Source organism: Ahaetulla prasina, chromosome 4 (assembly GCF_028640845.1).
Source record: "Ahaetulla prasina isolate Xishuangbanna chromosome 4, ASM2864084v1, whole genome shotgun sequence".
Classification (NCBI taxonomy): Eukaryota; Metazoa; Chordata; class Lepidosauria; order Squamata; family Colubridae; genus Ahaetulla; species Ahaetulla prasina.
The window spans coordinates 32,086,520-32,319,220 of record NC_080542.1 but is presented as its reverse complement, the minus strand read 5'-3'; the positions used below and the strand labels follow the sequence as shown (position 1 = coordinate 32,319,220).

Here is a 232,701-nt window from a genome sequence, read left to right as displayed (position 1 = left end):
TGGTCTTTGTTTTTCCTTGAAGATGTTTTACTTCTCATTCAAGAAGTTCTTTATTTCTGACTGAAAGATGAGGAGTGAAACGTCTTCAAGAAAAAACAAAGTCCAGTTGCCTTTGAAAAAGCATCATTGGGGCAACTATGACATAGGTGACTGAGAATCTCCAAAGATACTCCCCCATTATTTAGATAAATGGGTTCCCACCATATACAGAAGATACCCAGATTAGAGAAGACTGATTTGTGAAGGATCTGCTTCTCCTTTCCTTTTGCTGTTTTCCTTTTTGCTCAGGTTTCTGAACTTTCCTGTCTGTGCTTGCTTCATCAGAGAATCCTATTTCTTTGGCATCTTGTGAGACCCTGTCTTAACTCCTATTCTACTAAAAATAGGAATTTCTTAATCCTTGGGAACCTAGATCAGGCCCACCTAATAAGCAGCTGCTCAGGCTAAAATTCAATATAAGAGACAATCAAAAAGATCCAAACACGCTTCACAACCAGTCAACACCCAGATGAGCAGAGATTAACACAAATATGAACATTAGACCAATAATCAAGAAGTAAACAATATCCCAATCAAGGAACTCTCAACAAGACAAATAAACTAACAATAAATGACAGCTTAACCAAGGAACCACAAGTATACTCCCACCTACAGTGATAGGGCAGGTCACTAGTATATAAAAATAAGAGCAAACCCCACTCCCTCCTAGCACTGATGATGTTGCCTTGTTTGGTAATGAAATATCTGCAAGAAAATCACCAAGCTCATTGAACATCAAGGATTATTTTTTTTTTTTTTGTTTACATTTATACCCCGCCCTTCTCCGAAGACTCAGGGCGGCTTACAATGTATAGGGCAATAGTCTCATTCTATTTGTATATATTTACAAAGTCAACTTATTGCCCCCCCAACAATCTGGGTCCTCATTTTACCTACCTTATAAAGGATGGAAGGCTGAGTCAACCTTGGGCCGGGCTCGAACCTGCAGTAATTGCAGGCTTTGTGTTCTTAATAACAGGCCTTACCAGGCAGAGCTAAACCGGCCCTTGTCAAGTCCTGGAATTTAAGATCTCTTTGAAGGTACAAAAGGGAAAGCACTAACTGCCAACAGGTCCCACTCTGCAAATATCTAAGGATCCCTGATTCCGAATAATTCTAGCTACAATTTGTAGTTTATGTGCCAATGGTCTGTGTTCTTAGTTAGCTCTGGCATCTCTGCTAATCACATGCAAAGCAGGATGTTTAGGGGTAAGTTTGCAAGGATTCCTGAACCAAGGTATGAATGAGAGACAGGAAAGGATCAAACTTTTAATTCAAATCAATGTTCTTCATCAAAATGGAAATGAAGCAACAAATCCCTTTTCAAATGGTGTTTTTCAAATGGTGAATTTTATTATTAATTAAAATGCATATTTTCCCCCACAACAAACAATACACAGTCTTTCAAAGTGGGACTGCTGAGTGCCGTTAAATACAAGAATTAAAATAAATGAGTTGCCCCTGTACCAAAAGAGGAAAATCCTAAGAACAGGATTTTTAATGGCCTGGGATACATTTGGCCTTTAGATCAGGGGTGTCAAACTTGCGTCGTCATGGAGTTGTTATGTGACATATCACGACTTTCCCCCCCTTCGCTAAACCAGGCATGGGCGTGGCCAGCATGTGATGCATCTGGCCTGTGGGCTGTGAGTTTAACACCCTGTTTTAGATTGTACACTGGAAAGTGTGCTAAAACCTTACCAGACCTGGACAAAAGTGAAATTTGATTTAATCAACACGATCATTCCCCGTGTGTTAGCCCTGCAAGTTAGTTCAGACAAGAAGTACAACCAGAAGTAATAGTTCTATCTTTATTGTAAAATTAACTGAATTTTGCAAAATTGAAAGAATTTCTCCCCTTCTCTCATTTTACTCTCCAGAAAACTAGAGAAGATACTTTCTAAGCTAGAGAGGGACAACAGTCATTGGTTTCATTTGAGATGATGAGGAATCTTCATACACATGGGAGGTTGAATAACTGGCCCGGTGGTGCAGCTGGAACAATCTGGAGTGAACACACTTAAAACAGTAGAGATAGTAATAGATTTTAGGAGGTATCCTCCTATTCTACCACCTCTTACAATATTAGACAACACAGTATCAACGACAGAATCTTCAACAATATACAATTTTCTGAGTTCTATAATCTCCCAGGACTTGAAATGGACACCTAACTCCACTCCATTTCCCGCAACTTTTCTGAAACATTTTGCACACCCTCCCTTCTTCAGTGGACTGAGAAAGCTCCTACACACTGGTTGTCTATTCTACAGCTTTCCCTGTAGTCTCCCAGGGTCATGCCATACCATATATTGAATCATTTCTCCCTTTTACCATGTTTTAAAGTATGAAAAGTATTCTTTTACAGGAAAAATATTTTAAAATCAAGTTAACTCTATTTCTACACTGTCTTTAATTTTCCCTTAATCATTAATAAAGTTCACAATTGATAAGACTGGAAACAATGTTGCAAGCAAAGATAAATACCAATAAAGGAAAATATTGTAGTTTAGGCTGAAATGAAGGCTGATAAGCACTGATGCTGTTATCAAATTTGGGTAATGAAATGTCCCAAAGAAAACAACCAAGTTCAGAGAGCACCAAGGACCACTCAAAAGGTAAATACATTGTTGCAAAAGATTGCTGAGTCCTTAAAAATTGACAGCAGAGCTAATACTGATTGGATCAAGTAAAAGTATTAGAGAAAATCCTTTACATAAACTTTCTTGAACTCACAAATGAGTTACCCCACCTTAATCCACACACCAAAGAAAAATATCTGTGTTATGTATTCATGTTTGTACCTTTAAATATTTGAGCGGGAAATCAGCACGTTGCTGATTGGACGAAGCCTCCAGTAGAACTGTATAAAAGGAGATGTTTTTCCCCCAGCCTGTTGCTGGGTTCACCCTATATTAAAGAGCTGTTGTCACTACCCTGGTCTCCAGCCTCGTTACTTCCCGAACCTAACATTGGCGACGAAGGTGGGATATCGAGGCTAAGGAGAACCAGAACCGAGCTGAAGCACGATAGACCCGAACCCAGCAAACTCAGGGCAGAAAAGCGGAGATGGCCAGTTACACTCCGCCCGCACCGTTTGACCCGGCTAAGGAGAAATGGGGAACGTATATGACCCGTTTCGAAAGCTTTCTAGAAGCCAACGAACTGCAAGGAGTTCCAGATAACCGAAAAAGGGCTTATTTCTTAAGCCACTGTGGTCCGGAGGTCATTGATATCGCGGAAGCCCTGGCAGAGCCAACGCCGTTGCAGTCGGTGTCATGGCCAACTCTACAGACTTTACTAAAAAACCAACGCCGTCCTACGTGCGGCGGTTTGAATTCGGAGAGCGAAGGCAGATGGAGGGCGAAACCATCGGTGACTACATGGCCGCCCTAAGAAAAGCGTCCAAGGACTGCGGATACGCGACCTAGACGAGGTGCTCCTCGAGCAACTCATCCGAGGGGTCAAAGACATCCGCTTATGGCGACGGCTGCTAGCAAAGAGCAACCTAACGCTGGCCAACGCTCTGGACGAAGCCAGAGCACATGAAATGTCCACCCAAGCGGCGGAGACACTGCAGAAGCCTGTCCCACCAAAGGCGGCGAAGGCAACCCGGTGCACCAGGAGGAGGTTCAGACCGAATCCGACGGTGAAGATGAGGAAGGGTCTGCCGCACCGAGAACGCGACAAAGGGGACCGAGACGAATGCGGAAGCTGCGGGGTCAACACCAGCGCCAACGCTGCAAGTTTAAGGACGCGACATGTCGGCGGTGTGGGAAGAAAGGGCACCTAGCTCAAGTTTGTCGAGCGCCCAACCTTCCGCCGAAAATTCAAATTGGCCAATCAGAGCGCTGAATCGGCAAGGCGACCCGCGATTGGTTCAAACAAAAAGGCGCGATTCCAACCAAACAACTGTGGTCATAGGCGCGCACCCAAAGTGGAGAAGAAGATCTTCACCAAGCCAAAAATAGAGGGAGTACGGTGCCGGCTTGAAGTAGACACGGGATCAGCGATCACCATCATGTCCTGGGACACTTTGGCGAAGTCGCTGCCGTCCGTCAAGCGCCACCTGCAAGCACAACGGCCACGAGTCCACGACTACCAGGGGAATCGCATCCTGTTCGAGGGACCACCTCCGTCCGAGTCGAGTACGGTCCACACAAGAAGACCCTGCCCATCACGATCGTCGAAGGAACTCTGCCCAGTCTGTTGGGACTAGACTGGTTTCGTGCCCTGGGCATGGGAGTGACTGGCATCTACAGAAGTGACTGTAACCTGAAAGACATTCTCTTTAACGAGTTCAAGATGTCTTCAAGGACTGCCTGGGCAAGTACAAGGGGACCCCTATTTCCTTCAACTTAGACCCCAGGTAGCCCCATTAGGTTTAAGGCGAGGAGAGTCCCTTTTCCCCTAAAACCAAAAATCGATAAGGAGCTGGACAAGCTCATAAATCAGGGGATTTTGGTGCCAGTCGATCACGCAAAGTGGGAGACGCCAATCGTCACCCCCATCAAACCGGACGGGTCAATTAGAATTTGCGCTGACTACAAGGCGACGCTTAACAAAGCCTTACAGAAAAGCGCTTACCGGTTCCGTGGTGCAACACTTATTGCACTCTTTGGGGCAAGGGCAAGTCTTTGCAAAGTTAGACTTGGCCCAAGCCTACCAACAACTGCCCAGACGCCCGCACAGCCAAGCCCAAACGATTGTAACGCACAGGGGGCCTTCAAGTGCACCCGATTGCAATTTGGGGTCAGTGTGGCACCAGGGCTGTTCCAAAACCTAATGGAACGACTACTGCAGGGCTCCCAGGGGTAGTCCCCTACTTCGATGATGTCCTAATTTCAGGGGAAAACATGGAGGAATTGGGGGAGCGGTTAAGAAAGGTTTTGGGCATTTTCCGGACAGCCGGATTAAAAGTCAAGGCAAACAAATGCCAGATAGGGGTTGAATCCGTCGATTTCTTGGGCTACCGGATAGACAAGAAAGGAATTCACCCCACTGAGAGCAAGGTTAAGGCAATTAGGAAGGCTCCAGCGCCCAAAAACAAAGCAGAGCTGCAGGCATTCCTGGGATTGGTGAATTTTACGCGGTCTTTTAAAGAACAAAGCAACTGCTATGGAACCGCTGCATAGGCTCTTAGGGAAAAATACTGTTTGGTCTTGGGGAAAGTCGGAAAATAGGGCTTTTGAAGCAGTAAAGAACCTGCTCTCAAGTGATAGCCTGCTCATCCAATATCACAACTCATTACCCCTAGTGCTGGTTTGCGATGCCTCCCCTTATGGGGTGGGGGCTGTACTCAGCCATAGACTTCCAAACGGCACAGAAGCCCCTATAGCTTTTTACTCTAGGACGATGTCCTCCCAGAGAGGAACTACAGCCAATTAGATAAAGAAGCACTAGCCATTGTGTCAGGGGTTAAAAAATTCCACGAATATGTCTTTGGGCGGAATTTTGAAATCGTGACTGACCACAGACCGCTACTAGGGATACTGGCTGGCGACCGCCCAACGCCTGTGGCACTTTCGCCACGACTGACCCGATGGACTATATTCTTAGCCGCTTATTCGTACAAGCTGCAGCATCGACCAGGAAAAGAAGTGGGGCATGCAGACGCGTTAAGCAGATGCCCACTACCAGGGGCAACCGAAGACCCCACTCCGGGGACGCCCATTCTACTTATTGACTCTTTGGACTCTGGCCCAGTCACATCTAAGGAAGTGGCTCGGGCATCATACCGGGACATTGTGTTAAGGACTGTACTCGGTTGGGTACAGAGAGGGTGGCCCGCTGCGCCGGGCGAACGGTTCAAAGAATTTGTTAAAAACGTGATGAGCTCTCGGCTCAAGGGGTGCCTGTTATGGGGTGATCGTGTAATAATTCCTGATAAATTAAGGGAAAGGTATTGGACCTCCTCCACGAGGTCACCCAGGGATCGTAAGGATGAAGGGTTAGCTAGAAGCTATGTGTGGTGGCCACTCATGGACGCAGAGATTGCTGAGAGGGTAGGGAAATGCCAGGCTTGCCAAGAGTCCAGACCTCTACCCCCAACGGCCCCAGTCAGGGAATGGGAAAAGCCCCAAGGGCCCTGGTCAAGAATCCACATTGATTTTGCTGGCCCCTTCCACGGCCAAACGTTCCTAGTGGTTGTTGATGCATTCTCTAAATGGTTGGAGATCATACTCATGAAATCCACTACGGCCGAAGCAGTAATCGCAGCCCTGCGCCACCTATTTGCAACTCACGGGTTGCCGGACACTCTGGTGTCCGACAATGGGCCTCAATTCACGGCAGCCCAGTTTGAAGAATACCTGGCAGAGGAGGGCATCCGACATGCCCTCTCTGCGCCTTTCCACCCTGCGTCGAATGGCCTTGCAGAGCGTTCCGTCCGGGCGCTAAGGAGGCATTGTCCAGGCTCAAGCCAGGTGACTGGCAAACAAAGATAGACTTTTTCTTAGCCGTTCAGCACAGAACCCCAAGCACGGCCACCGGGAAAAGCCCAGCCGAATTACTAATGGGACGGAAACTCCGATGCCCACTTGACCGTTTGAATCCCCATTACACACCAGAGGGTTACAAGGGGGAACTAGAAAAGACAAGGGAAATGAGCATAGGCGACCGGGTGTGGGCCCGAAACTATGGGGATGGCCCTAGTTGGTTCGCAGGACAAATAATAAAGATAACCGCCCAAAATCGTACGTGGTAGAGCTACCAGACAACCGAGTGTGGAGGCGCCACATAGATCAGATAAGGAAACGAATAACTGATCAAACCGAACCAAATGAAACAGATCATGACCAATACCAATTTGAATTCACAGCTGAAAATGACCCGGGGGAGGCGCAAGACTTAGCTGAGGTCCCAGAGTTCCAGCGACGCCATCAGGTTCCCGAGGGAAACAGCAGGGACAGTTTCAAAAATAATCCAAGGCCGGATGGCCAAGAAAAAGAGTCGGCCAATAATCCGGAGCCCGTTGGCTCAGAGAAAGAGCTGGGAGGAGAAAACAGCCCCTCCGACCAGCTCAAAACACCACCCAGAACTGAACCGCGCAGGTCAGAAAGAACTAGGAGACGCCCAGGTTATTTGCGTGACTACGTCGAAAAATAACATGTAAATAAATATGTAAATAGAGGCAAAGTGTTTTCTGGGAGGGGAGGAGTGTTATGTATTCATGTTTGTACCTTTAAATATTTGAGCGGGAAATCAGCACGTTGCTGATTGGACGAAGCCTCCAGTAGAACTGTATAAAAGGAGAGGTTTTTCCCCCAGCCTGTTGCTGGGTTCACCCTATATTAAAGAGCTGTTGTCACTACCCTGGTCTCCAGCCTCGTTACTTCCCGAACCTAACAATCTGTAAGCACAAGAAAAGTTAATTAAATTTTTTACTCACCAAAGTTACATGTTCACCAATTTAAATATCATGTAAGACACATACACACCAGTGGTGGTATTCAGCAGGTTCTATCTGATTCGGGCAAACTGTAGCGGTGGCTGCGGGAGGCTCCACCCACCTGCCTGACATCATCACATCCCATTTTTGACACTCTGTGCATGCACAAAAGGTCCTGTGCATGTGCAGAGGTAGCACCTCTGCTCAAATTTGCAAACCGGTAGCGAAGGTAAGTGAATATCACCCCAATACACACTCATTTACTATGCCTCCATAAAGATCACCTTGCCCATAAATATTTTTAGCCTCTGTACCCCCATTTGTAGCCAGCTTTCAAGGGCAGATTCCTTTCTCTTGAAATAAACTACCTTCTGTCCACGTAGAGTGTTTAGCATTCTTCTTGTGAAACTTCAGCTCGGAGTTTCTCTTGACAACATTGTCAAGACAAAAGGTTAAAATGTGCCTGCAAATCTTATCCCAAAGAATTTCATGAATTGCAGTTGTGCCTTATTTCTTTGGAAGATGAGAATTCTTCAAATGAGAATTTGCAACAGAAGGCAGTGGCCACTTGAAGTAACCCGCAGTATCAGGTAGCAGTGGCAAGCAGAAGGTATGCTTGGAAGTATTGCTTTTGTCCACCTTTCTTGTCTTCTTAAGCCATAATCATTTCCTGTGAGGTCATTAAAGTTTATCAGTGCCATAAGGATAAAGGAAATGCTCGGGGCTAAGTGGAAGCTGTACCATTTATGCTTAATTTGAAATAGATCCTATCAAGACCAATTAGATTGGCTTCTAACTAGAGAAGTACAGAACTGTGTTGAAAGTCTTCTTTTGAAGAGATGGGCATCTCCAAGCATTCTTGGCAATAGAACAAAATGCTTTTTTTGTAGTCTGACAGATACCCCTGATTTAAAGGTAGACTCACACTGCCTGCCTGAAATAAAACAAAACCTCAGGAATGCTTCAAGGCAAATTTTTCCCAGTGTTGCCAATCAAAATACACTGAGGAGCTATGCTTTAACAATAATAAGAAATAAAATGGAATAATTATTCGGAAAATGGGGAAGGATACAAATGAAAGATGATCATGCCTTATCTCACTAGCCTAGTGTTTCTCAGACTCAGCAAGATTTATGATGTGCAGAGTTAACTCCCATAATGGATGGCTGGGAATTCTGAGAGTTGGAGTCCACATATCTTATACCTGCTGAGTCTGAGAAACACTGCTCTGGCCTTTCCTGGTCATAATATTTCAGGAGCAGAGCATAGTGATTATCCAGTAATAATCAATAACATAACTTTCAGTGCTGCCATATTGCAAAAATATTAATCCATAAAGTTTGGTGAGGAAAAGAAAAATATGCAGATGATTTATCAGACTGATTAAAAACAGTTTTAAGAGAAGAATTGCTCAGAGTGGCAGATGTTATTTGAGAAGCACCAAACAACCTGTACATTTCTATTTTCCAATGGTAAAAAGTGGTAAGGTTAAAAAAAACAAAAAAATGGCTAGCAGCTCTATTACCTGATATTCTGAGGCAGGAAACTTGTAAATACTGTAGTTTTATCTTAAGCACAAAAATTAAAAAATTAAAAAATAAAATAAAATAGGCAAGTACAAATCTTAAGGAAGAAAAAAATCTGGAAAATTCTGACTTTACCCATGGCTTTTCTGCATCATATCTCCCTCAAAATAGGTTTATCAAATGGTGGCACACTTATTACTAGAGGAACGAGGATTGGAATCTCTTATAACTCTTTGCTGCCACCTAGTAATCACTGGATTCTTACAACCCACATAGTCTCTTAATTATAAATTCACGTACATATACAGGTAGCACTTGCTTAATGACTTCACTAAAATCATTTGATGTTATGACCAGGCTTAAAAAATAACTTTAAGATTGGTCCTTGCATTTATGATCATTGCAAGAGCACTGCAGTCATGTGATTGAGATTTAGGCGTTTCACAATGGAAGGACATTTACAACAGTGTACAAAGTTAGCACCCACCCCTCTCCTAGGAGAATGAAATATTTTGGGAAATATTAAAAATAGCCAGAATATTATATTTCCCTGGATGATAAAAGAAGAAGCATGCTTTAAAGATAGAAAGCAGCTCCCTGCCCCCAGCAGATATTTGGTGCCCATTAAGAAAGACTGGGCCAGCCTATCTACAAAACAAAAGATCTCCAGCTCCAGGATGATGGGATTAAGACATGACTCTCAGGACATAATAGGATTAACCCATCTAGCAGCAAAAGTCAGCACAAGGCACAATCTCCTAAAGATATTGCACCAGCAGTCCAAACTTCAACCAATCTTAACTCAGACAAACATGATCCCTACAGGGCCCCATGGGAGTCTGACAACAGCCAATAGATTACATCTACAGGAACAGGAAGCTGAAGTGCAAAGCCGAAGAGAAAGTATAAAAGCCCTCCCATTCTCAACTCCATGTTTTCAGCTGCACCAGAACCACAAAGATATGCTTGTGTTCATCAATAAATGGACCCTCTTTCCAATCAGCCTCCAGCCTCTATTTTGTCTTTAGTGCCTTTCTTCTGGCTTGGAACTGAACCAGCTGGATATTTCTTCCAACAACTGCTACAATATCCTGCAATTCACAAAAATAACAAATGGAAGAAAATGAAATTGACATATGGTCAGTTTCTATTGTCTGTGATATTTTATTGTCCAGTCAATGGCATCCCTTCCCCCTTGAACATACACCAAATCCCCCTGTCACATGCCCAAATTCATACAACAACCTGCAGTGCTAAAGCAGAGGTGGTATTCAGCAGGTTCTGACCAGTTCTGGAGAACCAGAAATGGAAATTTTGAGTAGTTCAGAGAACTGGTAAATACCACTTCTGGCTGGCCCCGTCCTCATCTATTCTCTGCTGAGTTCCAGATGATCAGAAGGGAATGGGTATTTTGCAGTAACCTTCCCCTGGAGTGGGGAGGGAATGGAGACTTTACAGTATCCTTCCCCTGCCACACCCACCAAGCCACGCACACCATCCCACACCATGCCCACAGAACTGGTAGTAAAAAAATTTGAATCCCACCACTGTAAAGCTTAAAACACTCCAATGGAATTGCAGTTAATCATTTTAACTGAATTTCTCCAGGGAAATAAATCTCCCTGCAGGCAGAAAAATAGCATATAAATGCTATTAAAATATATTTTCCCCACTTCTCTTAAAAGTTTTAATATAGGAGAGTATTTAAAAATATGATTCTCCCGTACAAAATTCTCACCACATTCTGCTGAATGTATAGGCTCAGTATTATGTTTCTGGCTGCAGCAGTTATGGTCCAAGGACAAAACTACGCAATACATCAAATATTGATTATGCCACTGTTTATTTTTTAAACTATACTAGGACTACCAACTTATTGTTTGGATGGTACAAATACATACAGCTGCCCAACTATTTTATTTGAATTACATCCTGTCTTTTTCCCAGGAACTAAAAATGAATTACATTTCTTTTCCTCTTATTTTCCTCCATAACAACAACCCAGCTGAATAATGAGGAGAGAGGGAGGAAGCGACAGGGGGGTGGGGGGAGAAAGAGAGAGGGATGGAGGGATAGGGAGTGGGTGAGAGAGGCAGAGACAGAGACAGAGAGAGTGGGGAAGGAGAGTCTCACCTAAAGTCACCAAATTATTGTCCATGGCCAAGGGCAGACTAGAACCTACTTCTCTCTGCTGTGTGAGGTCCAGCACTTCAATCGCAGTTCAGTTTTGTCTTTGGGCAATAGAAAAAAAGAGGCTGAAAAATTTCCCCAACCATCCCTGTTGAATAGCTGCTTGAAAAATGGGCAATTTCTCCGTTTTGAGCCCCTCTCCTTCCTCCCAGTCACATGATGCTGAGCTGCATGTATTCAGCCCTAACCCATGTCTTCCAGGTGATCCATTCAAACAAATGGCCACTCTTGGTTCAATATATGTAAGATGCTGTCACTTAAAAATTAGCTAGATCTTGACTGGTAATCAATCTATACTTCACAATTGGGAGTTGGAAAGGAAAAGGCTCTTGGGTGACTGCAAATGGGCTATTAAAAAATCTCTGGCATAACAAATGGATGGACATCACAGAATCTACATGGGTCTGACAGATAATAACGTATTTTACATAGAGATTATGAGAGAAATGATGATAATGGGCCATCTGGTATGTTTAATCCAAAAAGACTTCCAAACCAAATGCATGAAGCATTAGGGTCTCAGCTAACAGCCTCCAGAGTTCAGAGCCATGTTGGTGCAGTTCAGTTTGGCAAATATACTATCAACTTTCTCTCGACAAATAAAGGGTGATGATTATATGTGCAACTGGGCAATCCATCCGTGACCCCTTAGGTCATCCTTTCGGAGATATTTCCTTGTCAGATTCTTTATTACCTTGTCATGGTCTGATCATTCGCTCCTTCGGCTGGACTTTCAAACCGCCAACCCACATCGCAAGGAGACGGAACCGACTCGTTGGTTCTGTCCCAGGCGCCTGATGGACCCGGAGAGGTTTCTGACGGAGCTTGGGTCATTTCCTGAGGACCTGGCTCACGGCTCGGCTGATGAACTTGTCGCTGCCTGGGAAAGGGCGGCGGCGGGGGCCTTGAACCGCTTCGTGCCTTTGTGGCCTCTGACCCGGTGCCGATCTCGACCAGCTCCTTGGTATTCTGAGGAGCTGAGAGAGATGAAGCGCCGGAAAAGACGCCTAGAGAGTGGTTGGAGGACCAGCTGTTCTGAATCTGATCGAACACTAGTAAGGTCTCATATTCAGACCTACCTAGTGGCGATAAGAGCGGCGAAACGTGAGTATTTTTCCGCTCTTATCGCATCGGCAGATAATTGCCCAGCCGCCCTGTTTTGGGTGACCCACTCCCTTCTTACCCAGGGAGCTAGGGAGGACCCCTTGCAGGGACGTGCAGAGGATTTTGGACAATATCTGCACGATAAAGTTGCTCAGATCCGAGATGGGTGGGACTCAGATTGGGTAGATTTGGGTGGGATGACGGATCTTGAAGATGTCATCTGGGAAGAGTTTGATACTGTGGCTCCCGAGGACATGGACAGGATACTGAGGAGGCTGAATGCAACCACATGTTTATTGGACCCGTGTCCCTCCTGGTTGGTACTGGCCACACAGGAGGTTACACGATGCTGGCTTCAGGGAATAGTTAACGCTTATTTATTTATTTATTTATTTATTTATTTATTTATTTATTTATTTAATTAATTAATTAATTAATTAATTAATTAATTAGATTTTTATACCGCCCTTCTCCCGAAGGACTCAGGGCGGTTTACAGCCAGATAAAACAAAGCAACAATATAAATACAAGATAAAATACTGTTTAAAAAACTTATTCAATTTGGCCCAGATTAAGATAAATTTAAAACAATAAAACCCATTAAAATTAAAACTATATAAAAATCTAAAATCCTATGCCAGTCCTGCGCGAATGAACAAATATGTTTTCAGCTCGCGGCGAAAGATTCGAAGGTCAGGAAGTTGGCAAAGTCCTGTGGGAAGTTCATTCCAACACTTCTTTGAGGGAGGCTGTCTTCCCTACCGCCTTGAAAGAGGCGGTGGTGAGACCCCTCCTCAAGAAGCCCTCCCTGGATCCAGTTGTTTTAGCGAACTATCTTCCAGTCTCCAACCTTCGTTTTGTGGCGAAGGTTGTCAAGAGTGTGGTGGCGCATCAGCTCCCTCAGTATCTGGACCCGTTCCAGTCTGGTTTCCGGCCTGGGTACAGCACAGAGACGGCATTGGTCGCGTTGGTAGATGATCTTTGGAGGGCCCGGGACAGCGGTTGTTCCTCTGCCCTGGTCCTACTAGATCTCTCAGCAGCTTTTGATACCATCGACCATGGTATCTTGCTGCGACGATTGGAGGGGTTAGGAGTGGGGGGCACCATTTTTCGGTGGTTCTCCTCCTTCTTTTCTGACCAGTCGCAGACGGTGTTGGCAGGGAGGCAGAGATCGGTCGCGAGGTGCCGGTTCTCTCGCCTCTCCTGTTCAACATCTATATGAAGCCGCTGGGTGAGATCATCCATGGTTTTGGGGTGCGGTGTCATCTGTACGCTGATGATACACAGCTGTACATTTCCACCCCAACCACCCCAACGAAGCCGTTGAAGTGATGTCTCGGTGTCTGGAAGCCGTGCGGGTCTGGATGGGGAAAAACAGGCTCCGACTCAACCCCTCCAAGACCGAGTGGCTGTGGATGCCGGTATCCCGGTACAGTCAGCTGATTCCATCGCTGACTGTAGGGGGCGAGTCATTGGTCCCCATGGAGAAGGTCCGCAATCTGGACATCCTTCTGGATGCATGGCTGTTGTTAGAAGATCACTTGATGGCCGTCACCAGAGGAGCTTTTTATCAGGTTCGCCTGATACGCCAGTTGCAACTCTTCTTAGACCGGGATTCCCTATGCACAGTCACTCACGCCCTCATCACTTCCCGCCTAGACTACTGCAACACTCTCTACATGGGGCTCCCCTTGAAGAGCACCCGGAGGCTCCAACTGGTTCAGAATGCGGCCGCGCGGGTGATAGAGGGAGCAACTCGTGGCTCCCATATAACACCTCTCCTGCGCAGGCTGCACTGGCTTCCGGTGGTCTTCTGCGTGCAATTCAAGGTGTTGGTTACCACCTTTAAAGCGCTCTATGGCACAGGACCGGGTTATTTACAGGACCGCCTGGTGCTACTGGTGGCCTCCCATCGACCAGTGCGCTCCCATAGGGAGGGTCTCCTCAGGGTGCCGTCGGCCAGACAATGTCGGCTGGCGACCCCCAGGGGGAGGGCCTTCTCTGTGGGGGCTCCAGCCCTCTGGAACGAGCTACCTCCAGGGATACGCCAACTCCCTTACCTCCGGACCTTCTGACGCGAGTTGAAGACATTTTTGTTCCATCGCGCAGGACTGGCCTAATAATAGTTTTTAATGGGGTTTTTTATTGGATTTTTACAGTTCTTAGCCAAATTTGAATTAGTCTTTTAAATTTGTTTTTAATTTTTGTATCTGTTGTTTTACTCTGGCTGTAAACCGCCCTGAGTCCTCCGGGAGAAGGGCAGTATAGAAATTAGAATAATAAATAAATAAATAAATAAATAACCTCCAACTGGAAAGCCTTCACTAGAAAGACTGCGATATATTCAGGAACGTATCTGCCTTGGAAATAGCAGGTGTACTACAGTCAAACATCAGCATAGGATATGGTGTATTATACGTTGTATTATATCATGAACTATTTTATGATAATATTGGTGCCATAATTTTTTTATTTGTCAAATTTTAATCCCACAGGAATCACGGGTCCCATATTTCAGCTGCATTCTGTTAGTCCATTGGAAATACTTTGGTTCAAAAGGTTTTGCCCTGTGGTACATTGTTTCACCCAGTTAATGGTTACAGGAACCCGAGTTTTACTAGTACATAGATTAGACCAGCAGTCATCAACTGGTGGTCCTTGGACCACTGGTGATCTATGAGAAAATTTTGGTGGTGCGCAGCAAATTATTTGCATTTTTTATATTGCACTAAATCAGGGGTCCTTAAACTACGGCCCCTGGGACAGATACAATGAATGTTTATGTTGCTTCAGAGAGTCTCCCCCTCAGGAGTCTTTTTGTGTGGGTCAGAGGGGAACAGAAATTCCAACTTGGGGTCTGCTTTGGCCTCCTGATGCAGGGCTTTGGGCAAAGGCTGGAAGGAAGTGCCACTGGTCGCAAAGAGCCAGAGGACCTTGTTCCAGTGGGACTGCATCATGGCCTGGAACTGGCTGACCATCTCAGCTCACTGAGCCTCCAGGTATCTCTACCTGGCCTTGTATTCCCGTAGGTCTTCCCTCTGTTTGCAAAGCCTATGCTCGTAGTTCTCAGCGAGATGCTTCTACTGAGCCTCCTTCTCGGTCAGATCCAATTTGAACTGTTTTGCCAACTCTTTCTCATGGTGGCTGCTTAGCTCCAACAACTGTTTTCTGTTGGGGCCCTAAGGAGCCCAGGTGGGGAGGTGAGGAGTGGCTGGAAGGGGAGGTGTGAGTAGAGGCTGTCGAGACACCCCTCAATGTGAGTGACATCAAGTTGGCCATGCCCATGCAGCAGAGGTGGGTTTCAGCAGGTTCTGACCAGTTCTTGAGAACCGGTAATGGAAATTTTGAGTAGTTCAGAGAACCGGTAATAAAAATTCTGACTGGCCCCACCCCCATCTATTCTCTGCCCCCCAAAGTCTCAGCTAATTGGAAGGAAATAGGGATTTTGCAGTATCCTTCCCCTGACATGCCCACCAAGCCACACCCACCAAGCCATATCACGCCCACTAAGCCACACCCACAGAACTGGTAGTAAAAAAATTTGACACCCACCACTGCCACCCAGCCACATGACCACCTAGCCACGCCCACACAGCCAGTCATTAGGTAGATCATATTAGTGGTCCCTGAGTTCTGAAAGGTTGGAGACCCCTAGATTAGACAACCCATGCCTGTTGGGTCATAGTTTCAGAGACATTTTTTTACCAGATTTCTAAATGTTTTCAGTAATGACAGAACTTCTAGTGTACAATACTCACTGAAAAATCTGAGATCTATCCAGCATATCTATCTAAAATAGCCCAAGTTAAACTGTAGAAGACAGTGAAATATGAGCGGAGGATATTTATTTATTTATTTATTTATTTATTTATTTATTTGTTTGTTTGTTTGTTTGTTTATTTATTTATTTTATAACTTTTATATAGCCATACATCTTTCAACCAACTCTAAATGGCTCCGAATCAAGAATTAAAAGATGTATAAAATCATTTAAAAACACAAAACATTAAAATAACAAAAACATGAGGTCAGTCCATGATAAAGGGACATCAATTAATCTTCTCTCAGGAAATGTTTTATGACTTTTTACATCATGTCATAAACTGCTTTATGATAATATTTATGTCATAAAATGTTTTGTAAAATTTGTCACATTTCAATTTCTTGGCAGTCATAGGTCTTTGATTTTGGACACATTCTATAAGTTAGTCCATTTATTTATTTTATTTATTTATTTATTTATTTTATTTATTTATTTATTTGTCATAACAATATATACAAGCGTTACATAAAAGGTTATAAATACCGCCCTGAGTCCTTCGGGAGAAGGGCGGTATACAAATTTAATAAATAAATAAATAAATAAAAAATATATGAACGTATATATGAGGAGAAATGAGGTACTAAAAACGTGTATATACATAGGGAAAGAAACAGTAGGACAGGAACGGTAGGCACGTTTGTGCTCTTATGCACGCCCCTTTAGAGTCCTCTTAGGAAAGTGGTGAGGTCAACCGTGGACAGTTTTTGAGTGAAACCTTTGGGGTTATGAGAAGAAACCACAGAGTCAGGTAATGCATTCCAAGTATATACAATTCTGTTACAGAAATCGTGTTTTCTGCAATCTAAACTGGAACGGTTGACATTGAGTTTGAATCTGTTTGTAGCTCTTGTGATATTGTTATTGAAACTAAAAAAGTCATTGACAGGAAGGACATTACAACGGATGATTTTATATGCTAAACCCAGATCCAGTCGAAGGCGACGAAGTTCCAAGTTTTCTAGACCCAAGATATCAAGTCTGGTGGAATAAGGTATTTTATTAGTTTCAGAGGAATGGAGAATTCTTCTCGTAAAATACCTTTGGACACGCTCAACTGTGTTGATGTCAGATATATGGTAAGGGTTCCAGACAGGAGAGCAGTAATCAAGAATTGGCCTAACAAATGTTTTATATTTAAGGCACCTTGGTTCAAAACAAAACGGCTCCATTGTTTCACCCAGTTAAAGGTTGCAGGAATTATAGTAGTATATAGATAGATAATATCTGTTTCTTTTTCCTCATATTTAAATGTAATCCTGGAATCATCCAAAGATGAGTAAGTTGGGCGGGAATTGCTTTGCCTAAGATCTTCCTTTCCCTGGCCTGTTTCACCTGGAATTCCAAAAGCCAGGTTCTGCATATTTTCCATAATTTGTCAGAAAGGAAAAACAAAACAAATCATGCCTGATCTCTGTTTCAGAGCATGCATTCAAAGGTGAGATGAATAAAGGTTTTAGAATAAGAACTCAATCCTGTATTATGGGGAGCTGAAGCCTTTCCCTCCAGATTTTGGTATGCATTTGCCCTGACTTTAATTAATATCCGAGCATTTAATATTCAAGACTTAGTAGGACAGGATAGTTTATTGAAAGCATTTCCTCTTTATAGTGTTCATATGTTTCCTAAAACGTCACCTCTGTTGTTAACTTTTCATCCTACATACTTTTTAAAAATGGAGTGGAGAACGGGGGGATCAGCTTATCCTGATAAGGCTGCTAATTAATACTCCTTGTCAGGGTAGATGCATGTTAATACTAGACGGTAGACAATCTTCTTGGAGATGTCAAACAGTCACTTTTGAGTTGTGTATTTGAAGAATTTCCATTTCAAGGCTGGGGTTTAAAACTATAGAATTTGAAGAAGAGAAACTTAGAACTTCCCAGCTGACATTGCAAAGGGAATCCATCAAAAATCAAAGTGAACTGGGCACCACTTTACAGCTTTCAAAATTATGGGGAACTGTGTTTTATTCTTACTCAAATAATATAGTGGTTATTTCTTGTTTACATATCTATTCATTTAAATAGGTACCTATGCATAAGGTCAGTGCTTGAGTAGGGAAAAGAAAGAAGAAAGATGAAAGAAGAGGAGAGGAAGGAGGAGAAAGAGCAGGCAGGCAGGCAGGCAGGCAGGCAGGCAGGCAGGCAGGAAGGAAGGAAGGAAGGAAGGAAGGAAGGAAGGAAGGAAGGAAGGAGTAAATAGAAATATGCTGGCTGGTAAAGTCCACACATCATACAACTGCCAGGTTGATAAATTGATTGTAATTGATTAAATAAATAAAGCCCAACCCTTGCTATAAAGCTTTTAATGTCATCCTCTTCCATTTGCAATAACAATAGATATGCTGCAAATGTCTTCCATCCTCAGAGGAATTAGAAATGACAGCAGAAAGAGAGAAAACTTCTAAAATGAACCAACTCACTTCAGTTCTCCACCCATTAATAGCTCAACACGCCATGTCCAATAAAAGCAAATTACAGGATTTGATTGCTTTATATGCAGGAGGGGAAAAAAAACATTTCCAGACTTTCAAGCACATCTGTTGCCTGTACAGAAAGAAGCTGATTAAGGTATTTTTAAATATTTTTTTTATCCCACCCTTTTTAAAAATAACTCAAGGCAGTGAGCATACCTAATGCTCCTTTCCTCCTCCTATTATGCATATGAAAATTGAAGATCGCAGTGTGAATGCATGAACTGGATAACACTGAGAGGACTCTACTCCAGAGTGAACATCTCAGTGCACACACACCCTGACAAACACACAGACCCACCAATAATACAAATATTGCTAGGCAGATAACTGTTGAAAATCTAGCTTGGGGAACTTCATTCTACCCACTGGGTGGTGTTTATCCTGTTCAACAAGTTCCTGCATAGGGTGCGGTGCTGCTGCCAAGAGGCTGGATTTTGAAACTGTTCTTCCTGCTTGTTCTCTCACTTAGGCACAGTAGATTAAACAGTAGGCACTGTGAACTGGGACTTCTGCTCCAAGCAATCTGTGGCCGTGGCTGATTGCTCTGCTCCATGGCCACTTCCGATCAGAAAGATCAGGTATTGGGTCTTCAATCAGGTGTTTGCTGTGGATTGGATTATCTAAACCTCTGGAAGATGCTGATAGTAACTGTGATTTATTTCCAGGCATGGATCCCCAAATATTTCAGGAAGAAAGTCTGCACAACTTTCATTGAGCAACCTAGTGATACAGGGTGAGTAAAGCTGATTTTTTTCTCTGCTTTTTGAATATATGTAAGCAGGCACTTCTAACTCCCTCTGAGGCTCATTTACAGTTTAGCATTTTTAGTTTCTCCCCCTGATCCCCATGTGAGACTTAAGCTTCATTCATGCTGACTATATTTTACATTTCAGCACTGCTAAACTCTGGGTAGAACATTTGGCTCAATGTATGCAAGGCATCCTCCGTGCCATGCTTTATTCCAGTAATTTCCTCTTTCTCACCATTGGTTTAGTCATCTTTGGAATTAAAGCATTGCCTCAGGATCTGGCTAGTGGGATATGAGAGAACATTAGCTGCTATTTCCCTGGGCATCCCTCTATTTTGGAAAACAGAGTTGTGGGTGGCCTGAATCCTTATATTGGCTTCTGAAACAATAAGCTTTAGTCAGATGATATGGAGAATGATTTTTGTTGATACAGAAACAAAATGCAAATTAAACTACATCAATTTTTAAATGGGTATGTGGAATGGAATTGTCATTTTGATAATAAAATTCTATTTCTAACCAGCCTTCCGCACAGATTTCCTCTGCTTTGCTCCCTCTTGTTCTCTCTGTCTCCTCCCACCTCCACTCTTCCATGGCTTCAATACCTAATACCTTTTTTTTCTTCATCCATGACTCTATTTCACCTCTATCCTTGTTCTAATGCTTTAACTCCATCTCTTCTCTTTTTTTATTAAAAAGTTTTACCACAATTTTAACAAGTATTTACCCTCCTCCTCCCTCCCCTCTCCTCTCCTCTCCTCCCCCCCCAACCCCTCTCCCCCCCCCCCGGACTTCCCAGAGCAAATACAGGGTATAGCATTTACCAATCATAAGCTAAAATATGCTAATTATTCATAAACTCCCATCCCTCCCCTAGAACCTCAACTCTCCTTCTCCATAATAAAGAAAAGAAAAAAGAATACTGTATACAAATACAATTATTACTTTCTGCTCATTCATATGCTATTTGATACTTTTTAGTCTGATATTTATTTTGAATATATTCTATCCATCTTTTCCATTCCACTATATATCTTTCTTGTGAATAGTCTTTCAGGTATGCTGAAATTTTTGCTATTTCTGCTAAGTTCATTACTTTTAGTGTCCACTCTTCAATAGTAGGCAGATGTTCCTTCTTCCAGTATTGCGCCACCAATAGTCTGGCTGTTGATATTAAGTTTAAAATTAATTTAGTCTCTATTGATGTACAATCCGTAGTTATACCCAATAAAAACAATTGCGGAGTGAATTTTATCTTCTTCTTCTTCAAAATATTTTGCATAATCCACCAAATTTTTATCCAAAATGCTTTGATTTTTTTTACAAGTCCACCATATATGATAATAAGTAGCATCATCACAATCACATCTCCAACATTTAGCTTGCAAATTCGGATACATACATGCCAATTTTTTTTAATCTAAATGCCATCTATAAAACATTTTATAAAAATTTTCTCTCAAGTTTTGAGCTTGCGTAAATTTAACATTTCTAACCCATATTGTTTCCTATGTTTCCATCATTATAGGTTGTTGAATATTTTGTGCCCATTTTATCATACAGTCCTTAACTAATTCTGCTTCTGAATCTATTTCTATCAACGCATTATATAGCCTTTTAATATGCGATTGGCTTTGATCTCTAATTTGCTTTACCAAATTTTCCTTATATTGCATAATACCAATTTTTTGGTCTTCTCTCCATCTAGCTTGCAGCTGTCCATATTGAAACCAAGTATAATTTATCCTTTCTTCTCTCATTATATTTAAAGGTTTCAATTGTAGTTTACCCTCCCGCATAAAAAGTAGCTCTTTATAAGTAACCACTTCCTGTTTTTGTTCTATATTTATATTCTCTATCGCCTGCCTAGGGATTGCCCATATGGGAATTTTATATTTTAATTTATATTGGCACCTTTTCCAAACCTGCAACAAAGCACTTCTAAGTACATAGCTTTTAAAGATCCTGTCCACTTTTTTATCATATAATAAATAAGCATGCCAACCATATAAAAGATCGTGACCTTCCACATTCAATATTCTTTCTTCTGTTAGGTTAAACCAATCACTGATTAATGACAGAACAGCTGCTTCATAATATAGCCTTAAATTAGGCATTTTAAGACACCCTCTTTCACGTATATCCTGTATTATTTTTAGCTTCAGTCTCGGTTTCTTAACCATCCAAATAAATGTATTAATCCCTTTTTGCCATTCCTGCAAATTTGCATTTTTTTTAAGTTTAGGTATCATTTGAAACAGAAATAAAAACCTAGGCAAAACATTCATTTTTATTACTGCTATTCTTCCCAGCAATGATAATTGTAGCTTTTTCCAGTTCTCCATTTCCTTCTGCACTTTTTGCCATAACACCTCATAATTATTTTTATATAATTTCACGTTTGAGACTGTGATATATACTCATAAGTATTTAATCTTTTTTACTATTTCAAATCCCGTTGCTTTTTCTAATTCTTCCTTTTGATCTATAGTCATATTTTTAGTTATTATCTTTGTCTTATGTTGATTTACCATATTACCCATATTGACTAATTGTATCCATCATATATGTAACCAATTGTGTTGGTTGAGATAAGGTAGCAACCAGGTCATCTGCAAATGCTCTTAACCTGTAATCTTGATGTCTAATTTTAATTCCCTTTATTTTACTTGACCTGCATATTTTATTCAGTAAAAATTCTAAAGTTAAAATAAATAATAATGGGGACAAAGAACATCCCTGCCTTGTCCCCTTTTCAATTCTGAAAGTTTCTGTTAAGCTACCATTAACTATTATTTATGCTGTTTGTCTCTGGTATATTGCTCTGTATAAAATGTTCCCCAAATTGCATCTTTTCTAATATTTTAAATAAAAATTGCCAATTCAATCGATCAAATGCCTTCTCAGCATTCAAGAAAAAGAGCGCTGCTGGGATCTGGTTGTTCCTATCCAAATATTCCAATACATTTACAATCTGTCTTACATTATATCTCATTTGTCTCCCTTCTATAAATCCTGACTGATCATTATGAATCATTTGTCTCATAACTACCATTAGTCTATTTGCTAATATTTTAGCAAAGATCTTATAATCAGTATTCAAAAACAATATTGGTCTATAGTTTTCTGGTTTGCTACAATCTTGATCTTCCTTTGGTATCAATGAGATAAACACAGATCTCCAAGATGGAGGCACATCTCCTCCAAATTGGATTTTGTTAAATAAATCCTTGAGCGGTTCTACCATTTTGGACTGTAAATTTTTATAATAAACAACTGTTAATCCATCTGTTCCTGGGGCTTTACCCGATTTTAACTGTTTAATTGCTAGTGTAATTTCTTCAGAAATTATAGATTGATTCAATTCTTCCCTTTGCTCCATTGTAAGTTCACAAATACTTTCATCCTCTAAGTATCTATCTATATCTATACCTTGAATCGAGTCTCTAGCATATAACTTTGTATAAAATTCTAAAAAAGCCTTTTTAATCATATTATGTTAAAATACCTTTTTACCTTTATATTTTATCTTTGCAATAGTTCGTGATTTCTGTTTTTTCCTTATTACATATGCTAGCCACCTACCTGGTTTATTAGCATTACAAAATATATTATGCTTAGTGTATTGTAAGCTAGTTGCCACCTGATCAGCCATCAACATATTAAACTGCCCTCGTAACATATTTATAGTTTCTTTTGCTTTCTTATCTCCTGGATTGGAGACAAGTAATTGCTCTTTTTTTTATATTTCCTCTTCTAATTCCATTCGCTTCTTCTGCTTTCTAATTCTATATCCATTATTCATATTTATTAAGTCTCCCCTCATGTATGCTTTGCTTGCATCCCAGACCATTTCCATAGATGTACCCCTATGCATATTCATAATAAAAAAATTCCTTCATTTGTCTTTTATATTCTTCAACATTATCTTCATATCTAAACATATTTTCATTTAACCTCCAGGATCTCCTAACACCCTTTTCCAGATCAAATTCTATCCATACCGGACTATGGTCAGACAAAATTCTTGAGCATATCTTCGTTTTCTTCACCCTGAAAAGAAAATCATTACTAATTAATATAAAATCAATCCTAGAAAAAGATTGATGTCTATCAGAGAAAAAAATAAAGTCCTTTTCTTCAGGATTCCGTTCTCACCAAATGTCTCTCAACTCCAAATCTTCCATCATATCAAAAAAAGCTTTGGGCAATTTCGCTCGACTTAAAATTTTCTGTGATAAACCTTTTTTGTCTTTACAGGTATCCAATACTCCATTCCAATCTCCCATTAATATAGATGATTTATAATCCCACTGTGTTATTTTATTGTGCAATAATTTATTTATTTTTTCTTGTTGTTGATTAGGCGCATATAATCCAATTAAAAGTATTTCCTTCCCTTCCATTAAAAGCTCAATTGCAATATATCTTCCTTGAGAATCTGCCTCTATTAATTTAGCTATTAATTCCTTCTTTAAATATATAACTATACCATTCTTCTTTTCTAGAGCTGAAGCAACAAAATGAGTACCAAGTCTTGAATTTATCAAATATTTCCGATCAGATGTTCTAATATGTGTTTCCTGCAGGCAAATTACATCATTTTTAAATTGACTCAAATAATGAAATCTCTTCCTTCTTTTCTGTGGTGAATTTAAACCATTAACATTCCAGGTTAAAAATTTAGTTGCCATTCTTGGCTCCTTGAAGCTTTTGGAGCATCACCTGGAAATCTTCCCCAATCTTCCTTTTTGGCATTGCTCCCCCCATAGCTTCTGTTTTAGTGAAATCTTGGGTGTCACTTGCGATTGTTGCCTCTTTGTTTCTTGTTCTTTACGTTTAGTAGCTGCTCGAGTCATTATTTGCTCCTTTGCTTCTTCTATTTTTCCCTGGGTTTCTGATATTTGAGATGTATCTGGAAGTTGCAGCAAACTTTCATCAACAGCTACATCCACAGCTTGAGCTTGTGCCTGCATTCCTTCTCCCTCCTTCTTCCTCCCTGCTTCTGGAGATGGTGGATTTCCAGCTTTTAGTACATTAACATAGAAATATCTTGCCTTCCAAACTGTATTGAGATGATATCTTTGGCCCATGTATATCAATGATATTCCAGCTGGAACATCCCATCTAAACTGCATCTGTCGGTTTCTCAGTTCAGTCACCAAAAAGGCATACTTCTTCCTACCTCTTAACATTTTGGGTGGAATTTCTTTCAGCACTAATACCTCTTGGCCTATTATTTGAATCTTGTTCTTGTACGATGCTTGTAGCACATCATTTCTAATCCTCCTGGTTGTAAAATAAATCACAACATCTCTTGGCAAATTTTTCTGTCTGGCAACCCAGGAGTTAACACAATAAATTTTGTCAATTTGAAATGCAAGATCTGCTTATTGTTCTTCCAAAATCTGTGCAAAGGCCTCTGCAAATATCTCTCTCAAATTCTCTTGTTTATTTTCTTTCAGACCTCTCACTCTCAGTGCAAATTCCATCGATCTATATTGTAGCAAAATAATTTCTTCATCAGCCCTGTCCACCTTAGTCTGAACTTCCTCCATTTTATTTTCCAAATTCAGACTAGATTGACTAATTTCTTCCACCCTTTCATCCAGCTGGACCATATTTGTTGCCAGACCTTGAAATGCTAACACAATGTCTTCTCTAATGTCTCTATTTCTTGCCTGAACCAGATTTTTGACTTCTGATATCTCCTCTGTAATTTCCTTAAATTTCTTCTCAATAACTGATGTTTGCAGCTCTAGCGCTTCCTTCAGAGATTCCTACATAAATTCTTTCAAAGAATCTTGTAAGGCTTCCAAATTCACTGTTTTTGGATCAGCCGTATGGGTTGGGGAACCTCCAGCACTTTTAGAAAGACCAGATTTTATTTGTTTAGATGCCATCTTTTATATTTGTACTTTGCAATAATAAAGTCAGTGAAAACAGTTTCTTAATTCTTTTCCTAGACACAGTTCTATAATCTTTTCCTTTCAATGTTCTTTAGCATTTTCTCACTATTAATTCTCTTCAGTTAAACGTAAAATCCAGCAGCCTCAAGAAAGCTATTCGCCAGCAACATTAATAAGAACTTCCTTAACTTTCACTTTCACGCCCTGTTAGAGCACATGTGCCATTTCCTTTAGCCATTTCCTCTAGCCTTCTTAATTCATTTCAACAAAAAACAATGTATCAAAGGAGTTAGGATTTGTTACTTGCAGCTACCGGTGCTCCTGTTTTTGCTCCGTCTGGTTTAGAATCCGATTAAAGTCCAATATTGATCCCAGAGGTGGTCACGGTGCTTTGCTCTGCTTGTGCAGAGACACCCCCAGATCCAGAGCTCCTTCAGGCTTCTAGGGAGCTCACCTTTCGAACCCCACAAATTACTCTTGGGGCTTTTTAGGGAGCTCTACTTCCGCCCGATTGCTCATCTCTCCCTCTTCTCCTGAGGGAGAGGTTTCCGAGCCCCTAGACCGCTGATCTGCATTGTCTTAGTGGCTCTACGCGATGGTGGGGCTGGCGGTCTAAAAAGACCGTCTTCAGCACTCAAATGGTGCCACCGGAAGTCCATCTCTTCTCTTTTTGAAGTTGTTGACTTGCATTTTAAAATGCATGAACACCTCTGAAAGATGCTAAAAGTTGTAGTAAAGTTCAGAAATATTTGTATTTGTCAACAATTTTCCTATCCCATAAACACCATTACATTACATAGCTCCCTAAATATGTATTTTGTGTATTTTGTCATTTTTTAAATTGTTCATATGCCAAACATGACTTTTTGAGCATGGCTTCCATGAGTCTTCATTTTCTGAAGTTAAGCATATATTGTTCCTTCAAATTTCAAATTTCCCCAAATTCTTTGTCCTTCCTGAATCTCTTTCAGTTTGCTTATATCAGGAATGAGGGATTTGTTCACCTTCACAAATTCTTGATTCCAACTTCCTTCAGCATCAGCCATTTTGGCCAGTAGCCAGAGATGATGAGACTAGAGTCAAACATCTTCAGAGCCATCAGTTTGTTCTATATCCTTCTTCAGGCCACACTCAACGTTGAACACACTATGCCAAGTGCAAAATAACTGATTCAATGCAGATTGATTGACTAATGCATTTGTTCCAGAACTTTTCCCTTATATATAGTCCACCCTGACTATTGCTAGAAGTTACCTATATCTGAACATTACTGAATTACTGAGCAAACTGGAAAGCCAGTTTGTAATATAGTTAAGACACCAGGCTAGAAACTGGGAGATCATGAGTTTTTGTCCTATCTTTGGCCCAAAACCAGCTGAGTAAGCTTAAGCCAGTCTGTCGTGTCCCACTCCTCCGCTGACGGCCGGGTCAGGGAAATCCGAATCAGGCTTGCCTCTGCAGCTCTGCCCAAAGTCCTAGCAAAGTCCTCAGAGCAGGCAGGAGACCAGTAAGTGACTTCAGCAAGATAAGTTCGACTTTGCCTGACTCAGAGACTGCCAGAAAGCAGATCCTTTATATAGGCCATGGGTGTGTGGCTCCATGACTCAGCACTCATTAAGGCCTGCCCTTCCCTTCCTTCTGTTGCCTCCGCCTATCCAATCTTCTGATGCGAGGGTCACTCCAATCAGCTGTTGGAAGTAAACTTTCCTCAGGCTCACATGCTGTGGAGGAGGGGGAGGGGTCTAGCTGCTCCGTTTGCCTGGGCATGGAGCCAGGGCTGGGACCGGGAGGTGCCCCCTCCTCTGCAGCTTGTCTGGGCATGGAGCCAGGACTGGGGCCGGGAGGCATACATTCCTCCGTGTTCGGGAGCAGATAACCAGACCCCGGCTGCGGTGAGAGCGGACAAGACACAACACAGTCATTCTCTCTCAGCGTGAAGAAGGAGGCAATGGCAAACAGGTTCCAAAATCTTGCCAAGAAAATTGCAGTGACTAGTCTGTTCAGTTGTCAGGAGTCAACATTGATCCAAAGGAATATCCCCCACAAAAAAACCCTCACTCCACTGAGCATTAAAATATGTAAAAGATAAAGGAGAATTTGTTCATTTATGATAATTCATATTTCTAAACCACCTATCTCCCTCAAATTGTTATACTGGATCTCAGAGTTATAGCTGTTCTGATCCCTTCCCCATCATTCTGTTTCATAGAGCCTCCGATTTCTGCCAGTGTGGCAATCCTCGCAAAAACCATACGTCAGTAGCCATAGAAGATGCTTTTGGAGCAGCCATTGTCAGCAAATGGGACTCAGCGCAACATACCACAGAGAGTCCAACTGATGCATATGGGGAGGTGGAATTTCTAGGCACTGGCCGTAGACCAAGCAAGGTGAGCTTGTGATAGGACAAGAGCTAAGCTAAGGATTCCAGAGGATGAAGTCAGGATTATGGCAGGAGATTGTGGAGCTAAAGACAAAGCAACTATTTCCCAACCTTAAATGTAATGACAAGAAGGGATGACCCAATGATGGGATATTGGAGGATAAAGCAGGAGTAGCTCAGAAGGACATGTACCTGAAGTAGGATGAAGGTCCATGATTCCCTTCATTGTTTCTTTCTGCCAAATTTACTCTTGTATTGACCATATCTTCTGTCTGGCTATTGAACGGGCCACTTTCTAGATAGCTGTTTGAATGGGTGCTCATAACAATGATTTGCCATACTGGCTATCTTTGCAGGTAAATACTCCAGACCTCTTAAAAAAGAAAACCTGGAAAAGTCTCTCAAAGTGGCCCATATAGGACAACAGTTATGTGGGAAGAAAGAAGATGAGTCCAGAGAGTAACATGCCTGAAGTGTAACAAAAATGGATGACTCTAGATAAAACTATTCAGGATTTGTAGTCTCTTTGGTCTAATTCTTTTTTCTCCCTTGCAGTTCATTCGCCTCTCTGACTCATCTGATCCTCGAAATGCTTATACTTTAGTAACACATCACTGGAAAATCCCACATCCCAACTTGGTGGTGTCAGTGGTGGGAGGCGAAGGTGAGGGGCCTGTAAGGGCCTGGCTCAAAGATGTGCTGAGAAAGGGGCTGGTTAAAGCAGCTCAGAGCACAGGTAATCTCTTCTTTGCTTTAATATTTTTTTTTTGTCACAACAGTATACACAAACAATTGTCATAGATAAAACAATATATCTTGAAGAATATATATATATATATATATATAAGTAAAAAATATGCATCAACTATATCAATTTGATATAATGAAGGGAACAATAGGACAGGAACGGTAGGCACTTTTGTGCTCTTATGCACGCCCCTTAATTTTACTAACTGTTTTAAAACATCACTGCAGAACAAGGGGCTGAAGCTTTTGAAGGAAGGGCTGGGAAGCCACAGCTGGTTTGATGTGGAATACATTTGAATAACAATGATTGGGTATGCTAGCATATCTTTGCTATTGGAACAGTAGGGAAGAAAGGCTTTCTTGAAAGTTATTGAAAGATATGTGTGCATATTACATAGCAACTAGGTAAACCTAAGTAAACATGCTTCTTAGTTTATATTTCTTGAATTTGCACTAAAGAAGTTTTAAAATACAAATTTAAGGATTTAAAATCTCAGCCAAAGGGTGATTAGAATGTTGACTTTGTAAACTTGCAAATGCAAAAAGGATCCGAGTGGCTTTGAAACAAGATTTTGAAATTATTTATACGAATCTTTCCTGTGGCAAAGTGCTATTGTTTCTATTTTTAAAAAATGGTAGGATGAGAAGGTTGAACACTTGACGGAAGGCGAAGAAACTAACAATTACTCTTAAAGAAGAACACTTAAATTTGATTTACTAATGCAGAATGAAACAAAATACTTAACACAAGAGATATTGAAGAATATTTTGAACAATAGACCCAGAAGTTGATTTTAAGAATGTCACTGTTATAGATAATCTTTAAAAGATATTATGGAAGAGGAAAAATATTCACCGGACAAGATTGAAACTGATCTGAGAATGGTTTTAAAAACAAAAGGCTATAAGAATATATGCAAAAAGAGGCTACACTGGATATATAAATAAAATTAGCTGATGTTTTAATAATTAAAAGGAGTATGCTAATAACAAACTAAAGGAGTGATGTGGATAGCTTTCTTACAAAAGAGTTAAAATTTTGAAAACCTTCGTGAGTAGGGATAAAGAAAAAATGAGTAAAAACCAAGTTCTAGAACATTGCATAATACAGAATTTAATTCATGAACTGTATATACTGCTGGTAACAATAAAGTCTTCAGTTGCTGAGTAGTGAATTATGTCTGCTTAATCTAGCTGTTTCTACTAACAAGATATGCAGGGAAAATACTGAAACCTTTGTTCCATGCTTGGCAAATTGTTTATATTTCTGATATAACCTACTGCATGAGTAAAGAAAGGTGTGGAGGGATAGTGTAATTATTCAGTAGGGAGCACACTTGCATGGACAAATTCTCCCTTCCTTAAGGGTGCCTTTTTTAAAAAAAATGCTGACTTTATATACATAATAGAGGTGTTTCTGGTTGTGTAATAGCAATCATGTTTGAAAAGATAGCGCTGAATGGGTGGATGCTGAAAAGGTTGGTTCTAACCTGATTAATCCTTTAATGGGTACCTTTTTGAGATAAGAGTTTATACTGTAACATGTACTAAGATTTCAGTTTGCTTAATGGTCATACATGGCCTTTTCTCAGTCACATGAGCTATTATAACAGATCTAGCTGGGTGATAGTAATAAGGAAATGGGTAGAGTTCTGATAGCTTGGTTTAGGATTTCACAGTGTGGCCAAAAGTATGTTCATGTTTTTCATCATGATTTCTTAAACTGTCTTGTGATCATTTAAACAAACCGAATAATACTTATTTATTTAACTTCAATGTTCATATGAGTTTCCAAACATTGAAATACCATGAATAGCCCATATACTTATATAGTTCTTACTGTATTTATTAATCCTATGCAGGTGCCTGGATTATGACAAGTGGTCTCCAAGCTGGTGTAGGCCGGTATGTGGGGGAAGCAGTGAGAGACCACGCTATGGCCAGTACCAGCCGCAGCACTCATGTTGTAGCAATGGGCATTGCTCCATGGGGTATTGTTGAGCAGCACCAATGCCTTGTCAACCCCAAGGTAGGAGGGCTGGAGAAGGGAAATGCTAACGGAGATAATGAATTAAGGCTGGGAAGTTTAAAACAGAGTTACAGGTTGAGGTGGGTGAGCTCCTAAGACCATAGGTACCCCCTGGAATGTATAGAAATGGTCCATAAGAGCCCTTACTCAAGTTTAATATCAAAAATAGGAAAATGATACATGAAGACTGAGCTACTTTAACTGTATTTGAATAATTTGATTAAATTACCGTATATACTCGAGTATAAGCCGAGTTTTTCAGCACGTTTTTTGTGCTGAAAAACGTCCCCTCGGCTTATACTCGAGTTTTTTTTTTCTTTTTTTTTTTTCACATTATACCGGATGGTGCAAACTTGGCGGGCTTTTGCATTAGCGCGGGGAAGCCCTGCCGGTGCAGTGAGAGGGCGGGGCGGGGGAGCCGCCAGCCTTCTCGGCTGAGGGAGGGAGGCTTTCCCTGACCGGTAGCTGCCTCATTTCCCTCCCTCGGCTTATACTCGAGTCCCCAGTTTACCCCAGTTTTTTGGGGTAAAATTGGGGACCTCGGCTTATACTCGGATCGGCTTATATTCGAGTATATACGGTAATTCAGTTAATTATTACAGGGCTAGCTTTACCCATTTCTTTTCCCTTGCACTGTATGTTCTATATCTCCCAGCTTACCACTTAATTCTTGATCTCTCAAAAGCTGAGTTCCTAATTTAGTTCAAAGTGACAGAAGACAATAATGCGTCTTTTCCTCGTTTGATTAATTTGCTTCTTTTCTTATCCTAAAGGGTTCCTTCCCAGCACGTTACCCCAGGACAAACCCTGTGAGTCCTTACTGCCCTCTAGATGCCAACCATTCTGCCTTCTTCTTGGTGGACAATGGGACAGTGGGCAGAGCAGGCGGAGAGGCTGCCTTCCGAGCCCGTTTGGAACGCTATATTGCCAAACAGAAAGTGGGAGCTGGCGGTGAGGAATTTCTTATGTAGACAGGAACATAAAACACGGAACAGGAAGTTACCCTGTTTATCATGCTCCCTGCAACAGACTAATAGTATTTTCTTATCTCCAGATATGTCAGACTTCAGCTTCTATAACCCTTAGATAGCTAAATCTAAAGAACATATGAATTGCAATTTAATATATTTGGAAGTCACCAGATTTCTATGTTCTGTTCTACGTCCCTTAAAATGTGGCCAAAAAGCTAGCTTTCTCAGGGTGCAGTATAAGTTCTGTGTTCAGGGGTGCCTGCCTTGAGGTGAGGTTTCATCCAGACTCACAATTTTTATACTCTCCTCTGATTCTATTTCCTTCATTTTTGCATCATTACTTTATGAGAAGAAACACCTCCTGTTTTGTAAGTTTCTGGCTCTAATCTGCTTGCTGACTCCACTGTGTCTACAACAATAGTTTATCTCTCCTTTTGATCGGAGGATACTCTTTCCACAATTCTTTAAGAAATACAATGTTCTGGCAAGCCTCATTACAGACACTTTGCACCTAAATATTAATTCTGTTAATTACTTCCAAACCAGACCACAACCAGAGAGCTATGCTGGTTAATCCATATTTACTCAGAATTATATGGATTGCTCTTCTATACCTTTATGCCCCAGATTAACTTTTTTTCATAGAAATTTCTTTTCTTCTGCACTGAGCTTGAAAAGCTAGGCAGGTTTGAACCTAGATAATATTTAGGAATTAGGAAAGGAAGGAAAAGAGTCCCTGCAGATTTTACTCCACTAGTCAGTGCTGACTACATGGGGCCATGCTCATCTCTGTTTCAAGGCCATAGAGCCAGGGCTATCCAAAGACGTTTCTGTGGCCAGTGTGACATCACGGAGAGCTGTTTTTCCCCAAGTACCTATTTATCTGCTTGCATTTGCGTGTTTTTGAACTGCTAGGTGGGCAGGAGCTAGGTGAAAATGGGCACTCACTTTGTTCCTCAATGCTTGGGTCTTGAACCTAGGCTGTAGGCTTTCCAGCTGACAAGCCCAGTTTCTTATCCCCTGATCCATCACACTGCCCAAGAGATGAGCCATTGTGCCACCACTTACAGGAGAGATCTAAAAAAAATCCCTTTGTTGCAGGTAAGACTGAAAAAGTAGGAAAAAAGCACCCCAGTAGAAAGCAGTGACAAACCACTTTCATACTATGACCAAGAAAACACTATGATGTATCAATGTCATTAATCAGCTTAGCTCAAATTCAACTTAGTTTGAGGGGATCATCATCGTGACCTTATTTTCTTCCCAGAGTGGTAGCAAAAAAAGTTTGCCCTTGGTCTTCCAACATAATTTTACTTGTACTTGGTTTGGCCATTTAACAAACTTTTCCTCATTTTGCCATTCCTCCACCCTATAGGTGAAGGGAGCATTGAGATTCCTGTGTTGCTGCTGCTCATCAGTGGGGACTCAGCCATGTTCAAGGTAAAGGAATTGAGGTGTTGTGGAAGATGACGTGTCCTTGAACAGAAATAACTTCACCATCAGACTTTAGGGAAATGGTCAATAGTTCCACTCCAAGGATAACAGGGTTATCTTACCACATTTGAGTGTGAAGGAATGTAACCTTCTTTTTCCATTGAAAGAGTGCTCCATAATATTTTTGGGAGAGAGAACAAAATTAATTTGAGGAGAAAGCAATAATAAGATTATTAAGTCCAAAGTTGCAGTTACTGGTAACTAAACCTGCTATGGGCTTAGGAAGACAAAGAAGAAACACAGAACTGAAGATGTGAATAGACCAAGATGGAAACTTTGGTCTTCCTATGCAAAAAATACGTAATATGGGAAAAATGTGTAAAATCTATGATGCAATTCATTTGTGTTCAGGGGGTGGGGGAGGAAGAGGAAGGAAAGATCTGACAATAGAATATAAACAAAGCATTCTAGAAACAAACTAAGAGATGGAGAGAAGGATCATGAAATGTGAGATAGCAATTATCCTTATGGAAGAAAGTATGAGGGGTTTTGAATTCTTAAAGATAGGTGGGATGATAACAATGAGAGGAGAGAGTTAAAGATGTGAGATCATGGGAGTTGAGAACAGCAGTGAACCTGATCAGACATGAACAAATTAAAATTTAGAGGTCAAAGAGGAAAAGAAAGACAATGAGGAATGGTAACTTTGGGATGATGAAGCTGGTTTGGGATGATGAGAGAAGATGAAACACAGGATTGAGGAAGGCTGTCTTTGTAGCTCATTACTCATACCAGTTGCTTCTGCCTTGTTCATTTCCTAAGCGTGTATCAGAGGCTGTACATGCCTCCATTCCCTGCCTCCTCCTAGCTGGATCTGGGGGAGCAGCAGACCTCTTGGCTGAATTGTTGGAAGAGACACAACCTGGGGAGTCCTTGAAAACTCTGGCAATGAAGAAAATGCAGGGAAAATTCCCAGACAATAACTTGGAGGAGTTGGCTGAGCAGGTAGGACCTAGTATGTAACACCTTTCCATCTCTCCTTTCTTTTTATATCACTCAGAACTACACTGCTATTCCTCCTATTCTACACTACATTTCAGAACTCAAAAATCCAAAAGATATTGGCCCTGGAGAAATATATCTCTCTCTCTCTCTCTCCCTCCCTTCTTCTCCCTCTCCCTCTCTCTTTCTCTCTCTCTCTCTGGTTTTTCCAAGATAAGTGTATAACTTTACATGTCTTCTTGTCAGGTGGAAAGCATTGGGAATCTGAGGGAATTGGTGACTGTCTATTCAGACCAAGAAGGTTTGGAAGAGTTTGAGACTGTCCTGCTTAAAGCTCTAGTGAAAGGTAATTAGTTCAGCATATATATCCCTAAATCAAAGATAGACAGCTTTTTCGCATAATAGCAATGGATACAAATATGCAGTCTCATATGGTATTGTGGACATTTTTAAATTAAATTGAAAAGAGAAGAAAAACTTACATCACCAAACCTCAAAAGGTTTTAGCAGACTTATGGCCGGGATCTCATTGAATGACTGAATTCATACAAGACTTGATTTTATTGATGTGTGTGTTTCTATAATGTGTTAGCTTAACATATTGTATCCAAGAGTCATAATGCCAGACTTCGTTAGTTAACTTGATTTCCCATTTTTATCAAACTTCTCTATCTTTTAAAAAAACATTACATATAGGGATAGAATCAAGATGACATGAAGTATTAATACCACTTTATAATGCCTTGGTAAGGCCACCCTTGGAGTACTGCATCCAGTTTTGGTCACCACGATGTAAAAAAGATGTTGAGACTCTAGAAAGAGTGCAGAGAAGAGCAACAAAGATGATTTAGGGGAGACTAAAACATATAAAGAACAGTTGCTGGAACTGGTATGGTGAAAAAGACTAGGGGTGACATGATAGCAGTGTTCCAATATCTCAGAGGCTGCCACAGAGAAGAGGGAGTCAGGCTATTCCCCAAAGCCACCTGAGGGCAGGACAAGAAGCAATAGATGGAAACTAATCAAGGAGAAAAGCAACTTAGAACTAAAGAGAAATTTCCTGAGAGTTAGGACAATTAATCAATGGAACAGAAATGCTCTAACACTGGAAGATTTTAAGAAGAGATTAGACAACCATTTGGCTGAAATGGTGTAGGGTTTCCTGCCTAAGCAGGGGGTTGGACTAGAAGACCTCCAAGGTCACTTCCAACTCTGTTATTATGTTCTTTTATATCCCATATTTCAGAATTCAGATCCCCAAAAGACACTTTATAGATACCATCGTAAGTTATAAATATAAACGAAATATAGTAAATAATCTTATACATTTTTAAAAAGAAAAGCAAGTTATAAATCAGGGAGGCACTCTAGGAAGACAGCAATATTAGTTTAAGATGACACAAAATCAGAAGGAGCATCTTTTCTAACCAACGTATTTTTATTAAAAGACCTAAGCTTTTGTGGGCAGCTCATTAAAGCCTATGTGTTTTAATAAGATTTTTTAATCAGTTGTTATTCCTTCTAATTTTAAATCAGGGGAAATGATTGTGAGCTTCGTTCTGTGTACAGGTTGTCCTCGACTTGTTTGTTTAGTGACCGTTCAAAGTTACAGAGGCACTGAAAAAAGTGACTCATGACTGTTTTTCATGGTTACAACCTTTGTAGCATCCCCATGATCAAGTGATCAAAATTCAGATGATTGGCAACTGGTTCATATTTATGACGGTCTCAAGGTCATCTTTTGCGACCCTCTGTCAAATAAAGTCAATGGGGAAGCCAGTTTCACTTAGTAACAGACTACTGACTTATCAACTGGAGTGATTCACTTAACAACTGGGACAAGAAAGGTCATAAAATGGGGCAAAACTCACTTAATAAATGTCTCACCTAACAACTTTTGGCTCAATTGAGGTCATATATCATAACATAACATAACATAACAACAGAGTCGGAAGGGACCTTGAAGGCCTTCTAGTCCAACCCCCTGCCCAGGCAGGAAACCCTACACCATCTCAGTCAGATGGTTATCCAACATTTTCTTAAAAATTTCCAGTGTTGGAGCATTCACAATTTCTGCAGGCAAGTCGTTCCACTTATTAATTGTTCTAACTGTCAGGAAATTTCTCCTTAGTTCTAAGTTGCTTCTTTCTTTGATCAGTTTCCACCCATTGCTTCTTGTTCTACCCTCAGGTGCTTTGGAGAACAGCCCGACTCCCTCTTCTTTGTGGCAACCCCTGAGATATTGGAACACAGCTATCATGTCTCCCCTAGTCCTTCTTTTTATTAAACTAGACATACCCAGTTCCTGCAACCGTTCTTCATATGTTTTAGCCTCCAGTCCCCTAATCATCTTTGTTGCTCTTCTCTGCACTCTTTCTAGAGTCTCAACATCTTTTTTACATCGTGGCGACCAAAACTGGATGCAATATTCCAAGTGTGGCCTTACCAAGGCATTATAAAGTGGTACTAACACTTCACGTGATCTTGATTCTATCCCTCTGTTTATGCAGCCCAGAACTGTGTTGGCTTTTTTAGCAGCTGCTGCACACTGCTGGCTCATATCTAAATGGTTATCCACTGATATCGAGGACTATATGTACTGTAGTTTCTAAGCTGACCATATGCAGAAAGCATTCAGTTTCTTGATTTTAAAGCAGGGGTGAAATGCTCCCGGTTTGGACCAGATCAGCCAATCCAGTAGCAATGATGGTGGGTGGTTTGGACAACCAGCAGCAAAAATCCCTGCCCCCCCCGCCCATGCCCAGCTGAGCCACGCGATCATCAGAACCATTTTTTTTACTTTTAAAAGCATTTTTTTACAACCTATTCAGCTGAAGAGGTTGTAGAAAAAATGCTTTTAAAAGTAAAAAAAAAAAAAGATCATGTGCCACAGCTGATCATCCCCTGGTGTGCTGTTCTACTTACTGCATGCCTCCTTTTGCCATGCACTGTGTGCGCACCTCGCATTTGGCACATGGTGCACACTGCACATGCGCAGCTAGCAAACCAGTTGTAAACCAGTTCAGATTTCACCGCTGTTTTAAAGAAATACACCATGCCCTCCTCCACATATTATTTGGCATATGGGTGGATCAGGTAAATTGGGAGCTTCAGTAAAAAAAATTGATTACCCCTCCTCTTAAATAAACAAACTCGGTTCCAATCAGTTATGCTTTTTTAGGATTAGGAGAAACAGTAATTATGTCTTCTTATTTTAATATAATGGAAGTTTATGTTGTATGGAATATTTAGATATGAGTTTTTTTAGCAGAGCCTGGTCCCCAAAAGGCGTCTGCTGGATTCACTAAGTTCCCAGAATTGCTGTCCCTAACTACATAAGAAATATCACAAACATTCTAAGATGATTGAACTCCATAAGAAATCTCCCTGACAACTCCATTTTATTTAACATGTATTGCTACTTTGGCAATAACATGTATTTGTTATTTGTTAAGAGCCATGGTGGTGCAGTGGTTAGAATGCAGTACTCCAGGTTACTTCTGCTGACTGCCACTGACTGCAATTTGGCAGTTCGAATCTCACCAGGCTCTAGGTTGACTGAGCCTTCCCTCTCCCTAGGTGGGTAAAATGAGGACCCAGATTGTTGGGGGCAATATGCTGATTCTGTAAACCACTTAGAGAGGGCTGTAAAGCACTGTGAAGCAATATATAAATATAAATGCTATTGCTATTTGCAAATCAGTGGCACAGCCATGAACACACATGGCTCCTAAATATACAAACATCTTTATGGCTGTCTTAGAAAACAATTTTCTCAACTTTCATTCATGAAGCCCCTCCTTCATTTGAGATTAATTGATGAAATAGCATCATGTGAACCCCATGAAAATCAATCTGGCGTAACATCCTATTATGATTTCAACAGCTTGGTTAGACATTCCAAAATGACTAGACAGTGACTATGTTATGACACACCTTTGACAGTGGGAGATTTGAAGAATGTACTAGCAATAAAAGAAAGGAAATCTTGGAAGTGATCTCATGCATAGATTACATCAGATGCAGGCACCCGTTCCTATCTCTTTCTCACTGAAGATATAGATAATCCTCAATTTATGATCCTGAGGAAGGATCATAAGCTCCTCATTGTGGTCATAATTGACCAACCTGATTTTACAACTTTTTTTGTGACAACTGGTAAGCGAATGCAGTGGTTGCTAAGCAAACCAGTTGTTCAGTAAGGACCGGTTCCATCAAAAACAAGTAACTGCCAGTTTTTGACAAAAACATAACATGCTGTCATGTGACTGCGGGATACTGCAAACAACCATTAATGCAAGTCAGTTGTCAAATATCCCAAATGTGGTCATGTGACTGTGGGTGAGTGGCTGTTGGAATTTCAGAACTGGGTCGTAATTATCCCCGGAAAATTCCATCACTAAGCATTGTAAGGTTGAAAGTTGAAAGGGCCGGTTTAGCTCAGGCTGGTAAGGCCTGTTATTAAGAACACAAAGCCTGCAATTACTGCAGGTTCGAGCCCGGCCCAAGGTTGACTCAGCCTTCCATCCTTTATAAGGTAGGTAAAATGAGGACCCAGATTGTTGGGGGGGCAATAAGTTGACTTTGTAAAAATATACAAATAGAATGAGACTATTGCCTTATACACTGTAAGCCGCCCTGAGTCTTCGGAGAAGGGCGGGGTATAAATGTAAACAAAAAAAAAAAAAAAAGTTGAGAACTACCTATAAACATTGCAAAATAGACTTCAAAGTGCAGTAACGTTTTATCGATCATGAGCCAGGCAGAAAAATAACTGACATTTAAATTATAACAAAATTATGAATGATGATGGCTATACTTTTTTCTCTCCTCCTGGCAGGATGCAAGCGGTCAAGCAAGGCCACCTGTTATCTGGATGAGCTACGTTTGGCAGTAGCCTGGAATCGGGTGGACATTGCCAGCACAGAATTGTTCCGTGGGGACATTCTCTGGGAGGTTGGTTGGCAGACTTGTTTTAGCTTTTAATCCTTTACTAAAACATACCAAAAAAAAAGTGTGTGAGGAACACAGAATAGAGAAAAATAGCCTTGAATTAAGTTGTTTTGGATATATAAAGAGCCTTTCCTATGTTTGCCTTTAGTATACGCTGGCTTTCATTATCTCAAAGTAGCATATGGGTTGAACAGATGCCTATGGGGATCATTTGATTGTGGAAGGTTGGCTGGAAGTGTGCATAGCTCATGCCAATGTATACCAGACCTACTCAGAAATATTTTTACTGAGCATAAAGAATTGGTCCTGTACTTTCAGAAAATCAAGATAAGCTGGTAGCACTTTCTTAGATTCCCAATTTTTTAAAAAAGGCAAACGCTTTCATCAGCTGGTAGCATGTAGCTCACAAAAAGTATGTGCCTTTTAATAAAACCTATTAATTTTAATAATTTTTATTTTATAAATTTATTTTAATAAAACCTATGAGTCTGGAAAAGTAGGCTCCTCCTGGTTTTGGACTATTATAGTACAGACTAACATGGCTCTGCTCCCACAATGGCCATTTTTGCAAGATTTTTTTTTTTAAAGTATAGTGATGCCATTCAATTATTTTAGATTTTAGACCTAATGTTTTCTTCCTTCAATAAATCCTGTGATTTGGTAAGCCACTGCTGCTGCATTTGGAAGTCTCTGCCCAATTTTATGTAGGAATCTTTGGATTCCTTCTCAAACTTATGCTGGGGTGATGAGGCTATATTAAGTAACGAGGAAGAAGGAGATGAGTTGAAGACTAGCCACAAATTATTTGGGAAGAAGCAGAATATGGAGGGAATATCAATACAAGGTGAATCCTTTATTTGAGAGGCAGAATATGTCCATTGTTAAGCCCAAAACCTTTTCCAGGATGGTTAAAGTGTATTCATTGCTCTGTCAAAAGTCTTACTGACTTCGAGAATGACAAAAGGATCATCAGGGCTGCATCAACAAATGTTGCTGGCTAAGGTGAAGGATGGAATGGTACCCAGAAACAGAACTGGCTGAACTTATCTCAGTCCTGGCAATGGAATAATGTCCTCCAGCACAGCTGAAGGAACAGCCTATTAAGTGCTGTGTGAAAAGACTGCTCTCCGATAGAAGAGAACAATCATGGATTCATGGAAGAATAACGTGTTCTATTTGTAATCCTGCAAGTTGTTATCACACTTTAGCTAATGGAGTACCCACTTTGATCTCTAAGTAGTGGCAAACATCTACTCTCTTGAGACATAAATATTTTATTCTTATTCTTCCTCTATCATTTCTTGCAGCCCAGCCTGCTGGAGAACCCAATGCGTGATGCACTGCTAGGTAATCGAACTGACTTAGTGTGCCTCTTTGTGGAGAATGGCTTGGATGTAGGACAGTTCCTGACATGGGGAAAGCTGGAACAGTTGTATGCTGGGTCCCCCAAGGCCTCACTGCTGTACCATCTTTTGGAGGGATACCAAAAGACAGGCTCTGAGCCATCCACCCCTCCTGAAGACTTGCTACTGGAACGGTCTTTGCCCGATTGCCATTTATCTCATGTGACTCTTATTCTGCATGAGCTACTAGGGGATGTCTGTGCTCCTTTTTATGCAGGACTATACCCTACTGGCCACAGAGGGATACCGGTAAGTGGCAATATTCTGTGTACATTTGATTAGGTAAGTAGGAAGTACATGAAGACAAGTAGGATTCTTTGAGAATTGGGAAGCATGAATGCCAAGGCACTCTAGTTGTTAAGATATTGGACTGAAAACAGAAAGACAGAGTTCAACCACACAATTCATTAGTTGTCTCTCTCAATCCAGTTTATCTCACAGGTTTGTTGTTGTGAGGATAATATGTGCTGAGTTTATACCCCGCTAATTTCTCAGCTTGACTCTCTGAGGGAAAATAGGAGTTAAATTAAATAAATATGGTTCTTTTATAGTTGCTGCTCTAAGCCTATTTTTCTTTAGAAGAGGGCAGCATTTTAGATAAAATAATTTCAAAAAATGGGTAAGGAACCTTTGTTGTTCAGCAAGAGTCAAATTTCAAGAAATCTTTCCAGTTTCTATTTCCTCCCTACAGCATTCTTCCTATCAGTAAAAGAATGAAAATGCTCCTAAAAGGGCTGCATTGGAGAGGCATTTAACACTTGAACTTAAATGACATGCATTGTTTCAAAAATCACTTATGATGCTACATTATTATTCGAAGTATTAACTAAAATAATTATTGATTTTAAACATTGAAAAATTGATCTATTCTATAATCTTATCTTTAGTAATATAGAAGTTCAAGGCTTGCTATGGCTGAAACAAATTCTTAATATTAGATTTTGTGAGTTTTAAAAGTAGTTTCCAGTTTCATTGTGAGGGAATGTTTTTAAAAGAATCAGACAATGTTTTAAAAACAGCTTTAGTGCCTGAGAGGTTTGGAACAAAAAAAATATCTCTGTGGATTTCTGATGTTGCTAAGGGTAAAGTTTGGATTAAGTTTTTGTTTCAATTTTGATAATGAATTTTGATTAATGTATGAAACCAACCCAAGACAAGAATGTGTGTCTGTGAATGTTTTCTTTCTCATGTTGATCAAGATATCTTCTCTGCCTAGAAAAAAGGATTATTACCGAACGGAGATTCCACATACCAAAATGAGCGGTCACCAAACCCTTGGACTGATCTATTTATCTGGGCAGTGTTGCTGAATCGAAAAGAGATGGCAATTTACTTCTGGGAAATGGTCTGTATTTTGATATGAATCTAGCAATAATATTTGGCAATGTCTCTTACAGAATATCGTAGAAACATTATGTCGCAAATGCATAGAAAGGATGATATAACTGTTATGAATTCCTCTGCCACCACAGAACCTGACTGAAACTTGATGGCTTGCTGAGCTATCAAGAATCTGATTACTTGTCTAAATAATCACACCAGTGCTTTCCCTCCAATATAAATTCAAAGAAGTTAAGCAAATAATTGGTGGGTTTTCTTTAATAGAATGTAGGGTGAGATTAGGAATGTAGGCAGATACTGTGAAAATCATGCTTGGTCAACTGTCAAACTGCCTGATTAGCAGACACTATGGGCCCTCCATGCCTGTGACCTGTCAATCAGCCCATTTCTGAACATGAGTTTAGTACTAATATGAGCGCTAAACTCATATTTAAATATAAGGCTGTCTGGCAGGTTGCATATATGGAGAAAGAGCAAGAGATGAAGCAACAGGAAGCTCTTACCATCTTTTCCTGATCATAAAGTTGTTTTCCTGATCATAGGTGTGTTCTGCACTTGTGACTTGTGAGCTTGGTAAGAGTAAAGCAAAAGGGCCAATCAATAACAAACATGTTCTAAACGTTTTTCCTTAATTAGTATTGTAAAGAAATGGCAATGCATTGCAACAGCAAATGATAACACCAAAAGCAGCCATAGAGTAGGTAAAATAACAGGACTATCTTTTCCTAAAGTAATAAAAATAGTGAATACTATGACTGTGTGAAATCCTTTGTCAGCAGAAGCAAAAGAAAATCTGTTTACATACTTACTGGTTTGCTGGTCTGTACTGTAATAAAAAATCATTGAACACATTTACAGCATGTAGCTAGAAGAACCCAGCTCCTATTTCAATTTAAGTTGACTTTCTTGTGCAGTACAGGACTACTGGGCACAGGTCTAGTGTTCTTTCAAAAAGCACAAAACTCATATCCCAAAAGTGCTTTTCCAAAAGGCAACTGGACGTTTTCAGTTCTGAAGCTCCTTAAAGGAAAAGTGAAACATTTTCAAGGAAAATCAAGAAAGTCCAGTCCAGAAAAACATCTTTGGGACAACCATGACCTGGATGATTGAGAATCTCCATAGACACTAAACCCATGTATATAAAGAGCCTATACATTTATATATGCATATATAAAGACTTTACAAGCATTTTGAAAGGCATCAGGCAAGCATTAGGGACAGAATCTACCATGAAAGCTAGGTTTCTCCAGTAGCTTAAAAAAAAATCACTCTGGAGAATAGCACCCAATGGCTAGAGGAGGAGGTCACTCTAGGAGTCAATAGGAAGAGAGGATAAACTAACCTTTGGCCACATTATCAACTAAATTGTTGATGAAGCATCCTAGATAACATCCATGGCAAATGCCATATCACAGGAGAAGAGGAAAAGTGCTACAATAAAAGTGGAATAACTTTAAGACAACCTTAAGCTGCTTCTGTTGTGGGCTAGGGATGAGACAAAATCAGTGTCATTGGGGCATCCATTTTTAAATGTCCCAAATTAGTTACTGAGGCATGTGGATGCTGTGACTAGAAGGAAATAGGAATGGCAGTCATTCATCTCACGCTATATTTGCTTTTTGCATTGAGTAACAGCAAGGAAACAAGCCCCCCACCCACAATTGTCATTCTGCCGGTGGAATAACAATGGATGGGGATGAAATGACTGGCAATGGATGGTAATGGGTAGTGATGAGACACCTTGGCAGCAGAAGGGGGAGTTGAATCCAGAAGCCACAAAACAAGTAGATATTTCCAACAGTAGGAAACTCCCTGCCCTACAGCTTCCAGAAGAATTGCTACAAAATTTCTTCCCTTCTCAAGACTCATCCAAGGCTTTAGCATTGTGGAGACATAGAAACACATTGCCAGATCCAAATTATCATGGCACTGATGTGCAGATGAGTGAAACCAATTCAGGAAAGCATTCCTAATTATCTCCCTCCCTCCGTCTCTTTCTATCTCTCTCTCTTTTTAAAAAGAGTTTCTGTAGCTCCATCATCAAATAGTAGTCACGGGGTGGGGGAGTAAGTCAAATCTAGGAATGGTACAGAGGAAAAGAGAAAAAGCCTATTTGCTAATGAATTAATTCGACTGCTCTTACCTTTAAAAATGTGTCTGCTTTAACTATGACTTTCTGTGGGTCTCATCTAGTTGCCATCTTGGGAGCAGAGTAGATGGGATAGGGGAGAAAGCAGAAGAATATGCTTAGAATGAAAGTCAAGGGATTATTATCTGTGCCAATATTGTCTATGCTTCTTAACAAAAACGTTGCACAGAAGGATGTATGAGGTTTTGCAGTAGTGATAATTTTCCAAACTGAAATTGCTGCTCAGTAAGCAAGTGCAAATAAAATAAAAACTCCTTGTAATTGTCAAAGGAATAGAAAATGCTAAAAGAACAATGTGGTTTGGTGACTAATAACATTGCAGTGGCAGAGTTCTGTTGCTGGTGTATTTGCCTCATTATGTTTACCCAGTTTCCTGTCTGCAATTATAGGCAAACTCAAATAACCATTTTTTTTCTCAGCATTTATTGCAGTTTATTTTACAGAAATAAAAGTTTCTAAAGGGAGAAAAGACTGGGGGCAAGTCCCTCCAACTGTTTCTTTGCTACTTTGACCATTCTTTAGCCACAATTAGATAAAACCTAATATTACTCAATTTCTGAAATCTTGGTCAGCTTCACAATGTTGATTATATTTTTTGCTTGTTTTTCTTTGTTTCTACAAGTTAGTTACTGTGCATTTCTTCTAAAAATATTTTACATGTACCACAGCTTTGAAACAGTGTTTCACAGTGCAGGGATGTCACAATTACTCAAAAGACTTTCTGTAAACATAGTTAGAAAAATAAATATATGGCAAGAGGATATGTTGGAACATGTTGGAACGTTTGCCATTTGTTTTGTGTCAAAGAAAATATCACACTGAAGTGTTGCAGTGCAACCCATGCAAATCTTCTCCAGGAATTTTCTTTTTCTTTTAACCCCAGGCACCTGATGCAGTGGCTGGGGCATTGGCAGCAGCAAAAATACTGCGGGAACTTTCACATCAAGAGACAGAGACAGAGGAAGTGGCAGCCATGAAGGATTTAGCTATGCACTTTGAAAACTTGGCCATAGGTAAGAGTTGGGGAAAGGGGTAGTGGGAGAAATGACTGCTTAAGGGAAAGGGGCTGATTTTTGACATAACTGAAGCTTAGTAACTTTAGGGAGTTTGGACTTCAACTTCAAAAATTCAGCTGAATTCCACATACCTTAAAATTTCTGAGGTTGACAAACGCTGGTCTTGACCAACCAATTTAGATATACTGACTTATTGTCCCCATCATGACAACAGGCATAGATACTATGAGAATTGACTTCCAAGCCATCCAAAGGGCATAATAGGATGGAATTTATGTTAATGGAAGAGATTATTGGCAACATGCACTTCTTCATACAGGGAAATATAGGAAGAGGAAAGAGTTAAAACAGAGAAGGAAAAAAAGTAGGTTGTAATGCTCATGAAATGAAAGACTATGGAGAAACCCAGCTCCCAGGTTTTCCTGAAAATTAAAAATTATACAGTTTGGCATTTAGTTGAAACAGATTTTAAATCCCTTATTACTCAAATATAGCATTGACAGTCTCTACTAATTTGTAAAATTGATGTAAATGGACAAATTTTAGAATTGGTGAGAACAGAGAAAAGTATTTTTCACACTTAGTCCACCAGTAGAAGGCCTATTTTCTGACAGGTACAATGATGTCCAAGCAGCTCCATCTCCAATCCAGGCCCCTTATCATGTTTACTGTTAAAAAAAAACCTTTTTTGTATATAGGCACCCTAACAAATGCATGTTGTCCATAGGAGCAATTTCTTACCATAACCTCCCACATCCTGACGAAAAGAGGGAAAGTATAGCATTTTTACAACTGATTCATTTCCTTACTTTCACAACTTGAAAGAACTTGTATGTGAAGGTTTGATGTCATGTTTGCAGTTACTTGGGAAAACTTTAATGAAAAGTTACTTGTAGAAGTTTTTGAATGAAGCTTTGTTGTCAAATTGTCTACTTGACAATAGTTTTTGAGTTTAAGATAATTCCTATATTATCATGGAGCTGCCATATCCAGGGGGCTACAATATTTATTTTTATAATTAATTTTTCATAGCCTTCATTTTTAAGGTTCTTAGATGGTTGTGAGCAAATGTAGACAAATATATAGGAATGCGTGTATTGGAGTATTGTGTAACAATGATTTTATATCATTTTTGTGGAATTGAAGACTCAAACAATTCTTGATTTTTATTTATTTATTTATTTATTTATCAAACTTCTATACCGCCCTTCTCCCGAAGGACTCAGGGCGGTGTACAGCCTCCATTTAAAACAATTAATATACATATTAAAATAACAATTAAAAAACTTATTCAATAAAAGGCCAAATTAAAACCGTCGATTGACCATAAAAATACCCAATAAAATTACCATTAAAAGTTTAAAATTTAAATTTAAAATTTAAAAATCAGGCCAGTCCCGCTTGAAGCATGCAGAACATTTTAGTAAGTACAAAGGACTTACTAAATCTGACCTATTTAGGAGCAAGGGGAAAACCTCTGATTTTGATCTTCCCTATGAGTTCTAAACTAGCAAAAGGATAGATTTTACCAATATAAGTATCAGTATAAATATGGGGAAAAGTAGCTCAGAATTATTACCAATTAATGTGGACATGAATTGCAAAGTCTTAGCAAACTGATGGTTTAGTTGTTTGGAAGTCTTTGAGTGTTGTATTAATATTAATCTTGCTATATATTAACGATTCCTTAAATTAAGGAGAGTTGTGAATTGTGCCAATGTTTTTAATTCCTTGACTTTTTATATTCAAATATCTCTCTCCTCCTTCTTAACTCCACAATTCTAGGAGTATTCAGTGAATGCTACCGTAATAGTGAGCCACGGGCCTATAAACTACTGGTTCGCTGTTCCTACCTCTGGGGTGGAGCCACTATCCTCCATCTGGCTCACCAAGCTGATGCCCGTCTCTTTTTTGCACAGGATGGTGTGCAGGTATGGCCATACAGAGATCCACTGAGCTAGGTTCCAAATATGCTTGATGTTTAAGGATGAACATTGTCACTGGATTCCATCTTGTATTTGATCTGGATATCCATTATGTCCCCTTGGACCTCTTAAAAAGGGTGTTCAGAAAGGAATTATGGCCCCCAGAAGTTGGTGAATAATTAATGGTGCAAAAGGCTTCCAGAGAACCATAGGTTCCTATCCCAAATAACTCAACCGTATGATTGTGTTCATTAGAAATTATCTGCTTGGGATCAAGCTTTCATGGAATAACATATAAGCCTAGGGAAGTAATCACTTTAGAAAACCAGCCAAAATATTATACAACTGAAAACTTCAGGCTAGCCATTAAAGGAAAATAGGAGCTATAGTATTCCTTACATAACAGCCACAGTTGGGACTAGCAATTTCATTGCTAAATGACAAGGTTATTAATGAGATAGCACAGGATTATAACAGACTTACAACTTTGTCATTTTGAGTCACCATGGGTCGTTTAAGTGAGACATCAAATGACTGGCAATTTTACTGTCCTCTGTTAACTCTGCTTGTTGAAAATCAGCTGTGAAGTACGCAAATGACAATAAGGTAACCATCGCAACCTTCCGCCGCGAGCTTAAAACATATCTATTTAACTGCGCAGGACTGAGTTAGATTTTAGCTTGTGGGTTTTATCTTGGGTTTTAATTTTTATATTTTTAATTAGGGCTTTTGAATAAGTTTTTTAATTGTTTTTAGAATTGTATTTATTGTATTTTTTGTTTTTTAAATGCCTGTAAACCGCCCTGAGTCCTTTGGGAGATAGGGCGGTATATAAATATAAACAATAAATAAATAAATAAATGGGACATTGCAATGGTCATAAACACGTGCTGACTGCAAAGTGCCCAAATCCTCATCATGTCACTGCAGGGACAAAGAGATGGTTGTAAAGGCAAAAGCTGGTCACAAAATTACTTTTTCAGCACCCTTGCAACAAAAAAGGTCACAAACAGGACAGTCATTAAGAGAGAATTACCTATATGTATTCGAGGCTTCAATTGTCCAGATGAAGGCAGCAAAGAGAGTAAGATCAATGCCTGAGAAATAGATTTCAACAAAAGTAGACTAGAATACAGATGGATGTTTGAAGCCTGGCAGGATTGCTCTCCTCAAATATTTGAAGGAATATTGTGTGCAGGATGATGGCCATTCAGACAAGATATGAAGAAAACTGAAATCCAGCAATTTCACAATATGGAAAGAAGATAACAGTTGAACATTAAAATAATCCGGTGGCATGTGGAACAAGCTACCTCAGGCAATGGAGGGGTTTTTTTTCATCAGAGGTTTTAAAATCAAAATTGGATGGATAATTATTATGTATGCTATAATATTTGATTATGCTGTAGCAATAAACTAAATCACTGTTGAGGTTTTTCCAGTTCTACAATACTCTGAATCCTGGATTCATTCTACCTGCTGTTTAAGGAACAGCCTTAGGCTGAACCTATTTCCCATTGATGACTATGAGTTGGGTGTCCTTAGGTTCTGGAGGATTAGATTTATAAACTGCAGGGCACAAGTATTGTTAATCACTACATGTAATGCTAATAATGTTGGGGTGAGGATAATGGAATGTAAGCAAATAAAATCAGTATAACCAGAGGTCATATAAGATAGGAATGGCATAAAATAGAATAACATAGCAATAAAGCAATAAACAGTAAAATTATAAAACCATACTATAGAGATCAATAGAGGGAACTTGGCCTTAGCTTAAAAATGGGAGGAAATTTTGGAAATTGCGGCTAATGGTATTTCCACACATAACACCAAATTCATGTAGATATCTCAGTCCAAAATTGGACCAATATTTTTCCTCCATTTATAGCTGCCCACATACTGAGCTAGCAACAGTATCTACCAGATTAAGCATATTTCCAGATGGCTAGGTGTCTCAAAATCTGAGTCTCAGCAACTGATTCAAATTCCTGGTGGATCCCCACCCTGACTAGACTCTTCTCAGAAATAGATAAAACATGTGTTGAATCTCTCAACTGGAAACAAAGCATAACATACCCAATCTTTTAAAAGGGCAGCTAATAGGAACCTGCTAATTACCATCCAATTAATCCGCTAGACATTAAGCTCTGTGTTAGATGTTTTCTAAACCAGAAGATTGGGAAGGAGAAATAAAACTTTTTCTTCAGATCAGGCAGGATTTCCAAAAGGACATTGCATGGTAGACCACTGCACTATTTTGAAGGCCCTTATTCAAAGATATAACAATAGGCACACAAAGCACCTCTTTGTCAGTGTTATTGATCATATCCCTGCCTTTCGCTCAATTAACAAGCCTTGACTATGGGAGAAACCAACTAGTACAAATATTAATAATTATAAATATTAATAATAATTCTTAAGCGAATTATTGAATTACATACAGTACTGACATTATGGCTCGTCTCTGTATTTTTCAGTGCTGCCTTTCTCTTGTGTTTTTCTAATAGTCCCTGCTTACCCAAAACTGGTGGGGAGAGATGGACCGAAGTACCTCTGTCTGGAAGCTACTTCTCACATTTTTTTGCCCCCCTCTCATCTTTACTAAACTCATTACATTCAGGTGGGTGTACTGGGCATGGTTTGGTTTACATTTAATAGTGTGGCAAAGAGGGAGGAGCTGTGCATTGCTGGCAGCCTACATGCTACAGGAGCTGTGCATTGCTGGCAGTTACTGTAATTATTTAGTAACTGCAATTCCTGAATATCAAAAGTACTGAGTGTTTCTTTATATAACAAGAGCATGAATAAGTATATTTTCCTTAGCTCCAGGGCAACCATTCTCTTTTGAGCAGACCTTTCAAAACCTGCAATTGACCTGCCAGAGGAGGTCAATTAATCCATCTGCCAGAACAAGTGGAGAAATACATTCAAATCTTAAATCCTTGCCCCTGGAATTTCTAGCAGTAAATTTAATTTCTAGCATTAAATTTTATGGCTAAATTTTAGCATCTGCATTTAAAATGTGGTCAGGTGGTCATTCTGATCTGTAATGTGATCTTTAATAGGAGTATGGATGATGATCTGCGGCTGGATTCCTTGGAACAGTTTGAACTGGACAGCCTTGATACAGATGTGAAAAGTACCATCGGAGACATGTTGTCTGAGTAGGGGGAATGGTCATGATCTTGGGAATATGGGCCTGTGGGAGGATGGACGTTTGGGCTATCATAGATGAAGGCTCTTGATGCAGTGGAGCTGATGGGGGGCCTGATCTCTTCAGGATAGTCTAGGGTTTTTTATCCTGTGAATATCCAGCTTTTGTCAAAAACTAATGTAAAATCTTGTAGTGGAAACTGTGGTCCTTGAAATGTAGGTGAACTACAATTTCTAGCATTCCCCACTGCCTAGGAATTGGTGGAAGCTTAAAGCTTTTTTAAAAAGCGCACTTCTTATTTATTTAAATTGCCCCTTTTCAGAAGAGACATTTTGAAGTTGCTCACAAACATTTATTCATATGCCAATATATTTTATTTAATGAATTAATTACTGAAGGCAATAGAATCAATTTATTGGTGGAACTCAAACATTTCTCTCTTCTTTTCCTTTTCATATCTTGACTCAGAAGTCTGACAGATCCCTCCCCTCTTTCTGTTCGACAAATCTGGTTACGACGGTGGCATCAATTCTGGGTGGCACCTGTGACAGCATTCCTGGGCAATGTGGTGATGTACTTGCTCTTCCTCTTCCTCTTCTCCTACGTCTTGCTGCTGGATTTTGACCCTCCACCTCCCAAAGGTCCATCTGGCACTGAGATAGTTCTATACATGTGGGTCTTCACACTAGTCTGTGAAGAGGTACGTCAAGGATGCTTTGTGGGTTCCCGTCCTTTGTTGCAGAGAGTACGACGGTACATCCTGGACACATGGAACCAGTTTGATATCACGGCCCTGCTACTCTTCATGGTAGGGCTAGTGTGCAGGTAAGTGCTCTTCTGTATTGTAGAGACTTCTATTCATTTACTCTGAAGTTTTTGAATGAGCTGGTGAGGTCAGTGATTAATATCACTGGAGATAAAAAGGAATGGTTGTACAGTTTAGAATTGGTTTCTTTTTTTCTTTATACCACTGTCTACATCACAGGCTGTTTCCTTCATCATATGAATCAGGACGCACCATTCTGTGCCTGGATTTCATGATCTTCACCCTTCGTCTCATCCATATCTTTGCAGTCAACAAACAGTTGGGGCCCAAGATGATTATCGTTGGCAAGATGGTGAGAAGGTGCATTTTTGATGCACATGGAATAATACACAGAATGAGGATTGTTGAATACACTGTCCAATAAAATTTAAGCCAAGGGCAAATGAAATAGAGATGGAAAGGCTATTGGATTTAACATAGGAGAGTAAATTGTCTTTCAATATGGCCCACCCCACATGTGCTGGCAGAAGGGGCATGCTGTGGACCGTGTTGGCCAAGGAATTCTCGGTGGTTGGGTCCAGAAGATCCTATCCTGTCATAATTCCTGCCCTCTGGAACATCATGTTTTTCCCCACCATCCAATAGGATTCTGCCTTCACCATCCTGGTCTTCCAAAAAGGATGGAAAACCTGGCTCTGAGTGGCATGTCACAAAGGAGGCGATTAACAGACAGATAAGACCCCCACCTCCTTTCTTCATGCATCTTGCTCTCTTCCATGCCATCTTTGTTAATGTTTAAGTCAATTTTAATATTAATGTTTATTTATTTTCATGTTTTAATGCATGCATGTCCAAACTTTTGGCTTGCCTGAGCTGTATTGAGTGAAGAGACTTGGGCTGCGTACAAAATATATAATGTTTATTTTTTATTGTTCTATTATTTTATTTTTGCATTGTTTAAATTTCCTTTTTACTTCTTGGTTTTTTATGGTTGCGATCTGCCTAGAACAGCCCATGGTAAGAAAAGCAGCAAATAAATTTAACAACAACAACAACGTAAATATGACTAAAATCACATAATAATGTTAAAAGTTTACGATCTTGTGCAAGTTGGACATACTTGTTTTAACGTTTTATCTTGTTGCTTTTATTTGATTGCAAGTAACCTAGAATTGTCTCTAGGTGAGATGGGTGGCATAATCTCCTCTCCTTCTTCTCTTCCTAGATGAAGGATGTATTTCTCTTTCTCTTCTTCCTTGGGGTATGGCTGGTAGCCTATGGGGTCACGACCGAGGGTCTCCTTCTCCCCCATGATCGAAGAATCCCTTGGATATTTCGACGTGTTTTCTATCGACCTTACTTGCAAATTTTTGGACAGATCCCACTCAGTGAAATTGATGGTGTGTATTTTGGGGCTGCTTGCTGACTTTCCTGATTTTCATCCAGTTTGGCCTACTGAAACCCAAGAAAGAGTAGTGCAGATTTATGGATAGAGCACCAAATAGGCAATTGCCTTCTGTGGATTGTTAAACAACTCCTTTATTTCTTATTTATTTACAAAGACTCATTTGATCTGATTTCTGTGGTGAATGCAGAAAAAAGATAGAGCTTTCCATCTCTCTTCTGACAGCCTGCTCCCTCCCTCACCTGCATGGAATCCCTGGTTACCTTCAGTAATTAAGCTAGTTCCCAAATATATGACAGAGATAGTCTAGAATGGAAAATATAAAAAGCAAAACAATTGCAATATTGAAAGTGTTAATTTTTTTAAAAAGATGGAAACAATAAAATTAAGAATAGGCTTTTGAAGGGGCATAAAGAAACAGTTTTTTGTATCATGCATTATGAACATAAGGGATTCATTAACTATGAAACATTGACCAATTATTTAGATCACCTTAGAATGGGATTGGACAAGAGCTATTAGCCATGACAATTTAGTAGTCTCTGCAAGCTTAGAGCTGTAAAAACCTGTGGAGAAAAAAAGGAAATAATTGGAAATATTTTTAAAGCTTTTCTTTTTCCCCCCCTTCCCTCTAAGCCAGGGCTGTCAAACTCACTGGCCACTCCCACACCTGGGGGAAAAGTCGCGATACATCACATGATGCTGCTGAGATGACATGAGTTTGACACCCTGCTCTAGACCTTCATATTTTTATACAAGCTTAGTAGTATATTTCAGAATATCAAATGCTAGTTGGCAAATAAGGAGAGATGGTGTCACCTTCATGAAGAAGTCTGTTTGAGAAACCTATAGCTTGTGTAAAGTATTTGGATGCAAATGGGATTCTGCATTCAGCAGGCTAATTTGATCCAGTAGATAGTTTTTAGGGTTTTATCTTTTATTCCAGAACAGCCTCTTCAAACCAAAACTTTTGGGTCACAACTCCCATCAGTCCCAACCAATATAGCCAGAGTCTAGGACTGATGAGAACTGTAAACCCAATACAATAATCTGTAAAATCAAAGAACTGAAGGAAACCAAATCTGGAGAAAGATAATTAAATACTAAACTACCTAGGGCTAAAACAATCCTATGCAGGAATTCTATGCATTCTTTACTACTACCTAGAAGGTAGTAGTAAAACCATCTTTAATCTATGACTTTCATCTCATTTTTTCCCTTTGATATTCTTCCCTAGCTGCCCAGATTACAGCCTCCAATTGCACCTATGATCCTTTAGCCATCTTGATGGAGGATGCAAACCCTTGTACCAATACCTATGCTAACTGGCTGGTGCTCGTTCTCCTAGTGATCTTCCTGTTGGTAGCCAATATTCTGCTCCTCAACTTGCTGATTGCAATGTTCAGGTACCACTAACTCAATTCTACCAAGGCAGGATAAAATAAATAAATAAATAAAAAACTTACACAAAGCTCCATAGTAAAAATAATAATAATAAAAAAGTGGAATAAGATTATGGTCCAAACCTAGTTCAGTATGACATTATACATTTCAAAAGTAATTTAGATTGTATCTATCTAAATTAAATTAAATTAAATTAAATTAAATTAAATTAAATTATCTAAATTAAATTAAATTAATTAATTTAAAATTAAAATTAAATTAAATTAGAATAGATTGTATCTATCTAAATTAAATAAAATAAATAAATACATAGATAGATAAATTAAATTATCTAAATTAAATATCTAAATTAAAAGTAATTTAGATTGTAACCTAATCTTACGTAGCTTCTTTTCCAAAAACACTACACTACTAACCAGAGCATATAAAACATTTGCTAGACCAATTCTTGAATACAGCTTGCCTGTTTGGAACCCATACCACATTTCTGACATCAATACAATTGAACATGTCCAGAAATATTTTACAAGAAGAGTTCTCCCCTCCTCTGAACACAACAAAATACCTTATGCCACCAGACTTGAAATCCTGGGTTTAGAAAATTTAGAACTCCGCCGCCTTCGACAGGATCTGTGTTTAACTCATAGAATCATCTATTGCAATGTTCTTCCTGTTGAAAACTTCTTCAACTTCAATCACAACAATACAAGAGCAAACAATAGATTTAAACTTAATGTTAACCGCTTCAATCTTGATTGCAGAAAATATGACTTCTGTAACAGAGTTATTAATGCTTGGAATACATTACCTGACTCTGTGGTCTCTTCTCAAAATCCCAAAATCTTTAACCAAAAACTATCTACTGTTGACCTCACCCCATTCCTAAGAGGGGCGTGCATAAGAGCACAAATGTGCCTATGTTCCCTGTCCTATTGTTCCTCTTCATTATATCCAGTTAAGACAGTTATTGCATGCTTATACTCATATATATGTTATATAGTTGTTTCATGTTAATGCTTATATACACTGTTATGACAAAAATAAATAAATAAATAAATAAATATTTTAGCCATTTCAAGTTCAGTTTTCAACAAAATGTTTTCAAAAAAATATTTGAAGAATATGATCAGTTGAATTTAATTGTATGATCATACTTCACATGTGGCAGTGTCATAAATCTGTGAAAATACATTCATAATATTTTTACAACTTTTTCCATGGTTCAAGTTTAGGGGAAAGCTGAAAAATATTTGCTGCTAAGCAAATATAATGCCCATGGTTGATAGAATAGGAGGACTGCACCCAGGGGTGAAATGTAAAATTTGTTACTACCGGTTCTGTGGGTGTGGCTTGGTGGAGGGGTAATGTGATTAGGTGGGCGCGGCCAACTTTAAAAAAAAAAAACTTTTAAAAGCATTTTTTTTACAGCCTCTTCGGCCAAAGAGGTTGTAGAAAAAATGCTTTTAAAGGGTTCTGACCAGCTGAGTTGCCTGATCACCAGAACCCTTTAAAAGCATTTTTTACAACCTCTTTGTTGAAAAAATGCTTTTAAAAGGTTTAGACAATCCCAGCTGAGGCGGGCGATCATCAGAGGCTTTTTTTTTTACTTTTAAAAGTATTTTTTCAGCTGAAGAAAAAATGCTTCTAAAAGAAAAAAGAAAAAAAAAACCTCTGATGATCGCGCAGCTCAGCTGGGTATGCAGGGGCCGGGGCAGGGATTTTTGCTACCAGTTTTCCAAATCACCCGCCACCATCGCTACCAGATCAGGTGATCCAGTCCGAACTGGGAGCATTTTACCCCTGGCTGCACCTCTACATTTTCTTTAGCCCACCCTTAATTGTTCTGATTAAACAGTATGGTCCCCAACTCTTTTGTTGAGATTTTCATGTAGAAAAGGAAATGTAGAAATACAGCCTCTGTTAGCTCATGTTTCTTTTCCATCCATATGCTGTCTACGATTGTGTCATAGGGATGAGCCATTCAGTTTGAAGTTGACTCCTCCAGTTTGGAGAAAGGTGAGACTAACATATTGTTTCCCCTGCTAATAGTTACACGTTCTCCAAAGTGCAAGGCAACAGTGATATCTACTGGAAATCACAGCGTTACAGCCTTATCTTGGAGTATCATAGCCGGCCTGCGTTGGCTCCACCCTTCATCCTGATCAGCCACCTACATCTTTTGTTCAAGCGTCATATCAGCAAAGTACAGTCAGCAAAGAGACGTGACTTCTGTGAGTGCTATAGGCAATTTTGTGATATATAAGAGATAACTTGGCTTGGAATGCCGGAACTCTTGGTGTTAAACAATCTAGAGAACATCAAATACAGGAAGGTTGTTCAAGATCATTCATTCATTCATTCATTTGTTGTCTTTATATTTTGCCATTCAACTTAAACCTCACTATGTAGTAAATTCTCTAATTGAGGGAGCTGGGCCTCCACAGTCCAAGCATAATGCTGAAATCACTGTTCTACATCTTTGTGAATATCAAAAAAATAATAATTCTAACTCTATGTCATTATCAGTCATTATCTCCTTTGTTCTATACCTAATGTTCTGTCAGACTTTTGGCTGCCTCCCAAGTTTTCCACTTCTTCCAAGCAAGATTCTCCCTCTGTGAGAATCATTAATAAGGTTTACTGAGACCCATGAGAGAGATATGGAATTATTTCCAATTTATAACTAACTGATGCATTGATACATCATGGCAGAGACTTGTATTTCACATCAATTGGTGAGGAACCATATCTTTTCACCAATAATGGGTAGACTTACAGATAGCTGTTTACTAAACTGGTTCCTGAATCATTATCATTTTGTGAACTGATAATTAATCTATTTTGGACAGTGCTAGAACTCTCTGAGATCCAAAATAGGCGACTCCTGACGTGGGAATCGGTACAGAAAGAAAATTACTTAGTAACCCGGGCTCGACAGAAACGTGACAGTGACACTGAGCGACTCCGGAGAACTTCCCAAAAGTAAGAATGTGGAATAGAAGACAATAAAGAGAAAGGAGGAGGTTGGGATTAGGGAAGGACTGATCAGGTTAAATCCAATTTGAATCAGTTTTCTGTTAATTATGGTTTTTTTTCTACTGAATTTTTTTTAAAGTTCATTAAATTGCATTAAAATATGTATTTTAATATTTTCTTTAAAATGCAATTTAATCATTTAATTTTGAATATGTGCATTTTAAAATGTATTGAATCATAAATACTTCATTGAATGCAAAGAAATGCAAAATTCAAAATATAAGTTCATTTTCAGTCCCACCATGTTTGATCAGAAGGTGCAGATCAAATCAGTTTACACTGAAATTTGAGATCAAATTTCATTGTAAAAGTAAAGGTAAAGGTTCCCCTCGCACATTCCCGACTTTAGGGGGCCGTGCACATTTCCGCTTCAAAGCTAAAGACCCAGCGCTGTCTGAAGACATCTCCGTGGTCATGTGGCCAGCATGACTAAATGCCAAAGGCGCACAGAATGCTGTTATCTTCCCACCAAAGGTGGTCCCTATTTTTCTACTTGCATTTTTTATGTGCTTTTGAACTGCTAGGTTGGCAGAAGCTGGGACAAGTAACAGGAGCTCACCCTGTTACGTGGTACTAGGGATTTGAACCGCTGAACTGCCAACCTTTTGATCGACAAGCTCAGCATCTTAGCCACTAAGCCACCACATCCCTTCTTTTCATACCCATCTTTAACTGGCACAGAAGAAAGGCATATTATAGGCAGATATAACCTAAACCTGATTTCTTTTAAATATTTTGGGTAGCTTCTTCCAGAGATATTGCTTGGGAAATGAGAACAAAAAGTTTCTATGCATGCCGCTTCTCCTAAAATTAACAACCGCATGGTAAAATACAGTCCAGCCTTTCTGGGAGGTGCCTTAGGCTCCATTTATAACCACGACAGAGTTGTTACAAGTAGTGTGTGTGTGTGTGTGTGCGCGTGCAGGGGTAGGGGCTGTCGCTTTGCAGACTTTCTGGATGGTGCATTTTTCTGTTAAGTAAGAACACTTTCTTCACCTTGCCTGTGTTCCAGATATGACATGGAAATTCCAAATTTAGGAAGACCCACTATAAGCCATAGGATTCATATTAGCTATTACTACTTTGTCCTATTCATTTCAATGGCTCTAGGTATGAACTATTAGCACTGATGCATGCATAAACCAATTACTCAATACTGAGATATGCTTTGGAAAGTGTTCACCCTTCCTCCTTAAAAAGTCTGTCTACAAATTTCTAAAATCCAATCTTTCTGCCTAGATGTGTTAGAACAGGTTTTCCAGGTTATTGAAACACTTCTAGCATCCTTATGTGGGGAAAATGAGAGCTTTGGAATCAAACATAGGGGACTATCAGAGAGGATAGAAGATTGCCTCATGCCCCTATAGAGGAAAAAGAAGGCTGAATGTTTCTTTTCTTTGTAATTGCCTCACACCTCTAATTCTGCAGAGTCGATCAGGTTTTAAAGCAGCTTTCTGATATCAAAGAATCAGAGAGACGTCTGAAGACCCTTGAGATGCAGGTATGGAAACAGTAATGGATCCTTTGAAATGGGAAATGGGAGGAAAATAGAATACTTTGGGAACTGATAAGACAAAGGCTTCACAAGTAGTAGCAAAAGTGAAAAGTAGCAGCAGTAGATTAAGAGAGAAAATTTGGGGATGGGGGAACCTTTGGCCTTCCACATGTTGTTGGTTTTTCCTCTCCAGCACCTATACCAACCAGAACTATTGAATGTTGTAGTTCACCAACCACAGATTTCTCCTCTGATTTCATTTTTTCACTAAATGGATTAAATACATCTAAAGAAATCACAACTGCTTTCAACAATGTTTTATTTTTTAAAAAGACACACTGGTATGCTAAGCCAGCAACAAGGAAATGACAGTATGGCATAATATGTAAAGTGACCAGATTTCAGCCATGGCAAAGCGGGACACCATTGACGGGGGGCGGGGGGGGGGCTGCACATGCGCGCTGAGTCTTGCCACCTGCCTGAAGGAGGAGGAGCGGCTGCTGCTTCTCCGCTCTTCCAGGCAGGCTCGGCTCTCCTCGGCTCTCCTCTCTGCTCTTCTCTTCCTCTCGGGTGAAGTCAAGCGGCGTCTCTCCTCCGTCTCGCGCCCCCTTCTCCGCCACTCCCCCTTCTCCGCCTCCTCCTCTTGCGTTGCTGCCTCCCATTTTCCGATTGGGAGTGAAACAAAAAAAAATCAGGATTTTTTGGAATTGCAGCGGGACTGTCCCGCCAAAAGCGGGACGTCTGGTCACTATAATAATATGACAACTGTTTCCCATAAACCTTCAAAAACACTAGCTCTCAAATATGTTTCTTTCATTTACTCCCATTAGATGGAGTACTGTACAAGTGCCTTGTCTTGGATAGTAAATATCTTGGCCCAGAGTGACATAGCAAAAGGAAAACAAGTTCCACCTATTCAGAAAAAAGGTAAGTAGACAGGAAAATTCAGAAATACTTAAGAATATGTATATTTAATGGACAGATGAGCATTATTATGAACTAAAGAATAGCATTTATCTATGTAGATCTCTCAATGTGCATGTTTGCATGTATTTACCTGTAGTCTATATGCAAAGTTTGCCATGAATGAACATGTGCGGAACAAAACTACAGAAAAGTTGGCAAATTGCTGAAGAAAATCTTCATAGGCATAGGAAACTTAGTTCCTTTTCATATTTCCATCTAGAGGGCAAAAAATTAGAGAAAATGATCCAAGGCTTCTCTAGATTTGATGAGGCTGCCATGCAACAGAATCTCTTGCAAGAGAATTAGAAGCCAAGATGCTAGTTTTCACACCCCTCTCAAGTTAAGTTTATTTTCAAGTTAAATAAACCCCTCTCAAATTCCTTGTGTGTCCAATCACACTGGGCCAATAAAGAATTCTGTTCTATTCTATTATGCATTTCTCTGGAAAGCTTCCTTATTGGTAAGGGTGGTGAAATCCAGAGCTGAAGGAACTTAGTATTATACCAAAGCTCCATCATACTGAGACCAACAAAAGAGACAGGAAAGAATAGAGCACCTTCTTTTCCTTTGTTGGGGTAGGCCAGGGGTCTGCAAACTTGGCTCTTTTAAGACTTGTGGACTTCAACTCCCAGAGTTCCTCAGCCAGAACTCTGGGAGTTGAAGTCCACAAGTCTTAAAAGAGCTAAGTTTGCAGACTCCTGGGTTAGGCTAAGTTGTTCCAGAACCTTCACTAATGCCATTATATGTATTTGCATCTCTCCTCCTTTCTTATTATCGGAAAGGTGTGTCACAGTAGCTATAGATTTACATGACTTACACAGCATTTTGGGGGGCTCTTTATGCCAGAATTAAGTCTATGAATTCTGACAGTGATAAAGAACCACTATGGGTCTTCCCTCAGTCTCATTGTGAAAACAAAGAGGTTAGAATTCCCCTTCTGAAGTAGACTTCTTTCACAGCTATTGTAAGAAAAGAATGATGAAAAAATAATCTGGAGCATGACGGGCTACACTGATTTAGAGATAGTTTTACTTCAACCTGCTCTTCACCTCCAAAAAAGTGTTACTATTAACAAATTATACATTAAAAAGCAGTGCTTTAATTTGTGTTATTTATTTGTGTTATTAAGCAGTGTTATTTATTTACTTAATTTCTATACTATTACAATTCACATTCTTGACATTATGTTCAGTAGAGCTTGAAATACAGGTTTAAGAAAATTATCTCCCTTTTTTAGTTAACTCCATTTGCACTGGGTCTTCTGTGTTTGCCTTTGCAAAACAAAGATGGGTGTAAGTTGTGGTGAAAAGGAATACAGTAACCGCTGTAGGGATGTAGATGGCATGCACTCTTGATTAACTAGACTTTCTAGTATCACTGGACAATTTGAGTTCCATTGTAAGAATGTGACAAATTATAGTTAGATTACTAAAGTTCCTGAAGGGAACAATAATTAGATGCAATGGCACCCCAAATCTTCCTGGTTCTTAGTCCTCTTTATTTCTCACACAAGTTCTTTTTGGTAAAGACCAAGTAGCATCAGTTAGAGGAGGTGGAAAGCGGTTGCTAACTGTCAGGCTAGTTTCCAAGTCTGGAATGGGAAAATCAGATGATTTATTCTTCTGCTGAGAAAAATTCCTCTTATTTCGGAAGAAACACTCCCCAACAGAATACAGGTAGTCCACAATTGAGCCCCAAATTTCTGTTGCTAAGTGAAACAGTTGTTAAGTGAATTTACACTATTTTATGATCTTTTTTGCTACAGTTGTTAAATGAAATGAATATCATTGTTAAGTAATAACACTGTTGTTACATGAATTTGGCTTCTCATTGACTTTGCTTGTCAGAAGGTTGCAAAAGATGATCACATATGAGTCAGTTGCCCAGTAGCCAAACTTTGATCATGTGACCACAGGGATGCTGCAATGGTTTTGTGAAAAATGGTCATATGTCACTTTTTTAAGGCCACAGTAATTTCAGTTGTTAAATGAACTATGTAAATCGAGGACTACCTGTATAATTAATCTCATCTACAACTTGGTTAGTTTAATGAGAATCACTGCCCCCTAGTGGATTATTTGGATGTAACAGAATAATATAGTTCACATCTTTTGTTGATCTCTTTCCTTACAGATTGAACTTTTCCATGGCATATGAAAAAAGACAGTGAAGAAGTGTCAGCTGCTGCTGTTTACAAAATCCCAAAAGTGTCTCAATTTGATGCCTCAATTTGATGCCTTAGAGAATTAGAATGTAGGCTTCAGCAGGAAATAATTGAGAGAATCCAGTATCACATTTCAGTTCAGCTACAAATACCCTACATCTGACTTTAGTTCCCTTCATTGGAAAAATGAATTATCTACCTCATAGCATTTCAATGGGAATGAAATGTGGACAATTAAAACAATTGATATGCCAGACCTGCAAAAACAATAGATAACAATCCTGTTTTATACTTATATTGATAACTAAATCAGCTGCTAATTTTGTTTGCAGTCGGTAAAATGAAGAGTCAGAATGTTGTAAACCACTCAGAGAATGCTGTTATATGGAGTGGTATATAAGTCTAAATGCTATTGCTAAAACAATGATATATGGGTGGAAGTACTGAGATGGACAATCTTTTGATGGCTAGGTCACAATTACACTGAGCTCCTCAAAGTTCAAAAAGAAATAATATGAAGCAAACTGATGAGACTAGCTTTCTAGGGTGTTTGGGGAAAATGTTTCAATTGGTTATATTTTGGTTTTCCCATGATTCCTGATATAAATTAACAAGAAACTGTGGTTCTGGTATGGTGCTCAGAGCTTTTGGATGAACGTCTTATTACACCTCAGGGGTGAAATGTAATTTTTTTTACTAACAGTTCTGTGGGCGTGGCTTGGTGGGGAGGTAATATGACTGGGTGTGTGTGGCCAACTTTTTTTTTTTTTTACTTTTAAAAGCATTTTTTCTACAACCTTTGTCCAAAGAGCTTGTAGAAAAAATGCTTTGAAAGGGTTCTGACAATCTCTGGTGAGTTGCCTGATCACCAGAACCCTTTCAAAGCATTTTTTTACAGCCTCTTCAGCTGAAGAGCTTGTAGAGAAAGTGCTTTGAAAGGATTCTGACAATCCCTGCTGAGCCACGCAATCATCAGAGGCTTTTTTGTTTTACTTTTAAAAGCATTTTTTCAGCAGAAGAAAAAATGCTTTTACAAGTAAAAAAAACCTCTGATGATCACACGGCTCAGCTGGGCATGCGGGGGGGGGGGCAGGGATTTTTGCTACCGGTTCTCCAAACCACCCGCCACCATCGCTACCGGATTGGGCGATCCGGTCGGAACCAGGAGCATTTCACCCCTGATATAATATTAATAGGAATAGGTAGGACATGCTATGCCTTAAAGGAATAAATGGGAATTAATTAAAGTCCATGCCTCATATGCAGGAGGCCCAAGCTTCAGTCTCTGGCATTCCTATCAAAAGAATCTTGAGGTAGCAGGTGATAGAAAGGGATTCTTATTGCCTGAAAGCCCTAAAGCTATTAATGAAAATAGATAATGCAATGGTATGACCCTATTACAAAACAGCTTTCTATATTCTTAAGATAATTACCTCCATAAGTCTTTATATGGACAATCCAGGCTGACATTAATTTCTCAAGTGCATGTTTGCTTGATATCTCATTACTAGTTGTCTTTGAATCAGCCAAGGGGCCATGCACTTGATATTGTACAAGAAGAGTAAGTGAAATCATGTGTGATACCATTTTCTAATATAACAATGAGTAGAAACTAGAACTTTTCTAACTGATGATACATCCATCAGTTCTAATGGCTTGGATACATAGACAACAGCATGGTTGACACTTGCAAGCCAAAAGGATATTCTCCTAATCATGTAATTAGTTTTGGTTGGTTTATACTTTAAAATTATACCTACTAGATGATTAGGATTCTAGGGTTAAAAAAAGTTAGATCACCCGAGACTTTTGATCAATCCACTCAGTTCTGGGAAATACAAAGAATATTGTATCCATTTCAACCTGCACATGACCAAAGATCCTTTATATGCAGGGGGAGGAAGTTGCTTGTTTGCAAACAGACAGAAGGCAGCAGTCCTTAGTATTTAACCTGAATTTCCCTCTTGGTATTTTCAGCATAGGTGATGTCTGGTCAGTAAAATAAATTGTACTTTTTATGTTAAGAAAACCTATACCTGTATACGTTAAATGTCTTTCAGACAGAAAACTAAACATCGCCATGGCTAAGCAAAGTTAAGTGAACAAAGCAATTACTGAGAATCATTATCAAGTTAAAATTGTTTCAAATATGATTAATTTCACTGATAAATCAATATCATTGTATCAGGTAATATATTTCCTCCTGGCTACGTTAGGAGCAGCTTTATGAGGACAATAATTTTGAACTCTGCCACTTCCTGCCCATTTCTACAGCTGTTTTTAAGTTTGATTCTTAAACCCAGCAGTCAATCCTATCAAAGAGGATCCTAGCTCTCCATCATATTTGATATGCCCTGACCTGAGGTCAAAAAATCTGCTGCCTCTTAATGGAATATTGATTCTCAGCTTTGTTTTTAATCATGGGTGTCTTCCCATGACTCTGGAGAGTAGCAAGGGGAAAAACAGTAATTATGGTCAGTTACAGATAATTGCAGGATGGTATTATATTGCTAGAAGATAAAGATCTGTTCCAGAGAATAATTATGGCATTTAGTTTTCAATGTTAGCCTTCAGTCTTTTTAGGGTTTTTAAACTGTGAACTTGTTTGTGAACCAAATGGTAACTAAAAGGATATTTACAAATCAAGTCATTTATACCAAATCAATTTTCTTTAAAAAATGTCACTTTTATGGTTAAATTAATTAATTACTCCTTCTAACATTGCTCGAAGTACATAATAGAACTATTAGAATGCATATGTCTGGAACTGTAATAAATAAAAGTTAATTTGTGTTATTAATCGTGTGGTATTTTATAATATATTTAATTAAATGCATTTCATGAAAAGTTAAGGTATTTTTAAAAAAATCCAAAAACCTTCAAATCTTTTTGTGCAATAATTCCTGATCATCATCCCTATAAAATCCCCTCCACAAAGTAAACTGCTTCAGATTTAGAATGACCTTAACGTGGAATCTAATCACATATCATCAAAAAGGAGCAGAAAGAAAGGCTCAGTGTTTCTCACTCAACTAGTATGCCATACAGACATGTTCACACATGCCAATTGTCCCTTTAAAAAGTAAGGCCATCCCCACCCATGTTGCCTTTTGTTTGTTTAAACAAACAAAAGGCAACAAGCAACAAGTTTAAAAAAAATTACAGGCTATTTTACCGGTTATTTTTTAGGACTGAGTGACTCACGTCATTTCTGGAAAATTATATATCCTTTTTATCATAGGAGCCCCTTAATTCCCAGGGAACAACTTGAAAGGGAACCAAAGTTCCCGGAACTCATTTCCAGTCCTTCTCGTACACCCCCGGAAGGGAGCCTACTCAAAGCACCGAGCTACCGTAGAGATAGAAATAGAGAGTCGCCTACTATTTCCGACTTTGCCCAAATTGTGACCGTGCTTCACTTAAAATGCAAAGTCTGCTTGTCTGCCGCCAACCAGTCCGTGGGGTATGAAGCTGTTGCTTCTGCGGATCGCCCAACACCGAATTTGGGCTGGATGGGCCGCCGGGAAAACCATTTGACTAGATCGACCTTTGCCGCAGCCTAAGGTGTGTTTGGGGAAGGTGATTCGTCGCTACTCGGTGGGCAGTTTTTTAAAAAAACTATTGCATGCCATCAAATCGTTTTTCATTCCTAGCAATTCCACAGATAGATTTTCTCAATGACGACCTATCCTTAACAAGCAATTTCTAACTAGATCGTTCTGAGCACAATCGAATAAACAGTGACTTTTCCTTCTCCATCGTGGCTGGGTGTGCTTCCCTTCTTTGCTTGATGCCCTCCTCCCCCCCCCCGCCCCCGATGCGTTGGCGGACACTACCAGACTTCCCCACCAGTGATGGGAACTGTTCATTATATTTGGAGAGCACCAGGTTGGGGAATGTTGGTGGCGGGGGCGGGGGCTGCAGTGTTGATGGCAGCGAGGACACAGGAGGATAGAGGAGTTTTAGTTTTTTCCCTGCAATCTGTCTTCGCGATCCAAACAACAAACTTGCACACCTGCGTTTGTGTGTGCGGTGGGGGAAAAACCCGAAAATTCTAATGATGAAGAATCATTCCCTGCGGAGATGGACAGACAGACAGACAGACAGATAGATAGACATACAGACAGACAAGATAGACAGATAGATTCTCCCTATGCAGAATGGATGGATGGATGGATGGATGGATGGATGGATAGATAGATAGATAGATAGATAGATAGATAGATAGATAGATAGATAGATAGATAGATAGATAGATAGATAGATAGATAGATAGATAGATAGATAGATAGACAGACATACAGGCAGACAAGATAGACAGATAGATTCTCCCTATACAGAATGAATGGATGCATGGATGGACAGATAAATAGATAGATAGATAGATAGATAGATAGATAGATAGATAGATAGATAGATAGATAGATAGATAGATAGATAGATAGATAGATAGATAGATAGACAGGCATACAGACAGACATGATAGACAGATAGATTCTGCCTACAGCGAATGAATCAAGAAGGGTTGAGTTCTGAAAGGGGATGTGCTCACTTAGTGCGGCTTTGTCCTGGGCAAAAGTGTGCGGGGCTGCATCCTTAGAGCCTTGTGGAAATCTCGCTCTAAAAGCGGATTACTTTTCTTCCAGCTTTATGACTCTCTGCATCCTTAGGACATGAACATTGGATGCTTTTCGTTTTCTCCTCCCAGTGAAGATAGAGTGTCTTTCTCTAGTTTCCTACCTCTATAGAGAGGGGAATATTTCGGATGGAAGCTGCACAAACTGTTTCGTCCGAGGGCGGATGAAGTTCACTTCCTACTCGGCTCTGTGGAAGGTGTTGTTCCGCCTTTCGGACTTCGTGTTCAGGAATCACGTCTCAGCTAGGTCTTCATGTTTCTGCGGATGCAGAATAAGATTTTTATGGTCCCATTTATTAGTTAGGAGCCTTGGTAAGGTGGAAGTTTTGCTCTCCACTTCACGTGGGCGGCAGAACCTGAAATCCTTTCACAAAAAGAAGATCTCTTTCTAAACGCGTAAACGTATATAATCCCAGTCCAGGTTTTTGAATTATTTCCTCTCTTTTTCCAGTCTTTTCTTGGCTGCTGCCCAGAATTTTAGATCATTTAGAACTGTATTTTTAAGTGTGGTGTGAAGACCCTTGGACTTCCCCAAGACTCTTTAGGATCTGTGACATCAAAATGATTTGCCACATATTGAAAATATTTGCAAACATTTAAAATATCATTTTATATATATATATTTCAAAAATAGGGGTTTTTATGAAAAATACTTTATGTTAACATCCCACAAGTGTAAAATGTTATTTTTACATGATTCAATAAATACTCTGCAAATGCACTGATTTTAATTTTTAATAGGACCAATATTGATAAATATACAAACAAAAGTGTTTTGATAGTTTTTGTAAAAGTGGGAGGGAATCCTAAATGCAAAAAGTTTAAGAAACACTAATTTAAATAATATATTCAGATAATTTACACATTTAACTTGTAATAATGAATGTTTCTTATAAGGGTTTATATCGATCTATCTTGTTTCCATTTGGCCTACCATTTTTTTTATTTCTCTAGTTGATTTATAGCAATGTTTTTCAACCTTGGTAGCTTGAAGATGAGGGATTTGAACTCCCAGAATTATCCAGACAGCCATTATCCAGACGGAATTCTGGGAGTTGAAGTTCACACATCTTCAAATTGCCAAAGTTGAAAAACACTGATGTAAAGTCTCTGGGAACAATACTTCTAAATTTAGCTCTCTCTTCGTGCAACAACTTTTCAACCTGCTCCCAAAGTTCAGCATGTGTTCTTAGTGTGGGATGTATTTCTTGCATGTTTTAAGTGGGATTTGCTATATAGAGGATCATAGAAAACTAAGCATAACACTGTGTTGCTTAGAAGCCAAATGTCTCTCATTGCTTTCAGGATGCTCACCAGTATGCAGTGCTTTCTCATCAGTCAAGATAAGCGACATGATCCAGTTCTTCTGCCTGATGGTTTGACTGTAGTTCTAGGCAGGGGTCCAGAAACCCTTGTCACTGATAAGAAATGTTCCCGAACTCAAGGTCTGTAGATTTTCTCTCTCTTTTATATATGTGTCCCAGGATAATGTTGCGGGATCCAGTCTGGGTCGATCACCAGATCCAGCGATTTTATCTTCTCACCCTTCAGACTCATATTGGAACCTCTCTTCAAGGAACTTCTCCTTGAAGAATGTGTGCTTTGTGTTGTTCTGTGTGTGGCATTTATAGAATTTTCTTCTTCCCCAGTTAGTTCACTGACTGTCATAACATTTGGTGTGGCTGAAGTTGTGTACCATGTTTTGAATTCTCCCTGTGCAATATTATAATTGGAAAAGAATTGGTATTTTGTCTAAACCATGCAAGGAATGTTGAAATTTAGGTAAGATTTGATTCTCTGCTGTTACAGAAACTTGCATCTTTCCCCTATGTTTTTACCTTTTAGAAATCCAAAAGCTTTAATATTTTTGTGGTCTGTTTTTTTCTTATTTTGACTATCTTTTCAAATGCAATACAAATTTCATCAGTATTAACTAGTTAATATTTTTTTGTTGAAGAGAATGAGAAGATAGAGGTAAAACTGAGGTCAGGGTTACTAAGGATTCCAAAAGTTTGAGTAAATACTGGTAAGGTAAATAACATTCGTTTTGCTCTAGTTTGCTTCCTTTATTCTCCACATTTCTCTCTTTTTTTTTTTTTTGTCTATTTCTCTCCTCTCCACTCTTCCCCAACATGCTCACTATTCTTTTTTTAAAAAAAACACTATCACTCCAGTTCTTTGGGTATTGTCTTATGCATATATGTTTTCTTCCTGAATTGTTTTATACAATGAACAGCAAGTTTAAAAAATATCTTGCAGAGTCCAGTCTTGAACATGGACATACATTCAATTTTGCGGTTACTAAGATTGTTGGACGAGCAGGCACAAAAACAGCCAGTAAAGTGATTGGAGCCTGGGAAGCAGGCTCCTCTTCAGTCAACAGGAATGCTGATTTACCACAGGCCTATTGAGTATTTAGAAGGCAAGGGCTGGGCAGCACAAGCAAAGGACAGCCATCAACACATCCCAGTCAAAAAGCCACATACAATACGCATTGTAAATGCCATACAGAGAACAGCACACACTCTGCTGAAAAGAAGTTCCCTGAAGATAGGCTCCAACATGAGTCCAAAAGCTTGGAAACCACTGTCCTGGTGACTGACCCAGTTTGGGCTCTGCAACTTTATCCTAGGGCACATATATTCACTTTCATTCATAAAATTATCTTGACCCAGCTTTGAAGCAAGAGTGTAAGATTAGTTGGAACATTTCTGGGAAACCTGAATTAAATAGTTTTAGAATCAAAAAGCTTTGACCTTGAAATATTTTGCAGAACCCTGAAAATTAACTCTGTCTTCTCTTTTTCTGTTCTCATAGTGGAGTTGCTGGCAAATTATGCCTACCGGTCAGTTCGAGTCACACAGGTGAGTTGGGGAAAACTTTAGAGTATCCTGTTTGATTCCAAAGGGAGCTTCTTGTACAGGAGCAGAGGCAGTTTCAAAATTAACCACTCACCCCCTGGGTATAAGAGCCAACTGACTATGCATGACATTCTCATATTATTATGTGTTGGCAGCGAGGTATAAATCCCACATCTGTGGAAGAAATACACCTGCATTGTGGAGACAGCACAACGCTCCAAGAAGGAGAGACTCTGTGCCTGGTAAATGGACTATATCCTTATTGCATCCGCTTTGAGCAAGATGACAACTCCACAAAGAAGAAACCACTGGAATTCTTCTGCAGCAAGCAGATTCAGCAGAAGACAGAAGAAGATGGCAAGGCCCATCCAGTCAAACGTCTCAAGGTTTCCTGTCCTTCTGAAGAAGAGGATGATGATGACTCATTTATAACTGAGAAACTGAAGCAGTTACAAGAGACCGCAGCACAGGCACACTCTTCTCAGAAGCCTCTTTCAAAACTGACCCCCCAGCCCTGTGATTCCTGGGAGGACCAAGGGAAGCTGCTGATCTTCACCAAAAAAGGAATAGTATCAAGTACTAAAGTAAGTCTCCTTGCCTGTTACTTTGAAATGCAGCTTCAAGAATACTGCTTATTCGAGTGTTGCTATTTTTGTTTGCATTCTGTCCAGTTCTCTGAAATATAAAGTAAAGTTTTATGTAACTGGTCCAGAGTTATACAAATTGAGTAGAAATCTTTCTGTAACAACAGAGTAAAACAGTTTCTTTTATTTTTGCTCTTTGTTTACAAATGCAGAGGAATAATGCACAGATTATTACACAGAGTAAACAAAGTATTTATCAATAGACAAAAATATTTGTAGCTCAAGGTTGAACTTCGGGATTCTTACTAGCATTGTTACCTAATTGGGTAATGAAATGTGTAGAAGAAAACAACTAAGCTCAGCAAGAACCAAGAACCTCATAAAAAGTTCCATTGAGTAAAATAAAATTAGTATCACTTTTGGAAAAGCACCTTTTATTCAGTATGTTTCAATTAATTAATTAATTAATTACATATATACCTGTTGGAGGCAGCTCCAATTTCAATTATTACTATACTGTCATACTTCCAAACAGTCCAGGGAATTTGGGCATTTGGGTGATTCTTATTAAAAAATATCTTGCAATGATCTCATAATCACCAGGACTGTCAAGCAATGTCCTGATTTTGTAAAGTCTGGACATCTTGCTTTTTATCTGCCAAAACAGATATAACAAACCAGTATGGCATACTGGTTACAGTAGTGGATTGGTATTCTAGTTTACATTCGTAAAGGAAAGCTCACTGAGTGTGCTTTGTGCCATTGTCTCTCTCAGCCCAATCTTTTTCAATAAGAGTAATGTAAAAAATGGAAATGGAGAACACACTATACTATATATGCTGCCACGGGCTCTTGAATGAAAGATGGGATAAAATTTAATAAAGAAATTTATGAATAAAAAATAAAGCAAATAGTGTTGATTATGGGTGGTTGGTGAGTGTTGATGTGAGGCTTTTTTGGTGCTTTTTCACCCAGGTGGCAGGGTTTGATCTGGATGGAACCCTTATCACAACACAATCTGGAAAAGTGTTTCCTATAAGTCCTGATGACTGGAGGTAAGCACAGAGCTAAGGGATATAGAAGGGAGAGCAGATCTGTAGACAGCCAGTTAGTTGGCGTGGAAGTTCTTTCTTAGATGAAGAAAGTGAGTGCTAGATTTGAAAATCTATTTTCTTTGAAACCTGTGGAATCTTTCTCAACCTAATTGTAAAACTACTATGCAGATGAGGCCTCAGGAAGAAGGGCAGCAGGCTGCCATATCTTTAGCTCCTTGGAGCAAAGGAAGGGAAAAGGGTGTAAGTCACAGATTTTTTTAACTGCAAAATGAAATTACAGTCCTTTACTTTGGGAAGGCTGTTTATTTATTTATTTATTTATTTATTTATTTAAATTTTTATACCGCCCTTCTCCCGAAGGACTCAGGGCGGTGTACAGCCAGGATAAAAAACAGTAAATATACAAAGTTAAAAATATCAATTTAAAATACCTATTCAATAGTGGCCGAATTAAAACCGTCAGATTGACCAACCTAAAATACCCCATACAAAATTACAAAAGATTAAAAAATTTAAAATTTAAAATTTAAAAATTTAAAAATCAGTCCAGTCCCGCTTGAACAAATAAATGAGTTTTTAATTCCCGGCGGAAGGTCTGAAGGTCAGATATTAAACGCAAACCGGGGGGAAGGTCGTTCCAGAGAGTAGGTGCTCCAACAGAGAAGGCCCTACCCCTGGGGGCCGCCAGCCGGCATTGCTTGGCGGATGGCACCCTGAGGAGACCCTCTCTGTGAGAGCGTATGGGTTGATGGGAGGCATACGGTAACAGCAGGCGGTCCCGTAAGTACCCGGGCCCTAAGCCATGGAGCGCTTTAAAGGTGGTAACCAAAACCTTGAAGCGCACCCGAAAGACCACAGGTAGCCAGTGCAGACTGCGCAGGAGCGGTGTTACCCGGAGCAACGAGGAGCTCCCTCGATCACCCGCGCAGCTGCATTCTGGACTAACTGGAGTCCCCGGGTGCACTTCAGGGGTAGCCCCATGTAGAGAGCATTGCAATAATCCAGACGTGAAGTGACGAGAGCATGAGTGACCGTGCATAAGGCATCCCGGTCCAGAAAGGGATGCAACTGACGGACCAGGCGAACCTGGTAAAAGGCTCTCCTGGAGACGGCCGCCAAATGATCTTTAAACGACAGCCGTCCATCCAGGAGAACGCCTAAGTTGCGTACCCTCTCTGTTGGGGCCAGTGACTCGCCCCCAACAGATAGCCGCGGTTGCAGCTGACTGTACCGGGGTGCCGGCATCCACAGCCACTCCGTCTTGGATGGATTGAGTCTGAGTCTGTTTCTCCCCATCCAGACCCGTACGGCCTCCAGGCAACGAGACAGCAGTTCGACAGCTTCGTTGGGGTGGCCCGGGGTGGAAAAGTACAGCTGAGTGTCATCAGCGTACAGCTGATAACTCACCCCGAAGCCACTGATGACCTCGCACAACGGCTTCATGTAGATGTTGAACAGGAGAGGCGAGAGAATCAACCCCTGCGGCACCCCACAAGTAAGGCGCCTCGTGGTCGATCTCTGCCCCCCTGTCAACACTGTCTGCGACCGGTCAGAGAGATAGGAGGAGAACCACCGATAAACGGTGCCTCCCACTCCCAGCCCCTCCAACCGGCGCAGCAGGATACCATGGTCGATGGTATCAAAAGCCGATGAAAGATCCAACAGGACCAGGGCAGAGGAACAACCCCTATCCCTGGCCTTCCAGAGGTCATCCACCAACGCGACCAAAGCTGTCTCCGTGCTGTACCCGGACTGGAAGCCGGACTGGAACGGGTCAAGATAGACGGCTTCATCCAGGTACTGGGGAAGCTGCCATGCCACCACACTCTCTACAACCTTCGCCACAAAGCGAAGGTTGGAGACTGGACGGTAATTACCCAAAATAGCTGGGTCCAGGGAAGGCTTCTTGAGGAGGGGTCTCACCACCGCCTCTTTCAAGGCAGCGGGGAAAACCCCTTCCAACAAAGAAGCATTTATAATTCCCTGGAGCCAGCCTCGTGTCACCTCCTGAGTGGCCAGCACCAGCCAGGAGGGACACGGGTCCAGTAAACATGTAGTGGCATGTAACCTCCCCAGCAGCCTGTCCACGTCCTCGGGAGCCACAGAATCAAACTCATCCCAAACAACATCAACAAGACGTGTCTCAGTCATCCCATCCGGATCATCACAATCTTGGTCCAAACTATCCCAAAGCTGAACGATTTTATCGTATAGATAACCACTAAACTCCTCAGCACGTCCCTGCAAGGGGTCATCCCGTCCCCCCTGATGTAAAAGGGAACGGGTCATCCGAAACAGGGCAGCCGGGCGGTTATCTGCCGACGCAATGAGGGTGGAAACATAGGAACGTTTCGCAACCCTCATTGCCACTAGGTAGGCTTTCGAAAAAGACCTAACTAGTGTCCGATCAGCCTCGGAACGGCTGGACCTCCAGGTACTCTCTAGGCGTCTTCTCCGGCGTTTCATCTCTCTCAGCTCCTCAGAGAACCAAGGAGCCAATTGAGATCTACGCCGGGTCAGAGGCCGCAAAGGCACGACACGGTCCAAAGCCCCAGCCGCAGCCTGTTCCCAGGCCGCAACTAGTTCTTCAGTCATGCCGTGGGCAAGATCATCAGGAAACGGCCCAAGCTCCGTCAGGAACCTCGCGGGGTCCATCAGGTGCCTGGGACGGAACCAACGCATTGGTTCCGTCTCCCTGCGGTGGTGAGTGGCGGTCTGAAAGTCTAGGCGGAGGAGAAAATGATCTGTCCATGACACCGGTGTTGTCACTAAATCCCCTAATACCAGATCATTAAACCACTGTCCAGAGATATAAATCAAGTCCAGTGTGGACCCCCCCGTGTGTGTAGGGCCATCAGTTACTTGGATCAGGTCCAAGGCCATCATGGAAGCCTGGAACTCCTGAACCACCGTCGATGACAAGCCGGCCGATGGCAGATTGAAATCTCCCATGACCAGAAGTCGGGGGATCTCAATCGCCACCCCGGCAAGCACCTCAAGCAGCTCAGGCAGGGCTGTAGTCACGTAGCAAGGAGCCAGGTACGCGATCAACAGACCCATCTGATTCTTATGGCCCCACTTTACAAGTAGGGATTCACAACCGGCTATCTGAGGAACAGTGGACTCTCTCGGCTCAAGACTCTCTCTCATCACAACCGCCACCCCGCCACCCCTACCCTGGGCCCTCGGCTGATGGAATGCTCGGAAACCCGGCGGGCACAGTTCAACCAGGGGCACACCCCCTTCTGCGCCCAGCCAGGTCTCCGTAATGCCCATAAAGTCCACGGACTCCCCCCGAATATGATCACAAATCAGGGGGGCCTTGTTAACCACAGACCGGGCATTGCACAACATCAGCCGAAGGCCCGGGCTCTGAGGATCTTGGCCTTCCGGGGAACGGGTAAGAACTGAGGGACCGGAGCACGTTATCGCTTTTAAACAGTGAGTCCGTGCTCCCGGAAAATGATACGGCCCCTTGCTTCCGCCATATCTGCCCCTCCCACTTACCGTACAGATGGAACCAACATCAACCCCTGGAACGAACCCCTCACCCCCCTCCCTCGGACCGGATAAAACGCCATGGACAACTCCCGGGACTGGACTTACCCTCCCCGACGGGTTTCCCCCCCCCGTCGCTTTCCACCCCCCCTTTAAAAGACCCTTATTAAAAAACCTATCTACAAAACCCCAAAGATTCTTCTTCCTCGCATGCCACCTCTCCGGGTCCCAAGACCCCTCATTAAGGCAGGCCCTCGATAACACAGAGGGCCATTCCTGCGAGGCGGGGAAACCTCGCAGTCGGAGAAGGTCAGCCGACAAATATTTCATGCAAGAGATTAAATAACAGTGGGAGAAAGGTAATTCCTTAGCCGTTTGATGGTATCGCGGCCTACGGACAAGTCAGGGCAGTCCCAGTCCCAAGGCCTAAAGGCCGGTAGGGGCAATAAACAAGATGGAGTTCGGCTGATGGATTCTGCCGTTCAATGCCGCCCCTAATGGGTGCAGCAAAAGTTTATGCCCACTGGTGTCGCCCATGATCCATTCCGGGCCGTCCAGAGTTGATGCCACTGCTGAACAATGCCGCTAGAAAACAGAGTGGCAAACTTCCAGCCGCTGATGACAAGTGCGGCCGGCAGCAGTAAACAATGATCCAGCCCGGCCATTTCTAACGAGCGCCGCTCCGCACCCCTCCAAAATGGCCGGCGCCATCTGCCGTTGCCGCTGATGGTATCAATGCCGCTGAAGGTATCTAAGCGGCTGATGCCAATGCCGCTATACGATACCGCCGCTGGCCACCGTCGGCCGCCACTGTCCTAAGCGGCCGCCAATGTCATGGGTGGCCGCCAGTGTCCTGCCGGGCTGCCGGGCCGCAAAAATGGTATCAATGCCGCCGATGGTATCAATGTCGCTGGAGATCTCTAAGCGGCTGATGTCAATGCCGCTATATAATATCGCCGCTGGCCAACGTCGCCCGCCAATGTCCTGAGCAGCCGCCAATGTCCTGAGTGGCTGCCGGGCCGCAAAAACGCCCTTTCCAGCGGGCGCCGCGCTCCAAGCCCAGCCAAGATGGCCGCCGGCAACCGTCCGCCGCTCGCCCGCCTCACCAGCCTCATTCCCGGCAGCCGAGGGTCTAAAAAGACCCCAAAAGATCTCCTTCGGCTGCTGGAAAGATGTTCTCTGAAGCGGTGAGCACAGATGGCTCAAACGCCGCATCCGAGGCATCGCGGCCAGGAAAAACGCCGCCCCACTGCTTGCATGATTCTCAGGACGCCGCTATTCCCGCGCATGCGTAGAGAAAGGAAATTGTAAAGGAAATCCTGATTCTTCATCTGTGTTGTTAATTAAGCTGTCTTTATTAGAAACAAAGTTTTAATTTGCATTTGTTTTGTATTTTTAATACTTTAGTTCGATTGTCTTGATAATTGATCACTTTACCAGAGAATATAATTATTAAAGGAAAGCAATTTAAATATTAGGCCATTGAAGTCACTAGTGTTCTGCCCAGAAAAACTGGTATGGAGTCCTCAGCCAGCTTTGACGCCATTTGCAGACTTAAGCCTACCTTATTCTCTAGCCTGACCTAACATGCCAGGAATTTCATTGATGTAAATGGAGGAAGAAGGAAATTACATCACCTGTAGTTCCTTTAAGTCAGATAGAATATTTTTTAAAATGGAAAAAAGAAGAATGGGGATTAGTTAAAGTTCAAATACTATGAGAAATACTTGAGCATTTTTGCAGAGTAAAGGACTAAAAGCGGAGTGCCATTTCTGCATTAAGGATTACATATTTTTAGCAATGATAATAGCATGAACATATAGACAGCAGCCTTAACTTTTTCCCTGATTTGCAGGATCCTGTACCCTGAAGTACCTCACAAGCTGAAGCAACTTCAGAGCGAAGGATACAAGGTATGGTCCTTCTTGTCTCAAATCCATTTTCTGTGTTAGCCCCTTCTCACTGTAAGTAATCTCTCATCTTCCCATCTCATCGACAGCTTGTGATCTTTACCAATCAACTGGGCATTGGCCGTGGGCGTCTTAGGCCTGAAATTTTCAAAGCTAAAGTAGAAGCTGTGATTGAGCGGTTGGGTGTCCCGTTGCAGGTGAGTTGCAAGAAGAGACAGTACCTTACCCAGGCTGCTTAGCAAAGCATGCAGGTAGAAAAGGGGGGCTTTGAATGCGTATGGCAAAGTAAAATTAATCTCATGATTTTTTTTGGGTCATTTTCCATTTATATGGCTGCTCATCTCCTGACAACTTTAGAGAGTTAACAGCAGTTAAATAACCATTATGTTGCATATCATGAAACATACAATAAAGAAAATATGAAAGAGAAAATACAGTTTCAGTAAAGAAGGCAAAGATGGGAGAGCATTAAGAGAATGTGTAAAATGTCTCAAGTGTTTCTAGGTTGTAAAACCTAAATTGTGGCTATTTCTAGGAAGAGAGGTTTGCTTTGTTCTTTCTAATTAGGAATTCAAGCAGCAGATTAGGACATGCCCATAGTATTGTCTCATTTGCTGTCCTCTTTAGATGGGTTGAATTTGCAACTCCCATCATTCCTAATATTTGGCATGGAACTCTTTTCTAGGGAACTCTATTCTATTTCAGAGAAAATGTAAAGGTAATAAGTAACCAATATCATGTAGCTAATTTTAGTATATTTTATTTTGCATGTTGTTCATATCCCTGTCAGGTGCTTTTCTTCCATTTTATATTTTTAATAGTATAGTTTTTATTTTGTTATTAAGGATCCATTAAGATTTAAAGGAAAACTATACCACAAATATTTTCAAGTAGAATGTAGGTTTTTATGTAGAATTGCTTTTGGCAAGTTGGGGAAGGTTTCTTATCTCTCCAAGCAATGTCCTCTACAGCCTTTATTTTGGTTGCATCACATGAAAGAAAGAAAAAGGAAGAGAGAGAGAGAGAGAGAGGGAGGGAGGGAAGGAGAGAGAAAATAATGATAGCCATTGACCATTAGTTAAAATGAATGGCTGCTTTGCTCCTTCTCTTCAAAGGTTGTATCTGTTTGCTGCTTGTGCACTTGTGGTCTCTTACAGTTGGTATAGATACATTGTCATTTTGAGGTGATAAAAGATGAATCAGGTACCCCAAATGGATAATCTTGCAGAAATGTTTCAACTCCTCATTCACCTATGTCACTTGTGAGGGATTGAGTAGAATTCATTAATTGGGAGTAGACTAGTAATTATTAGATAATTAATTATATAATTATAATTAATGAATAATTATTATAAGATTCAACACAGGTCATGGACTGGGACCTAAATAGCAATTGCTAAAAGTAAAAATCAGCTTCTAAGGGAAGGATGGGATCCAGTCCCAACTGGAATATTCATTTTTATTACCTCCCTTTCTCTGCAGGTCTTTGTGGCAACCAGTTCAGGAATATACCGCAAACCTGTCCTTGGCATGTGGGATTATCTGTGCAAAAAGGTACTATAAGAGGGTGTGTGTATGAAAAGGGCTGGGAAGGAGGAAAATCATGGTCTGCTATTCCTTGTCTGGATTTTCCCTTTCTCTCTCTCTCCCCTTTCTTCAAGGCAAATGGTGGCTTAGAAGTGTCTTTGCAAGAAAGTGTCTATGTAGGAGGTGAGTCAAGCACAAAGGAAGCAATAGCGATAGCACCATAGACTTATAAAGCACCCTATAGTGCTTTACAGCACCCTCTGGGTGGTTTACAATGTTAGCATATTGCCCCCAATAATCTGGGTCATCATTTTACTGACCTCAGAAGAATGGAAGGCTGAGTCCTCCCTCATTGCGTCGGCAGATAACCGCCCAGCCGCCCTGTTTCGGGTGACTCGTTCCCTCCTTCATCAGGGGGAGCGGGATGACCCGTTGCAGGGACGTGCTGAGGAGTTTAACGGTTATCTATACGATAAAATCGTTCAGCTTCGGGACGGTTTGGACCAAAATTGCAGTGGCCCAGGGGAGGCGTCCGAGGGTGGTCTTGGTGATATTTTATGGGATGAGTTTGACCCTGTGGCTCCCGAGGACATGGACAGGTTGTTGGGTAGGTTGAATGCCACCACATGTTTACTGGACCCGTGCCCCTCCTGGCTGGTGCTGGCCACCCAGGAGGTGACACGAGGCTGGCTCCAGGCAATTACGAGCGCTTCCTTGGTGGAGGGAGTCTTCCCGGCCGCCTTGAAAGAGGAGGTGGTGAGACCCCTCCTCAAGAAGCCTGCCTTGGACCCAGCTGTTTTAGGTAATTATCGTCCGGTCTCCAACCCGCGCGAAGGTTGTAGAAATATGGTGGCATATCAGTTTCCTTACACCTGGATGAAACTGTCTATCTAGACCCGTTCCAGTCCGGTTTCCGGCCGGTTACAACACGGAGCGGCTTTGGTCGCGTTGGTGGATGATCTCTGGAGGGCCAGGGATGAGGGGTGTTCCTCTGCCCTGGTCCTATTAGACCTCTCAGCGGCTTTTGATACCATCGACCATGGTATCCTGCTGCGCGGTTGGAGGGATTGGGAGTGGGAGGCACCGTTTATCGGTGGTTCTCCTCCTATCTCTCCGATCGGTCGCAGACGGTGTTGACGGGGGGGCAGAGGTCGGCTCCGAGGCGCCTCACTTGTGGGGTGCCGCAGGGGTCGATTCTCTCGCCCCTTTTGTTCAACATCTATATGAAGCCGCTGGGTGAGATCATCAGTGGCTTCGGTGTGAGGTACCAGCTGTACGCTGATGACACCCAGCTGTACTTTTCCTCACCGGGCCACCCCAATGAAGCTATTGAAGTGCTGTCCCGGTGTCTGGAAGCCGTACGGGTCTGGATGGGGAGAAACAGGCTCAAGCTCAATCCCTCCAAGACAGAGTGGCTGTGGATGCCGGCATCCCGGTACAGTCAGCTGCAACCGCGGCTGACTGTTGGGGGCGAGTCATTGGCCCCGACGGAGAGGGTGCGTAACTTGGGCGTCCTCCTGGACGAACGGCTGTCCTTTGAAGATCATTTGGCGGCCGTCTCCAGGAGAGCTTTTTACCAGGTTCGCCTGGTACGCCAGTTGCGCCCCTTTCTGGACCGGGATGCCCTATGCACGGTCACTCACGCCCTCGTGACGTCTCGCCTGGATTACTGCAATGCTCTCTACATGGGGCTCCCCTTGAAGGGCATCCGGAGACTGCAGTTAGTCAGAATGCGGCTGCGGGTGATAGAAGGAGCCCTCGTGGCTCCCGGTGACACCTATCCTGCGCAGACTGCACTGGCTACCTGTGGCCTTCGGGTGCGCTTCAAGGTGTTGGTGACCACCTTTAAAGCGCTCCATGGCATAGGGCCGGGCTATTTACGGGACCGCCTTCTGCTACCGAATACCTCTCACCGACCCGTGCGCTCTCACAGAGAGGGACTCCTTAGGGTGCCGTCAGCTAGGCAGTGCCGTCTGGCGACGCCCAGGGGAAGGGCCTTCTCTGTGGGGGCTCCCGCCCTCTGGAACGAGCTCCCCCCAGGACTTTGCCAACTCTCGGACCTTAGAACCTTCCGTCGTGAGCTTAAAACACACTTATTTAGGTGCGCAGGACTGGACTAGGTTTTTTAGATTTTTAAATTTTTGAAATTTTAAATTTTATATTGATTTTAATTGGTTTTGGTAATCAGGCTGGTTAGAATAAGTTTTTTATTTGTGTTTTAATCTGTATTTATATGTCCTTTTTATATGCCTGTTAACCGCCCTGAGTCCCTCGGGAGATAGGGCGGTATACAAATGTGATCAATAAATAAATAAACAATAAATAGTCAACCTTGTGCCTCTCAGGATCAATTTTCTGGCTATGGGCAGAGTTAGCTAATAGAACTACATTCTAACCATGTGCCACCAGGATGAGTTCCGCCACCAGGAAAGCCATTTGATATAACAATAGAGAGTAGATTTGGCTCACTCCCAGTCAATCTACTGGGTTGATTGGTCAGAATAAGAATCTACTTATCCATGGCCAATGATACTTTCTAAGCCTTCAAAGTCAAAGCCCAGTTTTTAAACTTATTACTGATATCCTAGTGATCAGTTTCCCATTTCATGGCAGTGGATGTATTCATATCTTTCTTCTGTTTCATAGATGCTGCTGGACGTCCAGCAAACTGGGCCCCTGGACAGAAGAAAAAAGATTTTTCTTGCAGTGACCGTCTGGTAAGAGAGAAAATCTACTCCTTCTTACATCTTACAGTATTTCTTGACTCGGGATTAATCATATTGAACTTCTGGGATGAAAATATAATCAATTCAAGAACATCCATATCTGTTCTGTTTCCCTTCCCCCAATACTCCCAGCAAAGAGTCAGTCAGAGGCCTCTTTTCTGATTTATTTACATATATATAAATGTCCTGGCTACGTCTACCCACGGGCCTGCCAAGTTTCTGGAGATAACAAGGAAATTACAGATAAGGCCAGAATTACTCACGAATATATTCTTCCCTCCGTTGATACAGATTGCCCGCGCAAATTCATTACTTTGTCCAAGACAAAAAACCAGGAAGTCCCGCCTCCTATTTATAGTCTCTGCAGATGTCACTGCATGACAATTATGACTTGGCTTTGTCCCAACTCTTCCGCTGCTGCGCACGCCGATCACGTCTTCGTAATCTTGCATCACTCCAAAACTGTTCTTGGGGCGTTGCCAAATCAGAAGGAGGCTCCATGGAATCAGGCTTTGCCGGCCCCTCCTCCTCCCTTTGAGTGGGTGCCAGGGAGGGAAAGGGCTCACGAGAAGCAGGGCTGGCCAGGTCTTCTCCCTCACTTTCTGAATCATCCGAGTCCAGGAGTCCGGGTCCAGGAACTTGGGTCACAACAATATCCCTTGCTGTTTCTTTTGTCTTTAATCCAGTTTTCAGGATGATTGATAGGTCTCTTTAATCTTTAGTTGTCTGTGATATGATAGTTTGACACAAGCACTGTGTGTGCAGAATTCTGTGTGACAGTGGGTTTGCCTTGCAGCTTTCAGTCTGATTCAGAGTTTATGAATTTATTTTTTTTCTCCCCTGAGGTAAAATAAACCCAACATTTAAAAAATTGGGTTCCGCTCTTTAAATATTTAATATATCCTATAAATAAATAGGAAAAATGAGCCAGAATTATATATGTGGTCACTTCTTTGTTTGAATGTAAGAATTGCTAAAGTTTAAAATAATTATGCTTATAATTAACCTAACCAGGGCTGTAACATTTCTTGGGGCAGACAAAGATGATTAGAGGTCTAGGAAGGGTTTGGTAGTCTAAGCAGTGAAAAATAGGAATTTGCAGGGGTTTATTGCTGAGAAAAAAAATGCAGAAAAGCTGCATGGATATGCATTTCTCCACACTCGGAGCTAGCATTGCATCAGCATAGAATATACAGCTATGAGTTGGAAGTCTTTACATCTGCGTAATTCCTTCCAATTTACTCATTTTCATGTATGAACAGGAGTCCTGTGACTTCGGGAGTGCTCAGATTTGTGATTCAGCAATATTCAGCAAGTCCCACAGACCCAGAGGTTCTCCAAGTACTGCTTTAAGAGCTACAGCAATTATTTTCTGTATCAAAAATTACAAACTTCTGAAATTGAAAAAAAATTTGCTTTAGTTTTATATCCAGTTAAGAAATTTGGCAGCCAGACTGAATCTTTTTCTTTTAAACTAAAACATATGAAGAATGGCTGCAGGATTTGGGTTTGGCTTGTCTAAAGAAGAGAAGAATTAGGGTGACATTATAGCAGAATTCCAGTACTTGAGGGGCTGCCACAAAGAAGAGGGGTCAAATTATTCTCCAAAGCTCCAGAGGGCAGGACAAGAAAATAAGGGTTGGAAACTAATCAAAGAGAGAAATAACCTGGAGTTAAGGAGAAACTTCCTAACAGTGAGGACAATTAACCAGTGGAACTGCTTGCCTTCAGAAATTGTGGGCGCTCCATCACTGGTGGTTTTTAAGAAGAGATTACTAGACTTATTCACACTTATCTGAAATGGTATAGGTCCGTGATGGTGAACCTATTGCTCTTCTGGATTCCGGCGCCCCAAGCAGCTGATCTTCACACATGCAGGAGCACTGGAAACCGGAAGAGCAGCCGGCCAGAGGGCATGCGCGCTTGGCAGCTGCTCTTCCAGTCTCTGGTGCATCCATGCGCACGTGAAGATCAGCTGGCCGGTGCTCATGTGCGCGCTGGAAACCAGAAGATTATCTTCTTGGCGCATGCATGCAATCTGGGCAGCTGCACTTCCGGTTTCTGGCATGCGTGCTCGTGTGCGTTCCTGTTTTGGCTCGGTGCCGAAAATGTTTGCCAGCACTGCTATAGGTTCTCCTGCATGAGCAGGGGGCTGGATTAGAAGGCCTCAAAAGTCCCTTTCAGATTCTATTCCATTCCATTCCATTCCATTCCATCCCATTCCATTCCATTCTATTCTATTCTACTCTACCCTACCCTACCCTACCCTACCCTACCCTACCCTACCCTTCCCTTCCATCCTTATCTCTATCCCTATTCCATTCCAAAACAAACTACTATCTCTTAGTTTATAAACAAGAAAGAAAATGTATCGGTAGTGAAATCTCTGAAGGTGAAAGGTTATATGCATTATCTCAGTTTTGGTCCCAGATTCAGATTTCCAGCAAACTCAGAAACGATTGATGCAAAATGAACAGAATCAGAGGTAAACTGGATAGAATTGAGCACACATATCTTCAGGAGGCCAGAAGAACATTTTGATCTGCTTCCTCCACATTAAAAGCTATCCTGTTTATTCACACAGTTTGCTTTGAATGGTGGGCTTCCCTTCTACACTCCTGAAGAATATTTCCTGGGTTGGAAACAGGCACCGTTTGTACTCCCCGACTTTGATCCTGTGAGTCACTTTTCTGTCTCTCTTGGTTTTTTTTTTAATCTAGCTTCTCTTCCAGCATTTATTTGTATCAATATTTTTATATTATTTATTGTTTTATCATAAAAAGTAAAATAATATGGGGTGCTATTCCTTCGTCTGGTGACTACTCTGAGGATTGTACCTTCAAAATACTGGAAAGAAAAAGGGATGCCAACTGTTGAAGAATGGATTTTGGAACTGACTGAATTAGCAGAGAATGGCGAAATTAAATGTCTTGATTAGAGATAACGGACTAGACAGCTTTATAAGAGACTGGAAACTGTTTGCGGACTTTTTATGCGCTAAATACAATAACGGATAGTTAATAGGTGGATTTGAAGATCATTAGTGTAATGTTTAGTGTTATGTCCTGCACCGGCAGTGGCGGCCCCTAGTGGTAGAGATGGTTTCTTGTTCTGTTCTGATTGGCTCCTGCTTTTGGAGCTGAATATAAAGAGGGCTGTCAAAGCAGGCCTGCTCTGTCTGGTTGTTGCTGGTCTCTGTGAGTTAAAATAAACGTTATGTGTGAACATCTGGGGAGCCTCAATTATTACGGAACCCACAGAATATAATACTGGCGACGAGGACTGAGGAAAGTACGTGAGTTGCTGAGCTGCTGAGCGAGCCAAAGTGTGAATTTCTCCTCAGAGCTATTCAGATCCCTGGCCTACAGAGCAAACCATGGCATCGCCTCAGAACTTTGTGCCTTTTAACCCAGTGACCGAATCGTGGGAGGCATTTGTAGCCCGTTTTGAATGCTTTCTTATTGCCAATGAATATACAAACCTATCTAGTGAAAGGAAGCGTGCTTATTTCCTGGGTTTCTGTGGGGCAGAAATGTTCGAGACAGCCATGACATTGATGGCCCCCCAGTCAATTCATGCAGGGACTTGGGATGACTTCATGGCTAAATTAAAAAGACATTACGCCCCGACACCCTCCAGAATCGCCCGGCAGCAGCTGTTTTACCATAGGGATCAGGCTGAGGGGGAATCGATAAACCAGTATGTAGCCGCTTTATGTAAAGTGGCGCGCCATTGCGAATTTGTTGATCTGGATGATTACCTTTTGGACCGGCTCGTCAGCGGTGTCCGGGATGAACGCCTCAAGCGGCGTCTCATCGCTAAGCAGACCTCACATTTCAGATGGCATTAGATGAGGCATGTGCCTCAGAGCTGGCCACCCTCTCATTAGCTGATATGCCTCGAGGGCAGAGCCCACAGATAGCAAAAGGAGCAACAATTCATTTCAACAAAGCTGATCCACTATATGAGGAGGAGGAGGAGGAAGACACTGTCCATCGCCTTAAAGAGGTTAAGAAACCAAATACTCATGCGGGAGCCTCCCTCGGACTGGCTGTTTTGGGTGTGGGGGAAATCATATGCGAGCCGCCTGTAAATTCAAAGACGCAATTTGCCGCCGTTGCGGCCGACGGGGCCATATTGCCTGGGTTTGCCGATTGGTCCAGCCTGAGAGGGTTCCACAAAAGGGTCCGTCAGCCGGCCTTTCTCTTGGAAGACGCCTCACCTGAGATCCAGGAGGCCGCAGGATGACTGCTATGCCATTTTCCGTGATGAGATGTGAGGAACAAGGATCAGGTGGCGATCTGAGGAACCGATCCAGCAGAAAATCCGAATTTCCGTCCTGATCGAAGGGCGGCCATGCTTGATGGAAGTTGATACCGGATCTGCAACTTCCATAGTCTCCTGGAGCACGATAAAGCGTCTGGTGCCTACTATTGCTAAGAAGCGTCTGAAGCCTTGTGCGCTGTTATTAAAAGACTATCAGGGACGGCCAATTCCCATTGTGGGTAGTGGGAAATTCAGGGTACAATTCAAGAAATTTGTAGGCCGCCTATCACTGGTAGTTGTAGATGGCTCATTGCCTAGTCTTCTGGGGCTTAATTGGTTCGAAGCCCTGGGTTTGACTATTCAGGGTGTTAACTCGATTGGAGCTAGTCAGCTGGATACACTAGTCAGGGAATTTCCTGTGTCCGATGGCCAGTTGGGAAAATATACCGGAATGCCTGTTTCATTTAACTTAGACCCTAGGGTGGTGCCGCGCAGATTAAAACCGCGCCAGGTGCCATTTGCCCTGAAGCCTAGGGTGGATGCAGAATTGGACAAACTCATTGCCCAGGGCGTTTTAGAACCAGTAGATTATGCCCAATGGGAGACCCCCATTGTGACTCCCATTAAGGCGGATGGTTCAATCCGCATCTGCGCGGACTATAGGGCAACCATTAATCGAGCATTACAAGCCCATGCATATCCAGTGCCAGTGGTGCAGCATCTGCTGCACTCCTTGGGGCAAGGATCCATCTTCGCGAGGCTTGACTTAGCACAGGCATACCAACAATAGCCTGTGGATGACTCCACAGCAGCACACACGATTGTCACTCACCGAGGGGCGTTCAAGTGTCGCCGCCTCCAATTTGGCGTCAGTGTGGCCCCAGGGTTGTTCCAATGCCTCATGGAACGCCTACTCCACGGAATACCCGGGGTGGTGCCGTATTTCGATGACGTGTTGGTTTCGGCAGCAAGCACTCCGGAACTGATGTCCAGACTACGCCAGGTGCTAGTTAAGTTCAGGGATGTGGGGCTCAAAGTTAAGAAAAGCAAGTGTGTAGTTGCTATGCCCCAGGTAGAATTCCTAGGGTTCCTAGTGGATAGGTCGAGTTTACACCCCACTACGGCCAAGACCAAGGCAATCCTTGATGCGCCGACACCCCGCAACAAGTCAGAGTTACAGGCATTCCTGGGGCTCTTAAACTTTTACGCAATCTTTCTGCCACACAAGGCTTCGGTTGCAGAGCCTCTCCACCGTGCTCATACAGGGTCGAGTTAGATGAGGGTAGAGTGTGGCGCAGACATTGTGACCAGCTCAGGGCCCGGCGTCAGGTTGGGGATGGGCAGCTGCCAGAGTGGGGCACTCAGGAAGAGCCAGGAGGTAGCCCAACCCAATCATCCCAGGCAGAGGAGCTAAGCTACAAGGGAATAAGACGCCCAGCCCCTGTACCTGATAACCGAGAGGAAGCCTTGTCTGCTCTGCCGGTGGAGAGGCTAGGGGTCCCTGGGCCGGAGACGTCCCCCACAGAAGAGGCTGAGGAGTTGGGTCAGCCAGTGACCATGGCTACAACGGAGCCACGAAGGTCCAGCCGAATCAAGCGGCGCCCAGCGTATCTCCAGGATTACGATTGTGCAAGCTAGGGGGAAAGAAGTGTTATGTCCTGCACCGGCAGTGGCGGCCCCTAGTGGTGGAGATGGTTTCTTGTTCTGTTCTGATTGGCTCCTGCTTTTGGAGCTGAATATAAAGAGGGCTGTCAAAGCAGGCCTGGCCTGCTGGTTGTTGCTGGTCTCTGTGAGTTAAAATAAACGTTATGTGTGAACATCTGGGGAGCCTCAATTATTATGGAACCCACAGAATATAATATTTAGCTTAACCTGTTGACTGCTTTTTCATTTCTCTCTCCCTTTCTCAACATACCTACCTACTTACCTACTCTGTTTCCCGAAAATAAGACCCTGTCTTATATTTTTTTGGAAAGAAGCACTTGGCCTTATTGCCATGCACTCAAAAGCCCGTTTGAGTTTATTTTCAGGGGATGTCTTATTTTGGGGGAAACAGGGTATCAGTATACGCGCGCGTGCGCGCGCGCGCGCACACACACACACACACACACACACACACATATATATATGTAGGTCTTGGCATATTCGGATCTTTTTCCGTGTAAGGTTGAGAGTATCCTGGCGACGTTTTGACGAGGTCTCAAGACCTACATACCTATACCCGTGAAAACCTACAAAAACAAATACACACACACACACACACACACAAAAGGAAGAAGAAAAAGCAATCAACAGGTTAAGCTAAACATTACACTAATCTTCAAATCCATCTGTTAACCATCAGTTGTTGTATTTAGCGCAAACGGTTTCCAGTCTCATAAAACTGTCTAGTCCATCAAGGCAGTTAACTTCACCATCTCTGCTAAATCAGTCAGTTTCAAAATCCATTCTTTTATTTATATATATATATATATATATATATATATATATATATATATATATATATATATATATATATATATATATATATACATATACATATACATATACATATACATATACATACATACATACATACATGTGTGTGTATGTGTGTGTGTATGTATGTATATGTGTGTGTGTAAAAGGGGGAGGATAATTTACTGCTTTTTCTGTTTTTTCAGCACTCAGCCAGGGCGGATCCTACATGTTAAATGTTAAATTTATTTGATCACTTTTTTTTCTCTTTTTTTATGCATTATTTTTTCTTTGTATAGAGTTGTGGATCACTTGTGACAATTCAAAGAAGTCTATGTGTCTTATCTTGTATGCCTAACAAAAGAATAAATCTTCATTAATGGGATGTACATGCAGAGGAACCTAGCTAGGCTCTGTCTCCACCTGTATGGCAGAGTAGAATATATTGGATTCACTTTCAATTTCCCCAATTCCTGTTTTTGGTCATTGTATGGAAATCAAGGTCCTTTGCTTAAAATAAACTCTAAAAGATAGAGGTCCCTGGGGCCAGGCTGAGCTGGTGATCATATGAAATCATCAAGCAGTTTTCTTGGCAAAAAGCAGTTGCCATTGTCTTTTGGCATGCTCAGCGAGAGGTTGAAAATAATTAAAATATTGACTGGATCCAAGCCTGCCTAGCTTTTTGTCACTATAACCTGAGATCATCTTGAAACTACACCAGGTTAAAATAATGAATTGTTGAAAACAACAATTGCAAATGCTGCTCTGTTTCACAAACTAGCCATTATTTTAAGCTATATTGGTTTACGTTCTCATTACATTAATATTTTGCTTCTTGAAAAATGTGTGGTTTTTCACATTAACGATACTGGGCCTAGGAAGATCTAACAAGCTGCAAAACTAGGAGAACAGGTAAAAAAAAATCAGGCACACTCAAAATTTGCAGACCTCATCCAGGATTCAAGTTTGTATTCTAGCATTAAAGCATTGTTTTTCTCTTTAACCCCTAATTTAGCGAGCAGTGGACCCTAAAGCTGAATTGTATGATCCACCCAATGCTTCCTTGATCTCATCCTCCTCAGAGGTGGTTGTAGCTGTTGGCTTCCCTGCTGGTGTGTGATGATCTTTGCAATCTCAGCATTCATGCAGTGTCATCTTCAAATATGTATTTATTTTATTTATTTAATTATTTGTCAACAATACAGGGAAACAAGTATCAGTATAGACATAGACATGGACACATGAAAAAATGGCACAAATAAATGGATATAAATAGGCAAAACAAAGCCATAAAAACATAAACTTATTACATATAAATGGGGAAAGCAGGACGGGCTGTAGGCACACTGGTGTGCTTATGCATGCCCCCTTAGTGACCTCTTAAGAAACGTGTAAAGTCTACAGTAGTGTTCTGTTTCCCCCTCCCAACACTTCCAACAAAAGGTCAGTCAAAGGCCTCCTTAAAGTTTATTTACACTTGGCTGGATTCCTTCTGGCACAGAGATGTTTTGGCCAGGTCTCCCCATGCGCCTGCCAAAATCCCTGGAAATAACTAGAAAATTATAGATAAAGCACGAGTCACTCACAAACAGATTCTTACATCCAGGAAACAGTTTGCCCGCGTAAATTCACTATTTTGTCCAAAACAAAAAGCCAGGAAGCTCCGCCTCCTGCTTTATAGCCCCTGTGGGTGTCACTTCGTGACTCATCATTCCCTTAGCCGGTCCCAAAGCCTTCTCTGCTGTGCACGCCGGTCACGTCTGCGCAGTCTCGTATCGAGCCAAGATTGTTCTTGGGGCGTTGCCAAATCAGAAGGCCCGGGGGAATCAGGCCTTGCCAGCCCCTCCTTCTCCTCCTGGGTTGGTGCCAGGGAGGGAGAGGGCCCAGGGGAAGCAAGTCTTGCCAACTCCTCTTCCTCACTCTCTGAATCATCCTCCTCCAGGAGTCCAAGTCCGGGAACCTGGGTCACAACAGGTAGACAGTTTAAGGTAAAAGGTATGGGGGTTAGAGAAACTAACAACAGGATCAGGTAGAGTGTTCCAGACATCAACTACTTTATTGCTGAAGTCGTATTTTCTGCAATCAAGATTAGAGCAAATTACATTTAGTTTGTATCTATTGATAGCCCTTGTGTTATTGCGGTTGAAGATAAAGTAGTCATTAACAGGTAGGACATTAAGGTAGATAATCTTGTGTACTAATCTTAGGTCGGAATGTAGACAACGTAGTTCAAGCTTATCCAGGCCTAAAATTTCAAGCTTGGTGGTACAAGAATTGAGTACTCTTCTTGTAAAATACCTCTGGACTTTCTCTAATCTAGAGGTTTGTGTTGTACAAGAGAAATATTCTGAAAAACACATTTCCTTTTCAACCTTGGTGTCTGGAAATGAAGATTATGCAGTGATCCTGTTTCAAAAGAGAAACAGTGATTGGAACTGATGTGAGATGCATACTATTGGCAAGCTCCAGGAAAATTCATATTTAGTTTAAGAAGTTCTATGATGAGTCCCACATTCAGTCTGAATCCTTTTTTCCAGTGTCAATCTGGAATGTCACACAGCCCTACCAGATAAGAAAATATTTGTAGCTCAAGATATCCTCTGAGCTTGTTTTCTTGCAGACATTACCTGAGCTAAGTAACATTGTCAGTGCTAATAGAGAGTGGGCTTTGCTCTCATTTTACATTCTAGTGGTTTGTCCTGTTAGTGTTAGTGGGAGTGCTCTTGGTGATTGTTTGGTTGAGCTATTTACTATTAGCTTGTTTGGCAGTTCCTTGATTGGGAAATTGCATGCTTCTTGATTGTTGGCCAAATGTTAATCTTGATGTTAACTGTTGCTCATATGGGTGTTGATTGCTAATGTGGAGGTGTTCTGGTCTTTTGGTTCCCCTTTTGGCTTGTTGATTGTCTCTTTTTCATGATATATTGATGTTGTTGATGTCTATTAATTTGTCAGAGTGCCAGGCTTCTTGGAATTCTCTAGTTTTTGGATTTGGCTTGGTCAAATGTGGTCAGCTTCCCAGCTGAAACTGTGGTTAAGTCAGTCCAAGTGTTGTGAAATTAAGGAATTTTTATCATGCCTTTTGACTACTAGTTGTGAATGTTGCAAGGAACATGGATGCTATTTTAAAGAAATGTATGCACATATTATGAAGGGACATGGTGGCTCAGTGGCTAAGATGCTGAGCTTGTTGATTGAAAGGTCAGCAGTTCAAATTCCTAGTGCTACATAACCAGGTGAGTTCCCATTACTTGTCCCAGCTTCTGCCAACCTAGCAGTTTGAAAGCACGTAAAAAATGCAAGTAGAAAAATAGGGACCACCTTTGGTGGAAAGGTAACAGCGTTCCGGGCACCTTTAGTGTTTAGTCATGCTGGCCACATGACCACGGAGACGTCTTCAGATAGTGCTGGCTCTTCGGCTTTGAAACACAAATGAGCACCACCCCCTAGAGTCGGGAACAACTAGCACATTTATTTATTTATTTATTTCATTTATTTTTATTTATTTATTGTTCACATTTATATACCGCCCTATCTCCCTAGGGACTCAGGGCGGTTCACAGGCACTTAAAAATACACATAAATACAAACTAAAATAACAAGTAAAAAACTTATTCCATAGCCGAATTGTTAAAACCATATAAATAATAAAACCCATTTAAAACCATAAAATTTAAAATCTAATCCAGTCCCGCGCAGATAAATAAGTGTGTTTTAAGCTCGCGACGGAAGGTTCGGAGGTCCGGAAGTTGACGAAGTCCTGGAGGGAGTTCGTTCCAGAGGGTGGGAGCTCCCACGGAGAAGGCCCTTCCCCTGGGTGTCGCCAGACGGCACTGCCTAGCTGACGGCACCCTGAGGAGTCCCTCTCTGTGAGAGCGCACGGGTCGGTGAGAGGTGTTTGGTAGCAGTAGGCGGTCCCGTAAATAGCCCGGCCCTATGCCATGGAGCGCTTTAAAGATTGTCACCAAAACCTTGAAGCGCACCCGGAAAGCCACAGGTAGCCAGTGCAGTCTGCGCAGGATAGGTGTCACGCGGGAGCCACGAGGGGCTCCCTCTATCACCCGCGCAGCCGCATTCTGGACTAACTGAAGCCTCCGGATGCCCCTCAAGGGGAGCCCCATGTAGAGCATTGCAGTAATCCAGGCGAGGCGTCACGAGGGCGTGAGTGACCGTGCATAAGGCATCCCGGTCTAGAAAGGGGCGCAACTGGCGCACCAGGCGAACCTGGTGGAAAGCTCTCCTGGAGACGGCCGCCAAATGATCTTCAAAAGACAGCCGTTCATCCAGGAGGACGCCCAAATTGCGCACCCTCTCCATCGGGGCCAATGACTCGCCCCCAACAGTCAGCCGTGGACTCAGCTGACTGTACCGGGATGCCGGCATCCACAGCCACTCTGTCTTGGAGGGATTGAGCTTGAGCCTGTTTCTCCCCATCCAGACCCGTACGGCTTCCAAACACCGGGACAGCACTTCGATAGCTTCATTGGGGTGGCCCGGTGTGGAAAAGTACAGCTGGGTGTCATCAGCGTACAGCTGGTACCTCACACCGAAGCCACTGATGATCTCACCCAGCGGCTTCATATAGATGTTGAACAGAAGGGGCGAGAGAATCGATCCTTGCGGCACCCCACAAGTGAGGCGCCTCGGGGTCGACCTCTGCCCCCCTGTCAACACCGTCTGCGACCGGTCGGAGAGATAGGAGGAGAACCACCGATAAACGGTGCCTCCCACTCCCAATCCCTCCAACCGGCGCAGCAGGATACCATGGTCGATGGTATCGAAAGCCGCTGAGAGGTCTAATAGGACCAGGGCAGAGGAACAACCCCTATCCCTGGCCCTCCAGAGATCACCCACCAACGCGACCAAAGCCGTCTCAGTGCTGTAGCCGGGCCGGAAACCGGACTGGAACGGGTCTAGATAGGCAGTTTCATCCAGGTGCAGGGGAAACTGATATGCCACCATACTCTCTACAACCTTTGCCGCGAAGCGAAGGTTGGAGACCGGACGATAATTACCTAAAACAGCCGGGTCCAGGGAAGGCTTCTTGAGGAGGGGCCTCACCACCGCCTCTTTCAAGGCGGCCGGAAAGACTCCCTCCAACAAGGAGGCACTTGTAATCGCCTGGAGCCAGCCTCGTGTCACCTCCTGAGTGGCCAGCAGGAGGGGCACGGGTCCAGTAAACACGTGGTGGCATTCAACCTACCCAACAACCTGTCCATGTCCTCGGGAGCCACAGGGTCAAACTCATCCCAAACAATATCACCAAGACCGCCCTCAGACGCCCCATCTGAATCGCCGCAATTTTGGTCCAAACTGTCCCGAAGCTGAACGATTTTATCGTATAGATAACCGTTAAACTCCTCAGCACGTCCCTGCAACGGGTCATCCCGCTCCCCCTGGTGAAGGAGGGAACGGGTCACCCGAAACAGGGCGGCTGGGCGGTTATCTGCCGACGCAATGAGGGAGGAGGCGTAGCAACGCCTCGCTTCCCTCAGTGCCACTAGGTAGGTCCTAGTATAGGACCTAACTAGTGTCCAATCAGCCTCTGAACGGCTAGACCTCCAGGAGCTCTCTAGGTGTCTTCTCCGGCATTTCATCCCCCTCAGCTCCTCGGAGAACCAAGGAGCCGGTTGAGATCTGCGCCGGGTCAGAGGCTGCAGAGGCACGACACGGTCTAAAGCCCCAGCCGCAGCCCGTTCCCAGGCTGCGGCTAGTTCCTCTGCCGTGCCGTGAGCCAGACCCTTAGGAAGTGGCCCAAGCTCCGTCCGGAACCTCTCCGGGTCCATCAGGCGCCTGGGACGGAACCAACGTAGTGGTTCCGTCTCCCTGCGGTGTTGAGTAGCGGTCAGAAAGTCCAGGCGAAGGAGAGAGTGATCTGACCATGACAAAGGTTCTGTGACTACATCTCTCAAATCCAGATCCTTCAACCACTGACCAGAGATAAAAATAAGATCCAGTGTGCCTCCCCCGATGTGAGTGGGGCCATCCACTACTTGAGTCAGGTCCAAGGCCGTCATGGAAGCCATGAACTCCCGAGCCACTGTCGATGACGAGCCGGCAGATGGCAAGTTAAAGTCCCCCATGACTAAAAGTCTGGGGGTCTCCACTGCCACCCCGGCAAGCACCTCCAGGAGCTCGGGCAGGGCAGCTGTCACGCAGCAAGGAGCCAGGTACATGACCAGCAAGCCCATCTGACACCTATGACCCCATCTCACAAAGAGGGATTCACATCCGGCAATCTGAGGTACAGTGGTCTCCCTCGGCTCTAGACTCTCTTTAATAACAACCGCCACCCCCCCACCCCTACCCTGGGCCCTCGGCTGATGAAATGCACGGAAACCCGGTGGGCACATTTCGACCAGGGGCACGCCCCCTTCAGTGCCCAGCCAGGTCTCCGTAACGCCTATAAGATCCGCGGCGTCCCCCTGGATAAGATCATGTATTAGGGGGGCCTTATTGGCCACGGACCGGGCGTTGCACAACATAAGCCGTAGGCTCAGGCTCTGAGGGTCTTGACCATCCGAGGAACGGGAGAAGGGAGGGGGATCGGGGCGCACGATCGCCTGCAGACATCGAGCGCGCGCCCCCCCAAAACGATACGGTCCCCCCCTTCCGCCATATCTGCCCCTCCCACTTACCGTGCAAATGGAACCACCCTCACCAAAAGGAACGCAATCCCCCCCATAACCTCCGAACCCATTAAAGAACCGCCACGAGCACGCGCAAGGACTGGCTCCCCACCCGGCGGGCTACCCCCAACACCCGCCCTAACCCTCCCACCCCTTAAAAACATCCTATCTAAAAAAACCCAAAGGCTCTTTCTTTTCGCGTGCCATCTCTCTGGGTCCCAAAACCCGTCGTTGAGATAGGCCCTCGATAATGTAGAGGGCCATTTCTGCGAGGCGGAGGACCCTCGCAGATGATGGAGTTCAACCGAAGAATAGATCATAGCTCGAATCAGGCATAAATGGCGCAATATGTCTCTCAACCGCAGAAGATGGTAAAGCAGTCATATTTGGGTCGATGACATGAGACCCACAGATGGTAAAAAACATACGTGCGAGGGGAACCTTTACCTTTTATGCACATATTAAGGCATGTATTGATGATGTTATTTGAGTTCTGTTGACTTTTAGAAATATCTGCTCTACCCTGCTGCTTACACTTCCTCTACCTTTCCCCCCCCCCACTCCAGCTGGCAAATCAACTTTTTTGAAGAAACATTTAGTCTCAGTTGGATATGTATATGTCAACCAGGTAAGCAATGAGAGATTAAAACTCTTCTCACCGTACTTTACTTCTTCCTTCCTTTATATCCTGTCTTTATACCCCTCAGGACACCCTTGGTTCATGGAAGAAATGTGTGGCATTGTGTGAAACATCATTGCAAGCAGGAAAGAGTGTAGTAGTGGATAATACCAACCCAGAACTGGAATCGAGACGCAGGTAAGGTTCCTCCCTTCGGTTTAGTAGATAATGTGTAAGCTCCAAGCCCAAAGATGGGAAATAATCAGATAAGTTGAGAAATTAAAATGCTCCTCCCTTATATAGGTACACTGAATGTGCTAAGAAGGCCAGCGTTCCCTGTCGCTGCTTTCTTTTTACTGCCTCACTGGAACAAGCCAAGCATAACAACAGAGTAAGTACTTTGGATCATTGTTTCTCAATCTCAGTAATTTTAAGATGGGTGGACTTCAACTCCCACCGAGCCAGCTCAGTCTAGTGGTTGAGGCACCACCAGAAACCAGCAACCTACAAGTTCTAGTCCTCCTTTAAGTATAAAAGACAATTGGGTGATTTTGGGCCAGTTACTCTGTTTGAGTTCAACTTGCCACACAGAGTTGTTAAAAGGGAAAATAGGAAAAGGAAGGAGTATTAGACATGTTCACCATCTTTCATAATAATTCATCTTGAATTGTGAAAATAATAAAGGCAGAATTTCAAAAAGTCCGCCCGTTTTAAAGTTGTTGAGATTAAGGAACACTGCCTTATACCATGATATACCTTCTTCACTTGGAAAAGCAAATTTCTTTGAATTCAGTCCCCATCCCCACTCCCCATTTGAGGACTTGCAAACTTTCCTCTTATACTCCAACCAGGAATCTAAATTCTGGAATCATTGGCACAGGGCAATAGCAAGCTATGTATAAATTGTGAAATGCCAAAAATAGATGCCACTGTTCAGATTTGAAGAAGGTGCTTTAAGAGACACTCACAGATAGAGTGGGTGTGCCCAGCGCATCTTTTCCACATTGAATCTGAATAGTTTTACATGCCTGTAATTTTAATTTTTTTTTGCTATAAATCACATTTTTGCTTAAAGATGAATGTAGTGTTGGTAGCTTCTAGTTTCTTCTAGTACAAGTTTTCTGTCTTTGAAGGTGAAAGATCTGATTCTGGTGTCTTGACAAAACCCTTCCTAAAAATTCTTTATCCCATAAGCCAAATCAGTACCTGGGTTCTCTGTAAATAAGTGATATTCTGTTGTCCCTCTCTGTTGTGGCTCCCACCCCCGAACCTGGCCCCATGCCCGAAAGTGCCTTGGAGCCAGGCCTGCTGCCAGAAAGTGACTTGGAGCTGGGCCTGCTGCCAGAAAGTGACTTGGGACAGTGAGGGGGAAGGGCCATCAGGACTTACCTCCCTGGATCAGCTCCAGGAGCCAGAAACAGGCCAGGTGAAAGAGATAACGAGGCCTCTTTCCCCTGACTCTTCCCCACCCCCAGGCCACGCCTGCAGACCCAGCTGACAGCAATAAGGCTTGGCTGAATCCTAGGTTTTGTAGGCAGGAGAGAAGGGAGCAACAGAAGCAGGGGAGGGGCAGGCCTAGGAAGTGCTGAGTCATGGAGCCACACCCCACAGGATATAAAAGGCAGCAAGAGCTGGTGTGTCTCTTTGTATCAGGCAAATTCACTGATTGACTAGAGCTGAAGGTTGTGACTCACCAGCATCTTGGTGGCTAACGAGGGCTCTTGGCAGACGCTGGCTCTTTTGCTGCCAGAGGTGATAAGAGGTCGTTTGGACGAAGGCGAAGAGGACAGAACACTCTCTATATGTACAAGTAGTCCTTGATTTATAATATTCCAATAAAGGAGAATATTTGTAGCTCGGAGTTGACATGAGGAGTCCTTAGTACTCTCTGACATTGTTTTCTTGCAGACATTTCATTACCCAAACAAGGTAACATTAGAGTAGCACTAACTAGGTTACTAGGTAGCGTTAAAACTAGCACTGATGATATTACCTAGTTTGGGTAGTAAAACATCTGCAAGAAAACAAGCAAGCTCAGAGAACTTCAAGGACCCCTTATTTATAATATTTGTTCAGTGAGCAAAGTTACAATGGTGCTGAACAAATAGTGGTTACAACTAATTCTCAGAATTCTAGGCATTCCTGTGGTCATATGATTATGGGCACTTGTCCAACTGACTGGTACTGGAATATGCCAATCATTATCATGGAACCATGAAACTGGTCATCAGTTTCAGGCAGTGGTGAAATGCTACCGGTTTGCATCGGTTTGGGAGAACTGGTAGTGATAAAATCTACCGGTTCGGGCGAACCAGTAGTAAAAAAGAGCTACCGCTTAGGTATTTCCGACTATTAGCTGTGCCACACGATTTAAAATAGCTAGAAAGCAGGAAATCCTGCTTTCTAGTGAATCTAAATCATGCAGCACAGCTGATCCCCCCCCTTACTGTTCTTACTTTCCCAAGCCTCCTTTTTCCGCTGTTTGGTGTGTAATCTGCATGCATTCACGTACACTGCACGTGCTTGGTGCACACCGCATGGCCAGCGAACCAGTGACAAACCAGTTCAGATTTCACCACTGGTTTCAAGGTTCCATGATAATGAAAGTTGCCATTTGCAACTTTTTCTTCCGGCTTCCCCAAAAAAGTCTGAGGAAGATAGTTGGAAAGGTTACAGATTGCTTTGACCAAGTCTCCCCTAACTGCACAACCTATCTACGCTCACATTGCACTGGTCACTTGCACACCTCCACATACCCTTCCTTAGCTTCACTGCTTCCCATACCTTCCCCAATCCACGTAGTGCCCTTAAAAACTTGCTGTACTTCCTGCACACCCTAACCCAGCGTTTCTCAAATAGTGGGGCGCGCCCCCCAGGGGGGGCACGAGACTCCGTAAAGGGGGGCGCGTTTGACCTCGGCAAACAAGCTAAGCCCCGTGTTTATCCAGAGAACAACGGGAGCATCTGATTGGCTGTCCAAAATCCTTGTGACACGAGCCTGTCGGAGCCATCTTTAGTGTGGGAGCCAGTACATGTGACTGCGCATGCTCCTCCCTTTCAAGGAGAAAAACGCCTGAAAGAAAGTCGCGCGGGGGGGCGCGAAAAATGTTTTCTTCTTCCTAGGGGGGCATGACAAAATAATTGAGAAGCACTGCCCTAACCCTTGCTGTATCTCCCTTGCACCTTCTCCCAGCCTCGCCTTACCTCCCTTGTACGTCCCCTTACTCCCTCCTTGACCCTTGTCACATCTCCCTTGCACCCTCCCCCACCCAGCAGCAGCCACTTATCTGCCTACCTTACTTGACTTGCAGTTTCCCCACTGATTTGGGCTATGAGAAACCCTGGTTAACGGTGGCAACTGATATTACCATCACAAAACAATCTGATGGCATTTTTCAAGTGCATCATTTAGCAGTGGAAATTCTGGTCCCAGTTGCAATTGAAGTTGAGGACTACAGATAGCCCTCAACTTATAACTCTTCATTTAGCAACCATTTGAAGTTACATTACTGAAAAAAGTGACTTATGACCGTTTTTCACACTCACAACCATTCTAGCACCCCCATAGTCATGTAATCAGAATTTGGATGCATGGTAACTGGTCCATATTTATGAATGTTGCAGTATCCTGGGGTCACAGGTTCACGTTTTGCAACCTTCTGACAAGCAAAACATTCTTTTTCTTTTTTAGTTCCGAGAGATGACAGAGAAAGAACATGTGCCAGTCAACAACATTGTATTGAATACCTATAAGTAAGTTTCTGAAAATCTTAAGAGGGAGAACAGGAAAGGAAAATTATTCCTCATTGGGCATCTATTCTTCCCAGAATAGTTAAGTTACTTTCGATGGAGATTTAGAAGAATTAGCTAATACTTACTTCCAAAAGCTGAATTCAAAAAGCTAATTTTCAGTTTTCAAAGTGCTAAGTTATAAACAGTCTTGCCCTGCCAAATATAATCAACTCCTTTTCTTTACTTCTCTATAAAAAAATAAAATGTGCATATCTATAAGTTTCAAGTAGGTGAAACTGGAAAGTGTTGGGCAACAATTATTCAAGTAAGGCAGGGGTGTCAAACTGAAGGCCTGTGGGCTAGATCTGGCCCATTGGGTGCCGTTTTGGTTGGCAGGGTGCTGCAGGAGGCGTACACACACACACACACACACACACACACACACACTGGCCCACGGACAACTACAATGCTGATCCGGCCCTCGAATAAATCCAGTTAGACACCCCTGAACGAAGGTAATTCTAATGGGCCAATATACAGAATGCCAGAATCCATGCTCCCCATGATAATGAAATTTGGGGAAGTTGGAATCCCTTCAGTGTTATGCCTTTCAATTATACTTCCATGAACCTACAGGTTGTGTTGTGCAAGGAAAGATGGGAGAGACATACCCCCACTCTTTTCCCTGTGTCCCTCTGGTCTCTACGGCCAATCAGACATTGGCTGCTTTGCAAATGAGGCCGAAAATTGCATTCTCTTGAACAGTGATAGCTGGTGAGGAAAGACAAGGGAACAGCTTGGGTGCCTGTTAGAGAGATAGGATTTGCTAGGGGGAGGGGGAGTGTTGCCTTCGGAGCACTAGCTGTTGATAGGTAAGCCCCTTACTCCCTGGAAGGAGGGGGCCCTTTGGAACACCGTGGAATGGGAAGTGGAGGTGCTGTTTTCCTCACAGTTTGTGGCTCCCTTTGTTCCACCTCCCACCTGAAAGGATGGAGGAAGAAGAGGATGAAGAACTGGGCCTCCTGTGAAGGGAGGGGAAATGATGCAAACCTATATTACATCTGGAAAGAAGAATGACCTAATAGGTCATGGGGTTGTCACTATCGACTTTTTACTTTCCTCAGGCAGCTTTCTTAGGCACTTTCCATCTTGCAAAAATCCAATAGCATGGTTAAACAAAGCTCTGCAAAAATTCCCAACCCTGGGGATTACTTAATGATTATTTTTCTTTTTGACAGGAGTAAGTATGTGGAGCCATCCCTTGAGGAGGGTTTCTCTGAAATTCTCAAGATTAATTTTGTGCCTCAGTTTACAGACTCCAAATTAGAATCACTTTACCGACAGTTTTCAGAAGGATGAACCAGCAACATAATATTGAACATGGTTGTTTTATTGTCCTGCCTTTGCCAGAGAAGGCACACTTATGGAGTGCCTAAGTTCTCTCTGCTGGTCAAACTTTGTAATTGGCTGAAACTTTAAAAGGCAGAGACATTCCTATAATGACTTTTTTCCACAAGATATCTGAAATAAAATTTTGCAAGTCAAACTGCTTTTGTCATTTCTTGTAAATCTCTCCACTCACAATATGGGCTATTTTATAGGTTGGGGAAAAAAGGAAGAGAAAATGATAATACCAGCAACAGAATTGGTCCCTCATTGTATATAATAATTCTTTTATGAAAGTCAAAATGTTGTGTCGCAGAAAAAAAGCTTGCAGAATTTAACAGACTTAAATCTGTTTGAGGAAAGCACTATATTTACAGAACAACAAACAATGCTATAATGGATTTCCATTACAGCACAGTAAAGACCCGTAGGAAACAGTTACTGAAATAATAAAAATAGTGATTTTTGTTAGCCTCCCAATTCAAAGCAAGCAGAAATTCAGTAAATTCAGATTTATTTGTATAAAAACTAATAACATAAAGGAATATCAATTCACACTCCGGTCTGCTCTGGGTATTTAAACCTCATCATGATGTATCCATGGTCTCCCCTTCTGAAAAATAAAAAAACAAAACATCTTCAAGATGGAGAAACTCTAAGATAATTTGGGGGCAAGCAGGAGATCATCCTCAACAAATAAAAATGTTGTTTAAGAGGACCTGTTCTTAAAATTTCAACTCTATGAAGTTCTCACATAATCAAAGAATTCTTTTTACAAAATTATATTAAGAAGACTCCAGCAGTCGAGACCAATGATCAAGTAAAGGGCACTAGAATCAAAAGTGCCCATACTTATCATCTGCATCTTTTTTTTGTTTTTGTTTACATTTATACCCCGCCCTTCTCCGAAGACTCAGGGCAGCTTACAGTGTATAAGGCAATAGTCTCATTCTATTTGTATATTTTTACAAAGTCAACTTATTGCCCCCCCAACAATCTGGGTCCTCATTTTACCTACCTTATAAAGGATGGAAGGCTGAGTCAACCTTGGGCCGGGCTCGAACCTGCAGTAATTGCAGGCTACTGTGTTCTTAATAACAGGCTTTACCAGCGTGAGCTAAACCGGCCCTGGATCATTTTGTTCTATATTCCCATTTCATACTCTGTTTAGCAGCTTTCATACTTTCTGGCAGGCAAACCATAATAGGGTGGTCTTTTGCTATGGAAAAACTTAGTACATCCTCAATCATTCACATTACCACAAAAGAACAACAAACATAGGATGTGGAGTCCTAACCTTTGGTGGCCTGGCTGAAGTTAAAGAACTCAACTGTTTGCAATGAATTTGTATGCTTGCTTATTGGGTCTTAATTTCAATAGAATGCGTTCATATAACATATTGCCATAATGTACTTTTGATAGTTCATAATTTAGCAGGTTGCTTTTTTTAACCCAAACGTTCTAGTACAGTATATACAGTAAATGTTGCCATTAGGAAAAATGGTTGCTACAAGGGAAGATGATTTTGGGACTGGGAGAGTTCTGATTATTCTTCACTCATACTTTTACTCACTGAGTTCATTAAACATAAAAGCATCTTGATATTCTTTCATGTATTGAGTGGAGCGTGACTCATCCAGGAATAGGGAGTATACACGCTTGATGTCATCAACCTGAACTTCTGTGCCCTGAGGACATGAAAGGAAAGAGTCAATGTTCCTGGCGCACAGGTAGCAACCCATGAAAAGGACCCCCACTAACTGCACCATTAAAGTAGTAAAACTGTTCTGGTCATGACCACGCTCTCCACCATAAATATACCATAATTATTGTGAAGATATGGAATAACTGCCATACGTTAATGATGGCATGTACAATATTTGTGACGAGTAAGGAGAATCTGCAACTTGCACAAAACAGCCAAGAAAAGTTCCTTTCAAAAAATAAGTTTCCCCAGTGATGACTATGAAGAAGATATGTTATGAACAAGGGCTCCCAAAACAGCAATGTTTTCATGTTAAGTGGATGAAGCAATAACGCATCATAGTACTGGAAGGTGTAAGACAACAACCAACATAGGAACAACCAACATGGATGGATTTGTCAAACTTTATTGGGAAATATAAAATTCATGAGAATCTATGCTTCAGGAGCCATTGCAATCAAGAAGGTATCACAAACATTTTCCACACTGATGCTTTTGGCATTCAAACCTAGTTTATTCAGGTAAGATTTTCAATTTGGCAGGAATATAAAAAATGTGTGGAAAAGTGGAGATTATAGTTCAAGAAGTAATACAAATTTCCTTCTACATGTCTGAATCTCTGGGTGAAAGGAACAAGCCGGAATGAGTTTTTTGGACTCGGTATACAACCATCAAAACTTCAAGATTATAACTGCACTCCAAATTTTCAAATGTTCTTGTTTTATGACTCTCCGTTCTTATTAATAAACTTTTTTAATAAATAAAAAGTTTTTATTAACAAACTTTTAATCTTACCAACGTATTGGGGAATTTTTAAAGCTGTCCATAAACAGTGAACTAATTCTGTCAATAGTTCCTGATCCATTTATATATACATATTTTAACTGCAGAACAATATAATGTTCTTAGCAATCTAAAGACCTTAAGCAATAGCATGGTCCACTGTCCAGAAGACATTGAAACACCATACCAGGTCTGAGCTTACCTTTCTTTTGCGACAGACCAAGTTGGCTGCTGTGATGAGCTGGATGGCATACCGCAGGGAAGTCTCCAAACCAATGCGGGTTAGTACTGTGTAGGCATCTTCATTCATCTCAACATCTTCTTCTTCACACCTGAAAAAGAAGTCTGACTATAATTAGCATAAGAATTTTTCCATCTCAAGTGGAAAAATAAACTATTATTGTAGTTGGGAAGGGGGCAACTGTGATACAGGCAATATATTTCAGGGCAGAAGCTGATACAATGCGCTCCTCACCGGATTTTCAATATTTGCTTGGTCTCCTTATCACTATATGGAGAGGTTGAAATAATCAGCATACGATCCAGCAGGTCAATAGGAATACCATGGGGGCTTTGATAGTTGGTGCCACGAATCCTGCATTGCAAGGAAAAGAAATTGATGAGGGGGTCCACAGGACTAACCCTAAGCCAATAGAAAGAAGAGCATGTAGATCTAATGCTAAGAGGTTATCTTTGGACAATAGGTTTTCCTTCTGCACCTTTAATGAATATAAATAAATCTTCAGCATTTGCTAATACATTCACCTTTGTTTGATATTATCCCATTAAAAGTCACTACTTGAGAACAATAGTTTCTGTGCAATCTTAGCTGACTTTACTAAAAACATCCATCATATCTGATACTTTATAACAGCTCTCCACTCAACAATGCACTATGATCACATGTAATTTTTCTTTCAACTGTATCCTGGTCTATCAATATCTCATTTGTCTTCTTTCACTGCACAGAGCAAATCTCATTGCAGCTCAATTTTAATCTCATTGAAAGGGAGTAATGATCCATATAGGCATTACAATCATTTCAGAGTCCTAATGAGCCAATCAACCTCTTGAGAAAGGCAATCAATTATGCAGGGGAAAGAACAGGACTGCTGCCTAGACTAGTGTCCACAGAATCTTGGTACTATAGAAGCTGGTTTTTAATGCATTTGTCCATAATGAAATATTTTAGCTACTCACTGAATCACCTGATACCAACCTGGTTATGCCACGATTGGTGGCCATGATGAGGACAGGTGCCATGTCACTCTCTAGGGCTCGATTAAGAAAGGAGAAACACTCAATATCCAGCATATGGACTTCATCAATGAAGAGAACCTATAGAATAGGAAGAAAGGAAATATTAGATGGGAGGAGGTTTACCCTTGCAGAACTTTTAAGTCAGAGATAACATACAAGTAGTCTTCACTTAATCTTCCTAAGTAGGACTGGCAACTCCACTGCTAAATTAAGTGGTCACTAAGTTGGAAATTACATGATCGTCACTGTGCTTTCTGGCTGAAAGACAAAAGGATATTCGCCCCTTTGGCTTTGTTTGCCTACTAACCACTCCTCTGCCCTTCTAACTGCTCAAAAGACTTATTACCTTTCTTAATGTGTAAACAGTTTAGTCTCTTGATATCCCTTCCTCTCTAATCTTTCTGTTCTGCAGGTGGAGAGCAAGTGATTTCTGTAAATAATTTTTCCTTTTCCCTTACTTGCTGCTGATGCAATTGCACTGTTTTTAATGTGTACAAGAATAAATGGCTTACTCTCTTGAAATCCCTTCTTTTCCAATCTCTATGCTCTACAAGTTAATGGGGAAAAAACCCCACAGGTCAAGCACAATGTGTACTGACTGTAATCATGATCAAGTGACTGAGGAATACTATAAAGTCATAAATTGGCTGTAAATTTATTTTTTCAGCATCATCAAAAGTTTGGTTGCTGAATAAATGGTTGGTAAGGACTACAAAATGAGGGAGATAGCCTGGAGATTTAATCTACATTCTAATATGTACAACTCACCCCAGGGATCACCTCAGCTTTGCCTTCTTCTCGCCATTCTGCTACCTTTGCATTGATCTGCTCCCGAACCTCTGACTTTATTTCTCCTGTGTCACCTGGAAATATAGGATGAGAAATGAGAGGAAACGAATCACTGTTACCCATACTTTTCATCTCTATATATAGATGGAATCTAAAAATACCTCATGTTATTTAAGAGTGGAAAGGAGAGAATATATAAGAATCATTTATCCTTTCTTATCTTACTTCTTTTCTTACTAAAATGTATTAAGATTATTAATATAATAATGTTAAAAAGCAATTTTTTAGAAATGCAAAATTATCCCCCCCACCCCTAAAAGCCAGTTTTTGTTTTATGGCTTGGTAGATATTTTCTCAATTAATAAGGGTTCAATGATTATAATTTCTGAAAATACTACCCAAAATTTTTGGGTAAATAAAAGAAAAAGAGTAAATGGTGAAGATCATACATTTCCCATATATCTAACTTATCAGATATAATTTCAATACTTGTTAAAATACACAACAAAATACCATTGTATCTGAGTTATCTAACACTTACTGTTATTACCATTACATAAAATATCACAATCCTTAGGTATCTTATATCCTCTGCACAAAAAAGTGCCAAAAACATATTTTTTACATTTTTAAAATAATAAATGTTCTATGAATTCCATAGGCTTAAAGTTAGAAGACTTGTAAGCTATGGAAGTTTTTGTCCCAGTCATTCTATTCAAACTTTACATTATACTGAAATGCTATTATTTGTGTTGGACTATAGGACATAAAAATTATAAAGGAATTGCTGTTCTGAATTAAACCTACTGATAATTTTTTGCCAATCATATAGCTATAGGGAATTACAATTTCTACAATTTCAAGCCACCATAAAATAATGGGCTTTGTGGTCTAACTGGTATAAATAAGGAAAACTACATTAAGACACTTAAGAGAATATGTCTCTATGTATCCTATAGATATGTATATGGTATTTTATAGTATCTTAGCATCTTGAATCCAATGTAATAACTACGACCTCTTCCTTGACTGAAAATACCAAACACAGGGAGTTTGATAGTCTCCATTTTCTCCCACTCCATTTTCCTACCAGAAAAGAGCGCCAGAAATCCTTGGGTGCGGCTATTGATGACATCAATTTCATGTAGTGAGACTGTATGCACGACTTCCTTGCGCTTTTGCAGTTCTCCATCAGGGCACTGCACAAACTTTGTCTAAATCAGACAGATGTAGTTAAACTTGAATCCTCTCTAACTTATTGCTTCCCAGCCCAGCCCTGTAATTCTGAGCTCAGACAGAAAGTATCTGAAAAACTGACACTTATAAAGCTCTTATAGCATCCAACTAGACCCAACACTATCTACTCTCCTAAAACTAGGATGGATGTCTTTCTGATTCCTGCTTCCCAGGATTATCAGGGCCTAAATTGGAGACCTGCCTTCAAAGGAAACCCTCCATATCTTGGCCACAGTCTATAGTGCCTGTAAAAGCTGTCCATCTCAGATCACAATCCCTGTCTCCCACTCCCCATAGTAAATCCTGAGTCTCTTTGTAGCCTCCCACAAATTTACCTTCTGCCCCATAGCAATACCTGAGAGCCCATTGCATCATAATCCCGGGCCCGTGTGAAGGAACGTCCTAGTTTGGTAATCTTTCCTGTGGCTTTGTCTATAGTAATGACATCCCTGTAGAAACAGACAGAAGTAACTTTGGATTGGGCCTGCCATTCAACATCGAATGTAAGAATCTCATGAAGAAACTCAATGTCTCCCATGACTTCAGAAGTACCAACTAATTTATCTTTTCTACTCACAACTGAAAGAAGAATGAAGAAAAAAAATTTTAAGCATGAACTTATTTTCTGTTCCCCATCTGTTATCCTTTTTGCTTTAACACATACATGCTTCTCATTCTATGATCTCCATTAACCACAATGATAGCACTGATAAATCATCCCAATGTCTGCTGGAGAACTAGACACCGGATAGTTAAAAACACAGGACCAGAAAGACTGACATTCAAGTCTGTACTTGACCATACAATTTTCACAAAGTGACTCTCTAGAAACCAGATAAATAAAAAATTTCAAGTCTTTGCCACTGCCTATCTAGTACAAGCCCTTGATTTTCATCTTGTCTATTGCTGTCTCTTTCAACTCTTTCCCCTTCTTTGCTCAGAACTCACCCAGCTTGCACTTTCTCCTTTGTCAGTGACTCTATCATCTTCGTGCCCAAATCATAGATCGTCTCCATCTCTGTAGTTTTCAAGGTCAACTTCCCAACTTTGGCACCCTGCAATAGGAAGGGAGCAATCAACATTCTCCAGTTATCATGACCTTAACAAAGATGCTTCTATAGACTGTTTAACCAGTACTGGGCAATTGGAGACAGACAACTTCATTTTCCCCATATTATTCTATTCTAACATCAACTCACAGATCCAGTTGCTGGACGATCTATTTGAATCTCCACAACTTCACCTTCAATTATCTCCGTTTCTTCCCTGTAAAAAAGCATTAAAATGGTAATTGGAAAAAGAAAGAGGTCATATGGTAGCATGTCTCATTACATTACTTTTGCATAAAAAATGGAAATATAATTTCAAAGTCAATCAAGAAATCTTTTTATTCCTTTGTTTCTACTTTCCATTTAAACAGCTAAAGCTATAACTCTAGTTACAGCTAATTCAGAGTAATTGCATAGTAATTGCCAAAATGTCATTGAAAGCAAGACAAAAAAATATTGCAGCTAACAAGCTAAAATCAGTGTATAAGCATTACATAGATATAAATAGTAAGAAGTCTGGCTGTTGATTTCCTCATGTTGTTTAACTCTCTGGCCTTGAGAAATATCCTTTCTGTTAGAACAGTAGACCCTAATCATTCCTCAAAGAATACAAATTCGTGGCAACTTCTTACTTGATGCGGACACCAATGGAACGCCGAAAGGCCTGAGTTAGTGCCTCAGTTTTGCTCATCTCCAAAGAGAAGATTTCACTTCCAGAAATCGCTGTAAAAGGAGTATCAAGACCCAGTGCCTGGGCCATGCCTGGAAGAGAGACAATAGCATGGTTACTACATAAAGAGAATGCAGCCAGAATTATTCAAGAAAAGAGATTCAGAATGAGGAATCTTCATGTTGATAGACCCATTATCATTCAAGATATCAGCAACTCATTGCTGGTTTCCAGAATTTCCCCTTACCCATGGCAATGGCTGTTTTTCCTGTGCCTGGCTGGCCGGCAATCAAGACAGCTCGACCAGCAATTTTGCCTTCTTTTATCATCTCCAAAATCACCCCAGCAGCTCTACGAGCAGCCAATTGTCCTACCATGCCCTGGGATACCTAAAAGAAAAGAGGAAAAAAGGAGGAAAATGGACAAGTGGGGGATATTTCCTTTATTTCAATCCTCACAAAGCATATTTCTCACATTTGCACTCCCATACTTAATCTCTCCTAAATGCAGTTTAACACTATTCAAATATTGCATGTAATGGGTTATAGGTTTAACCCTATATTGATTGCATTTTAGATTGCAAAATTATAATCAGGAACTTTATCTGTCCTGCTTATTTTCTATGACAGTAGGAGATAGTTAAGATGAATAATTTCTTAGAAAACATTCAAGTAGTAAATTGTTGTGAGTTTACTTACATTATACTTGTAAATAAGAATGACCAGAGAAAAACTAATCCAGAGCTGACCAGTCTTTATCTTGAAAGGAAAAAATACCCCTCCCACTTCCTTTTGAGTGTGTGGGTGTGTAGGTGTGCATATTGATAGTTTTGACTTATGATCAGTTACTCAGTGACCATTTGAAGTTATGATTGACCTCCTAAAAGATAATTACAACTCAGATTCAAAGTTATGACACCAAGCTCCCCTATCCCCTGGCAGCCATGGGAAGGTATAATACAATTATCTGAAGAACTTACTTTTTTCTTAATTGAATAAACATTTATATATGGTCCACATATTTTTATTCTTTAAAAGTTAAGATTATTTATTTATAATGAAATTCATTTATTTGAAAAACAGATCAGCACAGATAAAGCCAATTAACTGAATAATTTGGCTAATGAATAATTTTTCTTCTTTGCAGTTTAAATTTAAACACTAAATTTCTCTCAATTATTGCACCAATTATTCTACTCTCTCACTTGAACAAACTGCTTCTTCTCCCAACTTCAATCAATCCAAAAACTTTCTGAAAATTATTTTCTCAAGTACCTGTCTGGGTTCCAAGGTATCATCCAAGCCAAGTCCTCGAATGTGGGAATGGGCTCCTGTGCACATGAAACAGAAAGATTATTTGAAAAGAGGTTGGTGACATTGTATATTGGAAGCAGACAATTTTCTGGAGGCTTTATTTAATATTCTTTGTGGGAGGGCAATTTCCACAGGTAATGATGCAAAGTTGTTGAAGCAACTTCAAGTAGGTAGGTGGAGAGAGTTTTGGAAGTTTTTTTTTTGAAGTCTTTCTTTTAAAAAAAATTGGAGGAAGGCAATGTCTGCAGTTGATAAGTTATGCCTACTTAAAGATTTATCCAAAATGTTTCATTTTCCTTACTCAAAATAAAGGTGATAATTTCTTGTCAGTTTTATTTGGAAGTCACAAATAAAAGAATTTGTCCTGAGACTCAGCATTGACTGCCTTGCTATATACCAAGAGAATCAAAATTACAAAGCCATCTAAGTCTACAATAGCTTTTGATTTGGCAGTCATTTCCATACAGACAGTAGCACATTGATTTGATAGATTTGTTATGTAATTATTGATTTAATAATGAACTATCCCATAGTAATAAAATTGAAAATTGTTCTAGGAACAGGCAACAATGAAAACATACCAATACGCTCAATCCGGGTAACATCACGAATTTCAGGAACTTTTGTAGCCTGAGAAAAGAGAGATGATGATGAGGTTACTCAGATACCAAAACTTTTCTGTCCTAAATCTCAAATAAGTAACACATTTTGGTCTGAATTTTGAGCTAAATAGACATAGAAAAGATCACTATATCTCTTTCAAAACAGGAATCTCATTTGGAAACACCTCATATAAATGATATATACTGTTACTGTGTGGCATCCAAACACAAGGTGAGTTATAGTACTCCCAAAAGTGTTTTTAAGAATGTAAACAATCAGCTGTTTGCAGGAACTCTTCTGAGTTCTGGTTCTGGCTTCTGCTGCATGGGTATTGTATACATGCATCATGCTTTATATTATTGTATATAAAGAAGTTTCTTATATAAATGAATCCTGCTGAATTATTTACTTGTGTGCTGGTTGGATTGCTGCAAACTCTAACAAATTGGAACATGGAGAGAACGGAGGAAAAAAGAAATATCAGCAAAGAGATAGAAAAGATAAGTTGAAGCAGTATTGTACTGTGAGTGAGGTCAGATGCAAAATTGAAGAATACAGTACAGTAGCTATATGAATGATAGCATACATTTGTATAAATGTTATAGTTGTATGAATGCACATATGGGTAGTCCTTGGGTTTTGATGGCAATTGGGACTGGAATTGCTGTTGCTAAGCAATGTGGTTGTGTGTGACATCATGTGACTGCATTGCTCGGTACACCTCCTAACTCCAAGATACACAAAATCACTAAGCAGAAAGAGGTATGTGTTCTAGGTAAGGAATGTGAGCGGGAAGGCTGAGGAAGGGCCATGCAGTCTGCACAAAAATCACAAGAGGCAGGGGAAGGCCACCACAGGTTCTGTTTGAGTTGTAAGAGGCCAAAGGATGACCAGGAGAGGCTGTACAAAGGCAGAGAAGTGCTGTGAGAGGGAGAAAAAGAGAGAAATGATTTCCTACTTTTCCTGCTGCTTCCCCACTGAGTGTATTTGTGGAAAACTGACAGGGTAGATAGCAAATGCTGATCATATGACTGCAGATTCCTGCAAGGTTCCTGCCATAAGCTGGCACACAGATGCTTGGAGTGTGATCACAGGGGTACTTCAATGGCCAGAACTTTGAGAACTGATCTACATTAATTTTTTTTCAGCAAAATCATAACTTTAAATGGTCACTGAATGAAAGAACACAAACTGAAGACTTTGTGAACATGAGAGCCAGAACATGTGCTTAGATTCAAAATGCGATTTGGCAAACTACATGATATCCCACCCACCCACCTGACATTTTTTGACTACTGGCAGCTGCTTGGACAAGCCACTGCAGTTTCCTTGGCAAGATTATAAAAGTGGTTTGCCATTGCCTCCTTCCTTGGCTGAAAGAAAGAGACTGTTAAAGAATATCCAGCTGATTTTATATATAAACACAAAACTAAAACTTATAGACCTCCAATGCCTAGTCATGTGTCTTAATTGTTACATCAAACTGGCAAAATAGTATATAACATTCCAATTTCTCCCATGAAATTTTCAGATCGTGCATCTGGTGTTTAATAGGATCCATAATTGCTGGAGCAACCAGAATTCTCACATATCCATCAAACAACTGTTTTGGATGTTGCTGGGGGGCACTTTCCCATTCTGATAATGGAGAAGTAGAAATCCTAATCAGAATCATTGGGAGACTGTCTCAACTCCCTCCTAGCAGCCCTGGTATAATTGACTCAGACAAGGAGATAAGAGAAAAGTTATGAGAATGTGCAGTAGATATATAGTCTAGAACAGTATTTCTCAAGCTTGATGACTTTAAGATGAGTGGATTTTCAGAATTCCGCAGCCAGTATGCATATGAGGGGATTCTAGGAGTTGAAAAGCAATAGTTACATCCACACATGCTTAAACAAGTAACTGAATTAATGTATCTTCGGAATCTATACATTATACCATTGTTAAATTGCTAAAGTATATTAGGATAACTTTAGCCAAGCTACACATCTTGTGCAAAGACTATTGCTAAGTCTCAACAATCTGATTTAACATTTTGTAAACTCAAAATGAAATCAGATCATCACAAGTCACCGCACCGCTAAAAATCTTGCTGTATATATTTCAGAAATCCCAACCTAGTTTACAAAGTTTAAAGGACAAACTGGCAAGTAGTGAAACACAACTAGGTAAACTCCTCGGGGTTAAAGTTATACATAAATGCAATTCACACGGTATGGAAATGTATCCCAGTCCCCAAAATGCTGTCTTCCCAACGAGCCGAACTACTGTTCCCACTTCTGTCACGTGGACCGGCAGCGAATGACGGGAGCTGTAATCCAATGCATCTGAAGTGGAGCAGGCAGGAGAAGCCCAGCATTTTCTAGAAGGGAGCGAGCGAGCGAACGGGGAGGAGCACTGATGCATCCCACGGGGGTTACTACGGCCTCGATCCCCCATCAGATGCTAAATGACGACCAGGGACCGGAGTGCACTCGCGTGGGGGGAAGAGGATTAGGCGAGTCTCTTCCAAGAACGAAAACGAGGCTGTTGCTCACCGCGGCCGTTGCCATGCTGCTATTCCTGCAACCCTCCTCTCGCGCCGTTTCTAAGCTCCAGCCCGCTCCGCCTTCTCCAAGCCACTGGAGGCCGGGAGCAAAAGCCGGAAACAGGAAGTACCTCAGGTGAATTTGTACTTGAGCCTCTATGATCACTTTGGTCTTTCCGTGTTATTTTTTTTCGCCACCGCTCTAGCTCGTTTCTCTATGGAACTGCGCAGAAACGCCTTTATTCGTCCTTTGCGGGCACGATATGAGTTCGACCTGCCTCCTGCTCGTCCTCCGTGCCAGTTTCAATAATGTTGCTCTAACTGTGTCTGTGATCTGTTTGTACTGAAAATAATTGGAATAATAATCTTGCGTAGTTTTTTATTTGTTGTGACAAATAAATAAATAAAATAAATAAATAAATAATCAGTCAAATAAATATACATTTATATTCAAAGATCTCCCGAGTTTTAAATAATTAGATCAGTTTAACTTTTCTTCTGCAATGTTTTGTTTGTTTGTTTATTTGTCAAACACGTACAAGATAGTAGGTATGAATACTATGAATACTATGAATATTATTAATAGTATTATTATTAATATTATTATTAATAGTATGAATAGTAGGTATGAAAAACTTGATTGCAGAAAATATGACTTCTGCAACAGAGTTGTTAATGCTTGGAACTCATTACCTGACTCCATAGTCTCTACTCAAAATCCCAAAATCTTCAACCAAAAACTGTCTACTATTGACCTCACCCCATTCCTAAGAGGACTATAAGGGGCGTGCATAAGAGCACAAAAGTACCTACCGTTCCTGTCCAATTGTTCCCTTCATTATATCAATTTAATATAGCTGATGCATATTCTTTACTTATATATATATATATATTCTTCATGATATGTTTTTTTTACTTATGACAATGTTTGTGTATACTGTTGTGACAATGAAATAAAAAAAATATGAACATGGACATGAACGAGGGAAATTAATACAATAAATGGGGTCAGTAGGACAGGGATGGTAGGCACACTGGTATGCTTATGCACGCTCCCTTTACACCCCTCTTAGGAATGGGGTGAGGTCCACAGTAGCCATGAAGTTTGAGGATGTAACAACGGAGTTGGGTAGAGCATTCCAGGCATTGACTGTTGCTGAAGTCACATTTTCTGCAATCGGGTTGAGTGATTTACCTTGAGTTTGTATCAATTATTTGCCCATTTATTATTGAGGTTGAAGCTGAAGAAGTCTTTGACAGGTAAGATGTAGAAGACAATTTTGTGTACTATGCTTAGATCAGACCGCAGGGGGTGCAGTTCCAGATTGCCCAAGCCCAAAAATTCAAGCCCAGTGGCAAAAGGGATTCTATTGTGAGTAGAGGAGTGGAGTACTCTTCTCGTGAAATACCTCTGAAACCGCTCAATCATATTAATTTCTGATATACAGTGTGGATTCCAACAGGCAAGCTGTATTCAAGAATTGGTTTGGCAAAGGTTTTGTATGCCCTAGTTAGCAATACAACATACCTGAGATGAAGCTTCGCAAAATTAGATTAACAATTCTTAATGCCTTTTTGGTAATGCTGTTACAGTGAGCTCTGGGGCTTAGATCATTTGAGATGAGTACTCCTAAATCATTGACAGAATGAGGGTTGTCTATGAGGTCATTTCTGCCCAACTTGTAGTTGCTGTTCTGATTTTTATTGCCGATGTGTAGGCTAAGAGCATTTATTAATTGAGATTTGGAATGGCCAAATGTACGACTATTCTGACACATGGTTAAGGTTGCTTTGAAGAGCAGCAGCATTGTCAGTGGTGTTAAATAATTTTATGTCATAGCCAAGACACAGGTGCTTTTAATATGATCACATAGGTAGTTGATGTGAAGCAGAAAGAGTATGGGTCCTAGAACGCTGCCTTGGGGGACACCGCAGTTAACTGGTACTGGATTTAATAGGGCCCTCCCTATTTTGACTACTTGTTGCCTGTTTGACAGGGATGGACAGCTATCCATTTGTTCAGTGATCTGGAAATGGTAAGAACTTAGTTTTAACAGTAGTTTGTCGTGCACCACTGAATCAAAGGCTTTGCAGAAGTCTATGTAAATTGTGTCTATTGCTTTATCCTGGTCAAGATGTGTGGTCCAAATGTTTCTGCAGTGTAGGAGTTGCAGATTACAGGATGAATTTTTCCTGAAACCAAACTGCTTGTTAGAAAGCAGGTTGTTTGTCTCTTAAGTGGAGGGTGATGGATCGTTTATAATTGATTCCATGACTTTACAGATGATGCAACACAATGAGATTGGTCTGTAATTTTTTACTAAACTAGGCTCCCCCTTTTTAAAGATAGATATGACTGTGGCTTAGATCGGGCAAGGAGCTGGTTCTGAGACACCTCATAGATTGTGCATAGAGGCTCAGCTATGGCAATGGCAAGCTTTTTTAAGAAGTAGGCACATAATCCATCAGGGCCAAGAGAAAGAGATGGCTTTAGGTTACCTAGTGCTGTTTCAACGTTATCTACCATAAAATCAATATGTAGTAAATCGTTACAATTAGTTATGGTAAGACTAGGAAATGTGGGACAGTAGCCATTGCTGTCAACAAAGACTGAACTGTAGAACATATTGAAGAGGTTAGCCTCAACAGATTCACTGTCACAGTCTTCCCCATTAGGCCCTTTTAGGGGTGGATAATTTTTGAGTCTTTAAGTTTGGCATTTACGAAATTATAGAAGGCGCGGGTAGATTTTGAGTATAACAGCTCTTCCTCCTGTTTGCAATGATGATTGGTATATTCTGCCTTTATCTGGTGGCATAAGGCTTTATAACTATTTTTAAAGTTAGCTACATAGCCAGTTTTGTTTTCTTGCCAAAGAGATTTTTTTCTTGGATTGTAGCTTTCTTATTGTTATGGGTAATTTGTTTTTTTGGCTTTAGTTGTTTTTGGTACATATAGGTTAATGACTATTGACTTTGATCAAAAAATGCTCTTCTGCAGTATTACAACCTGTGAACAGAAGGTGCCAATCTAGAGATGCAAGGTTGGCGGCAGCTATGAGATCATAGTTGGCTTTTTTAAAGTTATAATTTGGAGTCCCATCATTATGACCCTCTTTGCAAGGACATAAATTGAGATAACAATCAATCATGCTGTGATCACTATTGAAAAAAGGTTCTTTAACTGAGGCCATAAATTGAGTTTAGACTATTACAGAAGATGAGATCTAAGCAGTTATTGAGCCTAGTATTGTTTGTTATCAACTATTCCAGCTTGTAACAATATTGTACAAGGTTGAGGTTGCATGTATAAATTCAGTTGTACACTATTCATTCATTTAAGTGCACTAAATATGGTGTACATTCGTTTAGGTGCACTAATATACACTAAAGCTACCCTTGGACTGTACAAAGTCAGCACCCACCCACCCTCCTAGAGAATGAAATATTTTGGGGAAAATTAAAAAAGGCAAGATAGAATATTTCCCCTAAAGGAGAAATGAAGAAAAAAATATTGAGGCAGAAACCAGCACCAGTCTCCAGGCCATCTTTAGAAATACAGATTTGGTAATCCATTCAGAAAGACTGGGCCAGACAGAAACTCCAGATAAGCAATTAGATCCACAAGATTAATTCAGACAAACACCTAGGATTTGCATTTCCCTTTCTGGCTATAGAGCCAGCCATGACCCCACAGGAATCTGACAACAGCCATTAGAATATTACAGGACATGTTCTTGCACAGGAACAGGAAGCTCAAATAAGATATAAAAACCCACCCACTCTCAACTCCATTTTGTCTGCTGTCCCAGAATTCCACACTGTGCTTATTGGTTCTGTTCACCAATAAACTGAATCTTTCTTTCCAATCAGCCTCCATTTTATTCCTGGCTTGGAACTGGATCTGAATAGTTCTTCCAACAGGACTTCCAAATTTCAGTTCCACATTAGCACAGCCAAAGGAGAGTTGGTTATGTTTCATCAAATCATTAGACTAGACTTGCCCAAAGAAAAGTGACAGATGCTAAGAAAAGTATTTGACACCAAAATATAAGGATCTTTAAATTTTTATTTAAAAAAATAAATCACAGTACTTCAGGAAAGCTATTGCCGTTAAACAAACATGCTCCCATATCCCTGAGTTTGTTATTAAACTTCTTTTCTCCCACTATTTATACAGAACTTAGTCCCACTGAAATTAATATGAGTCTCCTTCAAGTCAGTTTCGCATAGAAATTCTTTTTCTTGTTCTAAAATCCCAAAATTTCTCAGAGCACCTCAGAACAAAACATTCAAAACAAAGCAAAGGCACAAAATTTCCATCCATTCATCTCAAAATAGGGATAAAATAAAATAGGAGTATATCTATTTAATCTCAAGTATATAATCTGAGGAAAGAAAGTTCATCTTGGGTGGAAAAAAAATTAAGCCTTCCTCAGTAAGACTTACTTGGAAGAACAGAGGCTGTCACCAAGGGCATCACTTTTCTTGCCTCTGATGGCAGGCATCTCTGAAAGGTAGCCTTTCAGAAATATTTTAACAGCTGGAAGGTTTATGAGGGAGTAACTACTTCATACTTCTGCAGGAATACTTGAGAACAAAATATGGCATACTGTGGTCAAATTTTGCAATTCACTCCAAATACAGAGGATTAGAGTTGGTTTCTGCTAATTCTTAATATCTCAGAATTAGCTCCAGTAATGGCTACTAAAAAAAAAAAAGTCCCTTTGGATTTAGCTTAGGTGGAAAGACACAAAGATCTTTAGATGCTAGCAGCTCTACCCAGCACTTAGTCTTCTGCAAACAAGATTCATCATAAGAGCATAGCCACTGGTGCACAGAAGTTGGTTCAGTCAAGTTGCAAGTCAAATATCTCCTCCTGGGCTACAATGTTCTCCTATTAAGAAAAAGAAATAAAGAACCGCCATTTCCATTTCACTATTAAACTCTTTCTTTCTTTCTTTCTTTCTTTCTTTCTTTCTTTCTTTCTTTCTTTCTTTCTTTCTTTCTTTCTTTTTTGTTTACATTTATACCCCGCCCTTCTCCGAAGACTCAGGGCGGCTTACAGTGTATAAGGCAATAGTCTCATTCTATTTCTTTCTTTCCCTCTCTCTATTTCTTTCTTTTCTTCCTTCTCTTTCTCTCCCTTTCTCTTTCTCTCTTTCTTCCTCCTTCCCTCCCCACCTCCCTTTTCCATTGTGTCATGCTCCAACTTTGACAAAGGATAGAATTGTGACATATAGCGTGGGAAACCCTCTGGTTTTAGAAGACAAAAAAAACTATATGTATTTGCAGCAATATTATTATATCACTATTATTCCATTGGGATACCAAAAATATTAAAATGCAGTCCCTTGACCACAAGAAAATATCCCTGTAGTAATTTATAATAATGAACGTTTTTTCTTTTTTTGTAGGAAAAAATAAATTGTCAGCTGCCATCCTGCAACACAATTGTACTGGATAATGCAGGGATAGAGAACACAAGATCATGTACTATACATATAATACAGGTTAACTTCTAATATAGAATTAAGATGCTTATGGTATGAGCTCTTAGTTGCAGCTTTTAGACAATGTATTCAGCTAAATAAGGTGTCTTATTCCAATTTTGTAACCCTCAAAAGTAGACAATTTACAGAAGAGATGACTGTTTTTTCCCAAAGTATTTAATTAGAACCTCAAGTTTTCATAATTATACTTTGAACAAAATAATCAGGATTTCTTTTCTGTTTCATTTTGGGGAGGGGGCTCTTTATGCGATCTGTCCTAGCATAAATAAAAACCAAGGAAACACATGTTTCTCCACATACCCAGCCACCTTGCTGCTGCAGCCAAGGTATGAACATATCCATATACTGCAAACTGTAGCCCATGAGGGTATGTACTGCATGGCTGTTGATGCCAGCCACTTTCCGTGTTAGTTCCATGGTAAGGGCTAGCTTGGCTAGCTGAGGGCTAGAGACTCCAGGTGAGGTTCGTGATGTGAAGGCTTCAGCCAGGTGAGTAAAGCTACGGTAGGAGAGGCGGGAGATAGTGTTGCGTAGCAGTGGGTCAGCTTCAATCTGCCAATGAAAAAAAATGACATGAATGGCAAGAATTTATGTTAAAGGAAGCTTTTTAAGGGACAACTGCAATTAAACAAAGATGATTCACTGTGCCCCAGATAAGGCTGAGTTGGAAGGCTGAGAGGAACCTAATAGGAACATTCAAATATGTGAAATGTTGCTGCATCCAAGATTTCTTTTGCTGATAGGAATTGAATGAGTATTAATAGAATAGAATTCTTTATTGGGCAAGTGTGATTGGACACACAAAGAATTTGTCTTGGTGCATGCACTCTCCGAGTACATAAAAGAAAAGATACATTCGTCAATGGCAAAGGAACAGACAAAACAGTAGGATCATTTTCTTATTGGTAATAGAGACTTATGACATGGGGTCTCCTTTGGTAGAGATGATAAAAATAAAGGCTGGACAACGATCTGTTTGAGGTGCCTGAATGGGACTAGACAACTTCAGAACATTCTACTACTGTTTTTCTTTCATTTAGAAGCTATTCCTCAGAAAGTTTATGGAACTCAAGAACATACTCATTAAACAATATGTACTTAACAAAGAGTCAACAGGAGTGAAATGCTGGTTTTTTTATTGATTGATACACTTTTTCCTTTCTTGGAGAGTATGAAAATATGACTTCATAAATAAAAAAACCCTGAGCATATCAGTGGAAAGGAAAAGAAAGAATTTGGGTAGCATGCATATAATAAATCCTACTATTTTCAATTATATTCTGCTTTTATAATGTTTCAGAATTCAGGTGGTATATACACATTCTCAGAGTTACTTATCCCAAAATTAATCAGCCTATGTTTGGGGAATCTTTATTTATATGAAGATACACTTTTATTGTGTATGTAAGATGAAGAAAACATAAGATTCCATAATTACATAGTTGATCAATACCACAACAAATATAAACATTTGTTTTACGTATGTAATTCTGTTTCTGGTAACTTTTTATCTAAATGCTTTGAACACTGGAGTATTCCTAAGGGATTTGCAACTTTGGACTCTCAGTAGCTCGAGTAAAGGTCTATAAAACCAACTCTGAATCATGAATCAGCGGCCTTTATGGTCCTTTGTGGAAAATAATGCAAATATTAAAAATGATGAGAAAAAGCTATATAAAACGATGTCTCTTACAAAAATACAAACCCTATACAACACAGAACTTCAGTTCAAGTGCCCTATTTGCTAGTTTATTAAGAATTAGCTTGTGGATGTGATGAAATGATATATTGTTGCTTGAGTGTAAGGCTAGTAAACACTTACTGGTAATTGGGCATTTCTTTATTAGGCAACTAGAGCAGGGGGCTATATGAATTACAAGAGAGAAGCAGTGAGGGGTGGGCAATTATTATTATTATTATTATTATTATTATTATTATTATTATTATTATTATTATTATTATTATTATTATTATTATTATTATTATTACTACTAATTAGATTTCTATACCGCCCTTCTCCCGAAGGACTCAGGGCGGTGTACAGCCAAAGTAAAAGCAAACAATACAATATACAATTAAAACGAAATTAAAAAACTTATTACACAATTACACAATTGGCCGAAAACTTTAAAACATTTAAAATTCTAAAAAATTCATATAAAATTTAGGAATATGGAATATAAATTTAAAAATACAGCAAAATTTAAGCCAGCCCCACGCGAATGAATAAATACGTTTTCAATTCGCAGCGAAAGGTCCGAAGGTCAAGTATTTGGCGTAGACCAGGGGGAAGTTCGTTCCAGAGGGTAGGGCCCCCCACAGAGAAGGATCTTCCCCTGGGGGCCGCCAGCCGACATTGTTTGGTGGACGGCACCCTGAGAATTATCAGTGGGACGGAAGAAAACATTTAACAAAAGCAAAAAGTGGAAAAAGTTAAGGGAAAAGTTTACAGTATATGAAGAGTAGCACTGATAAATATTACGAAAAAGAGTCAATCTACAAGTAAGCATGATATTTTCTTTACATTGAAGCCATTTATAACCATGTTGCTTGTTTGTACACTATTTTATTAAATACTGTAAAATTTTAATTTGTTTATAAATACCAGACCCTCCAAGTGATTGAGAAACAGATTATATCAAACCCACCCCAACCCTAAGGCAACACATTACCTAAGTCGCACTGTATTCTGAAATTCTGAACTAAGAAATAAGCTATTTTATGGGAAGACTTTTATGATAGTTGTTGCTTTTTATCATAAATGCTATTTTTCTTTTTAAAGTTTTACATGTATGTTCTGTTAATTCCCTCATTCTTAATTGTTTCTACCGGTATACATTTTATAATTGACTTGAATTGATTGCATTTTTATTTTTTATTTTCCCATCTTGAGATGATTGTAGTCATGAAAAGCACTGAAAAATATATTAATTGAACAAATAAATTAATATGGCTACATTCAGCTAGTTAATGGAAGATTTACCATATTTTTCACACTATAAGACGCATCAGACCATAAGACACATAGTAGCTTTAGAACAGGAAAAACAAGAAAAAAAATCTGCCTCTACCTCCCAGCATCCATCTGGTATTCATCTGGCTAGCATACTTGCGTTAAACAGCAAACAGCAAACAACCTGGTCAGCTTCAGTATGTTATTGCAGCCCCAGCACGTGGCTCATCAGGGCTCCGCTCCGTTGCGCCCACCACCAGTCAACTGAGCTGAGCTGCCGCAGCTGGCGAGAAACACTGAAGCCTTCACTGCCGAGCAGCTGATTGGTGGTTGGATCGGCCTGCCAGAATATCGCCGATCAACTGTTCATTTGGCAGCAGTGAACGGTATAGAACAGCTGATTGCCAGTATTCTGGAAGGCCAATCCAACCACTGATCAGCTGCTTGGCATCGAAGGCTCCAGTGTTCCCTGGCAGCAGTGAATAGTGGTGACAGGTGGCAGTGAATGACACCATACCAACCCTTTTATTGCCGTACCACAATATTCGCTCTATAAGACGCACAGACATTTCCATCCACTTTTTGGGGGGCAAAAAGTGCATCTTATAGTGCGAAAAATACTGTATTTAAAAAACACAGCTTACCATTCAGAGTCAGTGGGGTAAATGATCTGTTTAGTGCAACTATAGTAAATTGTACTTTTTCAGAATAGATCATCCTAAATAACTATTAGGGTTTTGCAATTTTACAGATTTGATTTAAAAAATGCTTTGGAACATGTAGAAATGCATGAAGTCTGAGACTGAATAAAATCTCGGTATCTGTTTCTATGATTGCTCTAATGAGTTGCAGACAGAGGCTGCATTCTGATTTCTATTCACTCTGAAACATCTCTTCCAAATCAAATCTGAATAACTGCATAGCCCATGCCAAAAATATGACCAAAAGAATTTCCCCAAACTGCATTACTTCACATACCTAATTAAAAGTTAAGTTCAATAGATCACAAAACAGAGAAAAACAAATGGGTAGATTCAGCTGTGCAAGTTTATATACACTTGTTAACTTTACGTAACACACAAAACAAATGACTTGAGTATGGAACCTTACATCCTGAAAAGCTGTCTAGTTACTTTGAGGTAAAATGGGCGGGCTATAAATTTTATGAATAAATAATAAAAATAAATGCAGTCAAAACAGAAATATCAAAGACAATAGGGACAATTGGGGGAAATCCAAGATTTACAAAACATACCCAGAAAAAAGGGAGGAATATATTTGGCAAAGCAACCCAAGATAGTGTAAAATTACACACACACAGTGCCTGCCTCTGCACTTTGAATGTCAATACTTTATGCAGTAACTCTTTGTTGTATGTGTACCTTTTTATTGAAGACGGTAGCCTGCTCTTCCAGAAGGGCAACCAACTTCTGAAGGATTTGTTCTTTCTGTTTCTCATCCAATTGTTCTGGCACTTTTTCCAAGGCAACTGAGTAAAACATACTATTGTCATTCCAAAATATAAACAATATTTCCCTGAAAGAACAGTCATCAGTTTTAAGCCACATAGATGCCAAAATGACAGCATGTGTGTTGTAAAGTCATTGTATAAATATTATATTATTTGTCAGATGCATCTTAAGATCTGAAGGAAATATTCATAACACTTTGTGATCATATCAAGATGATATCATTTGATCCCTATCGTCCTGTGGCTACCTATTCTTCAAAGGAAGACTAGTTTCCCCCAAATAATTTAGATAAATAGAATTAAATTAAATTAATAGTTTAATTTAAAATGGAGGAATCTGTTCAGATTTGTAAGATTGCTGTAAAAGGAGATGAATTGTTTCATCTAAGCTTCATTTTTCAGGTGGAAATATTTTTTTAAATTCAGAGTCATCTTTCTTTCCATACGATTTGATATGTACTTCCTCCAAAACATACTTCTCTAATCTGGGGCTTTCCACATATATTGGCGAAAAGTTGGCTGGAATTTTGAGAAATTAAAGTCTCAACAAAACACAAAGATGACAGTGAGAACAGAAAACACTGTAGCCTTCACTGCCGAGCAGCTGATTGGTGGTTGGATCGGCCTGCCAGAATATCGCCGATCAACTGTTCATTTGGCAGCAGTGAACGGTATAGAACAGCTGATTGCCAGTATTCTGGAAGGCCAATCCAACCACTGATCAGCTGCTTGGCATCGAAGGCTCCAGTGTTCCCTGGCAGCAGTGAATAGTGGTGACAGGTGGCAGTGAATGACACCATACCAACCCTTTTATTGCCGTACCACAATATTCGCTCTATAAGACGCACAGACATTTCCATCCACTTTTTGGGGGGCAAAAAGTGCATCTTATAGTGCGAAAAATACTGTATTTAAAAAACACAGCTTACCATTCAGAGTCAGTGGGGTAAATGATCTGTTTAGTGCAACTATAGTAAATTGTACTTTTTTCAGAATAGATCATCCCTAAATAACTATTAGGGTTTTGCAATTTTACAGATTTGATTTAAAAAATGCTTTGGAACATGTAGAAATGCATGAAGTCTGAGACTGAATAAAATCTCGGTATCTGTTTCTATGATTGCTCTAATGAGTTGCAGACAGAGGCTGCATTCTGATTTCTATTCACTCTGAAACATCTCTTCCAAATCAAATCTGAATAACTGCATAGCCCATGCCAAAAATATGACCAAAAGAATTTCCCCAAACTGCATTACTTCACATACCTAATTAAAAGTTAAGTTCAATAGATCACAAAACAGAGAAAAACAAATGGGTAGATTCAGCTGTGCAAGTTTATATACACTTGTTAACTTTACGTAACACACAAAACAAATGACTTGAGTATGGAACCTTACATCCTGAAAAGCTGTCTAGTTACTTTGAGGTAAAATGGGCGGGCTATAAATTTTATGAATAAATAATAAAAATAAATGCAGTCAAAACAGAAATATCAAAGACAATAGGGACAATTGGGGGAAATCCAAGATTTACAAAACATACCCAGAAAAAAGGGAGGAATATATTTGGCAAAGCAACCCAAGATAGTGTAAAATTACACACACACAGTGCCTGCCTCTGCACTTTGAATGTCAATACTTTATGCAGTAACTCTTTGTTGTATGTGTACCTTTTTATTGAAGACGGTAGCCTGCTCTTCCAGAAGGGCAACCAACTTCTGAAGGATTTGTTCTTTCTGTTTCTCATCCAATTGTTCTGGCACTTTTTCCAAGGCAACTGAGTAAAACATACTATTGTCATTCCAAAATATAAACAATATTTCCCTGAAAGAACAGTCATCAGTTTTAAGCCACATAGATGCCAAAATGACAGCATGTGTGTTGTAAAGTCATTGTATAAATATTATATTATTTGTCAGATGCATCTTAAGATCTGAAGGAAATATTCATAACACTTTGTGATCATATCAAGATGATATCATTTGATCCCTATCGTCCTGTGGCTACCTATTCTTCAAAGGAAGACTAGTTTCCCCCAAATAATTTAGATAAATAGAATTAAATTAAATTAATAGTTTAATTTAAAATGGAGGAATCTGTTCAGATTTGTAAGATTGCTGTAAAAGGAGATGAATTGTTTCATCTAAGCTTCATTTTTCAGGTGGAAATATTTTTTTAAATTCAGAGTCATCTTTCTTTCCATACGATTTGATATGTACTTCCTCCAAAACATACTTCTCTAATCTGGGGCTTTCCACATATATTGGCGAAAAGTTGGCTGGAATTTTGAGAAATTAAAGTCTCAACAAAACACAAAGATGACAGTGAGAACAGAAAACACTGAGATACCTGATTTAAAGATCAAGAAGGGATTTCTGTGTTATCATTGTTATATACCCAGAGATTCTGGATGAGGCAGTTTAAACACACACGAAAATAAACGTAGTACCTGAATTGTCAGAGATTATGTCTGTGGAAATTGTAGCGTTTGGATCTTTGGGAGAAACTGAGCTTTTTGCAGCTATAGGGCTGATCCTTTGTTGGTGTTTCACATAGTAATCTAGTTTCTGAGCCACCAAAGTATAAAACTCAGCATCCTCAGCTTCACCATCTGGAAAAAAGAATGGAAAGTTATTAAAGCAAGGTGCACAAAAAAAGGTCAAATCCTATATCAAGGAGATTACAGAAACAAGTGAACAGTAAAAGGTGAATACAGTACTGTACTAACATGATTAAAGAGCATATTCCATCAAATCAAGTCCAATTCCTAGTAATACCTGAACAAATCTGTATAGTTTTGATAGAGTAATATGGAAGTGTTTTGCCATTGCTTTCTTCTAGAATCCTTTTTTACTTCCCATTTTATTTGAAATGTCCTGATAGGCTGCTATCAAGAACTAAGCAGGCCTGCTCCTACTGGGCCTTTTGAGATTAACCAAACCAGCTAAGTGTTGCCATCTACTGAGGCTATGGTAACTTGATTAACTGTCAGATAACTATGTAATACTTGGGAAATGATGTTCTTCTGTACTTTACCAAGAAGAAGACTAGAGATCCAGTATTGTAGCAGCATTTTAACCACAGATTAAAAATTGATAATACAGAAATAATTGCAATTAAAGTTATTCCAATTATTGTTAGAATTATGTAAAAGAAAAGAGTATTTTTTCTGAGGAACTCAAACAGAAGATTAAATTTAGAGGGGATAATTTGGAAAAAGTGATTTTCACTTCTGAATATCAAAGATTTTTAATTCAATTTAGAAAGCAAAAGATTTTGAGGAAAATAAAGAATTGGAAGAAAGGCAAATGCAAGTGACAATGAGAGATGTAACTGAACAAATGCCATAACATAATAAATAAAATATATTGAAGATGATACCTTGTTGGGCACTACAGAGGCGAAATGTTTCAAACAGTTTAAATTTACTTGTTATGATATCATAAGAATTAAATTCCTGATATACAGTAGCATGGAAAAGAAAACTCAGCCTATCTTTTTCATTATATAAACAGGTATTAGGTTACACTGTTTAGTTCATATTTACCTTAATCATAGAATCTGCCTGGGTGACTTTGGAACAATCATTCTCTCTCAACCCTTGAGCTTAAGACACATCCATTTATCTGCGCAGGACTGGACTAGAATTTTAAATTTTTAAATGTTTAAATTTTAAATTTGGTTTTAAATGGGTTTTATTATTTATATCTCTATTTTAAATATTCGGCCTATGTAATAAGTTTTTTAAATTAATGTTTTACCTTGTATATATTTATGTTTTTTATATGGCTGTAAACCGCCCTGAGTCCCTAGGGAGATAGGGCGGTATAAAAGTACGAATAATAAATAAAAAAATAATAAATAAATAAATAAATAATAAACCCAACCTATTTCAACCTATTGTTGTTGGGAAAAAATATAGGAGGAAGATGTGCTTATATATTGAGTTCTTGAATGGGCCTGATTTCTAAATCTAACCATTTTATAATGCCTTGGTAAGGCCACACTTGGAATACTGCATTCAGTTTTGGTCATCACGATGTAAAAAAGATATTGAGATTCTAGAAAGAGTGCAGAGAAGAGCAACAAAGTTGATTAGGGGAATAGAGACTAAAACATGAAGAACAGTTGCAGGAATGGATATGTCTAGTTTAATGAAAAGAAGGACTAGGAGAGACATGATAGCAGTGTTCCAGTATCTCAGGGGCTGCCACAGAGAAGAAGGAGTCAAGCTATTCGCCAAAGCACCTGAAGGCAAGACAAGAAGCAATGGGTGGAAACTAATCAAGGAGAGAAGCAACTTAGAACTAAGGAGAAATTTCCTGACAGTTAGAACAATCAATAAGTGGAACAACTTGCCTCCAGAAGTTGAGAATGCTCCAATACTGGAAATTTATAAGAAAATGTTGGATAGCCATTTGTCTGAAATGGTGTAGGATTTCCTGCCTGGGCAGGGGGTTGGACTAGAAGACCTCCTAGGTCCCTTCCAACTCTGTTATTACATTATGTTATGTTAAATAAATGTTTATTTCAATAAAGGATCACTCTGTCCTGAATGCAGAATATCATATTATAAAAATACATTTAAGGTGGGAAGTGACTTTAAGAATATGTTAATATTGGAGTGGGAATGTTATTTTTACATCATGGCTTATCAGTTTGAGGATCTAGTGGTTAAAAAAACTTTAAAGTTAAAGTTAAATTAATATTGTCAAGGGGAAATTCAATACTTAAGAAACAGTTAGAATTTTTGAATGACTTCAGATTTGTCCAATAAATTACTACTTGTATCGCCAAGTATGAGCTTCACCAGGAAAGCAGTAGGAAGTAGAGGTAGAAAGAGTATACTTGAAATTGAGGGTCAAGATGCCCTAAGTATAACTTTCTTAATCCAATAATTGATTTCTTCTAGAGAAATTTTTCTAGATAGATATTATCTATCTAATAATAACTGTCTAATTAAATATTATAGATAGATAATATTTTCTAGAGAAAAATATTGCATATTTTCTATTAATTTAGGGAGTAAATCCAACTTTTTTGTTCTTCGTCTACAGACAGTATATAAACATGTATATTTCATTTCATTTATTAGATTTTTATACCGCCCTTCTCCCGAAGGACTCAGGGCGGTTCACAGCCAAAATAAAACAATAAAAAGTGCACAATAAAACAATAATTAAAAAACTTATTAGATATAAGGCCAAATTAAAATCCATTTAAAACCATAAAACCCCATAAAATTTAAATCCAAATATTAAAAACTACTAAAAATTTCTATGCCAGTCCTGCGCAAATAAATAGGTGTGTCTTCAACTCGCGGCGGAAGGTCCGAAGGTCAGGCAGTTGACGGAGTCCTGAGGAAGTTCATTCCAGAGGGTGGGCGCCCCCACAGAGAAGGCCCTTCCCCTGGGGGCCGCCAGCCGACATTGCTTGGCGGACGGCACCCTGAAGAGTCCCTCTCTGTGAGAACGCATGGGTCGGTGGGAGGCAATCGGTAGCAGTAGGCGGTCCCGTAAGTAACCCGGCCCTAAGCCATGGAGCACTTTAAAGGTAGTAACCAACACCTTGAAGTGCACCCGAAAGACCACAGGTACCAGTGCAGCCTGCGCAGGAGTGGTGTTACATGGGAGCCACAAACGGCTCCTTCTATCACCCGCACAGCTGCGTTCTGAACCAACTGGAGCCTCCGGGTGCTCTTCAAGGGGAGCCCCATGTAGAGAGCATTGCAGTAATCCAAGCGAGAGGTAACAAGAGCATGAGTGACCGTGCATAGGGCATAAATATATATACTATAAATAAATATCCATACTTAGCACCTATCCAATCTTGCTTTATTACAAGAATTGGGCGTTTTGAAGATTTTTAGACTGCTAGAGGTTGTACTGTTTACTTACAGGTAATCCTCGACTTACAACCACAACCGAATTCACAATTTCCTTTACTAAGTGAGATAGTTAAGTGAGTGATGACTCATTTTACAATCTTAAGCAAACCACTAAAGTTATTAAGTGAATCGTGCTCGTTAAGCGACTCTGGCTTCCCCCATTGACTCTGCTTGTCAGAAACTCTTTAAGAAGGTTTAGCTCAGGCTGGTAAAGCCTGTTATTAAGAACACAGAGCCTGCAATTACTGCAGGTTCGAGCCCGGCCCAAGGTTGACTCAGCCTTCCATCCTTTATAAGGTAGGTAAAATGAGGACCCAGATTGTTGGGGGGGGCAATAAGTTGACTTTGTAAAAATATACAAATAGAATGAGACTATTGCCTTATACACTGTAAGCCGCCCTGAGTCTTCGGAGAAGGGCGGGGTATAAATGTAAACAAAAAAAAAAAATGACAATCCTAGGAACCTGGGATGCTGCAACCGTTGTAAATACATGCTGATTGTCAAGCACTCAGAGTTTCAGCATATATCTGTGGAGATGTCATAGGTGTGAAAACTGGTCATAAATCCCTTTTTTTAATGCCGCAGTAACTCTAATTTGTCATTAAACACATGGTTGTAAGTCAAAGACTATAGTATTTCTTAATTTTTTCTAGCTTGGTCATGGTCATGGTCAATTGGGCATGGGGAGAACACTTCAAATGTTAGGGTTGGTGGAGGAATTACTATTCTTAAGCCAATCCAAAGGCTTAAAACTGCTTTTTTTTCAGTATCATTCTGTGAAAAAATGTAGACTATCATTTTCCTAAATTCTGTTACCTATTGTTTAATTTTAATTAGCCTCAACAATATGAGGCCTATAATCTGTGTAGCTAAAGGGAAGCCATGAAAAATGTCCTGTGAAAAAAAGGCAGGACAGCATTAAAAAAAAAGTTTAAAGGTTTAAGAGGTTTTTTAAAGATTAAGAAACATAGTTATAGCCTAGCAATGGAATTCCTAAAAATAGCAATAGAAATTACTTTCAAATTTATTTGCTAAGTGACTTTTAGAAGTCACCATTTGGAGAAGTCAATGATTTCAGGCCTTATAAATAGGTAACTTTTTGTTCCTTTGGGTGCCAAGAATAAGATGATCTTTGAGTATATGCAGAGAACTATGGAATGATCTGAACTAGCTTTCAAATAGGATAAGCACATATCAGTCTAATGTGGTATAATGACCACAGCAATCACCTTGGAGACACTTTGTTTAAAATCTTTGTTCAAAATGAACATTGGAAAGATAAAACGTATCTTTATCTTATTCTTCCTCCAAAAAGCCAAGATATACTATGTTTCCCTGAAAACATGACCTACCCCAAAAGTAAGTCCTAGCTTGATTTTTACACGTGCGCCCAATACAAGCTCTACCCCCAAATTAAGCCCTAATTAAGACCCCACCCACCCAAGGTGCAGAGGGTGGGGCAAAGCGCATGGGTACAAATCAAACAAGGTTGGGGATTGGGGGGTGGAGCTGCCCTACTTACTAGGCCTCACACACACGGACACCTGTCTCACCTTACAGGCCCATTTCTTTTGTGGCTGCTTGTCGTCACTTGCAGGTGTCACCCTGGCCTCAGTTTCGCCATCAGAGGTTTTACGGAAACTCTGCAACCAAGAAACGAGGTCCAGATTGACTCACATGTTGCCCCTGGCCTCAGTTTTGATATCAGAGCCTTCTGGAAAGCCCTTTGCAGCCAATAAGATCGATCCAGAGGCCTCTGAAGGCAAAACGGAAGCCAAAGGGTGCTGCATGCATCAATCCAGAGCCTGTTTCTCAGCTGCAGAGGGCTCTCCAGAAGGCTCTGATGGCAAAATGGAGGCTGGGGCAACACGCGTGAGCAGCGGCAAGTGGCCCCAGAAGAAGTGGGCCGGCAATGGGCTCCTGCTGGATAGGGCTGACTGTGCCGTTGCCACGAAGTGAGTCAGTGATTAGACCCCCCGAAAAGAAGTGCTAGTCCTTTTTTCAGGGGATAAAAGAAAATAAGACTGGGTCTTATTTTCAGGGAAACACAATATTCCCATCCATCCTTCCAAGCAAGGCTTGAATATCACAATAAATAAACAAGGAGAAAACAAAATAAGGAGTAAAGGTTCATACTGCCTGTTATCTGGGCATCTTCTGGTTCAGCTGCCTGCTTTTTGCAATAGCAGGTGGCAAGAGGCAAAGTATCAGGCCGCCTGGGGAGAGCATTGGAGTCAGTTATCTCTGCTGAAGCAGTCTTCTTCTTCAGGAGGCCCTTGAAGGAGAAGTGGCGCTTGCGGTGGGTCCCTTCAGGTCCTGGCTTAGATTTCTTTAAAGGGTCTCCAGTGGAGGGCAGATTGTCTGAGAATCCTCGAGCACTGGACCGCTTCTGCAACAGGTGCTTAATGCTGGTGCGGAAACCATGTTTTTTCCCTTCCACACAGTTATTTGCTTCATGGACAGGGCTGCAGGCAGGACATTCTGGAAAACGTTCCACAGGGGACCTGTGGACAGAAGAAAGCACACTGAAAATGGGAACCATGGTCTGTTGTTCTACTCCTCAACCTCCTTGGTTCATTTTTTATTTGCACATATTTATTCACTTATTCTATAAGAGGTATCTCAGAGCAGCAAAGCTTCATGAAATTGAAAGTAATAAAATTGTTTGTGAGGAGCAACAAAACAACACATATAGTAAAGGGTTGGGGAAATTATTTTAAAAAATGAAACTAGGAAGGGTAAATATTTGAGGTAGGAAAAAAATTTTAGCCATATACTATTAAAAAGATGGATACGGTAATAATGTTTTGGAGAAAATGAGTCTCAAATGGCTGTTTTGTCTGTGAGGGCAGAGATAGTAACAGTAACAGAGTTGGAAGGGACCTTGGAGGTCATCTAGTCCAATCCCCTGCTCACACACGAGACGTATACTAGGGATTCAAACCGCTGAACTGCCAACCTTTCTGATCGACAAGCTCAGTGTCTTAGCCACTGAGCCACCTAGTCAGGATATAGAGCTACCTAATCAGATACTGGAAAAAGTGTTTTTTAAAAAATCCTGACTATCACAGCACTTCTGGTCAAATTATTTAAGCTTCTTGTCTCTCAGTTTCCAAACTTCTACTTAAAATTAAAAGCCTTTCTATTAGGCCAGAAGATTAATCCCGTAGAATCCAAGACTGGAATTCAAGTTTCAACACTATAGAAATCCTTGCCATCTGCAGATTATTAGATTTCTGCTCAAATCCCACTATTTCAGTTTCTCAACCTTGGCAGCTTGATATTTTTGTAGACTTTCTCAGAATTCTGGGAGTTGAAGTCCACACATCAAGTTGCCAAGTTTGAAAAACACGGCTGTTTATTTCCTTTCTTTGCAGATAAGTTGAATCTTCAACTATAAAAGCCATTACCTGGACATGTAACTTTGGGGGTCATGGTAGCCACGACCCACATGACCTGGGGCCCCATCCTCTCCTCTGTTTAATGCTCCTTGCAAGAACGCTTCCAACACCAGCCGTGTCTCCTCAACCACCTTCCTCCTAGGGGGCACTGGACTTCCAGCCATGAGCTTGGAACTATGCAAGGCTGGGCTGGTACTTCAAAGCAGGGAAGAGTCCTTTCTTTTTCCAACTACCATCACCTCTGAAAGGGAAAGGGAAACAAACCCACAGAAAATACTGCATTAGTTTTTATTCTGCCGGCTGCCTTTTTTCATCATCTCTTGCACCTGCTTTCTCACTGTTTCCCTGGACAGTGCTTAACACACCATGGTCACATTCTCTTTCTCTCCTGAATTTGCAAGAACCTTAATCAGCTGCCTGCCCAAAGTCGAGCATATGCATATCTATTCATCCATCCTGTGGGATCCAGAATCAAATCATACTAGGATCATTGCTGTGCCAAGCAAACACAAACATACAGACTTAGACAACACTTGCATCACTTTCAACAGAACAGTAGAAAAAGCACTTCTTTTTGCTCCACTTCTTTTTGCTCCACATGATATTCTTCTTTTAGGTTTTTTTTATTTCTTCTTTTATTTTTTTTATTTATTTCCTGTATTTTCTCCAAGGTAGGAAACATAATTTTGAGCTATATAATTTTGTTTATCTTCACTGCTTTCATGAGAAGTAAAGTGCATTAACAGTTAATATCAAACTCAGTTTTGTGATCAAATGGAGATTTGGACCTAGGCCTCTCCAGTCCAACCATTTAACCCAGTGTTTCTCAACCATGGCAATTTTAAGATTTCCCCATGATGGCTGGGGAATTCTGGGAGTTGAAATCCATATACATCTCTGTATCTTAAAATTGCCAAGGTTGAGAAACACTGCTCTAGCCAATACATCTCTTCTTCTTCCTCTTTCATCCGTTTCTCCTTTACACCCACACTCTGGGTGCCCACACTCTGGAATGAGCTTCCCCCGGGTTTACGTCAAATACCTGACCTTCGGACATTTCGTCGCGAACTAAAAACACATCTCTTTATCTGCGCGGGGCTGGCTTAAATTAGTTTTAATGGGAAATTTTATTAATTTTTAAATGGGGTTTTTTAGTATGGAAATTTTTAATCTCAGGCTAATTTAAATAAGTTTTTTAAATGGTATTTTAATTTGTATATTGTATTGTTTTATTTTGCCTGTACACCGCCCTGAGTCCTTCGGGAGAAGGGCGGTATAAAAATCAAATAAATAAATAAATAAATAAACAATTCAACCCTGCCATGATAATTCCTACTCTCCCAAAACCGCAGCAATACATCACACTTACAATACCCGGAACTGGTGTTTTCTTATCAGATCTTTCGATTGACTTTCAGATCCTCAACTCAGTTTCAGTCTAAAACTGAAATTCAACTTTAAACCCAAACTCTAGAAAGAAACAAACTGAAATGAGTTCGGCGGTATTTCTGGGAAGAGTAGACAGGGTGAAACCTGCATTTCTAGCTTCTTTTCCCGCGGCTCATTCATTGCCTTCTCGGCCCGAATCTCTTCTCCCACCTTTTGCCCCTCCCCACCCTATTTTCGGATAAAGAACTCCGTATCAGGATGGACTGTGATTCCTAAGTCATCACTTTTCCCCAGGAGAATAGATTTAATCCACAACCACTAGCGCAGAAAAAAAATTCTACCTACTCAGCCCGAAACGTCCCCCAGCTCCTTCAGAAAAGTTCCTCTTAAACTTGCCCTACCGGTCTGCGCATGCGCCCATCGTTCTCAGCTGCTAAATTGCAGTTTCTTCAAACTGTCATTCCTCGGTCTTCCGTGAAAAGAAGCTAGACTGAGATCCTGGTGTCTGCAACCTTCGTACACGGCTGCAGCGAAGGATGCATGCAAACCATCTGCTCGGTATCCCCGGGATTAATCCCCCCCCCACCGTCACCCACTGATTGCCCCTTAGGAATTGAATCGCTATTGTAATGGTCAAAGCTGGAATCAGATTGTTTAGAATGAAGCAATCAGGGATATATATATATATATTTTTAAATCACCATCAGGAAGATAAATAAACCGTATTGAAAATGTCAGTCAGAAGGGACTTGCTGATTAAATGCAAAGGCTGATATGGCATAAGAGAAAATACATCTTCTGTTAATTGAATTTGGAAGTATGTAAAATGTGTAATTGAAGGTATTTTACACATCTTAAAATAGTATATTAATTTTTTAACATTTTTTCCATAAGGAGGAAAGGGAATCTTTGGGTGTGCCCTAAACATTTGTTGTTGTTGTTATGAGATACATTTGAGATAGGATATTCTATCTGATCAACAGAAAAGGGCCATCCAGGGAACTTCATGCCCAGCTAAGATTTATTTTGAATCTAGCTCTGTTTTTTAAGCAACCACTGTAATGACTCTATTGCAGTGTTTTTGAATCTTGGCAAACTGAAGATGTGTGGATTTCAATTTTGGGAGTTGAAGTATACACATCTTCAAGCTGCCCTAGCTGAGAAACACTGCATCATGGAAGACACAAAATCTTACAGCTCCCTCACTCATCAGCCAGTTTCAAAAGATGGGAAGAATAAATTCTTCGTAGAATACCAATTTTTCCTGTATAGAATACCAATTTTTTAAAAGATGGATTATGCTTTTCTGAACGATGTTAGGATTGAGCAGCTCAACCCTATAAGAACCACACTTTGGATTCCACTTCCACAGTATGCCACCAAGCCCAAGTTCATGCTTGCTAGTGCAGGGTTAATCAGAGGATAACTTTTGATCCTGAAGAACTATTTTATGTAATTATTTATTTCACAGATTTATATGGCTGCCTATCTAAAATATATGACCCTGAACGGCTAAGATTAAAAATGATGAAATGATAAGATAACATATACAAAAAACATAAAATGCATAGCTGAGAAAATTATAAAAGCAATAATTATCATTTAGTTTAAACAGGAAATAGCTTCATTGCACATAAATGGCTGCAGGATTGCAAGCACTAAGCCAGGGCTTCAGGACTTTGCAGATCTTAGGTTTGTATTTATCCAATGTCCTTTGATATTTTTTAAAGTTGTAGCCATTACCATATTCCATTTTATGTTTATCTAGCTATAACCTGAGATGAGATGCCAAATAAGGTTTCAGTGTTGTAAATAATGTATCTTTTTATTTTCAATAAAAATAACTTCATATTCAAGATGACTAAGAAAGTGATGGATATTATCTGAACAGTGTGATACCACAGCAACTTTGACCAAGATGATATAAGATGTAACACGATATTTAGAGAAAACAACGTACAAGTGGAAGGGAATATTGGTAATTGCATGCAACTTCAACTTTGTCTAGGATATAGAGGTAAAGACTATTAATTGGGTATATAGAAATACAGATCTTGGAAGAAATCAGCAAGGGAATTAACCTGCTGACATTATATTCTTGGATTACCAGAATGTTTTTGACAAAATATCTCGCCAATGACAGTACGATTAGCTGTCACTCAATAAAATGTGAACAGACCAAATTTTGATTAACAGGGGGACATATATTTTTGTAGAGGCTAATGATGCAAGCTGAATCCTACAATGGGTATTGTGTCCAGTTATTATTATTATTAATAATAATTATTATTATTATTTATTAGATTTTTATACCGCCCTTTTCCCGAAGGACTCAGGGTGGTTTACAGCCAATATAAAAACAATAACAATGTACAACTAAAACAAAAATTTAAAAACTTATTATATAATTGGCAGAGATTTAAAACGTTTCGACCTAAAATCCTTAAAATTCATATTAAAATATAAATTAATTCAACCCCAATTAAAATTAAAATTTAAAATTTAAGCCAGTCCCGCGCGAATAAATAAATACGTCTTCAGCTCGTGGCGAAAGGTCCGAAGGTCAGGCAATTGGCGCAAGCTAGGGGGAAGTTCGTTCCAGAGGGTAGGAGCCCCCACAGAGAAGGACCTTCCCCTGGGGGCCGCCAGCCGACATTGCTTGGCGGACAGCACCCTGAGAAGTTCCTCTCTGTGTGAGCGTACGGGTCGGTGGGAGGCGTGAGGTAACAGTAGGCGGTCCCATAAGTACCCAGGCCCTAAGCCATGGAGCGCTTTAAAGGTAGTAACCAAAACCTTAAAGTGCACCCGAAAGACTACAGGCAGCCAGTGCAGCCTGCGCAGGAGTGGTGTTACATGGGAGCCGCGTGCGGCTCCCTCTATCACCCGCGCAGCTGCATTCTGAACTAACTGAAGCCTCCGAGTACACTTCAAGGGGAGCCCCATGAAGAGAGCATTACAATAATCCAAGCGAGAGGTAACAAGAGCATGAGTGACTGTGCATAAGGCATCCCGGTCAAGGAAGGGGTGCAACTGGCGAACCAGGCGAACCTGGTAAAAAGCTCTCCTGGAGACGGCCGTCAAATGATCTTCAAACGACAGCCGTCCATCCAGGAGAACACCCAGGTTGCGCACCCTTTCCATTGGGGCCAGTGACTCGCCCCCAACAGTAGCTGTGGCTGCAGCTGACTGTACCGGGGTGCCGGCATCCACAGCTACTCCGTCTTGGAGGGATTGAGCTTGAGCCTGTTTCTCCCCGTCCAGACCCGTACGGCTTCCAGGCACTGGGACAGCACTTCGACAGCTTCGTTGGGGTGGCCCGGGGTGGAGAAGTACAGCTGCGTGTCGTCAGCGTACAGTTGGTATCTCACCCCAAAGCCACTGATGATCTCGCCCAGCGGCTTCATATAGATGTTGAACAGGAGAGGCGAGAGAATCGACCCCTGTGGCACAGGTCATGTCGAAGGTAGCGGAGTTCTAAATTTTCTAAACCCAGGATTTCAAGTCTGGTGGCATAAGGTATTTTGTTGTAATCAGAGGAGTGGAGAACTCTTCTTGTAAAATATTTCTGGACTCGCTCAATTGTATTAATGTCCAAAATAAGGTATGGGATCCAGACAGGTGAGCTGTATTGAAGAACTGATCTAGCAAATGTTTTATATGCTCTGGTTAATAGTGTAGTGTTTCTGGAGAAGAAGCTGCAAAAGATTAAGTTTACAACTCTTAAAGCCTTTTTTGCGATGTTGTTGCAGTGAGCTTTGGCACTTAGATCATTTGATATGAAAACTCCAAGGTCTTTAATGGGGTGGAGGTCATCTACAAGGTAATCGAGCTTGTATTTAGTGTTCAGATTCTTTTTTCCAATTTATTTTATTTATTTATTTATTTTTATTTTATTTATTAAATTTTTATACCGCCCTTCTCCCGAAGGACTCAGGGCGGTGTACAGCCAACGATAAAACAAGATATATACAATTAAAACAACATATAAAACATAGCAAATTATAAAGGCTGATAAATTAAAATTTAGATTTTAAAATTTTAAAATATTAATAAACCCCAAATTTAAAATTCTACACTATTATGCCAGTCCCGCTTGAATAAATAGGTGTGTTTTAAGCTCACGACGGAAGGTCCGAAGATCAGGCACTTGACGTAGGCCAGGGGGAAGTTCATTCCAGAGCGTCGCTGCCCCCACAGAGAAGGCCCTACTCCTGGGGGCCGCCAGCCGACACTTTGGCGGACGGCACCCTGAGGAGACCCTCTCTGTGAGAGCGTACGGGTCGGTGGGAGGCAAAAGGTAACAGCAGACGGTCCCGTAAGTACCCGGGTCCTAAGCCATGGAGCGCTTTAAAGGTGGTAACCAAAATCTTGAAGCGCACCTGAAAAACCACAGGAAGCCAGTGCAGACTACGGAGTAGTGATGTCACGTGGGAGCCACGAGCGGCTCCCGTTACTACTTGTGCAGCCGCATTCTGGACTAACTGTAGCCTCCGGGTGCACCTCAAGGGCAGCCCCATGTAGAGAGCGTTGCAGTAATCCAACCTAGACGTAACCAGAGCGTGAGTGACCGTGCATAAGGCATCCCGGTCAAGGAAGGGACGCAGCTGGCGGATCAAGCGAACTTGGTAAAAGGCCCTCCTGGAGACGGCCGCCAAATGTTCATCAAAGGACAGCCGTCCATCCAGGAGGACGCCCAAGTTGCGAACCACCTCCTTTGGGGCCACTAACTCGCCCACAACAGTCAGCTGCGGATGCAGCTGACTGTACCGGGGTGCCGGCATCCACAGCCACTCCGTCTTGGAGGGATTGAGCTTGAGTCTGTTTCTCCCCATTCAGACCCGTACAGCCTCCAAACACCGGGACAGCACTTCGACCGCTTCGTTGGGGTGGTCCGGGGTGGAAAAGTACAGCTGAGTGTCATCAGCGTACAGATGATAACTCACCCCGAAACCACTGATGACCTCGCCCAGCGGCTTCATATAGATGTTGAACAGGGTAGGCGAGAGAATCGACCCCTGTGGCACCCCACAAGTGAGGCGCCTCGAGGACGACCTCTGCCCCCCTGTCAACACCGTCTGTGACCGGTCAGAGAGATAGGAGGAGAACCACCGATAAATGGTGCCCCCCACTCCCAATCCCTCCAACCGGCGCAGCAGGATACCATGGTCGATGGTATCAAAAGCCGCTGAGAGGTCTAATAGGACAAAGGCAGAGGAACAGCCCCTGTCCCTGGCCTTCCAGAGGTCATCCACCAATGCGACCAAAGCCATCTCCATGCTATAACCGGGTCGGAAGCCGGACTGGAACGGGTTTAGATAGACAGCTTCCTCCAGGTGCCGGGGGAGCTGCCATGCAACCACACTGTCTACAACCTTCGCCACAAAGCGAAGGTTGGAGACTGGACGATAGTTTCCCAAAATAGCTGGGTCCAGGGAAGGCTTCTTGAGGAGAGGTCTCACCACCGCCTCTTTCAAGGCGGCGGGGAAAACCCCCTCCACCAAAGAAGCATTTATAATTCCCTGGAGCCAGCCTCGTGTCACTTCCTGAGCAGCCAGCACTAACCAGGAAGGACACGGGTCCAGTAAACATGTAGTTGCATGTAACCTCCCCAGCAACCTGTCCACGTTCTCGAGAGCCACAGAATCAAACTCATCCCAAATAACCTCAACAAGACGTGACTCTGTCATCTCGGTCGGATCATCACAATCTTGGTCCAAACTATCCCGAAGTTGAACGATTTTATCGTATAGATAACCGTTAAACTCCTCAGCTCGTCCCTGTAAGGGGTCATCCCGTCCCCCTTGATGAAGAAGGGAGCGGGTCACCCGAAACAAGGCGGCTGGGCAGTTATCTGCTGATGCAATGAGGGTGGAAACGTAGGAACGTTTCGCCTCCCTCATTGCCACTAGGTAGGTCTTAGTAAAAGACCTCACTAGTGTCCGATCAGCCTCGGAACGGCTAGACCTCCAAATACTCTCTAGGCGTCTTCTCCGGCGTTTCATCTCTCTCAGCTCCTCGGAAAACCAGGGAGACAATTGAGATCTACGCTGGGTCAGAGGCCGCAAAGGCACGACACGGTCCAAAGCCCCAGCCGCGGCCCGTTCCCAGGCCGCAACCAGTTCTTCAGTCGTGCCGTGGGTAAGATCCTCAGGAAACGGCCCAAGCTCCGTCAGGAACCTCTCCGGGTCCATCAGGCGCCTGGGACGGAACCAACGCATTGGTTCCGTCTCCCTGCGGTGGTGAGCGGCGGTCTGAAAGTCTAGGCGAAGAAGAAAATGATCTGACCATGACACCGGTATCTTCACTATATCTCCTAAAACCAGATCATTAACCCACTGACCAGAGATAAAAATCAGGTCTAGCGCGCCTCCCCCAATGTGTGTAGGGCCATCAGTTACTTGAATCAGGTCCAAGGCCATCATGGAGGCCTGGAACTCCTGAACCACCGTTGATGACAAGCCGGCCGATGGCAAGTTGAAATCCCCCAAGACCAAAAGTCTGGGAATCTCAACCGCCACGCCAGCAAGCACCTCTAGTAGCTCAGGTAGGGCTGTAGTCACGCAGCAAGGAGCCAGATACGTGATCAACAACCCCATCTGATTACGGTGGCCCCACTTCACAAGGAGGGATTCACAACCAGCTATCTGAGGAACAGTGGACTCCCTCGGCTTCAAACTTTCGTTAATCACAACCGCCTCCCCCCCACCCCTACCTTGGGCCCTCGGCTGATGGAATGCCCGGAAACCCGGAAGGCACAGTTCAACCAGGGGTACACCCCCTTCTGTGCCCAACCAGGTCTCCGTAATGCCCATAAAGTCCGCGGACTCCCTCTGAATAAGGTCACAAATCAGGGGAGCCTTGTTGACCACGGACCGGGCATTGCAAAGCATCAGCCGAAGACCCAAACTCTGAGGGTCTTGACCATCTGGGGAACAAGTAAGGACTGGGGGGCCGGAGCACGTGATCGCCCTTAAACATCGAACACGTGCTCCCGAAGAACGATACAGCCCCCTTCCTCCGCCATATCTGCCTCTCCCACTTACCGTACAGATGGAAAGACATTCTCTGCTCTGCACAATCCCCTCCCCCCTTGTCTTCGGACCAACTAAAGTACTGTCGTGAGCGCGCGCTGGTACTGGACATACCCTCCCCCCCTCCCAACCCTTAAAATCCCCACTAAAACTCCCCTTAAAAAATCTATTAAAACAACTAATTAAAAAACCCCTAAGCCTCCTATTTTTCGCATGCCACCTCTCGGGGCTCCAAAGCCTGTCCTCAAGGTGGACCCTCGATAATCTGGAGGGCCAAACCCGTGAGAGAGGGGCATCTCGCAGGGCAAGTAGGTCAGCCGCAGTAAACGTTCGCATCACAGAGAAAGTCCGGCAAGAGGCCCATCCTGGGCTGGTCAAGATGGTAGCAGATGATAAAGCAGATGATAAAGTGACCACGACCAGTCCTGGTCCAGTTTCCTGATGGGAAACAGTTAGTGGTAATCCTTATGCGGTAGATGACCAAACCGCTAACTCAGTCAATTCACCACCCCATACAAACAACCAGGGGTGGACTATGGAAGAAGGGGGGAGGAACGATGATAAAGATGTTAAATAATGGAAGGGGTATCCGCTGGGTCCGTGGGCCTTCCTCAAGGCACCACCAGGTATCCACGCCACCCGCTAGGACAAGGCTACACCCATGTTGGGCCTATCGGGCCATCCGCCGCCTCAAAGCACTGTGTAAGAAGGGTAGCTGTATTGTTGGTAGTGTTAAATAGTTTAACATCATTAGCGAAGAGAACACAATTACTTATAATATGGTCACAGAGATCATTAATGTATAATATGAAGAGTGTTGGTCCAAGAACGCTGCTTTGGGGAACGCCGCTATTGACAGGAACAGGATCTGATAGGATACTGCCTATTTTGACCACTTGTTATCTGTTTGACAGGAACGCTGTTATCCAATTGTGGAGTGGTCCAGAAATGCCATAGGATTTTAGTTTTAGGAGAAGTTTGTCATGTACCACTGAGTCAAAAACTTTACAGAAGTCTATGTAAATTGCATCTATTGCTTTGCCCTGATCAAGATTTGTAGTCCAAATGTTTTTGCAGTGCAGAAGTTGTAAATTACAGGATAAATTTTTTCTGAAACCAAATTGTTTATTAGAGAGTAGGTTGTTTGTTTCTAGGTGGAGGATGATGGATTGGTTGATGATTGATTCCATTACCTTGCAGGTGACGCAGCATAAAGAGATTGGTCTGTAATTTTCAACTAGGCTGGGGTCTCCTTTTTTGAAGACAGGGATGACTGTGGCTAGTGACCAAAGTTTGGGAAGGGAGCTGGTCGTGAAAGCTTTTTCAAAGATTATGCTTAGGGATTCTGCTATATTAGTGGAAAGCTTTTTTAAGAAGTATGCACATAGGCCATTAGGCCCAATAGATAATGATGGTTTCAGTTTGCGAAGGGCCTTTTCAACATTATCTTCTGTGAAATCTATTTGTGTTAGGTCATTGTACTGATTGTTGGTACTACTGGGGAATGAGCTGAAAGATTTGAGAATCTCCATAACATCAACAAAAATCTTGTCCTGTTTAAGTCTATTGATTTGTTTGTTGCATTTTAAACTTCAGGTAGTCCTTGACTTACGACTACAACTGAGCCCAAAATTTCTGTTGTTAAGTGAATTTTGCTCCATTTTATGACTTTTCTTGCCATATTTGTTAAGCCAGTCACTGCGGTTGATATGTTATTGGTCCAGTTGTTAAGTGAATGTGGCTTCTCCATTGACTTTACCTGTCAGGTTGCAAAAAAGTGATCATGTGACCCTAGGACATAGCAAGTCATAAATATGAACCAATTGCCAAACTTCTGAATTTTGATCACATGATCATGGGGATGCTGCAAAGGTTGTAACTATGAAAAATGGTCCCAAGTCACATTTTTCAGTGCAGTTGTAATTTTGAACAGTCACTATACAAACTGTTGTAAGTCAAGGACTACTTGTACTAATTAGCAAATGTTGCATAAATTCTTTTGAGTGGTGTTATAATATGCATTAGTCTCAACAATTATAAAATGCATATTTAATAAAACACCCATAATAACAAAGTTTCTGCCCATCTAGGACAAATCTTATCTATTGAAGGTATTCTTTTAAACTGTGAATTTCACTCTCATGTCAGCGTTCCAGAAAACCCCCTCTTCAAGTAAAGACTCCAAAGCGAGCATCTTTCAAAGTTCTTTTACTAGGATAGGTAAACTGGCACAACTGGATAAACTCTGAATCTGGGAATCCGGGTTTATCCTTAGTAAGACAAACTCCAAAATCACCCCCCCCGGCCCCTCTGCCGATCACATGTGCCAATCCATCACTCCAACCACTCCTTCTCCAGATGCAGTCACGGCCTGACTTTGACTGGCAGGAAGAATGTTATTATGTCTAATGGCCCCTTTCTACTAACCTCCCCCCTCCTACTTTCCCACACAGGAGAAAGTGGCAGACAAGGAAGCTTCTTTCCTTTATTAAAATGTTCTCTGCACATTCAGATGAATATGTAAATTATCTCCCAGCAGTTAAGCATCCTGTACTTATAAAGGTGTACTATATCAAGATTGCCACTCCAGGACAGATCAGACTCACTATATATGTATCAAATTATGTGGATGTCTGTGACTGCTGTTGTCTGATATAATTCTGCTCTAAGACCAAATAAAGTTTGTACCTGTAATTTCATAACTGTATATCAACCCACGAGAATAAAAGAAGTTCAGAACTTCAATCTGACTTGGTTTCAGAATGTTTGGATTCCATAGAACATCCAAGGTTAGCTTCTTATGAAGACAAAACTTTAATTACCGGCATTCTTTTTTTAATAAAGTTTTATTAATTTTCTATTATTATATTTAATTAGTGCTTAATAAAGATTGTGTTGTCTGGGTTGTTTTGTTTGCTTAACAATACAAATTATATTCCTAATCTTTATCTCTTTTTTCAAGCCATTGATAAAATAAATTCCATGTATTCTATATCTTTCTGTTTAATCTTCAATGTAAATCTGTCCATTTTTGCACAGTCCAATAACTTAATTATCTCTTCCTCTAATGGTATTTCTTCATTTTTCCAATGCTGCAAAAATACAGTCCTTGCTCCTGTTAATACATGCAATATTAATTATACACTTTGTTTATCAAAGCTTTCTGGTAGTGCCTAATAAAAAAAAGTTCAGGTTTAAAATCTACATATTTTCCTCACATCTTTTCTAGCCACATGTATTTTTGGACAAAAATTTTTTTGCTTTAGCACAAGTTCACCACAGATATATGTCAGATTTTTGGTTACATTTCCAACATTCACTAGAGATTCGTGATTATTTTGGCTAACCTAGCAGGTGGCAAATGCTATCTATAAAACATTTTATCTAACTTTTCTTTATAAGAAATTATCAAACTAAGGGCACTATTTTTGTGTGAAGAAGTTGTGAAAAGCAATCTAGAGACCGCAAAAAGTACAACCCGTGGCTGAAGAGCGAACCATCACCACTGAAGCTGCTTCAAGAATCGCATGTGAAATCCACGCACTCGCCACTCAGCAAAGTGGATATAAATGTGTCTGCCAAATCAGCATCTTGTGATGTGGCTAAATAGAGTCTGAATTGCACAATTCCTTTTTTTTTTTTTTCCCCCTTTCCTTGGAAGCACAAAGAGCTCATCTCCTTCACGGGTCCAACCCCCGCTCGGTGTTGTGCAACCCCCGCGATACAGATATCAGTGCGATGGAAAACGCAAAGCCGAGGAAGAGGACGGCGCGCCCTTCGGAGAAGGGGTGGTTTCCCACGTTGGAAAGGAAGTGACGCCTGCCCAGGGTTCCCGGAAGCGCCTTGCTTCTGTATGCGAAAGAAGTGTTTTCACTGGTTTAGGCAAGTGGTGGGACTCCGAGAGAGCAGAAGGTAAAGAGTGGTCTCGAAGTATTGTACGCGCGAGAGGGAAATCGCGTTGTTGCCCACCGAGCGAGGGTGGGAATTATAGTGGCTGGACTCCCGGTTCCTTCCTCCTTAGCCTTTCGGACAAATCTGGGAAGTAAAGCTGCTGCACTCCCCCGCTCTCCCCAGACGGGTAGAGATCTCAGCTGCTTGCATCCCGTTAACTCCGTCGCCCCGTATTGGTTTTCTCGGGGGTGGGTGGGGTAAATCCTGTGGGGTGTCAGGGAAGGTTTTCTGAGCTGGACTGGAGCGGTGTCGAAAGGTTTGGGGCTTTTGAGCGGGGAGGATCCTCAGATTACTCCTCCGACTGGTTGAGGGGGTGGAACTTGGGAAAGTGAAATCCTGGCCCTGCTTTAGGAGAGGATCAGGAGCGAGTGAAGAGGTGTGAAACCAAATGCTTCAAACCGTTTGCTAGTGCAACTGGCAAGTGAGAGGAGACGTCAGTTTACAATAAGTGGCAGATCATTAGCTTGGAGGAATGCCAGGCCTCCCCAGAAGTTTGCTTTGGGAACTTATTGGAGAAGAAAAACCCTTACAAAATAGATTAAGTTAGAAATCCGGAGATCTCCGAATTTAATTTCACCTCTCTTTTGAAAGTTACAAAAGTGTTACAACTTTTACATCAGCCTTCATTCAGAGACTGTTGTTTGTTAAGATAATAATTCTGGGCATCAGAGCTATGAATATCTGTGTTTAAATTGCCTTTGGATTTAAAGAAGGAATCTCTAAAAAGTTCAGCTTTTAAAAGAGCATTTATAACAAAAATTGTAATTAGGTTTTTTAAAACATATATTTGGTTGATGTGTGATTATGTTAGTGTTTATCACAAAGATAGGGTAACAAAAGAATATAGTAAATACATTAAGTGGATGTACAAGGATTTTAAAGGTTTTTTTCTGGGTGAACTTGTTTCCTCAAATTTGTTTGTCACAGCTAGCCAGAATTCTAAATATCTAAGTTATCCCTGGAATCTTTTTCTGGCTTTTTGCAGGGAGGACTTTGGAGAGAAAGGATTGTTGTTATTTTTAGCTGTTAAAAAATGTTGTTTAACTTCTTTTAGACTTCAATATAATTTTTATGAGTTTCACATCTCAAGAACATCTCTACAGAAATAGAGCACAACAATGATGAAAATCATCTTGAATGTATTTGGGTCAATATAAAAGGGGTGAAAAACGATATTGCCATAGGTCTATACTATAGGCCAACCAACCAAACAGAGGAAGTAGATGAACTTTTTGCTAGTCAGCTAACTAAGGTATGTAGGAAGCACATCACAGTAGTAATGGGGGATTTTAACTACCCTGACATCAACTGGGAAACAAACTCTGCACCAAGTGGAAGATCCAACAGGTTCCTAACAAACCTAGCAGACAACTTTGTTTCCCAAAAAATAGAGAAGGCGACAAGGGGATCAGCCATATTGGACTTAATTCTCACTAACAGAGATGAAATGATAGAAGGTGTTGAAGCTACAGGAACCTTGGGGGCAAGTGACCACGCAATATTGGAATTCGACATTAAGCAAATACAAGTAGTAGAACAAAGTCAGACTAGAGCCTTGGACTTAAAGAGAGCTAATTTCAATAAACTTAGAGAGAGCTTGAGAAGGATTCAATGGATGAGAATCCTCAGGGGGAAAACAACTCAAGAAGCTTGGGAAATTTTGAAAAGTGAGATTATAAAAGCACAGTCTAACACAATACCAATGAAGAAGAAAAATAGTAGATCTCAAAAGAAACCAGCATGGATGCATAAAGAACTATCTGACAAATTGAAAGACAAAAAGGACAAATATAAAAAGTGGAAAGAGGGGCAAATAACTAAGGCAGAATATCAGCAAATAGCCGAGCCTGTAAAGATGAAGTGAGGAAAGCTAAGGCTCACAATGAACAAAGGCTAGCGACAAAAGTAAAAATAACAAAAAGCTTCTTCCAACATGTTAAAAACAAGAAAAAGTCAAGGAAACAATTGGCCCATTGCTGGGAGAAAGTGGCAAGAAGATGACAAGCAACAGGAGAAAGCAGATCTACTTAACTCATATTTTGCATCTGTCTTTACACAAAAGGAAAAACAATCCAACCTATCAAAACAGCACTACAAAAACAGATTAGAAACACAAGTTAAAATAGGGAAGAAAATGGTAAGTGAACACCTGTCTACCCTAGACGAGTTCAAATCACCAGGACGGATGGATTACACCCCAAGGTTCTGAAGGAACTGGCAGGCGTGATCTCAGAACCACTGAACTATATCTTTCAAAGATCCTGGAGCACAGGGAGCTGCCAGAGGACTGGAAAAGAGCTGATGTAGTTCCCATCTTCAAAAAGGAAAAACAGATCCAGGAAACTACAGACCTATCAGTCTGACCTCAATACCGGGAAGATTCTGGAAAAGATAATCAAGCAACGAATCACGAACACCTAGAAGCAAACAAAGTAATAACCAAAAGCCAACATGGGTTTGTCAAAACAGATCATGCCAGACTAATCTTATCGCATTCTTTGACAAAATGACAAAATTAGTAGACCAGAGGAATGCTGTCGATATAATTTACTTGGACTTCAGTAAAGCATTTGATAAAGTAGACCATAACCTACTACTAGATAAAGTAGAAAATGTGGGTTAGACAGCACCACCACCAGATGGATTCGTAACTGGCTGACCAACCGCACTCAACGTGTAGTCCTCAACGGAACTACATCCACATGGAGGAAGTATGCAGTGGAGTACCCCAAGGCTCTGTTTTAGGCCCAGTACTCTTCAACATCTTCATCAATGACTTGGACGAGGGATAGATGGGGAACTCATCAAATTTGCAGATGACACCAAGCTGGCAGGAATAGCCAACACTCCAGAAGATAGGCTCAAGTTACAGAAAGATCTTGACAGACTTGAACATTGGGCTATCTAACAAAATGAAATTCAACAGTGAAAAAGTAAGGTTCTACATTTAGGCCAAAAACAAAATGCACCAGTACCGTATATGTGGTACCTTGCTCAATAGTAGTACCTGTGAGAGGGATCTTGGAGTCCTAGTGGATAACCATTTAGATATGAGCCAGCAGTGTGCAGCAGCTGTTAAAAAGCCAACACAGTTCTGGGCTGCATAAACAGAGAATAGAATCAAGATCACGTGAAGTGTTAGTACCACTTTATAATGCCTTGGTAAGGCCACACTTGGAATATTGCATCCAGTTTTGGTTGCCACGATGTAAAAAAGATGTTGAGACTCTAGAAAGAGTGCAGAGAAGAGCAACAAAGATGATTAGGGGACTGGAGGCTAAAACATATGAAGAACGGTTGCAGGAACTGGGTATGTCTAGTTTAACAAAAAGAAGGACTAGGGGAGACATGATAGCTGTGTTCCAATATCTCAGGGGCTACCACAAAGAAGAGGGAGTCGGGCTGTTCTCCAAAGCACCTGAGGGTAGAACAAGAAGCAATGGGTGGAAACTGATCAAAGAAAGAAGCAACTTAGAACTAAGGAGAAATTTCCTGACAGTTAGAACAATTAATAAGTGGAACGACTTGCCTTCAGAAGTTGTGAATGCTCCAACACTGGAAATTTTTAAGAAAATGTTGGATAACCATCTGACTGAGATGGTGTAGGGTTTCCTGCCTGGGCAGGGGGTTGGACTAGAAGGCCTCCAAGGTCCCTTCCAACTCTGATGTTATGTTATGTTAAGAAAGAGCAGGAAATCAAAATTCAATAATATAATTGAGATCTGAGGTTGCAAAAAAAAACCAAACACTGTTTTAGGCTCTGTATGAGGCTCTGAGCCACAGATTACTCACTTTTTATTTTAATACTGCTGACATATAAGAGGAAACCCTTATCAACATTCTGAAAACTAAGTATTAGTGAGTCAAACTGCCTTATACCCTTCACATAATCATATATTATTATGGTGTACAATAAGGGAATTTGCTAATATCTTCTTTCTCTTTCTTCTTTCAGGCTACATTTTACCTTCAGACCGTAATTTCGTCACCTGTACCTCCTTCCTACTAACTGCTGTTGTGCCCCTGCCATAAACCCTGCTATGTGGTTGTATATTAGCTGAATATCTTTCCATATTTGGGGGGTGGGTGGGAAAGGTGAGACAGAATTTAAGGACAACTTCCCATCCTTGGATAAAGTTCTCATGGAATGTTTGATGTAGAGCAAATAACTATATGAGGGTGAGTAACAGTTTTGGAAAAGAAGGTCCGGGGAAGGGAAGAAACAGCTTTTGCCTGTGGATAAATGATGAAATGGTGGTGGTGGTGGTGGTGGGGTTTGATATAGGAAGATGCAAAAATAAAAGATGGGAGGAGTTGTTGATATAGGACAGTGATGGCGAACCTTTTTGGTGTTGCGTGCCCAAAGTCAGCGCATGAGCGCTCTTGTGCTCTCACATGCCAGCATCCATAATGTAATGGGTGGTTCTTCCCGGCACCCAAAGGAGGGTGAGAAGCAAGCACGCCAGCGGAGACAGGCTTTGGTTGTTTGTTCTGTTGCGACCCTGAAGCTTTGCCTGTGCTCCTCCCTTTGGGTGCTGGGCTTCCCAGCAAGCCCCCTGTACCTTTGCTGCCTCGGTTGGAGCCTGATTCCAGAAGCGGCCCTGGGAAGCGCGGAGGTCAGGACCCAGTTGGCGAAGTGGGCACTGTGCAGGGAGCGTAAGGCAGCAGCTGCTCTTGCCAGTAACAGACCGCAGATTGGCCCCTCTTGGGCCAGGAGCAGAAGCAACCGCCCTCCACCTGGGTTGTCTGGAGAAGGGGCAAACAGAGCAGCTAGCCACCTTGCCTTACACCTCCTGCACACCGCGTGAAACTGTGATACTCTTGTTTTGCCTCTCCGTGCCCCGTTTTTGGAATTGGGGAAGCAGCGGAGATCGCCAGGCAGCTGAGATCGTGGCAACAGTGTTTTCGGGTGGCAGCAGGAGTGGCGGGGGTTGTGTGACGAGCCCAACCGCAGGCGGCAGGACACCCCCACCCGACCCCTGCCGCTGTGCCACCCGCCGAGCCAGGCTCTCCGGCCATACCCCGGGAAGGAGCCGCGGGCTAGGCAGCTACTTGCCCTGCCAGCAAATGCTGCCGCATGCACCTGAGCTGGCCGGTCGCTCTTCCCTTCCCCCTGCAGCTGCCGCCGCTGCTGTTCTTCTGGGGTGCAACTGGTGGAGCGAGCCAAGAGGGGTGTCTCGGCCCCACTTTGACGGCGGCCACAGGGTCATATGCCCAGGCAGCCCACCACCACCACAGTGGCTGCTGGTCCGCCAGTGCTCCGGGCCCTCTGGGACTGCACAAGAAGCCCGCACGGGCAGGGAGGGAGGAAAGCCCCGGCTTACTTTTCTCTGCTCCTTTAGGAAGCAATCACCAGGATCCCCTCTCCTCATCTTTTGGCACGCGCCTGTTGCTGGTCTTTGCATATGCATGCATGCCAGAAACCAGACCACCAGGCCCATGTGCATGCGCACTCTGGAAACAGGACGATCATCTTCCTGGAGTGCGCATGTTCAGTGGACGGCTGCTCTTCTGGTTGCGCATGAAAACCAGGTGGCTGGCACACCAGAACCCAGAAGGACAATGGGCGACGGGCAACGGCTCCTTATGCCCGGAGAAATTGCTCTGCGTGCCACTTCCAGCATGCGTGCCATAGGTTCACCATCACGGATATAGGATGAAGATAGGGAACTTTTTCATTTTTGTGTATTTCTGGGGAAAAGTCTATTAATAGTTATATCTTATGAACGTTAGTCATCTTAGTAAGAGTTACATTTAGGTGGAATTTTTCTCTCTCTCCCCTTTTTCTGTTTGATATTCACCATCCCTCGCCGCCTCCCCCGTCTGTATATCATTTGTTTCCTATTCAGTGGGAAAGGCAAAGATTCCTTGCTTGTGATTTGCTTACTTGCTGAGGTCTTTGAAATTTAGTTGAAAGTACACAGTTTCCTCATCATTAGTGTAGAAGGCAATCTAGTAATGTATTTCTAAAAGGGCCTTATCACAAGCAGAGTATGAAGAAACAACTTATTTATGTTATTGCTCCCAGCATCTAGCATCCACTGATGTGCTTCTCCAAATATGGATATTCCATGGAGCCATCATAGATAAGAACTTGATGATCTATCCTCAGTAAATCTGGCTTATCTTTTTAATTCTGTTTCAGAAAGTAGCTATTTTTGATCCATGTGACAATAGTTTCCCCATGTTGTTTGCAGAATTGGTTATTTGAGAGCACACTTGAGTGTATATGGACTGTTTTTCCTATCAGGCAGGAGAGCGCAACTTTTAAGGTAAAGTACTTCTCCCAGACAAGACAGAGAATGGTAGGACTTTTGTCTTTCCCGAGGAAATGAAAGTGGACTGAAGAAGCTGAACTCCAAGGGACTGTTTTATTGTCTGATTCCAAAGCTAGCTATATAATGCTGCTGTGGTTCATGCCCTGAGATGGCCAAAACAGGCACCGATGAACCTCAGTTATCACAAGGTAAGCTTAATAAAATCCACCAGATGACCCACTGCTGAACAAGTAGGATAAGCTTTTCAGAGTTTAATCTTCTTCTCCTTCTCCTTCTTCTCCACCTCCACCTCCTTCTTCTACCTCCTTCTCTTTCCTTCTCCTTCAAAGAAACAGACTGTGGGGAGCCCATTTCACAGATCAAAAATGAATGGTCAGTGGCAAAGAAAGACTCTCAGAACACAGTAAAAATTGAAGTAATTTGCACAGATGATGGCGAAAGTTCTACGCACAGCACTGGTGAGCAAAATAACCAATTCAGCAATCTGAAGTGTATTAGAAAGGGGAATATTATTAAGGAAATTACTATTACGGGTAGTACCGAATTATGCTGTAATAAACATGCCTATCACAGCTTTAACTTCTGATGGTCATAAATCAGGTCGCCCACATGATCGATTTTACAACTTTTTTTTGCAGCGACCCTTAAATGACTACTATAGTCATTAAGCAAAGCAGTGGTTTACCATGGGCCTGGTTTTGCTGAAAACTGGAATTAAATGAGAATTTTTGGCAAAAACATAAAATGTGGTCGCATGACTGCAAGACACTGTAAATAGCTGTAAATGTGACCTGATTGCTGAGCATCTGAAGTATGGTTATGTACTTGTGGGGGGAGGTCTATCATAGCATCAAACAGTTCCCAAGCAACCAGTCATAAATCAAGGACTGCCTGTAGAGGTGTAGTAAGGATTCGGAGCAAAAGCCAATGTGTTGTTATGTTTTAAATGTTTGTATGTTGTTTTTCAGTATGGAAATTTGAAGAAAATGACTAGTTTTTATAAAATTATGAGCCAGATTCCGGTGAATTTTATTTTATTTTAGGGATAATGTACTTATGCAGCCTGACCTGACTGATTGTTCCTCCATCCAGTGGAAATGACTAAGCAACTATACTAGTATGGGTGGCACAAAAAGACAAACTTTTTTCTTAATTTGAGGCATCATTCTCAAAAATAATTGGTTTGGTAAAAAATGAAATTTGATTAATAATTAGATTGGTTATTTAATTAGTTCAGCTACTATAATTTCTAACTTGCCCGTTATTGCCCATTAAAAATTATGATTCATATATGGCAACATATGGAGCTGCTACAAAGATTGCACTCAAGACTTTCGGGAACTGAAAGAAGCAGATAATAACCACATATTTTCACAGGAATATAGAAGCCACAAACCACTAAATACCATCAAAGCACTTTCAACATGGTATAAAAGCCTAGGAGAACTGAACAAGTGTTTTTGAAGATTGCCTAGTTTGGTACCAAGCAACTAAATAAATGGATCCAGGGCAAAAGCTCCTGTTTTCATGAACAGTCTGACTTTGTAGCTAGCTACCTCTTGAAAAAGAGGAGTTAGAGTAGTTAAGTTTGCCTGTCTAATCAGATATAACAGGAACTATGCTGACTAGGGAATTCTGGGAGTTGAAATCCACACATCTTAAAGTTGCCAAGTTTGAAAAACACTGCTTAACTCTAACCACAATAAAATGCAATCCCTTCCCTATCAGTCTTATATGTTCCATTATGACCCCTGGTTGCTTATTTTTTTAAATGCTGAAATGATTGACCACTGAAGATGATAAGAGTAGATAAGAATAAACCAAATGCCTCTTTCTGCAATAGCCAGGCATGTGAATATTTTAAAAACATTGACATTAACGCTTGGCAATTAAGAAGTGGATGTGAGCTCCCTATTTCTCTTACATTAATTATCTTTGGTTTTATCTCTCTTCCTCTGCAGCTGAGGAGCCAGCACGCAAACGCAAAAAGGGACCTGCCCCCAAGATGTTGGGGGATGAAGTCTGCAGTGTGTGCGGGGACAAGGCCTCGGGTTTTCACTATAATGTCCTGAGTTGTGAGGGTTGTAAGGGCTTCTTCCGGCGCAGCCTCATCAAAGGAGCTCAGTATACCTGCAAGGGCAGTGGGCAGTGCCACATGGACATGTACATGCGCCGGAAGTGCCAGGAATGCCGGTTGAAAAAATGCCGACAAGCAGGCATGCGGGAAGAATGTGAGTCATGGGATCTTAGCCACTACAACCAGTTGAGATTACTTATCGGGGCCTAGCTAGGAATGGGAACTGTCCTGGTGCAGAGCAAAGCCATTGCCTCCATCATCATGATTTCCAAGAGTGGTGCTGGGCCGCTGTGGTCCTAGGGACAGTTCTTAAAAAAATAAATAGTGGGTGGTTTCAGCTTGAAAGGGATGGATCTGCCTGGGAAAAAAATAGAAAAGCAGCAGACTAGCAGGGATCATCCTAGTGGAATAAAAAGGTTGGAAGGGAAGGTAGGAAGGAGATGTTTTGCCTATGCAAAATTTGCTCCCAGAATTCTAAATGCTTGATTGACCTTTTAAAGAGCGAAAACTCTAGGACAGCGTTTCTCAACCTGAGCAACTTTAAGATGTGTGGACTCCCAGAATTCACCAACTAACCTAGCCAGGGAACTCTGGGAATTAAAATCTAAGTATTTTAAAGTTGCTCCAATTGCTGCAGAAATGAGGAATCTGTGGCCCACCAGATGGCGCTGAAGACTAAGCCAAAATAGCTAATAGTGAGAAGGGAGTTGAAATACTGCCCCTATTTGATAGGATGAATGATCCTTATCAGCAAGAAACCCTCAAGTTACAAACATCAAAAAGAAAAAAAAATGCTGTAAGTACAAAGTTTTGAATCAATAGGATGGGATGGATTGGATTGTACCTTGAGGAAAAACAATATGAGGCAGAAAATAAATCTGGGCAGTGCATCCCACAGTTGAGAAAGATGGTTCTTCAAAATGCATCTGGAATTCTCTGTCGAACTTTTGAGATCTTTTCACTTCATGCCAGACTCCTTCTCTGCCTCCAGGTGTCCTTTCAGAAGAGCAAATCCGCAAGAAGAAAATCTCTAAGCACGAGGGTGATGGGGTTCCAGCTGGGGAGAGAGATGGAGGCGAAGTACTGCGAGTACCTCCGTTGCTCTGTGATCCTGCTTTATCTCAGCCTGAGCCAGTTCCTCTTACCCCACAGCAGGAGGGCATGATCCAGCAGTTGGTGGCGGCCCAACAGCAGTGCAACAAGAGGAGCTTTAGCGATCAGCCCAAAGTCACGGTAAGTGTGTGTGTGAGAGAGACCTAAATTGGTTTAAAGTCCTGACTAGTTCTAAGGCTAGGGCTTATGGCAAAGGCAGGTAATAGCTTAATGGCTTTCTAGAGCAGCTTTCCTATCCTAATGGTTTCCCGGTAAATTGGACTGTGATTTCCATGGTTATAAAAAGACATTGGACAACCATTGTCTGAAATGGTAAAGAGTTTTCTTGGACTAGAAGACCTTCAAGGTCCCTTCCAACTCTGTTATTCTGGATAAGCCATAAAGTGTACTGGATATACCTCATTCCCCATTTCTTCCCTTATCTCTTATTTTTCCCATTACTTCCCAGCCCTGGCCAATGAGCAGCGACCCCAACAGCCGGGAGGCACGCCAGCAACGCTTTGCCCATTTTACAGAATTAGCCATCATCTCAGTGCAAGAGATTGTGGACTTTGCCAAGCAAGTACCCGGCTTCCTGCAGCTCTCACGGGAAGACCAAATCGCACTGCTAAAGGCTTCTACCATTGAGGTGAGCAAGGATCTTTCTTTTGCCTCCATAGCTGTAAAAGCTAAAAATCTTCAGTTGGCTAGGGATGTTGTCCTGGAAATGTCTGTTTAGTAGCCAAAGATCCTATACATTGTAGTAATAACTCAATGAAATCTGGCATAGCGCATGTTTTGCACAAGCAAGATTAATCCATAATATTTCTAATAAAAAAGGACCAGATAGGAAATGTTGAAAAAGATTTTCCGCCAAAGGGATTTTTGCAATCTGCTGCCATTGATATAGACCAGCGATTTCGACCTTGGCAGCTTGAAGATGTGTAGACTTCAACTCCCAGAATTCCCCAGTCAGCCATTTTAGGAGTTGAAATCCACAGATCTTCAAGATGGTAAGGTTGAGTAACATTGACAGACATAATATTAGATCAGCTCGGCAAATGAGTTCCTTTACTGTAAACAATCCTATTATGAACAATATATGATTCACCAAAACAAATTACACAGACATGCTCACAAAGATCATTATCTCCTGACCCTAAAGCAAAATAGCAATAATTTCGCTATTCAGAATTTTTCAAATAGAATTTTAAAATGTGGCTCTGAAGTTTTATAGTCCAGGTACAAAGGCTGTGGTCTGTGAGAATTAGGCTGTACTTTAAAACATTTTCTATGAATACAGAGTGGATATTTATTTATGATACTTGCTGTTACACTGCTTTTACTATATTGCAATGTGTGCTGCATTGTGTGTTGCTTCTGCTTTTTTGGGTCTCAGAATGGGAAAGGATATATATTTTTTTTTAACCAGAGAAAAGGAAGGAGAGTTTAGCTTTCCAAAATTTACCTACCTAAACACATAGCACAAATGTTAGATAGTTTTTTAAAGAAGGGCAATAGCTGTTCCTTGACACTTGCTTGTCTTTTTAGATCATGTTACTAGAGACAGCCCGGCGCTATAATCATGAGACTCAGTGCATTACATTTCTTAAAGATTTTACATACAGCAAAGATGACTTTCACCGTGCAGGTGAGTGAAAAGTGAATCATGATGGGGTGGTGCAGGGAAGAAATATGCAGACAGAGAGGGGGCGGGGAATCAAAAGTGTGTATGAAATGGTAGAGGTAAGTCCAAAAAGATTCAAAATCTTAGTTGTTACTTTTCTGGCATTTGGATTCTTGGCACATTATGACTCCCATTGGATACAAAATGGAGAAATTGAGAACGCAGCATATGTGAATGTTGGTTCATTCTCCATTCCAGAGAAGCTTCTTGCTAACCCAAGTTTTACAGTAAAATCTATATATTCTGAGTAGATCTCAAAGTAAGCAGAATTACTGTTTTGTCTAGAAATACATACTTTCTATTTTTCCAAAATGTGTTTTGTTTAAAGTTCTTACCAAGGTGGAGATAGATTTTATTTTTCAAAAATATATTTGAGGATATTGATATATTTCCCAAGGGATAAATCTGGGTGGACCAGTGATGTATTTCTGGGCGATTTCTCCTGATTCCTTGTTTCACATCTCAAATGAAAAGGGTGTCGTAAAGATTACTGAGTTTTCACATTTAACAAGAGTTTGCATTTGTTTCTAATCATCCTATTGCAGAGGTGAACCTATGAGGCGAGACTTAAATATCTGGAAACAACTCGGATTGTCCTTTGTACCTTCTGCATGTCTGGTCTTGATTCTGGGATCTTTATTGTGCAGTGAAAAGGGTGTGTTGGTTCAGGCTCTCTAGTTTAGTTTCCATTTTCCTTCCTCTGTTAAGGAATAGTTGTTTACATGTCACATTATATAGAAAGCTTGGGGGAACTTGTGTTGGAGGAACTTAAAAGTGTTTGTTCTTCACAGATTTTCTTTTTGCCTATAGCCAGAGTTACTTTCTAGTAAACATTTGTCACCTTAGTTGTACTATGTGTTAATTTTTTAAGCCTAGTTCAAAATGCTGATATATAAATTCCTCCAATCTAGATTATTTATTACTAACCTATCAGCATCCTGAATTCAGCTGAAGAATTGTATCTTACTGCTAGTCAAGACAGGTTAGTTAAGGAGAAAACATATTTTGTAGGTGTTTTGATTATTGCATTTCTTTAGGAAATCTGTGTCAATCTATTTCACTTACCGTATATACTCGAATATAAGCCGATCCGAGTATAAGCCGAGGTCCCCAATTTTACCCAAAAAAACTGGGGTAAACTGGGGACTCGAGTATAAGCCGAGGGAGGGAAATGAGGCAGCTACCGGTCAGGGAAAGCCTCCCTCCCTCAGCCGAGAAGGCTGGCGGCTCCCCCGCCCCGCCCTCTCACTGCACCGGCAGGGCTTCCCCGCGCTAATGCAAAAGCCCGCCAAGTTTGCACCATCCGGTATAATGTGAAAAAAAGAAGAAGAAAAAAAAACTCGAGTATAAGCCGTATATACTCGAGTATAAGCCGAGGGGACGTTTTTCAGCACAAAAAACGTGCTGAAAAACTCGGCTTATACTCGAGTATATACGGTACTTCTGCCTGGCTTTTAAAAAAAATTCTGATAGGCATTTGCCTGCCAGGTTTTCAGATTATTTTGTGCCACTAACCATGTCAGGTTATACCAATGTCTAATGAATGTACAATGTTGTTCTCTGTTTTTAAAAGATAGTTAACCTTGATGATGAATTAGCTCTTCATTTTATGGATGCATTTACAGGATGGTTTCCTATTACCATCTTCTGGAGAGTCTTTTCAACCTTTAGGTCTATCTACAGCCCAAACCATTTATCTTATGCATTTATACTTTGAAGCGCTCATAAGCTTGAGCAGTGCAAAATAGCTAAAGTGAGGTAAGATAGAAATCTAAAACAAACAAGAAATACACTTGGAGGTCTGAACATGGAAAGTTAGATGGCATCTATCGTTCCCTAATGTTTTGTTTCTCTCCCTGTCCAATTCCCTCACCCCCAAAACAAGGTCTTCAGGTCGAATTCATCAACCCCATATTTGAGTTTTCCCGGGCCATGCGACAGTTGCAGCTGGATGATGCTGAATATGCCCTCCTCATTGCGATTAACATCTTCTCTGCTGACAGGCCGAATGTGCAGGACCATGGCCTGGTAGAGGCATTGCAGCAGCCCTACATTGAGGCCCTCAGTTCTTACATCCACCTCAATCGCCCACAGGTATCTGGATTGGGAAGAAGAGCAGCGATGAATGCTGAGGGAGAAAACCATAGAGCAAAGGGGATAGATTATCATCATTGGTTGGAGAAAGAGTGATAAAAAATAACATTCTACCTGGTCTAAGGCCCAAGGCCAAACTCATGATTTAGCACATTTTATTAGATTCAAAGGGATGTGCTGGCTCAGTGACTAAGACGCTGAGCTTGTCGATCGAAAGGTCGGCAGTTCAGTGGTTCGAATCCCTAATGCCTTGAAACGGAGTGAGCTCCCGTTCCTTGTCCCAGCTTCTGCCAACCTAGCAGTTCGAAAGCACATAAAAATGCAAGTAGAAAAATAGGAACAACCTTTGATGGGAAGGAAACAGCGTTCCGTGCACCTTTGGCATTTAGTTATGCTGGCCACATGACCACGGAGACGTCTTCGGACAGCGCTGGCTCTTCGGCTTTGAAACGGAGATGAGCACCGCACCCTAGAGTCAGGAACGACTAGCACATATGTGCGAGGGGAACCTTATTAGATTCAAAGACCACAGCTGGCTTAAGCCAACATAACTTTGGGTGTCCCTGGTAAATCTTAGGACAGGATTGGGAAATTAGTAGCCTGTTCCATCCACTGAACTACACCTCTCCACTCCATTAACTATTTTTATGCTGAGCATGAATGATAGGAGTTCACGTCTAGAAGGCTGTACTGTATAGACATTTTCCTTTTCCTTTTAGTTGATTTGGCAGAGCAAGTGCTAGTCTTTGTTTGCAAGGGAGAGAGGGATAGTTTTCTGTCCTGGTAGGAACTGCAAAGTGGAATAATCCCTGAATTGAAGACACAAAACCATAGGGATAATTTTTTTGAATCCCAAGGAAGTTTGCTTCAGATTAGCCTTTAATATTAAGAGAGCAAGTAACCACTACAGTTCTAAGCATATTCCTTCAAAGTGGCTGGAACAGCATAGTACACTAGACTAGGCCCATTACTACTTAAAGCATAACAATAGAAAATGTATTTTTTTTTTTATTGAAAGAGTTTTAAAAAACAAAAACATTTTCCCCCTTTTTTCCCCCTCCCTCCCAAAAAAAAAACAAAAAAAACCCCTTCCCCGGCTTCCGGGTCAATCACAAGGTATTGTTATACATAAACCAAGCATAGAATAAAATTTTCCTTCAATCCAAATAACCACATCCAAAGCTTTTCATCTCCCAACCCCTCCCATTACATAAAATAACTTTCTAATTATTCAAAGGCAATCTGATATTTCTTAATCTGATATCTGTTTTGTAGATAATCAATCCATTTTTCCATTCAATTAAATATTTTCCTGCGTATTGTCTTTTAAAAGCGCTGAGATTTTAGCCATCTCAGCCAAATTAATAACTTTCAATATCCATTCTTCTATTGTAGGTATCTCTTCTTCTTCCAGTATTGTCCAATCAACAGTCTTGCTGCTGTCATTAAATTCAGAATCAATTTAGTCTCAATCCCTGTACAATCCGTTATAATTCCCAAAAGGAAAAATTGTGGCAGGAACTTTATCTTCTTCTTCAGTACATTTTGAATAATCCACCAAATTCTTATCCAAAAGACCTTAATTTTCTTGCAAGTCCACCAAATATGAAAATATGTAGCATCATCACAATCACACCTCCAACATTTCGCTTGGATATTAGGATACATACATGATAATTTTTTGGGATCTAAGTGCCATCTATAAAACATCTTATAAAAATTTTCCTTAAATTCTGTGCTTGTGTAAACTTAACATTTCTAACCCAAATTTTCTCCCATGTTTCCAACATTATTGGTTCCTGAATATTCTGTGCCCATTTTATCATACAATCCTTTACCAAATCCTTTTCCGAATCTATTTCAAGCAACACATTATACAATCTCTTTATATGCTCCTGGGTCTGATTTCTAATTTGCTTTATTAAATTTTCCTCCTTTGCATTATACCAATTTTTGATCTTCTTTCCATCTAGCACTTATTTGCCCATATTGAAACCAAGTATAATTCCTCCCTTCTTCATTTAATACCTGTAATGATTTTAATTGCAATCTACCTCCTTCAGCATACAAAAGTTCTTTATAAGTAATCATTTCCTGTTTCTGTTCTATATTTATATTCTCTATTGCATGTCTAGGGCTCGCCCATATAGGAATCTTGTATACTAATTTATAGGAATATTTTTCCAGACCATAAAGAGCACTTCTCAACACATGATTCTTAAAAGCCCTATCCACTTTTTTCATAAAATAAATCGCATGCCATCCATATAACAAGTCATAACCTTCTATATTCAAAATTCTTTCCTCTGTTAAGTTAAACCAGTCACTTATTACTGAAAGGGTTACTGCTTCATAATATAGTTTAAAGTTAGGCATTCTTAAACCACCTCTTTCCCGTGAGTCCTGTATTATTTTCATTTTAACCTCGCCTTTTTACCCTGCCATATAAATTTATTAATCCCAATCTGCCAATCTTCCAAATTTTTATCCTTTTTAATTATTGGTATCATCTGGAACAGAAACAAAAATCTAGGTAACACATTCATTTTAATAGCCGCAATCCTTCCCAATAGGGATAACTGCAATTTCTTCCAGCCACTCATATCATTCTGAACTTTTTGCCATAGCAAGTCATAATTATTCTTATAAAGTTTCTTGTTCGATGAGCTAATATAGACCCCTAAATATTTAACCTTTTTTACTACCTCAAATCCTGTCATTTCCTCTAGTTTTTGTTTCTGTTGTATAGACATATTTTTAATTATCACTTTTGTTTTATTCTGATTTATTTTAAATCCTGATACCTTTCCATATTTATCAATTACTTCCAACAAAAATCTACTTGAATTTATAGGATTCGTTAACGTAACCACTACATCATCTGCAAAAGCTCTAACTTTATACTCATATTGTCTAATCTTAATTCCCTCTATTTTCATTAATTCTCGTATTTTATCTAATAATGGTTCCAGAGTCAAAACATCAATAGAAAATGTATTGAACATGCTGGGTTTAGAGATGGAAGAAGGTCCCTTTTCAGCCTTGAAGTTCTTTTTTGCCAAGGATTTCCCAATATTGCAATGCCAAATATCAGTGGCAAAATGTCTGAATTTTTGGCATGGTTTTCTTCCAATTTAAAATAAAAAATAAGTGTAGTAAATCCAATAGATTTATTTTAGCTCTGAAAGTGAAAACTTCTTCAACCCCCCCCCCCACTCTTCTCAAATGGAAAAAAAGGCTCTCTTGCTTTATTCAGGGATGTCACCACCCTGCAACCACAAAGATAAGAGATCTTTAGAACTATTGCTTCTAGTTCTACTAACAGTTTCCTATGGCTAGACTGGGAATGGTAGGGTGTGGAGACAAGTGTCCTTCCTGAAACATTTTTGAATTGTGCAATTCTGTCCTGCTTTCGCGTGTTAAGAGCCTGAGTAGGCCAATGGCTCCTTCCTTCCCTTTTCCTTAATTCTTCCGGTTCCCTTTTTACCTCAAGTTGTATCTTAGTAAATCATGCATCTTTCATAGGCCATAGTCAAACATACATACTATTTTCAGATAGATGGGCAGGGGTAAGTAAAAAATGCTTTCAACTAACAGGTACAGGTAGTCCTCGACTTATGACCAAAATCCAGCTCAAAATTTCCATTGCTAAGCAAAATTCATTTGTTAAGTGAACTGTATCCCAATTTACCACCCTTTCCTGTCACAATTGTTAAATGAATCATTGCAACTGTTAAGTTAGTATCGTGATTGTTAAGCAAATCTAATTTTCCCATTGATTTTGCTTGTCGGAAGGTTGCAAAAGGTAATCCCCTGACCCTGGGACACTGAAGCTGTCATGTCAGTGGCCAAGCACCCAAATTTTGATCATGTGACCATGGGGTTGCTGCAGTAGTCTTAAGTGTGAAAAATGGTCGTAAGTGACTTTTCAATGCCATTGTAATGTTGAACGGTTACTAAATGAATGGTTGTAAATCAGTCTTCATTTAACATCCATTTTTATATATTTATTTATTAGACCTGTTGGCCGCCCATCTCACCTACGGTAGAGTTAATTTGTTCAGCAGCCTTTCAAAGTTACGATGGCACTGAATGATGGCGCTGAATGAAGGGATTTAAAATCGAAGGAATTTAAAATTGTTCCTTGAAGTTCTGGGTGTTGTAATGCCCCCTGCGCTCAAGTAAACAAAATTTGGGTGATTGGCAACAAAGTTGCATTTAGGATGGTTGCAGGGTCCTGATGCCATAGGTCTATTCGTTGCTTGGGCAAGTCTTCCCCCAGCTTTTCTTCTCTCTCACTGCATTCTCCTTCACCTGCACGCACACTGTGTCCTCCCCCCCCTCCCTTTTGCTCACGTGCACTGCACCCGCCTTCCTCCCTTTGCTCGCACATATCATGGCCCTTCTTCCCCTTGCCTTTCCTCTGTTCATGCCCCTCCGCAGGATCTCCCTCCCCAAATCATGTCCAACCTGCACTGGGCCTCCCTGTTCCCCCCATGACGCTCCTTACCTGGGACTGCTGATGCTTCCTTCTTAATGTCCTGTGCATCTCCAGGTTACAACAGCAACTGGGACTGCTTGGATTGCCCTGAGCAGTGCATTCGTGTAACATTGTGCTTTACAACCGCATCACTTAGTGACAGCAATCCCAGTACCAACTGCTATCATAATTCAAGGACTACCTGTATGTAAAAATGAAGTTTTAGTTTATAAGATTGTTTGCCGTGTATTCAGTTTGCATTGTTTGCCATGTAATTTGTATTCCTCTTAAACCAGGGGTGTCCAAACTTGGTCCCTTTAAGACTTTTGGACTTCAACTCCCAGAGTCCCTCAGCCAGCAAAGCTGGCTGAGGAACTCTGGGAGTTGAAGTCCAAAAGTCTTAAAGGGACCAAGTTTGGACACCCCTGTCTTAAACGCTTAACATGTAAAGGCAACTTTTTGAGCGCTTTGAATCACCTACAGCCCTGCAAACAATACAGTTCTGACTAAAGGCGTCACACTTTCACCAGACCTCTTTTGCCCTCCCTTTCCTTCCACAGGACCACCTGATGTTCCCCCGCATGCTGATGAAGCTGGTTAGCCTGCGGACATTGAGCAGCGTGCACTCAGAGCAGGTCTTTGCTCTGCGCCTTCAAGATAAGAAGCTTCCGCCGCTTCTGTCTGAGATCTGGGACGTCCACGAATAAGAGCTTTTGAATGGACTGGGGAAGAGGCAGACCTCTCCCAACAGCACCAGCAGGCATGTTTCCCATAGCAAGTCTTTGGATTCAGCATAAGCCTTACAATGGCTGGACTGGGATCCTGCCAAAAGAACTGAGTCAAGTGAGCTACTACGCACTTTTGTTTTCTCCTCCTTCCCAAACAGTCGTCATCTTTCTTCCATTGCTTCAGATTTGGGGGAGGGGGGAGGGGAGGTCAGTCACTACCTTCCTTCTGAGTGGGAAGAGGGAGAAGTAAAAAAAAAACAAAAAACTTTCTTCCAAAGACTGCACTCCCCCTTATTTGTGAACAGCAAACAGCTGTGCCCTGCAACATTAACTTAACTGCAGTGATTCACTTAACATCCATGGCAAGACAACCAAGAATGATTTCTCCTTAAGGAGAGAAGAGTTTTACAGTGAAAATAAGTGGGGGTTGCCATATGTAGTACCTGGTGTATGGGGCAAATACCCAGAAGAAATAAACTGGTCGTGAAAATGAAGCATCTCACTGGTTTCCTGATACCCCTGTGTGAGAAATGTTCCCTTGTAGTTAATTGGGGAAGGGGTGTGTGTGTGTGGAAAAAAAAAAGACAGGATCTTGTCTGAAGAGAAAGGAAGCAGAGTTCTTAAGAATACTTGACTGAGTTCACTTATCACTTATAAAGTGTGTGTGTGTGTGTGTATACCCACAAGTACCCCACCATAGCTGATTCTGTGTCACATGCTAGGCACTAAAGCAAGAGTGAGTCACTGAAACATTCTAGTGGCAGCAAAATTAGGATTTTAACTATGTGAATAATTTGTTTTTTTATAAATTTAAGATAATACGAACTCATGTCTCCTCCATACCCTTTGTAATCCTATAAGGCAAAAAGCAATCACAGGTTTCCACTCTTATTGAGTGCCTCATGCAACAACTATTCAAAGTTATAACAATGCTAAAAAAACCTTTTTGTGACCAATCCCCACATTTAATAACAGTTGCAGTATCCCGCAGTCATATGATTGCTATTCATGTGCTTTGCAACTATTGGGCATTTTCCACTTGTGATAAGCAGTTAATATTGTACAGTATGAAAGGTGGAAATAGAATCGTAAGTCACGTTCACATGACTTTTCACTTAGTGACTATATGACTTAGCAACTAAAGGGGAAGTAAGCTCATATGCTTCAGTCACTATCCGTCACTAAGTGATTTCCCACTTATGGCCAGTCCCAATTGTAGTTGCTAAGCGAGGACTACAGAATAAAAAAATGCAGTTCCCCGTTAAAATACAATTGTCTATCCTTGTTATAAACAGTGGTTTATTACATCTATAGGATTGAGTCTGCAAAACATACCTTTTCCAAAATAAGTCATTTTATATTGCATATTTAATACCACATGTGAAGTGAATTTTTGAGTTTGTAGTCCAAGGGAAGTTGAAAACTAGCATTCTTGAAGTTCTGTCTGTGTATTTCATATTGTGGCCCAAGGATGCCCTCGGTATGGATTAGGCTGTCAACATTGACTTAAATTCTAATTAATAGAATTATATTACATGGTTTTGGGTCAGATATAATCATTAGCCATGTCTACAACCAGGTCATTGTGATGATACAATAAAAGAAGGGACAATCCTACATGGTTCCCTGAAGGAAGGGCAGAGTACATAAAGGAGATTCTGACTTAGTTTCTGAAAAAAATGGTTACAAAATTGGTTATTTATTGAAATGTCCCTGGAGCTAGGCACAGTCTATGAAACTCTGTTAATGTGTTTCAGGTCCTGTCAAACAATACCATTTATCCAGAATCCAGAATATGATTCCTGTGCTCTGAAATAGTATCCCTGCCGCCCCCAAAATCTATGTGGCTGTCACCTTGATGGTGTTCCTGAAGTCTTTAAAACTAGGCTGTTTTCCTAGGCCTTGTGGAGCTTAGTTGGTAGCTTTGCCCATCTGTTTTGCCAGGCGTGTGTGTGTGTGTGTGTGTGTGTGTGTGTGTGTGTGTGTGTGGTCTCTTCTGCTTTACATTGTTTCCCCTTCTTTTTAAAGTGTATATGTAGTCAAGTGGCCTTTAAATCTAATCAGATAAATAATCAGTTGGGGGTCTAAGACCTATGGATGACACCAGGTAAAGTAAGAATGGTCCAGAATATTATATTTCCCAATGCTGCCTTTAAATCTGCCGGCCTGGAACTTCCCATTTGCAATCAGGGAAACCCCTGCGTTGTCAGGAAAATGGGGATTTCCTCCAGGCGACTTTAAGACTATCCACTAGAGGTCATACAAAACCTACAGCTTCTAACTGTTCTACATTTCCAGTTATATTCTGTAGCCACTGGGTTTCCCCCTTCAGCTTTGTAATGAAATGCAGAGGCTGTTTATTAGCATAATGTAATGTATATGCCTTGCCCAAATAAATGGGAAAGAAATACCCCAGAATTTGAAATAGGGAAACTCTAGTTTAAGCCATTTATGCAAATAAGTACCATTTTGCATAAAGTTAATCAATTTCTTCTGGGCTAACTATACAGGTGATCTTCCACCTATGACTGTAATGCCTCCTGCTCATTATGGTTGCAAGTCATGAGAGTTGTTAACCCGGTGGACATTTAACAAGGTCAGTTAAAGTTCTAGTTGTTTCATTGCCACAACACAAACATATAAAGCTTGGCTAGTGTTAAATATATTACTCTATGAATTGTGCAAAATGTCCTAAGCCAGGTTAAGCATATCTGAACGCAGGGAATAGGCTATCAAAAGCAGGAATATGGCAATTTAGAATATAGATATATTCCTTAATAAATACTGAAAATGTTTGTAGTTTGCCTTTAATCTTTTAGACCAAGTTGAGCAATCAACTGTCACCAGGCCACATGTGGTCTTACTATCATTTTTTCTGCAACCCCCAGGGCCTGCCACGTTTCTTCCTGCTGCTGAAATTCAGTAGGAAATCACCAAGAGACAATGGGCTGATTTCTTTCAAAATGAGAACTGTAACAGGTATGATATGTCTCCAGACCCATTTAGCAAACCTACTGGAGGCCCCCAGTTGGGAAAACTGCCTCCGCTCCTTCCAGGGATGTCGCCATATCCCTATTAATGTTTTCTTCTTGGAAAATATTTATTTAGAAAAACGGCAAAAGCTTTTTCTCCACATCATAGCAGGGGAGTATGCCACAGGCAGGACCCTTTCAAAGGGAGGCAATGTCACAAGTTTGCTTATTTGCTAATGTAATTAATTTCTGAGCCTGCCCGCTCGCCAATAATTCTGGACGACTTCCAAGGAGTTAAGAAAAATGAATTAAAAAGTCAATTGCCTTCCTAAAAACCAGCAGGCTTGGGGTCACATGCATTTCAAGAGAGGAATCCCTATCCAAAGTACAGTTCAGTATTCAAATAACCAGACCAATATTTTTCATCTGAGGCAATCAAACTAATCCATTAGAATAGATTTCCAAAAAATATGTCAATATTTCTATTTACTGAACCATTATACTTGCGACAGAACAAGAATCCTAAGATTGGAAGGAAGTCCAAGCCTCTGCCCAGAGCAGGAATACTTAGACAAATTGCTGCCCAGCCTTTGCTTGAAAACTTCTAGTATTGGAAAACCCACAACTCCAGGAGGCAGGTGGTTCCACCACTTAACAGACTTCACAGTTACAAAATTCTTCCTTATTTTAGGTTTGAATTTCCCTTAGTTTATCTTCCATGCATTGTTTCTTGATCAATCCTTGAGCACTATGGTGAATAAATCCACATCCTCTTCCCTGTCACAGTCCTTCATGTATTGAAAAACTGCTATCAAGTATCCCTTAATTTTTTTTTCTTTATGCCAAACAATAACCAATTCTTTTCACCACTCTTCATAGCCTCAAGGGTTAGCAATTCTCATCCCCTGCTATTTTGTGTCATTTGCAAATTTGACAAACACCCCTTCTATACTCTTGCCTATGTCATGTATAAAAACATTGAAGAGCCTTGCATCCAAGACAGAACCCTGGTTACCCCACCACATACCTTCCTTCCTGTAGATATAGATTTGTTTATTGGGTATGATTGCTCAGCCAACTATGAATTCATCTGATAACAGAACCATCCTTCCCAAATCGTTCTATTTTATCAAGAAGGAAGTTGTGGTCAACATTATTGTAAGCCCTGCTGAAGTCTAAGTGTACAATATCTATACTATTCCTTTGGTTTACTGATCTAGTCACTTTTTCAAAAACTAACTAGATAAAAATATTTGTCTGCCATGAACTATTTTAAAAAATCTGTGGTGGCTTTTAGCATCATCATGTTCCTTTCTAAGAGCTTGCCAACCCATTACTTGATGATTTTTTCCATGATTTCTCCAAATATTCGCAATGAAGTAAATAAAACACATTGATGTAGGATGCAAGAAAACATTCAAATTAATACGTTATTTCTGGGCTTTCCAAAATCTTTAAAATACTTTGGCCACTGCTGCAGTTTTCTCAGTCTTATACCAGGAAACTTGCTATGATGAAAAGTGTGATTCTGGTGACAGCCATTAGATGGGATAAGGTGAAATATTATTTTTAAGATGAGTCCAAGTAATCCCTTGGTTTTCTTGAAAATAAACTCTCAGTTTGGGTTCAAATAAGGTTTATAATTACAGTAGGAATTGACTGAGTTAGTTGTCTCATACTGGTTTCAAAGAGAGCAGAAAGATTTATTTCTTCTACAGCATATATTGTATTTATTTACTTCCTGCTTTTAATTTTTTTACAAATAACTCAAGGCAGTGAACACACACAATGTGTGTTTTCCCCAGAACATCAACCTTGTGAGGTAAGTTAGGCTGAGAGAGAGTGATTGGCTCAAAGTCACCCAGCTACTTTTTAGGCCTAAGGCAGGACTAGAATTCACAGTCTCTTGGCTTCTAGCCTGGTGCCTTAATCACTATATTAAACTGGCTATCATATTAACTATTGTTCAAACCTTGCAGAAAAATACTCCTTACCCTCTTCCACTTTCTTATTTCTCTTCTTGCTGTGGCGGTCAAACCTTTCAAACTAATCAATTCGTAGGAACCTTTTATGAAAAAAATCACTGTTTTAAAAATGAAATGAAAAAGTTGATTTCCAGATGATCCAGTTTCAATGACAAGCTTAGTGATTAAAATAATTTTACACTAATAGTAAACAATCTCACATGGGTCTTTCTTTTCTTCTGTCCCCCGTCCCCCCCACAAGCTTTTTTAACTAAATAAAAATTTAGTTTATTTTAATTACCATAACATATCAAGAGTTGGGTTTGTTTCATTGTACAACCACGATTTATCTTTGTTTTCTGTCAGGCTGTACTTTTCCGTAAATTTCCTTAAATAAATAAATGACTCATGTGAGAACGAAGTGCAACTATACTCCTCCCATCCCAGAAAGCAAATAGGCAGAATGAGGAAAAAAAATGGAATAAACTAGAGGCATAAAGTAGGATTGGTAACCATTTTCAGTAAACCTGAATGATCTCAACAAAATGGTCATTCAGAGCAGCAACTGATGATAAACCAATCATTCTAACATTGTTATGTTAACTAAGAAAACTTCCTGATATCTTTATGATTTATTTATTTATTTATTTATTTATTAGATTTATTGTAACATAAGTCTCTGTAAACTTTAGTTATCAGATGTGGAAAGATAGGATAAAGTAAGATTACACATTGCAGCAGGGGAGGGGGGTATAAAGAAGGGAGAAAATGGTATGGGAAAAGCAAGAGTTACATTGTCTGTGATAGGCTTTCTAAGCTGACCCTATATTCATCAGCACTGATAATGTATCAGGTAATTAAAGGTCTGCAAGGAAATAACCAAGGACGCTATAGTTCAAACCAGTGCTACATAGTGTATATTCTTCTCTAGGGATATCCTCTATTTTGGCATTTGGCTTCAGTCAGTAGATTTCAGAGGTTTTGTGAAAAATGAAATAGCTTTCATAGTTCTCATTACCCCATTTATCTGTTTATTTACTTCACATATTGGCATATTATCCCAATCCACAGACTTTGGGAAAAATATAAAACCGAATTGGACACTATTTAATTCTAAATCCACATTAAAATAATACCATAACCTTGAATGGGTTGCCTACAGTTCCTCATTCCAGGTCAAAAGTCTACTAAAAAAAAAGGTTTTAACATACCCATACAGATTAGCTTGGATTGGCAGAAAAGAAAGGCACAGTGAAATCCAAGCTAGAGTGTGTTTTTAAAAAATGAGGTAATTCTTTATCACAGGCTCCCTTTAAATACCATCAAGATGAGTGGGCCAAGTATACCTCCAGTTGCAATGTATTCCACAATTACATCTTGAAAAATGCACTTTATGGTCCACCATCAGCCCTCTTAGGATCCACAGCAGAACCTTTCTATCCTGCTTAGTAAGGCAGTATGTAGCCTTTATAGGGGATACTTGGCCCTTTCATTTGGGCCTGGAAACTTAATCTTTCAACTATGCCATTTTTATTTAGTAAGAGTTCATATGGGGAGTTCCTTGAGTCTTACAGTCATTCTTTTAACTGAAGATGATTCCTGCTAAACGTTGGTGCTTTGCATTGGTATAGTACAGTATCAGCTCCTTAATTATAATTTGGTTAAGATAAGGAATCTGTTGGATATTGCAAAGAGAATCTTCTTACACGTTCTAGACAATGCTTGAATTAAATTTGAGTGCAGATGTGTCTTTCCCACAAACTATGTTCTGCTATACCAATTTAATATTCACAGTGGGAGACATTGCTTTAAGCAGCTGTTTCTGTTTGTTAGATAGAAGGGATGAAAAGGCGTAGATGTAGGAAACTATGGCTTAAAATTAACTAGGTCAAAATTAACTAGTAAGCAGCAAGCGGTTTTTACTTTGCTAATTTTAGCAATCATTCTGAATTTTTTTAAAAAAATGGGAAAGTGTATTTGTATATGAGCTCTCTAATACAGAACCGAAAAATGAATTTTAGGAGATGATTTAGCCCTTTGGTCTTTGATCCAATGCCCACCATTTCACTTTCTATTTTTGCACTTGGCTTCACTTAGTAAGATTCCAGAAACCTTGTGAAAATTGAAACAAATTTCATAATCCACAAATTCTTATTCCTGGATTAAGAAAAATAACTGCTTTAGATTAGACAGGCTATAGAAGAAGATGCTAAAAATCCAAAGAAAATAAGGAGAAACAAAACTAATAAATCTCTGCTAGGAGGAAAATATGTGTGACATGGTGGCTCAGTGGCTAAGATGCTGAGCTTGTAGATTGAAAGGTTGGCGGTTCAGCGGTTCGAATCCCTAGTGCCACATAATGGGATGAGCTCTCTTTACTTGTCCCAGCTTCTGCCAACCTAGAAGTTCGAAAGCATGTAAAAAATACAAGTAGCAAAATAGGGACCAACCTTGGTGGGAAGGTAACTTTGGAGTTACCTTCATGACTATGGAGATGTCTTCGGACAGTGCTGGCTCTTCAGCTTTGAAACGGAGATGAGCATCACCCCCTAGAGTCGGGAACGACTAGCACATGTGTGCGAGGGGAACCTTTACCTTTAGAAGAAGATGCTATAAATCCAAAGAAAATAAGGAGAAACTAAACCAACCAATAAATCTGCTAGGAGGAAAATATGTGTGACATGGTCCAAGAGCTGGCAAAACAGGTAGAAATTTGTCAACGGATGAGATTTGTTTTTTTTAAAAAAGGACTTGTTTGATTCGGAAGAATGGGATGAGAGAAATCTGGTTGGGGAAAGTCCATGTCTTGGTCACATAGTCAACTGAACTTACCAGAAGTACATCAATAGTTAGCAGAAAGCTGCAATTGTTCCAAAGACTGCGGAGAAAGAAATAAAATAAAAATTATTGAACATTTTGTCTTAAGGGTGACCTTTCATCTACTACTTTCCTTGTGATCACAAGAAACAAACACACACTCAAGAACTTTCTTCTACTATTTGCAAATCTGTTCATGTTTAACTTGGAATATTTTCCTGGTGAGATTTTTACAGGTATCCTCGACATACGACCATAATTCAGCCCAAAATGTCTGTTGCTAAGTGAGACATAAATATATGCCAGTTGCCAGGTGTCCTAATTTTTAATCACATGACCATGGAGATGTTGATCATGGGAAAAATTATCATAAGTCACTTTTTTTCAAGGCAATTGTAACTTCGAACGGTCAGTAAATGAATTGTACATTGAGGACTATCTGTATTCTATCATTTGCTTCAGCCACTTAACAAATATTTTACACTGGGGAGTCAGATAACATCACCTTTCATTTGGAACTCTCCTCTCTCTCTCTCTTTGTCCCTCCTTTCCTCCCTCTTGTTTTTAACTGGGGAAAGAGTTAACTGGGAAAGCAGAATAGTGATGTAGCATTTTCTAAATATTCCTGGTAGTAACCCTAAAGCTTGAAGCAGAAAACAGTAGGATTTGGGGGCATGCAGGGAACTTCATTGCTTCTGCTTTTCCCATGCTGGTTGTCAACTGCACAAATAGCAATCGTGTGACCATAGATATACTGCGCCAATCAAAATTTCAAGGACCAATCATAAAGCTCTGTTGAAGTTTGAATAGTAGCTAAACAGGGCAGCTGTTAACTGAGAACTACCTGTAATATTAAAATTCATATGAATTAAAAAGCCACATTGCAGTTGCAAGGCCCTTGGAGATTATCAATTGCAACCCATTTACTTAAAGTACAGAATAGTGTTATAGCAGTCTTGACAGATGCCTAGGTTTTACTTAAAAATCCAGTGAAGCTAAGCACATTGCTTGCTTTATTTCTCCTGGCAGCTTTTTGACATAAAAGTAACTCTCACATCAGGACATTTTTTTTCTATTTCCACTATGATTCTTGATCTTTTCCCCCCTCCTCTCATACAGAACACTTACTACATCTCTACTAAAGTGTATTCTTGCCATTCAAGTTAAATACTATGTACTTAGTTATTTATGAGGCTTAACTACTAGTTTCGTGACACATTATACACTTCTTTGGACAAAATATGGAAGACTAAAAGATGAAAAGTCTGGTTTATACAGTATATTGCAATAGGCCATAAAATAATTTATTTCAGCATAGCACACTGGCTAAACCCAATCGATTATGGATTATATACCATGAACGGATACTTGCCTTTAAATAGGGCTTAATTCCATAAGAAACATGGAACAAGAAACGCACATTAGGATATAGTTCTAAATCAGTATTTTTCAACCTTGAGAACTTTAAGAAGCATGAACATCAACTCCCAGAATTCTCCCATCAGTGCTGCTCTAAGCAGTCAGGTGGCATTTTCATTCCTACCCCTCTTTGGCAAACCAGTCTGGGAAAGCACTGTCTTCTAGGACCACTTTGATTCTTCCTCAAAGCAATAAGCCACCATTGCATTATATGGCATTATCCTGTAAGAGCTTCTCTTTCATCTTACACTCTCTAGTGCCAATGCCTATTCATTCATTTTTTAGTCTGTTAATCCTCTCTTACTTTCCTAAGTGCTGTACTTTCTCAAGTAGGGGATCCCCCACATCCATCCCTCTTCCTTGTCCAGCTCTACAAACAGGGACTTTCCAAACCATTATGTCAATCTATTACATGGCCTTGAACAAAGTCAGTGTCAATGGCCCTGTTGAAATTCCTAAATCCCAAAAGGGGCAATAGATCTCATCACTAAAAACCATTGAACCTCCCTGAATTTGGTGACACAGGAATTGGATTTAATGGGTTGTAATCAGTGGTGGGATTCAGACAGTTCGCACCACTTCGGGAGAACCGGTTGTTAACTTTCTGAGCAGTTTGGCAAACTGGTTGTTGGAAGAAATCATTAGGGCAGAGAACCGGTTGTTAAATTACTTGAATCCCACCACTGGTTGTAATGAAATCCCTAGTGCCACGTAACAGGAGTGAGCTCCCATTACTTGCCCTAGCTTCTGCCAAGCTAGCAGTTCAAAAGCATATAAACATGCAAGTAGAAAAATAGGGATCACCTTAGTGGGAAGGTAATAGCTTTCCATGCGCCTTTGGTGTTTAGTTATGCTGGCCACATGACCACGGAATTGTCATCAGATAGCGCTGGCTCTTCGGCTTAGAAACGGACATGAGCACCACCTTCTAGAGTAGGAATGACTAGCACATATATGTGAGGGGAACCTTTACCTTTACCTTAATAAAATCCAAATTAGAAGCCGGAGGTGCTGGATTTCAGTTGAATGGATAGCTCCAAATCTATCGATTGGGGTATGACTTGCTCAACTTCTAATTTTCAGACACCATGTAGCATATCACATCCAGAAGACATCAGTACTACTAAAAACTATTCTAGGGACACCCTTCTTTTGGAATGAACTAAGAGCTGGAGCCTAAGAATCACAGGCTAAGAAACCAAACATAGTAAATACCTTTGTTGTTCAGGAAAACTCCAGATTTAATATAAATACTTAAAGTACTTCTAAATTTAAAAAAATCAGAATTCTTTGGCACAGATGTCTGTGATATGTGGGTCTTCAGTTCTTATGCTTCCTATTTAGGTTATATAATTCACAATGTAACCTGAAATTGCATTGCCGTCAGCAGTTTGTTAGTAGGCTCCGAGACCCAGCACAGTGCAGGAATCAGGGAATTGGAGGTGGGATGTAAAAAGCAAAGGTTTAGAAGGATGACTCAAAAGATTAATTGTTTCCAGTCAGTCGGATGTTTACTAACGACTATTTAATCACTAGTTTTAAAAAAAGAAGCTCCGGTTTAAAGAGGACTATAAGGGGCGTGCATAAGAGCACAAAAGTGCCTACCATTCCTGTCCTATTCCCTTCATTATAGTATTATATGCATACTTTTACTTATACTTTTACTTATATATACTTTTTCTCTCATGATGGGTTATTGTTTATGTTGATGATTGTATATACTGTTGTGACAAAATAAAATATAAAAAAAAGAATAAACCTTGTAGATATGCAAAAAGACTAAAAATCTACACTTAATAATCTCTTAATAGGGTAAGGATATGCATAGCTAAGAAATGGACAATAAAAAATAGAATAAATCACAGTTTGGCTTAGGAAAATATGGGTAAGAGTAACCGTCCTGCATGGAAATAGGCTCCTTCGCTTGACACAAGAGGAATAATCACATTTTTCTTCGTTCATAGGCATCTGGGTGCTGATATCGTAATATCTATATGGCAGATAGGGTATATGACAATCTGCAAGCTTTAGGTTCTCTACTCCTAGATTAGCATTGTTAAGTTCGGGCAATGAAGAGGCAGGAGATCAGTGAGTGACAACAGCTCTTTAGTTTATTGTGACCCCAGCGAACACAACCGGCAAAAACCCCTCTTTAAATACTCTTTTGGTTGAGGCATCAACCAATCAGCAATGTGCAATTTTCCCGCCCAAAATTCCCTCTCAAAGTTCAAAATACATTACACTCCTTCCCTCCCAGAATGCTTTGTACCTCTATTTACATAATATTTACATGCTATTTCTCTACGTAGTCACGCAGGTAGACAGGGTGTCTCCTAACTCTTTCTGACCTGCGCAGTTCATTCTCTGGGAGAGAGTCGAGCTGGTCGGAGGGACTGTTTGTTCCTCCCAGCTCCTCCTCTAGGCCGTCCGGCCCTGGATTATTGGCTGAGTCATTCCTGTTGCCTTCAGGAGGAACCGGTTGGCGTCGCTGGACTTCATCGGAATCAGATAAGTCCTCCGCTCGCCTCGGGTTTGAGTCAGCTGCAGATTCAAACAATTGGTAGTCAGGGCCTGGTTGTTTGGTTTCTAGTTTGTTTGGTATCGTTTTCTTAACTGGTCTATGTGGCGTTTCCATACCCGGCCGTCCTCCATGTCTACTACGTATGATTTGGGTCCGGTTATGCCCAGAATTTCCCCCTTTAACCATGTTGGGCCCTCGCTATAGTTGTGTGCCCATACTGGGTCACCCACCTTCATTTCCCTGGTTTTTCCTTGAATACCCTTGTACCCGTCTGGGGTATAAGTTGGGTTTAGTCGGTCTAGTGGGCACCTGAGTTTCCTGCCCATTAAGAGTTCCGCTGGGCTGCGGCCAGTTGTTACACAAGGGGTCCTATGTTGGACGGCCAGGAAAGTGTCTATTTTCGTTTGCCAGTCGCCTGGACTTATCCTAGATAGCGCTTCCTTGGTGCTCCGAACGAAACGTTCTGCAAGTCCGTTCGTCGCCGGGTGGAAAGGCGCCGAGAGGACATGTCTGATGCCCTCTCCCGCTAAATACCCCTCAAACTGGTTTGCCGTGAATTGCGGGCCGTTGTCAGAGACTAGGGTGTCGGGCAGGCCGTGTGTTACGAATAGATGCCTTAGGACTGTGATTACTGCTTCGGCCGTTGTGCTTTTCATGAGGATGATTTCTAACCATTTTGAGTAGGCATCTACTACAATTAAAAAGGTCTGCCCATGGAATCTATGTGAATCCTGGACCATGGCCCCTGGGGTTTCTCCCACTCTCTAACTGGGGCTGTAGGGGGTAGCGACCTCGACTCTTGGCAGGATTGGCATTTCCCTACCCTGTCGCTGATGTCCTTATCCATTAAGGGCCACCATACATAACTCCTCGCTAAACTCTTCATCCGCACAATCCCTGGGTAGCCCACATGCAACAGTTCCAACACATTTTCGCGTAATTTTTCTGGGATAACTACCCTATCCCCCCATAACAGACACCCCCCTTGAACAGACAGTTCTGATTGTTTTTTCGCAAAGTCTTTGAAACGCTCACCCGGCACAGCGGGCCAACCCCTTTGCACCCAACCGATTACAGTCCGTATTGTAATGTCCCTATAAGATGCCCTAGCCACCTGCTTGGATGTGACTGGGCCAGAGTCCAAAGAGTCAATTAGCAAGATGGGTGTCCCCGGAGTGGGGTCTTCAATTGTCTCTGGTAAAGGGCATCTGCTCAGAGCGTCCGCATGCCCTAAGTCTTTTCCTGGGCGGTGGAGCAATTTGTAGGAGTATGCCGCTAGGAAAATAGTCCATCGGGTCAGCCTGGGAGAAAGTGCCACGGGTGTTGGGCGGTCATCCGCTAAAAGCCCTAGAAGGGGTCTGTGGTCCGTGACTATCTCGAAATCTCGCCCGAACAAGTATTCGTGGAATTTCTTAACCCTGGAGACTATGGCCAACGCTTCCCTATCTAACTGGCTGTAGTTCCTTTCCGCAGAGGACATCGTCCGGGAATAATACGCTATAGGGGCTTCTGTTCCATTCGGTAACCTATGGCTGAGCACCGCCCCCACCCCATATGGTGAAGCATCACAAACTAGCACTAGTGGCAACGTGCCATTGTACTGGATGAGGAGGCTATCGCTGGACAAAAGATTTTTTACCCCCTCAAATGCCCTAGCCTCTTCTCTGCCCCAGGACCACACAGCTTTCTTTGCTAGCAACTTATGTAGCGGCTCGGCTACTGTTGCTTTATTCTTCAAGAATACCGCATAGAAATTAACAAACCCCAAGAATGCCTGTAATTCTGTTTTATTTTTTGGGGCTGGGGCCTTTCTAATGGCCCGTACCTTGCTCTCCGTGGGGTGGATCCCTTCCCTGTCTATTCGGTATCCTAGGAATTCTACAGATTTCACCCCAATGTGGCATTTGTTGAGCTTAACTTTAAGCCCAGCAGACCTAAAATGCCCAACACCTTCCTTAGTTTTACCCCGAGTTCCTCTAAGTTTTCAGCTGATACCAATACATCGTCGAAGTATGGTACCACTCCTGGCAGGCCCTGTAATAATCGCTCCATTAGGTTCTGGAAGAGCCCTGGGGCCACACTAACTCCGAACTGGAGTCGCGTACATTTGAAAGCCCCGTGGTGCGTGACAATTGTCTGCGCCTCAGCTGTGCTGCTATCTACAGGTAGCTGCTGGTAGGCTTGGGCCAAATCGAGTTTGGCGAAGACCTGCCCTTGCCCTAATGAGTGTAGCAAATGTTGCACCACTGGAACGGGGTATGCACTTTTCTGCAATGCTTTGTTAAGCGTTGCTTTGTAGTCAGCGCAAATCCGGACCGATCCGTCCGGTTTGACTGGGGTTACTATGGGTGTCTCCCATTTTGCATGATCGATGGGGACTAGTATTCCCTGGCTTACTAGCTTGTCCAATTCTCGGTCAATTTTAGGCTTTAGGGCGAATGGAACCCTCCTAGCCTTTAACCGGATGGGGGCGACTTGGGGGTCAAGGTTGAAAGAAATAGGGGTCCCCACGTACTTGCCCAGGCAATCCTTGAATACGTCCTCGAACTCCTTCAGTAGTTCATCTCGGAGGATGACATCGCTCCTGTGGACCCCGGTCACTCCCATGCCCAAAGCTCAGAACCAGTCCAGCCCTAGCAAACTCGGTAGAGTTCCGTTTACTATGGTGATCGGCAGGGTCTTTTTGAATTGTCCATATTTGACTTTTATGGATGTGGCTCCTCGAACAGGGATCTGATTCCCCTGGTAGTCCTGCACTCTCAGCTTCTGGGTTTGTAGCTGACGTTTAGCGATCGCTGGCAAGTCTCTCACGATGGTGTCCCAGGACATAATTGTGATTGACGACCCAGTGTCTACTTCCATGGGGCACTGCACCCCTTCAATGTAGACTTGGGTAAATATTTTCTTCTCTAGTCGTGTCGATGCGTGGCCCACTCTCACAGTGGTCTGGTTTAACTTCGCGCCCTTTTTAAATGGACCAATCCCGGGCCGCTTCGCTGCTCCCGCGCTCTGATTGGTCGGTTTGAATTTTTGGCGGGAAGGTTGGGGGGCTCGGCAGGCCCGAGCTATGTGTCCTTTTTTTTCACACCGCCGACAAACCGCGTCCTTGAATCTGCAGTTTTGCCGTTGGTGTTGCCCCCCACAACTCACACATTCGTCCCGGTCACCTCTCTCCAGCCTCCCGGTGTGGAACACCTCTTCCTCTTCCTCACCTTCCGATTCGGCCTGGACTTCCTCATTGTGGACCGGTGTAGTCTTTTTCCCGGCACCCTGCGCGTTTGGCTTGTGCAAGGTCTCCGCCGCCTTGGTGGACATCTCATGAGCTCTGGCTTCGTCCAGGGCTATCGCTAAAGTCAGGTTGCTTTTAGACAGCAGCTGCCTTTGTAGTCTGATGTCCCTGACCCCACAAATGAGTTGTTCGAGTAAGGAATCCTCCAAATCTCTGTACTCACAGTGGTTTGCGGCTTTCCTCAATGCAGCCATGTACACACTTATTGATTCGCCTTCTCACTGTACCCGTTGCCTCAATTCGAAACGTTGGACGAACTTTGAGGGTACCGGTGCGTAGTGCGCTCGAAGTGTTGTTTGTAGTATTTGCCACGGTACCGATTGTACCGGCGTTGGCTCTGAGAGTGACTCCGCCGTATAGAAGACCTCTGGACCGCAGTGGCTCAGGAAGTATGCTCGCTTCCGATTGTCCGAGACTCCCTGTAGTTCGTTTGCTTCGAGGAAACACTCGAAGCGAGCCATGTACGACCCCCATTTCTCCTTTGCTGGGTCGAATGGCGCTGGCGGCGTGTAGCTGGACATCGCTATTTTCCGCCTTCGAGAACTGGCTGGGTTTTCGAATTCCTGGTTCCTTCAGCTCTTTTTTTTTTTCCAATCTCACTGCCTCAACATCCCATCCTCGTCGCCAATGTTAAGTTCGGGCAATGAAGAGGCAGGAGACCAGTGAGTGACAACAGCTCTTTAGTTTATTGTGACCCCAGCGAACACAACCGGCAAAAACCCCTCTTTAAATACTCTTTTGGTTGAGGCATCAACCAATCAGCAACGTGCAATTTTCCCGCCCAAAATTCCCTCTCAAAGTTCAAAATACATTATAAGCATTTCTTCCAAATTGATCCATTGATTGCCATTTTAGAATAAATCAAAGTCAGAAGCCAAGAACAGATTAAAATTTTCATACAATATTAAACAAACCATATTAGGCATTTATCTACTGCTATTAATAGAAAGTGGGAAGTGGGAAGAATCAAGCCACATACAGAAGTATACTGTTCATTCCTAATTAAGTCTCAGATCTTAAGAAATATAGCTTACCGTGCATATAAGCATAAAAAGAACCACCCTAAATCACAGCAAAATTTTTCAAAAGGCACATATAGGAAAAAGCCGTTCCTAATACTGGCCTTCTAAAATTATCCAGCATAGTAGTTTAGTGGCTAGTTTACTAATATTGTCATCCAACTGGTTTACTTCAGGGGTGTCAAACTTGGGTCGACATGGGACTTTCTCCGCCTTCACTAAACCAGCATGTGATGCATCTGGCCCATGGACCAGGAGACAGCCCTGGTTTAGATCTTTTGCCAATACAATACAAAATAGGAGAAACATGATGGAACAGCCGGGATCTGTTCATACTGTGTGCTCAAGGAAGTACAAAGGGATTTTAACTATAAAAGGACACAGTAGATTAGGATCTCTTGGAGGCTTGATAACAGGTCAAGTGTGATAAAAGTGTGTAGGTGGCTGAAAGGCGAAATGCCAAACAAAAAGAAGACTGTTGAGAAATGCAAGTCTGAGGGACTTTTTATTCTCTGAACACATTTTAATCCTTCAATAACAAACCAATCTTTTGTGAGCTCAATATTGCCATTTCTGTTCTTTTTTTAAAAAGGGGTTTGTTTCTCTAGAGATTAGGTGAACTATTGTACACTAGCTGCTACGGTACTATGGAAATCAAAACACTCTGTTCTCAAGGCTTGCTACTTTGGACACCATTTCTAACCTGATACCCCTTCAGATGTTGTGGACTACTGTTCCCATGAGCTTTAGTCACTCTAGCTCAGGGGTAATCAACCTTTTTATACCTACCACCCACTTTTGTATCTCTGTTAGTAGTAAAATTTTCTAACCGCTCACTGGTTCAGGGAGAGATGTGTGAGCTATTCTGGGACGAGGCTCTTTTGTTTGCGGTCGCACTATAGCACCATTTAGTTTCACTTAGGTAACATGAGCTAAACTTATGCGCAGGCGATACAAATAGTATAGTTTCAGAAATTTAAATTGTCACAGGGAATTTTATGAAAACCTAATGAAAATGTTTTTAAATAATGCTATGAATTTTTTTTAAAAAGTCAATTAAATTAAAAAAATGGAAAGTGCTTCAGTATCGGACAAAATCCCTACCTCCCATCATGAAAGCTGGAACGCCCTCTAGTGGGTGGTAGGGACCAGGTTGACTACCACTGCTCTAGCTATTGGTCACTCTAATGCTGGGGGCAATGGAAACAGAAACCCAAAATATCTGAAGAATACATAGTTGGATATCTATCTAAAGAATATTTCCCTTCCCCCCCCCAGTAAATTAGATTTGGAAGTATAATTCACTGTCCTATTCTGCAACCTGGGATTGGAAAAGAATGACAATCAGTGGCCCAAGTACCAACATTTCCAATCCTGAAAATGAGAAGTCTTGACTGTTTGAACAAAAACACTCTTTTTCTGCTATTAAACATTTTCAAATAACATTTACTTATTGTTATCATTGTTATTATTACAAATGAATCGAATAAGGAAATAAATATGCAACAGGAATGCAGCAATCATTAGGCACAGTGATAGCTATTCTCCCAGTCAGTTAATTCAGGGTGTGGTATAGTTGGTGGAGGTCCTGGTCAATGCTGGTTAAGAAAAGCTAAACGGGGTCAGAGCAGGAACGGTACATTTCCTGCATGTATTGCCATCAGGTGACCAACTGAGTCACAAACCTCTTTACTTTTATGCTGTTCATAAAAAAACTACAATAGAGTAAGATAAAGGCTTGGTTTTGTTATTTATTTTTCATTTCTCTGATAACTTGAAGGCCAAACTATACAAGAATTCATTCATACTTTCCCAAGAGCATGCTTAAATTTTGTATTTGTTTTAAATTTAGATCCAGTTTAATTTTGAAGATGTTGGGTAAATGTGGCTTAGCCACATTAAAGCCTGTAGTGATATCATGACTTAATCAAGTGCTTTGCTACAGTGTGTAGTAAATCATCCACACACAAACACACGCACGGAGTTTTTTTGTGATTGTTTTTTTTTCTGCACAAAGTATGTTCTTGGGTGTTTGAGAAAATAGCCACATCGCTTCTAAAAAGGGAAAAAGGAAAAAAATGAGGACAAAGGGGAAACCCAGAGAGAATTATCAATTTGAAATTGACAGGACATTCAAACAAGCCTAGAGAGGGACAGAAATGATTTTCTACACATTTCCGGTAATATCATACTGATATTATCTGATAGATGCCTGTGACATATACCCTTTTGTGTGAAAAATTAAAAATTCTGTAATAATTGAGAAATCCATCTAATCCAGTATCTTTTTATTTCCCACACAAAAGATCTATTAAACACTCTTAGTAGTCCCATAAATTATCAAACAATAACTTTTCTGCACAATTGTTCCCCTACTTCTCCACTTGGAGTGTCCATTTTGTTAATTGCTAAGAGTAAACTGATAGACAATCTATTAATTTATTCAACAGCTTTTAAAACCACTTGAGATAGTATTTGGAAAGTGTTTTCCAAAAAGAGCTATACAAGAAGACCAGACGATTAAAATATAGAAAGTATTTGATGTCTAGATATTGCTGTTTTCTATTAACTCCCTTCGTTGTCATAATGACTGAATTTCTGACAAGATATAATTCAGAACTATCTCAGCTGTTAAATGTTTGTGGAAAACTGCCAAATGTATGCTATTATTCTAAAAAAAGTAATATTTTCCCTCAATAAATGTGTAGTATTAATTTTCCACTAAAAGTTTATAGGAGAGGTTACAACCTTCAATTTTTCATGACTTTATATGGTAGAGGTGAATGAAGTTCTTCCCAAGGCCATCCTTGAATTTCAGAGCTGGCAACTCCCACATCCTTTAAATCCAATTTTTATAGCATTCTGTTTCAGTTTTCTTAATCACATTTATGTTTGTTGTTTTACATTCCAGTGAGTTGGGATGGCTTACGAAAAGAGCACCAGATAATACAATGATAAAGATCCTCCATCTTCTAAGCTTCTTTGTTGGAAGGGGTTTTCCCTGCCGCCTTGAAAGAGGCGGTGGTGAGACCCCTCCTTAAGAAGCCCTCCCTGGACCCAGCTATCTTGGGTAATTATCGTCCAGTCTCCAACCTTCGCTTTGTTGCGAAGGTTGTAGAGAGTGCCGTGGCGCGACAGCTACCCCAATACCTGGATGAAGATGTCTATCTAGACCCGTTCCAGTCCGGCTTCCGACCCGGATACAGCACGGAGACAGCTTTGGTCGCATTGGTGGATGATCTCTGGAGGGCCAGGGACAGGGATTATTCCTCTGCCCTGGTCCTATTAGACCTCTCAGCGGCATTCGATACCATCGACAATGGTATCTTGCTGCGCCGGTTGGGGGGATTGGGAGTGGGAGGCACCGTATATCGGTGGTTCTCCTCCTATCTCTCCGACCGGACGCAGACGGTGTTGACGGGGGGGCAGAGGTCGACCGCGGGGTGCCTCACTTGTGGGGTCCCTCAGGGGTCGATTCTCTCGCCCCTGCTGTTCAACATCTACATGAAGCCGTTGGGTGAGATCATCAGTGGCTTCGGGGTGAGATACCAGCAGTACGCTGATGACACCCAGCTGTACTTTTCCACCCCGGGCCACCCCAATGAAGTTGTTGAAGTGTTGTCCCCGTGTTTGGAAGCTGTACGGGTCTGGATGGGGAGAAACAGGCTCAAGCTTAATCCCTCCAAGACGGAGTGGCTGTAGATGCCGGCATCCCGATTCAGTCAGCTGCAGCCGCAGCTGGCTGTCGGAGGCGAGTTATTGGCCCCAAAGGATAGGGTGCGCAACTTAGGTGTCCTCCTGGATGACCAGCTGTCGTTTGAAGATCATTTGACGGCCATCTCCAGGAGGGCCTTCCACCAGGTCCGCCTGGTTCGGCAGTTGCGCCCCTTCCTTGATCGGGATGCCTTATGCACAGTCACTCATGCGCTCGTTACCTCTCGCTTGGATTACTGTAATGCTCTCTACATGGGGCTCCCCTTGAAGTGCACTCGGAGGCTTCAGTTAGTCCAGAATGCAGCTGCGCGGGTGATAGAGGGAGCTACGCGTAGCTCCCATGTAACACCGCTCCTGCGCAGACTGCACTGGCTGCCTGTGGCCTTTCGAGTGCACTTTAAGGTGTTGGTTACGACCTTTAAAGCGCTTCATGGCTTAGGACCTGGGTACTTACAGGACCGCCTGCTGTTACCACATGCCTCCCACCGACCCATACGCTCCCATAGAGAGGGACTTCTCAGGGTGCCGTCCGCCAAACAATGTCGGCTGGCAGCCCCCAGGGGAAGGGCCTTCTCTGTGGGGGCTCCCACACTCTGGAACGAGCTTCCCCTGGGTTTACGTCAAATACCTGACCTTCGGACATTCCGTCGCGAACTGAAGACACATCTCTTTATTCGCGCGGGGCTGGCTTAAATTGGATTTTTAATGTGAAATTTTATTAATTTTTAAACGGGGTTTTTAGTTTACGGTAATTTTAATTTCAGGCTAATTTAAATAAGTTTTTTAAATGGTATTTTAACCTGTATATTTGTATTGTTGGTTTTATCTTGCCTGTACACCGCCCTGAGTCCTTCGGGAGAAGGGCGGTATAAAAATCAAATAAATAAATAAATAAATAAATAAAATATGGACAGCAGCAGTTCGATAGGTTTGATACTTGAATTAAATGCAGTGCAGTGGGATCTGACAAAGAAACTTTATTCTTGAAAAACAAGTTCTGGCATGAATTATAGAAAGAAAAGTCAAGATGTATGAGATTGCAAGAAAATACAATCTATTCTTTTAGTATGCTTCATGACTGAGCATTGAAAAATTGTCATATCCCAGAACAAATTTTAACATATTAAAAACATTGCATGGTAGCTAGATTCAGATACTGTACTAAGCCTGGATTTGCTTCAGTGGTGAAATGTAAAATTTATTACTGCCGGTTCTGTGGGCATGACTTGGTGGGGGTGGGGGTAATGTGACAGTGGGCGTGGCCAACTTTTTTTTTTAACTTTTAAAAGCATTTTTTCAGCCGAAGAAAAAAGGCTTTTAAAAGTTAAAAAAAAAAAAAACCTCTGATGATTGCACGGCTTAGCTGGGGTCGTGGGGGGGGAGGGCAGGGATTTTTGCTACTGGTTCTCCAAACCACCCGCTACCATCGCTACCAGATCAGACGATCTGGTCCGAACCGGGAGCATTTCACCCCTGGTTTGCTTAAATTTTTTTAGATAAATGATAATTGACTGAGCTCATAGAGTATGCTAAATCAAAAGAATGAAATGATGTCATGGTTTAGCATGACATGCAAAACAAATAAAATTATAAAGAAATTTGAACCCACAATCTTCAAGAGTTATTTCAGAACGTAATCCAGTTTATCTTCCAGTTAGGCACAATGGTTAAGTCCTGTGTTTTTTGCATAAGCATATACAAACCCAAAGAGGAGAAAAAAGGAAGTGTGTGAAGGGGAAATAAGAAGGAAGCCTTTTCACAATTTGGGGGTTTACATGAGAAACAGTGTATTGCTCAGCATTGTCTTTACAGAAATTCACTCAGATTATCCAAATCTAAGAGACAAAATTCCATATTGCAAGTAAGAAAGCTGACACTATACTTTTCTCAGAATTTACTTCCCATTTGTTTATTTATGAATTAAAGCTTTGTGATTTGCGGTGTCATTTGAGTACTGCCTAAAATTCTGACTGCCCTCTTTCTTATGGGTTCTGGAGACCTTAAGTGGGATGGTGTGAATTGTGACACATCTCTTCTCCTCACCTCTTTCTCCTCAATAGCTGAAACAGCTACTCTCCAAAGGGAAACACCAGGGCCAAGTTACATGGATCAACAAGAAGAATATCCAAAGACTGAGGAAAGCAAGATACAGACCTTGGCATGTGCTCAATGATGTCAACTTTGTCCCCTTTTCAAAAAGCATAAAGGAGTACTGAAATGAGATAATTAGCCTATCAAATTTATAAATGTATTTATTAGTTTATTTATTTGTTTTTTTGTTAAATTTATTCGCCATCTTTCTTGCCATAGGGCTACTCTAGGTAGCTACAATAATAAAATGGGGGCGGGGAATCAAAAGAGTGTAAACAGAACAAAAATAAAATAATGGAACAACAAAATAAACAGTGGAAAAAGATTACAACAAGCATACATCACTATGGTCACCAAAAAGATGAATGGATGGAGAGCAGTGCACAGGGAGGGAGGGAATGGGGTGGAGTCTGCCATCAATCCAGCAACCACCTCCAGTATGAAATTCCCCAGGCCAAATGGCAGAGCCAGGTCTTTAGGCTCTTCTGGAAGATGAGAGCATGACGTTACTTTAGAGGGTAAGATGTTCCAAAGAGTGGGTGTTGCAGCAGAGAAGGCTCTTTTCCTGGATTCCAATAGTTGGACTTCTCTACTGGCAATAGAATGGGATCCAAAGTAGGCCGTCTCTACCGGCACAAGTAGGATTATCCTAGCGGGAAGAGGCAGTTCATCAGGTAGCCTGGATCGATGCCATTAAAGGCTTTAAAGATCATAATCAACATCTTGAACTATACTTGGAAAAGACCAGTAGCCAGTGAAGTTCGCAGAGCAGAGGCTATCCTACGGGCTTCAAAGACTGTTCTCACTGCTACATGGAAGTTCCCTGTCTTAAAATAGCTTTGGGCCAGTTACACCTTCTTGATTAGGGTTTAACTGGCCCAAACCTATTTTAAAACGGGGAACTTCCATTGTTGAGGATGGAATAGATTACCTAGATTACATCCGAATCCACTTTCCAGAGTTGTGGGGAAAATGGGAACAGGAGCACTATGTAGGATACTTCCTAAATCTAAGTAGGTTATAAAGAATTTTCAAAGAATTTGCGATTGTGATTGTTGACGTGTGAATGGAACGGGGGCACCATGGGGGCTTCCTCCTGCTCCTATCCTCCCTAGAAAGGCTGAGTGGATGCATGTGAATGATTAGGGTAGGGCTCTACAAGGTGGTGGACTAGAAGAGGATATAGATAGGTGGGACATTGCATTATTATAGAGATGGGCATGGGACTCTATGGGAACAGGAAGGAAGGCCATTACAGAGGAAGAGTCCCCAACGTTTAGTATCGGTGGCATGTTCTGGATTCCTTAGTTCATGCTCAATCCCTGGACAGGATTCCCTTGGAGGCCTGACACTTCGGGTGCTACTGCTGAATGCCAGGTTGGTTAACAAGGCTCCAGTTAACCAAGATCTTACTGATAAGGAACATTCTGATCTGGCATACATCATCAAGACCTGGCTGTCAGTGGATGGGGATTCACCTTTCAGAGATGTGTCCAGCCAGGTTTAGGGTTTGCCACCAGACCAGGGTCACAGTGGTCATTAGAGAAACTTCACCTTCAAGGACCTTGCTTCCTGTTTCTCTGGCTATGAGACTCTTTTTCTGATATGGGACTCATGGGATCAGCTGGGATTGTTGCTACTATAATGACCTTCTTGCTGCATAGCAACCTCCTTGCCTAAACTGCTAGAAGCCATTTCAGGATTGTCACTGGAGTTCCCCAAACTCATGCTACTGGGTGACTTAAATCTGCCTTCTTTGGGTTTGGCTTTAGAAGCAGCTGAGGAGTTCATGTCCTCCATGATGGACATGGGCCTACCCCAGATTGTCACAGGTCTGACTTAAAACAGAGTTAGAACAATACCAGATCTAATATTCTTATCCAAGCAATGTCAATGTTATCTGGTATGGAGTCTAACGTTATCCCCCGTCATGATCAAATCAGCCCTGATATCCCCAACAGTCTCTTACATCCTCCTCCTCCATAAGGACACTGGACCTGTTAGAATGGTCCATCCTGGAGACCGATGGACCCAAATGGGTTCCAGAAGGAACAGCGGGATAACCTGGAGGATTTGCTACATGGTCCTGCTGAAGCTTTAGTAACGGGTTTGGAACCAAAAGATCACTGACTCTGGACAAGATTGTGCCTATGCAAACTCTAGTGACTCTTCACTCCCATTGTTCCCCATGATTGATGAAGGAACTGAGGGTTCTGAAACAGATTAAGAGACCTAGGAAACAAATGAATTTTTGGTCTATTCTTGTACAATTGGAAGCCAGGAGAATTGCACTGCTACTTTATTGGAGGGAATTGGGTTAGGGAATTAAATTCTTTTCATAACAACAACAACAACAACAACAGAGTTGGAAGGGACCTTGGAAGTCTTCTAGTCCAACCCACTGCCCAGTGAGGAAACCCTACACCTGCGTGCCTACCGTCCCTGTGCTTACTCTTTTCATGTTTCCAAATTATCTTTATACTTTTACCTGTTATCTTATATATGATTGACAAATAAATAAATAAAATAAAAATAAATAAAAATCTTTTAAAAAATTTCTAGTGTTGGAGCATTCACAGCTTCTGTAGGCAAGTTGTTCCACTGATTAATTGTTCTGTCAGGAAATTTCCCCTTAGTTCTAACTTGCTTCCCTCCTTGATTAGTTTCCACCCATTGCTTCTTGTTCTACCCTCAGGTGCTTTGGAGAATAGTTTGACTCCCTCTTCTTTGCGGCAACCCCTGAGATATTGGAACACTGCTATCACGTCTCCCCTAGTCCTTCTTTCCATTAAATTAGACATACTCAGTTCCTGCAACCATTCTTCATATGTTTTAGCCTCCAGTCCCCTAATCATCTTTGTTGCTCTTCTCTGCACTCTTTCTAGAGTCTCAACATCTTTTTTACATTGTGGCGACCAAAACTGAATGCAGTATTCCAAGTCTGGCCTTACTAAGACATTATAAAGTGATATTAATACGTGATCTTGAGTCTATCCCTCTGTTTATGTAGCCAGAACTGTGCTGGCTTTTTTGGCAGCTGCTGCACACTGCGGGCTCATAACTAAATGGTTGTCCACTAGGACTCCAAGATCCCTCTCACAGTTACTAATATTGAGCAAGGTACCATATATACGGTATCTTGCATTTTGGGTTTTTTTGCCTAAATGTAGAACTTTACTTTTTTCACTGTTGAATTTCATTTTGTTAGATAGTGCCCAATGTTCAAGTCTGTCAAGATCCTTCTGTATCTTGAGCCTATCTTCTGGAGTGTTGGCTATTCCTGTCAGCTTGGTGTCATGTGCAAATTTGATGAGTTCCCCATCTATCCCCTCGTCCAAGTCATTGATGAAGATGTTGAAGAGTACTGGGCCTAAAACAGAGCCTTGGGGTACTCCACTGCATACTTCCCTCCATATAGATGCAGTTCCATTGAGGACTACATATTGAGTGCGGTTGGTCAGCCAGTTACGAATCTATCTGGTAGTGATGCTATGTAACCCACATTTTTCTACTTTATCTAGTAGTAGGTTATGGTATTTTCATACATTTGTGGATTTTATTACTATCTCTTAAAAATATTTTCTGATACACACGTGTCTATGCATTCTGGATGGCAAGTCTTGGTTGTGGGATGTGCTAGATGCCTGGAAGATATACTTCTAGAATAATTTGAGGATTCTTTGCTAATGGACAAGGGTGATAGGAATTGTAATTCAACACCCCTCATTTCTGCATTTGATCTGGAATAGTCTAAATAATCTGACAGTTCTTTGGTATCAATTCAGACTTTTTTCTCTGAAATGTAACATGCCATGTAATTATGTATTTGCACCTTTCAATAAAAATGTCATGCTTCCAAATCTTAATTCCAAAGATTAATTTTGTTGGGGCTGGAACTTATGCAATGCCAGCGGCAGACAATTACTTTTCATTGTTTTAGTAAGTAGAGTAAGCAGTAATAAGTTTAGTAAGCAGTTCTTTGGAACTAAAGCCAAAACCATTTTAGCCACCTGATCCCAGGAAAATTATTTAAATTAAGAAGATGGTGCTTTGGATTTTATCACTATTTTCTAGTCTGGTCCTTTGAAGAGAGCATGAATTTTGCCATAGAGATCATCACTAGAATGATTCACTTAACAACTGTGGCAAGAAAGATTGTAAAATGGGGCAAAACTCAGGTAACAAATGTCTCAGTTAACACAAATTTTGGGCTCAGTTTTGATCATAAGTCAAGGACTGCCCGTACAACGGTTTGTCTTTCACTTTATTCTATAAAAATGTGAGTGTGTCAGGAGAAACAAAAAATAAAAAAAATTGAATGTAACAGGAATGAGATAGATGGGGTACATGGTAAAACAAATTATAGGGTCAAGAATGAATGGAAGAGGGTAAAATCAACGTGGGTCGAACACCAAATTCAGTAAGCAATACAAAAAGAACATGTTCAGACATGGCCACATGCAGAGAACGATTGAGGATTGAATTGCAAAACAAATATAGGAATGAATGGTTCAAGAGAATGGAAGAACTAAGCAAGCTGTGATTGGGCACAACTACATCAAAATAAGGATCATTGTAAAATTGTAAAATGTGTGTGGTTATGTCCTTACTTCATGAAATCTAAAGTCAAGTCAGTGTTCGGTATTGCCTCTCGGAGAACCCAAAGAATTCCCTTTATGGAATCTTGGGTACAGAAGGGTAAACTTGTAATTCTTCTCTCTACTGTCTCTACTGCTCTATTGAGAAAGTACAAGCTTCTATTTTGCATGCGCATGCGTATGTCTTCCCGCTCTTGCTATTCCTGGCCAAATACGAATCACGAGCGCTTAGACAGACGGTCTGGAATTACGTCGTCTTTGCTGGTCTAAATATGGCGGTCGCGGCCATACAAAAGAGCAAAGCGCACGCGCAATGGCTCACGAAAGGCAAAGCGTAGTCGGTAGCGGGCGATAGCAAATGGGGCAAGGGTTAGCATGGCAACGAGGGAGTGGCAGGCCAGGCTCCGCCCCACAGCTTGTTGGCGGGAGAATGGCTGAGCTATGAGGTGACGTGAGGGATCCAAGAGAGGTAATTTACACGGAGAATCGGTGTTTCTACATCCAGGGTGGGCGCTTAGAAAGTGGCCTGCCGCTGTGAGGAAAGAGTCGGCTGACAACTGTCTGGGGTTCCGGGAAGCAGGAGGCTGAGGGCTTATAGCAATTTTGAACTGTAACATCCATCGTCCCCAACCCTCATGGTCAACGTATACGGAGGACGCATGGGCTGTTTTCGGGGTCTGAAGCAGTGATTTAATGGAATGGATAAAACTGAATGCAGAGGGAAAGTGTATAGAAAGGATCAAACTTTCTAGCAGCACTTGTTATTCTGAGGTTGCCTTCCCCACTTGGTGCTTCCCATCCAGCACTAATTAAATGGCTTTTTAAAAGGAACAGCTGATGCAACATACCCGTAGAACCCACAGGACAACAATCTATGGCCATAATGCTACTTCAGTTTTGGTTTTTTGGAAACCACTGATTTTAATGGGTCATTGATCTGATTCAGTAAAGTTATATTTGTAAGGAACATGATTTCAATGTATTTGTGTGTGTGTGTGTGTGTGTGTGCACATGCGCACGCACACCCCCACACACTTTAATGGTCTTCAAGCAACTATATTTTGAAAGAAAAAGTTGAAAATGCGGTTCTGAGGCATAGTTTTTCCCTTTCCTTACCTGTTGTATTTCAATGTTCAAAATTCTTCATTCTCTTGTTTTATTCATCACAGGCAAAAATTGAAAGGACACAGTAACTGTTCTCAAGCAAGTAGGACTTGATTTTAAGCAGCCCTTAATTTGGTAAGGGAAGGTGATAATTTTGTAGCATTGATTCTAAATGCCTGAGAGATCAGATTCTGTAAAAAATGTAATTTGAAATCCTATAGTTATGGGATTTTTCAAATACCAGAATTTTTAGTTGGAATAAACTAAACTTTTGGGAAGCAACATACTTTTGATGAAGCTGACATGGGTGATCTTCAATTTTTAGGAAAGCCAAGATGGAAAACAAGAGGAAGGCTTCCATGAGAAGCATTAGTATTGGGGGCTTTACCCCATCACAACAGAAAAGGCCAAGAGGAGGAGACTGGGATGAAGATGGTCCTTCACAATTTGAAGAAGAGCTGGCTTTCCTGGATGAGGTGGAGGCTGAGGTGGCTCTAGAAATGAAAGAAGCACAGTTGTCATCTGATGCCATTCCCCTTGGTATGGCATTCCCCTCCCAGAATTGGGAGATTTTCTGAGGCAGAGCAAATGCCAGAGCAGTGAGGGCAGCTGCTGAAGGATGATATGTGGATGATAGTGTCTCTGGTGGTTGTGATCCATGTTAAAATTCAAGCTTTTCATTTCCGTTAAAATCTCTGTTACACAATTCAAATTTATTTTAATATACTGTTTCAATGTTTTAAACATTATTACAAGTAGTCCTTCCTCTAAAACCAAACTGAACTCCAAATTACCATTGTTAAACAAGGCAGTTGTTAAGTGAGTTGTGTCCCATTTTATAACTTTTTTCCCATGGTTGTTAAGTGATTCACTATAGCTGTTAAGTGACTGGTATGGTTGTTAAGCGAATCTGGCTTCCCTCATTAACTTATCAGAAACTCCCGAAAAAGCTTGCAAATGACAATTCCAAGACCCCAGCCTGCTACAACCATCATAAATAGTTGCCAGGCACCTGAAGTTTGATCACTTAATTGGGGAGAAGTGCAAGAACTGATCATAAGTCACTTTTTTCAATGCCATTATAACTTTAAATGGCCATTAAATAAATAGTTGTAAGACAAATACCACCTGTATAACATTGCCATTTGTATCTCCCAATATTACAGAAATATATTATATACATCTTGTATAATGCTAATACTTATTAAATAACAGCTAGGGCTCTATGTCTCATATTCCATGCGACCTTTCCTTCCTCTTCATTCATGATCCTTTAAAGTGCAATATCTTTAATTGTTCAAAATATGGATTTGATTAAAACAGGATTGGTGAATAGCTGTATCGTGAGCTTTTCCTTCTTTCAGGTAACCTCTTCTCATCAGTACACAACCCCAAATGGCAGAGGCCTCTGCCTCCCAAAATAAATCCCAAAGAGGAAGGTCTGTGTTTCCAGCAAGTGGAACTAGACTATTATGTAGGTAAGTATGTAAACTGGTTTGAGTTGCTGATAAAGAACTTTTTTAAGGGGTTTAATGACAGATGCATTGGTTTTATTTTTCCTAGAAAAACGGTTTGCAGAACTAGATATTCTTATTCCTTGCTAAACAATAACTCTCTGCTCCTGAGGGGAAGTCTAAAACTGTTATCGTTTCTGGGGGTTTTGACAGAACAGATGCACAAAGTTACCAACTCTTCTCTTCAGAAAAAAATGGGCAAGGAATGGAATTCCCCGTAGAGGTTTTAATCCCACTTTTGTTTTACTTTTGCTTGATGTAAGAAGCATAGCAAATAGTCCAGGATATATAGAAATGTGTTTTCAATGTGTCTATGAAAGATAAGTGATATTAGGAAAATTTTCTCTTAAGAAAGATGAATTAAATTTAAAAACTCATCCATTCCTTTGTATCTTCAGCAAACATAACACATTTATTCTATTGAAAATATATGTTTGGGAGAAAAGTTCTACTTTTCTTTTCAGAGACATATACTATATATACCAATTTTTTTTAAAGTCTGTATTTTTTTAAAAAAGGAAGAGAATGATTGCTAAATTATGTGTATTGTATAAATAAGCCAAAAAATAATAATTTTAAATAGAATTCTCAGAATTTAAATATGAAATGTAGTTGATGAAAACCTGAAGGTTTTACCGTGAATTCCTATTTGCATGTTTATTTTACCTAAATGCTAAATAATGAGAAGATACTCTGGAATTTTTTTTTGGAAAATCATACAATACTGCTTTTTCACTAATTAATATGTTCTCATTCTGTTCCTGAATCAGGCTCTCACATCACTGGATTCCCTGGTTGTACCCAAGGTTCTGTACCTATCCTGCGAATGTTTGGTGTCACTGCAGCTGGCAACAGTGTCTGTTGTCATATCCATGGTTTTGCACCTTATTTTTATGTACCTGCTCCACCTGGTCAGTAAAAATTTATGGTTGATGGAAGGCCTGTCTTGAACTTGATTCTTACAATAAAATTTATTTCCCTTTGGTTTTCTTTAGGATTCCAAGCAGAGAATCTGGCTGAATTTCAACGGGAACTGAATGCAACTGTGATCCGGGACATGCGGTCCAACAAGGATGGTTTGAACCAAGTTGTTCTGGCAGTGGAGATCTGCAAAAAACAGAGTGAGCATTTGTGAACAGTGGGTATATAGCCATCCTGTTTAGATGGCAAGGAGTTGGATTAGATTTAGAAATGGGGTACTTGGGCCTTAAAATCACAACTTGGTTATAGAAACACAACATTGTGCTTTCACATTGAATCCCCATGATATTGTTTTCACTGCTACTTCCCAAAGCTGTTGTAGCTGGTTGTACATTATAGATTAGAATGAACGTGCTTGGATAATATATCATAAACACCATGGACAATTTCAAATTAACAAATCAGTCCATTCTAATCTTTCTTCTGTGGATGGCATTGCCTCCAAGCACTTATAAGAAAATTTTACAAAAGATGTTTTCTTTTCCTATGGGCTAGTAACTTTTTTGAACTTATTACTTGGGTAGCTTACCCATTTTTAATGCATGCAAATTTTCAGGAGGCAAAGAGAAGGAACAATAAGCAAATATAAAATACATTAATGAAAATCCTTGATATAAATTAATTGGATGAGAGATAGGGATCTGAGGTGTTTGGAGTGATAACCATCTATTTTTAAAATGTCTTAAGATTTCTTCTCATTTTAGACATGTATGGTTTCCATGGACCACATCTCTTATCCTTCCTGAAAATTACAATGGCACTGCCTCGCCTAATTGCTCCTGCCAAGAGATTGCTGGAACAAGGGCTGCGGTGTGGAGCACTGGGGACACACAATTTTCAAGCCTTTGAAGCCAATATTGATTTTGAAATCAGGTGAGACTTAACTATTGATGGAGTTGACTTCCGTTACCAGGCATTGTTTTTGATCTTCAGAAATCCTTCAGAACCATAGGTGTCATGTACTTTGCTTGGTGATAAAATGGGAGAATCTTGCTAAGACTCTCAAACTATTGTACTAGAATATAACACTTCAGTAGGATAGAGTATCTAGCCCTCAAAATTGCTTGGAGTTACAGTATATGGTTTTTACAGGAGACCTAAAAATTGACATGAGAATGAGATGTCAGTGCTCACATGATTTCACATGTTTATGAATGAGCTTTTGTGTACCAGAAATTACTAATCAAGATTCTGCAATGCAATAACTAGAAGTGGACTATAAGTACAATTAATGTATTTTGAAATGTTGCCTCTATTATTAATCTTTTCTGATGACTTTCAAATGAGTTGAGCTTAAATTCCCATAATTCTTAGCCATTGTATTTGAAGGCCAGCAGGTTGTGGAAGATCATCCTAGACTGTTTTGTAATATATTTAGACATTTAAAAAAAATTAAACAGACATAAAAAACAAGATAAATGAATAAAATACAGACGGAGCATATGCCCATAATTTAGTAAGCCATTTTACAGTGAGGGAATCATTGTGGTAGTCTTTTTGGACTGCATTGAGAGTTACTCTTTCAATCCCAAAATGGAGGGAAGATGCCATAATGCTTGGTGGTGGTGAGGAACAAATATCTCTCCCCATTTCTGTCTCCAAACATAGGTTCATGGTAGACCGGGATATTGTTGGCTGTAACTGGATTGAATTGCTTGCTGGAAAGTATCGCCTGCGACAAGAAGAGTCTGCTGGAGAATCTGATAAGGAAAATCCGCACAAGGTGGTGTTGGTGGGGAGAGTTAGAAAGCCAGAACATGTTCAGAAAGGAGTTAAAAGAAAATCAGAGGACTTGAAATATAGCTATGTAAAGAGAGAGTGAAGGAATATAAATGACCCTTTCCAACTTTATGATTTCTCTTCACCCTCATTCCCATTATGTCCTAACAATACTGTCTGAAATAGTTCAAGGTGAAAAGTAAATTACTAGATCAGAATTATCCAAAGCTTCATTACATAGTATGCATTTGAATCTAGTTCTTCTCATTTATTATATTCAAATGGTACTATATTGTATAATCTATATATAGGCTGTACCTCTCTTACAAGAAGAGAGTCTTGTGAATGCATTGAATGAACTGGCTAAAGTGTGGAGCATAGGCTCATAGTTGTGATGTTCGAGCAGAAGAAATATTTTCTGAAATACATTGATTCTGTATCAGTCTTAGGTTGGGAACATAGAGGGGCTGAAGACCTTTTACAGAAACATCAGGATTTGCTTTTTCTCCTGTTTTAGGTGTCACTCTGTCAGTTGGAAGCTGATGTGGCTTGGATGGATTTCATTAGCCATCCGCCTGAGGGAGAATGGCAACGTATAGCTCCCTTGCGGGTCCTCAGTTTTGATATTGAATGTGCTGGACGTAAAGGTATTGAGGGCAAATTTAAAGAGGGCAGAATGTGACATAATAAAATAGAAGTGGGGAGACTAATCATTCAAAGTTCCATTAGTCAATTCCACATATAAGCTATATAAGAATTGTTATCATGTTTAGGACCCTGATAAAGAGAGAAATGTCAGGTGAAACATTCAGCTGGTCATTAAATTGATTAGTTTAAGTTTAGAAGTAGGAATAATTGCCATCGTACACAACAGCAGTTGTCAGAAGGCTCATATAGCACACATACAAGGTTGTATTAGCTTTATAAGCCAAACAAATCCTTTGGATAAATAAAGTAGGTGTGTGATTTAATTGTGCAGTGCTTTTTGATTACAAATTAGAATGATCAATTACTCATTTTGTTAGATGCAAGTTCTGCTTTAAAAGAATGGTTTAGAAACAGATCCACAGTTCTAAAAGATTGGAATATGGGCTCTGAGGCTTCCCATCTAAGTTCAGGCTGTTAAGAAGCCTGTTATTAGAACACAGTAGCCTGCAATTACTGCAGGTTCAAGCCCGGCCCAAGGTTGACTCAGCTTTCCATCCTTTATAAGGTAGGTAAAATGAGGACCCAGATTGTTGGAGGGGCAATAAGTTGACTTTGTAAAAAATATACAAATAGAATGAGACTATTGCCTTATACACTGTAAGCTGCCCTGAGTCTTCGGAGAAGGGCGGGATATAAATGTAAACAAACAAAAAACAAAAAACCATAAATTGCTTAGAATTCAGATTCAGTAGTAGATGCCCTTGAGAGTGAAAAGTTGAGGCATTCTTATGTTAATGGTCTCTTCTATACCTCATCCCTTTTCTGTGTTTTGGTTCAGGCATTTTTCCTGAACCTGAGAAGGACCCAGTAATCCAAATTGCTAATATGGTTCTACGCCAGGGTGAGAAAGACCCTTTTGTGCGTAATGTCTTCACACTACAAAACTGTGCCCCCATTGTGGGCTCTCAAGTGCTTTGCTTTTCAAAGGAGGATGAACTTCTCAAGGTAATGCTTATATTATCTTAGATCTATGGAATATGATGAGCAATGTTTTTCAAACTTGACAGCTTCAAGATACATGGGCTTCAGTTCCTAGAATCCCCCAGCCGGTGTGCTTAATATGGAATGTATAGCTTTAGGATTTGTGTGTGGATAATAGATCCCATTTTAGGTCATATTTATGTAGAAATACTGAAAATTCAAAAGATCACACAAATTTTTAGGCACCATTGTAGATAATATGATGGAATGCTGCACCACGTTCCAGTATGAACTGTGAAAGTGATGATAAGGGATGAATATAGGTTGTCTAATGGGTAAAATGATAATTCTGTCAGAGTGCTCACAGTTTTACTACATGAGACAACCCAGGAGCAATAAGAGCAAACAGAGGTTTGTAATAAATAGTGGTTTTATCTACAAAAGAATATATACTGTACATAACACTACTATAAGCAGAAATCAAACAATCAGTAAATTACAGCAGGAAAGAACACACGGTGTGAGAGAGAGAGAGAGAGACACCCTAATAGGGCCTTCTTATTATTATACAGGGGACGTGGTGGCTTAGTGGCTAAGACACTGAGCTTGTCGATCGAAAGGTCAGTGGTTCGAATCCCTTGTGCTGCGTAACGGGGTGAGCTCCCATTACTTGTCCCAGCTTCTGCCAACCTAGCAGTTCGAAAGCACGTAAAAATGCAAGTAGAAAAAATAGGGACCACCTTTGGTGGGAAGGTAACAGTGTTCCGTGTGCCTTTGGTGTTTAGTCATGCCGGCCACATGACCACGGAGACGTCTTCAGACAGCGCTGGCTCTTCGGCTTTGAAACGAAGATGAGCACTGCCCCCTAGAGTCGGGAACGACTAGCACGTATGTGCGAGGGGAACCTTTACCTTTACCTTTTATTATTATACAGGCTGTTGAAGGGATAACAGTTAAAAACCTTGCTGATTCATTCCCATCATTGCATCATCATAGCAGCTGGTCAGCTCTTAAATCACTACCCTGATAAGTTCTTATGTGCCAGACTATGAAAGAAGCAGGATGTGGAAAATATGGAATGCATTAAAACATAAAAAATGGGGAAAATAATACCTAAGACACATGGAGGAAAAACAACAGAATAGGTTATGTAAGTTCTACTTGTTCTACTCATTCCTCCCTCTTTTAGTTTGGCCTGGGGTTGATTTGTTTATTCATCATAGTACATAAAACCTTGATTTACTATAGGGGCAATGGATTTCATATGTAATGGATAATTTTTCTGCATTAAGTGAAATTTTATTCACATAAATAAGTATCTACATTGCAAGTCAGTGATGGGTTGCTACCAGTTCGGTCCGGATCTTGCGAACAGGTAGTAATGGCGGTGGGAGGCTCCGCCCACCTGCTCGGACATCATCACGGATGATCTGCGTATGCGCAGAAGTGCCACGCATGAGCGAAGCAAGCGTGCGCTCCCATTGCAAACTGGTAGCGAAGGTAAGTGGAACCCACCCCTGTTGCAAGTGACTCCTGTCCAACTGAATGGACATTTGTTTATTTCTAGTCCCTCCCTCTCTCCAACTAGTCCATTAAAACAAGGCTTGTTATATTGGAAAAAAATAAAAATATCCAAGGTTGAATGTGAGCAAATATACTATGAGAAGAAAGACTTAAAAGGCCATTGGTTTTAAGGTATAAGAAACTATTTAATGCGATTGTCATTTCTAAATAGAGTAGTTACTCTCATAAGCATAAAGTCTTTCCATTCTGATCTAAGCACTTATGTACTTGGGAGGGAATAGTTGTATTTATTGGTTGTATTTGATGGAATAGTTGTATTTCTCGTGAATTTACATAGTACGACCATGGAAGATCTCTGCCTTAAACTCTTGCAGAGCTGAGAACTAAACTAAACAATAAATAATTCTGGCCCAAATAGGCTGATATCTTTGTAAATAACTTCAGTTGTTTTAGATTCTTCTGATGAATCTGAAGCTGATACACTTCAAATCATAGCATCAGCTTCTAGTTTCAGCTTTATTTATGTGCATGCACAAGAGGCCCACATAGCCTCATTAAGCATTGTAAAAAATTAAAATGGGGATTGGTTGCAGCTCAGTGCTTTGTTAGGAAGCATCTAGTTTGCTTTGAAGAAAAGCTGAGATGGTAAAGAGCACTTCGTTGAGTCACTGCTGCCGGAGAAGCAGATTGCAGGTTCCCCAGTTGACCTTTGATGCATGGATGGTTTTTTTTATTAAGTTTTTTTTTATTTTTTTTTAACACAAACAACATACAATGCATTTTTTGTAAACAGAATATTGGCCAGGTTTTATATTCATATAACTTTTAGTTCTTTTCCAACATGTCTTACATGTTTTCATCGATACATTTTCTATCATTTCATTTTCTCTCTTTTATTATTTATTATATATTTAATCTTACCCTTCACCCTAAAAACTCAACTTTTATCAAACTTTTTCTCTTTCCCCCCTCTTCTTACTCCGATTATATTGAACCCTTTAATCCCATTTAATATTTATAACCTTTTATAAATTCTACTTATCAGACATCAAAATCAGTCATATATTTGCAATTCAATGACAATTCATATAATATTAACCATAGACAAAAAAAAGGAAAAGGAAACTGAGAAAAACTCAGTTTTTCTTCATAATATCATTTCCAACACTTTTAATAAATTCCGTAGTAACCTCTAAATACTTTTTATAATTTCAAATTCCATTGTTAACATTTAAATCATTTAATTGCCAGCTCATTTTTGTGCTTTCAACTTTCCTTGTTTCTCTTTCTCTTCTCTTTTTCCTTTTTTCTCTTAAAGTTCTCTACTCTCTTTGCTTGTCCTATATTTCCATCTGTTCTCCTCCTCCCCTCTTCCCCCATTTTTATCTTCTCTCTTTTAGTCCCAATGTGGTCCTTTAGCTTTATATTTTTCCTCCCTTCTTTCGTTTCTCCTTGTCTCTTCTTCCTCACCTTATTTGTATTTCCCCTCCTAGTTTGCAATATTTTTCCAGTTACTCTCCTTATTCCCCGTTTAAATATTCCTCTTTTGCCACTATCAATCCCAGTGTAATCTTTTAAATGTTTTGTGCTTTTTCTCTTGATGCATGGATGTTTTGTGGCTGGTCATGCCATAAAATAGGTAAGCTACCTGTAGCAACTGTTTTGTAAGAGCATCTCTCATGCTTCATGATCCAAATATGTCCTTTGGTCTAAAAGGCCTAAAAATTAATAAATGTTTTTTCAGACTTGGGCAGAATTTATACGAACTGTAGATCCTGACATCATCACTGGCTATAACATCCAGAACTTTGACCTTCCTTATCTCCTCACCAGAGCCCAAACTCTCAAGGTAACCTGCACGTTTCCTTTTAGTAGTACTTTTTGTTTTCTTCAAACGATTTGTATTAAAAATATTTCATAAATCTATAGAAGAGATTACTAATTGACAGGAATCCTTTTTTTTTTCATATTTTAACATGCTCAACAAACTAATCAATTAATGCCATACTATAATCTTACCTATAAATTCACTTGCCCTGCCCATACTCTTCATTCATGCCTCAAAGCTTGTTTTTCTTCATTCCCAGGTCATCCCATTTCCCTTCTTGGGCCGTATTCTTTCCCGCAAGTCTGTAATCCGTGACTCTTCCTTCCAGTCTAAGCAGATGGGACGGAGGGAGAATAAAGTCATTAACATGGAAGGCAGAGCCCAATTTGATCTACTTCAGGTAAACAAAAAAAGTCTCCCCCTCCCCATAGTTCCATTTTACTGATGGGAAATTGAAGCTGAGAGACAGTGACAGCTGGAGGCTCTCAGATACAAGGCCCAGTATTTTGCCTATAGGGACATGCAGTCTTATAATTTAGCTTTTCCTCTTCCTGTAGGTTCTATTGAGGGATTACAAATTACGCTCCTACACTTTGAATGCTGTCAGCTATCACTTCCTACAGGAGCAGAAGGAAGATGTCCAGCATTCTATTATTACAGACCTGCAGGTAACATTTGATAGCCAAGTCTTGCAAGTAGTAATTTTTTTCTCTGGTATAAACACCCTTTTGTAGTTGTTACTGGTTTTGTTATTCCCTTGGTCTCTATCTGTCGAATGATTGATTTGGGTGACTATCAAGTTGTCTGTGATACATTGTTCAGTAGAAGTGAGAAATCCAATCCATCTCTCAGATCTATGTCAAATTTGCTATGAATCTCCTTTGTCCTTAAAGCCTATCCCTCTTAGGGAGTAACTACTTAAAGATATTTCTCTTGAAGTATTGGTGTGTTCCACTCTCACTTTTTCTCAGGGTACCTTATTTAAAGCAGTGTACATTTTGAAGTTGTAAATATCGTCCCTTTTTAGCAGTTTATATATTCCTTCCTGTAAGAACAAGGGAACCAAATATAAGTTTTTGCAGGGCTCATTTATGGAAGCAAAACGATCCTCTGCTTGCATCTGCACCTCTCTTTTCTTTTTTGTTTCTGTGCCTATATTTTTCTCCCACTTCTTAGACCCTCCCTGACTCCCTTACATTTGGTGTCTTATATGGCAAACAGAATGAGTGCTCTTCTAGTGCTTACTAGAAAGGGCTACCTAAACATTACATAGCATGTGTCTTCGTTTCTTGATTATCATTCTCCTTGATTTTTGGCATGTCATTGATTTAGAAAGTCCTTCTTTTTTTATATGCAGTTAATTCTTATGCGTATCATTTGCTTCCTTACTTCTTTCTGAAAGGGTTTTTTTCCCCTTTAGAATTTATATAATATGCTTTTACAAGACAATAATTCCAGAGAAAAACAAATAAAATCAACTATTAAACAGCCATAAACTTTTCAGGTGAAGAGATAACTAGAAAAAAACCCTTTATGTTTGGCAGTAATCCCTTATACTCAGATAATAAAATCAAACAAAATAAAAGGCACAGTCACAATACAAAAAGGTTATTTTGACTTGGACAAGTTCTTTAAATCTTGTGGATCTCAGATGGAAAGTCAGTGTATTATACAAACTAAATTACCGGTACATCAGGTGTCAGGATTTAATAGACTGTTGTTTTTGATTTCTCTGTGCAGTAGAGAGAGCAAGAGACACAAGGTGTCCTTGCTCTTGAAGGCCAGCACAAGGCTTTCATCACTAGAGAGGAACTGTGTCAGATGAATTAGAAAAGCCCAACAGCCATTTTGTTCCATTCTTGATCAGGGATCATAAAAGAATATGGATTAAATGGTGCACAGAGCTGATGTCCCCTCTCAAGGAAGATGACCTGTTTTGGGCAGTTCAGGTAGAACTACCTTTCCCTGATCAAGACATGAGACATCCTGCTAGCTTTGTCTATGCTTTGCCTTTTCTCTTTGCGAGGGAAAAATGTGATGAGACACAGGTGAGATGTGAGATGGCAGCCCATTCAGGGTAGGGGTGGGAGGTTGTCAGGCTGGCAGATCAATAGTTCCTCATACCTGCCATAGACTGTGGGTGCTCAATCTTTTTTTGGGTCAAGGTTCTTATATCATTTTTTATTAAGGCTGCATGTGTACGTAACAAGGTGAAAAGTGGGTATCAGCCAAAGAGGAAGTGCATATGTCCAGAGTAAAGCACATAATTTTCTTTAACCTCATTCACTTCTTTTCATAAATTGATTCTTTCTCATTCCACCCTCCTCCATTATCCAATCCTAAAATCTCTGTTTAATTTAAATTTATATATTAAAAATTAACTGTGAATGAAGAAGTTAGCCTTGAGTTGAACTTCAACCAGTTATGCTTGAGGTGAACAACAATTGAGCAACTAATGGAACTATCAAAAAGATATTTCTTCTACATCTGAAAAGAGTGGGGATGAGTGTTCCCAGGGCAGGATCTCAGCTGACCTATAAAACCAACAGACAGAGGACTATACCACCCTTCTCCATTCCCATACCAACTTGCTGTCTCTATCACTTTGCTTCCATTGCTTGGAGAACACTACATGAACAGTGCTTCCTTTGCTACATGGAATTTTCCTGTTTCCCTATAAATTTGGCCAGCTTTGATACTTAAGACACATACATGCAAATATTTCTTGGCTCCTGTTTTTCCCCCCAGAAAGGAATGTGTTATTTAAAAAGAAACCAACTGATGAGTTTAATCATTTTTGTATTTAATTGCCCAAAGCTGAAATGGTATCTCCTTGTCCTTCTCCTGACTACCTTTAATTTCTCCTTGCAGAATGGTTCAGATCAATCACGTCGGCGACTGGCTGTGTACTGCCTCAAGGATGCCTATCTGCCACTGCGACTTTTGGAGAAGCTCATGTGTGTCATCAATTACATGGAGATGGCAAGAGTCACTGGGGTACCTCTTGGCTATCTCCTAGCCCGGGGGCAACAAATCAAAGTGGTGTCCCAACTTCTGCGGCAGGTAAGGAGAAACTGATCTTTTGCTAACAAGGCCAGGAGATCATGAGCAAACAGGTGGGGGGAAGAGATCAGAAGCTCAAATCTTGAGAAGATATTTACTATGCAATGTGTGCAAAGAAGTACAGAGTGTAGCTGTCTACTGCCTCAAAGATGCTTATCTACCACTGTGACTATTGAGAAAGCCCGATGTGTATCGCTAAATACATGGAGATGGTGAGAGTCCTTGGGTTACCTCCCAGCTAGCCCCACATTTATCCAGTAGCAAGTTTATATCTATTTAGTTCTGTACACATAGAACTGTTGTAAAATAGTATTTCCTCCTAAGAAGGACCTTATAAAATTGAATTCACAACTGAAGAATTAAAAGTGCAAGTGCAATATTGATATATGGTCCAATTTTTATTACTTTACTACTATTATTAATTACTATTTTATCTCACCCTTACTCCAAAGAACTCATGGTAGCATATATTCTCCCATTATCTCACCTCTAATCCGAACAACTGTTCTTTAAAAAGGGATGGGCTAATGGATAATTCACTAGTAAGCGGTGTGACTGATTGAAGACCCAAAGCTGGATCCTCTTGTCATCATAGGAACCACCATGTTGGTTTTCTTATCAGTCATATTTATGTCTTGCAACAGTAATGAACGGATTCTGAGTGGCTTTAGATAAAACTGTAAAATGTCTCATCTTTTCAGTTCCTTTTCAGTTGTCCTTCATTGCTTTCTTATTTTAGAATCCATGTGATTTGTTCAGTTTCAGCTAATGATGATACTTGAATCCAGGCATTTTACTCAAGCTATTACCATTTAGGCTTAGAATATTCCATGAGCCAAGCCAACCATAGGTGGTTCAACAAAGTATAATTAAAACCTCATGTTTTAATTTGTGAACCTGGCAATTGTAACTGTTTGGATGTAGATTTGGATTGTAAGCTGTTTTTTTAAAAAAAAAACTTTCAGTGTTATACTGCATTTTATTTCTTCACTACTATCTCTAACTACACAAGGAATATTACCCTGAATATATGGAAACGGACAATATGAAAAAAACTAGAAAAAATACAGTGCCTAAATCATGATTCATCAGTAATAATTAAATGTGTAGCAAATTATAAGGCTATGAAGAAATGGGACAATTTTTATAATTAAATGTTTACTTCTCCCTGAATGGGTTTAGGGAATTGAACTTATTTTTTGCCAGGTATATTGAAAATATAATGGATAAAAAAGAAGCATGGTCAGTAGAATTATGATAGGATTTAATGGAAGAATAGAATGATAAGAGTTGCCCCAGAGCTGATATTTTTCTCTGTTCAAAGGCTATGAAGCAGAATCTGGTGATGCCAGTGGTAAAGACAGAAGCTGGGGAGGACTATGCAGGTGCAACTGTCATTGAACCTCTGAAAGGGTAAGTTTTGTAAATCCAGAAATTGGGGAAATGAGAATTTTCTTACATTGATGGATGTGAGGGTAGGAAGGAATGAATATGTGTGTGTATTGTATACTCTGGTTGAGAGGTGTTGCAGAAATGCATAAGCAAACCTCGTGTGTTTTCCTAAAGGATGGCTCTTTTTGCTTGGTTTGGTTCAGTGAAATGTGTGAACGTGGTTCTTTGAAAATATGTGTAAGCTAGATTCAGACCATGTTAAAGCAATAATGAATGTAGTTATTGAGCTGTTCTTCCATATATAAATCTTGGCTTCAGAAATATGGAGTGGAAGTGGAAAAGAGGACTATGGTGAGGAACAATGAGTTGGGTCCCAGGCTATTTCAGTTTTGGGCCATGGAGAAGCAGGCTCTAATTTGAGACGGAGATCCCATGAAATTGACTTGAATGCCAGACTCTTTTCTTGATGAAAGGTGGGAGAAGGATGAAACAATTTTCTGGAAGGATAGCACAGAACAGCATTTTGTCTTACTCAGTCCTATTCAGTTTGGCAGATTCATTGGGACTGCAATTAAAGGCATATTTGGTGAGATTTCTGGGACTTGTAGTTATAAGATCTTTGGAGAATGCCATTGAAGAGGAGGTGGTGGAGGAGGAGGAGAGGGGAGAGAGATTAGATTACATAAGATTAGACAGACAAACGGATAGATAACTCTCTCCCTTTCTCTTTATATGTAAGGGAAGATATACACATTTAAATAAAAATATTTCTTTTTTAGCTATTATGATGTGCCAATTTCAACCTTGGACTTCTCCTCATTGTACCCTTCAATCATGATGGCTCACAATCTGTGCTATACTACTCTTTTACAACAGGGGGCAGTTGAGCACTATGGGTGAGTGAAGAAGGATTGTTATCTTGCTAACCTCTTACTCAGTTACCCGGAGAATTGAATAGGAGGAAATCATAAATGATAAAATCTACTAGTCCACATTTTCTGGAGTTGGAGGGGCAAGAATGGCTTCTTGATACTTCATGTTGCTTGCCACAATTATTTTCCAAAAAACTTAGCTGATTGGTTGTAAGCCTCATTGTTTGCAAGTTTGATTTATCAAAATCCAAATACTCCAGATCTTTTCCAATAACATTTTTATTGTAGATAAACTTAAGGGATTTGAAGCAGGAAACCTGACTGGGGAGGGGAGTTGGCTGTGGTATGTTATTGAGGCAAGATGTAATTTAAACTGAGATGGTAATATTTAAACTAGCAGTCTGGATTTCTAGATTATTTGTGATCTGACCAATTGTTTCCTGTTTTACTAGGCTTTCCCCAGAGCAGTTCATTCGCACCCCTACGGGGGACCATTTTGTGAAGTCATCTGTTCGTAAAGGTCTTCTGCCTGAGATTTTGGAAAACTTGCTGGCTGCTCGTAAGAGGTGAAAAGGGAAGAATGTGGGAATATAGGTCGTAACATGTAGAATATAGGAACAGAAATTGAATACTTGAACAGAATAGAACACATTAATAGTTCTGGTTCAGTCTTGCTATCTCCAGTTAAGAAAATGTCAGGAACCAGGGTAGTAAGTGAATAGGGGACATTACCTAAAACGCTGGATAGCTGTTCTGATCAGAGTGGACATTTATTGGTTTGGATTACAATATGAACCCAGTTAATGGCAGGAGCCTGAATCCATAGATATTTCTGAACACAGACTGAGCTGGTAAAGGGAAGCTAGTAAAGAAGAACTGGTGGTTTTATCTCATTCTGTTCCCTCTTTGACTAAGGGCCAAGCTAGAATTGAAGCAGGAGACTGACCCATTTAAGCGACAGGTGCTGGATGGAAGGCAGTTGGCTCTCAAGGTCAGCGCCAATTCTGTTTATGGATTCACTGGGGCCCAAGTAGGCAAACTACCTTGCCTTGAAATATCACAGGTAAGTCTGACCTTTCTCAAAGTTAGGGGAGTTCCACAGGATCTGTTTCTGAATGCTGGAAGCCATTGTTATGTGTCTCCTGTTGGGGAGTTGTATATCTACACAGGACACATCCATGTTTCAATAAAGTATTTGCTATTAGTTGTCACTAAAACTGATTCCACATTACCATTGTTGTCACTAAAACTGATTCCTGTCTTTGCCCTCTTGTTCCTTCGCTTGCTAATAGCTTGTGCTGAGATATTAAAAACTATTTTTACATTTTAAACTGAACCAATGTTTTATTCAGTTGATCAATTGAAGCTTTAAAGCAAGCAGAAGGAAGTAGAAAAATATTTTAATTTCATGTGAGGGGCTAAAACAAATTTCCATCAAATGGTTTTTTTTTAAAAAAAAATACTAGACAAATCCCTATCTAGGACAAGGTAATTTAAAATAGCCATTTCTAATTTGGTCATTTTAGAATATAGCTTCCATAAATCTCAACCAACAGGGCCAGAAATAAGGGATGGTGGAAGCTGTAGTTGCACAATATTTGGAAGGAGTGATGTTGAAGATGATTTGTATGGGGACAATTAACTATGACAACTAAACAAAAACTCTGGCAGATAGATGTGCTTTCTCTGAAAAGATAGGCAAGGGGAAGCCCATGACCTATGTGGGATAGCCCAAGGTGTCGGGTTATCTAAGGCCGAAAACAAAATGTTCAGCTTTTGCATCTTGATTGTTTTAGCTACAATTCTACAAGTTTGGTTAGATAGCCAGCAGATATTTGCTTGGAAACTAAGCAGGCTTTCTAAAGTGGGTGGGGAACTTAATATCAAGCGATTGAATTTCAGAGTTCACTATTTTCTAGAAACATTGTAAGAGAATTAAAGATTGGTTTTAATTCTCTGATTTTTGGCTTTTGAGTACTATTGAACATGGTCCCTGTAAGATATATGCACTTTTTAAATTGAAGCAGTTTTTTTTCTTTAAAAAACTTGACTGTTAGGGAGGAGCACATTTAGAAAATGATTCAGAGGAAGTTCTTTATACTAAATGCAAGCACAGCACCTCTCTGCTGTTTGTCTAATGGAAGCCTGGTTTTTGCCTAATTTCCAAATGAGTCTTAAAAGCAGAAAAGATGGTCCTGCTTTGAAGAATCTACTAATTAATTCAATTCTTGAAGCATTGGCATTTTCCCCCCAGAGTCCTACTGATTGCTCAGTTTTTACTCAGTTTAGATTCTCTTAAAATCCTTTTGCAAACACTGGAATTCCTCTGAACAAGATAATATTAACAGCCCAGTTTCTACTCACCAACTAGATTTCATATTAGAGGAAGTGATAAGAACCCACTTACTGGGTCAGAGTCAAAAAAACTGCCTCCCCGTTGCAAAAATATCTTCCTCCTGATTTAATTAAAAGGAAAAATGAAAGCATATTTTGTAAACCAGATGCTGTAGTTGTGATAAACTGAAATGCCTTCTAGTTATTAGAAATAATCCTTAATTCTTTTTCTATTTACACAAATTCTGTACAGTAAATACTCTTGCCTGGGTACGTATTGCTAAAAAGTTATACTGGACTTCTGGATTTCTTTGGGAAGTTTACCTGGTATTGTGTACTACAGATATATACAGTTTGTATCAAAAATGGTGTTTATAAAAATAGATAATCTGAGAGAGAAAGTAGAAAATATTTTTTTCAAACATCAATTATTTCTTCTAGCAAATTAAGGAAGCCTGGCATTCTTAATGTTTGGCAAAGATGCTAATATCAGATATAGTTTTCGAGAGAGATGGTAATGGAGACTGATGAAAAGTGTTGATTGAATGGGGGACATTGAAATTTAAAGTTACTGCAACTAAACCTTTTTGTTTGTCTCCCCAAAGATAAAATAATGCTTGCTAACTATTCCTTCTCAGAGTGTGACTGGATTTGGGCGTCAGATGATTGAGAAAACAAAGCAACTGGTAGAATCCAAGTACACTATTGCCAATGGATATAAGGCTGATGCAAAGGTGAGCAAGAGAAGGGCAAAGTTACATTTCATTATGGTAGTAGTTAGACAGGAAAGCTGAAAAGGCAATATACTTTGTAGAATAGCAGCATACAGCTTTTTTTTCTGTTAAGGAATAGATCAGTTTGGTTGTGTTTGTTAATGGTTGCAATGCCAGAACTAAAATTGGATACCCGGTCTTTTCTTTAAAATTGTTAACACCTTCTATCAAGACAAAGGCAGCCAGGGGAGAAGTCACTAGGTTTTGGCAGAAGTCTGAAATACTTGCTTGCGCAGAAATAAATTTGAAATATTTGAAATTAAGCAAAAGTCATATGAAATTCAAGTCCACTTCTGACTCTAGAGCTAAGGTTGCCTATGCTTGCCTTAGAGGAGAAATATATATGCTATATTCCAATATTGGTTAGCATAAAATCTGCCTTGTCATCTTTTGGGATCTTGTTCTCAACACATTCTTTACACATTTCTTTGGCAACATGTAAAGGTATGTGGGAATAACTTTCAGTGACAGGAAGAAGAGTCACAGACTAGACAACCATTATGCAAAAGGTATCTTAGCCCACAAAGACAATGGGGGCGTGGGAAGCATTTCAGAAGGGACCCTCCCTAGTTTACTGGCAAGTAAAAGTAAAGAGTGGGAGAATGTTTTCTGAATTACACGATTCTGACACTGTAACCTTAAAATAAACATAATTTCAGTATTCATGGCTTACGCTTTTTACCTGGTCTACTTCAAAGGGCTGACACAATGTGATCTTATTTCCAATGAGTTCAAGGATCGGGGTTAAGCATTGGAGGGAATTGCATCTTCTCACTATAGGAAATGGGGGAGAGGCAGAACTGACAAAAAGAAGAGTGGTGGTATGTTATGTCTTTTGACAAAGGAATCTAGTAGCTCTTTAGTGTGACTGAAGTACTTCCAGATAAAGAAGGACAAGAGTTCTTGAAGATTTCATTCTTTCCTTAAAGGTTATATATGGGGACACAGATTCAGTGATGTGCCGTCTGGGTGTGGAATCAGTTGCTGAATCCATGGAATTAGGCAGGGAAGCAGCAGCCTGGGTCTCCAGCCATTTCATTCCACCCATCAAATTGGAGTTTGAGAAGGTACATTTGATGATATTTAAGTAGGTTTGAATAAGTACTTGACACAAGATAGTCAAGCTGTTTTCCAGTGTGGTCCTTTCAGGTGTGTCCAAGCTGCCCTTCTATAATTATGTTTTAATAATAATAATAACAACAACAACAACAATAACAACAACGGAGTTGGAAGGGACCTTAGAGGTCTTCAACCCCCTGGCCAGGCAGGAAACCTTACATCATTTCAGACAAATGGTTATCCAACATTTTCTTAAAAATTTCCAGTGTTGGAGCATTTACAACTTCTGCAGACAAGTTGTTCCACTGATTAATTGTTCTAACTGTCAGGAAATTTCTCCTTAGTTCTAAGTTGCATCTCTCCTTGATTAGTTTCCACCCATTGCTTCTTGTTCTACCCTCAGGTGCTTTGGAGAATAGTTTGACTCCCTCTTCTTTGTGGCAAACCCTGAGATATTGGAACACTGCTATCATGTCTCCTCTAGTCCTTCTTTTCATTAAACTAGGCATACCGAGTTCCTGCAACCGTTCTTCATATGTTTTAGCCTCCAGTCCCCTAATCATCTTTGTTGCTCTTCTCTGCACTCTTTCTAGAGTCTCAACATCCTTTTTACATCGTGGCGACCAAAACTGAATGCAATATTCCAAGTGTGGCCTTACCAAAGCATTATAAAGTGGTATTAACACATCACGTGATCTTGATTCTATGCCTCTGTTTATGCAGCCCAGAACTGTGTTGGCTTTTTTAGCAGTTGCTGGCTCATATCTAAATGGTTGTCCACTAGGACTCCAAGATCCCTCTCACAGTTACTACTATTGAGCAAGGTACCTGTGCATTTTGGTTTTTTGTCTTAAACCTTACTTTTTTCACTGTTGAATTTCATTTTGTTAGATAGCGCCCAATGTTCTAGTCTATCAAGATCTTTCTGTATCTTGAGCCTATCTTCTGGAGTGTTGGCTATTCCTGCCAGCTTGGTGTCATCTGCAAATTTGATGAGTTCCCCATCTATCCCCTCGTCCAAGTCATTGATGAAGATGTTGAAGAGTACTGGGCCTAAAACAGAGCCTTGGGGTACTCCACTGCATACTTCCCTCCATGTGGATGTAGTTCCGTTGAGGACCACACGTTCAGTGCGGTTGGTCAGCCAGTTACGAATCCATCTGGTGGTGGTGCTGTCTAACCGACATTTTTTACTTTATCTAGTAGTAGGTTATGGTCTACTTTATCAAATGCTTTACTGAAATCCAAGTAAATTATATCGACAGCATTCCTCTGGTCCACTAATTTTGTCACTTTGTAAAAGAATGCAATAAGATTAGTCTGGCATGATCTGTTTTTGACAAACCTATGTTGGCTTTTGGTCATTACTTTGTTTGCTTCTAGGTGTTCGGTGATTCGTTGCTTAATTATCTCTTCCAGAATCTTCCCTGGTATTGAGGTTAGGCTGATAGGTCTGTAGTTAGATAATTCGTTGCTTAATTATCTCTTCCAGAATCTTCCCTGGTATTGAGGTTAGGCTGATAGGTCTGTAGTTTCCTGGATCTGTTTTTTTTTCCTTTTTTGAAGATGGGAACTACATCAGCTCTTTTCCAGTCCTCTGGCAGTTCCCCTGTGCTCCAGGATCTTTGAAAGATATAGTTCAGTGGTTCTGAGATCACGTCTGCCAGTTCCTTCAGAACCCTGGGGTGTAATCCATCTGGTCCTGGTGATTTGAACTCGTCCAGGGTAAACAGATGTTCACTTACCATTTTTTCCCCTATTTTAACTTGTGTTCCTAATCTGTTTTTTGTAGTGCTGTTTTTGATAGGTTGGATTGTTTTTTCCTTTTGTGTAAAGACAGATGCAAAAAATGAGTTAAGTAGATCTGCTTTCTCCCTGTTGCTTGTCACCTTCTTGCCACTTTCCCCCAGCAATGGGCCAATTGTTTCCTTGACTTGTTTTCCTAATGTTGTTTTTAACATGTTGGAAGAAGCTTTTTTTGTTATTTTTTACTTTTGTCGCTAGCCTTTGTTCATTGTGAGCCTTAGCTTTCTTATACCTCTGAAGAACTTCTGTTCAGGGAAACTTCCATCGATAGGATATTATATAAAGGTAAACTTTTGTTATTGAATCCATTTCCAGGCATTCATTCATAGGTCTGTGTAATTTTCTTGGCTATTACCCTCATCCAGAACATTTTTTTTTCAATTTTGTAATCCACCCTAACGTCTTGGAATTTCCTGGTAGACTCTCATTTGATCCTGCTTAGCTTTTTGAGATCTGCCAAAGTTGGCTAGGAGACTGCAATGCAGCAGGGCATTTTTTTGTAAAAGGCAGATAGTGAAGATAGAACATAGTGATACTGAGAAGATTTAGAATGACAATAAATGTTCAGAAGCTTTAATAAAATATCAGACTAGATACTATTTTAATAGTGAGAACACAATTAATTTGCACATTTTTGTTTTATGCCTGGGGAAAAAAAACATTTTAAAGAAAGTGCTAGTGTCCTTCAAACTACTAGAATCCTTTAAACAAACAAACGAAAAAAGAATCCTTTAAACACATAGCTGAAGATTTTCAGTTTTCATATGAAGATTTTCAGTTAAAAATCTGCTTCAAAGTCTTCCATTGAGAAGAACAATAGAGAGTTTTGCTATATTGAATTTTATTGAATTGAACTGAACACTTTACTTGGCCAGATGACATTAGGCACAGAAGGAAATTGTTTCTGGTATAGAAGCACTGAGTGTACATGCAGAGCAATGTGGAGAATAATAATAATATACTAATAAAGGGGGGGAAGACAGATAACAAGAAGGATAAATAATATTACTATAGCCACACTATATACATAGACATTAGACAAAACTGTGAGAATTAGGTTTTAAGCAGAGATGGCACAAATCTAGTTGCCTTGGCACGATGCCCTATAGCATTGTTCTGAGGAAAGAATTGAAGCAGTTCAGGATGTGAGGGGTCTTCAGGTATCTTCTCAGGCCTCCTTTTGACCTGTGCAACATACAGGAGATAATTCTATGGAAGGCAGACTCATTGTACTTATTCTTTCTGCAGTCTTGACCATCCTTTGGTGTCTGTACCTGTCCTGTTTGCGTACATATATTTCTCAAAGCAAAGTGGGATCTTTGTACCCTTTGTCCAGCCTTACTGCATTTCCTAAATTTTACTTCTTGTCACTTCATATTCCCTTTCACTCGGAATACTACCAAACATCTTCCCAAGCCTACTTAACAAGCTTTCTACATTCATTCTTGATACATTTCATTGATTTCCATTCTTCCAGTCTTTAGGCAAAGTGCCATCTTCATTAATATGCTAAAGATTTTGTCCACTCCATAAACAAAGTGTATTTCTTCTGAAACCAGACAGTTATTTCTTCAGTTCCTTAAATACTATTCAAATTAAATAGTTGGATAAGTCTTCTGCAATAGAATCTGGTTTTGGGAATTATACAAAGCCATGATGTTTTCTTTACCAGGTATATTTTCCATATCTCCTGATCAATAAGAAGCGCTATGCTGGCCTGTACTTTTCCTCCAACTCTGACGTGCATGACAAGATGGACTGCAAGGGCATTGAGACTGTGCGTCGAGACAACTGCCCCCTGGTGGCAAACCTTATCAACACCTGTCTACAGAAGCTGCTCATAGATAGGTCTGTAAATTTTAGCAGGGCTTGTGTCTGATGAGCACCTGAGTAGCAGGAATGTGTTTGTAGAGGGACAGTACGAGCAAATATTTGTAACTTCTAAACTATATTTTTAATTGCAATATTTCTGACTTCTACATAGTATATCTTTGGGGTGGGTAATGTGGGAATTTCAGTCTCTGTCCTCCATTCCCCTTCCTTTTTTGTCCTCACAGAAGCTCCCTGTGGTAGGATGGGCTGAGAGAGAATAACTGACCCAAATCATACAATGAATTTTGCAGTTGAGTGGAACAATTTGAAGCAGGGTTTCCCCAATTCATTGTAACGTTCTGAACAGTAAACTACATTAGCTCCTAAAATGACACATTGCCCTTTTGGTACAAGACTTTTATCCTCAATCCCATTCCAGCCTTTCTCTAGTTTCTAAAGCTCAGAATTGGTGTCCTACTCAAGAGGACATTCCTAATTGTCACATGCACTGTACTTTTCAGGGACCCTTCTGGGGCTGTCACCCATGCCAAGGAAGTGATTTCAGATCTGTTGTGCAACAGAGTTGACATTTCACAGTTGGTGATCACCAAGGAATTAACACGCACTGCAGATGAATATGCAGGGCGCCAGGCTCATGTGGAATTGGCCGAGAGGTGAGCTGAAAATGAGAGAGAATGCTTTAATTCACTTTTTCTTGTTTAAGAATATAACAAGAGTCCTCTAACTTGAACATACTCGGTTGCCAGATTTGGAGGAGGTCGATTAAATCTGTTAAACAACCTTATATTGATCCAATTCACTAGTCCTCTCCTAGTCTAATCTACCTAGTCTAATCTAGAAACAAATTTCCAAGGACTTATTCCTAGCAGTATGCCAAGGATTGAACCTGGAACCTTTTGCATATAGAAAGCACATGCTCTCTCAACTATGTCTGGCCCCTCTCTTGGGATTTGATAAGGAAATTGTCATGCAGCATTGAAGGTTTGGAGCTGCCTCATCTCTCTCTCTCTCCCCACAGTCTTGCTACCCTAAGTGATACCCACCCTGCCTGTCCTCAGGGCAGCGGAAAAAGGTGTGTGGGCGTGGGGTGGCCAGCCAGGCATGACTGAGGGGAAAGGCAGAAATAGTCGTGGTGAGTGCAGCTGCAAGTGGAACTTCTGCAACACCCACCTCTTGGCTCTGGGCTTCCTGTCTTGGCTGAAGCCATGTCATCTGCCACCCAGAGACACCTGGGAGGTAACAGGGGCCTTTTGGCTGCTCCACTGCCTCTCGATAAACAAAAGTTTAGAAGGTGAAAGTGCCCTGTTGCAGCCACATTTGTGGAGGAGACCTAACACTAATTATACTTCCTGCTGTATATTTTCTGTGCCATTCTCCATCCCTTCAGCCTGTTTTGATTCCTTCTCAGATATCTCTTTGCTCAAGGAAAATGCTCCACTTGGATCATATGTCAAAACTTTCCATCTCCTAATTCTCCAGAGCTGCTAATTCTGTTTCCCACTTCCTCGGTCCATCCTGACTCTGCTCAGGCTTGATTCACAGTCTTCTTAACCTTCCTCTGGGATTACTCAGTTCCAGACTGCCTCCATCCTTCATGCAATCCTTCACTTTGACCTACGCAGCCCTCCTATCACTTTTTCCTTTAGGATGCGTCGGCGAGATCCTGGCAGTGCTCCCAACTTGGGAGATCGAGTTCCTTACGTTATTATCAGCGCAGCCAAAGGTGTTGCAGCGTACATGAAATCTGAAGTAAGTATGGAAGAACGATGATGATGATAGCAATGAGGAGTTATGCGTGGAAGATAAGGCTAATAAGGTTTGCTATTGTGATGATCAATACCTTGTACAGCCAAGGAGTAAATATTTCTTCCTTATTATTATCAGAATGCATGTGCACCTGGACCAATAGCCTGTTAAGTGGCTTTCAGCCTTCAGTAAAGAGATAAAGTAGCTTTATCCTTAGGTGCCCTGGCAATCTAGTTCTGCTCCTGTCTTGGACCCTAGCAATGTCTTATGTCTTTCTTTCTTATTTTAGGATCCCATCTATGTGCTGGAGAACAACTTGCCCATTGATACCCAGTACTATCTTGAGCAACAACTAGCTAAGCCCCTCTTGCGTATCTTTGAGCCTATCTTGGGAGAGGGCAAAGCTCAGAATGTTTTACTGAGTGAGTGTGATCTTTGACTTTCAACAAAAAAATCAAAATAGAAACTTGATTTTGATTTAGAATAGCAGGCTTGGTAGGGACGTTCGCTCTGGACTTTTAATAACAATTAAGACTGTTAAGCTCAGACTGCCTTTCAATTGAGGAAGAAAGGCAGCTGGGTTACTGAATGAGATGGAGCAGAGATACACTAAATGGTCTTTGGGAGCATCGGCCTATTATTGGTTAGCTTTGGAAGCTAATTGAGGGTTTCAGACTGGGAAGCCTGAAAATCAAAAGCATCTCAGATTGCTGCCAAGAAAACTATATAGGCATGTTATTGGGAATCAAACATGATTTGAAGGAGACTATCTATGAGATTGACTGATTCGGCAGATGAAATTTGGATTCATGTATTTATTCATTATTTTTATAAACAACTCAAGGCAATGAACATACTTAATACTCCTTCAACCTATTTTCCCCACAATGATAACCTGGTGAAGTGAGGTGAGCTGAGGGAGTTGGGCCCAATGTCAGCCAGCTTTTGTGTCTAAGGCAGGAGTAGAACTCATGTCTCCTGCTTTCTAGTCTGCTGCTTAATCAATAGATCAAACTGGCTCTCTTGCTTTTTTCACAACAGCAAGAATGTTTTTTGTACTGGGGTTTTATTTTTCTAAGCTGCCCAGAGTCACTGAGAGTGACTTGGATGGCCATATACATTTTCTTGATAAATAAATAAAAACATGACTGACTGGGCAGGTGAAATCAGCAGTATTTTCCCTAATATGCATAAAGATCTGGTCTGTGGTGTGTATGATCCTTCATATCTTTCCCTTGCAGAGGGAGAACACACTCGCTGCAAAACAGTATTGACAGCCAAAGTTGGAGGACTCATGGCTTTTGCAACCAAACGAAGCACCTGCATTGGTTGCCGGGCTGTGCTCAACCACCACGGTGAGATCCTGCCTCTGCCCACATGTCTTCTCAGAGTCCATTAATTTTTTTCCCTTCCCCCACCCCTCACGTCTAACCAACAGTGCATGTTGCAAGTTCCTATTGCCGGAACTTGCCAAAGAGTACAGAAGCTGCGCCTCTGTTACCAGCAGGAAAACTCTTGCAATAGATCAACACACTTCACAGTTTGTGACCTCTGCTGTTGCCCCAGTACTTTCTCTCTCTTTGGTCTCCTCCAAATTTATAGGAGGGAGAAAAGTGTATAGTGTAGGAAAAGAGATGAATGTTCAGATGTTGCCATTTGCCTTGGATGAATATGAAGCTAATAGGCAGCAAAGCCTATTATCAGGATTCCTGGCTTCTTTGGGAGGAGATTGATTTCTGGAATATGGTTTAACACACACATGTGCAACTTCCGTTGGTTAAAGGGCTGCAGCAAGCTTTGCACGTATATGTTAAAGGATGCGGTCCAAAAATGGAAGAAGTCTCAGGACTTATTTGGGAACACATTTCTGAATGAAACTGATGTTTTACATTTATGCAAGACTTAGTGTATCCATGCTACACCCTTAAACATTCTACAAAATCCAAAAGCAATGCAAAGAACTGAATTTTATTAAGCCTTCCTGTTTGTGATAGGATAGTTCTGGGGGCTATAAAAACGATTTCTGGTGATCGGTACATTTTGCATTCAGTAGAGAGAAAACTTGGGAACAAGTTAATTGAATTATCTGGGAAAGGTTAAAGAAGATTTCTTTCTTGAACACTTCAAAAGGGAATATCTCAAAAGTTTACAGTAGTGGTTTCTTTTTGTGGTCCCGTTATCTTGCAAACTAGACCGCAGTTAATCAAAAGGCAGGTGCATAACAACAACAAACTGAAAGAATGAATAACTTGATATTAGTGAAGCAAGTGGCTTAAACTACTCTTCAGCCAAGGCCCAAATTACACCGAAATATTCTGAGATAATAGGACTTTCTGTAAATTCTTTTCCAGAGGCAAGATCATTTAGGTGCCAGATATAAGTAAAATTCATCCAGCCCATTGTTGCAAATAAAATGTACCTTGTTGTTTCTCTGTGCCTTCCTGGTTGCCCCTTCCCTTCAGAATGGATTTAAGAATGTTATTCCATGTGGCAGAATAAGGTGGGTGGATATGCTTTTTTAAAATATTTTGCTCTTCAACAGGTGCTGTGTGCAAGTTCTGCCTGGCTCATCAATCTGAACTTTACCAGAAGGAGGTGAATGAATTCATGATTAGGCAGCTTTAGCTGGCTTATAATCCACTACTAAAGACTGATAGACCTGTTTCCTTGAAAAAGGAGAAATGTCAGATGAAAAAACGTTGAGTTTGCAAATCACAAATACTTGATTTCACTGGGAGGTGGGAAGAATTAGTTTAAGATTAACCACTTGGGAACTGGTGGCAGTTTGAAAGCAGAATATTCTGGTAACAGCATAAGGATTAAAAGTCTGAACTAAGAAATCAGAAAATCCCTAATATAAGCAGTCCTCTCCTAGGTCAGGGGTGAACCTGTAGAGCCAAATGTAACCACAGGCTCCTTTTTTGAATCAAGTGCTACTTTTTAACTTAAATCTCTCTATCTTGACTACCACAATCTAAACTAGGAAAAAAAGTCAAAATGTAGATGCCATTTCACAGAGATAAGAACAGTGTTCCCTATGGCCCATTGTGACTAGAAAATTATTGTAAATACTGTATTTTTCGGACTATAAGACGCCCCGGACTATAAGAATCACATTAGCTTTAGAAGAGGAAAAAAAGTCTGCCTCTGCCTCCCAGGAATTTGCAAAGTAAATTTCAGCACAGCCTGATTTAGCATGAGCAGCTATTGGGCAGTTGGATCAGCCTCCGGAATACCGCCTACCAGCTGTTCCAGGCTGCAGAGATCGCCATCACCTATCGCCACCACCTATTACTGCCTCTGAGTGTCCCATTTTCAGTCTCTGCATGTCTCGTTTTTGGCCCGTTCCAGTCATCGGGGATTGCTACCACTGCTGCAGATCATTGCTGCTGTTTGGCGATTGGTGGCTACAGCAGCAATTCCCACCCACCCCCTTTTTATTTTCCCCCACAACATGCTATGACCTATTTTTTTCAAGTGTGTTTGATGAACAGGCCATCCTGGCCAGATTGTACATGGTGGAAAGTACAGGCCAACCTTATGGCTTAGCAGGAGAATGAACTGTACTTTTTTCTGGGCTCCCCATTGCAACATGGATGTAGTAATGTACTGCCTTACAAATCTACTTTGAGGATCCCAACAGCATAACATGCTCAAAGTAGTTTGAGACTTTGCAATGCCTACTAAATGCTAGGTCACATCCAAGGGAGAACATCTTGCTGCTCTTTCTTCTTGTGGTTCTTCCCCCCCTCCCCCATCTTTCTTTCTCCCCATAGGTGACCCATCTAAGTGGTTTGGAAGAAAAGTTCTCTCGTTTATGGACACAATGTCAGCGTTGCCAAGGGAGCTTACATGAAGATGTACTGTGTACCAGGTGAGGACTGATCACCCACCGCACCCTCTTATGGCAGCACAGGCTCTAGTATGTTCCCACGGGACATTGGGATAAAATATGGCTTTATGCCACCCCCCAAGTGTTTACAACTGCTTATCAAGCTGGTTAGGGATCAGCAAACAGATGGCTCCCACGCAGAGGTAGGGGGCGGGGGTATACCTGAAGCCATTTATTGCCTTTATAAATATAGCACCTGCCAGCTGGCAAAGGGATTGGGAGGGAAAAGATAGAGCCTCATGTTGTGGTAGTCAGCATGTGTTAGCTGAGTTGTCTGGATTTAGAGAAGAGTGCAAGAGAGGTACATTTAACATGGGACATCGGGACAAACAAAGCCTGGCTGCTAGAATTTAAGAATTTAGGGGATAGAGTCTTGATTGGATAGATGGACTTCTGATTGCAATATGGAGTAATCATTTAAATTTTCCTTTACATTAAAAATAACACATTATTGTGTGTAGATAGATAACAAGCACCACACTCCCCCCCTCCCCCCAAAGGTGGCATTAATTTTCTCATTAGACTAGATTTAAATTGTGCATGATATCCTAAAAGGAGTTAATTAAATCATTACTGTGTTCATGGTAGCCAGTAAGATTCCAACAAATAAACCATATTATGATTTAACGTAATGGCCTTGGGCACAAAGCATCTAGTATCATATTTTCCCACAATAAGCTATACCATAAATTATCCTGTTTGAATCTACTCTATACTAAACTCAGTCCCCGCTGTTCTTTTTTTTATTTTGCAGTTATAATTTGTAAGAAGCATTTCTATGGAGGGTTATTTTAGAACCAGAATCTTCTAGCTTCTGTCTGAAATGATGGCATAGACTAGTGCTTCTTAAAGTGTGGCCTAGGGATCCCCAAAGATCTTCGGGCTCTGCAAAATCAAGATTATTTGCCAGATCTTGAGGGTGTTCGCAAAAATTTAACAATGCCACTCTTATTATCTTTTTAGTTTCTTAAAATGAAAAATATGTATGTTAATATCTAATGGTTTTAATACTGTTATTTTTACATGATTCAATAAATTATAAATACATCAATTTTAATTTGGTAAATTTGGTAAATATAAATAAATATAACTCATAAACAAAAGTTTTTTAGTGGTCCTTTATATGTTACAAAAATTCTGCTTTGGCAGCTATGTATCTCTTCGTTTCAACTTGTCAGTTACCTTTAATTGGTTGAAAGAGTACATTGCATAGCAACAATTTCTGAACTAAGGTACCTCAAAAGGGCTAACTTATAGAGTGCACCAAAATCCAGGACCCATGACTTCCATGTGATTGAAATTTGGCAAATTTATGGTCATTTAACTGCTGCCACACTGCTACCTGCATATTCAATAGACAGGTCCCACCCAAATTCTCTGGAAACCCAAGTGGACTGATCCCACAATTGACTACTAGGACAGTCAACCCTGGTCAAGCTAGCAGGAAATCAGATGTCTCTGCTGTTCCCCCGGGGTATTTTTTTTTCCAGGGATGGGGTGTTGCCCTTGGTCATTCTATCTCTGTCTAAGTAAGGAAAGTCTTTGAAATAATTCAATAGATCATGGGTTGTCTAGTAATTTTTGAAAATGAAAAAGGGTCCTGAGAGCAAAACCTTTAAGAAGTACTGGGACAAACTATTCTGTTTCATTCTGATTGCAGCCTTCCCCCCATCCCAGATATCTGGGAGCCTGATGGGCCTTCCCCCCATCCCAGATATCTGGGAGCCCTTCATAGGTGTTGAGACTTAACCCCAGAATTCCCAGCCAAGCTTTTGGCTGTGCTGAATAAGAATCCTGGATGTTCTTGGTAAAAGGAGAAAGTTGATTTATCAAGATAGAGAAAAGCCAAAACGTAAAGGTTCTATTCTTTTCCTGCAGGTGAATTATCTTTTGTCCCTCGCCCTTCCCACTCCATCCCTAAATTTCTGGATGTCACTGACAAAAAATTTGCCATTCTCATAAAAAAAATTCCAGCTCTTCATTGCTCTAATTTCTGGATTTTTTCCCTTCTTTCCTTCAGTCGTGACTGCCCCATCTTTTACATGCGGAAAAAGGTTCAGAAGGATCTTGATGATCAAGAATTGCTGATTTCCCGCTTTGGCCCTCCTACTTGGTGATTGCTCATTCTTAACTGATGGGAACCATATACATCTGTTTACATCTAGAATTAAGGCACAGCCACATTTAAGAAACTGTCAGGGGAGAATTACTGGCATTGGCACTGTTCTGCATTATAGACCCCATTGTCAGAATTGGGGAGGACACAAACTGCATATTGCAGGAGAAATATAGCTTGGCTCCAAAAAGCTTGTATAGTTGTGTGTTTGTAATATAAATTTCTACAAATAAAAATTAGCTCTTTTTCTTGCATGTTATTGGAAGTCACATAAATTTGAATTTTGTGGAAGAATTATTACATGGTTCCAGATGACTATAGGGGCTATTAGACTCGAATCCTGTATTTAAGGTTGTTTACTGGGCAGCTAAAGCAAACAGTTCAAGCATTTAATTGTCAGTTTCATAAACCCAATAATATTCCTTTGAACACCCAGTACTGCCTTATTCTTCGGATTTTTTTTCTTTTTGTGCTTCACAAAATTGACACCAGTCTTCATTCAGCACCATAAAGTTATGTAAAAGAGTGTCTGATCATATTTATGAGTCCATGTGCATTATCATACAGAGCAGGAATACACCATACATATTTTATAACAAAATCTGCATTAGTTTCAGAATATAGTACACTCAGGTTATACTACTGGTACAGTTAAAACAACTGATCAAACTGGGCATTAAAGTTAATGCAGAAGATTTTTTTTTTTGTTGAGCACCAATCACGGGAGCGCACTGTATTTTTGAAGAAAAAAGGAAATATAGCACAAGTTAAAGAACAGCTATGTTTTTCTAGCGTGCTACTCCAAAAAAATAAACCATTTTATGGCTTAATATGATGGCCTATTCACACAACTATTGAATCAATCATTGGGATCTGACAACACATTGAAATCAAACTAATTCCGTTTCTCATTCATTTTATGCAAAATGAGTCTGTAGTAGAATAATGGTTAGCAGATAAAAAATTCTTTTAAATTTTTTTTTCAATTTGATATTATTGAATCATTTAGTTACCCGACTAAATTTTGAAATATAATTTTCTTTCAGATGAATTTCTGCTTCTGAGATAAAGTGTAATTAGAAAAAAGTTTTTTTAAACAATCTGAATTGGTTTTCTAGATCGGGTCACTAACCTTTCGGACCTCAGGGACCACTAAATTCATAATTTTAAATCCTGCGGAACACTAATATGAATTTTTTAAAAAGATACATAGTATTTAGTGCAATATAAAAAATGCAAATAATCTTTCTGTAGACCACCAAAATTTTCATGCAGACCACCAGTGGTCCACGGATCACCAGTAGGTGACTGCTGTTCTAGATCACATTTTTAGTCAATATAGATGCTATATTATATGATGCCTGATTATCCCTTTAACTCCATTTATTGACTTTGTCATGCTCTGTAATCCCAGTAACTCATTATCTCCCACCAATTCATGTATTCACAGTACAAGATAAAGAAAATCATAAATTACTTCTGATCACCGATCATTTAAACCTCTTACCCAGCTGGAATCCCTGACCAGATAGGTGTCAACAAACAGATCAAAATAATGCAACTATAATCAGTTAAATAGTTATAAAAAAATGTTAGATGGATATGGGTTCAAATTCCATCTCAGTAATTGTCTTGAGGCAAATCATGGTTTAGTGAGAAATTTTGTGAACCAGGTACATTTGAATAAATGAAATAAATACAAAAACTGATACTCAGATTTCTCCTCAAAATGATATTAAAATATTTTTCAAAAAGTTTAGTAGATATATCTAAGAAGATAATATTTTCAGGCACAATTGTTTTAAGTATAGCTTGATTGATTGATTGGTTTTATTTAATTACTAAACACATAATATGATTTTGGGCAACACACCGTACAGCAATGATTAAAATCATGTAACCAATCATAAAATACTAAAACAAGTATAAAAATAAAACAAGATAATGGGGGAATAATAAATCACTTAACAACGTACAAGAACATTGAGTATGGATTGGATAACAATGCCAAAGAGGAGGCAATTTGGAATAAGATTGTATTTCTCAGGTCCTAAAGATGGATTGAAAATATGTAGAGGTTTTGGAAGCAAATGGTGCAAATAGTTTTTAATTATACTTTGTCCCAGTATTTTGAAATTACTATATTTCTCTAGTAGTGATTTCTTACTTTTCATACCAGGTAGGATTAAAATCAATGCTATGGTCATTCAACAATAGTATAGCTGGTGTATGCAAATCCATAACTGTGCTAACTAAATCCGGATTTCTCAACAGTCATATCTGAGCATTCAGTCTAGGGCTGTTCTTCATGTACAACATGATTTTATAAAGCAATTGTATACCAAGCATGGGTTTTCAGTATGTTCTCAGCTTAGTAGCAGCATTTCATTGAAGGCAGCCATTTTTTCTCTGGGTGCTTCACTGGAGTCCAGTTGTTGGGTTCATCTACTCAAGACAAAGATAAAGCTGGGACAAGCAATTCCATGATTTTGGGAATTCTGGGAAAGCTCATCAATGCTATTATATATTGGATGGACAAGGCATCAGTTAAACAACAATAAGGTTTATTTAGACACTGCATTTGGGACGCAGTGGCTCAATGGCTAAGATGGTGAGCTTGTCAATCAAACGTCGGGCAGTTCAGCGGTTCGAATCCCTAGTGCCGTGTAATGGGGTGAGCTCCCGTTACTTGTCCCAGCTTCTGCCAACCTAGCAGTTCAAAAGCACGTAAAAAATGCAAGTAGAAAAATAGGGACCACCTTTGGTGGGAAGGTAACAGCATTCTGTGCGTCTTTGCATTGAGTCATGCCGGCCACATGACCACGGAGACGTCTTCAGACAGCGTTGGCTCTTCGACTTTGAAACGGAGATGAGTACCGTCCCCTAGAGTCAGGAATGACTAGCACATATGTGCGAGGGGAACCTTTACCTTTAGACACTGCATGCTATGCAGCCAGCATCTCTATTTACTGAAGTTTGAGTTCAATGTATGTAGTATAACCTTAATATATAAATGAGATTGTCCACTGCCACTTACGGTTGCTTCCAGTCCTATAATAGTATGTTGAAAAATGCTTCCTTTCATCTCAGAAAAGGGTTCCCATACAAGGGAATTGGGATGAGATGATCAGGTATCTATTAAACAGCATCTCAGTCTTGTCTAGATTTTATTTTTGTTTAATTTCATCCAGGCCTTCACTGGCTCAAACCATCATTGCTGAGACTTTCCAAAACAATCAGAAAAAAGCAGCCACTTCATAAGCCACATGTGTGTAGAGCCACATGTCACTAGGTTCCTAGGCAAATATCTAGGGCAGCCACCTTCAGGCAGAGTATGTGCTTTCTGGTTAAGCTATAGCATCTTCTGATGTTGGCTGCTGTCACTCATATGATCTCAATGTTACTGTACATCCCCAAATGTTACTGAATTATTTTTCACACTTTATATGAACTTCCTCTGCATTTACACAACAAGGGCATCTAAGAAGGTGGTAATGTCACATGTTTCTTGTGAAATTGGGTAAAACCAGGATCTCACAGTCCAGATGAGGTCTCTGCAAATTATCTTCAGAGCAGCAACTGATGGAGCCAATGGCCTCAGCATGAGCTACATTTCCCCTCTTATTTCAAGAAGCTTTTCAAGTCACAATATCCTCAATTTATTATCTTTCCTTTAAAATATATCCTATACTTTTCTACAACATCCCATTGCTTCTTGCCAAATAATAAATTCCCCTTTATTCCTGGAATTTTGGGGGTTATGATTTAAGAGACAGTAAAACGTGAACCGAAGGGACGCGGTGGCTCGGGCTAGGACGTTGAGCTTGTTGATCGAAAGGTCGGCAGCTCAGCGGTTCAAATCCCTAGTGCTGCTGTGTAACGGGGTGAGCTCCCGTTACTTGTCCCAGCTTCTGCCAACCTAGCAGTTTCAAAAGCACGTAAAAATGAAAGTAGAAAAAATAGGAACCACCTTGGTGGGAAGGTAACAACGTTCCATGCGCCTTTGGTGTTGAGTCATGCCAGCCACATGACCACGGAGACGTCTTCGGACAGCGCTGGCTCTTCGGCTTTGAAATGGAGATGAGCACTGCCCCCTAGAGTCAGCAACGACTAGCACGTATGTGCAAGGGGAACCTTTACCTTTATGTTTTAAAATGTGAACCAATGCAATCAGACCATGTAGAAGTTAAAACACGCATAATTATTACAGGAGGAAGAAAGAAATTACTGGCTACTAGTATGGTTCAATCTACTAAATCTGGGATTTAAAATTGCCTCATGGGGCTTTGTATTGTTAGAAGATGTACAGTAATTACTCTAGATACGTTGCAGTGTAAGCTACACTCTACTGCCATGTGCCTAACTTTCTCCTAAGCTAGAAGTTGCAGATGGCAGTTTTAGGTTCTTGGGTGTAAGGAGAGGGAGGAGGGAACGCAAGAGAGCAAACAATGGGGGTGGATGGGTGGATGGCTCTTTTTCTTTTCCTTTGTTGAGTAAGAGAGCCCTCCCCCAATCCGGATGGCAGAGGCAAGGCAGCCCAGATAGCAGGGAAAGGTGTCTAAAGAGATAAAAAGCCTTTCTGATTCTTTCACAAGTTATGATTGGTTGTCCACGTGAGCTCCTCTCTTGAGGCTGATATTTGGGAAGGCATGAGTCCCTGTAACAATCTCGATGTACTAATCTCTGGATGCAGTGGTCCCGCAGCTCTTGCTGAGAAACTGGGGGGGCGGGGGCAGGAGAGATGGAACATCTTAAGGAATAAGATTTTGGTGGTTATGTAAACACCCAGCCAACCATAGCTGATCTTAAAAATGCCAAGGAATATGGTTAGCCCCTGGGAAATCACAAAACGGTAAACTAGGTGGGAAGTTTTGGAAGGAAGCAATGTCTAACCACTTGTTGCAATGAAGTCGACATGGCCAAACCTATGAAAGTTACTGGAAATAGAATAGAATAGAATAGAATAGAATAGAATAGAATAGAATAGAATAGAATAGAATAGAATAGAATTTTTTATTGGCCACGTGTGATTGGACACACAAGGAATTTGTCTTGCTCTTCTATAATTCTATAATGATCTTTCTTAAGAACTAGAGGCTTGCTAAAGTAAATGATTTCTTGTCTATTTTCTTATTAAATTTATGTGCCTCCCATCTCATTGTTACAGTGTAAGTGGCTTACAGAATTAAAAAAAGTATATAATACATGTTGTGATATCAGACTGCTTGCTTTTCAGTGTTAAGCATATGGGAACTCAAACTTTTCCTCTTCCAAAACTGGTATGGTGACACTGGGGGGAAATGTCAAGTGTGTTTAATACACCTCCTCATTTTTCTACAATGCAGTTTGGTTACATGCATTCAGCAACTTTATTAATATCTTATCTGTAAAACAAACATAATTGATGCTAATTTTCAATTTTACTTTTTTGCCAGACAAAGCTAATATTTTTAGCTGCTGAATAATAATAACGAATGGTAAAAGGAGAGCAAATAAATTCCAATTAAAATAAAAAAGAAAATGCAGACTGCAAAAAAACTTAAATGTTGTTGTTTACCGAGTTTACCAACTAATGCTGATTGGATTTGATAGTTTTGGCTATTGAGTCATTCCCAAAGATCTAAGATAGTTAAAGATATCATTGTAATACTGTATATGAACTGTTCCAAATAATGGCATTTTTTTGCTACTTGAAAAGATTATTGATAAGATTATTGGGCCCAAGTGCTATTCCAGATCTTTTAGTACCAGACTGTGTACCAATCTCTATGAGTACTACTATGACATTTTTCCACAATTTCTTGATCTCTATTGAAGGTTTTATTATTGCCTTACTTTTTTCTAGGTCTTTCTTAATGTTCTTTTCATTTGCAGTTATTGCAATGTCTATTATCTATATTTGTTTCTTTGTTAACTATAGTCATGGTCTGGCTTATTATGGGCTAAATGGTTATTAGTTATTATTATTATTATTATGGTATTCCAGAACTGTATTTTAAAAAAATAAAACTTTTTGTTTAATCAAATTGTAAAAAATTAATTTCACTATAACAATAATTGTAACATTCCCTTAAGAGATAGCCTACTATAGAGCAATTGTTGCCTGTAAGAACCAAGAGAAGATCTATTCAATTGTTTTAAATACTTGTTTTTTAAGTGGGGGCAGCTGTGGGAGATAATAAAATGCTCAAGGAGGGAAGATCTAATCAGCTCATGAAAACAGAAGACAAAGGAATTTGTGAAGATAGTACAATAAACATAGTGTCACCATCTCAGGGCCTTTGAGAAATGGAAAAGAAATTAAAAGGTACCATGTAATTGCAATAATTATTAATACACATACTAGTCTTTGCTTCAAAGGGGCAATAGTGTTTTCTATAAGCTATCCCTCCATTTCATTGTATTTGAAAAGATGCAAAAAGGAACTTGATGGATGAAACTATGTGATGTTTGGATCACTATCAGCCCAGCATAGAGCTTCAGTGGACTGGCCTCAAATAATTTCTCCCACAAATCTTGCTGCTTCTCTGTTTCTTAGACTAACTATTTTTACAAGGCTGTGTGAATATTGTGCATTGCTTTGATGCACAATCTTAGAACAGAACTTTGGCAACTTTAAGTTGTGAGGTTTTCAACTTCCAGACTTCACCAGTCACTGTAAATATGGCTGCCTGGAGAATTCTGGGAGTTGAAATATGATGCAGGCGAAGTTGGATATGAATTCCTCTAGTCTTGTATTACTTTTGGTAATGAATGATTTGGGGCCAGTCACTCTCTTCCAGTTCAACACACCTCACAAGCTTTTTGTTATGGGCAAATTAGAGGGTTGGAGCATTTACACAGTGCCTTATATAAAATAAAGCTGGGACATAATAATAATAACAACAACAACAACAACAACAACAACTATTATTATTATTAATCAATGTTGGAGGACAATGTGGCAATTATATCTAAATGCATCTCTGTGTTTTTTTCTTGATTTACTTTTTCAATGGTCTAATTCAATCCTTCACCTCCCAAAACTGACAATTTGAGTTCTATGTAATGAAATAAACTGTGAATCTGCTAATGCTATAATTCTGGTACTAAAAATTGTTTAATTTTTACAGTGCCAGAGGATACCTTTTTTTTTTTGCTTTTCTTTATAAGGACAATTAATCAAATTTAGCTTTTGAAATATCCCCCTCACCCAGAATCTCTTCATAACCTGGTGCCCTACAATACAATTATTTTCAATACCCATCAACATAGCAGGTGAGAGTGTCTGTGGTCCAAAGTAGCAGAAATCGAAAAAAAACGATATAGGAAAAAATAGAATTTCTGCATTGGATGGTGTGTGTGAATGTACTACTTGTGACTACATGTCTCCTAACCTTTATCTATTTGTGTGTATTTTTTCTTTCCCAAACATTTACAGTGATTACAAAAGTTTAACTGGTCTAATAAAAGTATTTTGAATTATCTAGCATGGCTAGAACGGGAAGACCTGCACGGCCACAGGCATCTCCGTCCCCGGACCTGTGTACATTAATTGATGTGGTGTGAGATCCACTATGACTATACAATTCCAACAACTACTCCCACCCACCCCCCTCTCCGCTGTAGGAGTTTATTGCGCAAGGAGCGCCGTAGGGCAGCCCCACCTATCTGGGGGAATTTTATCTGAGGTCACTCCCCTCTCGACTCGCGAATCGCAAGGCTATATAAATGGCCCCCTGCCGGCGAAAGTGCTGGCGGCACCACTGGAGAAGGCAAGTTGCGGGCGCTGAAAAAGCCTCGGCGGGCTAGCGGACTGGCACTTGCTTCCCGTCGTCGCCCCTCCAGGATGCTAGATTTGGATTACGCGCAGTGAGTGTGAAGGGAACTGGGTCGGGTGCGAGCGGAGGGACAGAGGGCAGAAGCGGACCCTGATGGGAACCGCGGATTTGAGGTGTTAGTTGTTTAAAGAAGCGTAGCATAGTGGCATTTCAGCCTGGGCAGAACGGATCCTCATGTCTCGGGTTCGCGCGTAAGAATGGACAGTGGCGCTTTCCTGAATCGCGCATCTTTCTTACTGGCCTCAGAAGCGGGCAGTTTTCCGCTTGACCGGCTCTAGCGCCTGCCAGATCTTTTCGGTGGACCTGCGTCGAGGTGCTAGAAGTGGGCGTCTGTGGAACTCGGAGGGCTCTGCCCTGCAACGCTTGCGAAACAGACAGACCGCCTGGGAAAGACAGATGCCCATCGGCAGAGGTAGCCAACTTGTGGTTTATAAGCCACTTAATCCCGAACATCCCTTTTTGGGACCCACAGAACCCCCTTTGGATCAGCGTCGCTGGAAAGAATGTTATATAGATTTAAATTAAAATGTGAGACCCTAAAAGAAGCCTATTGTACAGTTAATAACTTATGAATTTCTTACCAAAGCCAGATGCACTCACCTTACAGCCCTTAGTCTCCCCAAATATAAAGGGTGAAATGTAAAGGGTGACCCTCAGCCACATAAAGTTTGCTGACTAGAATTTCTAAACAGAATGAAGCAAAAAGTTGGGGGCCAAACTGGAAATTAGGAGGCTGTTTTCTTGCTAGAAAACAAAATGTATGCATGCATGTTAACACCGAGAAAGCAACATGTTTTTAATATCTCATAAAACAATGCCGGACTCTGTGGTCTCTTCTCAAACTCCCAAAAGCTTTAACCAAAAACTGTCTACCATTGACCTCACCATATTCCTAAAAGGACTATAAGGGGCGTGCATAAGTGCACAAAAGTGCCTACCGTTCCTGTCCTATTGTTTTCTTTCATTATATGTGCTTGTATATAATGTTGTGACAAAAATAAATTTAAAAAAATGTCAAAAGTCATAAATGAAATTAAAGAGCTAGTTAAAATCCAATTGCTGGCAGTGTTGGCATAAAGGAGGCAGACCTAATTTAACTTCTATTACACTCAATCCCATTTTTATTTAAAACATTATCTAAGCACTGTCCACAGTTTTCATTCTCTTCACACAACAACCCTGTGAAGAAGGACAGACTGAGAATCGGTGATTTGTCCATAGATTACTTGTTCATCCCTATGGTTGACCTAGGCAGGAATTTAGGCAGATCCTTCTTGATCTCAGCTCTAGGGAAAATAAAAAGATCTAAATATGATTGTAATTGTTTAGTATTTAGATGGGAAACAGCTTGCAGACCTAAGAGTTATAGGCTACACTGGAATGTAAAAAACTTCCCACAAGAAATCCCAGGGAAATCACACTCAAATTGACATCTTCATATAATCAACAGGAGTCGCTTTCATTTTGAGACATTTTTGTTCTGTCCTTCATTTCTTTAATCTTAATGCAATTTAGTGTTTCATCCAATTTCTCTTCAGTGTATAACAAAATTCATGCCAAATTCATTTTTGACTCTGTCTTTTTATGCCTGTCTTATTTGTATAGGAATATCTTGGCTGCTATTTCTCCCATTGCAGCCTTTTAGAAAATTTATTTATGCAATTGTTTTGCAAAAAATGTGTAACAGTTTTAAGTATAGAGATAACTTCATGCTTTGCCAGCTATTTTCCAAATTAGCAACCTTGCTGCTATCTTTACTCTGTCATCTCCTGTACCTGATCAGATGTTCTGTATTCTAGGTTTCTGTCCACCCCGTTCCTTTCCCCCTCTCACTTTTCTTCCTTTCCTGTTGTCTGTTATGCAAATATTGAGGCTAGCGAAGGTTGGGAAAATTAGATTTGAATATTTCCCCAGCACAAGAGAGACAATGCACAGTTGTCTTGCTTAGTAGTTCTACTCAAAAAATGCTGAGTTTTGCCCATTTCTAGCCAGAGCTGGCCCATTTTGTTGAGCTGATGTCATGATTCTTTCAATATTAATATTAATTATAGTCTTTTGTTGCCCAGAACCATGTGTGATATTAGCCTACTTGAAGCCATCCAGGGGAAATCTGGTTTTGTAGTATATAACACATTAAAAGAATATTAATAATAATAATAAAATTGCTCCAGCTGGTGAAGTTGATCTAGGTGACAGGAAACTTGACAAGTTACACCCCCCCCCCCATGGCAGTATAATCATAGCCAGAGTAAATGAAGGAATTAATAACTGTCCTTTCTCAACATCCCAAATTGGATTTCTGAGATAGCTGACCAGCTCTAGTTAATAGTGAGATAGCTTCTGCCATTACCCTCCCTATAGTAAGTGTGCAATGTAGAGCAAAGATTGTTATATTGCACAACACCAGGAAGCCCCTCCCCCCACATTCCTTATCTAGAATGAAGCCTTCCCCAACTAGATGCCCTGTGCTGAAGGTTAAAAGCAAAGCCAGCTTAACTGAACATGGTTGGGTTGCTGGAGTAAAACATCTGAAGGAGCAACTTAGGGGAAACTTATTTTTTCTTTCTCCTACATCTCTCCTTTATGAAAAAAAGCTGCTTTCTGTTTGTAGGTACAAGATGATTTATGTTCAGCCTTAGGACTCACACTTTCTCTTTTCTTTTTCTGTATCGTGGGCAGAGCCATGATACAATAATGTCACAGTAAGCGAATGGGTTGCTATTTTGGTAGGAGCTATCACCATCCTTCCCCTCCCCCCTCCTCACTTTCAGGCATTTTAACTTCAACTTCCATAATTTCTAGCTAGCATGGGTGTTGTAGTAGAATATGACAATGCTTTGCTATATCGATGTATTTATCATATTGTATTTCTATCATCAGTACAATGCAGAAATGGCTACACTCCTCCTTTTGTGTACTTTTTATAACTCCTAATGAATTATTACTCACCAAGATTCAAACAAGGCATCTTATCCCTGGGATAGGGAACAGTATCTCCTGATTCCTCCTGTGGGGCTTTTGAGACCACATCCAAAATGTACCCTAAGCTCTGGAAGGGTTATCAGCCTTCCCCTCTCTCAGGCTTCCCAGATGTGTTTGTCAGAAAAGCAACGAAGGGCTCATTTTGGAAATCATTAGAATCTTTTATATTTTATTTTATTTGTTAAATTTGTTTGCTGCCCATCTCGCCATGTGGCTATTTTAGGTGGCTTGCAACAATCCCAGTGCCTAAACTACAGCATTCCCACACTAATTGGGAATTATGAAACCTGAAGTTAAATAAATTGGAGGGACCCTTAAATTTAGGAAAATTGATTCAAAGAATAGGTTACATGGCTAAAAGTGGAGTTAAACGGTAATTAATTTCAGTTGGTAAGGAGACTCACCTAGTGATTAGAGTATATTTATGAGGTTGGAATAGAAGAGGTTTTTTTATTTTTTTTATTTTGTCACAACAGTATATGCAAACATTGACATAAAAACAACAAAACATCATATAAACATATATATAGGCTAAAATATGTATAAAATATAAAATATAGGCTAAAATATGTATATATATAAGCAAAAGTATTAATTTGATATAATGAAAGGGAGCAATAGGACAGGAACGGTAGGCACTTTTGTGTTCTTATGCATGCTCCTTATTAATTAATTAATTATTAATTAACTTATTAATTAATTACTTGAATTCATTGTTTCCAATGAATTAAAGTAATAGAAAAGGGGGAGAAAAAATAGATTCTCCCTGAACAATTGTTTTCCAATTTTACTCTGAATGAAAATTTTCTAGGATTATACTGTATAGAGTTAATTTTTCTTCCCACTGGAGGTCATATATGTGTATATGTATATCTTGCTTTCATTACTTGACTAGGTAATATCATCAATGCTAGTGAATATGGCATTTGCTTCCTGGTTATATAAAGTAATTTGTCCTGCCAGTAGTTCTTTGATGTTGGTATTATTTTCTGCTTAATTATTTGTTAATCCTTGCTTATTTGGATATTGATTGCTGGAGAGGATCTGTTCTGAACTCCCCCCCACTTAGCTTTTTTTACAGTATTGTCTATTTTGAAGTGTGTAAATATGGTTTATTTATATGTGTCTCTCTGTTGAATTATATCATTTAGGTTTTGTTCTCCTTGATTAACACCAGACTAATAATCAAGCAAAAAATAATACCCTAGTCAAAGAACAACCAAGGAGAAACCCACAACACTGGCAAGGCAAGCTATTTTCAGGGAATAGACCCCATACTCACTTGTACTGATGATATTACCTAGTGTGGTAATGAAACATCTGCAAGCAAATAACCAAACTCAAAGAGCGCCCAGAACTCCACAGTTCATCTCTTAGCTACATCTGTTCTCTTTTATTAGGACATGCATATCTTTCTTTTTTTTTTTTCACTCGAACCAAATGTCACTGTAGGAATATATAAAACACATAACTTTTTCTTCATCATGGAGCCTTACCAGACATTACTCCTTGCTATGGTGAAATAATGTCTGGCTAGCATAGTATTGCTGTGACTTTCCTCACCGTCTAATGTAGTTTGTGTTTGATGTGCTCCAAGTTTTCTCTTGACCATCATGTAGGCAACAGGTGAAAACCAAAGACAGCCCTGTTGGTTTTATTCACCAGGATGTTGTGGCAACAATGAGAGGCAGCCAGGGTTGAGTGTTTGGTGGTACACAAAACAGTGGGAAAAGGCTGCATAAATCACAATCCCCATTCTGGCAACACTATAAATTGCTAAGGAAAGGCTCCTAGGCTAATTATAGGACTGTCATACAGTATATATGTCTATTCAGTTGTAATCCCAGATCAATGTGTATAAGATTGCAGTCTCAAAATTAATCCCCTGCAGCTGAAATAGTGATAATGAAAGTTGTTAGATAGATTTATAAAATATTCTTCTAGTCAAATAAATCTTAACTGAATAATTTCCACTTTTAGTTGATTGAACAAACTTGCTTCTGAATAAGCATGGCTATGTGTAGATTTGTGAGATCTGTGGAGGAAAACCTTATGTTATCTGCCCAAACAACATCTAACAATGATATCCAGCAGAAAGTTCCTGTCATTCTGTGCCTAACTTTAGAATGCTGGCTGTTCTTGGTAATATCATGGGAACACACGATGAGAGAAATGAGTTTCGTACAGCAACCTGTATACCTGGTTACCAATTTTCTTTCTCTCTTGACAGGCCTGATGGATCCCAATATGGCTATGTGGTAAGCATGTGATTTCAAATTCTTGAATTCTGAACAGAGTTGGGAAACGTGAGACCCCTGACCTAATTTTAGGAGGTTCGAACCTCTGGTCAGGCAGGATTTGTTGTATTTTTTCTGCTAACCTGTTGGAAGGGGAGAAAGAGATGGGAGGGAAGGAAGAAGGAGGCAGAAATAAAGCAAGTTGCCAGAGACTTCACTTGTCAGGGAGAGTGGGAATGGCAGGTACAAGAAGAAAAAGAGACAGATTAGATTCACACATCATACTAAAACCATGGTTGCTTAAACATGCTTTCTCAACCAAGAGTTGTGGGTGGGAAACTTTCCATGAACAAGAGTGTTTACAAGGGAGAAGATTTTTTAAAAAAGCCAAAATGACAACCAATCGCATTGCATCTATCATCTTGAATTTATTCTCTCCCTCCCCCCAACACAAACACACACAACACACACACACACAACACACACACACACACACACACACACACACACACGGCAATGGCCAAAGAATAGCTTGAAGGAATTGGCTTGTGAAAGGAGGCCTCAATAAAAGCCACAGTTATATCAACTGAGGACATGTCTGTTATGATGTTATCACACAACGGCATTCTGTCTACTGACATTATGGCAACTGATACAAATATATGTCATATGGTTTATGTGATGACATCATCATGCACATTTTTTAACCCTCCATGGATGTGTAATGGGATGTTGGCAGAAGTCATGACTGCAGAGTTCATGGTGGGAAAAGGTCAGTCTTGAAGCAAGGATTGAATGGATTAACAAGGCAGAGTTTCTTGCCTTCCTAATGCATCTTGGGAAACATTTCAGGAGTTTATATTATAATGACAATCACACTATGTTTCTCAGTTCCCCAGCGGATTTATCAGTGATTTGGACTCTTACAAGCAAGAACCCACATTTCCTCCCTGTCTTGGAGATCCGGAGAGCTCCCCAGGTAAGATCTGTTTTAATGGTTCAGTATTTTACAGTATATTGCAGAATTGTAAAGAAAACCAATCAGTTAAAAGGCCTTGATAGAGGAGAAAACCCATCATTAAAAAGACAAAACAAAAGAAAACAAAAGTTTGAAATAAGCTTCCATGTCAATCAACCATAAGCATCTCAATTATCCTCACAAATAAATATGGTTTATAACTCTCTGACTTGCTGTTTTATATAGGACACTTTTGCCCAGCTTTGAAGAGCTCCAAGAAGCAATTCTTATCACTCACTTTTCCTTCACAGC

At 40.6% G+C, this 232,701-nt stretch overlaps 7 protein-coding genes and 1 long non-coding RNA gene across 24 annotated transcripts in view; 5 read left to right on the top strand and 3 right to left on the bottom strand.

The window, feature by feature from the left end:
- Window positions 1–19,007: 19,007 nt before the first annotated feature.
- On the top strand, window positions 19,008–63,748 carry TRPM4 (transient receptor potential cation channel subfamily M member 4). 2 transcript variants are annotated; one of them, XM_058181806.1, is made up of 25 exons: window positions 19,008–19,126; window positions 19,214–19,281; window positions 27,415–27,592; window positions 28,141–28,321; window positions 30,195–30,361; window positions 31,135–31,312; window positions 32,708–32,772; window positions 33,589–33,771; window positions 34,015–34,114; window positions 38,609–38,724; window positions 40,029–40,373; window positions 41,341–41,469; window positions 44,498–44,627; window positions 46,416–46,561; window positions 49,066–49,178; window positions 49,624–49,722; window positions 50,181–50,537; window positions 50,698–50,830; window positions 51,704–51,878; window positions 53,121–53,289; window positions 55,337–55,518; window positions 56,137–56,269; window positions 57,752–57,824; window positions 58,649–58,745; window positions 60,918–63,748. In XM_058181806.1, exons 1-25 carry the CDS (start codon window positions 19,100–19,102, stop codon window positions 60,920–60,922), a joined length of 3,549 nt encoding a protein of 1,182 aa, XP_058037789.1. In that variant the 5' UTR covers window positions 19,008–19,099; the 3' UTR covers window positions 60,923–63,748. The 2 variants fall into 2 exon arrangements, 1 of the variants encoding a protein (XP_058037789.1); XR_009154987.1 differs by lacking the exon at window positions 57,752–57,824.
- LOC131197574 (uncharacterized) lies at window positions 51,802–64,261 on the bottom strand. The gene is made up of 3 exons (XR_009154988.1): window positions 64,153–64,261; window positions 52,376–52,449; window positions 51,802–51,933 (listed from the first exon to the last, which is right to left on the bottom strand). It is a non-coding gene; the product is annotated as an uncharacterized LOC131197574 (long non-coding RNA).
- A 99-nt stretch (window positions 64,262–64,360) lies between these two features.
- On the top strand, window positions 64,361–98,994 carry PNKP (polynucleotide kinase 3'-phosphatase). 7 transcript variants are annotated; one of them, XM_058183043.1, is made up of 17 exons: window positions 64,361–64,512; window positions 66,890–67,029; window positions 68,402–68,448; window positions 68,601–69,029; window positions 70,005–70,084; window positions 75,438–75,495; window positions 75,582–75,689; window positions 76,975–77,046; window positions 77,154–77,202; window positions 79,666–79,736; window positions 82,330–82,422; window positions 87,484–87,580; window positions 93,664–93,725; window positions 93,805–93,914; window positions 94,020–94,107; window positions 97,408–97,469; window positions 98,687–98,994. In XM_058183043.1, the coding sequence occupies exons 2-17, from the start codon at window positions 66,891–66,893 to the stop codon at window positions 98,805–98,807; spliced, it is 1,686 nt and encodes a 561-aa protein (XP_058039026.1). In that variant the 5' UTR covers window positions 64,361–64,512; window position 66,890; the 3' UTR covers window positions 98,808–98,994. The 7 variants fall into 7 exon arrangements, with proteins under 7 accessions (XP_058039026.1, XP_058039028.1, XP_058039023.1 ...); XM_058183045.1 differs by lacking the exon at window positions 64,361–64,512 and adding an exon at window positions 64,527–64,545; XM_058183040.1 differs by lacking the exon at window positions 64,361–64,512 and adding an exon at window positions 65,677–65,831.
- A 319-nt stretch (window positions 98,995–99,313) lies between these two features.
- RUVBL2 (RuvB like AAA ATPase 2) lies at window positions 99,314–110,892 on the bottom strand. The gene is made up of 15 exons (XM_058183047.1): window positions 110,783–110,892; window positions 108,221–108,269; window positions 107,601–107,656; window positions 106,574–106,715; window positions 106,289–106,418; window positions 105,807–105,873; window positions 105,556–105,662; window positions 104,963–105,056; window positions 104,462–104,585; window positions 103,351–103,445; window positions 102,542–102,660; window positions 101,798–101,917; window positions 101,525–101,654; window positions 100,408–100,522; window positions 99,314–99,447 (listed from the first exon to the last, which is right to left on the bottom strand). Exons 1-15 carry the CDS (start codon window positions 110,795–110,797, stop codon window positions 99,422–99,424), a joined length of 1,389 nt encoding a protein of 462 aa, XP_058039030.1. The 5' UTR covers window positions 110,798–110,892; the 3' UTR covers window positions 99,314–99,421.
- Window positions 110,893–114,822: 3,930 nt separating this feature from the next.
- BCL2L12 (BCL2 like 12) lies at window positions 114,823–131,787 on the bottom strand. Its single transcript, XM_058183054.1, has 7 exons — window positions 131,731–131,787; window positions 130,006–130,237; window positions 128,732–129,099; window positions 123,157–123,318; window positions 122,378–122,484; window positions 116,585–116,836; window positions 114,823–115,668 (listed from the first exon to the last, which is right to left on the bottom strand). Exons 2-7 carry the CDS (start codon window positions 130,158–130,160, stop codon window positions 115,621–115,623), a joined length of 1,092 nt encoding a protein of 363 aa, XP_058039037.1. The 5' UTR covers window positions 130,161–130,237; window positions 131,731–131,787; the 3' UTR covers window positions 114,823–115,620.
- Window positions 131,788–142,176: 10,389 nt separating this feature from the next.
- LOC131198422 (oxysterols receptor LXR-beta-like) lies at window positions 142,177–161,297 on the top strand. 5 transcript variants are annotated; one of them, XM_058183050.1, is made up of 10 exons: window positions 142,177–142,328; window positions 146,323–146,546; window positions 148,618–148,833; window positions 148,975–149,103; window positions 150,607–150,876; window positions 151,714–151,955; window positions 152,284–152,463; window positions 153,366–153,465; window positions 155,387–155,595; window positions 160,636–161,297. In XM_058183050.1, exons 3-10 carry the CDS (start codon window positions 148,794–148,796, stop codon window positions 160,780–160,782), a joined length of 1,317 nt encoding a protein of 438 aa, XP_058039033.1. In that variant the 5' UTR covers window positions 142,177–142,328; window positions 146,323–146,546; window positions 148,618–148,793; the 3' UTR covers window positions 160,783–161,297. The 5 variants fall into 5 exon arrangements, with proteins under 5 accessions (XP_058039033.1, XP_058039035.1, XP_058039032.1 ...); XM_058183052.1 differs by having other exon boundaries at window positions 148,565–148,833; XM_058183049.1 differs by having other exon boundaries at window positions 148,513–148,833.
- On the top strand, window positions 160,791–218,657 carry POLD1 (DNA polymerase delta 1, catalytic subunit). Of its 6 annotated transcripts, none has more exons than XM_058183036.1 (29): window positions 160,791–160,918; window positions 163,692–163,782; window positions 188,377–188,446; window positions 188,637–188,851; window positions 189,676–189,789; window positions 190,596–190,736; window positions 190,821–190,946; window positions 191,511–191,679; window positions 192,415–192,529; window positions 193,043–193,172; window positions 194,012–194,178; window positions 197,423–197,527; window positions 197,766–197,906; window positions 198,064–198,174; window positions 200,378–200,569; window positions 201,894–201,982; window positions 202,741–202,857; window positions 203,286–203,399; window positions 203,749–203,896; window positions 205,806–205,901; window positions 206,870–207,007; window positions 210,478–210,653; window positions 211,139–211,291; window positions 212,285–212,387; window positions 212,674–212,806; window positions 213,626–213,739; window positions 214,927–214,979; window positions 216,161–216,258; window positions 218,297–218,657. In XM_058183036.1, the coding sequence occupies exons 4-29, from the start codon at window positions 188,647–188,649 to the stop codon at window positions 218,391–218,393; spliced, it is 3,345 nt and encodes a 1,114-aa protein (XP_058039019.1). In that variant the 5' UTR covers window positions 160,791–160,918; window positions 163,692–163,782; window positions 188,377–188,446; window positions 188,637–188,646; the 3' UTR covers window positions 218,394–218,657. The 6 variants fall into 6 exon arrangements, with proteins under 6 accessions (XP_058039019.1, XP_058039022.1, XP_058039020.1 ...); XM_058183035.1 differs by lacking the exon at window positions 160,791–160,918 and adding an exon at window positions 163,353–163,399; XM_058183037.1 differs by lacking the exon at window positions 163,692–163,782 and having other exon boundaries at window positions 160,796–160,918.
- Window positions 218,658–226,130: 7,473 nt separating this feature from the next.
- The window catches only part of SPIB (Spi-B transcription factor), a 20,581-nt gene continuing 14,010 nt past the window's right edge, over window positions 226,131–232,701 (top strand). The window contains exons 1-3 of the mRNA XM_058184124.1: window positions 226,131–226,243; window positions 231,425–231,452; window positions 232,323–232,410. Of these exons, the coding sequence (XP_058040107.1) occupies window positions 226,221–226,243; window positions 231,425–231,452; window positions 232,323–232,410 (139 nt within the window). The 5' untranslated portion in view covers window positions 226,131–226,220. The remainder of the gene's footprint in view (window positions 226,244–231,424; window positions 231,453–232,322; window positions 232,411–232,701) is intronic.

What these genes read in the sequence shown, in the direction of transcription:
- BCL2L12 (XM_058183054.1), bottom strand. Translation starts at nt 130,160, where the DNA reads ATGGCTGGAAGTCCAGTGCCCCCTAGGAGGAAGGTGGTTGAGGAGACA. An exon ending in CCCCAAAGTTACATGTCCAG is followed by an intron (nt 129,100 to 130,005) that starts GTAATGGCTTTT and finishes TTCTGTCCACAG; the next exon opens with GTCCCCTGTGGAACGTTTTC. An exon ending in CTACCGTCTTCAATAAAAAG is followed by an intron (nt 116,837 to 122,377) that starts GTACACATACAA and finishes TTTCATTGGCAG; the next exon opens with ATTGAAGCTGACCCACTGCT.
- RUVBL2 (XM_058183047.1), bottom strand. An exon ending in TACCCGGATTGAGCGTATTG is followed by an intron (nt 107,657 to 108,220) that starts GTATGTTTTCAT and finishes TCATGTGCACAG; the next exon opens with GAGCCCATTCCCACATTCGA. An exon ending in AAGCAAATATTGAAAATCCG is followed by an intron (nt 101,655 to 101,797) that starts GTGAGGAGCGCA and finishes CTTCTTTTTCAG; the next exon opens with GTGTGAAGAAGAAGATGTTG.
- POLD1 (XM_058183036.1), top strand. Translation starts at nt 188,647, where the DNA reads ATGGAAAACAAGAGGAAGGCTTCCATGAGAAGCATTAGTATTGGGGGC. An exon ending in CTATTATTACAGACCTGCAG is followed by an intron (nt 198,175 to 200,377) that starts GTAACATTTGAT and finishes TTCTCCTTGCAG; the next exon opens with AATGGTTCAGATCAATCACG. An exon ending in TCAAATTGGAGTTTGAGAAG is followed by an intron (nt 207,008 to 210,477) that starts GTACATTTGATG and finishes TTTCTTTACCAG; the next exon opens with GTATATTTTCCATATCTCCT.
- LOC131198422 (XM_058183050.1), top strand. Translation starts at nt 148,794, where the DNA reads ATGGCCAAAACAGGCACCGATGAACCTCAGTTATCACAAG. An exon ending in TAAAGGCTTCTACCATTGAG is followed by an intron (nt 152,464 to 153,365) that starts GTGAGCAAGGAT and finishes TTGTCTTTTTAG; the next exon opens with ATCATGTTACTAGAGACAGC. An exon ending in AGATGACTTTCACCGTGCAG is followed by an intron (nt 153,466 to 155,386) that starts GTGAGTGAAAAG and finishes CCCCAAAACAAG; the next exon opens with GTCTTCAGGTCGAATTCATC.
- PNKP (XM_058183040.1), top strand. Translation starts at nt 65,749, where the DNA reads ATGAAGTTCACTTCCTACTCGGCTCTGTGGAAGGTGTTGTTCCGCCTT. An exon ending in GGTCAGTTCGAGTCACACAG is followed by an intron (nt 68,449 to 68,600) that starts GTGAGTTGGGGA and finishes ATGTGTTGGCAG; the next exon opens with CGAGGTATAAATCCCACATC. An exon ending in GGGATTATCTGTGCAAAAAG is followed by an intron (nt 77,047 to 77,153) that starts GTACTATAAGAG and finishes CCTTTCTTCAAG; the next exon opens with GCAAATGGTGGCTTAGAAGT.
- TRPM4 (XM_058181806.1), top strand. Translation starts at nt 19,100, where the DNA reads ATGGCCACTTCCGATCAGAAAGATCAG. An exon ending in AATGCCTTGTCAACCCCAAG is followed by an intron (nt 30,362 to 31,134) that starts GTAGGAGGGCTG and finishes CTTATCCTAAAG; the next exon opens with GGTTCCTTCCCAGCACGTTA. An exon ending in CTCCGGAGAACTTCCCAAAA is followed by an intron (nt 56,270 to 57,751) that starts GTAAGAATGTGG and finishes CTAATTCTGCAG; the next exon opens with AGTCGATCAGGTTTTAAAGC.